The sequence below is a fragment of the Schistocerca cancellata genome, chromosome 10 (assembly GCF_023864275.1).
Source record: "Schistocerca cancellata isolate TAMUIC-IGC-003103 chromosome 10, iqSchCanc2.1, whole genome shotgun sequence".
NCBI classification, from domain to species: domain Eukaryota; kingdom Metazoa; phylum Arthropoda; class Insecta; order Orthoptera; family Acrididae; genus Schistocerca; species Schistocerca cancellata.
The window spans coordinates 192183220-192465197 of record NC_064635.1 but is presented as its reverse complement, the minus strand read 5'-3'; the positions used below and the strand labels follow the sequence as shown (position 1 = coordinate 192465197).

The 281978-nt window shown below is 43.3% G+C and overlaps 1 protein-coding gene and 1 pseudogene across 1 annotated transcript; both read right to left on the bottom strand.

The window, feature by feature from the left end:
- Positions 1-80845: 80845 nt before the first annotated feature.
- On the bottom strand, positions 80846-226823 carry LOC126106500 (uncharacterized). Its single transcript, XM_049912819.1, has 3 exons — positions 226664-226823; positions 163112-163358; positions 80846-81512 (listed from the first exon to the last, which is right to left on the bottom strand). Exons 1-3 carry the CDS (start codon positions 226820-226822, stop codon positions 81088-81090), a joined length of 831 nt encoding a protein of 276 aa, XP_049768776.1. The 5' UTR covers position 226823; the 3' UTR covers positions 80846-81087.
- Positions 226824-258233: 31410 nt separating this feature from the next.
- On the bottom strand, positions 258234-258291 carry LOC126107087 (U6 spliceosomal RNA; annotated as a pseudogene).
- Between the last annotated feature and the right edge of the window lie 23687 nt (positions 258292-281978).

Here is a 281978-nt window from a genome sequence, read left to right as displayed (position 1 = left end):
CGCGGTTCCGGACTGAGCTCCTAGAACCGCTAGAACACCGCGGCCGGCGATGTTATTCAATCCGTACATTGAGCAAGCAGTAAACGAAACCATAGAAGATTAAGGAGAAGAAATTAAAGTTCACGGAAAAGAAATAAAAACTTTGAGGTTTGCTAATTACGTTCTAACTATGTCACAGACAGCAAACGACCTGGAAGAGCACCTGAACGGAATGGACAGTGTCTTGAAAGATGGGTGTAAGATGAACATCAACAAAAGCAAAACAAGGATAACATACTGTATTCAATTTAAATCAGCTGATGCTGCGGGCGTTAGGAAACGAGAGGTATTAGGAAACGAAACACGAAAAGTAGTAGAAGAGTGAACACTGAATATAATTTTTTTGTTTATGTGTAGGATCACTTTAATGAAGAAGAAGATTGTGTAATGATGAAAACATAGATATGTTCCCGTTCCATGTATTGCAATCTTGGACATAATTACGTGTGTGTCCTGTTATGTTAGTTGCTGTATCCCAGCATTTTTCGGTTCTATCTTTCGCAGATGGCAACAGAGAATTTCCCAAACCGGTCAGGTACATGAAAAAATGATTTTATAAATCTTGGCAGCTGGAAATTTATTAAGTGAACATAATACTACAGATCGCCCCCATGCTTAAGATGTCACAAGTGTATACAGTACGGGGGTGTTCAAAAAGTCTCTCCGCAGTGCCGTATGATTGTTATCCGCGCGTGCCTTATGCCACAATGAATATACCGAAATAAAACAAGTGAAATACAAGTTATTAATTTAATGAATATTTATTTTTACTTACAAATTTTCACATTAAGTATAGAAAGTGTCGCCCCTGTTGTTGAATACACAATTCCATTCGTCTAATCATGTTCCCAAACACAAATTGTAACATTTCTTCTGTAACAGAAGCAGTGAAAGTGGATATTGCAGTTTTCAATTCATCGATTGATTTTGCACGGTTTTTATAGACAGTTGCTTTCGCTGCACCCTAGAAGAAAACGTGAGGTGGTGTTAGGTCAGGCGATCGTGGAGGCTAAAGTACCTGTGTACCTGTGCGATCACCAAAAACATCAGCAAGCAACGACATTGAGAAGCGAGCTGAATGCGCGGTTTCACCATCTTGTTGAAAATAACCGTTCAGTATTTCACTTAACAGAAGTTCTCCTATGAGTTGGTTCAGAATATCTCTGCAGTATCGTTGTGCGTTTATTGTTTCATTGAAAAATGTGGGACCCACAATCCGACGTCTAGAAAATGCAATCCAAACTCCTATTTTCACAGAATGATGTGGTTCCTCATGAATACACAGTGGATTTGCAGTACTCCACATACGACAATTTTGCGAGTTCATGTACCCGGATAAATGAAACCACGCCTCATCAGTGAAAAGCGTCTCATTAAGAATATCCCTTCCATTTTGTTGGACGAAATTTTTGAACCATTGACAATAATGCAGTCTCTTGCCATGATCAGAATTTTTCAGTTCTTGCACGACTGTCACTTTTATGGAAAAAGTTCAAATTGTTTCCTTAAAGCTGTGTGGGCCGTTCCGACACTAACATCGATTTCTTACTGACTTGTTCGAACTCATGGACATTTTATCGGAAATATCGAGTTGTTTATCCTCGGACAAAACGCTAGGACGATCACTTCTCGGTGCATCTGTCACTGTACCCGTACTTCGAAATTTGTTAATCAGATCTGGCACAGTATCGCGATGTGGGAGTGTTGTCTCCAGGAAAACTGAATTAAATATTTGACGAACTGAAACTGTGTATTTCCGGCCAGTCTTGAACACTAGTTCGACTAAAAACACACGTTCTTCAGTGGTTAGTATTTTAACAGTGACAATAACGAAACAAACGAACAAAGGAACTAAACTTAAACGTTCACGTCAACACGTAGCGAACTACACCAAAGATACTACTGACGATGGAATGTTGGGAGAGTCCACTTGAAGGAAAGTAACCCAGGCAGGCGAACAACCATACGGCACGCGCGGCTAACAATCATACGGCACTGCGGAGAGGCTTTTAACACCCCGTAGATGAGTTTTGCTATTTGGGCAGCAAAATAACTGCTGATACCCGACGTACAGAAAATTTCAAAATGTAGAATGGCAGCCGGCCGGAGTGGCCGAGCGGTTCTTGGCGCTACAACCTGGAACCGCGCGACCGCTACGGTCGCAGGTTCGAATCCTGCCTCGGGCATGCATGTGTGTGATGTCCTTAGGTTAGTTAGGTTTAAGTAATTCTAAGTTCTAGGAGACTGATGACCTCAGAAGTTAAGTCCCATAGTGCTCAAAGCCATTTGAACCACTTTTTCGTGCAATGGCAATGTCAAGAAAAGCGTTTCTGAAGAACAGAAATTTGTTAACATCGAATATAGATTCAAGCGTTAGAAAGTTTTTTCCTGAAAGTATTTATCTGGAGTGGAGCCATGTGTGGAAGTGAAACATGGACGACAAACAGTTTAGACATGACGAGAACAGAAGCTTTTGAAATCCGTTGCTACAGAAAAATATTGAAGACTATACGGGTAGACCGTGTAACTAACTATGAGTTACTAAATAGAGTGGGGTAGACAAGGAATTTATGGCACAACTTGACTAAAACGAGGGACCGGTTGATAAGACACATTCTTAGGTATGAAGCGATCACCAATTTAGTGTTTGAGGTAAGTGTGGAGGATAAAAATCGTAGTGGTAATACAAGAGATGAATATAGAAAGCAGGTCCAAAAGGATAAAGGTTGCAGTAGTTACTCAGAGATGAAGCGGCTCGCACAGGATAGATTAGCATGGAGAGCTGTGTCAAACCAGTCTTCGGACTAAAGGCCACAACAACAACAACAACAAGTTTTTCATGGAGACAAAGCAAAATAGTTTCGTGTCGCTCAACGGGCTGGTTCAAATGGTTCAAATGGCTCTGAGCACTATGGGACTCAACAGCTGTGGTCATCAGTCCCCTAGAACTTAGAACTACTTAAACCTAACTAACCTAAGGACACCACACACACCCATGCCCGAGGCAGGGTTCGAACTTGCGACCGTAGCAGCAGCGCGGCTCCGGACTGGAGCGCCTAGAACCGCACGGCCACCACGGCCGGCCAACGGGCTGGTGCGACTACTTTAGCTGGACATAATTTCGGTGCGACCCTAATGTAGCTCAGCAGTCCTACCTTAGAAAGAACACCTACAGTTCAACGTGAAATCCGAACTTTTCCTACTGCCTGTTTTGAATCTCTGTTATAGTAAAATTATCTTACGGCCCAAAGGTTCCACAGTAATGGTGTTTTTTTAAAGTGGAAAAGTAACTATGATTTATAAAATATATAAAGCAGAACTACAGAAAGTTAAAACATGTGATAATAATGACTTACCAGATACCTTATAACAAAATTTTGTAATAATTTAATGAAAATGTTTTACTGCCCGCCATGAAAGCTGGAATTCTTTAGTGGGCGTTAGAGGCCATGATAACTATAAGTTCCCCTAGGCAATGTAGCATACCATTTCATTTCAAGCGGATACCCTGACTGAACCTGATAGAATCTAACAATAGTGTGGAACTAAATAGCTGATGAAACTTCCTTGTCGATTAAAACTGTGTACAGGACTGAGACTCGAACTCGGGACCGAGTTTGAGTATCGGTCCGGCACGCCGTTTTAATCTGTCAGAAAGTGTCATATCAGCGCATGAGTCTCGGTCCGGCACGCCGTTTTAATCTGCCAGAAAGTGTCATATCAGCGAACAGTCTGCTGCAGAGTAAATCTTTCATTCTGGAAATATCGTCCAGGCTGTGGCTAAGCCATGTCTCCATAATATCCTTCTTACGGGAGTGCTAGTTCTGCAAGTTTCGCAGGCGAGCTTCTGTGAAGTTTGGAACGTAGGAGACGAGGTACTGGCGGAAGTAAAGCTGTGAGACCGGGCGTGAGTCGTGCTTCGGTAGCTCAGATGGTAAAGCACTTGCCCGCGAAAGGCAAAGGTCCCGAGTTCGAGTCTCGGTCCGACACGCCGTTTCAATCTGCCAGGAAGTTTCATATCAGCGCACACTCAGCTGCAGAGTGAAAATTTCATTATAAATAGTTGATGATAAACGTCATGCTTGAGTACATTTTGTCTGTGAAGGTCATTGTGATCTTTTCTTGTGAAAATAATACAATAAAGTGATTTCCTCCCTCCTTGCTAAGTCTGTCTGCTAGAAAGTTGTGTTATTCCCGTATCTTGAATTCTTGTGTCAAATAATAATGTTATCTGAATTATTTCATCTTTACTTTGTATTACAGTGCTTAATCCTGCTTTCATGTACTAACGAAGCTTTTTGTATATTTTTGTCCTTTTAAATTAAAATCAAATGGTTCAAATGGCTCTGAGCACTATGGGACTTAACATCTGTGGTCATCAGACCCCTAGAACTTAGAACTACTTAAACCTAACTAACCTAAGGACATCACACACAACCATGCCCTCCTTTTAAATTAGCTGGAAGTAGTCAGTTTGCTGATGCGGCGATCGTGCGCTCTAAGCGGTCTATCATCTCATTTCAACATTTGTAAGTCGAACCTGCAATCTATATTTTTAAACGAAAACCGCTTACTATGATTATTATTAGCGAATTCTCATAGTAAATGAAAGGAGTTGAGGAAATAACTCAATCATCTTTTCTTTAGGTTCTTCATGTCGCTGAAATAGACTTTCCGAGATGGCTTGTTTACGTTCTTCCGACCACTTTGGCCTGTACTGTTTTTGTTTTGATTTCTCTTTTGTAATTTCCTATTTTTCTACTTTGTGTCAGAAGGTGTTTCTATTTTAAATGTTACTTGGTGTTATATTTGCGTTTTTGAGGACCTTTCGTCTTTCGTTCAGCCAGAATATTTAGTTCTTAAATGATGTTACATAGTCTATTATCCTTTTCGTCAATCGCTTTTCTGCTAGTCCGCGGAGATGACTAAAGGATTTCACTCTCCTTTCATTAATGTCACTTTCGATTTTTGAAAACTTGTTGTTTTGATTGATTGTGTATGTCTCGCCCCTAAAATTTTCTAATGATCTTCCCTTCCTAATGATTTTTTGATTTTCTAAAGTTCATGTTTTTTGTTAAGTGTCAATGTTTCGCTTGTGCAGATGACTGCAGGTTTTATGACTGGGCTGTAGCACCGAATTTTTGTCTCTCTTGACACGGATGTTTTGTTGTAGAGGTTTTGGAATAACCCTAATGCCGTATCTTTTGCCATTTGGAGGCGCTTTTTCTGTGAGATTTCATCAAGACCTTAGATTCGACAATTTCTCCGAGATATTTAAAAATACGGTACCTTATTGATTTTACCGTATTTTGTTTCACTTTTCTCGAATGAGATTTGTTTCTGGACGTTCTTTAGGTACTATATTTAGAGCTGTTTTACCAATTATTATTACGCAAACGATTTCTCTGCACTGCCAATTGCCGGCCGGTGTGGCCGAGCGGTTCTCGGCGCTTCAGTCTGGAACCGCGCGACCGCTACGATCGCAGGTTCGAATCCTGCCTCAGGCATGGATGTGTGTGATGTCCTTAGGTTAGTTAGGTTTAAGTAGTTCTAAGTTCTACGGGACTGATGACCTCAGATGTTAAGTCCCGTAGTGCTCAGAGCCATTGGAATCATTTTTGCACTGCCAATTAAAAACAACACGGTTTCTAGTCACCAAGTTCGCGGCATTCCCACGACGACTTCCTGACCAGCAGCTAATTGTTCCACGAAAATAAAACGCACATAGTTTCTGTAAAAAAGAAATACATAAATAAAAAATAAAAAAATTCTTTCAGCATCTCTTAGGGTAAGAAAAGTGTTAAAGGACTAGTACCTTCTTCGTAAGTTTCGGGCTACATGTTTTCTTTCCTTGCTGGCATTGTGGTGCATCCTTTCTTTCTATATCATTTTACTGTCACGAATAAATCGAAAACAGATACCCATACTAGGGAGAGAAAGGGTTCAGTACGACAGTACAGTGAAGGGAACGAAAAATTAGATGAAAACTCATTTTTTATGTTAAACCTCTTTTTTTGCGGGCATATTGAGCGTTTCGGACGAAACGTAGTTCATTAGTTGGAGACATCATGGTAGTGCCGTCTTAAGACCACTCCATGCTTTGTTAAAGGCCGAAAATTTCGTGCCTATGGAACTTTATCTCAGCTGTGTGACTGGATTCGTGATTTCCTTGCGTTCCCCAAGGAACTATCATAGGAAATCTAAAGGGTTCAAATGGCTCTCAGCACTGTGGGACTTAACATCTGAGGTCATCAGTCCCCTAGACTTACAACTACTGAAACCTAAGTAACCTAAGGACATCACACACATCCATGCCCGAGACAGGATTCGAACCTGCGACCGTAGCGGTCGCGCGGTTCCAGACTGTAGCGCCTAGAACCGCTCGGCTTCAACAACCGGCAGAGGCTACTCAGACCGGGTTCTGTCTTTAACTACTTATAGTGAAGGTAGATTCCAAAGAGAACTGCAATTATTTGTAGTATTGTTAGATATAAGGCTGCATACGTATGACACTGTATGGAGTTACGGATTAATACGCAAGTCTCTTTATTTTATTACCTGTTGTGTGATAGCAAGACTGCTAGAAAATTTGCTTCGTGATAAAACATTTCAAGTGATTGTTGAGAACATATGGGGCAACGAAATGGAAGTGAATAATGGCCTTCTTCAAGTCTCGGTTTAGCTCCTCTGCTCTGGAATGGAGGATACCTAACAAAAGACTTATTAACAATGGGTGACTATTTCAGTAAATGGAGGCTCCAGCCTATTTGAACTAAGACAGGGGTTCCCCACTTCCACATGAACAATAAACTTGCAAATGTGGAAATAGAAGTACTTTAATTATGTCTCTTTAGCTCGCAATAAAACTCCGAAGTATCTAGGAGTTAGTTCAGAAAGAACGTTGAGCAATAAGAAGCACCTGATAGGGACAGCTGCAAAGCTTCCTGCAAGGAATAACATCCTACAGAATCTATGAGGCACCGTATGGGACTTTTCGACATCTGCATTGTGAACAACAGCTTTAGCTCTTGTTTATACAGTAGCACAATACTGTACGCCATCTGGCTTAAGAGCCGCCGAACCAACAAAATAATCGAACTGCGAAGCCGTGCTGAAAAGTAACGGCTCGGAATGTTTTATTCTGCTCTCAATATTGGTTGAGGTATTTCGTGTGATATATATTAATCAGTCGACGTTTCCACTTCCTTTGCCACTAGAGAGCTCCGCCTTGTAGGTCGGTGCCTGAGAGACTCTCAGAAAATTGATTAGAGTTCGTCCCACGCTCACGCGCTCCTTCAGCATGACAATTCCAGATCACAGCCCTGCGGCATTTGCAGCAGTCCGACCGACGTCTTGGTTTCACTGTCGACGATCATCGTCCATACGGTTACGGCCTGCCCCAATCCGAATTTCAACCGTCTTCGAAACTTAAAGAACGCTCTTTGACAGTGACGAAGCGATGCAAGCAGAGGTGAGGTCGTGGTTCGATCAGAAAAGACACACATCCTACAGTGACAATATCGACAGATTCGTCTCTCATTGGGAGAAATGTGTTCGCCGCTATGGTGACTGTGTTGAGAAATAAATATAGAGACGTGAAGTATATGGATGTAAAGTTTGTTTCATTTAAAGCTTTAAGAATTTTCCCCAAAAAAATTCGAACGCCCCCCTCCCTCCCCCGCTCCCCGACATCCCTCCCTACCACCACCCTAAATCACGCAATGAAAATGATTTAGGACAAGATTAAGAGTACTTTTACTTTCTGTCTACCAATCCTTACAAGGGAACCTCCCCATCGCACTCCCCTCAGATTTAGTTATAGGTTGGCACAGTGGATAGGCCTTGAAAAACTGAACACAGATCAATCGATAAAATAGGAAGAAGTCGTGTGAAACTATTGAAAAATAAGCAAAATATACAAACTGAGTAGCCCATGCGAAGATAGGCAACATCAAGGATAGTGTGAACACATGAGCGCCGTGGTCCGTGGTTAGCCCGAGCATCTGTGGAACAAGAGGTCCTTGGTTCAAGTCTTCCCTCGAGTGAAAAGTTTTTCTTTATTTTCGCAAAGTTATGATCTGTCCGTTCGTTCATTGACGTCTCTGTTCACTGTAATAAGTTTAGTGTCTGTGTTTTGCGGCCGCACCGCAAAACCGTGCGATTAGTAGACGAAAGGACGTGCCTCTCCAATGGGAACCGAAAATATTTGATCGCAAGGTCATAGGTCCACCGATTCCTCCATAGGAAAACACGTCTGATATATTCTATACGACACTGGTGACGGCATGTGCGTCACATGACAGGAATATGTTGTCGACCCACCTAACTTGTGTGGTGTCACCGCCAGACACCACACTTGCTAGGTGGTAGCTTTTAAATCGGCCGCGGTCCGCTAGTATACATCGGACCCGCGTGTCGCCACTGTCAGTGATGGCAGACCGAGCGCCGCTACACGGCAGGTCTAGAGAGACGTACTAGCACTCGCCCCCAGTTGGACAGCAGACTTTGCTAGCGATGCTACATTGACAAATACGCTCTCATTTGCCGAGACGATAGTTAGCATAGCCTTCAGCTACGTCATTTGCTACGACCTAGCAAGGCGCCATAGCATTTGATAATTAATATTGTGAAGCCTGTACAGTAACAAGAGCTATGTTCTACAATTGTGGATTAAAGTTAAGTATTCTACCAGTTACTCTTGTTTTGCTTCACTGACCTGTTCCAGACCTCACGCCAGCCTGCGTGAGCTTGATCACGTGCCTTTCGGCTTCCTCCAAACTCCGTGAATTGGCTCCTGCCAATTCACAACAACTTGTACACTTGGCGAATGGGTAATTCTTCTACCTAGCCCGATTTAGGTTTTCTTGTGGATGTGATAATCACTCCCAGAAAAGTGATGAAAACATACGAGTTTGTCGCATAAACTGCAACAAATGAATGCAACAGTTTCACGGTCGCGCAGTTTTCCCTGTCAAAACATATGTTTTTAACGTTTTCAAATTTTTCCGTGTGTAGGCCGTCAAATCCTGCATATGTCCAAGCAAATCTGAACATGTCCTGGAATTTTGGAGAGCGAAGCTGATTATGTGTGAGTGCCTTAACTTTGATAATTGTCTGAAAATAAAAAATTAAACTCTTCGCTCCAGGGAGTACTTGAACCACGGACCTCTTGTTCCGCAGCTGCTCACGCTAACCACGGCGGTCCTGAGCCTACATGGTCCTTGATGTTGCCTATGTTGCGCATGGACTACTCAGTTTGTATATTTTGCTTATTTTTTTCATAGTTCCACACAACTTCTTCCTGTTTTCTCGATTGATCTGTGTTCACGTTTTCAAGGCCTATCGACTGTGTCAACTTATAACTAAATCTGAGGAGGGTGCGATGGGGAGGTTCCCTTGTTAGCCGTATACATCTACCACAACTTCGCAGCCATCACGCACTCCTTAGAGAATTTAGAAAAATTCGAAACAAGTGAACGACTTCTTTTTCATTCGACCTCTCATAGCATAAATATTGAACGACTCCGCCCTAGAAAACATTCATTTGCGGAAGCTATACGCTCAGAATACAGGGTGTACATGAAGTCCTGGAACACTTTTAATTATTTATTGCACAAGAACTGAACATTGTACAGATGTCATACATATTGCATTTCGATGACAAACTCTTAAAGTTTCTTTCACAAACATTCGGTATGCGAATCATGAGTGACCCGGCAGACGTCAATATGGTAATCGAATTCTTACCATTCCCGTTCCACTATGGCATCGTCGACTGGGGCAGTCGCTTCCCCTATTCTCTGCCGAAACTCTGCTACATCACGTGGCAGAGAGGGTACATACACCAGATCTTTAAAGTGGTCTCACAGAAAAAAGACACACGAAGTGAGATCTGGTGTTTTTGTCGAACTCCAACACACAGAAAGCTCGCTCCGCAATTGAACTCGCTACTTTATGACTAGCGATGACTATCGGCAAATTACCAAACAACGCTGTGGCGGTGTAAATGAATAAACGCCTTCAGCGTTTCTCCTTAAAATAACATAGGTATGATACCTGTACAATGATTGGTTCTTTTTCATTAAATAACTGATAATGTTCCCGCACTTATGTACTCCCCGTATAATAACTTTGAATTGAAACTTTCTGGCGTATAAAATGTTCAGATAATCTTCGAGAACTCAGCCGGGCAATGTTTCAACAACCGCCGACATTTTGACGTACTGCAATTTTCAAATGCAGTCAAAAAGCGCCAGCAAAGAAATTTAAAACATTGGTATGCAGAGTATATGCGAAAAGATAACACACACACACACACACAAATAAATAAATTTGAAACTTTCTCTTTCGTCACTCTGGTAGTAACTGGCCTATCTGAGTGAAAAACTCTCCAGAGATGTCCACAACGTCTGTTCATCATATGAGATGCCTTATTTTATTATGGTGGTTTGTGACGTCATTCTTGTTGTGTCTTGTGCTAACCAAGCAGCACGTCACGATTTCGAACTCGCTATAGTTCTTGATGAAAAAGAAATGAATTGATCGTGTGGCACAGTTGACCGGGAGGCCCCATTCGGGGAGTTCGGCCGCCGTTTTTGCAGGTCCTTTGTAGTTGACGCCACTTCGGCGACTTGCGACTCAATGATGATGAAGAACACAACACCCAGTTAGGTGGCGGGAATCGAAGCCGGGCCCCCTGCGTTGTAAGCGGTAACGCTACCGCTACGCTACGGAGGCGGATAGCTTTTGTAGAGGCTATTTCAGACGTGGTTCAGCAAACAAACTGACGATCAGAATAAGTGTCAAACAGTCGACTGTCTACATTCGTGAGGATGTTGATAAAAGTGTTACCGGTGCAGGGCGGATAGTCGATTCGCTCACCACCTGACCGCTACCACCTCGTTATTTATTTGTTCACTTGTTTACCCTGCGGCGATTACGTACGTCCGGGAATGTCTCACCTCGGGCACGTCGTATTTTACAGAACAGCCAAGCATACCTGTTCATGTGACATACGTCCACAGATAAGAAAACTTCATCACTTTGGAAGTAGGCTGTTTAGGTTTTTATATTGGTAACGCCACGTAGCGCTCTGTATGAAACTCACTGCATGTGCTGTGTGCAGTCTGTGTCTGGTTTGCATTGTTGTTCGCTATTGTAGTGTTGGGCTGTTGGCTGTTAACAGCGCGTAGCGTTGCGCAGTTGTAGGTGAGCCGCCAGCAGTGCTGGATGTGGGGAGAGAAATGGCGGAGTTTTGAAATTTGTAAAACTGGATGTCATGAACTGCTCTGTTCAAAAATGGTTCAAATGGCTCTGAGCACTATGGGACTCAACATCTTAGATCATAAGTCCCCTAGAACTTAGAACTACTTAAACCTAACTAACCTAAGGACATCACACACACCCATGCCCGAGGCAGGATTCGAACCTGCGACCGTAGCAGTCCCGCGGTTCCGGACTCCAGCGCCAGAACCGCTAGACCACCGCGGCCGGCAACTGCTCTGTATATTATGACTTTTCAACACTATGAAGGTAAATACATTGTTTGTTCTCTATTAAAATCTTTCATTTGCTAACTATGCCTATCAGTAGTTAGTGCGTTCAGTAGTTTGAATCTTATTTAGCTGGCAGTAGTGGCGCTTGCTGAATTGCAGTAGTTCGAGTAACGAAGATTTTTGTGAGGTAAGTGATTTGTGAAAGGTATAGGTCAATGTTAGCCAGGGCCATTCTTTGTAGCGATTACTGAAAGTCAGATTGCGTTGCGCTAAAAATATTGTGTGTCACTTTAGTGAATGTTTGAAATGTAAGAGGTTTATCAGCACAGTAATTCACAAATTTTTCTAAGGGGACGTTTCATAACTTTTAATGTCAACTATTGCAATGCAAAGCATTACAATTGTATTAACAGAATCTTCCGTCGGTTTTTGGTAGAACAACATTATAATAATAAATGAAAAGCACCAGTTTGCTTTTGTTCTACAGTATTATATATATATATATATATATATATATATATATATATATATATGTGTGTGTGTGTGTGTGTGTGTGTGTGTGTGTGTGTGTGTATATGTATATATTGTAGAACAAAAGCAAACTGGTGCTTTTCATTTATTATCATTACAATTGTTCTAGGAGGCCTTTGCACAACTGAACGGACTTCCATAGCTGTCCTCCCTCCTCACTCCAAATTCCCACTCGGACCTCAGACCGCTTGGTACTCTCCCTAAACTCCACAGTATAGCAGAGGCTCTTCAACTCTATTGGAATAGCATCTCATCATCGAATGAAACCATATACACTGGTGTCTAAAATTGAAGCAGCAAACGGGAATTTTGCAAGGCTGCGTTTATCTTGCCACAAAACTGTGTAAACAGACGATAGTAATGTAGGAACAATGTAAAGAACACAGAACGGAAACAATTGCAACATGCATAACGGTAGACAAAAATGTTCGTTTTTTCAACTTAACGGACTTACACACATATTCCGACAGCTGGTTAATGTGCTCAGTATGGAGTGTAACCACCTAAGGAACCAGTACAGACCTGACAACGATGGGGCATGCTGTGAATGATGTTATAAATCTCATGTAGAGGCAATAACGCCAGTGCTTCCTGCAGAGCTGCTCACAAGTCTTGGAGGGTGGTTGGTGTATGCTGACGTGATGTAAGCCGTCTTCGTAGTGCATTCCAGACACGCCCTGTGGGATTCAAATCGGGAGAGCGAGCAGGCCATGCCATTCGTGCAATATCTAGCAAGAAAACGTCCATCACTCGTGCTCTATGGGGTCGAGCATTATCGTTCATCAGTACGAAGTCTGCGCCCACACCACATCGCAACAACCGCATTTGAGGTCCCGGGATCTCGTCACGATACCTGATTCTTGCTGATTCACCCGTACAAGTTCATGAAGAGGCGTTCGAGCGGTCAACATAATCGCTGCGCAAACTATTAAGGCTCCTGCTCGAAATCGGTCTCTTTCCACAGTGTTTGGATTCCAAAATCGTGGTCCACGTTCCTCCCAGATGCGAATGCATCAAGAATCACTCTCCAGACCAAATCGGGACTCATCTGAGAAAAGAACATTGACCCACTGTTCGACTGTCCAGGTCGTATGTTGACGACTCCACTCTATACATTCCGATCAGTGAATACGTGTCAGAGGTACATATACAGCAGGTGTCTAACAAAATCCACTCTGCCAAAGCTTTCTGTACATCGTTTTCCTCGCTACAACACGTCCAGTGGATGCTGCGAGGTCACATGCTGGTTGTCGTGCAGTACTAAGGCGGTACCGTTGCGCCCTTACAGCCAAATAACGGTTCTCTCTTTCTGATGTTACACGTGGTCGGCACCGGTCTGGTCTTTGAGGTACAGTTCCGATCTCTATAAATTGTCGCCACGTTCGAGAAGCAACAGAGCGGTTCACATTAAGGCTCGTTTCACACTGGGACACTTGTGACTGTCACCGGTGACTGTGGCGAACACTCCTGGGTCACTGGTGCCCCACACTGCAGCTATTGCCAACTGATTAGTTGGTGAAATGGACTCGAGCGAGGAGGAACTGTTGTTAGTACTTGTAATGAGGAGGAGGAGAATGAAGACAAAATGTTCATTGCACATACATCCACTGCTACGTGATCGGCTGGAGAAAGGATTGTAGTACACCCTTTATGACGATTTGAGACAATCTGAGAAGAAGGTTTTTCAGTATTTTCGAATGTCAAAAAGTTCATTTGATGAACTACTAGCATTCTCCTTGTAGGTTATTAACCTCCTAGCCTCGTACAGGGGTATTCTTGTGGTCCGAAAAATACGGTATTGAAGTGAAAAAAGAATATAGAACTTACCAATTTTGTTTCTTTCATCTATGCTCTTTTCATCGAAATCAGGCACAAACTTCGTAATAATTTCTTGCCACGCTTTCATTTTCATGACTTTGTTACTGTAGTCATCGCTTTTCATATCCCAAATAACGGGACGACTTTCCACTTCACTTATAAAATCTTCTGTGTCGATGAACTCTAAACTCATGGCTGCACTGTGTGGAGAACCACTGGGCTCAGCAACGGCTGCCTGCCTGTTGGCAACTCTGCACTGCTGTGTCTGTGATCGGTGTCCCAGTGTGACCACTCCAATACAAGCTAATGCATGTCCGGCGGTGACCGCAGCGAAAACAGTGTCGGTGTCCGTCACATGTGGCGAGGGTGAGTCACTGCTGGGCCACCGTGACTCGGTGACTCAGTGCAGTGTCCCGGTGTGAACGCTTCAATTCAAACGAAGGTATCTCTATCAGTGACCGTCACCGGTGACCGTCACAAGTGTCCCAGTGTGAAACGAGCCTTCCGGGCCACATGAATTTGCCGCTGTCCTGCTTCCATTCCTTCCATGGCTCTCCACTGCAGAGCGCCCGGAAGGAGTCTTCTCTGTGTCATACTGGACCGTCTGTGACTTTGTACACAGCGATTGTGGATGTGGGACTACCCTGCAAACACTACCCCGTTTTATAGGTGCCCTGACGTCATCGTTGACGTGGTTGTCCATTGACCGGAATGTCATCTTCCGTGAAGAACATGATTGTAACGACATCTGTTGACATTTGTATGATTACACCGTGAATTCGACGCAACACAGGGAAACAGCGGTTTGTTGCTTTAATATTGGACAGAAGTTTCATCTGATTAAAGCACCTACGCTTAGATTTCAGGGCTGATACCCCACTTTGTTCGGTTCAAATGGTTCAAATGGCTCTGAGTACTATGGGACTCAACATCTTAGGTCATAAGTCCCCTAGAACTTAGAACTACTTAAACCTAACTAACCTAAGGACATCACACACACCCATGCCCGAGGCAGGATTCGAACCTGCGACCGTAGCAGCCTCGCGGTTCCGGACTGCAGAGCCAGAACCGCACGGCCACCACGGCCGGCCATTGTTCGGTGCCGAGGTGCTATTCCAGTAGTGTCAGAGAGCCCCTGCAATGCTGTTCGTGCTTTGGGGGAGTACGAAGTGAGATGAGGCGTGGTTGCAAATTTGGATTGAGGCGTACAGTAATGCCGAGTCACTGTCGAATCCTGGCCTTGGTACAAATTTTCATTCGTCAGTTCAGTCTGCATATATACATCATAGAAGTTCGAGACTTGAAAAGGACTCTGGAACTATATAGTTTCATTTGATGTTGTAGACGGGGAAACGATAATTTATGCGTACCTAGACTGTTTTTTTTTCAGTTTCAGCCAGCCTTTAGAGCATTGCGATACTAATACAGGCGACAAATAACTATTGTCGTAAATTGTCCCTACTGTTGGGAAGGATATTTAAGCGATTTCTTCTGTAACATTTTTTTAGACATTGAATGGTCGTAGTAGCGACTGTTACTTGTAATTACTTTTGTTCAAGCTTTTTGTTTAGTTCGATTTCTATTTCATTTCCTTCTATTTTTTAATAACCACATGTTTTTGCGTTTTATAATTAACTTTGAACTATCATAACAAAAGTTGTTATCCTGTAGTCTGCATCGTCAAAGAATATGTTTCACATTGATCACGTGCAGAACTACATGTTACATATTCCATACTCCGCAAGCCACCTGACGGCGTGTGGTGGAGGGTACTTTGAGTATCTCTATCGGTTCCCCGTTCTATTCCAGTCTCGTATTGTTCGTCGAAAGAAAGATTGTTGGTATGCCTCTTTGTGGGCTCTAATCTCTCTGATTTTATCCTCACGGTCTCTTCGCGAGATATACGTAGGAGGGAGCAATATACTGCTTGACTCCTCGGTGAAGGTATGTTCTCGAAACTTCAACAAAAGCCCGTACCGAGCTACTGAGCATCTCTCCTGCAAACTCTTCCTCTGGAGTTTATCTATCATCTCCGTAACACCTTCGCGATTACTAAATGATCCTGTAACGGAGCGCGCTGCTCTCCGTTGGATCTTCTCTATCTCTTCTATCAATAATTTTGATACACTTTTCTGGGAAACAAAAACGGGGATTATAATCAAATTTTCGCCGGATAGCTTCTGAGCCTGGATTTCAACAATATTAGCGAAGGGACCTACGGTTGGAAATAAAGTACAGCGAATTACCCTTCGGTGACGAATATTAGTTTGCTGATTACGACAACTTCTTTCAAGTTTCTTCGTCCTGTGGAACCGTCGATCATTTCTGTGAACATTTGTACTAAAATGACAAACATTTACGAACATAGGGCATCAAAATTGACTGGTGATTGTTATTTAAATAATGAGTCAAATATCTACATTCAGTTTAGAATTAATTTTTAATAAGCTAAAGAGAAACTTACTTTAAACACTTTTTCATACATTATCGTGGCTGACAATGCCACATAAACCAGCTTTCGTGCTAATAATTACAATTCCTCATAAACAGGCAAATATCCATGGCTTTTTTATATATCTTACTTCTTGATATATTGAGACGTTTCACATCGAAACTATTCACATTAGATATATTTAATTATAAATTACAATGAACTGTAATAACGTGCGTCTACACATACAGACAGACAAAACATAAGTGGTATAGGATTTAGTACACGTTTTGTTTTCACAAAGTATCTCATATTTTGTTTCACCGCTGTCGGGCTTAAAAAATGTCTTTGACCGCTTTTGAGTATATCAGATCGCAATAGTAATCTTTGGCGCTCGGCGGCAGAACAGGTCACCTCATATCACGCGACTTTTACAATTTCACTCAGTCTTTCATTCCCTGCAGAACGTATTCAGTTAAATTCGGTCGATGGACACACGTACTGTTTCACTGTTTATCGTCCATGTTTCATTTCCATACATAGCTACACTCCAGACAAATACTTTCAGAAAACACTTCCTAAAACTTAAATTTATATCCAGTGTTAACAAATGTCTCTTCTTCAGGAACGCTTTTCTTGGTGTTACCAGTCTACATTTTATATCCTCTCTACTTCGGCCATCATCAGTTATTTTGTTGCTCAAATATCAAAATTCATCTTCTACTTTATGTGTCTCGTTTCAAAATCTAATTCCCTTGGCATCACCTGATAGCATCTTGAAACGAGGATAAAAGATGAGCACCAACAAAAGCAAAACAAGGATAATGGGACTGCAGTGATATGTGAGTAACATTAGCGTTGTATCGTATTACCCTCTGTTCAACCCATAACTCAACGATTATTGTACATACTTTCTCTGTAGTTGGATTTTTCTTTCGATTGATGCAGATACCGAGAAGATGGTACATTACCGAAACCAGTAAAAATAAAAAAGAATAACATAGCTCTTCTCCATCTTAATCTTAGTCTTATTTTTAACTTCTTCTTAACACAGTAGAGTCTCGATAGTTGGAGGTGAACGGGACCGGAACCACCTCGAACTAACGAAAACTCGGACTATCGAAATTTAAATGGGTAAAAGAAATATGATATTGTAAGTAATACAGGTGAAAAATTGAACTTTATTAAAATAAAAGTATTTACACATGCATTTGCATTGGCAGAATAATAATAATTATTTACTTAGACAAGTAATAGTGAAATGTCTTATTTGGCGAAGCTGCAACGTTTCATCGCGGCAATGTCACGCCACCGCCTCAGGAGCAGTAGGTCAGTTGGTGTCGCCTCAGGCTGCTGTTCCACGTGGCATGTGGCGGCCTCGAGAGCAGCGTAGCCATCGGTGTGACTCATCACCAGTGTGGCCTCTGCCTCGTCATCCTCGTCACACTTACACTGCAATGGAATGTCAACCATGTCAAGGGTCTGTCACTTCCAACTGTTCGTCCGAATTTAACCACTCGCCTACTTCCACCTCTTCTGCCTCTTCACACCCTGGCAATCTTCTGATTTAATTACACAATGGTTGATCGTTCTCATCTGCTAAATCTTCAGTTTCTGTGTCTGGCATACTTTCCTGTAGAATTTTCCTCCATGACATAGAAATTGTGTCTGACTTTATTTCGCTCCAAGATTCGCTAATCCAGTACACGACGTCCTTCAAAGTCACTTTCTTCAAAGCTCCTACAATGCTTTCGTTGTCTTCGGAATGCAGGATTGACTGTAGCAATCGCTGTCGATACTTTTTTTAGACATTCCAGAACGCCCTGATCCATGGGCTGAATGAGACAGGTAACGTTTTCTGGGAAAAACAAGGCGCGGATACCGTCGCATTGCAGTTCTCCTGTACTTGGATGTGAGGACGCATTATCCACGAGCAAAATTGCTTTGCATGGCAGTCCCCTTTCTTTTAAAAAATTCTTGCAGTCGGGTACAAATGAGTTAAAAAACCAGTTCTTGAAGATATCCTGATTCATCCAGGCATTATTCTGATGTGTATAGACAACCAGAAGAGCTGAGATGGATACATTCTTGAATGCTCTTGGCTTGGCAGACTTCCCAATCACAACTAGTTTCAGTTTGTGGTTTCCAGTTGCATTTGAAGCTGCCACAACTGTGAGCCGCTCTTTGCTTTTTTGTGTTTAGGAGCTCTTTTCTTCATAAGAAGCAAGTGTTCTCGCTAGTAACATTTTAAAATTTAGCCCAGTTTCGTCACAGTTGTATATTTGTTCATTAGACAAATTTTCGTCACTTATTATTTTTTTAAACTCTACGATAAATTTTGAAACGGCCTGAGCGTCACCAGAGACTTTTCCTCCACATACGTCTAGTTGACGCACTCCATACCTCTTCTTCCACTTGTCGAGCCAGCCCACACTAGCGGCGAAATTGTCATCTCCTTCCTGCAGCTGGTTTCTGAAAAACAAAGCTTTTTCTTAAAAGATTGGGCCCGAAATCGGAGCACCCTTTTGTCGCTGTTGGGTAAACCACATGAACAATGCCTCACTTGTTTATTCGAAGTCTTGACTTCTTTATACTTCTTCTTTGAGAGATTCGTGTGAGCATTTCTGTGAAGAAAACTGTTCCAATTTAAGTCCGTTTCTTCGTCAGTCACCAACAGTAACTTCACCGACACCATATTCGAGAGCAATTTTTTTTATTGTGCTCCTTTGTCTAGTCGTCTTGGTACTTCTAATTTTAGATGCAAAGTCACAAATTTCCTCTTTTTTGTTACAGCACTAATCTTTGTAAGGTGTACAGCGGAACACACAGTCAACAAACAAAACGACACCCAACACTGTACAATACAGGTACTGGGAACTACAGCAGCGTATGAACTCCCCAGTTCTGATCGGTAGCAGCCGGCAGCAGTCGGGGTGTTTCGCGCCACACTGACAACAGATGTTCGTGCAACAGGGCAGAGAGCCAACCGTCGGTGTTGATTGCATTGTTGTCTGCTTTGTCACTGAGCTGTACGTCTACAGACGTTAAAGTAACCTCTGGCGTGCCACAGGGGAGTGTTATGGGACCATTGGTTTTCACAATATATATAAATGACCTAGTAGATAGTGTCGGAAATTCCATGCGGCTTTTCGCGGATGATGCTGTAATATACAGAGAAGTTGCAGCATTAGAAAATTGTAGCGAAATGCAGGAAGATCTGCAGTGGATAGGCACTTGGTGCAGGGAGTGGCAACTGACCCTTAACATAGACAAATGTAATGTATTGCGAATACATAGAAATAAGGATCCTTTATTGTATGATTATATGATAGCGCAACAAACACTGGTAGCAGTTACTTCTGTAAAATATCTGGGAGTATGCGTGCGGAACGATTTGAAGTGGAATGATCATATAAAATTAATTGTTGGTAAGGCGGGTACCAGGTTGAGATTCATTGGGAGAGTCCTTAGAAAATGTAGTCCATCAACAAAGGAGCTGGCTTACAAAACACTCGTTCGACCTATACTTGAGTATTGCGCATCAGTGTGGGATCCGTACCAGATCGGGTTGACGGAGGAGATAGAGAAGACCCAAAGAAGAGCGGCGCGTTTCGTCACAGGGTTATTTGGTAACCGTGATAGCGTTACGGAGATGTTTAACAAACTCAAGTGGCGGACTCTGCAAGAGAGGCGCTCTGCATCGCGGTGTAGCTTGCTCGCCAGGTTTCGAGAGGGTGCGTTTCTGGATCAGGTATCGAATATATTGCTTCCCCCTACTTATACCTCCCGAGGAGATCACGAATGTAAAATTAGAGAGATTAGAGCGCGCACGGAGGCTTTCAGACAGTCGTTCTTCCCGCGAACCATTCGCGACTGGAACAGGAAAGGGAGGTAATGACAATGGCACGTAAAGTGCCCTCCGCCACACACCGTTAGGTGGCTTGCGGAGTATAAATGTAGATGTAGATGTAGATGTACTCTCGCTATCTATCTTTTGCAATGATGTTTTCATTATTTATCATGTCAGTAAAAAAAGAAAGTAGATCGTTGCAATCTACTTGGATTATTGGAAACTCGAACTATCGAGACTCGAACTATCCAGACCCTATTGTATATAAAATTCTCGTGTCACAGTGTTAGTTGCCATACTGCTCTGAAACGGCTCTATCGATTCTGATGAAATTTTACATGTGTATTCGGTAGGTCTGCGTATTAGTCGTAATCTATTTTTCATACCCGTAAGTGATAAGGATGGTCCACCCCAAAAAATTTTTCTTATTTTTTGAACAGAACTTTTTATTTCATTTTTATGATATGGCATTAAACAATACATACAACCCCAAAATTTTCATACTTTTACCACCAACCCCTATTTTTAATCCCGGGTTCCCGGGTTCGATTCCCGGCGGGGTCAGGGATTTTCTCTGCCTCGTGATGGCTGGGTGTTGTGTGCTGTCCTTAGATTAGTTAGGTTTACGTAGTTCTAAGTTCTAGGGGACTTACGACCACAGCAGTTGAGTCCCATAGTGCTCAGAGCCATTTGAACCATTTTGAACCTATTTTTAATAGCGATTTTAGTAATTTAATAATTTTCAACCCCGGTCGATAACTGATCAATTATCACTTGATCAGTTATCCCCGCCAGGTGATAGTCTTTCACTATTCGATAGATAGGTAATTGAAGAAAACGTATCAAAAGCAACGACTCGAATATCCCTATTTGAATCGACGTTAACTAGTCCGAGAAGTTTGACTAGATAGCACGCGCTCATTCGCCAAACCGACATTTAGGCCTAACGCACACGCATCGATTTTTATCGTACGGAGATATATCGTACGATCAAATCCTTTCAGTGGAACAAAGAAGTTCCTACACTCTGCTATGTTCCTCTAAAAGAATTTAATCGTACAATATTTTTACTTACCATAAAAATCGATGCGTGTGCGCTTGGCCTTATTCATAATGCTGGCGAACACATTTCGACACGAAATTGCCGCTATGTTTGTATGCTCATGGACGATCCGTGTATCGGCTGCAATTACCAAATCCGCTCGATCTCCCGTAGAAACGCTAGAACTAATAGTGGCCGATGTACAATCAATGGATAAATACATTATTACTATACTGTTTTCGTGATTAGTTATTAAGTTTGTTCTATTTATGTGTGTTTTGTACAATGAACAATGCCAAAAAAATACGCAAAGTGGCTTCTATGGGCCGTGAAAAACACGTAAAGTTGCAGGCAAGTAAATATAAGAGCCCAAAGAACAGAAGAACAAATCCAGCAATGCGCGTGTGAGCATGGCGCAAGAGCGTCAAGTAGAATCAGAGGATGCACGAGTTGAGCGGAATGAACAAGGAAGATTAGAACAAAGACAAGCACATAGTTTCATAGTTAATCGACGCAGAGAAAATGAACAACAACGCCAACAGGTACATCGATCATTTACATCTGATTCATTACTGCTTCTAGCGTTCGAATATGAGCCGGACATTCAATATTATGCTCATAAAAAGTGGTAATTGGTGCTATGGACAAGGAATGCCCGCATTGTAATGCTCTTAAATTTAAAAATGAGCCATCTGCGATGTGTTGCGCGTCAGGAAAGGAGCAACTACCTGCAATTGATACACCACCTGAACCACTGAACGGTTTACTTATCGGCACGTACCCACATTCTAACCCGTTCCTGAAGTCAATTCGAACATTCAATTCATTTTTCCAAATGACATCGTTCGGAACAACAGAAATAGTTAAGAATAATGCTGTAAATCGTCAACAATTGAATTCAACATTCAAAATCAAAGGCCAAATTTATCACAAAGTGGGCTCATTGCTGCCAATGCCAAACGAACCACATAAATTTTTACAAATCTCCTTTATGGGCGGTGAGGATGCACGCATGGATGCACGCTGTGACTACAATAACTTCAATTCTCTTTTTTCCAGACGCATCGTCGGCGAGCTGGAAGCTCTATTGAATGAGCACAATGAATTGTTGAAAGTATTCAAACCGCACATGCACAAATTACAAAGCGATAACCGCGCTATTGTCATCAATACTGATAAAACACCTGCTGGAGAGCATATTCGTAGATTCAATGCACCTGTTGCTGACGACGTTGCTGGAATCGTGGTTGGCGATCGTACAGCTACACGAGAAATCGTGATTCGTAGAAGAAATAATAATCTCCAGTTCATTGCTGATAAACACCGCTCATATGACGCTCTGCAATATCCGCCAATGTTCTGGAAGGGACTAGACGGGTATCGCATAAATATTAAACAACGACATCCCGCAACAGGTACTTTATTCATTATAAACTTTATCATTACTCAGTTAACAAAAAAACTTCATTTATTCTTAATTTATTATTGAACTTTTGTTAATTAATATCCATTAATATACAGGGTGATTCAAAAAGAATACCACAACTTTAGGAATTTAAAACTCTGCAACGACAAAAGGCAGAGCTAAGCACTACCTGTCGGCGAATTAAGGGAGCTATAAAGTTTCATTTAGTTGTACATTTGTTCGCTTGAGGCGCTGTTGACTAGGCGTCAGCGTCAGTTGATGCTAAGATGGCGACCGCTCAACAGAAAGCTTTTTCTGTTATTGAGTACGGCAGAAGTGAATCGACGACAGTTGTTCAGCGTGCATTTCGAACGAAGTATGGTGTTAAACCTCCTGATAGGTGGTGTATTAAACGTTGGTATAAACAGTTTACAGAGAATGCGTGTTTGTGCAAAGGGAAAAGTTCTGGACGGCCGAGAACGAGTGATGAAAATGTAGCACGCATCCAGCAAGCATTTGTTCGCAGCCCAGGAAAATCGACTCGCAGAGCTAGCAGAGAGCTGCAAATTCCACAATCAACTGTATGGAGAGTCCTACGAAAAAGGTTAGTTATGAAACCATATCGTCTGAAATTGGTTCAAGCACTGTCTGCAGCTGATAAGATTAAAAGAATCGATTCTGTGATTTTATCCTTGCTCAAATGGAAACAGATGAATCTTTTGTTTCAAAGATTGTGTTTAGTGATGAAGCAACTTTCCACACTAACGGGAAAGTCAACCGTCACAATGTCTGTATATGGGGCACTGAGAATCCGCGGGAAACAACTCAGTATGAACGTGACTCGCCTAAGGTGAACGTTTTCTGTGCCATTTCAGCCAATAAAGTTTTTGGTCCCTTTTTCTTCGAAGGTGCTACTGTAACTGGACTACAGTATCTGTAGATGTTACAGAATTGGCTGTTCCTTCAGCTCGAACAAGAAGCACAACAATTCATACTTCAGCAAGATGGAGCGCCACCACATTGGCACTTATCTGTCCGTAACTACCTGAACGTCAACTACCCGAGGCGATGGATCGGCCGCCAGGCAGCCCGTGACAGAGCACTTCATCACTGGCCTCCAAGAAGCCCTGATCTTACCCCCTGCGATTTTTTCTTATGGGGGTATGTTAAGGATATGGTGTTTCGGCCACCTCTCCCAGCCACCATTGATGATTTGAAACGAGAAATAACAGCAGCTATCCAAACTGTTACGCCTGATATGCTACAGAGAGTGTGGAACGAGTTGGAGTATCGGGTTGATATTGCTCGAGTGTCTGGAAGGGGCAATATTGAACATCTCTGAACTTGTTTTTGAGTGAAAAAAAACCTTTTTAAATACTCTTTGGAATGATGTATAACAGAAGGTTATATTATGTTTCTTTCATTAAATACACATTTTTAAAGTTGTGGTATTCTTTTTGAATCATCCTGTATATTACAGGAACCGAAACAAATAAGAACGTTAGTTCGGCGGATTATTATGCATATCGGCTGATGATTAGGCGCGGTCAGGACAACGTCATTCTACGATGTCGTGAGCTCTGTCAACAATTCAAGGTCGACACGTACGTGAAGATAGAGAGCGAACGACTACGATACTTGCGATTTAATCAACAAAAGCTGCGTGCGGAAGAATACGTTCATTTGCGAGACACTGTTGTCAACAACGCCGACACCACCGAAATCGGTAACTTTGTTATTCTACCATCATCGTAAATAGGCAGTCCACGTCATATGCAAGAATATGTACAGGATGCTCTGACTTCCGTGCGCGAATGTGGACGACCGTGTTTATTTGTCACGTTCGCATGTAATCCAAAATGGCCGGAGTTTACATCTTTGCTATTGCCTGGCCAAAATGCCATACATCGTAATGACAATACAGCACGTGTGTTCAGATAAAAATTAAAGTCTTTAATAAGTTTTCTTACAAAATTGCATGTATTCGGTCCCACTCGTTGCAGGATGTATTCGGTTGAATGGTAAAAGCGGGGATTACCTCATGCACACATTTTGGTTTGGTTAATCGATAGTATAATTTCTGCGGAAATTCCAGACCTGTCCACTGATCCGTTGCTGTTTGATATTGTTACAGCAAACATGATTCATAGCCCATGCGGTAATTTGAATCGTTCATCACGTTGCATGGCAGATGGAAAATGTACCAAAAGTTTTCCTAAAAATTTCACTAACGATACGATCACAAATGTTGACCGATATCCAATATATCGTCGCAGGAATCCCGATAATGGCGGACAATCATTTATTAAAAATATCAGCAACACAGACATTGACAATCGTTGGGTGGTGCCATATTCGCCTCTGCTGAGCAAACCATTCGATGCTCATATTAATGTCGAGTTAAGAACATCAAACACATTTGCAAGTGTGTGAATAAAGGCGGTGATATGGCTGTATTCCGAGTTGGAAATACCAATGCTCCTCCAATGAATAAGCACGATGAAATAACGCTTTACCAAGTTGGCCGGTACATAAGCTCCAACGAAGCTGTTTGGCGTATCTTTGGTTTCCCAATTCATGAACGGGATCCAGCAGTTATTCATTTAGCCGTCCATCTTGAAAACTGTCAGCACGTATATTTCACGAACGTGACAGCGATTGATCGTGCTGTACATCTACCAAAAACTACACTCACCGAATTTTTTGAATTGTGTAATCGTACGGATGCTTTTGGTGCCTTTGGACGGACATTACTCTATTCAGAAGTACCACGATATTTCACATGGGCTCAAACATAAAACACCGATTGATGCATGTCCCAGTTTGTTCAAATCAAACAACTTGGTCAAGTATTTACAGTCAATCCAAGGCAGACTGAGTACTTTTATCTTCGACTGTTGCTGGTTAATGTCACCGGTCCACTGTCGTTTCAAGATATACGTAAAGTGAATGGACAACAGTATCCAACGTATAGCGATGCATGCCTTGCACTCGGCTTGCTGGAAGACGACAACCAGTGGGAATGCATGCTTGATGAAGCAGCATTGAGCTGTACTTACTTTTAGTTCACTTTACTTTACATGTGGCAAGGGCCTTATCGACCATACGCCTGCTCTATGAGCCTCTTCTACTTCTGCCTGTCCAATGCACTGTTTGTCCAGTTGTTGGTGTTCATCCTAGTTGTGTCCTCCCGAACGTTATCCCGCCATCTGATTCTGGGTCTCCCTCTTCCTCTCGTCCCATCTATTGTTCTGCTGAAAGCCATTCTAGGTAGTCTATTATCTGTCATTCTTGCTATACCCGGGTTCCCGGGTTCGATTCCCGACGGGGTCAGGGATTTTCTCTGCCTCGTGATGACTGGGTGTTGTGTGATGTCCTTAGGTTAGTTAGGTTTAAGTAGTTCTAAGTTCTAGGGGACTGATGACCATAGATGTTAGGTCCCATAGTGCTCAGAGCCATTTGAACCATTTTTTTTTCTTGCTATATGGCGCGCCCAATTCAACCTTCTCCTCTTGAGCACTTCGACGATGTTACGGTGTTTGTACAGCCCTCTTAATTCTTCATTTCTTCTTATTCTCCATTCCATGTTATTTTCATCGTATACAGATCCAAAAAATATTTCTTAGTAGTTTTCTTTCGAATATTAATTTGTACATTGAGCTGTACAGCAAAAGAAATTCGTCTACTATTCGCTGTAGTGTTGACTACATGTTTCCCGGATCGAGCAGAGACATTGTGAGATAATCACAAAGATTCAAAGACCGATGATATACGGTATCAACATCGTACTCGGTGCAAAGATCTAACGATAGCATTCAGCGACGCAGTGTACAATGAAGCATTGATTGCTATTGAGGATCTTTGCATTATCATTGCCAACTTACCATTCAGTCATTTCGGTATGCATTCGCCAAATCAAACTGCATCTGATTTAATGAACATTGAAATGAATCGTGGACTGCAATACAATACTATAGAAATGGCAGCGACTGTTTCTCGCAATGTCCCACTGATGAAGGAAACAAAGAACCATTTACGACCGCATTATGCTCGCAGTTTCGGCAGGACAAGGTGGTTTTTTTTTTTGGATGCACCAGGCTGAACTGGCAAAACATTCCTTATTTCGCTAATTCTCGCCGAAATACGATCAAATAATGGCATCGCATTGGCCGTTGCATCATCTGGCATTGCGGCAACTTTATTGGATGGAGGCAGAACAGCTCATTCGGTATTTAAGCTGCCACTAAATATTCAAAATAAGACAGACGCAGTGTGCAACCAAGAAAAAAAATCGTCCATGGCCACTGTGCTGAAACAGTGTAAAATTATTATTTGGGATGAATGCACTAGGGTGCATAAACATTCCCTTGAGGCGTTGAACAGGACATTGAAAGATAAAAAAAAAACAACGACAAACTATTTGGCGGCACTCTTTTACTCCTTTCAGGTGATTTCAGACAAACACTTCCAGTCATTCCACGTCCAACGTACGCTGATGAGATCAACTCTTGCTTAAAATTATCGCCACTGTGACGTAATGTTGAAAAAGTACAACTGAAAGTAAATATGCGCGTTCAAATGATTCAAGATCCATCCGCCGAAACATTCTCAAAACAATTGTTAGATATCGGCTATGGAAAAGTTACTATAGATGAAACTGGATGCATAAAATTGCCGATCGATTTCTGCACAATCATAAATTCGCAAAATGCTCTCATTGACCAAATATTTCCCGATATACACACATCATGAGTGGCTGGCAGAAAGAGCAATTTTAGCAGCAGAAATGTGGACGTTAACGAATTGAATCTCAGGATACAACATTTGTTGCCAGGGGACTAAGGGTCATGCAAATCTGTTGATACAGTTCGCGATGCCACCGAAGCTGTGAATTACCCAACAGAGTTTTTGAACTCATTGGATTTACCAGACATGCCACCGCATAATTTACAACTGAAGGTGGGATCTCCCGTTATTTTGCTTCGAAACTTGAACCCACCACGGCTGTGTAACGGCACGCGATTAGTCATTAAAAAATTAATGAAAAACGTTGTCGAAGCCATCATTTTAAATGGCAAATTAAAAGGCGAAAATATATTACTACCACGAATCCCCATTACACCCACAGATGTGCCAATCCAATTTAAACGTTTTCAATTTCCAATTAGATTGGCATTTACAATGACTATCAATAAGTCTCAGGATCAAACGATGTCTGCTTGTGGCTTAGATTTGAACACACCACGTTTTTCACACGGACAATTATACGTGGCATGCTCTCGAGTGGGCAACCCATCTAGTTTGTTTGTGTTAGCTAAAGATGGAATAACAAAAAATATTTTACACTCTATTGCATTAAGGGATTGATATTGTTTTTAAGTAATATGACATATTACTTAATATTAGTGATGTATATATAATTTCAAAGAATAAATTACAATAAATTAAAAAATAAATGTTTGGTGTTTTGTTATTTTTATATTCATTCATCGTTCACAGCGCTCCTTGCCTCTTCCACTCATATGCCACATCATCACATACTTGCAATAAATTAGTTATTTTTTTCTACCACAATATTCCCTAGATATAATTTATATGGCAAAACAACGTTTGCCGGGTCAGCTGTAACATACAAAGATTTTCAGAGGCGGAACGAAGTTCGCCGGGTATAGTTAGTCACACAAAAATATTTCAGTATCTTCAAAACTACAGAAGCTAATATTACACAATGACTAACATTTTCACAATGAACCTCTGAGTTAACAATTTTACATTCTTCCTACGATTTCAACATACGATATCTCAGATGATAGTATTGCACTATAGCTATCACGACTGCAAGCTACATATCTGCACTCATTTGTTTTCTCGATACTACGTTTTTTATGCACACTGAAGCGCCAAAGAAGCTGGTACAGGGATGCGTATTCATACAGAAATATGTAAACAGGCACAATACGGCGCTGCGGTCGGCAACGCCTATATAAGACAATAAGTCTCTGGCACACTTGTTACATCGGTTACTGCTGCTACAGTGGCAAGCCATCAAGATTTAAGTCAGTTTGAACATGGTGTTATTGTCTGCGTACGAGCGATGGCACACAGCATCTCCGAGGTAGCGTTGAAGTGGGGACCATTTCACGAGTGTACCGTGAATATCAGGAATTCGGTAAAACATCAAATCTCCGACATCGCTGCTGCCGGAATAACATCCTGCAAGAACGGGACAAACGACGACTGAAGAGAATCGTTCAACGTTACAGAAGTGCAACCCTTCCACAAATTGCTACAGATTTCAATGCTGGGCCATCAACAAGTGTCAGCGAGCGAACAATTCAATGAAACATTATCGATATGGGCTTTCACAGCCGAAGGCCCATTCGTGTACCCTTGATGAGTGCACGACACAAAGCATTACACCTCGCCTGAGCCGGTCAACGCCGACATTGGACTGTTGAAGACTGTAAACATGTTGCCTAGTCGGACGAGTCTCGTTTCAAATTGTATCGAGCGGAGGGACGTGTACAGGTATGGAGACAGCGTCATGAAATCATGTCAACAGGGGACTATTCAAGCTGGTGGAGGCTCTGTAACTGTTGGGGTGTGTGCAGTTGGAGTGATACAGGACCTCTTACACATCTAGATACGACTCTGACAGGTGACACGTACGTAAGCATCCTTTCTGATCTCTGCATCCATTCACATCCACTGTGCATTCCGAAGGACTTGGGCAATTCCATCAGGACAATTAGACACACCACACGACACGAATTGCTAGAGTGTGGCTCCTGGAACACTCTTCTGAGCTGACACGCTTCCGCTGGTCACCAAATTCCCCAGACATGACCATTGTTGAGCATATCTGGGATGCCTTGCAACGTACTGTCTAGAGGAGATCTAGAGAACTCCACCCCCCACCCCCGTACTCATACGGATCTATAGGCAGCTGTGCAATATTAATGTCAATTAATGTCAATTCGCTCCTACACTACCACAGATATTAGTCGAGTCCACGTCATGTCGTGTTGCGGCACTTCAGCGTACTCGCAGGGTCACTACACGATATTAGGCGGCTGTACCAGTTTCTTTAGCACTTCAGTATATAATGAAATTTCCTAAACATTAGGCTACACTCAGATCATTTACATTAAATATAAGTAATAGTTGGTTCATAAGTAAATTGTAAGAGGTCCGAGCAGATGTAATTTCCATGTATTGCTCATGCGCTGCCTGCGATATGCAAGGTCTCTGACCAGAGAGCAGTGTTGACTGCAGTAGGATCTGTGTAGCTGTAGCAGTAAGTTGTTGCTAGTCTGGAGTCTGCTCTGGTCTGGTCTGGTGTATCTTGTTGGCTGGCCCGGTTGCGGTGCAGCGATGCCGGAGCCTGAGTATTATTGTATAAGGTAAAAAGCAGCCTCACTCATATGTAGTAATGTTATCTCAAGTCCCATGCAAATGTTTTAAAACTCTTGTAATAATAATCTTCCTCATAAAAAGTAACTTTTAACAACCATTCATTTCAGTTTAAAGAATTTACTAATTTCTGCCATCCATGATCATCCCGATTAAGCAATAGAAAAATCAGTTGCTTCCTTCCATAAATGACAGATATATCGGCCAGCATTGCACAGAGCTGTGCCGGAAAAATTTATTGTAAGAGCAGATATATCCGGCGACTTCATTGAGGTAAGAATTTTTTATTCAGAATTATCTTTCAGGGCACTGCTGTCGTCCAAAATTTACCAGGTTAAATTCACAGTGAATTATTGAAAAATCATAAGTGAACGACATAATTATAATTTTTACTGTTGAGAGGTTTAGGAATTTTCCTGTTTTGAGGTTATGCTAAATGTGAATGAATTTTGAGCTTAGATTAAATCAGAAAGAATTTTGTGGGTAGATTAAATGTAAACGAATTTTGTGTGGAGGTTAATGTGAAAAGAATTTTGTAGGGAGGTTATAAATGTAAATGAATGTTGTGGGGAGGTTACACTGTGAAAGAATTTTGTTTTGAGGTTACACTAAATTAGAATCTTATTTATATTATTTATTTTTTATTTTCTGGGGAGGTTACAAAATAAACCAGAAGTTTTGCACAAGTGTGCACACGGTAGATGTTACTTAAACAATTATTTATGCGTTCTTGGCATAAGCGTCTTTTGATTCGCTTTTCAATTGTGGTGTCCGCTAGAACACGAGATTCACCACTTTTAAATTAGCATAGTTTAATAGCACTTGCCATCAACATTGAAATAAAGTTACTGGCAAAATAGCAAACTTAGCATTACATAAATTCACAAGTATAATAATGCACTATTCATTTTCTGCCTAAGTGTGGAGGATATGATATTCTGCCAAACGTTTGCATAATGAAATACATTGAAGAGCCAAAGAAACTGGTACATCTGCCTAACATCTTGTAGGGCCCCAGCGAGCACTGATAAGTGCCGCATCACGACGCGGGATGACTTCAACTAATGCCTGAAGTAGCGCTGGAGGAAAATGACACCACAAATCGTGCAGTGCCGTCCATAAATCCGTACGAGTACGTGGAGATTCCTTCTGAACAGCCCGTTGCAAGGCAACACACATATGCTCAACAATGTTCATGTCTGGGGAGTTTGGTGGCCAGTAGGAATGTGAAAACTCAGAAGAGTTTTACTGGAGCCACCTTGTAGCAATCCTGGACGTGTGGGGTGTAGCATTGCCCTGCTGGAATTGCCCAAGTCCGTCGGAATGCACAATGGGCATGAATGGATGCAGGTGATCAGACAGAATGGTTACATATGTGTCACCTGTCAGAGTTGAACACTCCGCTGCTAATACGCAGGAGACTAAGCCGACCAGGCGACATGTTTCCACTCATTACGAGGTGCATTCAAGTTCTAAGGCCTCCGATTTTTTTTCTCCGGACTGGAAAGAGATAGAAACATGCGCGTTGTTTTAAAATGAGGCCGCGTTCATTGTCAATACGTCCCAGAGATGGCAGCACCGTACGGCAGATGGAATTTTACCGCCAGCGGCGAGAATGAGAACTGTTTTAAATACTTAAAATGGCGACGTTTTCCTTACTTGAACAGCGTGCAATCATTCGTTTTCTGAATTTGCGTGGTGTGAAACCAATTGAAATTCATCGACAGTTGAAGGAGACATGTGGTGATGGAGTTATGGATGTGTCGAAAGTGCGTTCGTGGGTGCAACAGTTTAATGAAGGCAGAACATCGTGTGACAACAAACCGAAACAACCTCGGGCTCACACAAGCCGGTCTGACGACATGATCGAGAATGTGGAGAGAATTGTTTTGGGGGATCGCCGAATGACTGTTGAACAGATAGCCTCCAGAGTTGGCATTTCTGTGGGTTCTGTGCACACAATCCTGCATGACGACCTGAAAATGCGAAAAGTGTCATCCAGGTGGGTGCCACGAATGCTGACGGACGACCACATGGCTGCCTGTGTGGCATGTTGCCGAGCAATGTTGACGCGCAACGACAGCATGAATGGGACTTTCTTTTCGTCGGCTGTGACAATGGATGAGACATGGATGCCATTTTTCAATCCAGAAACAAAGCGCCAGTCAGCTCAATGGAAGCACACAGATTCACCGCCACCAAAAAAATTTCGGGTAACCGCCAGTGCTGAAAAAATGATGGTGTCCATGTTCTGGGACAGCGAGGGCGTAATCCCTACCCATTGCGTTAAAAAGGGCACTACTGTAACAGGTGCATCCTACGAAAATGTTTTGAAGAACAAATTCCTTCCTGCACTGCAACAAAAACGTCCGGGAAGTGCTGCGCGTGTGCTGTTTCACCAAGACAACGCACCCGCACATCGAGCTAACGTTACACAACAGTTTCTTCGTGATAACAACTTTGGAGTGATTCCTCATGCTCCCTACTCACCTGACCTGGCTCCTAGTGACTTTTGGCTTTTGCCAACAATGAAAGACACTCTCCGTGGCCGCACATTCACCAGTCGTGCTGCTATTGCCTCAGCGATTTTCCAGTGGTCAAAACAGAGAAGCCTTCGCCGCTGCCATGGAATCATGGCATCAGCATTGTGAAAAATGTGTACGTCTGCAGGGCGATTACGTCGAGAAGTAACGCCAGTTTCATCGATTTCGGGTGAGTAGTTAATTAGAAAAAAAATCGGTGGCCTTAGAACTTGAATGCACCTCGTAATATTTCAATGTCGGTGTCAACGGGCCCAGGCGAGGCGTAAAGCTTTGTGTCGTGTAGTCATCAGGGGTAAATGTGTGGGTCTTCAGCTGCGTGAGCCCATATCGATGATGTTTCGTCGAATGGTTCGCTGGCACTTGTTGATGGCCCAGCACCGAAATCCGCAGCAATTTGCGGAAGGGTTGCACTTCTGTAACGTTGAACGATTCTCTTCACTCGTGAAATTCCTTCTTCTTCGCTACCTCGGAGATGCTGTGTCCAATCGCTCGTGCGCCGACTATAGCACCATGTTCAAACGCACTCAATCTTCATAACCTGCCACTGCAGCAGCCGTAATCGATGTAACAATTGTGACAGACACTTGTTGTCTTACCTAGGCATTGCCGACCGCTGCGCCGTATTGTCTCTTTACATATCTCTGTATTTAAATAAGCTTGCTTGTACCCGTATTCTGTCTCTTTACATATCTCTGTATTTAAATAAGCTTGCTTGTACCAGTTGCTTTGGCGCTTTATAAATATTGGGAAGTTGAGTCAAATCATGTTTGTAGACGTGGAGACGGCTTTCAGCCAATGGAAAAGAAGACAGTAGTGGGACACTTTGGGAGTCAAGTAGAGAATGATACTTCTCGAGAGAAGATCTCAGGGTGAGTGACTCTGAAACTTCAAGTCAAGTTCTTGAAGAAGATGGACCTACCTGAAGTAAAGTACGTGATTGATTCGGCAATGAAGATGATTGATTCTGAGCAGTGAACAGCCGCTACAACACCAACGTTCGAAGGAACTCAAACTGATGTACTCCAGGGTAAGACTAATTTCTTCACTTGAATTATGGAACCGAGGAAAGACAGAGTATGAACTATTATTCTTTGTGTCACATGTGTTAATTTGTAAATCGTCATGTTGAATTCTGAACTGTTTTGAGCTGGTGAATATTTTGTGTATTGTGATTACGAAATGGACTTAGTTCTTGCATAACTTTGATTATAATTTAGTTTGGGGATTTTGCTTCTATTCTCATAATGCTTTCAACGTAAGTTTACTGCAATTTATTAGCGCTGTCCCAGGTTCTAATTGTTTTTAATATGTTGCTTTCCTTAGCATTGCTGTGAAGGACATTCTCATTTCATATCCTATCCCTTCTCTTACGTTTCAGTGTCCTGTAACACATTATCTGAAACGCGCCAATCCTCTTCTTTCACGATTAGGCCGGGCTTCTTTATAAAGCTGCGGTTCAGACATACGCTCTCAGAAGTTTGTTTCACAGTTTAAGGCCTATGTTTGATACTAGCAGACTTGTCTTGTCAAGGAATAGAAACGTATTCAAAAAGAATGGATCAGTTTAATGAATTATTTAAGTAAATATAAAAAACGAAATCTCAAGTTTTGATTACCACAACTGGAGCGCTGATAGTTTCACAGATGAAGTACTCGCCGTATCATACAGCCATTTCACGTTACTTGTAACATGGCTTTTCTCATCACAACTGTTGTGAATGCACCAACACAGGAGACGATTCTTTGCATAAGGAATGAGTTTCCTTATTACGTGGTTGTTTGCCGTGTAGCATGAGGGGCAAAACACTCTATTTTTATAATCTGTTTTTGTAAACTTTATTATTTCCTGTTTCCATCTGTATATACACGACGGAAAAAAATCTCAACACCAAGAGAGAGTTGTGCGACACGCACGAAGTTCGTAGGCGTGTTTCTAAGCGCCAGACTCTTATAAGAGTGGCGCTGCTGACGCCAATATCAGGATTCAAGTAAGGTTTGCTTTAAATACAAGCTGTAACGGTTGTGAGTGTCATTGTAGGCAAAACCACCCATTCCTTCCGCCTCCTTGATTTCTATCTCACCGTCTATGGCCGTCCTATCGCCCTCACTCCCACCCTTAAGTACCTTGGCGTCACCCTCGACCGTCGCCTCTCCTGGACTCCCCATCTCAGGACAATCCAAGCCAAGGCACACTCCCGACTCCGTCTCCTCAAGCTCCTTTCCGGCCGTACGTGGGGTCTGGACCCCTCCACGATCCTCCACACCTATAAATCCCTCATCTGCCCTATCCTTTGTTACGTCCATCCCGCCTGGATCTCCACCCCCCCTACCTTTTATAAATCCCTCCAAATCCATGAACGCCATGCTCTCCACCTCACCTATCGCATGTCTCCCCTCCCCCACGCGGATCCTGTACGATCTCATCCCCTTCCCCCACCTCCTCCTTTTCCTTGAAAGGATGCGGATCCTGTACACCTCCCGCAAACTCGATCCTCCTCACCCGCTCGTATCCCCGATCCTCTCCCACCCCTGCCCGCTGCCGTGCCTGTATTCCCACGTCCCACCCGGTCTCCATCTCTCCACCTTCTTTACCCTCTCCCAAGGTGGCTTCCGCCAGCTCCCTCTCCCTGATGATGCCCTCCTCCCCTCCATCTACCCCTCCTATCAACTTTGATCCTCCCCCCCCACCTCCTGTGTTTTTTCCTTTGGGTACCCTCTCTCCCTTCCCTCCCTCCTCCCTTCCTCCCCTGGGCTTCCCCTACCCCCCATACCTTCAGTCCTCCCCCCATTTCCACTCCCATTGGCATCTCTGCTCTCCCCTCTCCCTCCCACACCACCTTCTTCCTCTCTTTGCAGGTCCCCGGACTCACACACGTTAAGTGGACATTCGCGCGCCGGAGATCATCGCCCTCGGTTTAGTGTCTGTGCCGTCGTGTTTGTGAATCAGTGTTTTTCGCCGCCCACGCTCCTTCGCATGTGTCGTCTAACTCGTCAATGTTTGTGTACAGTGCCGACAGTTTTCTTGTTTGTTCGTCGAGTGTGAACGGCTTCATGTTTTTAATTATTATTGTATCTACTGTTTTTTAACCACCAGTCTGTTACTTTTCTGTCTTCCTTTTCTCTTTTATTGTACTGCTTGTGGCTGAAGAGCGGAGTAAAATTTTCCGCTGCCAGCGCACCTTGTATGAGGTGCAAAATAACAATAAAGAAAAAAAAAGTTGTGAATGTTAGTTACCTTCCAAGATGCTACTCCAGGGGGGTATAAAATGAATGTGCGCAACGGAAAATACTGAACGCGAAAATGAAGATTTGTCCCTGTCGGACTACCCCCTGAAGCAGATCTTAGGATCTCTTAATGGTGATATTATCTCCTCTTTCTTGCTCTTTAACATATAAATTAAAACATAAATATAAATGAATGACTAAGGGAACTAGTAACTACAAAATGGTAAATGCTGTTTCTGCTTACAAATTTATTGTAGATTAAATCCGCTTTATATATTACAAATGTTTATATATCAATGTCCAATGCATATAAAAAGATACAAATGAATTTCCTAACTAAAATGATTGATCAATTACCGAAATCTGCCCCTTTTTAAGGCTACGCGATCTAATATAAATAATGCGAGATGACTGACATCTTCTACGTACCAAACACTAGAAGACACTACTTTCAAAGATGATCTACAGTGGTGTGCAGCCTCAGTGAAAATAAAACTTAAGTGATCACAGTTGCTTAGCTTTATAGCCCTAATATACCGAAGCAATTAGCAACATCACCATACGTACTGCGTCCGGTGCGTCAGAATCGTGGTTCTCGTACACGTCTGTGACTATGGAAGAACTCCAGCCACAAATAAAAAACTCTTTCAAACACTAGGACGGCAGAAGGCGGTCTTTGACTAGTATAAACTGATACTGTCTTCTCCTCTCTGTGTTTTACAGACAATAAACGCGAACTCCCAGTCACAAGGACGGAATTCAGATAACGTCTCTATTTGAGTATAGGCAGAAGAAGTGCTCTCAATCACTGAACACTGCATACTCAACGACGACTCCCTACCCGGAGGCGAAGTCCAGAATCGTATAAGTTCGCAACAGTACAGTGCCTAACCGTTCTAACTATAAGATCTCCTGAGAGCAAAGACAGCAAGTCCGTCTGTACCAACAAAAGCTGATAGAGATCGACATACACTGGTGCTCAAAATGGAAGACCACGTTCTCTCCACCGCTGGCTTCCCAGCAAAGCTCGGCTCCCCTCCCTCGTAACTGCAGAAGGCGAATCATACTCTCGAAACCACGGAATATTCTCCCTCTCTACAGATTATTCCGAACGCGCCAACCACATTTTAGTCTTTTGCCGTCCAGTCCAGAAATACCTATCCCCGTTAATTAGGAATTCATACAGTGTGAAACGTCCCCTTTCAACAATTATACAAGACTGTGCTTAAACTGACACACAATATTTTTTTAGCGCAACGCAATCTGACTTTCAGATATCCCTACAAAGGAATGGCCCTGACTAACATTAACCTGTACCTTTCACAAATCACTTACCTCACAAAACTCTTCGTTACTCAAGCTACTGCAATACAGCGAGCGCCACTACTGCCTGCTAAATAAAAGATTCAAACTACAGAAGGCACTAACTACTGATAGGCATAGTTAGCAATTGAAAGATGTTAATAGAGAACAAACAATGTATTTACCTTAACATCATAATATCTATAGTAGTTCATGACATCCAGTTTTACAAATTTCAAAACTCCGCCATCTCTCTCCCCACATCCACCACTGCTGGCGGCTCACCTCCAACTGCGCAACGCTACGCGCTGTTCACATCCAGCTGCCGCTGCCCAACACTACAATGGCAGACAACAATGCAAACTAGCCACAGACTGCACACAGCACAGCCAGTGATTTTCATACAGAACGCTATGTAACGTTGCCAATAAGAAAACATAAACAGCCTACTTACAAGTGGCACGCTTCTCACAGTAAATATCCTCGAAAATAACCCAGCCCCCGTGATTTCCGAGGTAATACGTCCTTGTTCCTCTCTGCTGCGTCCAAGATTTTCAGAGTTTCCACAGTATTATTTGGTTACCCTTCCTGCTACAACTCCAGCCGACCGCCGCTGTATAGCGCTGCAGCGCTCAGGTGCCCCAATCGTCCGCGCAGTGGTTAGCACACTGGACTCGCATTCGGGAGGACGACGGTTCAATCCCGTCTCCGGCCATCCTGATTTAGGTTTTCCGTGATTTCCCTAAATCGCTTCAGGCAAATGCCGGGATGGTTCCTTTGAAAGGGCACGGCCGATTTTCTTCCCCATCCTTCCCTCACCCGAGCTTGCGCTCCGTCTCTAATGACCTCGTTGTCGACGGGACGTTAAACACCAAGATCCTCCTCCTCCTCCTCCCTCCCCAATCGTCCGTCTTGGCTACTTCCTGTGTGAAGCGGCACCAACACACCTGTGGGGGCTTCTCCACCCAGGGCTTGAGTTATCCCTGCCGTTTCATTTCCACTGGCGATCCATCCTCTACTAGTATAGGCAATTATTCATTACGCCGTTTTCATAGTAAAGACAATCCATCACCTTTCATCGTTAACAACTATTTACAAGGTGTACGTGACAATGTCAGTCTTCTTTAAATATTCGTATATACGATGTACAGCCTATCAAATGATACCTAATTCCGATTGTAAATCACGGCAAAGTATGTAGATGAGTGCTTGTAAGGTGCAAAATTATAGCCACCTTACAACCTTTGAGATTCGACGTGGTGAGTTGATGTCAGGCAAAAATGCCATTAAGGCGAGAAAGATGCCATTGTCAAGTCTTCACTGAGTTTGTACGAGGTTTCGTAATAGAGCTACGAGAAACTGAATGTTCTTTCTGCGATAGCCACGCGGTTCTAGGCGCTGCAGTCCGGAACGGCGCGACTGCTACGGTCGCAGGTTCGGATCCTGCCTTGGGCATGGATGTGTGTGATGTCCTTAGGCTAGTTAGGTTTAAGTAGTTCTAAGTTCTAGGGGACTGATGACCTCAGATGTTGGGTCCCATAGTGCTCAGAGCCTTTTGAACCATGTTTCTGCGATAATGCGGAAAGACTTGGATTGCAGGTGGCGGTGTCACACTTAAACCGCATTTCGAGTTACTAATTGTAGTTACATTGTATAATGTTATTACAAGCTGTGATCGAAAAAGTTGACATAACTATGGCCAGACAAATGTATCTGTTCATTTAGCATAGCTTCTGGCGTTTTTGGATGTGCTGATGTATACTTTGTAAACTGTGTACTGTGTTATAAGAATGAGCTGCTCTAAGTGAAAACTTAGTCTCCCCACGAATGATTAATGAAATGGGCAGCAGTTACTTAATGTAAGCGCAACGGTTGTGAATTTGCACAGCTTTGTGTTCTGACCTCAATTAGTACATAAGCGCTCATCAAAATCTGTCCAAATGTTATAAAATGTGTACGCTTTCAGCTTATAGCCAGAAATAATAAAATGAGGCTGCTTCCTCATATCTGTACTCACTGAGTTTAGGCTTGAAAAGAATAAATAGTCAATTGCCTCATTAAACGACTTAGATTATAATTTAAGAACAAGACATTCACATACTATCTTTGGATTTGCAGCTCTTGTATTTCTTCAGTGTTTGCAGATAAAATTATTGGATAGGCTCCGCCTTTTATGGAAAACGGAAAAACAACACACTCAAAACCAAATGGAATATACCCACAATAAGAAAATTGTCTGCAGAATAGGCAACACATTGAAGAAACAGAGACTTCAAATAGGATACAGGACAGACAACACAACACAGAAGAAACTCAGAACACAGGAGACACTCACAGGTAAGTTCAACGGATCAGGGATATATGAACTTACATGCAACACCTGCCAGTCAGTATACATACGACAAACACGCAGGAACTTTACAACGAGATACTCAGAACACCTCAGTGACAGCACTCAAGCACATTTGGTGACCACCTAATAGCTGACAACTACGATACAACTGCAATAGCAACAGACTTAGAAATACTGACATCCACCCAAGCCACACCCTATACCGCAAACTAACAACAGAAGAAAATTTCCTCATACAGAAGGAGATAGCAGAAGGCAAACATGTTGTAAATGAATACAGTACACAAACAGTCCAGTAGAATTAGCATTCAAATCGAAAATAACTGCTACAAAAGATTTTATTGTTTTAATCGCTTCGTTTGTGTCCCAGTACGACTATCTTAGGTTTTCCCCCCTTGGAAGAATTGTGCAAAAGTGGTGGAGGTCCAAAAATGTACCCAGAAAAAGGGGTATTTTTTCGGTTTTTTGATTATATCTCTCAAATGACTCACAATATCGAAAACATAGTGGAATTAAAAAATTTAGGGCATGAAATTCTGCATTGAATGAGACCATCCGCATATATTTTGCACCGCCCGTTTCCATACTAGTGCTCTTCAAAAGTGGACCAATTTTACATGTTCATGAAAAATTTTCGTTTTAACCTCTGTTTTTAGGTAATGTCGTTGAAACTAACCACCTATCAATAATGTTGTTCGTAAAAAAGATATGGAGAGATAAATTCTGCATTCGGTGAAACCAAAAATGAATTTATTAGACCACCCATTCGTGTACAGCTTCTCATTAAAGTTGGACCATTTCTCATCATCAATGAAGACAATTTCAAATGTAGTTCTTCAGTAATCCTTATGTACACTCTTTTAAATACAGAACTATAGTAACCCACTGTATTGTACTTATTTAATATAGTAACAGAATAAAATATTAAAATTTTGTAAAATTTGAAAAATAATATTAAAAATGTTTTTCGTATATCGAGGGTTAAAAACGGAGGCCTCGTATGTGACACATGTCAGAAAAAGACATGGCTCAAAAAAAAAAAACTTGTAAGTGAAAAAATATGTGTTGTAACAAAATGATGCAAAAAAGACGATGCACAACCTGAGAGTAATAAATGATAATGCTGTTAATAAAAAAATCTAAGCAATCAAAATTTTTATTAAAAAGTTATGTTTTTTAGCTCCCCTGTAAAATTTGTCTTTTGTCAGATAGGTGGTCTCCGTCCTTAACCCTCGATGTAATATAGTGATACCCATTCAACTGATATGAAGGAGGCAGGAAGAGAGAGACACTCCTTGAAATTAAGTAGTGGTTATTATATTTCGTAATTACAAAATTTTACATAAATGTATGAGATGAAAAGGGTAAAAGTAGGTATGTATACAAATTTCACATACGTCGAAGTTTGACCGTCATTGCACCACTCGGCTCTCCGAAGTCTGTAATTTCCGAGTTGTGATATTATTGGATTTCAGACATTTTGCATATGAGAAAAGGATAGCCATCGAGCTGTAGTTTGTAATGATACTAAGCATGACAACGCGAGAGTAAAGGAACGAAATCTGTTTATAACGTGCGGCTATACCAAGACGCGCGGCCAGCGTTTAAAAGGTACTTTTAAACACTATGACTCGCTGGGCGCAGATATTTAAAATCATTGCCGGAGCGCTTGATAGCAAGAAGCTGCGATACAGAAGAAAGAACACTTTATCATTTGTTAGGAAAATTCTAGAGTCTTTATAGTGAGTTGTACTTCTGGTCGCCGATATGTTAACATGTACTTCATTACCTTTGATTTTTGGTCGCCGACTTGTTAAGACGTGTTGTGTAGCACCGCTACAAGTTATATTTCATTTAGTGTGAAAAACCACGTTATCACCAAGAAAAAAAAGACGCTTTTGTAAACCTTGTGACGATAAAAAATACTTAAGCGCAAGCCAGGACATTTAATTTTTACAAAATATCACACATACAAAAGCAGCGATTGTTGGACTGCTCCATGTATGAGAAAAACATAAAAATATAAGTTTTGTATTCATTGTAAATTTGTTAATGTTTATAGTTTAACGCCTTTGTTCTTTGAGAATATATTGATGCTTCACTGTACAGAAAATCTATGCTTATTCTTTTCTTTAAATTAACCACAAATAATGTTTATGTTTGAATGAACTTTGTTACAGGTTCGCTCTTTATCGCGGTGTCTCGATTGTATTTAGGAGACCATTAATGTGTTCAATTTCCGATCTGAAAACATTTTTTACAAATTTTCACTGTTTTGCATTTATTTCCATTTTTTTATTATTCAAATAGGTCCCTTAGGTAATTTAATTGAAGAGTCTGATTGCGTGAAAGCAATCCGGGTTAAGAGGTCATTTGAGAAACTATTTTCGCGCAATCAATCTGTACGTCTCCTGAACACAATCGAGAACCGACGCATCGGCGATCATTCAATGATTTTTCTTTCTTTCCAAGTCGTACCAAAAAACGGCCAAGGAGAACTGCCGTGAGTACGCAATCTAGTGTTAAAGGTTGCATTCTTTATACTGTCGGCAAACATTGCCATAAATTATCATCATCAATGTTATATTTGGTTAAATGTGAAAAGCAAAAAAAAAAAAAAAACCTTTTAACGCTAGAGAGTCCGACGCCCCACCACTCGGCTCCTCAAAGTCAGTAACTTTTGTCACCTCATATACTCGTATAACGTCCACGTCTTTGTACAATATTCACGCCATTTCATTAGCAACATTTGGTCTGTTCTTTTCTGTAGATAATAGACTAAAAGAAAATAATAAATAAATACCTACGTCTTCTAACGATGCACTAGTCATTATGACAGTAAATCGCTGTCAATTGGATAATGTCATAAAAATGTTTATTGACTTTCAGATTATTCTACATATGAGATTTCCAAGTACATATCCGATCGCTCATCCTTGTGCAACTACAGAATTGTCACATTTCAAAACATCTTTCAGAAACTTCAGTGTAGTACACGGAATCCATCCCAAGCCGAGTCGCTATCAAAAAACTGATTCATACACATGATATAAAGAGGAATAAATTCGGCGTTTGATGAGACCAAAAGTGAAATAGACCACCTGTTTGTGTATGTTCACGTTTGCAATTTCATTGCTCTGCATCTAAAGTACTTCACATTTACAAGTCTAGATTTCTAGATCAGTTTTGCGCAGATAATTCAAAAAATATATTTTCCTGGGTAAAGCTTGAGTAGTTTTTTTTTTTTAATTTTTGCAAAGGCAAGTATAAATTCCGTGACAAGAAGTGAAAGGTCAATTTCGGGAATTCCTATTAAACGACAAAGCCTTTTTACACATTGTTATTCTGCTTTTGTGTATATGTTCTGCTGGGCAAGCCAGTGTAATAATGAAAATTCTGTATCTTTTGTACTTCATGAGATAATGGTCCAGAAAATTGCCTCCAAAAAATCAGAACAGTACATTTGACCAAATTCGCAGCCGAATATCTTTATAGAGGCTAACTTAGATTTTAATTTAAACTGCACCGTTAGAAAGAGGAGCTTATTCTCTACTAGAATGCTGTTTATTTATCCTTGGTCCTCTATGGGTTGAATGGTTACAGAACTTGAAAAGATGACGCAACTGGTCATATGCAATGTATGTATTGATATGCAAAAACATGGTGCTCTTACTTACGGTAGCAGTGACGATGGCACAAGGGCAGCGAGGTGATGCGTGATGCGTAAATGCGTCGGAGGCGGCCCGAGGAAGACGCGTCGCGGCGCGGGCGGATGTGAGGCGCGGAGGCGCGTGGCGTCACGGCACGCTGCACGTCGCGGTCGCGCGTAAAGGTGCGTTTACACTGCCATTTGTATCGGCACATGTATGAGATACATGTACAGGGTGTTTCAAAAATGACCGGTATATTTGAAACGGCAATAAAAACTAAACGAGTAGCGATAGAAATACACCGTTTGTTGCAATATGCTTGGGACAACAGTACATTTTCAGGCGGACAAACTTTCGAAATTACAGTAGTTACAATTTTCAACAACAGATGGCGCTGCAAGTGATGTGAAAGATATAGAAGACAACGCAGTCTGTGGGTGCGCCATTCTGTACGTCGTCTTTCTGCTGTAAGCGTGTGCTGTTCACAACGTGCAAGTGTGCTGTAGACAACATGGTTTATTCCTTAGACCAGAGGATTTTTCTGGTGTTGGAATTCCACCGCCTAGAACACAGTGTTGTTACAACAAGACGAAGTCTTCAACGGAGGTTTAATGTAACCAAAGGACCGAAAAGCGATATAATAAAGGATCTGTTTGAAAAATATCAACGGACTGGGAATGTGACGGATGAACGTGCTGGAAAGGTAGGACGACCGCGTACGGCAACCACAGAGGGCAACGCGCAGCTAGTGCAGCAGGTGATCCGACAGCGGCCTCGGGTTTCCGTTCCCCGTGTTGCAGCTGTGGTCCAAATGACGCCAACGTCCACGTATTGTCTCATGCGCCAGAGTTTACACCTCTATCCATACAAAATTCAAACGCGGCAACCCCTCAGCGCCGCTACCATTGCTGCACGAGAGACATTTGCTAACGATATAGTGCACAGGATTGATGACGGCGATATGCATGTGGGCAGCATTTGGTTTACTGACGAAGCTTATTTTCACCTGGACGGCTTCGTCAATAAACAGAACTGGCGCATATGGGGAACCGAAAAGCCCCATGTTGCAGTCCCATCGTCCCTGCATCCTCAAAAAGTACTGGTCTGGGCCGCCATTTCTTCCAAAGGAATCATTGGCCCATTTTTCAGATCCGAAACGATTACTGCATCTCGCTATCTGGACATTCTTCGTGAATTTGTGGCGGTACAAACTGCCTTAGACGACACTGCGAACACCTCGTGGTTTATGCAAGATGGTGCCCGGCCACATCGCACGGCCGACGTCTTTAATTTCCTGAATGAATATTTCGATGATCGTGTGATTGCTTTGGGCTATCCGAAACATACAGGAGGCGGCGTGGATTGGCCTCCCTATTCGCCAGACATGAACCCCTGTGACTTCTGTCTGTGGGGACACTTGAAAGACCAGGTGTACCGCCACAATCCAGAAACAATTGAACAGCTGAAGCAGTACATCTCATCTGCATGTGAAGCCATTCCGCCAGACGCGTTGCCAAAGGTTTCGGGTGATTTCATTCAGAGACTACGCCATATTATTGCTACGCATGGTGGATATGTGGAAAATATCGTACTATAGAGTTTCCAAGACCGCAGCGCCATCTGTTGTTGAAAATTGTAACTACTGTAATTTCGAAAGTTTGTCTGGCTGAAAATGTACTGTTGTCCCAAGCATATTGCAACAAACGGTGTATTTCTATCGCTGCTCGTTTAGTTTTTATTGCCGTTTCAAATATACCGGTCATTTTTGAAACACCCTGTATATGCGACTTTGCGACATGTATCGCGACTTGTATGAGTTGACAAGTATCAACCTCATACATGTATGAGCGTGCGTTTACACTGGTTGATATGTATCACTGTGCGATAGCTTCCGACGACGATTTGGAAGATTTCACATTTTTATGTGCTGATACACTTGCTCTTTTGGAAGATGATAGGAAGAAAAGGCGGAGGAAGGGTAGATGGTGGCACAGAGAGTTTCTCGCGAATTAACGCTAGAGGATGGCGCATATTTTAGAAATTATGTTAGGATGAGTATGGAGGATTTCCGCGGTTTGTTATCACTTGTGGCTCCTCTTGTGTCCAAAACCAACACAAACTTTCGGGAAGCGATTCCACCAGAGGATCAGTTGGCAGTAACACTCCGTTTTTTAGCCACTGGGGATTCCTCTTGAAACGAAGATTTCATTGCAAAACATTTGCATTGTCGCGCGATTGCTAATGCCAACGTCTCACACACGATTGTCGGCATCCGTTGTCAACATTATCACGCGAGGCCGCCGGAATAATAGCAAAAAATTGATATACGTGCCAGATGCATGAAAAAATTATAGAATGTATTACATACTCTGATATATATATAAAACTTTTACCTTCACTTCTTGGGATAAAGCTTGCACAATGGCCTCGCAAACACGAAGAATAATGTTGCATATGGCAATTTTTGATATTCTATGCAGATACATTAACGTCGAAACGACAGTCGGCACCTTCAAAACTCAAACAGCCGCCAAAGAGCCTGGTACTACGCATGCGGTAATCGTCGAAATAAGCGGCAGTCGACAAGACGACAGGAAATGATAGTACTGCGCATGCGCGAGTTCTTCAAATGTCGCTCATACATGTCGCGTATATGGCCAAAAAGCGATATACAAAATGTATACGCGACATGTATGAGCTCGAGGGTCCGCATACAAGTTCCGTGAATTTTTGTATGAGGTGATGTATCGCGACATGTCAAATTGACATGTCGCTCATACATATCGCGATACATGTATCCCAGTGTAAACGTACCTTAACACCAACACCGACTCAAAGGAAGGCCTCGCCGCTTGTTGGTGACGTCACGTCAGCTAGGCACGGCGAACGCCAGGTGTGTTGCAGGCAGAAACGCCTGGGCGTGCTCGTCACTGTAAATCTCTTACTTTTGGACAAAATGTATGATATTGTTTTGGATTCTGCAATTCTATTTAGATGAAAGATTTTTTTACTATCGTAAAGCTACAAATGAAGATTAGAGTTCTGTATTACTGAATCCTGTCGAAACAAACGTAGATCAATATGAGAAGATGCTTTGCCCCATTGCAAGCTTCGGAAATTTTACATTCGAGTAACTATATTTACTTGATCCATTTTGCTATCGAAACTTACCCCAACCCCCTTACAATTAACTCGTTTCTTTTATTTACTTATTTATTTTCGTTTGACATCGTCACTGGAAATGTGAACTAATTTACATGTGTAAATGTCCAATAGTTGCCAGCCATTACATTACAGTCGTTTTCAACGAAAGGAAACAAAATAGCTTTCTACATCGAAAATACTGCTGGGCTTAAACTTTTTTAAACATGCACATTATAAAAGATAAATATTCCCCTCTTGCAACTGAAAGGAGAAACTTTATAAGATAAAAAAAATATTTGATAAAACAAGTATGCCGGCCGATGTGGCCGTGCGGTTCTAGGCGCTTCAGTTTGGCACCGCATGACCGCTACGGTCGCATGTTCGAATCCTGCCTCGGGCATGGATGTGTGTGATGTCCTTAGGTTAGTTAGGATTAAGTAGTTCTAAGTTCTAGGGGACTGATGACCTCAGCTGTTGAGTCCCATAGTGCTCAGAGCCATTTGAATTTCATAAAACAAGTATCTCTCTTTTGCCTCTTCTTCTGTCCCCCACTCCCTCCCCCAACGTGTACAATCGCAAGATATTTCATTAACATTCAGTGTTCCTCACCCCACAGTCAACCAAGATACCTAAAGAAGAGCGCCAATATGTTCACAGTTTCTTATAAAAGCAACCTAGTACAAACGTAACTTCCTCAGATTCACAAAGTCATCCTGTTGCTGCTGGACCATGAAGTTGTTTTTGTATGTCAATCCTTAAAACAGGTGGAAATTTAAGTTCAGGACTACACTATTTGTTAAGAAGGGTAATGAATTGCACAAGTAATTGATTGCAGAAATCTCTCAGAACAGTGTGTGTTTGTCAACTACCGCCAATAGTTTCACATTTTCCTGTGTCAGAGAGGGAGACATCACCGCTGTGAGTATGCCTGCAACAGACCTGGCGTTCGCCGTGCCTAGCTGACGTGACGTCACGAACAAGCGCCGAGGCCTTCCTTTGAGTCGGTGTTGGTAACACCGGCTCTTATTACCGCGTGGCGTGTCGTTCTCTACAGGTAAACAACTGCGTCGTCCGGCGTGCGTCCGCCCCGGAAGAAAGGTGGGAACTGGCGAGACCCGGCCAGAAAAAGCTTCTACCTGGGCCACACCCGTCCTTTTCTGCACAGGTGGCGCCAGAGAGCAGTAAACTGTGTCTCCTAGTGGGCCCACGCTGGATGCTGCCGCCTGGTAACTGCACACTCACATTATGCACAATATTCTGGTAAAGCAAAAGCTGCTCTCCCAAATGGTGCATTTTAAATTAAAATCAGATGTGACCTATACAAATACATTTGCCTCCAAATTTGGTCAAATGCAGGGTTCTGATTTTTTGAAGGTAACTTTCTGGAAGATTACCTTAGGAATTACAAAAGATACACTTTTGTCATTATTACGCTGGCTTGCCAGGCAGAACATATACACAAAGGCAGAATAACAAGGTGGAAAAAGGCTTTGCCGTTTAATAAGGGATAGCGAAAGTTGACCTTAAATTCCTTGTCACGGAATTTACCCCTGACATTGAACAGTTTTTTAATTTTTTTAAGTCTTTACTCATGATAATGTTATTTTTGAGTTCTCTGCATAAAACTGATCTAGAGACCAAAATTTGTAAGTGTGAAGTACCTTACATGCATAGCAATGAAAGTACAAACCTAAACGTACAGAAACGGGTGGTCCATTTCACTTTTGGTCTCATCAGACGCAGAATTTATTCCTCTATATCGTTTGTATGAACCACTTTATTGATAAATGGATTAGTTTCAACGATATTACCAAAAAACAGAGCTTAAAACGAAAATTTTTTTATGAACATGTAAAATTGGTTCAATTTTGAAGAGCACTAGTATGGAAACGGGTGGTCCAAAAAATATGCGGATGGTCTCATTCAATGCAGAATTTCATGCCCTACAATTTTTAATTCCTCTATGTTTTCGATATTGTGAATCATGTACAAGATATAACAACAAAACCGAAAAAATAACCCTTTTCCTGGTACAGTTTTGCGCCCCCCCCCCCTCTCCACACTTTTCCACAACTCCGCCGAGGGAGAAAACCTAGGATAATCATACTGGACCCCAAGTGAAACCATTAAAACAATGAAACCTTTTGTAGTAATTATTTCCGATTTGTCTAATTTTTAGGTTTTACCCTACTGGACTAAAAGGCATATTATTTAAAACATTAAAAGAACTTTACAGAAAAGGTTGCACAAACAGCTGAAGGAGCTTACACATACACACGCAGAAAAAGAGAGAGAAAAGTAAACAAAATTCAAGTTCCGTGCCAAGCTCACTCAGAAATAAACGGGTTTAGGACACCCTACAACATCGTGTACAAAGCATTTTGCGAACTGAAAAGGCGATATCAAAAATATGTAAAATACGTTCAATATGTTTGTGCAGTGCCCTCGGAACGAGAAAGAAGAAGGGTGAGTCACAACAAAACGTAAGAACAAATATGTACACAAAATATGTTACTTCACGTTTTTTAAAATATGAATGGATGTGTTAACTCGCTGATGAAATTCACATGAACACAGTTTTTCTTTGCATATGACAAGCTATCAGTGCAGACGCATGCAGATGGTCCTGCAATACCATATAATGTAAAATTTAGGTAAGCACAAAAACTAACTACAACTGTCTTTAGGCATTTTGTTAGATCAATTACAACCTAAAATACACTCCTGGAAATTGAAATAAGAACACCGTGAATTCATTGTCCCAGGAAGGGGAAACTTTATTGACACATTCCTGGGGTCAGATACATCACATGATCACACTGACAGAACCACAGGCACATAGACACAGGCAACAGAGCATGTACAATGTCGGCACTAGTACAGTGTATATCCACCTTTCGCAGCAATGCAGGCTGCTATTCTCCCATGGAGACAATCGTAGAGATGCTGGATGTAGTCCTGTGGAATGGCTTGCCATGCCATTTCCACCTGGCGCCTCAGTTGGACCAGCGTTCGTGCTGGACGTGCAGACCGCGTGAGACGACGCTTCATCCAGTCCCAAACATGCTCAATGGGGGACAGATCCGGAGATCTTGCTGGCCAGGGTAGTTGACTTACACCTTCTAGAGCACGTTGGGTGGCACGGGATACATGCGGACGTGCATTGTCCTGTTGGAACAGCAAGTTCCCTTGCCGGTCTAGGAATGGTAGAACGATGGGTTCGATGACGGTTTGGATGTACCGTGCACTATTCAGTGTCCCCTCGACGATCACCAGTGGTGTACGGCCAGTGTAGGAGATCGCTCCCCACACCATGATGCCGGGTGTTGGCCCTGTGTGCCTCGGTCGTATGCAGTCCTGATTGTGGCGCTCACCTGCACGGCGCCAAACACGCATACGACCATCATTGGCACCAAGGCAGAAGCGACTCTCATCGCTGAAGACGACACGTCTCCATTCGTCCCTCCATTCACGCCTGTCGCGACACCACTGGAGGCGGGCTGCACGATGTTGGGGCGTGAGCGGAAGACGGCCTAACGGTGTGCGGGACCGTAGCCCAGCTTCATGGAGACGGTTGCGAATGGTCCTCGCCGATACCCCAGGAGCAACAGTGTCCCTAATTTGCTGGGAAGTGGCGGTGCGGTCCCCTACGGCACTGCGTAGGATCCTACGGTCTTGGCGTGCATCCGTGCGTCGCTGCGGTCCGGTCCCAGGTCGACGGGCACGTGCACCTTCCGCCGACCACTGGCGACAACATCGATGTACTGTGGAGACCTCACGCCCCACGTGTTGAGCAATTCGGCGGTACGTCCACCCGGCCTCCCGCATGCCCACTATACGCCCTCGCTCAAAGTCCGTCAACTGCACATACGGTTCACGTCCACGCTGTCGCGGCATGCTACCAGTGTTAAAGACTGCGATGGAGCTCCGTATGCCACGGCAAACTGGCTGACACTGACGGTGGCGGTGCACAAATGCTGCGCAGCTAGCGCCATTCGACGGCCAACACCGCGGTTCCTGGTGTGTCCGCTGTGCCGTGCGTGTGATCATTGCTTGTACAGCCCTCTCGCAGTGTCCGGAGCAAGTATGGTGGGTCTGACACACCGGTGTCAATGTGTTCTTTTTTCCATTTCCAGGAGTGTATGTGAAGTACGTTCAATATGTTTGTGCAGTGCCCTCGGAACGAGAAAGAAGAAGGGTGAGTCACAACAAAACGTAACAACAAATATGTACACAAAATATGTTACTTCACGTTTTTTAAAAGATGAATGGATGTGTTAACTCGCTGATGAAATTCACATGTACACAGTTTTCTTTGCATATGACAAGCCATCAGTGCAGACCCATGCAGATGGTCCTGCAAAATCATATAATGTAAAATTTAGATAAGCACAAAACCTAACTACAACTGTCTTTAGGCATTTTGTTAGATCAATTACAACTTACAATATGTTCACTTTTACTGTTGTTCAATAAACAAAGGCGAAACATATATCCAATAATCTTCACATACTCTTGAAAATAGGTAGCCCCTCACTATCACATCACTGTTACAAAAAAACGCATTATGTAGTCTTCCAAAGTCATCAACATACCTAAACAGCGTCCAGTGACCCAAGATCTTGCAACTGTAATTCGTTTAATGCAAATAGCGAGATATTTGTTAGTAGAATGCAATAGTAACTCTGTTCTTACGGCCTGAAATATTCTGTAAGAGATTCTTTTATTTCTACTCGTACGAGTTTGATTTCATTCTCGTGGACCAATTAGCTGCAGACTGTAATATTACTGGAGTAGTCCGTAAAGATGCTAAGCATCACAGCGCGAGAGTAAAGAGACGAAATATTTTTTTTTTAATGTGCGCCTATACCAAGACGCGCGTCCAGCGTTTAAATATTTAAACACTATGACCCGCTGGGCGCAGATATTTAAAATCATTGCCGCAGCGCTTGATAGCAAGAAGCTGCGAAACAGAAGAAAGAACAATCTATCTTTTGTTAAGAAATATTCTAGAGACTTCATTACACTGGTAATTTTGGTCGCCGACACGTTAAGATGTACTACATAGCACTGCTACAAGATATATTTTTATTTAGTGTAAAAACTATGTGAAACGACGAAAAAACAATTCGGTAACCCGGTTGAGGATACAATGTACTTACGCACACGCACGGACATTTAATTTTAAGAAGGAACGGACTGACAAAGCAGCGATTATTGGACTGCGCATGTACAAAAGAAATATGAGATGTAAGTCATGCATTTATTGTGTATTTGTCAATGTCTAGAAGTTTAATGCCAATTTGTTCAAAATGTATTAATATTTTACGATGCAGTAATTTTCTTATTCTTTTCTTTCACTAACCAAAAATGATGGTCAAATTGTATATGAGCCTTGTTACAGGTTGGCTCGTTATCGCGGTGTCTCGATTGTATTTGGGAGACCACTAATGTGTTCAACTTACGATCTGTTAATCCTTCTCTTACGAAATTCCACTAATTTGCTTTCATTTCCATTTTTATATTCAAATAGGCCCCTTAGGTATTTTCATCGAAGATTCTGATTGCGTGAAGGCAATCCAGGTCAAAAGGTCAATTAAGAAAACCCCTTCGTGTAGTCAATTCGTACGTCTCCTGAACACAATCGAGAACCGACGCATCGGTGATCAATTAATAATCTCTCTCTCTTTTTAAGTCGTACTAAAAAACGGCCAGACAGGATAGCCTTAAGTACGCAATCTAGCGTTAGGTTGCATTTTCCACATCTACATCTACATCTACATCCATACTCCGCAAGCCACCTGACGGTGTGTGGCGGAGGGTACCTTCAGTACCTCTATCGGTTCTCCCTTCTATTCCAGTCTCGTATTGTTCGTGGAAAGAAGGATTGTCGGTATGCCTCTGTGTGCGCTCTAATCTCTCTGATTTTATCCTCATGGTCTCTTCGCGAGATATACGTAGGAGGGAGCAATATACTGCTTGACTCTTCGGTAAAGGTATGTTCTCGAAACTTTGACAAAAGCCCGTACCGAGCTACTGAGCGTCTCTCCTGCAGAGTCTTCCACTAGAGTTTATCTATCATCTCCGTAACGCTTTCGCGATTACTAAATTATCCTGTAACGAAGCGCGCTGCTCTCCGTTGGATCTTCTCTATGTCTTGTATCAACCCTATCAGGTACGGATCCCACACTGCTGAGCAGTATTCAAGCAGTGGGCGAACAAGCGTACTGTAACCTACTTCCTTTGTTTTCGGATTGCATTTCCTTAGGATTCTTCCAATGAATCTCAGTCTGGCATCTGCTTTACCGACGATCAACATTATATGATCATTCCATTTTAAATCACTCCTAATGCGTACTCCAAGATAATTTATGGTATTAACTGCTTCCAGTTGCTGACCTGCTATTTTGTAGCTAAATGATAAAGGATCTACCTTTCTGTGTATTCGCAGCATATTACACTTGTCTACATTGAGATTCAATTGCCATTCCCTGCACCATGCGTCAATTCGCTGCAGATCCTCCTGCATTTCAGTACAACTTTCCATTGTTACAACCTCTCGATACACCACAGCATCATCTGCAAAAAGCCTCAGTGAACTTCCGATGTCATCCACCAGGTCATTTATGTATATTGTGAATAGCAACGGTCCTATGACACTCCCCTGCGGCACACCTGAAATCACTCTTACTTCGGAAGACTTCTCTCCATTGAGAATAACATGCTGCGTCCTGTTATCTAGGAACTCCTCAATCCAATCACACAATTGGTCTGATAGTCCATATGCTCTTACTTTGTTCATTAAACGACTGTGGGGAACTGTATCGAACGCCTTGCGGAAGTCAAGAAACACGGCATCTACCTGTGAACCCGTGTCTATGGCCCTCTGAGTCTCGTGGACGAATAGCGCGAGCTGGGTTTCACATGACCGTCTTTTTCGAAACCCATGCTGATTCCTACAGAGTAGATTTCTAGTCTCCAGAAAAGTCATTATACTCGAACACAATACGTGTTCCAAAACTCTACAACTGATCGACGTTAGAGATATAGGTCTATAGTTCTGCACATCTGTTCGAAGTCCCTTCTTGAAAACGGGGGTGACCTGTGCCCTTTTCCAATCCTTTGGAACGCTACGCTCTTCTAGAGACCTACGGTACACCGCTGCAAGAAGGGGGGCAAGTTCCTTCGCGTACTCTGTGTAAAATTGAACTGGTATCCCATCAGGTCCAGAGGCCTTTCCTCTTTTGAGCGATTTTAATTGTTTCTCTATCCCTCTGTCGTCTATTTCTATATTTACCATTTTGTCATCTGTGCGACAATCTAGAGAAGGAACTACAGTGCAATCTTCCTCTGTGAAACAACTTTGGAAAAAGACATTTAGTATTTCGGCCTTTAGTCTGTCATCCTCTGTTTCAGTACCATTTTGGTCACAGAGTGTCTGGACATTTTGTTTTGATCCACCCACCGCTTTGACATAAGACCAAAATTTCTTAGGATTTTCTGCCAAGTCAGTACATAGAACTTTACTTTCGAATTCATTGAACGCCTCTCGCATAGCCCTCCTCACACTACATTTCGCTTCGTCGGTAAATACAACCAACCAACAGTTACAGCATCACTATTATTATTTACTACTATTTCTTATACAAAATAAGCAAGTTCCTAACGCCAGAAGGCCAACAAGTTGTTGTTGGAATGCGGATGACTAGAAACTCGGTATGCTACTTGTCAATGCAATTAAATTGTTTGGATAATAATCGGTAAAACAGCCCGAGATACTTAAAGAATGCGCAAAAAAGTAGGCTTACAAATATCATTCGAGAAAACTGAGTTCTTATGTCAAGATCTGTTTAAATATTTATGCCGCTTCTCTCCGATAGTACATCATTATGGTTAGTCCAAAACTTCTACAACAAAAAATATATGCCACGACAGACAAAAATTCTGCACTACAACACAGTCATAAAACCAACAGTTCTTTACGCAACCGAAACAGTAACACTTAACAGAAAACACGAATTTGAAGAAAGAGAGATACATCACTGGGAAAATTTTAGGAGCAAGACATACACTAGACTGTTACAGGATACAGTCAATGAAAACAACGACTAGCGCCATGACTAATCACTGACATGGCGAAGCCTTGTGGAAAAGATGGCAGCGTGAAACTTTTTTTTACGTACGGTAGTAAACGAATCAGTTAGATTAAGCTAAATATTCAACAAAATATTACAAATAACTAACATGTATTTCTCAAAGCAATGCAGACAAGACCACACGACTTCTCAATATGTGTAACGTAATTGTAATTCTAGAAAAGCCACAAAATTACATGTCTTCGAGATACGTCTTCCAGCAAGACTCTAAAGCGTTTATTACGCAGGAGAGGACTGTCTCAAAGATCCTGCTTTATGACAGGGCGCGTTTCCATGCTGACACAACCATCATCTCCTAATTGTTCCTCTACCGTATGCACTACACAGTAAAATGCGTTCATATCCTTCGGCATTCAGCGTTTCCTTAAGCGCAATAGGGGGTACTATATCCTAACAACGAACAACACCCCCATACCGCAACATCACCCGCTAATTCTGCCTCCATTGTTACGAAAAGCGAGTAATGTATGCGAAGTTGTGTCGCCACGAGCAAGGGAACCATGTTGTGTTGTTGTTGTGGTCTTCAGTCCTGAGACTGGTTTGATGCAGCTCTCCATGCTACTCTATCCTGTGCAAGCTTCTTCATCTCCCAGTATCTACTGCAACCTACATCCTTCTGAATCTGCTTAGTGTATTCATCTCTTGGTCTCCCCCTACGATTTTTACCCTCCACGCTGCCCTCCAATACTAAATTGGTGATCCCTTGAGGCCTCAGAACATGTCCTACAATCCGATCCCTTCTCCTGGTCAAGTTGTGCCACAAACTCCTCTTCTCCCCAATCCTATTCAGTACCTCCTCATTAGTTATGTGATATACCCATCTAATCTTCAGCATTCTTCTGTAGCACCACATTTCGAAAGCTACTATTCTCTTCTTGTCCAAACTATTTACCGTCCACGTTTCACTTCCATACATGGCTACACTCCATACAAATACTTTCAGAAATGACTTCCTGACAGTTAAATCTATACTCGATGTTAACAAATTTCTCTTCTTCAGAAACGGTTTCCTTGCCATTGCCAGTCTACATTTTATATCCTCTCTACTTCGACAATCATCAGTTATTTTGCTCCCCAAATAGCAAAATTCCTTTACTACTTTAAGTGTCTCATTTCCTAATCTAATACCCTCAACATCACCCGACTTAATTCGACTACACTCCATTATCCTCGTTTTGCTTTTGTTGATGTTCATCTTATATCCTCCCTTCAAGACACCATCCATTCCGTTCAACTGTTCTTCCAAGTCCTTTGCTGTCTCTGACAGAATTACAATGTCATCGGCGAACCTCAAAGTTTTTATTTCTTCTCCATGGATTTTAACACCTACTCCGAATTTTTCTTTTGTTTCCTTTACTGCTTGCTCAATATACAGATTGAATAACATCGGGGAGAGGCTACAACCCTGTCTTACTCCCTTCCCAACCACTGCTTCCCTTTCATGTCCCTCGACTCTTAAAACTGCCATCTGGTTTCTGTTCAAATTGTAAATAGCCTTTCGCTCCCTGTATTTTACCCCTGCCACCTTTAGAATTTCAAAGAGAGTATTCCAGTCAACATTGTCAAAAGCTTTCTCTAAGTCTAAAAATGCTAGAAACGTAGGTTTGCCTTTCCTTAATCTTTCTTCTAAGATAAATCGTAAGGTCAGTACTGCTTCACGTGTTCCAACATTTCTACGGAATCCAAACTGATCTTCCCCGAGGTCAGCTTCTACCAGTTTTTCCATTCGTCTGTAAAGAATTTGTGTTAGTATTTTGCAGCTGTGACGTTATAATTCACTGCAGGTTCTGTATGCGTAATGATAGCAAAATATCTAGAACAGAATGACCTCCTCAATGCCAACCAGCATAGATTTCGAAAACATCGATCGTGTAAAACCCAGCTTTGGATCAAGGCAATCACATGCAGTGTTTCTCGATTTCCGAAAAGAATTTGACTCAGTACCTCACCTAAGCTTATTGATCGAAAGTATAAAGTATCATATGGGGTATCAAGTAAAATTTGTGACTGGACTGAGGACTTTTTGGCAGGGAGGATGGAGAGTCATCGTCAGATCTAGAAGTAACTTTGGGTTTGCCCTGGAAAATGTGTTGGGACCCTTGCTCTTCATGTTGTATATTAATAACCTTGAAGACAATATTAGTAATAAAATCAGGATATTCAAAGATTATGCTATTATCTACAGGGTGTTACAGAAAGATACAGCCAAACTTTCAGGAAACATTCCTCACACACAAAGAAATAAAATATGTTATGTGGACATGTGTCCGGAAACGCTTACTTTCCATGTTACAGCTCATTTTATTACTTCTCTTCAAACCACATTAATCATGGAATGGAAACACACAGCAACAGAACGCACCAGCGTGACATCAAACACTTTGTTACAGGAAATGTTCAAAATGTCCTCCGTTAGCGAGGATACATGCATCCACCCTCCGCCGCATGGAATCCCTGATGCGCTGATGCAGCCCTGGAGAATGGCGTATTGTATCACATCCGTCCACAGTACGAGCACGATGAGTCTCTACATTTGGTACCGGGGTTGCGTAGACAAGAGCTTTCAAATGCCGCCATAAATGAAAGTCAAGAGGGTTGAGGTCAGGAGAGCGTGGAGGCCATGGAATTGGTCCGCCTCTACCAATCCATCGGTCACCGAATCTGTTGTTGAGAAGCGTACGAACACTTCGACTGAAATGTGCAGGAGCTCCATCGTGCATGAACCACATGTTGTGTCGTATTTGTAAAGGCACATGTTCTAACAGCGCAGGTAGAGTATCCCGTATGAAATCGTGATAACGTGCTCCATTGAGCGTAGGTGGACGAAACTAAAATGAGCTCTAACATGGAAATTAAGTGTTTCCGGACACATGTCCACATAACATCTTTTCTTTATTTGTGTGTGAGGAATGTTTCCTGAAAGTTTGGCCGTACCTTTTTGTAACACCTAGTATAACGAAATACTATCTGATAGAAGCTGTGTAAATATTTAAACAGATTTTGATAAAATTTCAGAGTTTTGGAGAGATTGGCAGCTTGCTCTGAATGTTCAGATATGTAAAATTTTGCACTTTGCAAAATGAAAAAAATCGCAGTGTCTTATGACTATAATATCAATGAGTCACGGTTGGAATCGGCCAACTCACACAAATACCAAGGCACGACACTTTGTAGGGATATGAAATGGAATGATCTCAAAGGATCAGTGGTGGGTAAAGCATGGGATAGACTTCGATTTATTGGTAGAATACCGGGGAAGTGCGACCAGTCTACGAAAGAGATTGCTTACAAATCACTCGTGGGACCCATCCTAGAATACTGCTCAAGTGTGTGGGACTCATACCAGATAGGAGTAACAGCGGGTATTGAACGTATACAGAGAACGGCTGCACGAATGGTCACAGGTTTGTTTAATCCGCGCGAGAGTGCCACAGAGATACTGAAGGAACTGAACTGGAAGACTCTTGAAAATCCCAAGAAAGTCTGTCAGCAAAGATTCAAGTAACCAGCTTTAAATGATTACTCTAGGAATATACTGCAACCCCTTACGTGTCAGTCATATAGGGATCGTGAGGATAAGATTACAATAATTACTACACGCACAGAAACATTCAAATAAGCATTCTTCCCGCGCTCCATACGAGAATGGAATAGGAAGAAATCCTAATAACTGGTACAATGGAAAGTACCCTCTGCCATGCACCTCAGGCTGGTTTCCAGAGTATGCATGTAGATAGCAAAATAACGGTGCTAGAAGAAACGATAGATTACACGACGCCTATTCGTCGCCACGGCAAGTAATTGTAAAGGTCTCAAACAAAATCTTCGTCGCTGCAGGCATCCAACTGCAGCACACAAAAATCGGCAACAGACAGCACACATGCAGGGAGTACAGAACAGTACAGAATGTCGAGTATCCATTTGAAGTATGCAGCCTCGTGGCTAGACTTCCGTGAACGTTCCACACTGGCTGACTGCCATAACAGCCCACAGTGCTTCAGTGGAAAGAGAAACAGATAACCCAAAGAGTTTGGCTGGACTAACAGGAGCTGACAGTAGAATAAGCTCTCAAAATTTTGCAAAGATAAATTCGCGCTTTTAGAAAGCAAAAATATTGTGAACAAAAATGAAAGTGCAGTTGAACAGGCAATTTTCAACTTCTATTTTTCTTTTGTCCCTTAGAATTGATTGGTGAAAGACTACAAGTGTAAAAGGAATGGATTTATTTAAAAAATAACTTTTTCGTATCTTTGTGACTATTTGTTATTGTATGTTTGCTGTTTTCAGTGTGCAATATAAATTGAGTGAGTGATGCTTAACAAGTGTGAGGGTACAAGAAAACCGCGACTAAAAGCTTTTTCCAAATTCGCCATTAAATCTGTATAAAGACTAATCATTAATTACAAAATTGCTCTTGTTTACATGTTACAGCACAGGTGATATAATAACTCAGCATCTCACACATCAAAAACAACACCCGTTTGTGTCATAATAAACGAAAAGACACCCTTCAGAATGAGAATAATTTCCCGAAACACGTCGTCCTGCAAGAAATAAGTGAAAGAAATTGTGACTCGCAGCAGAAAAACTTATTTTACAAACAAAAACACACTTCTATATCTTCTAGTAGTACTAAGTTCTTACCGTTGGGATGAGTCTGTAATACGGCCACATTGCTCTGCAACCTTAACATGCGATGATGTGCTTTGCTGTGGATGATTTTTCCAATTGGTTTAATCTGAAGGTTGCTGTTTTATTAAATACGTATTTTAATGTTATGAACTAATAAGTACTCCGTCGTCTTATTAGTTCCACTCTAACGTTATAAAAAAATTACGTTTTTTAATAAAGTGGCGTCTGCATATAGGTACCTAGCATATATTTTCTCCTCTTTACCTAAATTGCTATTTCTTTCCTCATTGCTGTCATTTTTGTGCGTTCATGCGGATTAGTTTGGCTTGTTAGGCTTTTTCTGAGACGACTGTCGTCTTAAGTTGTGTAGCATGCACCTAAATACTGCATGCTTGTCTCTGTGGTGTGACGAAATTATGAGTTGTTCATCGTTGTCAGTATATGTGTGTTTTCTTTATATTTACACAGATGTTGGTGATTGTAATACTAAGCGCATTTATATTTGTCGTCGTCGTCGTCTACGTTGAATTTTAAGTTTTATTGGAAAGTGTTGAGCAGTGCAAGTAAATAGAGACAGATTTTGAAAAATACAGTAAAACACAAAAAGCTGTTAATGTATGAGATACCAGAAGTCAGTATCATATGACAACTAATATTGTTGCATAATTATTTGACTTTCAATAGAAAATTTTTACCAACACACATCTACATCTATGTGATTACTTTGCTATTCACGATAAAGTGCCTGGCAGAGGGTTCAATGAACCACTTTCACGCTGTCTGTCTACCGATCCACTCTCGAACGGCACAAAAATTTTCTGTGCGAGCCCTGATTTATCTTATTTTATCGTGATGATCATTTCTCCCCATGTAGGTGGGTGCTAACAGAATGTTTTCGCAATCGGAGGAGAAAATTGGTGATTGAAATTTTATGAGAAGATCCCGTCGCAACGAAAATCTGCTTTGTTTTAATGATTGCCACTCCAATCCACGTATCATGTCTGTGACACTATCTCCCCTATTTCGCGATAATACAAAACGAGTTGGCCTTCTTTGTACTTTCTCGATGTCATCCGTCAGTCCCACCTGATGCGGATCCCACACCGCACGGCATTACTCCAGAATAGGGCGGACAAGCGCGGTGTAAGCAGTCTCTGTAGTGGAGCTGCTGCACCTTCTAAGTTTTCTGCCAATGGATTGCAATCTTTGGTTTGCTCTACCCACAATATTATCTATGTGATCGTTCCAATAGGTTATTTGTAATTGTAATCCCCAAGTATTTAGTTGAATTTACAGCCTTCAGATTTGTGTGACTTATCGCGTAATCGAAATTTAGCTAATTTCTTCTAGTGCTCAAGTGATTAACTTCACACTTTTCCTTATTCAGGGTCAACACGAAGATGCAATTGCCACTAGGAGTAGTATATTAAGATTTTTGTAGATATATCTCTCAATAACCACAAAATAATTTTTTAAAGAATACAACATAAAGATAAAATAATGTTTTAATGGAGATACATCGACGATAGACTGCTATTACACGATGGCACTTAAGAATACATTAAAGGGCTACTTGCATCATAAGAATGGGATTCTGTTTACTACACAATATAGAGTCAATATTGTTTTAGTAGTTCTTAATATTCAAGGAAACAATCTTAATGTATGTTGGGATTTGAAGTCATTTTGACTATTTTTCGTCCGTGACTGCCTCCAGAAATGTGTAAAAGTTTTTTTAAGTTACTGCTACCGGTCACAAACTTTGTTAACTATAGTTCAATTCTTTTATCTTGGCGGCTCGCGCATGCCCGCCCAGACGCGGGAGATTGCTGCGTTGCCAGTTGCACACGACGCACGCGCCAATAGAAGCAGCGCCATAGTATAGCATAGATCGCAAGCTTACGTTTAGGGGGGAGCGCGCAGTTCATGAAGTAAAGCCAGCACGGCCGCATTAACCCTTTCGCTGCTACAAAGACGTGCTCCCTGCATTCCGCGCTGTGCGCGATTTTGTCACTGCACTGCTCGCCTGTGCAGACACATCGTGTTCCGACTGCCTTGACACTCTTATCATTCGATTCCACAAAACTATTTGGCCCAAAAATTAGATTTTTACACATCTTCTTGACTGATACCTTCCCCCCATAAATGACTTAATTTTGTTTCGATGTTCAACGCAGTTATTATGTAGCATTAGCTATAGTAAACCATTGCACGAAATTTTGAAGAGTTTGCAGAGGTAAAAGTCCATAGAGTATACTTTCCGTATGGTCGATTTTAGTTGCCACGGTGTTGAGAATGAAATGTGGACAAGATACCTAAATTTCGTATAAAATTTACTGTATAACAATATCTCATTTAATTACCACATAGGTGTCGTATGTAATACCGCTTTCGCGACTGTAACAAAAGTTTTATTTACAATGAGCACGTTTGGCTTTATTTTCAAAAAAATGGTTCAAATGGCTCTGAGCACTATGGGACTTAACATCTTAGGTCATCAGTCCCCTAGAACTTAGAACTACTTAAACCTAACTAACCTAAAGACATCACACACATCCATGCCCGACGCAGGATTCGAACCTGCGACCGTAGCAGTCGCGCGGCTCCGGACTGAGCGCCTAGAACCGCGAGACCACCGCGGCCGGCGGCTTTATTTTAAAGCACTTCAATCAATCAAAATGAAGTAGACAAAATACATTAAACAAAACCGTGGACTTACAAAAACATTAGGACTTGAATATACCGTCTATCAGTGAAGTGCTCTGAGCTATGTCAAATATAATTTTTGTGTGTGGCACACACAAACATCATTTATTTGCTAAAACACTGATCAGCCAACACAAACGTTGAATATTGTGTTACCGCAGCACAAAACTACGAAAGGTGACTTCGCAATGGAGGAGACAAAATACTGACCACTGAAGATGCTTCAAAAGAGAGAAACGCGTCTGGTCTAAATAAATCGCTTATTACAGTTGCAGAAGAGGAATATATTTCAGTACCATTGGTAAAACTGCGACTGTGGAACAAAAACAAGAAAGAGAACATGAGTACCATTGTGTATGTGCCATACCTTTCATTGATTGAAGTACTTTAAAATAAAGCCAAACGCGTCCGGTGTAAATAAAACTTTTATTAAAGTCGCGAAAGACGTAATATTTCTCAATATTACATACGACACCTATGTGGTACTTAGATTAAATGAGATATTGTTATACAGTAAATTTTATATGAAATTTAGGTATCTTGTCCACATTTCATTCTCAACATTGTGGCAACTAAAATCGACCGTACGGAAAGTATACACTATGGACTTCTACCTCTGCAAACTCTTCAAAATTTCGTGCAATTGTTTACTACATTTAATGCTGCATAATAACTGCGTTGAACATCGAAACAAAATTAAGTCATTTATGGGGGGAAGGTATCAGTCAAATAGCTTTTGTGAAATCGAATGATAAGTGTGTCAAAGCAGTGGGAACACCATGTGTCTGCACAGGCAAGCAGTGCAGTGATGCGGGGAGCACGTGTCTGCAGCAGCGAAAGGGTTAATGAAGAGACAAAGTACTAGAAATTTCAAAAAATTGCCTTCAAACGAATGTAATTCGCGAAGTAAGGCACCTCGATATTGTTTTTAAATAATGAAAATATTAAGCACCGCAGAAGGTTTGAACTCGTAACCCAACACCTTAACCGTTACGCTAACGCAGGTCGTCTGTCTACGGAACGCCATGAGGAGTCTAACACGTCACGCAAAATACTGACAAAAACTGTTGGTATGACTATGAATTACTCACACTTATTCGAAGTACAATAGGAAATAAACAATTACCGCTGTTCTTTATTGCGAAAAAGCGGTTCGTGAGATTGATACAAACACCTTTCCTTGCTATCGCCTGAATTAGGAGTCTTATTGCTTGTTTGGTTTAATTAATTAATAGAATATGAAGCAACTGGTATAAAGAATGCTTCTTCCAAACTTTATTTTATAGAAAGTCTGCTATCAAGACATTGCTTTTGTTCTATTACTTTATTTATGACTGAACGTTTCTAAAACTGAAGACACTCGTCCATGCTCTGGCAACGTCGTTCTCTGTTCATTGGCTGACTGTGTTTTGTGACGTCAGATGCGCAGAACGAACCTAAACTCGGCCACCAACATAAATGACGCGCACTTTAATGTATTATTTATTTATTGTGGAACATGTTTCGAGGGAATACCTCATCTTCAGGCTAAATGGCATTACAAAAACAATTTCACAATAAGATCACACAGATGTTACACAGTCTTTTCATAAATGCTGTGGTTATCCTGTGGAAGACGAGAAAACTTAGCAAGAGGCGATGTTACTTTGGAAGCTGGACTGATGTTTGCATGAAAATGTTTTGTAACTGTCACTTACTTCGTTCTTCTGGCGTGGAATTCTCGTTGTGCCACGCCACGCCTCACCAGAAGAAAGAAGTGAGTGACCATTCTCTTCGATGTAATTTAAAATGATCGAACACAATATATATTCCAAAATCCTGCTGCATATCGACGTTAACGAAATGGGTCTGTAATTTAGCGGACTACTCCTACTGCCTTTATTGAATATTGGTGTGACCTGTGAAACTGTCCAATCTTTGGGTATTGATCTTCCGTCGAGCGAGCAGTTGTATATCATTGTTATCTGTGGAGCTATTGCATCAACATACTCTGTAAGGAACCTAACTGGTATGCAGCCTAGATTGGAAGACTGGCTTTTAGTAAGTGATTTAAGTTGCTTCACCATTCTAAGGATGCGATAATGATCGAAGCAGAAGAAATGAATTAAAATTTGTGCTGCGGCCGGGACTCGAACCCGGGTCTTCTTTCTTGCTAGGCAGAAATCATAACTATTACATTTTTGCCTAGCAAGCAAGAAGACCTCGGTTCGAATCCCGACCGCAGCACAAATTTTAATTCATATCTTTTGCTGCGATCACTATCGTAGATAATGAAGAGACTTAAATGTCTCAGGGAAACATTTAATTACATATTCTAAGGACATCTACTCTAAGTTACCCATGTTGGCAGCTGTTCTTGTTACGAATTCTGGAATATTTAGTTCGTATTCTTTGGTGAAGGAATTTCGGACGGCTGTGTTTAGTAACTGTTTTAACAGGACTGTCGTCGATAGTATTCTTGTTGCTCTCGCGCAGAGAAGGTTCTGATGTGTCTCGCCGCTAGCATATTTCACATACGAACCGAATATCGTTGGATTATATGCCTGGTTTCTAGACAAAGTTGCACTGAAATCTGCGCTAAATTTCGAGCTTCTGTGAAAGATCGCCAATGTTGAGGGTTCTGGGTTTAAATTTGGCATGCTTTTGTCATTGTTTCAGCAACAATGTTCTGACGTGTTTTGTGTACCATCAAGGATCAGCTCTTTCGTTTGTTAATTTATTTGGTATAAATCTCTCAATTGCAGTCGATACTATTTCTTTGAATTCAACCCACATCTGGTTTACAGACGACAAGCCACTCTCTCACTTATTTTTATATTCAAGGCTATTCTTTAATGTTGTTATTACATCCTACACATCATTTTCGTGGGACAACAGGAAGTTATTATCATGAACAGGTACTGATGGCAGCATTTACATTGTTAATGCATGTGGTACCTTCATGGTAGCTCTCCTTTGAACGGTATTTTCTGGAGTTGAGGACAAGCAGGCGGTTTGGTTATTTAACAGTAAATCTTGCAGTGGACATTTGGTGCTTGCAAACCTTATGCAGCTGTTAGGGAGAAGAACGTCTCCAAGCACCTACTGACAAGGGAACCTCCCCATCGCACCCGCCTCAGATTTAGTTATAAGTTGGCATAGTGGATAGGCCTTGAAAAACTGAACACAGATCAATCGAGAAAACAGGAAGAAGTTGTGAGGAACTATGAAAAAATAAGCAAAATATACAAACTGAGTAGTCAAGGAGAGAATCAGCTCAGGCGCGCCGTGGTCTCTTGGTTAGTGTGAGCAGCTGGGGAACGAGAGGGCCTTGGTTCAAGTCTTGCCTCGAGAGAAAAGTTTACTTTCTTTATTTTGGCAAAGTTATGATCTGTCAGTTCGTTCATTGATGTCTCTGTTCACTGTAATAAGTTTAGTGTCTGTGTTTTGCGACCTCACCGCAAAACCGTGCGATTACTAGACGAAAGGACGTGCCTCTCCAATGGGAACCGAAATCATTTTATCACAAGGTCATAGGTCAACCGATACCTCCACAGGAGAACACGTCTGATATATTCTATACGACACTGGTGACGGCTTGTGCGTCACATGACAGGAATATGTTGTCGACCCACCTAACTTGTACACTTGAGGAATGGGTAAAAAGATTCTTCTACCTTGCCCGATTTAGGTTTTGTTGTGAATGTGATAATCACTCCCAAAAAAGTGATGAAAACGTAAGAGTTTGTCACATAAACTGCAACAAATGAATGCAGCAGTTTCACAGTCGCACAGTTTTCCCTATGCTCTGTCAAAACATATGTTTTTAACGTTTTCAAATTTTTACGTGTGTACACCGTCAAATCCTGCATATGTCCAAGCAAATCTGAACATGTCCTGGAATTTTGGAGAGCGAAGTTGATTATGTGTGAGTGCCAGAACTTTGATAATTGTCTGAAAATAAAAAATTAATATTTTCACTCCAGGGAAGACTTGAACCAAGGACATTTCGTTCTGTATGTGCTCGTGCTAACCACGGGACCACGGCGCTCCTGAGCGCACACTTTCCATGATATTGCATATCATGGTCATGGACTACTCAGTTTGTATATTTTGGTTATTTTTTCCAAAGTTCCACACAACTTCTTCCTGTTTTCTCGATTGATCTGTGTTCAGTTTTTCAAGGCCTATCCACTGTGCCAACTTATACCTAAATCTGAGGGCGGTGCGATGGGGATGTTCCCTTGTGAGGAGAGAACGATGGTCCCACGAATTTCTCGCACCAGTGTGCAGACAATGCTTTTGGCTAAAGGTGTGTAAAATTGCCCACCATGATCTACATGTTAGGCGTTTCAGGCCATGGCAGGGATAGGGGTACAGGAGAGAAGAGGGTCACCTGGCTAAGGCGTTTCGACAGCGTCGTAAACGCCCACTGTATAAAGAGCTGGCGTTCATAAATATCCGCGAGTTTCTATTTTCACCTTGGACGAGACTTTATCGATGAACGCATCAGGTGTGTTGATCCTCTGCTTGCCGTGTTTTTTTGGGAAGTCTCAGACCTTTGGAAGAATTTTAGGATGCAACGCAACATGTACGGCGGCTCTGAAATGCCCTATGTTAGGACCAAAGAGCACTTCTCTTAGTTTGGCTGTGGACCCTGGACGGGCATATAGTAGCGTTCAGGTAGTCTCTGTGGTAAATGTGTTGTTCACTTTAGGCCTGAAGAAGAACTTAAAACATAGTGCCTAGTGTGTCCACGGGAAAAGCAATTCGGGAGTGTAAATGCGCGTTTACATTGAGCTGAGAACATGTTTTTGTTCGGAACATTGTGTGCAACTTGTTCCCTCAACATATTGGCAACATTTTTCGTTGTTCGCATTCCCATTTACACTAGCGACCAACATTTCTACGTATTCGCATAGTCTGCTGCGGTGAAATGATAGGTTACTTTGTGTATTCACATCAAGAGATACGGTATTCAAGTGAAGAGGAAGAATTAATGACATTTGCTGCTGTATTAACAATACTTAACGAAATGAACAGACGAAGAAAACGACTTAGTCGTCGTTAGTGGACCAAAACATACTATAGAAGACGTGGCGGGAATGACATGCTTTGTGAGCTGAATTTGGAAGACGGTTCTGGCTTTCGTAACAACAATAGGATGTCGCCGTCAGATTTTGAGATGTTGTTGAACATTATAGGACAAGTTTTTTCAAAGAAAGACACAAATTTGAGAAAAGCAATCCCTGTGCACTTCGTTTTCTGGCATCAGGAGACTCCTACCACGCCAGCCATATCTCAAATAGTTCCATATCATCCAGGAAACGTAGATATTTAAATCCAAACCACTTCGTTTCGTAAAGTGTGTCAGTACCACATCCAGATTTTTGCTTTCCTCTATTTTTCTTTTCTCTCGTCGGTACTGAGAGAAGAGAGATTTAATTTTTTTGTCCACGTCACTGCTACTGGTGCCAAGCGCCGCAGCAACTTTTTGTAATGAATTATGTTTGATTTTAGTATTTTTGTAAGCTGCGCAACGTGCATTCCACAAGCACTCCTCTGCCTCATAGAGCGATATCAATTGGAAAATTTTGTCTCGTGAGCGCTCCATTTCAAATAAAATGAAGGGACATCGCCGGCCTGTTTGGCCGAGCGGTTCTAGGCGCTTCAGTCTGAAACCGTGCGACCGCAACGGTCGCAGGTTCGAATCCTGCCTCGGGCATGGATGTGTGTGATGTCCTTAGGTTAGTTAGGTTTAAGTAGTTCTAAGTTCTAGGGGACTGATGACCTCAGATGTTAACTCCCATAGTGCTCAGAGCCATCTGAACCATTTGAAGGGACATCAAATAAACGCACCACTACACTCCAGCAAAACAAACGCCAAAACACTCACTCAGAGCAAAGGAACACTAGCGCTGCGTAGCGGAATTTAGTGGTAGCGGGCCACGAACAATGTTTCTTTGATCTCTACCGACGCAGCCGTGGAACACTGATTTTGTGTCGCGAACATGTTGCCAACATGCTGCGAACATCGGTAGTTAATTACTAGCTGCGAACAATGTTGTGAACAATGTTGCGAACAATGTTGCGAACTCAGTGTAAACGCGCCTTAACGTCTTCTCCTCCCTGCGCGGAAATTGACGATTCAGGGATTGGTTCCCTCTCCAACAGGGATAAGAGTAGCTTTGGTTACGATTGGCCGGAAGGTAGAGCAGATGAGCTAGAAGAGAGGCAAGGTGCTCGTAGAGTCTTCTGACTGGCACAAAACCCTTATGAGAGTGGCTAGTGGGTACACCTATCGAGTTTACCGACGGCTTATGGAAAGGGATGAGCAGGAAATTGCGTTTCTGATTCAGACTTCGGTCTGGAGTGGAGATTCTGATCTTGACTTATGAGTGGGTTGCACTTGGGGCACGCGTGCTGAGCATTCCTTAGCACCGTCACTGGTGTTGACTGGGTAGCCTGTGATGAAGTCTTACCATACCATACCGAGAGTTTGGGCTTCAGTCATCTCGGACAATTCGCTGTAACCCGAGTGTCACACGTTGGGATCTCCCAACGTATCAGGGCTCCATCAGCGATTAATTGAGATCCATCCAGCAGGTCGCTTGCCTGCAAATTTACGTATTTCGTGGCCGTGATAACGAATTACAAATACCGCACATACAGGATGTTTAAAAAATGTCCGGTATATTTGAAACGGCAATAAAAACTAAACGAGCAGCGATAGAAATACACCGTTTGTTGCAATATGCTTGGGACGACAGTACATTTTCAGGCGGACAAACTTTCGAAATTACAGTAGTTACAATTTTCAACAACAGATGGCGCTGCAAGTGATGTGAAAGATATAGAAGACAACGCAGTCTGTGGGTGCGCCATTCTGTACGTCGTCTTTCTGCTGTAAGCGTGTGCTGTTCACAACGTGCAAGTGTGCTGTGGACAACATGGTTTATTCCTTAGAACAGAGGATTTTTCTGGTGTTGGAATTCCACCGCCTAGAACACAGTGTTGTTGCAACTAGACGAAGTTTTCAACGGAGGTTTAATGTAACGAAAGGACCGAAAAGCGATACAATAAAGGATCTGTTTGAAAAATTTCAACGAACTGGGAACGTGACGGATGAACGTGCTGGAAAGGTAGGGCGACCGCGTACGGCAACCACAGAGGGCAACGCGCAGCTAGTGCAGCAGGTAATCCGACAGCGGCCTCGGGTTTCCGTTCGCCGTGTTGCAGCTGCGGTCCAAATGACGCCAACGTCCACGTATTGTCTCATGCGCCAGAGTTTACACCTCTATCCATACAAAATTCAAACGCGGCAACCCCTCAGCGCCGCTACCATTGCTGCACGAGAGACATTCGCTAACGATATAGTGCACAGGATTGATGACGGCGATATGCATGTGGGCAGCATTTGGTTTACTGACGAAGCTTATTTTTACCTGGACAGCTTCGTCAATAAACTAAACAGAACTGGCGCATATGGGGAACCGAAAAGCCCCATGTTGCAGTCCCATCGTCCCTGCATCCTCAAAAAGTACAAAAAGTCTTGGCCACCATTTCTTCCAAAGGAATCATTGGCCCATTTTTCAGATCCGAAACGATTACTGCATCACGCTATCTGGACATTCTTCGTGAATTTGTGGCGGTACAAACTGCCTTAGACGACACTGCGAACACCTCGTGGTTTATGCAAGATGGTGCCCGGCCACATCGCACGGCCGACGTCTTTAATTTCCTGAATGAGTATTTCGATGATCGTGTGATTGCTTTGGGCTATCCGAAACATTCAGGAGGCGGCGTGGATTGGCCTCCCTATTCGCCAGACATGAACCCCTGTGACTTCTTTCTGTGGGGACACTTGAAAGACCAGGTGTACCGCCAGAATCCAGAAACAATTGAACAGCTGAAGCAGTACATCTCATCTGCAAGTGAAGCCATTCCGCCAGACACGTTGTGAAAGGTTTCGGGTAATTTCATTCAGAGACTGCGCCATATTATTGCTACGCATGGTGGATATGTGGAAAATATCGTACTATAGAGTTTCCCAGACCGCAGCGCCATCTGTTGTTGAAAATTGTAACTACTGTAATTTCGAAAGTTTGTCTGCCTGAAAATGTACTGTTGTCCCAAGCATATTGCAACAAACGGTGTATTTCTATCGCTGCTCGTTTAGTTTTTATTGCCGTTTCAAATATACCGGTCATTTTTGAAACACCCTGTAGCTTCTCTGCAGACCCTTGCGCCACAATCGTCACCCTAGATAGCGCAACGCACCGAGCAAGGGGTGTAGTATTGCTTATTTGTCCGCCCCGATAGCTCAGTGGTCAGCGTGACGGATTGCCGTCCAGCGGGACCGGGTTCGATTCCCGGCTGGGTCGGAGATTTTCTCCGCTCAGGGACTGGGTGTTGTGTTGTCTTCATGATCATTTCGTCCCCATCCGGCGCACAGGTCGCCCAATGTGTCGTCGAATGTGATAAGACCTGCAGCGAGGCGGCCGGACCTGCCCCGCAGGGGGCCCCCCGGCCAATGACGCCAAACGCTCATTTCCGTTTCCACTGCTGCTTTGGCTCGTTAGGGCAAATGGAATCACAGTCTCGCCACTTGTTCTCAGCTGCATCAACGCGGTGTAACTTCTATGTAGAATAAATCCATCAAAGTTTATTCAGCGTTAGATAATTTCAGATTGCCTTATCCGTGCTTTGAGCAAATAGATTAAACCCATAAACCCCTTTGCAAACCAAACGCCTCCCAGTGGAGTGCTAATTACTTGTTACGTCTGTTTGTATTGCTAACAGGTCATGATGTATTTCTCATCTCGATTAACTTGCGTTCTTTGTCCTATTTTCTGATCAGTAAACTCTTACTATTTTTTATTAATCCTTATAATCACAAAAAAATGGTTCAAATGGCTCTGAGCACTATGGGACTTAACATCGATGGTCATCAGTCCCCTAGAACTTAGAACTACTTAAACCGAACTAACCTAAGGACAGTACACAACACCCAGCCATCACGAGGCAGAGAAAATCCCTGACCCCGCCGTGAATCGAACCCGGGAACCCGGGCGTGGGAAGCGAGAACGCTACCGCACGACCACGAGATGCGGGCTTTATAATCACACATCAATAATTGACTACAATAATGACACGACCAACATTTCATTAAATGATGTTATCTTTCAAGTTTTATTTAATATTCTGATAAAAGTAATAATCTCCAGTGCAGGCTAGCAACGACAACCACAGTCAGAGGGCAGAATCAATTTAGCAAGTAAACAAGTGAAAGGCTTACAAGTTACAGTGATTGCTGTCAGGGTGTAAAATTACAGTTGCCTATAGTCTTTCAAATCAAAACACAAGACCAGTGTGGTCTTCCCCGGTGCACGCTTACATTGTTTCCAGAATGAGATTTTCACTCTGCAGTGGAGTGTGCGCTGATATGAAACTTCCTGGCAGATTAAAACTGCGTTGCGGACCGAGACTCGAACTCGGGACCTTTGCCTTTTGTGGGCAAGTGCTCTAGCATCTGAGCTACCCAGGAATGACTCACGACCCCTCGCCAAACCTCGCCCCCTTCAAACTTCACAGAAGCTCTTCTGTGAACCTGGCAGAACTAGCACTTCTGAAAGAATGGATATTGCGGAGACATGGCTTAGACACAGCCTGGTGGATGTTTCCAGAACGAGATTTTCACTCTGCAGCGGAGTGTACGCTAATATGAAACTTCCCGGCAGATTAGGAAACTCTTCTAGGTTCGCAGAGGAGTTTCTGTGAAGTTTGGAAGGTAGGAGACGAGGTACTGGGAGAAGTAAAGCTGTGAGACCGGACGTGAGTCGCGCTTCGGTAACTCAGATGGTAGAGCACTTGCCCGCGAAGGGCAAAGGTCCCGAGTTCGAGTCCCGGTCCGGCACTCAGTTTTAATCTGTCAGGAAGTTTCACTTACATTGTTAATTTGGAGGGAGTGGAGAGTGTCACTCAGGAAGACGTCAAGCCAATTTTTTTCTGATTTTATGAATAGGTTTATTTTTAGTTTATTTTTGGAGGATTTGGGAGTTACGGTCTTCAGTTCCGCTACACAATCCTATGTTCGTTTATCTTTGTATCCGTTTTGAGGCTCTTTGTTAGCTCAAAAAATGGTTCAAATGGCTCTAAGCATTGTGGGACAACATCTGAGGTCATCAGTCCCCTAGATTTAGAACTACGTAAACGTAAATGGTTCAAATGGCTGTGAGTACTATGGGACTTAACTTCTGAGGTCATCAGTCCCCTAGAACTTAGAATTACTTAAACCTAACTTACCTAAGGACATCACACACATCCATGCCCGAGGCAGGAGTCGAACCTGCGACCGTAGCAGCCGCGTGGTTCCGGACTGAAGCGCCTAGAACAGCTGGGCCACAGCGGCCGGCCTTTATTAGCTCAGGGCTATCTGTTCCTTAGAGGTAAAATGCGTTTTCACAACCGTTTACTATTCGAATGCGCTCATGAACCAATCGCTCGAAGCAGTTTTCAGAGAATGTGTTTATCAGAATTTTGTATGATGTTTTATGCGTACCTCCAGATTTGAACATGTACACCGAGCAGCCAGAATATTATGACCATCGACCTACTATCGGTATAGACCCGTCCAGGCAATACCAGCGTCACATGTGGAGGAATGACTGCTAGTGAGTCACACACATGGTGTGTGTAGTGTCAGTGAGCATGCTGTCCGGCTAGAATTGGGAAGGCAAGTAACCTATCAGTGGTTGATCGAGTACCTTTTACAAATCCCTTCACACCCTAGAACTCCATGTGCTCTGCCTTGCCTATCGCATCCGTCTCCCCTCCCCCATGCGAATCCTCTATGACCTTATTCCGTTCCCGCACCTCCTTCTTTTCCTTCAATGGATACGGATCCTCTACACCTCCCACAAACTTGATCCCCCTCACCCGCTTGTCTCTCCCATCCTCTCCCACCCCCATCCGCTGCCGCGCCTGCATTCCCACATCCCATCTGCTCTCCATCTCTCCACTCTCCACACCCTCTCCCAAGGTGGCTTCCACCAACTCCCCCTCCCTGATGATGGCCTCATCCCCTCCATCTACCCCTCCTACCAACTTTGATCCTCCTCTCCTGCACCCTGTGTTTTTCTCCTGAGGGCACCCTCTCTCCCTTCTCTCCCTCCTCCCCCGGGCTTCCCCAACCCCCCTCCCTTCTCTCCTCCCCCTCCCTTCTCCACTGCCACTGGCATCTACACACTCCCCTCTCCCTCCTCCCACCCCCTTCTTTCCCTTTTTTGGCAGGTACCCGGACTTGCACACAAATAGTGAACTTTCGCGCGCCAGAGGTCATCGCCTAGTGTTTGTGTGTGTCGTCGTGTTCGTGTTCAAGTGTTCCAGTGTTACTAGTTTGTGCTCCAACGTTCGCGTGTGCTATCTGTCGTCATTGTGCGTGCCCACGTGCCTGAAAATTTTTATTTTGGACTCTGCGCCCGTGAACGGCTCGGCTCCGTATGTTTTACTTTTGTATGTCTACGTTTGCATATCCGCCCTGTGTGTTCTGCGATTGTCTTCTTTTGTCTCATTAGTATTCTCTGTGGCGGAAGAGCGGCGTAATGTGCCGCGGCTGGCCTACCTGTATCAGGTGTGAAATTAACAATAAAGAAAAAAAAAGTTGACCGAGGGAAGACTGTGATGACCCAGAGGCTCAACACGAGTATTTCTGAAACCGCACGACTTGTCGGGTGTTCAGGGTGTGCTGTGGTGAGTATCTGCAACAAGGGACGAAACCAAGGTGAAACCACGTCCAGACGTCGTGGGGTTTGGCAGATTTCTAAAACAGGACAGGTGGCAAACTGTGCTGGAATCAACTTGAGACTTAAATGCTAGGCAGAGTGCAACTGTGTCTGAGCGCACAGTGCACCAAACACTCCTAACGATGGGCCTCCGCAGCTGACGACCTGCGCATGTGCCAAAGTCCACGCCACCACATCGGCACTACGACTGAAATGGGCACGTGACCATCGCCACTGGACGTCAGCTCTGTCACAGAGCATTGCACGGACTGATGAATCCCGATACCTTCTTCATCACGCCATTGGGAGGGCATGAGTCCATCCTCTTCCAGGAGAACAGCTCCTTGACACCTGTGCTGTGGGACGGAGACGAGTTGTTGGCGCTCCATTATGTTTTGGGGAACATTAACTTTGGCATCTATGGATCCAGTGCAGCTAGTACAAGGCACCATGATGGTCAAGGATATCGTACACTGGTTCCATGCTACGTATACCCCTTCATGACGATCATGTTTCCTGGTGGCACTGCCATTTTTCAGCAAGACAATGCGGCATGTCACAGTGGCAGGAGTGTAATGGAGGGATTCGAGCAGCACAGTAGCGAGTTCGAATTCATGTGCTGGCCAGATCTAAACCCGATCGAACAGGTCTGGGATTGGACTGAACGTGGTGTCAGAGCTCATTTCCCCCTTCCTCGGAATTTACTGGAGTTAGGTGACTTGTGTGTGCACATATGGGGCCAGCTCCCTCCAATGACCTACCCGGGCCTCATTGCTTCCATCCTACCAAACGTGACCGCCCTTATACTTGCCAAAGGTGGACGTACCGGCTATTAGCTGCGTGATCATAATGTCTGACTGATCTGTGTATTTTCGCCCCAACATATCGAGGATAAATTGACGTCACCACCAACTATAACTGTGTGGGTCGGGTGTTGTTGTTGTGGTCTTCACTCCAAACACTGGTTTGGTGCAGCTATCCATGCTGCTCTATCCTGTGCAAGCCTCTTCATCTCCGAGCAACTACAGCAACCCAAAGCCTTCTGAAACTGCAACTTTGTCGTATGATGATATGGTTGGAGAGCGTGGCTGTTATTTGAAGACAAATGTTGATGGTGTTGGGACAGCAACCATCCACAAATTTACTTTCAGTTCTTTTATTCAAAGTGTACCTTACCGGTTTCGAATCGTTATGGTTCATCTTCAGACGGTTTCCATGCTTTCCTTACAACATGTGGTGCGTTTTTTTTACAGATTAATTGTCCTAAAATATAAATAATACATAATTATAAGCACGCCACACAGATGGTTGCGTTACAGATTTCCGTTGGATGTGACTTACCTGAAATGTCGGTTTGGAGTGTTGGTTTTCATAACATTCGTCCAACAGATGTGAATACATTCCCACTGCATTCTTATCGTTGAACACGTAAATTTTTCTCACTGAACACTTTAGATTTGTCATAGAAAAGATTTCTACCACGCACCACATGTTTTGATACATACAAAGTGCTTACAAACATGTGAGTGTCAAAGATGCTATGATATATCGTAACATTTGGAGATGTCCCATGTTTGGCAAAAGGTCATATATTCACTTATGCAACTGAAACACCTTTTACACTAGTACAGAGAGACATTGATTTTGTGAGTTTTAGAACGAATATTGTTACATTAATTATAAAGTTCTTCCATTTTTTGAGTACTGTATAGGCAAAACAGTACATTATTAATTTACAGTTAGCATCATGAGAATTACAGTAATCTATAAATTTGCTACTTGATCTGCAGATAGGCGTAGGAATATTATTTGCTTTGGAGGATGGAAAATAATTTTTGGAAATTTTTCAAGAAAGGGGTGTTAGCTAACTTGGTTTGTTCATTAAGGATGTAGTCTGGGGTGCTGTGTTTGTGTGTGTGTATTTCTATTTCTTCTAATATATTCATAGTAGCTCCTTTACCTGCTAGATGTAAAATTTTTATGTTGTTCTCAATGTTTCTCACTGAATGGTTTTCTTCAGCAATATGGTCTGCAAATGCAGATTTGTTCAACTTGCCAAGCCTTAAAGCATCAATGTGTTCTTTGTATCTAATTTATAAACTTCTGCATGTCTGTCCGATGTAGAATTTTGGGCATGTGTCGCATTTGAGTTTACATATTCCTGATTTACCATAGGGACTCTTGAAGGTATTTACATCATGGATTACTTTTTGTCGTAATTTATTATCTGTGGAAAAGCTGATTGTGACATTTTTCTTTTTAAATAAGTTTGCTATTTGTTATGATAGTGGGCCTATGTATGGGAGAGCAGCATATTTAGGTTTGGCTTCTGTGGCACACTGATTTGGCTTGGAGTGCGTGTTGTGTGGATTGCTGTTAAGTGGATCTGTGGTTTTTGTTTGCATTTTGCTGTGGAGGTTTTCTATTATTGTGGGTTTATATCCATTATTATGTGCTACTGTTTTAATTATATTCATTTGATTTCGTTGGTCTGTATCACTCATTGGTACTTCTTTATTTCGGTGTACCATCGCTCTGAAATATGCCATTTTTTGTTGGAGGGGGTGGCAAGATGAGTTGTCAATACTGACATCTGTGGTGTTAGGTTTTCTGCAAATACTAAATTGATGGTTATTGTTACTATTGCAAATCTTCAGGTCAAGAAAGTTAATGCTTTTATTAGTTTCATGTTCAACTGTGAATCTAATATTTTTGTTCATTTTGCTTAGATCTGTTGCTAATATATCAATTTCATTGTTTGTACCATCAAAAAGCAAAATTCTATCATCAACATATCTTCTGTAGTAGATTATTTTGTTTGAGATGTGCTAGTTGGTTGAGAAGAATTTTTGTTCTGTATGGTTGACGTAAATATCAGCCAATATCCCAGCTAAGCTACTTCCCATTTCCAAATCATCATGTTGTTGGTACAGATTGTTGTTGAGCTTAAGGAATTATGCTCTAGAATAAGTGGAAGTGTTTCTATGAGTTCACAGAACTCTGCAATACTTATTTTCTTATATTTAAGCAAATTGTTTCTTATAATGTTAATAGGGATGTTCGTGTATAGGTTGACTATGTCTAGTGATGCTAATTTAGCTCTTGGTGGGATGTGGATGTCTTTAATTAAGCTTATGAGTTCATGTGTCTTATGTATGGTGTAGCTATTTTCAAATGTATAATATTTGGTAATGAGGTCTTTTAGTTTACGACTTATGAAGTATGCAGGGCTGTTTCTTGAGTTAAAGATCGGGTGAATGGGACAATTTTCTTTATGAACCTTTGGCTGTGCTGAGGGATTCATTGCTATGCAGTTACCTACTTCATATTTTTTCAGTAAAAAGTTACAGTTTTGTAGTAGCTTACGGAGTTGAGTTTGGAATTTTATTGTAGGATCTGACTTTGTTGCAGTAATATTGTTGCCATGGAAAAATGTCACCATTTTCTTCACGTATTCTCTTTCATGTATTACAATTAAAGAATTTCCTTTGTCAGCTTTTACTATGAGTTCTTTACTTTCTGATAGTTTGCTGTTAATATTTTTCAAATCTTTCAGTTCAGTGTTTTTGCGAGTATTATTTGTTTGTAGTTGTTTCATTATCAGTTTATTTGTCTTTTATGCAAGTGCATCTTTCTCACATGTGTCTTGTGACACAGAAAAACTACCTCAGAGTGAGTGGGCCTACGAATCGCACTTCCACTGAAATTTCAGGGAATTCTTTGATACTTAGAAGTCCAGTTTAAAAGATACAGAGTTAATCCTCATAAACCTGTATGTAGAAACGCCACCAAAAACACCCTGTTGTGTATCAGGGGCAACGATAAACTTTGACTACGGTATTGGGTTCACCTGCTATTTCAGAAATGGGGAACGTCGAAGAACAGGTTGCTCAATTCTATGCTGCTGTCATAACTGTGGCAGTTGCGCTGCGAAGAGTTCAGAGAAGCGTGATACAGCAGTTCGCTAAATGGAGTGCAGGGGGTCGCTTCGAGCTACAACTCTGAAGACAATGTATGTTTTGTGAAAGAGATACTACCTCTGATGGTGTGTGTGAACCATCACAACTGGTCACTCTTACTGGATGTAGTATGTTTAACATCTCCACATTGGTAAGTTCTGCAGTTACTTCTATCCTATGACAGGTAATCTACTGTTAGCTGCTCGTTACTCTTCTGTAGATTCTATGCATGCATCATAGGTCTTCGATTATTCAATTATTTTTACATGCCACACCTTCTCACTCTCCCCACATCTCTGAGGGTGTGAGATGGTCATATATGCAGGTAGTTTGGCTGAAGTCCTCTGGCAGCACACTTCTCTTATCTCATTACAGTTCCTTACCTTTTGAAGTCTTCTTTTCCTCCCGCTGCTTTTTACCTGTTCTCAGTTTCAGATGACGCCGGAAAGATCAGCTCGGTAGTCCATCCTTTCCTTATCCTGGAAATCTGTAGGCTTCGGTTATTAAAGGAAAGAAGGGACTGATGACCTCGATGATTAGTCCTTTCCAGCCACTCCAAAACTGCATCCTTGACACTGCTCCAAGCCCCCAGAGTTGTTAAAGCATTCTCCCTCCCTTCTCTTGCCACACACACACACACACACACACACACACACACACTTCGTCTGTCCAAAATTTTCGAGGATGGATTACTAAAAATTAGAAAGATGGTAAGATGGTGGTTTTAATGCTTCAGGTGTTCTACAAAGTCTCCTCCCACTTTAGCACAACGCACGACCTCCATATAACCACGTGAAATTGCCAGAAAAAATCCTTCTTTGCAATGCTGTTCAACTCCCGCATCATATTCGCACCTTCTTCGTTACTGGCGAATCATCCCAGACCCGCTCTGCACTTTGTCGTTGTCTGTTAGGTTCGTATTGATAACAAGAAATCTCGTCATCCACAATGATTTTTTCCAGAAAACAACTGTGCGGTTTGCATTTCAATCAGACCACGCCATACACCCATGCTTCGTTGTTTTTGTATGAGAGTCAGTAAGTTCGAGACAAACTTTGCACACACTTTCCTCTCGTCAAAAAACTCTGGAGAATGTGTTCAACACTTGAGTTAGAAATCTAACTCCATTGCGATTTGGAACACAACAACGTTGATACACTACGACCAGATATCCAGCACTTAACAGTTAACACTGCCTGTTCACGGATGACTCGTTTAAAACACATCTGTTGTTTACTGTTGTTAGTTGAAGCTGTCACCATAATTACAGCACTGACGTCACTCGTACGCCAGGGTTCAAATTAGCCTTCGAACATTTTAGGTGGCGTGTTCATGAATGACTCGTTTAATACACATCTGTTGGTTACAGTTGCTAGTTGTAGCCGTCACCGTAATTACGGCGCTGACATCACTCTTTCGCCAGGGTTCAAATTAGCCTTCGAACTTCTTAGGTGGACTGTGTATATGCATAAAGTTTGTTTTAAATTGCTCTTGACATTATATATATGGTACTTTTTATAATATAGGAAAGAAAACCATCGTATGTTTCTTACTTCTTTTATTACCAGATAGTGGAAAATATAGGAAACAGTACCTGTAGTTACACATGACACAAAACTATTGATATCACTCAATACTCGTACGAGTCACAATTATTTCAGTCGGCTCCCACTCACTTAATTGTCTAAAATTCAAGAGCAGAGTTGGAATAATATATTTCTGCAGGTGTACTCTTCAACATTTTCAGCTTCCCAACGCCTGTCCTGTTACGTTTACGATGTATGTGAGAATGAACAGAATCGGCCATTACGTGTGAAATTACATGCTGCACTTCGTGGCAAGCCAAATATGTCCCATAAGCACGTATTCATAAGCAAGTGTGGTATCGAAACATCATTTAATATGAGACACGTCCACAATTTTGCTACTGTCTCTAATATGACAAAGCAAATGTCGCTGATATTCTATGTCATTGATAGACGATGGTACAAGTTTACAATGTAAAAGTATTTAAGTATTACGGTAGTGAATAGTAGCAATGTAATCTCATCAGCTGGCAAAGGACGGTCTTGGCACTCACCTCTTTGGTAAGATTCATCTTTAGAACATCTATGTAACGTCTGGTGCAGCTCATCAGGTGTTAAGTACTTAAATTGGGTAGCAGAATGTATCTTTACCGGTTATGCACTTGATTATTGGGCACTCGGTACAAATCTTAGTACGAAAAGCAACTTGTGATACTAGCTGCCAAGAAAGATGGTGTACGGATTTTGCTGAATTTCCGCACCTCAGTCGATATTAGTGCCTTTACTTTGGAAGAAAACAAGTTTGGTGGTAGAAGGGTGTTTTCGGTGGAGTGAGCGTGTAAGAACGTGGGCTGCGTTGCTGATGAGGGAAGGTGTGTCTGCACAGCAGCGTTCCTGTCATGTGCCAGCCAATAGCGTCACTCAGCCAGACCAGTGTGGCAAGTCCATATGCTGATTGTGCTCTGAACATTCACACTTGATTTTCGTCTCATTATGAGTGTAGTGACGGCTGATTTGCTGCTGCAGTGTTCATATTGGTTTTCGTAAGACACAAGACATTTAATGCTGCATGAAGAAGTGTTTGTGAGTCAGAAGAAAGCCCTTCGTGACATGAGGCTTGCACCAGCACAGCCTTTTGGCAGCAGAGAGCATGGCCAGTGTATGAGTGGTATGGGACATAGAGAGAAAACAGGTGACACCGAAAAGGACTCTCTTTCACTTACCTTCTGCGATAATAGGCAACAATGGGCAGGAGTGGGGAAACAGCTGATGCACGGGCAGCCTGGCAACCAAGTTACACGGGTAGGGATGGTCAAGTGGGTCACGCATGCTAAGAATGCGTGCTATATGGCTACCTGGCATCACTGCAGCAGTCTACGAGCATGGCGCATCGGCATAGCCACCTAACGTGAGGTAACCTGGTAGTTGATAACTCTTTGATTTAGTAAACCCGTCTGTTCACACGAAGTTGCTAACAAATTGGCCTCTTCAGCGTGTCTGCCAGTTGAACTCAATGACACTGTGTCCCTACACTCGTTAATTCTCCAATGTTTGTACACATTTGCAATTTCTTGTCGTATATGCTGAGAATGGGACACTAAGGCTGTACTGTTAGTTCATTTGCTCTAGACGAAAAGGCATTGCTTGGTTGAGTGATATTACTGTGATTGGGAGTGGAGTGGACAAGATAGGAGTCACTACAGTGTGCATCATGTTAGAAGGAGCCACGTGTATTGATAGACAGTGTTAGCGAATTGTGTAGGGAATCTGCTTATACGTGGCGTCTAAGAGGATGTGGAGGGAGGGGGTGTTGCCGGCCATTGCATAGCGCTCTGGGCAGGACAAAAAAATTAAACTGTGTCGTAACTGAAGCACGATCTTGTTCAGTCTTAAAGAAAGAAGTTATTACCATCCGGTGTTACTCAGTGTAAGGTGGAAAACATAATAAATTTCATCGGTTGCCAGTCTTTTGTGAATGGAGATGCTAAAACCGGCTCAAAGTTGGGCCGCCTTCCAACTCAGACCCATTTTGGTTAAGTACAACAGTTCTCGAGGACATTGGGCACACAACGAACGTTTCGCCCACAGCGACGTCTTCAGGACATCTACCACCCGCACTCGGTGATGTTGAACACGGGCAGCGGCGCCGGCGTGGGCGTCGTGAGGCCGGGCCACCAGGGAGGCGGCGTCCGGTCGTGTGCTGTCGACGTCGGCGTCTCCGTGGCCGCCGCTGCCGCCTGCCCTCCCCTGCCGGAACCGGAGGCGTCGTTCTCGGAGTCGTCTACGACGGAGGTGGTGGAGGCTGTGGGGGCGGTGGGTGTGGTGGTGGTGGTGGTGTTGGTGCCAGAGGCGGAGACGGACACCCCGGCGGCGGCGAGGCGCGCGTGCAGCGCCCGAATTTCCTCGGGGGCGGCGGGGGCGGGCTGGCGGCCGTACACGTACGTCCAGTGCTGTCCCTCGTGGCAGGCCGTGATGCTGAGGTAGCGGCCGCCCGGCGAGTAGTCGGTCACCGCCAGCTGGTCGTACAGCACTGCGACACCAGCACCACCACATACACTCAGTATGGTGATCGCGTACTCACAGGTGGACGACATGCATCAGGTGTACTAGAAGTGGATAGTTGTCGTGGCGCAGGTGGAGATAATGATCACTATTTGGTAAGAATCAAATGCAGATAGAGGATAGCCAGATACAGACAGACCAAGAAAACTGTTATGCCAAAGTTTGATGATGCTAAGCTAAGAAATGATGATAAGTTAAGAAATGATGAAAATACATAAAACTTTGAACATAGCTGCTAAGGTTCAGTGACCGCGTCAGAATTATATTAGAACAAATAAGCCCTCGGTCACAAATATTAAGTCAAAATTGAACAGGTTTCGACGCTACTATGAGCGTCGTCTTCAGAATTAAATCAAATGGCTCTGAGCACTATGGGACTTAACATCTATGGTCATCAGTCCCCTAGAACTTAGAACTACTTAAACCTAACTAACCTAAGGACATCACACAACACCCAGTCATCACGAGGCAGAGAAAATCCCTGACCCCGCCGGGAATCGAACCCGGGAACCCGCGCGCGGGAAGCGAGAACGCTACCGCACGACCACGAGCTGCGGACTCAGAATCAAACTAACTGTTCTAAAACATATTAGGTATATAATACAGTAATAAAATTAAAGTTTGTACTGACTGGAAAGAGATGCAGTACTTACAAGTCACATTAAAAAAAAATCTAAGCCGGAAACGCGACGTCATGAATGGTTGTAAATAAGACGGCGAGCCGCTAAGGGCTGCTCGTACTTGAGTGAACAAGCACTCCTGTTCCAACCCTTGTTCACCTTTCCGGCTTAGATTTTTTTTTAAATGTGACTTGTAAGTACTGCATCTCTGTCCAGTCAGCACAAACTTTAATTTTATTACTGTATTATATACCTAATATGTTTTAGAACAGTTACTTTAATTCTGAAGACGACGCTCATAGTAGCGTGAAACCTGGTCAATTTTGGCTTAATATTTGTGACCGAGGGCTTATTTGTTCTAATATGATGAAAATACAGCACAACAGTATAAAACTATTTTGACAAATAGACTTAATGAAGTCGAAGTCGGGCAAGAGAGGGTACTGAAGAAAGATGGGAAACAGAGATATAATACGGGAGACATCTGAAACTATATTGGGTAGAGCCGGCGGATTAGTGTCGAGGTTCCGGTGAGCCGTCCAGTCTGTGGATGGTTTTTAAGGTGGTTTTCCATCTGCCTCGGCGAATGTGTGCTGATTCCCCTTATTCTGCCTCAGTTACACTATGTCGGCGATTGCTACGCAAACACTGTCTCCACGTACGGATACACCATAATTACTCTACCACAGGGTTACACTCGTGGCACTGGGGGACGAACCAGCAGTGGGGTGGGTGGACTGCTGTAGCCTGTTGCGGGGTTGTGAACCACTGAGGGCTACGGCGGGGACTAAGCCTCTCCGTCGTTTCTAGGTCCCCAGTTCCATTTAATAAATTACAATATTGGGTAGAAAGAAGAAATTGAGAACCCAGGTCTTGTTTGATGAAGATTGCAGGAGGAAGACAGAAGAAAGGAATGAGGCAAGAAAAAGAATGCTGCAGAGGAGAACAAGAATTACTGTAGAAGAATACCAGGAGAAGAGAAAGGAAGCAGGTAATAAATGTAAGAGGAAAAAGAGAGAATTTGAAAAACGGTGGATTGATTAATTAGAGGGAAGAAAGACTGCTCTGCCAACAAGGAATTTCTGTATGCGGGTGAAAGACATAAGGAAAGGATTCCACTCCAGGGCCTTTTTCTGTAAAAATATACACTCCTGGAAATTGAAATAAGAACACCGTGAATTCATTGTCCCAGGAAGGGGAAACTTTATTGACACATTCCTGGGGTCAGATACATCACATGATCACACTGACAGAACCACAGGCACATAGACACAGGCAACAGAGCATGCACAATGTCGGCACTAGTACAGTGTATATCCACCTTTCGCAGCAATGCAGGCTGCTATTCTCCCATGGAGACGATCGTAGAGATGCTGGATGTAGTCCTGTGGAACGGCTTGCCATGCCATTTCCACCTGGCGCCTCAGTTGGACCAGCGTTCGTGCTGGACGTGCAGACCGCGTGAGACGACGCTTCATCCAGTCCCAAACATGCTCAATGGGGGACAGATCCGGAGATCTTGCTAGCCAGGGTAGTTGACTTACACCTTCTAGAGCACGTTGGGTGGCACGGGATACATGCGGACGTGCATTGTCCTGTTGGAACAGCAAGTTCCCTTGCCGGTCTAGGAATGGTAGAACGATGGGTTCGATGACGGTTTGGATGTACCGTGCACTATTCAGTGTCCCCTCGACGATCACCAGTGGTGTACGGCCAGTGTAGGAGATCGCTCCCCACACCATGATGCCGGGTGTTGGCCCTGTGTGCCTCGGTCGTATGCAGTCCTGATTGTGGCGCTCACTTGCACGGCGCCAAACACGCATATGACCATCATTGGCACCAAGGCAGAAGCGACTCTCATCGCTGAAGACGACACGTCTCCATTCGTCCCTCCATTCACGCCTGTCGCGACGCCACTGGAGGCGGGCTGCACGATGTTGGGGCGTGAGAGGAAGACGGCCTAACGGTGTGCGGGACCGTAGCCCAGCTTCATGGAGACGGTTGCGAATGGTCCTCGCCGATACCCCAGAAGCAACAGTGTCCCTAATTTGCTGGGAAGTGGCGGTGCGGTCCCCTACGGCACTGCGTAGGATCCTACGGTCTTGGCGTGCATCCGTGCGTCGCTGCGGTCCGGTCCCAGGTCGACGGGCACGTGCACCTTCCGCCGACCGCTGGCGACAACATCGATGTACTGTGGAGACCTCACGCCCCACGTGTTGAGCAATTCGGCGGTACGTCCACCCGGCCTCCCGCATGCCCACTATACGCCTTCGCTCAAAGTCCGTCAACTGCACATACGGTTCACGTCCACGCTGTCGCGGCATGCTACCAGTGTTAAAGACTGCGATGGAGCTCCGTATGCCACGGCAAACTGGCTGACACTGACGGCGGCGGTGCACAAATGCTGCGCAGCTAGCGCCATTCGACGGCCAACACCGCGGTTCCTGGTGTGTCCGCTGTGTCGTGCGTGTGATCATTGCTTGTACAGCCCTCTCGCAGTGTCCGGAGCAAGTATGGTGGGTCTGACACACCGGTGTCAATGTGTTCTTTTTTCCATTTCCAGGAGTGTAGAAAGAAATATGGTTGGAGGAAAAGATCAAATGTTAGGCAGATGGGTGGAGTATTTTAGTGAGCTATTGAATACAGAATTGGAAAACCAAGGTGAGCTAAATGCTGCTACGGTAGAAGAGGTGGAGCTAGAAATAAACAGAGAGGAAGAGTACCTGGCAACTGTCAAGGAACCTACACTGGAAGAAGTGAAAGCTAGTATCAAGACTCTCAAAAATCATAAAGTTCTTGGAAAAGAAAATATTACAGCAGAAATCATAAAATATGGTGGAGAAAAACTTAAAAGGGTTTGCATGAGATTCTGATGGAAATATGGCGAAAATAAAATATACCAGAACAGTGGAACACAGCTATACTATGCCCTATACATAAGAAACAGCTGTGTGAATTATAGAGGAACTGCACTGCTCTGTATAGTATATAAAGTATTAGGAAAAATTATGGCGGGGCGACACAGTACGTATGTAGATGAGTATCGAGGTGTCTACAAGTGTGGTTTCAGAAGTGATAGATCCACTACGGATCAGAGTTTTAGCACAGACAGACCCTTGAAAAATGTTATAACATCGATGTCCACCAGCTGCTCACTGATTTCAAACAAGCGTATGATCGTATCCAAAGGGATCAGCTCTGGTAGGCAATGTAAGACGCAGGAGTACCCAGCAAACCAATAAGACTGGTCAAAATGACTTTGAAAAGAACATTATGTGAAGTAAAGTTTGGGAGCACTTTATCAAAGGCATTTGAAGTTACTTTAGGATTGCGTTAGGGTGACGTGCTGTCCACTATTCTGTTTAATGTCGCCTTGGAAAGGGTAATGCGAAAGACACAAAGTGGCAACCCAGGGGGGACACCGTTTAATAGAATGACTCAGGATCTTGCATATGCAGATGATATTGATTTGTTATCCAGGAGGAAACAGGACCTGGAAGAAAAACTTGAAAAATTAGAAAGATATGGAGCAGAGATGGGGCTGGCAACTAATCGATCAAAGACCAAGTATATGTTATCATCTAGGAAAAGATATAGCGAAGGAGAAAGAAGCATGACTTTGAACGGGAAAGAATTTGAATGCTGTGAGAGCTTTAAATATCTTGGGTCACTGGTAACTGAGAATAATGATATGAGAGAAGAAACACGTGCAAGGAATGCAGCTGGTAACAGGAGCTACTTTGAACTGATTAAAGTGTTTAAAGCAAGAAGCCTTACTAGGAATCTGAAGCTGACTGTATCGTACAGTAATTAGATCTGTGGTGATGTGAGGTTCGGGGACTTGGACAATGACGCAAAATGATGAGGAGTTGTTACAGAGATGGGAAAGGAAGATACTTAGGAAAATCTTCGGTTTTTTGGCGAATCAGAGATAATAAGGAGATCAGAGACTTGTACAACAAACGAGATATCGTGACAGAAATAAAAAATAATAGACTACATTGATTGGGAGACGTAGAAAGAATGGTGGAGAGCAGAAAAATCAAGAAAGTTTTCAAAGGAAAACCATGTGGACGTCGTATAAGGGGCAGACCGAGGACCAGATGGCTAGCCAACGTGGAGGAGGACTTGAGAAGAATGGGAGTTAGAAGATGGAGAGCCAAGGCAGCTAGAAAAAAAAGAGTGGGCCGAGATTGTCCAGGAGGCCAAGACCCTACACGGGATGTAGCGCCAAGAAGTAAGTAAGTATTGGTGCTCTGATGAACAGGGTTCGCTCAGGTTCCAAGCCAGAGTCACCAAATAAAACTTCGAACGGCGATACTACTGTGTTAGATCTTATACAGGATACAATACAAGGGGTTATCAGAAAGTTTCCCTTAGAAGGCGTTGCTGTTGCATATAAGCAACGTGACGATGCATTGCCTAGCGTTCAGTACTGTCTTGCTGCTGCTGCTGCTGCTGATGCTTAACCACCTTCCTGCTTGTGGTGGTGCCGTTCTGGTATCGTTTCTGGCTTAGTTTTAAATGAGCGCTGTCGTTTCTAGTGCGGTATTTGAGTACAGCTTGGCGTAGTAATGGGGTTCAAAAATGGTTCAAATGGCTCTGAGCACTATGGGACTTAACATCTGAGGTCATCAGTCCCCTAGAACTTAGAACTACTTAAACCTAACTAACCTAAGGAAATCACACACATCCATGCCCGAGGCAGGATTCGAACCTGCGACCGTAGCAGTCGCGCGGTTCCGGACTACAGCGCCTAGAACCGCATGGCCACCACGGCCGGCGAGTAATGGGGAGTTGCCTTTCGGCGATGACTAGTTAAAAATAATCTTTATCACCTGAGGATGTGCATTGTAGCGGCGCGAGCCCGGTATTTACTTTTAATAAAAAGCACTCTACAACCGCTGCGGATTATCTCTTTCAAAATGTGGAACTTTGGCTGAGATTCCCCGCAATTTAAAATAACTTACTTTTTGCAGTGACCAATACCGCAAACCCGTTTCTGAGTCATAATGGGACAGGCGTTGGCCATTACCCACCTGCCCAGAGATTGGCGACTCCGCCAATGTTCGCCAGTCACCATCAGCTAAGTGGCGACTTTGTATCGGAAAGCGCAGCGGCATCAGGGATCCCAGACGTTGCTTTAGGCTCCATAACTGAGGCCACTCGGATGTGGCCAACACAACTTCCAACAGTAGGTGAATTCACTACCACAGCTCCCCCCCCCCCTCCCTCCAGATAATCCAGTCGAATATATAGGATGAAAAAAAATTCGCGCACTCAGACTTTGCAGCGCGGTTTCTCATATACTAGCAATACAAAAATGTATCTCAAAAAACTTTGTGCTGCCCATATTTTGGGCAGTAAATGGACGTTAAAGGTTGGCAATCTGGCAACACTGTAATTGCGTGTACGGTTACTATATCTGTTAGGAGACAGAAGGGGTGCTGTGCATCTGATGAAGTGGGATGCGTTTTGGGTTAGCATGCCGGAGGTCGAGGGTTTGAATCTGAGTCGAAGCTTATTTATTTTTATTTGATACAACTAGTCTGCGTGGAACGGCATCTGACGTCTTAGTCGTCATACAGTGACTACAGTACGTCTTCCACAAAACATTTGCTGTTACGTACAACGAACACAGAAATGGAAATAGAATCTTTCCATTAATCAGCATTTAAAGAAACCTTTAACACGTCGTGACGCGAACTGTTCCACACAACTGAATCCACTAGATTCCAAACTTTTTTTGTGTATGCTCTCCCAAATGGTCCCAATGATTAATAGCAACTATTATTTTCTTGCAACTTCAGGTCAATTACATTGCGTTGGGGTTTTAGGTGACAGGTAGGGCTGGTAACGCGATCGATGGGACCATTGGGGGAGGATACACAGAAAACAGGTTTGGAATCTAGTGGATGCAGTGGCGTGAAACAATTCGAGTCCACGGCGTGCAAAATGCTGCCTTAAAAGCTAAACAATGAAAACGATTGTACTTCCTTTCCGTGTTGATAGTACGTAGCTGCCAATATTTCGTAGAAGATACACTGTACTCTCTGTGTGATGATTAAGATGCCAGATCCTGTACCACGCAGACTACTTTTAGCAAATAAAAGCAAATAAGCCTCGGCACAGAATCGAACCGTCGACCTCCTGCCTCCTAACGCCATCCATTACAGCCACTGCACAGCACTGCTCTGTCTGCTGACAGAGGTAGTTACCGTACATGTGATTACATTGTTGGCAGATTGCCAATCTTTAACGCCCATTTACTTCGAGAAATATGCACAGGGCGAAATTTTGCGAGGGACATTTTTGTATTACCGGTATGTGAGGGATCGAACTGCGAGGACCGATTCAGCGAATTTTTCTTCGCGCTGTATATTTGTACAGAAACCAGATGGCATGGGGCATGAAAGGGAAGCAATGGTTGGGAAGGAAGTGAGACATGGTTGTAACCTATCCCCGATGTTATCCAATCTGTATATTGAGCAAGCAGTAAAGCAACCAAAAGAAAAATTCGGAGTAGGAATTAAAATCCATGGAGAAGAAATAAAAACTTTAAGGTTCGCCGATGACATTGTAATTCTGTCAGAGACAGCAAAGGACTTGGAAGAGCAGTTGAATGGAATGGACAGTGTCTTGAAAGGAGGATATAAGATGAACATCAACAAAAGCAAAACGAGGATAATGGAATGTAGTCGAATTAAGTCGGGTGATGCTGAGGGAATTAGATTAGGAAATGAGACACTTAAAGTAGTAAAGGAGTTTTGCTATTTGGGGAGCAAAATAACTGATGATGCTCGAAGTAGAGAGGATATAAAATGTAGACTGGCAATGGCAAGGAAAGCGTTTCTGAAGAAGAGAAATTTGTTAACATCGAGTATAGATTTAAGTGTCACGTAGTCGTTTCTGAAAGTATTTGTATGGAGTGTAGCCATGTATGGAAGTGAAACGTGGACGATAAATAGTTTAGACAAGAAGAGAATAGAAGCTTTCGAAATGTGGTGCTACAGAAGAATGCTGAAGATTAGAAGGGTAGATGACGTAACTAATGAGGAGGTAGTGAATAGAATTGGGGAGAAGAGAAATTTATGGCACAACTTGAAGACGGGATCGGTTGGTAGGACATGTTCTGAGGCGTCAAGGGATCACCAATTTAGTATTGGAGAGCAGCGTGGAGGGTAATTATCGTAGAGGGAGACCAAAAGATGAATACACTAAGCAGATTCAGATGGATGTTGGTTGCAGTAAGTACTGGGAGAGTAGCATGGACAGCTGCATCAAACCAGTCTCTGGGCTGAAGACCACAACATCAACTGTATATTAGATGCTGTCGATAGCCATGTTCCATGAATAAGCACTGGACCAGATGTACAGTGACGCAAAAAAAACAACACCATGAAGGAGTTGTCCGAAAGAAACGAAAGTTGCTTGGCGTTTTTCTGCATCTGAAAGATGACATCTACTCCTCAAATATCCCGCCAGTCGCGTAAAAGTGGAGCTATGATTTTAGTTCAAAGAGCCTTTAGGACGACGAAGACGCCGTTATAAACAGCTCACTCAGTTTTAACGAGTTCGTGTGGCAAGGCTACGAGAAGCTGTACGTTTTTTTACCGCTATTGCAATAAGACTTGGCAGTAATGTAGCCACTGTCCTTGACCGCTGACAGCGGATGTAAAGGGAAGGTACGTTCGCAAGAAGACTGGGTTCCGGATGGCCACTTGTCACTCCTGAGGAGTAAGATCGACGTGTTCGGCTTACGACTCTGGCGCACCGTACTGCATAGGCAGCAGCAACTCGAGCAGCAGTTAGCACCACAGTGAAACAGCGGACTGCTGCGAATCGTTTACTTCGAAGACAGCTTCAGACCATACGCCCCTTAGCGTCTATTCCACTGACCCCAAACCACTGAGTAAAGTAGTATCAAACGAAAGTCCACTGGAGGGCGGAGTGGAAGTCTGTTACGTTACCTGATGAAAGCTGACTCTGCATCGGTGCCAGTAGCAGCGTGTTTGTGAGAAAGAGGCCAGTTGAGGGCATGCAACCAATCTGCCTGCAGCCGAGACACACCGAACCTATACCTAGAATTATGGCCCCGGGTGCGATTTCGTATGACAATTGGAGCACTCCTGTGGTTATCCGACGCACCCTGACTACAAATTTGTACGTCTGGTGATTCGACGTGTTGTGCTACCATGCAGGAACAGCATCTCAGGTGGTGTTTTCCAATAGGATAACGCTCGCCCACAAGCCGCTGTTGTAATCCAACATGCAAAGTCAACATGATGCCTTGCCCTGCTCGGTCGTCAGATATGTATACAATCGAGCACACATGAGACATCATTGGACGACAACTCCAGCGTCATCTACCAACGTTGACAATCTCTGTATTGACCGACCAAGTGCAACAAACATGGAACTCCATACCATAAACTGACTTCCGGCACCTGTACAATGCATGCAGCTTTGCATGCTTGCATTCAACATTCTGGCGGCTACACAGGTTATTAATGTACCAGAATTTCACATTTGCAATGGCGTATCTCGTGTTTACACTAACCTGCCATCACATAAGGATAATGACTTACTTAAGTATGTTACCCAGAAAAATGTATTCCCGAAATTTCATTTCTCTGCATTTCTCTAAATAAAACAGAAGTAATATTCGGCGGTCCCCAAGGAAGTGTTATAGGCTCCTCTGTTGCTCCTGATCTATATTAACGACATAGGAGACAAACTAAGTAGCGCTATTAGGTTATTTGCAGATGATGTAGTAATTCACCATCTTGTAAAGTCATCAGATGACCAAAACCAACTGCAAAATGATTTAGATAAGATATCTGTGTGGTGCGTAAAGTGGCAATTGACCCTGAATAAAGAAAAGTGTGAAGCTATTCACATGAGTACTAAAATAAAACCGCTAAATTTCGATTACGCGTTAAGACACACAAATCTGAAGGCTGCAAATTCAACTAAATACTTACAGATTACAATTAGAAATAACCTAAACTGGAGCGGTCACATACAGAATGTTGCGGGTAGAGCAAACTAGAGACTGCGATTCACTGACAGAACATTTAGAAGGTACAACAGGTCCACTAAAGAGACTGCTCACACCACGCTTGTCCGCCCGATTCTGGAGTATTGCTGTGCAGTGTGGGATACTTATCAGGTAGAACTGACGTATGATATTGAAAAAGTTCAAAGAAGGGCAGCTCGTTTTGTATTATCGCGAAATAGGGGAGATAGTGCAACAGACATGATACGTGAATTGGAGTGGCAATAATTAAAACAAAGGCGTTTTTCGTTGCGACGGGATCTTCTCATGAAATTTCAATCACCAGTTTTCTCCTCCGATTGCGAAAACATTCTTTTCGCATCCATCTACATAGGGAGAAATGATCATCACGATAAAATAAGAGAAATCAGGGCTCCCACAGAAAAATTTATGTGCTCGTTTTTCACGCGTGCCGTTCGAGAGTGGAACGGTAGAGAGACAGATTGAAGGTGGCTCATTGAACCCTCTGCCAGGCACTTTATTCTGAAAAGCAAAGTAATCACGTAGATGTATATGTAGATGCTTATTCCTTGGTGCTGGAATTTTTGCCGTCAGTGTACAAGAATAATTGTGGGTATCGGTGCAAGATGCATGGAGAAATATCGAATAAACTGAAGCTTTCGATATCGCTTCGCCATCTCACATTGATCTTTCATACTAACCTAGGCCTCGGAGTACGCTAAAGGTTTCAGTCAATACAACTAAATTTTCGTATTCAAAGTCTTTGGCTTCGCCAACTCACAAGCAAACTGCCACCTTTATAAAGTAAGCTATATCCTGGGCTACACTACCGACACACTGCCGCCATAACCTACAGTCCAAAAAATACTATGGAGGGTGGAGAGAGAAATACTCATACTCTTAAGTAGGAGAATTCTGTAGGTTTTGGCTCACTTTTGGCTCACTAGCTCACTGACTCCGTTCGCTCGCTATTTTGCCAAAACATACCCAAAACCTATAGAATTCTCCTACTATCCACATTTTTTCAGCTCAAATTCTATCAAAAATTCTCAGGTGAACGTAAGAAAGTAAAGCGGTAAACGTAAGAAAATAATGGTGAACGAGAGTAAATGACTCATTTCCCTAGATAAAAGCTTCCTTTTTCAGCAGCCATAAGATTTTCATGGGCAGTTGTTTGTAAATGTCCTTTCAAATAAGGCCTGTTTACAGTTCTTCCACATTCGCATGTAACTTTTTATTTTTCGAAGTCTCGAAACACATTCTTTTCATACATAACGATGTACACCTGTTCGATATTTATCTTTATAAAACTCTTCAATATATTTTTCATCCGTGCATTCACTGCACTGTCTTAATTGTGGCTTGGTGCCGTCCATTTTAAAGATTACAAAATTTATTAGGAAAAAGTTTTACATACTGAATTCAAGATCATGAAATGAATTGTTATTATTTTTATGCATTTTCATCCCTTTATATCTCAACTTCATCTGTCCACCTTCAAAAAAATTGAAGATCCCTGTTAGTAATTAATTTAGCATATCTGTCTGGCAAAATAACTTTAAAATCATCATTAAGCTCTTTTTTCTCCGTATCTAGTGTTTAGATACTCACATCCAGTAATGTTACATAAAACGTCTACTTCTAGCTCAGTTAATTTTTTAATCTCTTTCGAACCGCTTGCATTGTTGAGCTTCTTGATGAGAGTCTCCATTTTACATATAAAATTTTTTAATATAGAATATTTTTTGTATGTTATAAATGGACTCAAATAACAACAACACTGTTGAAATGAGACCTGAAGAAGAAGAGGACAATACTTTTACTGTTGAAGAGCTAGCAGTAATGATATGCAACAGACCTGAATTACGGTTATATTTTGTATCAGGAGACGAATTCGATGATGAATATGTTGATTACACTATACTGAAATTTGGAGCGATGACTATGACAATAATGAGTAATGTCTGTACGGCAATGTAACTACTCCATTTTCCAGGACATGTCTCTTGTTGTCATGCGGGCTCAGTGCCTTCTTATTTATTTCAAGTGTGTAGATTGCGTTTCTTTCACTTCGAATCATATTAATCTTTCTGTACTGTTTTTTGTCGTTGAACAAGCAGTCTTTATAATCTTCCAAGCTGATCCTATTTTTGACTATGCATTTCATAACTCTTTTTGATTTATTCTCCACCTTGTCGCCAACTTTATAAGCGTACGTCTTTGCCCGTAGGCCGCAGATCTCTTCCATAATTCTTCCGTTGCGCTCATCCTTCATTTTTCCCACAACTTTCTTGTTTCCTTGAGGAATGTCGTCGATGTTGTCCGATGAATATTCGCTCATATCAAAACAATCAAGCATCGGTTTCATGTCTTCGTAGAAATCTTCAGTTTTTATATTGTAAATGAATGAATTAGTATCCGTATATGCAATGTCAGTATTTTCTCCATATTTCGGTTTCATTGTTCTATAATGGAAATCGTACATAAGTTCTTTAGACAGATCGAGTATGCTCATTCCAACATAGATAGGCTTATTAAATGTGATTTTTGTCTTGTTCATATGAATGGCAACCAGATTTTCATTAAAAGTTTGGTTTAGCTACGAGTTTATCACATTTCTCTCCAATTGAAACCAATTTTATGTCCACCCGATTCCGTATATTTTCCATCGTCTTGCCAAAGACTGAGTTATTCATCAGTTTGTAAAAGTCTTTCTCGAAGTCGTTTGTAGCATTGGCTCCCATCTGCGTGTTCAAATCTATTTCTTCAACCAATCAGACTGTTCAAATTTTAAATATCTGTGTATCGTTGGGAGCTTCGTTCCCAAAGAGAGACACTGTTTGAGATTTCTATAGTGAATCACATATTTCTGTTTGTTATTCAGCGTAGTCAACATCTTGCTTTCTTTAGTTCCAGGTACAATTTTATTTTCAGGCGCAAACGGCAAATCTTTATCTAAATCGTGCAGTTCCTTCGGATATTCAAGGTCTACTTCGAATATGTATCCCTTTTCAGAAGTGTTTGACACCTCATTTATTTTGGCAGAATTGAAGCTTTCTGGATCATACCATTCGAATCCGCCATAAGGCAAATTTTGACTCATAGCCCAACCATACAGATCGATTGCATCTATATATGCCAGATAATTTGACGTTTTGTTAGCATCAAAGTCCTTCATATACTTGATGTTCGCCTTCACGTACCTTTTGCAACATTGTGATATTCCTCCTTGTATGCCCTTTTCGACCATCAAAATCACGTCATAGTCATGAAGCAAGTCAAGCGGTTGCTTCGTCATTTTTAACATCGCATCCCAAGACCAACCTGGTGCAGTGAAATACTACGATGGATCCAAATCATAGGCTTTTATACATGCTGTTCTAAAGTTTTCAAACACATCAGCCACCAGCAACACCTCTGTTTTGAGATACGGATTATGATATTCGAGCCGGCCGAAGTGGCCGTGCGGTTAAAGGCGCTGCAGTCTGGAACCGCAAGACCGCTACGGTCGCAGGTTCGAATCCTGCCTCGGGCATGGATGTTTGTGATGTCCTTAGGTTAGTTAGGTTTAACTAGTTCTAAGTTCTAGGGGACTAATTACCTCAGCAGTTGAGTCCCATAGTGCTCAGAGCCATTTGAACCATTTTTTTATGATATTCGCCAAGATTTTTCATGCCAAATTTATTCCACACCGTATTTGCGTGGTTGTAATCTTCATCACTTATTACACATTCGTTCAATTTTCTGTACAATTCTTCTTTTAATGGTAATTCTGTCTCTTCGAATTTTTCCAAGAATCCGTGTAATCGTATGGATATACGCTTTTCCTGATCACCAAATCGAACAGTTCTTCTTGGAAGAATTTTCTGATGTTTTTCAGCTGTTGTCTAGTCAAATTCGATGATAGTTTGTCTAATGACGGAGCCATAACTTTAAATGTGTCAATAAATCTCATCTTCAGACTTTCCGTCCTTTTACCAAAACTGATGTATCTGTCCTCGTTGTATGATATTAAATCAGTCTCCTGTCTCCTTTTTGTCATAGCCAAGTTCTTTCACAAATAGATGGGAATCGTATCCGGATAAGTTATGCAAATAAATCGGTACAAACTTTGTATGTGTTAGCTGAAGATTGTAGCTATTGCACAAAGTAACGATGTATTTTCCAGTTAAAGGATCATGATGATGGACTTTTTTATGTTTTCTCGTGTAATGGCATGCGCACTGTGTACAAACATCAGATTCGTCGTCTTCGTTCTTCAGCGGTCAACGGAATCATTTCTTCAACTTCAGAATAAATTCTTCCAATCTCTTCGACCTCTTTTTTCATGCATTCTATGAATTTTTTGACAGCTCGACCATCTGAACACAACGGGATTTTTACAGTGTCGATTCGCGTATCTGATGTAGTAGCAAAATCCGCTCGGCTCGTGTTTTTGATGTTTGATCGTATACGAGCTTTCCGGATCTGGCTGACAATGATCCATCTTCGACAGTAAACTTTCAGAATCGGCGTAACTAAGGAAAGGAACTGTCTGCATGTGCTGATAATCTTTAAAATTAACATATGGTCCTTCTTTCGGCATTTCTACTTTAAATGGCTTGTTAGTCAAACAATTTGGTGTGTTCTCATCCAAGTTTTCTTTACTGATGAAATGAAGCAACACATGTCACAAATAAATTTTGCTTCATCATGTTTATTGATTTGACTCGAGACAAGCCGAGATAAATTTTTTATCCAACAATAATGCGAATTGTCCCCATCCTTGAAATAAAGTAGATAGCTTTACGTGTTTCTCTCTCTTACATTTTGTAATTTTCAGCGGGTACGCTTGATATTTTTCATCAAGCGAATATACGTTGACGGATACGTCGATCCTACTCTCGATTTTTGGAATGTGATCAACCAGTACAGGGAACTGAACGTTTTCAAGCTTCTGATCTAGTTCAAAGCCGACATTTTTATACTTCGATACTCTTTCGGCATTTTTATCTACAGAATAAAGCGCAGATTTTATAGCCCTCAGAAAACACTTCTTATCGTCATTTTTTTTACGTTGAGGCATACTTTTTCATTTTTTATTTTATCTGGTAATTCGATGTAGGATGATCCTCTCAATGGAACATATCTCTTAATTCCTAACTGAAGTCCAACAATTCTGTTTAGTGACCATACCGATCCGCGACCTTGAAAATCACCCATTCTTGACAAGATAATTCGTTTACCAGTCTTATGTTTTTTAGCTAGCTCTTCTTCATTTGTAACCCTATAGTTTTCAATCTGGAACTGAAATTCCATAACATTTCCGTCTGTCTGCATCCGGTACTCACAAAAAAGTTTAAAATTGACTTTCAATCCGCGATGTATTTTTAGGTTTATGCTTGACAATTCGCATAATTTTCGATTTCAATGCGGCCAAGAAGTGACTAGGCTCAATCGAGTTGGCGTTGTTCTAAAAAATGTATTGCTCTGTAGCCTGTTCGCAAATGCGGTCTCAAGCTGATAATCTTGAACTGTTCTCCTGTCCCTCGGTTTCTGCTTTTTGAAGACATCGGTTGAAAATAGAAATACCTTTTTCAGTGACTTATCTTCTTTAGTCTCGATAATCTCATCATCGCTTCCAATTTTAGATAAAGGTAATCGCTTCCAAAGACCGGCTCCAACAAACATCGGCTGCCGATGTTTAATAATAAAGCTAATTAGATCAGATTTATTTAATTTACTATTCCCACATAAATCAGTTATCCTACAGTAATTGCGAAGTTGAACTACTGTAACGTTTTCCATCTGATCGTGAAGTTGACGACTTTCAGCAGACTGCGTCTCCATTTGGCCGTCTCTTTTAAATGAAATAAAAAACAATAGACTCTCAGATTCAATTTCTTAAAATCGTGAAATTCGACGAGTCCAGCAGACTGCGTCTTTATTAAAAACAATAGGCTCTCAGATTTAATTCTTATTTTGCCTTTTATTCTTCGTGTTTTATAACAAACACTTTTTACATCTGCTATCATGTTTATTTTTATGTGAATGTTTTCTATAGAAACAACTTAAATCTTTAAATTCTTGACAGCCAATACATTTTTTTTTAAAGATGAATGCATCGCTGCAGCTGCTTCAGCAGATGCTTTATGTGCTTCGATCGACAACAATACTTTCGAATTTTCTTCACTCGGAATTCGCCGTAAATGCTCTTTACAGTAATATTTAGCAACGTTTTTTCCACATACACAAGGAATTCGATTTTCATTGTAGTTTTTTTGCATGAAATTTATTTGAACAGTCTCTACACATTGGCCTATAACCATGTTTCGTGTATTTCTGTGCACGAAAATTATCAATTGATTGCTCAGTATTGTAATATTTACACAGTTTAGTGCGAATGTCAGACTGCGTTTGCGTTTGCGCTTCCATTTATCTATAAAAAAATTACTCACAATAAAGTGCAGAGGGTTCAATGAACCACCTTCATGCTGTCTCTGTACCGTTCCACTCTCGAAAGGCACGCGGGAAAAACGAGCACTTGAATTTTTCTGTGCGAGCACTGATTTCGCTTATTTTATCGTGATGATCATTTCTCCCTATGTAGGTGGGTGCCAACAGAATGTTTACGCAATCGGAGGAGAAAACTGGCGATTGAAATTTCATGAGAAGATCCCGTCGCAACGAAAATCGCCTTTGTTTTAATGATTGCCACTCCAATTCACGTATCATGTCTATGAGACTATCTCCACCATTTCGCCATAATACAAAACGAGCTGCCCTTCTTTGTACTTTTTCGATGTCATCCGTCAGTCCCACCTGATGTGGTCCCACACCGCACCGCACCACACCACACCGCACAGAAATACTCGTAATAGGGCGGACAAGTGTGGTGTAAGCAGTTTGTTTAGACCTGTTGCACGTACTAAGTGTTTTGCCAATGAATCGCAGTCTTTGGTTTGCTTTACCCACAATATTATCTATGTGATCGTTCCAATTTAGGCTATTTGTAATTGTATTCCCGAAGTATTTAGTTGAATTTACAGCCCTCAGATTTAGCTTATTTCTTTTATTACTCATGTGAATAATTTCTCACTTTTCTTTAATCAGGGTCAATTGCCACTTCCTGCACCATACAGGTATCTTATCTAAATCATTTTGCAAGTCGTTTTGGTCATCTGATGACTTTACAAGACGTTAAATGACAGCATCATCTGCAAAAAATCTAAGACTGCTACTCAGATTGTCTCCTATGTCGTTAATGTAGATCAGGAACAATAGAGGGCCTCTAACACTTCCTTGGGGAACGGCGGATATTACTTCTGTTTTACTCGATGACTTTCCGTTTATTACTACGAACTGTGACCTTTCTGACAGGAAATCACGAATCCAGTCGCACAACTGAGGCGATACTCCGTAGGCATGCAGTTTGGTTAGAAGACGCTTGTGAGGAACGGTGTCGAAAGCCTTCTGGAAATCTAAAAATATGGAATCAATTTGACATCCCCTGTCGATAGCACTTATTACTTCATGAGTATAAAGAGCTAGTTGTGTTTCACAAGAACGATATTTTCTGAATCCGTGCTGACTATATGTCAATTGGGAACCAGTTCTCTACATCCAATGCCAAACGAAGACAAATCATTTACACCAGCTCTAACAACTTTTTTGTGAATTCATTATATTCATACAAAGTTTCATCCATGAAAAATACAACCGAAATGCAGGAATCATTTTAGTTGGCAATCCTGGAAACTTCTCGCGATTTTTATGTAAAGCTACACTCGTCTAATTCTGCGCAGAAAAGTTCATTAAAGAATAAAATTGTTCTTCCTTAATAAGTATTGACTACAGCAGTTAATAAAAAGTTTTTACGTAATCCTGTAACAGATACTGATTTTGCATACCCTGGAATTAATTGTAATGTGTCTAAAGTCATCATTTATATGGTATTGTCGACAAATAACAAAACTTCACCACTTGGTCTTTGATATATTCCGTCAATTTTTTGGATATTTTGGGGTAAGACTGTTAACCAGTTGGTTATCAATTGTGGCTTGTTATCACCTATCGAAATCCATTTCTTATGAAAAATATATAGAGCCTCATTTACAGAAAGTAAGTCATCGAACTTTTTCATTTGACATAATGACTCAATCCGTTCATTTGGTATAGAAGGCTGTGTTGATGATGGCCGAGCAGGTATCGTTGGCCGTGTAATTCCATACAAACTTTGGATGGCTATCGCATAGCATCCTTTTAAATACAAAATTCAACGAAATTTCAGTGATTTTTTGGACGTTGTTCGCAGCGACATCCATAATATTGATGTAAAAACTGTTTTTATCAGAAAATTTCAGACCCGTCAGCCAGATGGGTCTAACTTATAATGAAAAAAGAACAATTTTCAATAGAGAATATGATATTTATGATTTAGTTGTAAGTTCAAAGTTACCAGCTGCAAAACAATTTACAGATTGGGTAACTAAAGAAGTTGTCACAGTAATTAGAAAAATACCTGAAAATTTCAATAGCACTGAAGTGATGCTATTGAAAAAAAAATGCGTCAATATACATAATTCTACTACTGTTTATTTTTTGCCAACCTATGAAAAATTGTTTCTATTAAATGGAGTCGATTGTCGATCTCAAGAGCAACAAGCTTGCTTACAACAATAAGCAAGTGTTTATGATTATTGATGAAGAAAATAATCCATGGTTTAAAGCAAAAGATGTTGCTGAAATTTTATAATATAACAATTCTCAAAGAGCAATTCGAAATTATGTTCAAGAAAAACATCGCATTAACTATGAAAATTTAAAGGTGACCAATTTAGTCACCTTAAGCGGCAATGAAAAATTAGCCATTTTCATAAGCGAACCCGGTCTTTATTCTTTAATTATGGAATAAAAAATGAAGCAAGCCAAGTAATTTCAGAATTGGGTTTGTGATGAAGTTCTTCCATCGATTCGAAAATTTGGCGAATATAAGATAAAGATTGATGTAAAACAGCTCTATGAAGGTCAAACAAATCACTTAAAAGAACTGAATAAAATTAAGGATAACCATATAATAATAATGTCGTGTGACTAGGGCCTCCCGTCGGTAGACCGTTCGCCGGGTGCAAGTCTTTCGATTTGACGCCGCCACTTCGGCGACTTGTGCGTCGATGGGGATGAAATGATGATGATTAGGACAACACAACACCCAGTCCCTGAGCGGAGAAAATCTCCAACCCAGCCGGGAATCGAACCCGGGCCCTTAGGATTGACATTCTCTCGCACTGATCACTCAGCTAGCAGGGGATATAAAAAACTCAGACGAAATACATAATAGAACTGTAGAAATTTTACATGAAAGAAATGAACAAATAAATACATTATTACCCCATTTAAGACCAACTTTTATTCTTTTGAAGTTATTTGACGATGAATGTGAATATGATTATTATGTGATTAGAACACAGAGGTTAAATTTGTGAAAACAGCTATACAGAATCGAAGATTGATATCCTAATTGTGAAGAACTGTTGAGATTTAATTACAATCCTAACTGAGTCAATTTATACCAAAGGATGAAAGAAACATTGAGAATTATTACTTTAATATTTTGGATAATTACGCTCAAGAACAGTTGGTTAACGATATAATGAATCTTCATCAGACTGACGCAGTCTAAGTATTGGCGCAGTCACCGAAATTCTAGAATACAAAGATACTGATGATGCAGTTAGAAAACATGTTGATGAAGATGATAAAAATATTTCTAGACCCGGCAATTCACCGGGTCTGTGAAAGCGTCGGTTAATCACCGACGATTACATTCTAGCATTTTTGTACGGAATTCCAGAGCGGGGAATATTCTCCCTCTGCAAACTTGAAGTAATTTTAAGTCCCCGACAATTTCGATAGTGGTGAAATGACTCTGAACATTTTCGAATTCATTCAAGAGGAGGAGTATGAATTAAATTTAGGAACATGGTTCAAAGACATTTGGGTTCCTTTGCTCAATCAAAAAGACGTTTTGATTAAGAACGACATTTTATGCTTTATTCATTATGGAATTTCAGCGGAGCCGTTCCGCACCTCTGAAAATTTAAAGAATATTAAGGGAAATTTGGTTACTTCTTTGCAAAATTATGGTCTCTCGTACAAAGGGATTAAACACGACGAATTCATTCAAAAGAAGAAGTATAAATTAAATTTAGGAATGTGGTTCAATGGCATTTGGTTTCCACTGTTCGAAGAGAAGAATGTTTTGATTACAAACGAAATTCTAGCTTTTTTATATGGAATTACAGGGTCTAAAAATTTACCCTGTTTTTAAAAAAAAATGTAAAGGAAACTATGTCCAATTTCTCAAAGAAAAGTCAGGTCATCGAATTTCTTAATGAAATCCAGCGTCCGAACTTTACGGACGCTGAAATAAAAGACAGAAAATTTTAATTATTTTTTGCATATCTAGGAAAAAATGTTTTCTTAAATGGCAGCTTCTAACGCACTTGTTGCAAGTTCAGAGCTGAACATTTTCGAGTTCATTCAAGAGAAGAAATATGAATTAAATTTAGGAACATGCGTGCCTCTGTTTGAAGAGAAGAATGTGTTGATTACTAATGGCATTGTTAAGTTTGTGTGCGGAATTCCCGACGGGAAAGATTTCCTGGCGGAAAAATTAACAAAAAGTAAGAAAGATTACCTTCAATTACTCAAAGAAAACGACATTCCATTCACTGAACTGAAATACGACAATCCATTTGCTTTAGAATACGAATACATTCAAGGTGAGAAACAAATCTTGGGACGAAGCAACTTCGTTCAGAAGAAATGGATTCTCTTAATAGTCGAAAATTTTAAAGAATATGTCATGGCATTCAACACAAAACAATGCAAACAAGTTAGAAAATATTATATGTCTATAGAAAAAATATTTATAGATTATTTCAAATATACAACAGAATATAAAATAATTCAAGGAGAACAACTCGCCATCGACTTCCAAAACAGACTCTCGATCGAGTCAAAAGAGAAAGAAGAATTAAAAGAGGAAAGCAAAAGACTAGAACAATTCAACAAGAATATGAAAGTTTTTATCGACAAAGTCAAACAAAAAACAAGAAATTGGTTCATTTAAATCGCCATCTCAAAAAGATATTCTTTAATCAACAACTTTGAAGTGGCAAAGACAAGGAATTTGTCTATTCGAAACTCGAGTTTTAATTCTTCACACAACGAGCAAGATAAATTTCATATCTGTTTTTACGATAAGGTATATGATGCCCATAAAACAGAAAAGATGATTCACGAGTTATTGGACGACTTCAGAGATAAAAAGAATAAGGAAATCTTCGTTTTGCATTACACACGACTGCTCGAGATTGTTAAATTGACGAATAAAAACATAAACGAACCTTTCGACTACATTAATAATCTAACTAAAAATCATTTAGAGGAAGTGTATTCTTTAGACCCGATAACGCCCGAAGAAGTAGAGCTAATTAACGAAGAAAAATTGAGGGAGAAAATAAATCAAGCTCTTGATGATTGCATAAAGGAAAATACTTTAACTAGATCAGACTTGTTGGATCGAGTAAAACTTGAACATCACATTAACAACACAAAAATTTGAAGTTGCTTTAAAGAACTAAAACGATGGAAAAGCGGTAAAGCTCCGATTACACATAAAAAAGTTAAAATTACAGTCACTTATTATTTGGCCTGGTAACTGCGTCTGCTTCAGGAGACGGTGTAAGTAAATCACTTACACATTAAAACATAGCATTGTCTTTATTCCTCCAGCTGTTATGCGAATTATCGAATGCCAACCACTTAATATAAACTTTATCGCATTTCTTTCGCAGAACTTTTTCAACGAGATACACATCTGGATATTTCCTCTGCAGCACATGTTCATAAAAATTTACCCTCACATCTTCACCACCTAGAGCCTTCAATTTATACGTGATTGGATTAGAACGAACAACATCTTCAATTTCGAAGATTTCTGTAGACCAATTTGCAGTGTGACATTTCTCAAAACGTCCTTTAAGTTTACTGATCCTCACTTTGTTGCCAATTTTAAATTTGGGCTTAGCATCCGGCAAATTTATAGCGTAAACGGTCTTGAGCAAGACTTTTTCAGCCTGTTCATCTACGCCTTTTGGAGCCATTTTTATGGTTCGATGAACTATGTTATTGTATTCGCCAACCAATTTCGAGACTAGATCAACCCATTTATAATCTCCTTGAAGAGCAAATTTCTTCCACATCTTTTCCTTAAGTGTTCGGCTGAATCGTTCAACAACACATGCTTTTAATTCTTTAAAAGTTGAATAATGATGAATGCTGCATTTATTCATCATGTCATGAAATTCCTTATTGTAGAATTCTGTACCGTTATCAGTCAGTAAATTTTTTGGGCGTCGGGCCTGAATATTTTATCAAATGCATCAACTACATTCTTGCCTGTTTTGTCTTTGACTGGAACAGCCCAGGCAAATTTAGAGAAGACGTCGATGACGGTCAGTAAATATTTATATCCTCGATTCGTTTTAGAAATTCCTTTCTACCTGCCCGAATCCATTTCGACTAAGTCGTCTTGCCATAAATCATCTATACCGAGAGAAACTACATTTCTTCGTGTAAAATTTTTTCTCATTGGTTTATGCAGTTCATTAACGATTTTTTCACGGAGCGATTCACCCACCTTTTCACCTTCAAATTTTATTGACGAATTTACTCTTTTTACGTTTGCAGATTGTACAAAGACCCTCGATTCTTTGTCTTCCATTTTTTGTTGTTACTCTGTGTGGATTATGTGTCTCAGTAAATTTTTTACACTTCAAGCAATAAATGTGATCGCTCTGAAGAGCTGAATGCGAAGCGTTATCGTCCATTTATATAGAATAAATATTTAATAAGGCTTAAATTAGTTCACCAAATATAATTAACTTTACATCAACTGGAACAGTGTTAACAGAATCTTTCAATGTTAGAGTCAGAAAACTTAACTTATTTGCTATTATTGACTGATTAGAAGAAGTTATTTTCAAAGATTATTATGAACGCTTATCAAAATATCGAAATCATTAAATGATAATTCTTTATTTATATTTTGGCAAATAACCATAACTTTTTAAAAAATAAACCTGTATTCAAAATTATCAATTTTTTATTCGCCTCCAATCATAAAAGTAAAATCAATTACTTGTTTATCATACGCTTTATCTTTAAGAGTACTTAAATCATCAAAAAATGAGGCTAAATCTGTTTTTGAGAAATAATCCGAAAAAGTTTTTTCTACTCCTTTTTTGGTAAAATAATTATTGAACTGTGTTAGAATGCTTGTGTATTCGGGTTTTGTAACATATTACTTCTCTAAGTACTGTTTGGTGACAGCGTCATAACCATTTACCGGGTCTTTTATGGCTACGATTCTTCTGCCTTTAAAATCAATATATCCTTTAGCTACTTTAAAGATGGTGCGAAATTCTTTATGAAACTGTTTGACTTTTAGATCAATTTCACTTTTGAATGCGCAGACGCGGTCGGCTGTCACGCGATCTTCACCTTCAGGCAGCAGTTTATTTCCAAAAATTTCCATTTATTAAACTCAGAATTTCATTAAAGTTGTATAGTTTCAAAACTAACAGACACAAATGGCCACAAATTACCTTATCGAAAATTTGAATTCGTTGTCCATTATAATACAGCTCGTCTGAACTGAGATATTTAACCAATTCTTCGGGGATGTTCCCCCCAAATGAATCAAAAACGTACTTCATGTGGTTGTTTTTATAGTAGCAAATCCAGTGAGTGCCGACATTGTCAGAAATGTGTAAGTTCACTATGCCACATTGTAAATTTTTCGCTTCGTTTGGCAATTCATCGATCATAAAAACGCCGCGAAAGTGTTTGATTTTTAGCTGTTTAACTACTTCTTTTATGTCAAAGTTAGAAAGAGGACCGTTAAATTTTTTAATTATTTTTTCGAAATTTGTTTTGCATTTCTCACTGCGCCAGCGCCGGCTTTCTTCTCCATTTACAAGTTGTGTCTTTTCTGTTCTTCTAGCTCTTTATCGTCTTTCTTCTTGTTTATGACCGCATTTGCGATTGCTGCAGATCCGCCAGCAAGTGAGCCAATAGTTGCTAGATATGGTAATGGCAGCCAAAAGTAGCGGAAGAAATCCACCTTTGTGTTGTGTTAAGCCTTTTCTATCCTTCTGTTGTGTTAGATACTCGATAATTTTTTTCATAACTGGAATACCTAATGTAATGAGTAAATTACCGCCAACTTTAGCTTTCTTTCTGTTTTGTGCATCAGTTAAGAATGGTTCAATCGCATTTAGCTGATCGTTATTCAGCATAAATTTAATTGATTTTGGCTTGGTTTTGCCGCTGGGCAGAAAATACATTTATAAAGATTATACTCCCCAATCATTGTCATCCACGCCTAAACCAGCGCCAAATGTTCCCATTCCTAATTTTTTCTTTTCATACATTATTCCTCTAACTGCAGTTGCGGCAATTTTTTCACCTATAGAAGCATCACTCGCATGCATTCTTTCTTTCGCGGCTAGCTGAACTTCTTTATCAGCTTCATGTCTTTTTTCTAATGCTTCATGATCTCTGTAAGCGATGTTATGTTTTTTACAAGCCTCATCTAGCGGATTAATTCCCGGACCCCCGCTTGCTAGTCGCTCATCCAATTTAGTTCCTGGGCCACAATAGGAATAGCCTGAAAGATGCATTTCGAACGATAATTCGTTGATCAAAGTGTTTACGAGGCCTTTCCCATGTTTTTCGCTTGTCCAGAATGTGTGGGGAGGATTGTTCAAAAATAAGATCAAGTATGGAATTCCTTTAGGATTGTTGATGATGAAGTTGCTAAATTTGTTCGTCAGCATTTGCGTTAGGCCAACTTGTTTTTTGTGAAAATTTTTATTTCCCGCTAGTTCTGCGCCATAAATAACTGCTAATATATCGATTAATTGCCGAACCTCGTACATACAGACATATTCTATTGGTTTTTGTGTATATTTTTTTATTAAGCCTTCGCCCATTTTCTCAGCCGAACTGCTTTCAGCCTAGCTTGAGTCTGAATCTGACGGTACTTGATATACTTTTGGAAAATAGAGACACTAACAATTTATTTTATCAGTTTATTGTATTTTTGCCTCTACTTGATTTGATTTTATCCGGGTTAGTTTTAGAACATAATGCTCCTGAACGGTATAATATATCTGCATAATTTAATAAATCTTCACCATCGAATTGTAATTTGTTTTTCAGTTAAGAGATTCATTAATCCAACTGTACCGTCGTATTCTTTCCCACCAATTTTTAATTATCGCCATCGAATTCGACAGGAAAACGCCTAACGAATTTAAATGTGCCAACAGGTTTTAATCCGAAAGCTTTATCTTCACTGTGATTAATGTACTTTAACATTCTTTCATTAACATTTATTTTTTTAACGTCATCAGCGCCAGCTGAAGCTCGTTCGGACTTCATCTGTAGCACCTCTCTTAATGTTTTTGGCCGCTTCTCTTCTTCATACGTTTTCACCGCGTCCTGAATTTCTGATTCACTTAATGTGTAGCCATACTTGCCAAGAACGTCATCAGACCAGTCATGTAGTTCATCTCCAAAGTCGTCTCCCTGTTTACCTCCATCGATTTCAGAACATTATTACGTAAACCTTCGATTCCCTGTTTTATTTGTTCGATTGCGTCGATAACAGGTTGATCTTTTTTATATTCTTTATATACTGTACGTGGTTGTTATTTCCAAAGCTTGAAGTGTTCTTTATGTTCTTAAACTTTCTTTCGGTTGCGTTTGGCATTTTTAACAACCTCCTCATCACATTTTGCGAATATTTACTACAGAAGAAAAAACACTAAACGTTTTATGCCCATGTTGAATGTGTTCGAACGATTCGTTATTCGTAACGTTTACGTTCATAATAAAATTTAATTAGGGGACAATTCTAGTCATACCTTTATCAAAATGATAACGAACGCATGTGTCTGGACCACATGTAGCATCATCATCAGACCATACGCAATTGCTGCAATGTTCGCCACTTTATCTAATTTTTCATATTTTTCCAGATAATCAAGAGCTTCTCTAAATTCACTTATGTGCTCTCGTAAAAAATCGTCGCGGTGGTCTAATAAATATGCAATTTTATCTTTCATTTAATACATTAAAATTTAATAAAATGCTGCATTTTGTTTCTGAACTTGCCATATTTAGGTTTCCTAGTCATGTCTATTGTAAAAAGTCCCGTCACCATTCCAACATGTACTGCACGTTTCTTTAAACTCATCAAACTTCAAATCACCAGCAACTAACTCGTGATAAATGTGATTTAGATTTGTGTCATCCTGTCTGAATATATTTAAAAAATTAAGATTGTCTCTGTTTCGGTGTTTTTGAATACGTTTGAGTTAAGTAAAAACAGTCTATTCCTTTAAGTCTGCCTCTCGTAAAATATTCTCTAACGATATATTGGTTCTCAAGAATGAAGTCGTCGAAAACAACAACTGAATTGTCTTGGTACTGATCCAATGGAACGATGTCGTCGTTATTCTCGACAAAGGTAGCTATTTTTTCGGACTGCTGTCGCCTGTCTTCAATTTTTTTGCACATTTTTATAAATTCTGAGTATTTTGGCTGATCTAAACTTTTTGATTAGATATACAAATAATTAATTTTTTTCCAGTTCAGCCATACTGGAGCTAGAATATAACTGTCGATCAATAATGTAGTCTTTCCACATCCGCTCGGCCCAATTTTACCGTGTTTATTTTTCCACTTCTTTTCAGTTTTTTGAAGGTGGACAGATGAAGTTGAGATATAAAGGAATGAAAATGCATAAAAATAACAACAATGAATTTCATGATCTCGAATTAAGTATGTAAAACTTTTTTCTTGGGTGCACACCCTTTTTGCAGCTTTTTACTCTCGTTCACGATAGTTTTCTTACGTTCACCTCCTTATTTTCTTACGTTCACCTGAGAATTTTTGAGAGACTTTGAGCTGAAAAAGTGTGGATAGTGGGAGAATTCTGTAGATTTTGGGTAAGTTTTGGCGAAATAGCGAGCGAAGCAGTGAGTGAGCTACTGATATCCTACTCCCCTAAAACCTGTTTAGCGCGTATCAGATGCTATTATGCAGGTCGGCAGTTATGTTATCAATTGTTGGAATCTGTCGTTGGAATTTATGTTTACATTTTGTTGCAGTTGCAGTTTCAGTTGTAGCTATGACAGATGTAAGCGGTCATAGTTACACTACTGAGGAGTGTTTCACGAAAGATTTAATAAGGCTGCACCGCTAAAGGCAACACTTCTGGATTGGGAAAGACGTGCTTTTGCTTTTGGCATTGTTAAAGACAGGCTGCGGAGTGGAAGGAAGAAGGCAATAAACATGTGACGTAGTCCTATCCTATGAAGTCGGCACATAAACGTGCTTCAGAATTCGGTGTACAGAGAACAACAATGCGAGATCACATGAGAAAAAGACCTTAAGGACAGCCCTTTTCGACCGACGTTCGCAAACGAGTTACCACATACAGACCGGAAAAAGTGCGTTTCATCACGACCTGCCTTGTTAACTCATTGTTACAAATACAATGAACCGTACCAACGTTCATGCATCCACGGCGTAGCCAGAAGCCTAGGTTAGGTTGAAAGATGACTGCGCTTTGGCAAAGCAGTATCGAAGGCGCCAGTTTATCCGATATTTATGCATGCATCTACTCATCTTGCATAGCTCTGCCACGCACTTCACGGTAATTTGCAGAGTACAGATGTAGATGTAGAGGTTATGCTTTGAGATGAATATGCCATTTATCGCAGCTCACGTGTTTGAAATATTGTACTTTTGGCCAAAGAGAATCCTCATACACATTATACGAGAGTCGTTCAATAAGTAATGACCCACAATTTTTTTCTCGGAACATATTTATTATTAAGAGTGAGAATTTCGTGACAATATATATCAACATGTTTTGTCCGTCTCCTATTTTTCTACGTAGCCTCCATCACGGTCTATGGCCGTACGCCAACGATGTGGAAGAGCGTGTATTGCCTGCTGGTAAAAGCTCTTGTCCTGTAGGCGTAGCCATTTTTTCACTGCATGACTGACACTCTCGTCCTCTTAAAAGTGTGTTCACCGTAGAGAATCTTTAAGCGGCCCAAAGAGATGGTCGGCAAGAATAACGGCATCCGCACGATTCAGCAGTGGCTGTGACAGGGCGTCCCGAGCGTGGCTGATCATGGAGCTCTGTTTCTGCATTTCCTGAGGCTGTGACTTTCTTTAAACATCGCACAACTGTACTCCTATCAACGCAGCATCGCCATACACTACACACAAACGTTTATGGACGCTCACCACGGTTTCTTTTTCTGCACACAAGAATTCAATAACAGCACGCTACTTGAGTCGTACATAGGCGCCATTTTGACGCTGTACTACTGCTCTGCCATCTGCCAGAACGGTCCGAAACTTCATCGACGCACAGAACAGACATCAAATGTGAAGCACCAACAAGGACGTTTGTCTATGTGGTGTCACCGCCAGACACCACACTTGCTAGGTGGTAGCCTTTAAATCGGCCGCGGTCCGCTAGTATACGTCGGACCCGCGTGTCGCCACTGTCAGTGATTGCAGACCGAGCGCCGCCACACGGCAGGTCTAGAGAGACGTCCTAGCACTCGCCCCAGTTGTACAGCCGACTTTGCTAGCGATGCTACACTGACAACTACGCTCTCATTTACCGAGACGATAGTTAGCATAGCCTTCAGCTACGTCAATTGCTACGACCTAGCAAGGCGCCATTACCACTTATATTGAGATTATATAATGTATCAACAAGAGCAATGTTCACCAATTATGGATTAAAGTTAAGTATTCCAGAAGCTATGTACTATTTTTGGCTACTATAATTCCTTGTCATTTTCCAGACCTCACGCCAGCCTGCGTGAGCTTTAACGCGTGCATTTCGGCTTCCTCCAAACCCCGTGAATTGCCAATTCACTACAGTCTATGTATATTAATTGATTTTTAAAAAACTGTTGGGCTTTCCTTATTGAATTATCCTAGTAAAATGGGTAGGGATGACATTACAACATCTACTTGGACCGTAGTTTTTTGAAGGGACTATGAATGGTGCAAATTATGTACACGTGTTACAAACGTGATTAATACTTCAGCTTGAGAAAAGGTGGCTGACAGAACGCATAGGGTTACAGTGCGCGAGTTCCTAAATGAACTCTTTGTAGGACGGTGGACAGGTCGTGGTTCGTCAGCAACGCCAACTCCTTTGAAGGGGCCACAAAGAAGTCCTGACCTCGTCACACCTTACAACTCATTATGGGGAGTCATTAAAGCGCACGTAACTACACGTCGTTGTGCTACAACCGAAGAACTGCACAAAGTTGTTGAGGATGCATATCGCACTGTAACACCGGACATGTTCAAAAATATGTCAAGCAGAATATGGCGGTGTGTTTGCAGCATGATTAGGAACATACCGATATATTCGACACTTAATACATAAGTATACTGATCAGCCAAAACATCATGAGCATCGGCCTACTATCGACATAAACTCGTCCAGGCATCAGTAGCGTCACTTGGCAAGGAATGACTGCTAGTCTGACACACGCATGCTGTATGTAGCGTGCTAAACAATGTAAATGTCGTGTGACTAGCGCCTCCCGTTGGGTAGACCGTTCGCTGAGTGCAACTCTTTCGATTTGACGCCACTTCGGCAACTTGCGCGTCGATAGGGGTTGAGATGATTGTGGTGTCACCGTCAGACACCACACTTGCTAGGCGGTAGCTTTTAAATCGGCCGCGGTCCGCTAATATACGTCGGACCCGCGTGTCGCCACTGTCAGTGATTGCAGACCGAGCGCCGCCACACGGCAGGTCTAGAGAGACGTCCTAGCACTCGCCCCAGTTGTACAGCCGACTTTGCTAGAGATGGAACTGACAAATTACGCTCTCATTTGCCGAGACGATAGTTAGCATAGCCTTCAGCTACGTCATTTGCTACGACCTAGCAAGGCGCCAATATCAATTGTTATTAATCTTGTGATGCATGTACCGTCAGACAGATGTTCACCAATTGTGGACTAAAGTTAAGTATTCTACCAGTTACCTCCTGTTTTGCTAGTCTTATTTCTCTGACCTGTTCCAGACCTCACGCCAGCCTGCGTGAGCTTAAACGCGTGCCTTTCGGTTACCGGTCATAGTGGATTGGCTGTCTGGCCAGTCCACTACAATGATGATGATTAGGACAACACAACACCCAGTCCCCGAGCGGATAAAATCTCCGACCCAGCCGGAAACGAACCCGGGCCCTTATGATTGTCGTTCTGTCACGCTGACCACTCAGCTACCGACGGCGGATACGTAGCGTGCTGTCCGTGTGCAGAATGGGGAAGGCCGAGTTTGACCGAGAGCTGATTGTAATGGTCCGCAGGCTCGGCACAACCGTTTCGGAAACTGCACGACTTGTCGTGTTGAGAAGTGCTGTGGAGAGTCTCTTGAACGAGGCGAAACCAAAGGGAACAACGTCCAGACGTTGAGGAGTTGAGCGGACACGCCTCATTACAGACATCGGACGTCGTAGGCTGGACATACTGCTAAAACAGGTGGCTAACATCAGACTTCAATGCTGAGCACACTAAGAGTATTTCTGAATAACAGCGCACCGAACATTCCTAGTCATGGAGCTCTGCAGCCGACGACCCATGCATGTGGCAGTGTTATCACTGCGATATCGGCAACTATGACTGAAATGGGCATGTGAGCACAGGCGCTGGACATTGGCGCAGCGGGAGAGCGTTGCATGGTCTCATGAATCCCGACATCGTTTTCATCACGCCGATAGGAGGACACGAATCCGCCGTCTTCCAGGAGAACAACTCCTTGACACCTGTACTGCGGGATGGAGTCAAGCTGGCGACGACTCCATTATGTTCTGGGGAACATTCACGTGGGTATCCATGGGTCCAGTGGAGCTCATGCAAGGTACTATGACCGCAAAGGAGGGTTGTACACTGCTTGCAGACCACGTACTGTGTCCTTCGTGAAGATCGTGTTTCCCGACGACAGTGGCATTTTCAACAAGATAACGCGCAGTGTCACAAGGCAAGGAGCGTGATTGGACTGGTTCAGGGCACACAATGGCGAGTTCCAGTTGATGTTCTGACCTCCCTACTCGCCCAGATCTGAACCCTTTCTAAAACATCTTTGATGTGATTGAACGTGGCGTCAGAGCTCGTTATCCCATTCCCTCGAATTTACGGGAGTTAGGTGAGCACGTGTGGTGCTAACTCCCTAGCCGGCCGCTGTGGCCGAGCGGTTCTAGGCGCTTCAGTCCGGAACCGCGCTGCTGCCACAGTCGCAGGTTCGAATCCTGCCTCGGGCATGGATGTGTGTGATGTCCTTAGGATAGTTAGGTTTAAGTAGTTCTAAGTCTAGGGGACTGATGACCTCAGGTGTTAAGTTCCACAGTGCTTAGAGCCATCTGAACCATTTGAGTCAACACCCTCCAGCAGCATAGCAAGGAATCTTTGCTTCCATGCACGATGCGTCGCCGCTGTTATCCATGCCAAAGGTGAATCGGCTATTAAGTAGGTGGTTATAATTTTCTGGTCGATCAGTGTAAGTACTTGTGCTAAAACAAATAAAATAAATTAGCGTTCGATACTGGGAGTTAATAGGACTTCTCGCCCACCCTGTAGATGTAAAATAGTCTATCCGCAGTGCCGTATGATTGTTAGCCGCGCGTGCCGTATGCCGCACTGAATATACCGAAGTGAAACTCAGTAAAACACAAGTTATTAATTTATTGAATGTTTATTTTTACTTGCAAATTTTCACATTAAATGTTGAAAGTGTCCCTCCTGTTGTTGAACACACAATTCAGTTCGTCTAATCATGTTCCCAAACAAAAGCTGTAACATTTCTTCCGTAACAGAAACAGTAAAAGTGGATGTTGCAGTTTTCAATTCATGGATGGATTTTGCACGGTTTTTATAGACAGTTGCTTTCGCTGCACCCCAGAAGAAGAAGTCAGCTGGTGTTAGGTCAGGCGATCGTGGAGGCCAAAGTTCCTGTGAAATTATGCGATCACCAAAAACATCAGCAAGCAGTGGCATTGAAACGCGAGCTATATGCGCGGTTTCACCATCTTGTTGAAAATAACCGTTCAGTATTTCACTTAACACAAGTTCTCCTATGAATGGGTACAGAATATTACTGCAGTATCGTTGTGCGTTTATTGTTTCGTTGAAAAATATGGGGTCTACAATCCGACGTCTAGAAATTGCAATCCAAACTCCTATTTTCACAGAATGAAGTGGTTCCTCATGAATACACAATGGATTTGCAATACTCCACATACGAGAATTTTGCGAGTCCGTGTACCCGCATAACTGAAACCACGCCTCATGAGTGAAAAACGTTTGATTAAGAATATCCCTTCCATTTTGCAAAACGAAATTTTTGAACCATTGACAATAATGCAGTCTCTTGCCATGAGCAGTATTTTTCAGTATTTTACAGCTGTGTGGGCCGTTCCGACACTAGCATCGATTTCCTGGGTGAGTTTTTTTACTGACTTTTTCGAAATCATGGACATTTTATCGGAAATATCGGGTAGTTTATCCGCAGACAAAACGCTAGGACGACCACTTCTCGGTGCATCTGTCACTGAACCCGTGCTTCGAAATTTGTTAATTAAATCTCGCACAGTATCACGATGTGGGAGTGTTGTCTCCGGGAAAACTGAATGAAATATTTGACGAACTGAAACTGTGTATTTACGGCCAGCTTTGAACACTTGTTCGACTAAAAACACACGTTCTTTAACGGTTAGAATTTTAACAATGACAAAGACGAAACAAATGAACAAAGGAACTAAACTTAAACGTTCACAACACGTAACGACACACACCAAAGATACTACTGACGCTGGCTGGGATAAACGAAACAGTGGAATGTTGGGAGAGTCCACTTGAAGGGAAGTAACCCAGGCAGGCGAACAATCATATGGGACGCGCGGCTAACAATCGTCTGCGGAGAGACTTTTTCGCGTATTATCACTGCTGTTACCGCTTCTTGTTCGCGCCTCTGTGACATAACGCGCCATATCATCAGTGCGTCACGGGACGAAGCCGATATCCGCTACCTGTAGGTTCAGTAGATGCAGCTCTGCTATACGACTAAAGTACCTTGTAGTGTTCACGCCGCTCTGTGTTACTGCAGTTACGAGGGCTCGCAGAGCCTGTTACCTTCGCAGTGAGTACCTTCCCACGACTTTCGGCTGGCTCGTGACTTTCAGCGGTCCCCCAAGGGCTAAGAAATCAGCGCAGTTGGTGGGCTCAAGAGGTGTTAGCTCTGAGCTGGCAGAGGAACGCTGGAGCCCTCCGGGTAATAGCGGCCACTTGTCGGAACACCGCTGGCGGCGTTTCATCATCCATCAGCGGCTGCTGCTACTGCTGCCACGGTGACCCCCCGTCCCGACTGCGCGGCAATTTGTCGCCGTCACGGGCGCGAGGTGTCAAATGGGCCGTGATTGCCGACCCGGCTGCAGATTGGATAAACGCGGCGGTTCCCTCGCCGCCTTGCGAAAGCCGCGGGCCTCGAGTGCGGATGGTCTCGTTACAAGCGGCCCTCATTGGTCCATTAGCCCAATCACGGCGGGCCGTGCGAAACAGCCGGAGGCTCCCTGCCGCAGGCTCCTCTCCTCCGACTCTCTTGGGCAAGTTCGAATATAATAAATCTCCTTGCGACCTAAACGTGCGAAAAGACACAACCAATACTTTCACCGCGGGATAACAATCGCAACGTTACCGATGACAGTACCACTAAACAGTTATTAAACACACTTCCTGAATTCCTTCACCAAATAAGTAAATATTTCGAAATTCGAACGCAGAACAACTGCCAACAAGAGGGCTATTGACAAGGGATTTCAGATCGATTCCGTATTTTTGGACTTCCGGAAAGCTTTTAACACTGTACCACACAAGCAGCTTGTAGTGAAATTGCGTGTTTATGGACTATCGTCTCAGTTATGTGACTGGATTTGTGACTTCCTCTCAGAGAGGCCACAGTTCGTAGTAACCGACGGAAAGTCATCGAGTAAAACAAAAGTGATTTCTGGCGTTCCCCACGGTAGTGTTATAGACCCTTTGTTGTTCCTTATCTATATAAACGATTTGGGAGACAATCTGAGCAGCCGGCTTCGGTTGTTTGCAGATGGCGCTGTCGTTTATTGACTAATAGAGCAGCAATTGAGAGATTTATACCAAATAAATTAACAATCGACGGAGCTGATCTTCCTTGGTACACAAAACGGGTTAGAACACTGTTGCAGAAACAACGAAACAAACATGCCATATTTAAACAGGCGCAAAATCCCCAAGATTGGCGATCTTTTACAGAAGATCGAAATTTAGCACGGACTTCAATGCGAGATGCTTATAACAGTTTCCACAACGAACTGTGTCTCGAAACCTGCCAGAAAATCTGGTCGTATATGATGTATGTCAGCGACAAGAAACAATCAATGCCTTCTCTGCGCGATAGCAATGGAGATACTATCGCAGACAGTGCTGCCAAAGCAGAGTTACTAAACACAGCCTTCCGAAATGTCTTCACAAAAGACGAAGTAAATATTCCAGAACTCGAACGAGAACAGCTGCCAACATGAGTAACGTACAAGTAAATATCCTCGGAGTAGTGAAGCAACTTAAATCAGTTAAAAAAGCAAGTCTTCTGGTCCAGACTGTATACTAGTTAGGTTCCTTTCGGAGTATGCTGATGCATTAGCTCCATACTTAACAATCATATACACCCGTTCGCTCGACGACGACTTTTGCTACGGACCAAAAGACTGGAAAGTTGCACAGGTCACACCAATATTGAAGAAAGGTAGTAGGAGTAACACACTAAATTTCAGGCCCATATCGTTAACGTCGATATGCAGCAAGATTTTGGAACATATATTGTGTTCAAACATTATGAACAACCTCGAAGAAAACTGTCTATTGTCAACATGCGTTTAGAAAGCATCGTTCCTGTGAAACGCAACTAGCTCTTTATTCACATGACGTGTTGAGTACTATTGACAAGGGATTTCAGATCGATTCCGTATTTTTGGACTTCCGGAAGGCTTTTAAATCTGTACCACACAAGCGGCGTGTAGTGAAATTGCGTGCTTATGGAATATCGTCTCAGTTATGTGACTGGATTTGTGATTTCCTGTCAGAGAGGCCACACTTCGTAGTAATTGACGGAAAGTCATCGAGTAAAACAGAAGTGATTTCTGGCGTTCCCCAGGGTAGTATTATTTTTAGGCTCTTTGCGGTTCCTTATCTATATAAACGATTTGCGAGACAATCTCAGCAGCCGTCTTCGGTTGTTTTCTGATGACACTGTCGTTTATTGACAAATTGCAAAACCATTTCCAAAAGATATCTGAATGGTGCGAAAATTGGCAGTTAACCCTAAATAACGAAAAGTGTGAGGTCATCAACATGAGTGCTAAAAGGAACTCGTTAAACTTCGGTTACACGATAAATCAGTCTAATCTAAAAGCCGTAAATTCAGCTAAATACCTAGGTATTACAATGACGAACAACTTAAACTGGAAGGAACACATAGAAAATGGCTAACCAAAGACTGCGTTTTAATTGCAGAACACTTAGAAAATGTAACAGATCTACTAAGGAGACTGCCTACACTACGCTTGTCCGTCCTCTTTTAGAATACTGCTGCGAGGTGTGGGATCGTTACCAGATAGGAGTGACGGAGCACATTGAAAAAGTTCAAAGAAAGGCAGCACATTTGTATTATCGCGAAATATGGGAAAGAGTGTCACAGAAATGATACAGGATTTGGGATGGACATAATTAAAAGAAAGGCGTTTTTCGTTGTGACGGAATCTTCTCATGAAATTCCAATCACCAACTTTCTCCTCCGAATGCGAAAATATTTTATTGACACCGACCTACACAGGGAGAAACGATCACCACGATAAAATAAGGGAAATCAGAGCTCGTACGGAAAGATATAGGTGTTCATTCTTTCCGCGCGCTATACGAGTTTGGAATAATAGAGAATTGTGAAGGTGGTTAGATGAACCCTTTGCCAGGCACTTAAATGTGATTTGCTGAGCATCCATATGGATGTAGATGTAGATGCAGATGTACAACCGCTCGCTCGACGAGTGATGCGTACCAATAAACTGGCATAGGCCCCACCAGTACTCAGGAACGGATGTAGATAAAATCCGCTGAATAACAGACCCATATCACTAACTTCGATTTAAAATTGGATTTTAGAATATATCGAACATTATGAATCACCTCGAGCATAACGATCTATTGACAAAAAGTCAGCACAGATTGAGAAAATTTCTCGTGAAGCGCAACTGGCTCTTTATTCCACGCAGTTATACTTTCTATTGACAGGACATGTCAAACTAACTCCATATAATTTTTTTGACACTGTTCCTCACAAGCGACATCTAATCAAATTGCGTGTCGAGGGGACACCGTTTCAGTTGTGCGACTGTATTCATGATTTCCTGTCAGAAAGGTCACCATGTGTAGATATCGACGGAAAACCATCGACTAAGCCAAAGATGATACTCGGCGTTTCCTCGGGAACTGTTACAGGGACTCTGCCGTCCCTAATCTACATCAACGATGTAGCAGACTATCTGAGCAGCCCTCTTAGAATGTGTGCAGATGATGCTGTCATTTACTGCCTAGTTAAGTCATCAGATGATCGAAACCAACTGCAAAATGACAGACACGATATCTGTATGGTGCAAAAATTGGTGAATGACACTCAGTAAGAAAAAGAGCGAGGCCATCCACATGAGTACAAATCAAAATCCGTTAAATTTCTGGCGCACGATAAATTTAAAAGCTGTCGATTCGATTAAATATCTAGGAATTACAGTCACGAACAACTTAAGTGGAACGATCATAAACACAATGGAGAAGGCAAACCAAAGATTAGATTTTACTGGCACAACACTTAGAAAATCAATACATCTATTAAAGACACAGCTTATACTACGCTTGTCCGTCCTCTGCTAGAATACAGCTGTATCGTGTGGGATTCTTACCTGATAGGATTGGTGGAGGACATCGAAAATGTTCAAGGAAGGACAGCTCATTTTGTATAACCGCGAAATAAGGGGGGTGGGGGGAGTTTTACGTATACGATAAGCTGGTTATGGTGGCAATCATGAAAACAAAGGCCTTTTTCATTGTAGACAGATCTTTTCACGAAATTTCAGTCTCCCATTTCCTCCTCTGAATCTGAAATTATTTTGTTGTCGACAGCCTAAGCGGGGAGAAATGATCATCATAATAAAATAAAAGAAGTTAGAGCTTGTACAGGAAGATTTCAGCGTTCATTTTTCCCTGCGCAATGCTTGAGGGTGGAATGGTAGAGAAATAGTCCAAGGGTGGTTCGAAGAACCCTCTGCCAGGTACTTAACTGCAGAGTATTCACGTAGATGTAGATGCAGAAGGGCGACAAGACACACCCTTATGATTACAGAAGTAACTCGATATTAACGGTCACTTCGCTCAGGCTAAAACCACAAGCTAATAGGAAAATAGGTGAATAACTAGTAGGTTTCAGAAAAGGTAGGTTCTACATTGACTTTCAAAGAGTGTTTGCAGGTTCGAGATCTGTTCAGACATCTGGATTTTAAAAAGCCTTATTACGACTGCGTAGGCAGGCAAACTCTCTTCGACACCGAGCGGGGTGGCGCAGTGGTTAGACACTGGACTCGCTTTCGGGAGGACGACGGTTCAATCCCGCGTCCGGCTGAAACGTCCCCTTAGAACATTTATACATGACTGTGCTTAAACTGACACACAATATTTTTAGCGCAACGCAATCTGACTTTCAAAAATCCCTACAAAAGAATAGCCCTGACTAACATTAACCTATACCTTTCACAAATCACTTACCTCACAAAAATCTTCGTTACTCAAGCTACAGCAATACAGCGAGCGCCACTACTGCCAGCTAAATAACAGATTCAAACTACGGAAGGCACTAACTACTAGTAGGCATAGTTAGCAAATGAAAGATTTTAATAGAGAACAAACAATGTATTTACCTTAATAGTCATCAAAAGTCATAATATATACAGCAGTTCATGACACCCAGTCTTACAAATTTCAAAACTCCGCCATTTCTCTCCCCACATCCACCACTGCTGGCGGCTCACCTCCAACTGCTCAACGCTACGCGCTGTTCACATCCATCTGCCCAACACTACAATGGCAGACAACAATGCAAACTAGCCACAGACTGCACAGAGCACAGCCAGTGATTTTTCATACAGAGCGCTACGTGGCGTTACCAGTAAGAAAACCTAAACAGCCTACTTACACGGCCATCCTGATTTAGGTTTTCCGTGATTTCCCTAAATCACTCCAGGCAAATTCCGGGATGGTTCCTCTGAAAGGGCACGGCCGACTTCCTTCCCAATCCGTCCCTAATCCGATGAGACCGATGACCACGCTGTCTGGTCTCCTTCCCCAAAACCAACCAACCAACCTCTTCTTCGACAGAGAAAATGAAATAGACAGAAAAAATAAGGAGATCGTGCAACTGACACTCAAGGACACCACATCCAAAGTAAAATTTATGGGAGAAGTCTCAGAACCATTCGAGATTCATGGAGGGGCTAGATAAGAAGGTGGTTCTCACCGTCGTCCTCCCGAATGCAGCCCTTACAGTTTCACGAATTTCTTGTATGTGGCGGCGCTATACGTCGCCTTCTAATTGCTTTGTAACGGAGGTTCGTTCGAAGCAGAGTGATAACATTGAGTTTCTTTTGGCGGAAAACCAGAGCGTCGCAGGTATTCATAGGCGCTTGCAATGTCTACGGAGACCTGGCAGAGAACAAAAGCACGGTGAGTCGTTGGTCGAGGCTTCTGTCGTCATCGCGACAAGGTCGCGCAAACATGTCCGATATCCCGCACGCTGGCCGGCCGCACACATCTGAATCCTGGAACGCTGGAACGTGCGGACACTCTCATTCGAGGCGATCGACGGGTCGCTGTCGAACAGCTCGCTGCTCGGCTTGTTGGCTGTGCTGACGCTAGTTGGTGTACTCAAAGTCTAGGTTCCTCCCGGCCTAACAGAGGATCATAAAGAGGAACGAAAGACTGTCTGTGCGAAGTTGCTTGCGCGTTACGAGCCTCAACGTGACAATTTTTTATCGAACATCGACACAAGTGATGAAACGTGGGTTCCTCATGTGGTGTCACCGCCAGACACCACACTTGCTAGGTGGTAGCTTTAAATCGGCCGCGGTCCATTAGTACATGTCGGACCCGCGTGTCGCCACTGTCAGTGATCGCAGACCGAGCGCCACCACACGGCAGGTCTTGAGAGACTTACTAGCACTCGCCCCAGTTGTACGGACGACGTTGCTAGCGACTACACTTTCTCTCATTTGCCGAGAGATAGTTAGAATAGCCTTCAGCTAAGTCCATGGCTACGACCTAAAGGTGCCATTTACCATTTCTAGAGAGAGTCTCACTTGTATCATCAAGAACGCTGTATACAAATGATGGATTAAAGTTAAGTATTCCAGCAGCTACGTACTTTTCTTTATAGCATTCATTACGTATCCTGTTTCAGACCTAACGCCAGCCTGCGTGAGTTGACGCGTGCATTTCGGCCTCCTCTCTCAATTAGTGTGCGTTGTGTTGGCTAATCTGCCGACACAACACATCACTTCGAACCGGAAGCAAAACGGCGATCCATGGTGTGGCGCCACACCTCTGAACAAATGATGGAAGCCGCACCCTCGGCCGATAAATTCATGGGACTCTGAAGGGGTCATTTGTTTGATGTCATCCCTCATGGTTCAACGATCAGTTCTTGAAGTGCGTTGTGCTGTCCTCAGGAAATTGAAAAACAACTTCAGCGTGTTAGTCGCCAGAAAAATGCAAACGAACATTTCCTTTTGCACAAGAACGCAAAGCCTCAAGCAAGTCGGTCCACCTGGGAGGAGCTCATAAACTTAATTGGATTGTTCTTCCTCATCCGCCCTACAGCTCGGATCTCGGACCTTCCTACTATTTTTTATTTGCTTTTGGGACGTACTCATACAGCCGTCTCAGTAATGTAATGTCGGTTATGACGATACGAACGTAAGGGCAACAGAACACCAAGTATGTGACCTGGCCAGGTGTCTAACGCGGGCCTCTTCGCTTAGCAATCTGCCGCGCCGATTCTGAAGTGCGTTGTGCTGTCCTCAGGAAATTGAAAAACAACTTCAGCGTGTTAGTCGCCAGAAAAATGCAAACGAACATTTCCTTTTGCACAACAACGCAAAGCCTCAAGCAAGTCGGTCCACCTGTGAGGAGCTCATAAACTTAATTGGATTGTTCTTCCTTATCCGCCCTACAGCTCGAATCTCGGACCTTCCTACTATTTTTTATTTGCTTTTGGGACGTACTCATACAGCCGTCTCAGTAATGTAATGTCGGTTATGACGATACGAACGTAAGGGCAACAGAACACCAAGTATGTGACCTGGCCAGGTGTCTAACGCGGGCCTCTTCGCTTAGCAATCTGCCGCGCCGGCCACGCAGCTAACAAGACAGAGAGACATACCTTCCGAGACCCACCTGTTTGGCCCAGCGAAGGTCGCACTCTGTGAGATGTAGTACGTGGATTACGATGATGAGGAGGCGGGGGGGGGGGGGGGGGACCCAGAATATGTTTCTATTACAGCTATAATGGTAAAAAAATTTAAAACTTTAGGAGTTTCACTTTTTGAACAGTCAACTCGATTACTTCCCGGACAATATGGGAGATGTTAGTGAGGAGCAAGGACAGCGTTTTCACCAGGACATTAAAGTGATGGAAAAACGCTACCAAGGCCGCTAGAACACCAACATGATGGGGGACTACTGTTGCTCACTTCATCGAGAAGTTCAGCAAGCGACTCATCGTAGAAAAAGCTTCACAAGAAGCTTCAAAGAAAAAAGAGAAAGAAAATACAAACCAATTCCAGCTGACAAGTGAAACCTCTATTAACACATATCATTGTTTTAAGTAGTTTACTGTAAATACAAACCACACTTACGTAGTAACAAAGCGTTTCATTAATTTCTCCGTTTACCGTATAGGATAGAATTTTTATACTATGTAATAAAAAGCATATTGCTCGAAAACTATGGGTGACACAAAGAAACTAAGGCTAGATTTGGATTCAGCTCATAAAAATCTGTAAAGATCAGCTTTCAAAGTAAAAAAAGTTCTTCAAAAAAATTTTTTCGTTGGCCTTCCCCCTAACTTTAATTCATATTCGAAATTTTTCTTTGGTTTCCTGTACTGTTTGCTCAGTGTAGAGATTGAGTAACATCGTGGGTAGGCTCCAACCATGTCTCACTCCCTTCTCAATTACTGCTTCCCTTTCATGCGCCTCGACTCATAATTGCAGTCTGGTTTCTCTGTAAGTTGTAAATAGCATTTTGCTCCTTGTATTCTACCCCTGCTAGGTTCAAAATTTCGAAGAGAGTATTCCAGTCAACATTATCAAAAGCTTTCTCTAAGTCTACAAATGCTACTGTATAAATGTAAGCTTGCCTTTCCTTAGCCTATCTGACGATATAAGCCGTAAGGTCAGTATTGCCTTGCGTGTTCCTACATTTCTTCGAAATCCAAACTGATCTTCCCTGCGCTGATCTTCTACCAGTTTTTTTCCATTCTTATGTAAAGAATTTGTGATAGCATTTTCCAACCGTGACTTATTAAACTGAGAGTTCGGAAATTTTGACCTCTGTTAGGATCTCCCTTCTATGGAATTGAAATTATTATCTTCTTCTTCAAGTCTGAGGGTATTTAGCCTGTCTCATACATCTTGCACACCAGATGGAAGAGTTTTGTCATGGCTGGTTCACCAGCGGCTATCAGTAGTTTTGACAGAATGTTGCCTACTCCCGGGGTCTTGTTTCGACTTAGGTCTTCCAGTCCTCGGTCAAATTCTTCTCTCAGCAACATATCTCCCATCTCATGTTCATGTACGTTCTCCTTCGTTTCTATAATCTTGCCCTGAAGTTCATCTTGCTTGTATAGTCCTCTATATAATCCTTCCACCTTTCACCTTTTCCTTGCTGAGACTCTGTCCATTCATCCAGGCCAGAGGGGGTGTAATGTCATATTGAAAACTGGTCACATGCCGCAAAGTTCTTTATAAATTTGACTCGATTTTGTATTCACTGAAATAACAGCACATACCCTCCCAAACAGGAGGAAGATTTATTTCGTTTCATGCTCCCAGTAAGGGTGCCTGACTGTTTTGTCATGCTGTGTGGATACAACAAATATTTGAAGACATTCGACAGCAGTATGATGGATGCCCATATCATTAACGTCTATAAGCACAGGATTTTTGGAAATATACTGTGCTCGGACATTGCGAATTACCTCGAAGAGAACGGTCTATTTCCACCCAGTCAACACAGATTTAGAAAACATCGTTCTTGTGAAATACAACTAGCTCTTTACTCACACGAAATGTTCAGTGCTATTGAAGAGGGATTTCAAATTGATTCCATATTTGTAGATTTCCAGGAGCCTTTTGACACTGTATCACACGTAGCAAAATTGCGTGCTTATGAAATATTGTTGAATTACGCGACTCGATTCGTGATTTCCTGTCAGAGAGGTCACAGTTCATAGTAACTGACGGAAAGTCATAGAGTGAAACGGAAGTGATTCCTGGAGTTCTCCAAGGGTAGTGTTATAGGCCCTCTGCTGTTCCCCATCTACATAAACGATTTATGAGACAATCTGAGCAGCCGTCTTAGAATGTTTGCAAATGATGCTGTCGTTTATCGTCTCTTAAAGTCATTAGAAGGTCAAAACAAATGACAAAACATTTTTTCAACGAAAAACGTGCACCGTCGTTGCCGCTCCAATCGTTTAAATAATTTTTAAAAAGGGCTTTTAAATTTTAACTACCGCTTTCACCAGATGACGGTATATTGGACGTGAATGGCAGGGAGTGGCTACAGGGCAATGTTCAACGTTACTATGTTATAAACAGCGCATATTGCCTGAGGGTGCACCGGTAAGTGGTGTGAAACCGGTCGCAGATTTAATAAAAATCATTCATACAGCTAGTCCGGAATTTTCATTGAAAAAATGTCGAAGTTTGGCCGTGGTTGCCCGCCCTACAAAAAAACAAATAACAAAACGATTTAGAAAAGATATCTTTATGGCATTTTACCCTAAATAAAGAAAAGCATGATATCACTCTCATGAGTGCTAAAAGGAACCAGTTAAACATCGGTTACACGATAAATCAGTCACATGTAAAGGCTGTACACTCAACAAAATACCTAGGAATTACAACTACGATCAACTTAAATTGGAAACGACGAATAGAAAATCTTGTGGGGAAGGCCAAAGACTGCGTTTTATTGGCAGAACACTTAGAAGATGCAACAGCTCTACAATACGCCTGTCCGTCCTCTTTTGGAGTACTGCTGCGTGGTGTGGGGTCCTTACCTGATAGGATTAACGATGTACAGCGAGAAAATTCAAGGAAGAGCAGCAAGTTTTGTATTGTCGCGAAATAGGGGAGAGAGCGTCACGGACATGATGCAAGATTTGGGATGGACATCATTTTTCGTTGCGGCGGAATATCCTCACGAAATTTCAATCACCAACTATCTTCTTCTAATGAGAAAACATTTTGTTGACGCCGACCTAGATCATCATAATAAAATACGAGAAATCAGACCTGGTACGGAAAGATCGTTTCTTCCGCGTGCTGTTCGACAGTGGAATGATAGAGAATTTTCGTACATTCATATTTAAATCGGATGGTGGTGGGACATCAGGTGGTATAATTTTTATTAACAATGAAACTCCTCCAGCTGTACTTAAGATTTCATATTTATTTGGCTACTAGTTTCGACCAGGATCACGCATTGGTCTCACCACGGACTTCTAGTACTCAGCCACATACAATTGATGTCTTCAACGTGTACGGGCCTCAAGATGGCGTTGACGCAACGTCGAAACTAGTAGCCAAATAAATATGAAATCTTAAGTACAGCTGAAGTTCACGACATTAGTCAGGAAGAATCAATACGCAAAGAAGTGGGATACGAAAGTACTAAGGAGTGACGACATACGTTTGAAGTTCTCTAACGCTATAGATACAGCAATAAGGAATAACGCAGTAGGCAGTACAGTTGAAGAGGAATGGACATCTCTAAAAAGGGCCATCACAGAAGTTGGGAAGGAAAACATAGGTACAAAGAAGGTAGCTGCGAAGAAACCATGGGTAATAGAAGAAATACTTCAGTTGATTGATGAAAGGAGGAAGTACAAACATGTTCCGGGAAAATCAGGAATACAGAAATACAAGTCGCTGAGGAATGAAATAAATAGGAAGTGCAGGGAAGCTAAGACGAAATGGCTGCAGGAAAAATGTGAAGACATCGAAAAAAGATATGATTGTCGGAAGGACAGACTCACCATACAGGAAAGTCAAAACAACCTTTGGTGACATTAAAAGCAACGGTGGTAACATTAAGAGTACAACGGGAATTCCACTGTTAAATGCAGAGGAGAGAGCAGGTAGGTGGAAAGAATACATTGAAAGCCTCTATGAGGGTGAAGATTTGTCTGATGTGATAGAAGAAGAAACAGGAGTCGATTTAGAAGAGATAGGGGATCCAGTATTAGAATCGGAATTTAAAAGAGCTTTGGAGGACTTACGGTCAAATAAGGCATAAGGGATAGATAACATTCCATCAGAATTTCTAAAATCATTGGGGGAAGTGGCAACAAAACGACTATTCACGTTGGTGTGTAGAATATATGAGTCTGGCGATATACCATCTGACTTTCGGAAAAACATCATCCACACAATTCCGAAGACGGCAAGAGCTGACAAGTGCGAGAATTATCGCACAATCAGCTTAACAGCTCATGCATCGAAGCTGATTACAAGAATAATATACAGAAGAATGGAAAAGAAAATTGAGAATGCGCTAGGTGACTATCAGTTTGGCTTTAGGAAAAGTAAAGGGACGAGAGAGGCAATTCTGACGTTACGGCTAATAATGGAAGCAAGGCTAAAGAAAAATCAAGACACTTTCATAGGATTTGTCGACCTGGAAAAAGCGTTCGACAATATAAAATGGTGCAACCTGTTCGAGATACTGAAAAAAGTAGGGGTAAGCTATAGGGAGAGACGGGTCATATACAATATGTACAACAACCAAGAGGGAATAATAAGAGTGGACGATCAAGAACGAAGTGCTCGTATTAAGAAGGGTGTAAGACAAGGCTGTAGCCTTTCGCCCCTACTCTTCAATCTGTACATCGAGGAAGCATTGATGGAAATAAAAGAAAGGTTCAGGAGTGGAATTAAAATACAAGGTGAAAGGATATCAATGATACGATTCGCTGATGACATTGCTATTCTGAGTGAAAGTGAAGAAGAATTAAATGATCTGCTGAACGGAATGAACAGTCTAATGAGTACACAGTATGGTTTGAGAGTAAATCGGTGAAAGACGAAGGTAATGAGAAGTAGTAGAAATGAGAACAGCGAGAAACTTGACATCACGATTGATGGTCACGAAGTCAATGAAGTTAGGGAATTCTGCTACCTAGGCAGTAAAATAACCAATGACGGACAGAGCAAGGAGGACATCAAAAGCAGACTCGCTATGGCAAAAAAGGCATTTCTGGCCAAGAGAAGTCTACTAATATCAAATACCGGCCTTAATTTGAGGAAGAAATTTCTGAGGATGTACGTCTGGAGTACAGCATTGTATGGTAGTGAAACATGGACTGTGGGAAAACCGGAACAGAAGAGAATCGAAGCATTTGAAATGTGGTGCTATAGACGAATGTTGAAAATTAGTTGGACTGGTAAGGTAAGGAATGAGGAGGTTCTACGCAGAATCGGAGAGGAAAGGAATATGTGGAAAACACTGATAAGGAGAAGGGACAGGATGATAGGACATCTGCTAAGACATGAGGGAATGACTTCCATGGTAGTAAAGGGAGCTGTAGAGGGCAAAAACTGTAGAGGAAGACAGAGATTGGAATACGTCAAGAAAATAATTGAGGACGTAGGTTGCAAGTGCTACTCTGAGATGAAGAGGTTAGCACAGGAAAGGAATTAGTGGCGGGCCGCATCAAACCAGTCAGTAGACTGATGAAAAAAAAAAAAAAAAAGAAAAGTACAGCTGGAGAATTGTTGTGGTGGTGGTTCGATGAACCCTCTGCCAGGCACTTAAGCGTGATTTGGGGAGTACCTATGTAGATGTATACGCTGCCATGGAAGAGGAAGGCGAGGCAGGCTGCATCAATCCAGTCAGATGATTGATTAGCTTCACAACTCCCATGCAAAAAAAAAAAAAAAAAAAAGCGGAATAGTTAAAAAGCAAATCTGCGCATTTTAAATGGGCATTTCGCGGTGGTTTCCCGTCGTTCTCGGTACTCGGGTGTATGGGTCGCGATACGGCGGCGCAAGCTGTCGCAGCCGCTGAGGTCGCCAGGCGCACATAAACACGTCTCTCCACTCACCACGGCTGACGGCGCGTTCAGAAGAGCGCTGAGTCGATGGCCTGACTCATCCATCTGCCGCCGCGTCCAGAGTACTTGCGTCTCTCGACTGCCTCTATGTTACATTCTTCAGAAGCGAAGATTAATCGCAGCAGGCAGCCAGCTAACAACACAATAGTTTTTGAACACAAACAGCAGTTTCTTAGGGTTCCGAACATCGTGACCCTAATACACTGAGGAGCCAAAGAAATCGGTATAGGCACGCGTATCCAAATAAAGAGATATGTAAACAGGCAGAATACGGCGTATATGTCTCTGAGCCGGCTGGTGTGGCCGTGCGGTTCTAGGCGCTTCAGTCCGGAACCGCGTGAGCGCTACGGTCGCAGGTTCGAATACTGCCTCGGGCATGGATGTGTGTGATAGGTTAGTTAGGTTTAAGTAGTTCGAAATTGTAGGGGACTGATGACCACAGATGTATAGGTTAGTTAGGTTTAAGTAGTTCGAAATTGTAGGGGACTGATGACCACAGATGTTAAGTCCCATAGTGCTCAGAGCCATTTGAACCATATAAGTCTCTCACGCAGCTGTGTGATCGGTTACTGCTGCTACAATGGCAGGTTATCGAGATTTAAGTGAGTTCGAGCGTCTTATAGTCGGCGTGCGAGCGATGGGACATAGCATCTCCGAGGTAGCAATGAAGTGGGGATTTTCTCTTTCGACCATTTCACGAGTGTACCGTGAATTTGAGGAATATGCTGAAACATCAAATCTCCAACATCGCTTCTGCCGCAAAAATAACCTGCTAGCACGGGACGACGACGACTGAAGAGAATCGTTCAACGTGACAGAATTGCAGCCCTTCCGCAAATTGCTGCAGATTTCAATTCTGGGCCATCAACAAGTGTCAGCGTGGGAAACTTTTAACGAAACATAATCGATATGGGCTTTCGGAACCCAAGGCCCACTCACGTAACGTTGATGAGTGCACGACACAAAGCTTTAATCCTGGCCTGGGGCCGGCCTGTGTGGCCGTGCGGTTGTAGGCGCTGCAGTCCGGAATCGCGGGACTGCTACGGTCGCAGGTTCGAATCCTGCCTCGGGCATGGATGTGTGTTATGTCCTTAGGTTAGTTCGGTTTAAGTAGTTCTAAGTTCTAGGGGACTGATGACCTAAGATGTTAAGTCCCATAGTGCTCAGAGCCATTTGAACCATTTGAACCTCGCCTGGGCCCGTCAACACCGACATTGGGCTGCTGACGATTGGAAACAAGTTGCCTGGTCGAACGAGTCTCGTTTCAGATTGTATCGAGCAAATGGGCGTGTACGGGTGATATGGGACCCCTGATACGTCTTCATACGACTCTGACAGGTGACATGTATGCAGGGTGCGATTTGTGCTTTTACCGGTGTGGGGGGGGGGGGGGGGGATGTCTTAGGGGGTTAGTAGAATTATATATGTTACTAGCTTGGACCGTGGCGTTACGCATGGTTAAACAGCTATTTATAAATAGATGTTAATGCCGAAACTCACTACTGACGCGTATGCAGTATCAGAAAAGCCATCCCTAGTTATATCTTTAAAAGTACATTATAGGTAAAGCTTATTTACAAAATCATCTACATACGGGTACAGATATACGAGGGGAATTCAAAAAGTAGAGGCACATTTGTGAAAAGTTGTACTTATTCTGATGATAGAAAACTGAAACATATTAATAGTAAGACTTACTAAAAATTTTCAGTGTTCGGCTCCACAAATTTAAATTATTTATAAAGTTTTACTCCAGTGCGTGGGAAATAAACATCCCAGGTTGGGATGCATAAACTAAAACCAGAGGAGGGGATGGTCTGATGCAGAGGGGGGAAATCCCCCCCATCCCCCCCCCCCCCCCCCCTGCAAATCGCACACTGCATGTACGTAAGCATCCTGTCTGATCACTTGCATCCATTCGTGTTCAAATGGTTCAAATGGCTCTGAGCACTATGGGACTTAACTTCTGAGGTCATCAGTCCCCTACAACTTAGAACTACTTACACCTAAGGATATTACACACATCCATGCCCGAGGCAGGATTCGAACCTGCTACCTTAGCGGTCACGCGGTTCCAGACTGAAGTGCCTAGAACCGCATGGCCACACCGGCCGGCGCATCCATTCGTGTCCATTGTGCATTCCGATGGACTTGGGCAATTCCAGCAGGCAACAATCCGACACCGCACACGTCCAGAATTGCGACAGAATGGCTGCAGAAACACTCATATGTGATTAAACACTTCCCCTGGGCGCCAGGCTCCGCAGACATGAACATTATTGAGCATATCTGGGATGCCTTCCAACGTGCTGTTCAGAGGAGGTCTCAACCTACTCGTACTCTTCGGGATCTGTGGATAGGAATTCACGGTGTCAGTTCCCTCCAGCACAACTTCACACATTAGTCCCATTTCACGCCACGTCGTGTTGCGGCACTTCTGCGTGCTCTCGGGGGCCCTACACGATATTAGTCAGGTGTACCAGTTTCCTTGTCTCTTCGGTATAGGATCGCTTTGTTGTTCGTTTGTTCGACTGTTAAGAACCCTTTTCCTCAGGAAAAGAGAGATTTACCAAGCCGAATTTGTGGCACGTTGTCACATATTGAGGTCTATGGTCCCTTGGCGGTGTACAAATTTTAAGTTTAAAACAAGGGAAACTCCACATCGCATCTCAAATTTAGTGGTAAGATTGTTCAGTGGATATCCCGTCAAAAACTGAACAGAGATCAAGCATGAAAATAAGGAAGAAGGTGTACTGAACTGTGAAAGAAATCAAAATAGAAACAGTGAACGGTTAAGTGGTAGCTGGCACGGTAGCTCAGCGTGTTCGATCAGAAGCTTAGCTACCCTCTGCAATAAAAAGCTGAGGGTACGGATCTAAGATTCACTTGAACTGGTGACATGGGGCGTCCACCCCGAATAAATACAACGAATAATAACGAACAAAATGAGATCAACAAAAAAAAGTGACTTTGGTGTCATATTGCGAAGCGGACGAGTCATATTCAAAACTCCCTCGAGCCATACATCTTTATTTTCTTTTTTTCACAACGCTATGAACTGTCCGTCCAATAATTGAAATGATTGTTCTCTTTCTGTAGCCTTTGGAAGTTGTCACGCTATCCCTATGGCGCCCTCCATCGGTAACGCTGGAATTCAGTATGGTGTTGGCCCACCCTTAGCCCTGTTGACAGCTTCCTCTCTCACAGGCATACGTTCAGTCAGGTGCTGGGATGTTTCTTGGGGAATGGCAGCCCATTCTTCACGGAGTGCTGCACTAAGGGCACGTATCGATGTCGGTCGGTGAGACCTGGCACGAAGTCGGGGTTCCAGAACATCCCAAAGGTGTTCTGTAGGATTCAGGTCAGGACTCTGTGCAGGTCAGTCCATTACAGAGATGTTATTGTCACCTAACCACTCCGCCACAGGCCGTGCATTATGAACAGGTGTTCGATCGTGTTGACAAATACAATCGGCATCCCTGAACTGCTCTTCAACAGTGGGAAGCAAGAATGTGCTTAAAACATCACTGTAGGCCTGTGCTGTGATAGGGCCACGCAAAACAACAAGGGGTGCAAGCTCCATCCATGAAAAGCACGACCACACCATAACACCACCGCCTCAGAATTGCACTTGGCACTACACACGCTGGCAGATGACGTTCACCTAGCCACACCCCGCCATCGGATTGCCACGTTGTGTACCGTGATTCGTCATTCCACACAACGTTAGTCCCCTGTTCAATCGTTCTATATTTATGCTCCTTACACCAAGTCAGACGGTGCTTCGCATTTACCGGCGTAGTTTGGCATTTACCGTCGTGATGTGTGGCTTATAAGCAGCCGGTCGACCAAGAAACCCAAGTTTTCTCACCTCCCGCCTAACTGTCATAGTACTTGCAGTGGGTCCTGATGCAGTCTATAATTCCTGTGCGATGGTCTGCCTATTCCACATTACGACCCTCTTCAACTGTCGGCGGTCTCTGTCAGTCAACAGACGAGGTCGGCCTGTACACTTTTGTGCTGTACGTGTCCCTTCACGTTTCCACATCACTAACTCATCGGAAACAGTGGACCTAGGGATGTTTAAGAGTGTGGAAACCTTGCGTACAGACGTATGACACAAGTGACACCCAATCACCTGACCACATTCGAAGTCCGTGAGTTCCGCGGAGCGCCCCATTCTGCTCTGTCACGTTGTCTAATGACTACTGAGGTCGCTGACATGGTGTACCTGGCAGTAGATGGCAGCTCAATGCACCTAATATGAAACACGTATGTTTTGGGGGTGTCTGGATACTTTTGATCACATAGTGTACATGGAAAAGATTTAATGAACCGTTTTTACATACTAAGATATCACTGCAACTTATAATTTATGTTTGTTTGCATTGATGTTCGCCTATTATACTTTTGACGGATGATGAATGCACTGTATATTAAAAAGGGCAAAATGATGTTTTTATGTGATAGTTACAGGTTACCTAATTTCAGATATTGTACTTTACAGGCCAATAAATGTTGAAACTGGTGTCCTTAGGATAATTTAGGTTAACTAATGTGTAAGCTTAGGGACTGATGACCTTAGCAGTTAAGTCTCATAATATTTCACACACATCTGAACATTTGAACTTGCGACTTTCTCACGTTTCTACTGTGCGTACTTCTGTTCTTACTTGTGTACTGATGCTCAAAACGTTATAGGCACTGAAAGATGGATAAAGTCGGATATAAGCTCAGCCGAAATTTTTGCGAAGAACCTTACGGTGTTCCGAAAGGATGGCTAAACACGGTTGGATGTGACGTGTTTGTTGCTGTTAGAAATGGTTTAAATTGTCGCGAAATTGAAGTAGATACTTCCTGTGAGTTAGTATGGGCAAAGGTCATTGTTGGCAACCGGAATAAAATAATAACAGGATCATTTTACCGACCTCCCAATTCAGATGGTACAGTTGCTGAAAGGTTCAAAGAAAACTTGAGTTTGATATCAAACACGTACCCGACTCATACGATAATAGTTGGCCAAAATACATGTTTGATTCCGGAGGTAAGCATAAAATATCATCCGAAATTTTGCTAAACGCATTCTCTGAAAATTATTTCGAGCAGTTAGTTCATGAGCCCACGCGAATAGTAAACGGTTGTGAAAACACACTTGACCTCTTAGCAACAAATAATCCTGAGTTAATAACGAGCATCAAAACCGATACAGGGATTAGTGAACATAGGGTTGTAGTAGCGAGACTGAATATTGTAAAGCTCAAATCCTCCAAAAATAAGCGAAAATATACCTATTCAAAAAAGCAGGTAAAAATTCACTTGACGCCTTCCTGAGAGACAATCTCCACTCATTCCATATTAATAACATAAGTGTGGACCAGATGTACCTTGAATTCAAATAAATAGTATCGGCAGCAATTGAAAGGTTTATACCAAATAAATTATCAAAAGACGGAGCTGATCCTCCTTGGTATACAAAACCGGTTAGAACACTGTTGCAGAAGCAACGAAACAAACGTACCAAATTTAAACAGGCGCAAAATCCCTAAGATTGGCGATCTTATACAGAAGATCCAAATTCAGCACGGACTTCAATGCGAGATTCTTATAACAGTTTCCACAACGAAACTGTGTCTCGAAACCTGGTAGAAAATCTGGTCGTATGTGAAGTATGTTAGCGGCAAGAAACAATCAATGCCTCCTCTGTGTGATAGCAATGGAGATACCATCGAAGACAGTGCTGCCAAAGCAGAGCTACTAAACACAGCCTTCCGAAATGCCTTCACAAAAGAAGACGAAGTAAATATTCCAGAATTCGAATCGAGAACAGCTGCCAACATGAGTAACGTAGAAGCAAATATCCCCGGAGTAGTGAAGCAACTTAAATCACTTAATAAAAGCAAGTGTTCTGGTTCAGACTGTATACCAATTAGGTTCCTTTCGGAGTATGCTGATGCATTAGTTCCATACTAAACAATCATATACAACCGTTCGCTCGACGAAAGATACGTAGCCAAAGACTGGAAAGTTGCGCAGGTCTCACCAATATTCAAGAAAGGTAGTAGGCTAATCCACTAAATTACAGGTCCATATCGTTAACGTCGATATGCAGCAGGATTTTGGAACATATATTGTGTTCAAACATTATGAATTACCCCGAAGAAAACTGTCTATTGACACAAAGTCAGCCGGCCGTTGTGGCCGAGGGGTTCTAGGCGCTTTAGTCCGGAATCGATGTGCTACTAGTGTCACAGGTTCGAATCCTGCCTCGGGCATGGATGTATGTGATGTCCTTAGGTTAGTTAGGTTTAAGTAGTTCTAAGTCTAGGGGCTGATGGACTCAGATGTTAAGTCCCATAGTGCTTGGAGCCATTTGACACAAAGTCAATATGGGTTTAGAAAACATCGTTCCTGTGAAACACAACTAGTTCTTTATTCACATGAAGTGTTGAGTGTTATTGACAAAGGATTTCAGATCGATTCCGTATTTCTGGATTTCCGGAAGGCTTTTGACATTGTACCACACAAGCGGCTTGTAGTGAAATTGCGTGCTTATGGAATATCGTGTCAGTTATGTGACTGGATTTGTGATTTCCTGTCAAAGATGTCACAGTTCGTAGTAATGACGGAAAGTCATCGAGTAAAACAGAAGTGATTTCAGGCGTTCCCCAAGGTTGTGTTATAGACCCTTTGCTTTTCCTTGTCTATATAAACGAATTGGGAGCAATCTGAGCAGCCGTCTTAGTTTGTTTGCAGATGACGCTGTCGTTTATCGACAAATAAAGTCATCAGAAGATGAAAACAAATTGCTAAACAATTTAGAAAAAATATCTGAATGGTGTGAAAATTGGCAGTTGGCCCTAAATAACGAAAAGTGTTAGGTCATCCACATGAGTGCTAAAAGGATTTTGTTAAACTTTGGTTACACGATAAATCAGGCTAATCTAAAAGTCATAAATTCAACTAAATAGCTAGGTATTACAATTACGAACAACATAAATTGGAAGGAACACATAGAAAATGTGTTTTAATGGCAGGACACTTAGAAAATGTAACAGATCTACTAAGGAGACTGCCTACACTACGCTTGTACGTCCTCTTTTAGAATACTGCTGCGCGGTGTGGGATCCTTTCCAGATAGGACTGACGGAGTACGTCGAAAAAGTTCAAAGAAAGGCAGTACGTTTTGTATTATTGCGGCATATGGGAGAGAGTGTCCTAGAAATGATACAGGATTTGGGATGGATATCATTAAAAGAAAGGCGTTTTTTGTTGCGAAGGAATCTTCTCCCGAAATTTCAAAAAATGGTTCAAATGGCTCTGAGCACTATGGGACTCAACTTCTGAGGTCATTAGTCCCCTAGAACTTAGAACTAGTTAAACCTAACTAGCCTAAGGACATCACACACATCCATGCCCGAGGCAGGATTCGAACCTGCGACCGTAGCGGTCTCGCGGTTGCAGACTGCAGCGCCTAGAACCGTACGGCCACTCCGGCCAGCACGAAATTTCAATCACCAACTTTCTCCTCCGAATGCGAAAATATTTTGTTGACATCGCCTTACATAGGGAGAAACGACCACCACGATAAAATAAGGAAAATCAGAGCTCGTACGGAAAGATATAGGGGTTCGTTCTTTCCGCGCGGTATACGAGATTGGAATGATAGAGAATTGTGAAGGTGGTTCGATGAACGCTCTGCCAGGCACTTAAATGTGATTTGCAGAGTACCCATGTAGATGTAGATGTAGATGTAGACTCACCATCACACACGTCCGGTAACACAGTGCCCTACAGTTATTCTGAGTACAAAGACTAATTCAGCAAGAGCTACGTGCAGACACGGAGACAGCCAAATTCGTAAACATCGTAGTCTTCGTAAAAATACCCGTACAGATCTTGTTTGTTACAACACACGACTGAACGGCTGAGGTTTCAAGTGTCAACTTTACATTAAAAATTACTCCGGATGTTCTTAACATTTTGCAATGTAACAAACGGCATTGATTAAGTATTTCTTTCTATTTTCAGTTGTGGTAAAAATAATAACAGGTTTCCATTTACAAACATAAGTATGTACTGAAAATCAGACTTTCGTGCATTTCTCAGTGGTTTGTATTAACCAGTTACAACAGCCCCTCTCCTCACTTTCGGTCTGCGGAATTGGTTATTCAGTGTTGGTTGTGGTTTCGGAGGTATTTCTTGAAGTAACGTTAGGTGACTCACCCTGTACAGGTTTGTCTTGTTAGTGGCTTTCATAACTGACATACAACATTTTGTAATGCTGGAAAACCGTTGTTGTAAAGTTTGAATGCAAATAAAAAATAGCTGTTAATACAACCGTTCATGAGAAACGTTAAATCCGGGTTACAGTGCCGGTCCGCCACAAATTTGCAGCGTTCACCATCTCATTACCACAATACCCTGTGCGGCTGGAAGTCACTAATTTCCTTTCTTTCCCCATTCTCTGTTTCATATAAATACAATTTGTGACAAACCTGTTTTTATTTTTAGCAAACCTGTGTGGAATATGGTACATACTATCCCCATTAATGTCAACATGGCATTTTTGATACAGTCATAACGGAGCAGATTCGGTAATGACTGTCTGAACTGTCGAAGTAGGTCATCAGGAATAAATAGCACTGAATGCGATCTTGGCAGCTGAAGTTTCTTCAGAGCAATACAGATCGCTGCATCCAATCTCTAACTGTAACTAATTTCAATCATCGTCTTTTCTTTTGCGTTCAGACAAGTGCGAAGGACGTCTGAAAAAAAGATTCTAAAACCGCTATTTTTGATGTAACTGATTCTGGGAGACTGATAACATACTTGAAGAACCAACTTTGACAATAGGTACCTACATCAAACTTAACCTATTATTTGTACTTTTCCGCAGCATATTTTTGAAATCGTTTGCTTTGATACCTGAACAGTAAGCATGTTTCAAGAGTATACGCAAAGCATATCTATTTATGCTTTTTCAAATCCAAGCGACTACAAGCTTTTCTGACAACTGTAAAAAATTTATGTCTGACAAACATGTAGGAATTAGAGTTAAAGAACATGCATGAAACTGCGAAAGCATTCAACCCACATTTTACTTACAAAACAGAATGCAGAAAATATTCAAAACGTCCTAAAAATTCTACTCAGAATACCTAGAGGGCATACGACGAACACTTCGGAGAAAATGTAAATTTCTGTCATCGAATCCCAGTCTAGCACAAATTTTCATTGTCGTCATTCCCTTATACAGCTGACGGTTCTTCCTATTCGCAGCTGGGAATACGTTTCATGAAATTTTATATTCATACAGAAAAAAACCAGACGACATCCTTAATGGATAAACACATTTTAAATATGAAAAATACCTGGAAAGTTTTATTGACATCGTTAAAGAGAAAAGGTCAATTATCGTGACAAATACACAACAACAGAATATTCACTGGTTACATAAAACCACAAACCATTGCCTCTGAAAATTAAACATAATCACTGACATCCAGCGATATATAATTTCCATTGCAAACATATAGCATCCCTGGAACGGGAGTTGTCAAAAAGACATCAAAATAATTTTACCGAGATCACAGAAATAAAAGTACAAAGACAGAACTTCATCGTAACGTAACAGAAATAGAGTTGATACTAAGGCTCCAAGATGCAATATGGCCCGCATAGTACCAGGTAAGACGTAAGCAGTATGTGCCACACGTAGAAGTAGAAACTGTGGCAGTGATATTTTTCATGTCTGGTGCAAAGTGATATCAAAAGTGCACGACAGGTTTTTTTTTGGTCATGTGTTGTTCTTTATCTTTGCCGTAAGACTATAGAGTCTCCTAGTTTTTGTTACTTCTCTGTTGTTTTTTTAGTTTGTTTTCATTGTGAGTTTTTGTGAATAAATATTTTTTCGTTAACTCATTATACCGGACGGCTATGCAATTATTTGTTGTAGGCAAGTCGCCTACATAATTGGTGACCCCGACGTGATCTGAACACGCAACGTTCTGGAGTCAGAACATCTCCGATTCTTCTCTTCGTCATGTAGCTCTTCGGCTACAGAGTTGCCAATCGCCTGTAGCTGCTCACAAGTTGTATGCCCTTTAGTGCTTGATATTGCACTGTTGTCCGTCAGATTTAACAAACGTTTTCCTTGTAAGTCGACCGCCAACTCGAAGTGTGCCAGAAAATCAGCGCCCAAAATAGGTTCTGATATACCAGCTATCACAAAAGACCAGGTAAACTGTTTGGAAAAACCCACATCAATCTTGAACACTTTACATCCGTACATGTTAATCACCGAGTTATTCACTGCCTTGCTGTATGTCTTTTTCGTTGTGTGGCGCATGGCTGACAGGAAGCGAACTAATGCCTGACCCGGTATCCACCAAAACCTTGTATCCGTAAGTACGTCTGATACATACAATCTTTTTGAAGCAGGAGGCATATGTATTGACGATTGCTGTCGCTGGCATGAAAACACTGTACTGTTTCTGTACATACCTTGGCTGTCTGAGTAGGTGCACGGTGATGTACATCTTGTAGCATCTCTCCCAAAACGTTTATGGTACCAACACACCTTACGCTCGTCCTCTTGTTGACTTCGTGTGAGTAGAAATAAGCATACTGTGGACATCATGTACAATGGTGTTCCGACAAAGGCATCGATTGAACGTGTCAAGCCAGCATGGGTTTTCCCCTCTCCGACCTCTGACACCACGCCTGTGCATCAACACATGATGGACGCAGAGCATACCGAAACACCGCTCAGTACATCGTACGAGACAGGTGAATCACCACCACAAACAACAACGTCACCGCCGCCGAGACACCCGACGCACACCAGAGCTGGACGTTGAAGAAAATTCAAGTATCAAGATATCCCTGGGGCTCCGCACTATAAGGGGGGGGGGGGGGGGGGCTGTGTGGCAGTGATATTTTTCATGTCTGGTGCAAAGTGATATCAAAAGTGCGCGAGAGTTTTTTTTTGGCCATGTGTTGTTTTTTATCTTTGCCGTAAGACTATAGAGTCTCCTACTTTTTGATACTTCTCTGTTGTTTTTTTAGTTTCTTTTCATTGTGAGTTTTTGCGAATAAATATTTTTTCGTTAACTCATTATACCGGACGGCTATGCAATTATTTATTGCAGGAAAGTCGCCTACAAAACTAATATAGTCATAAGGAACAATATCACCTACCTATTATACATCTACGTCAACATACATACCCTGCAGTCCATCGTAAGATGCATGGGGGAGGTTAGCCTGAACCACTACCATTTATTTCCTTTCCCGTTCCACTCGGAAACAGAGCAAGAAGGAGAAAACTACTATCTATGTGACTTCCAATGCGCTCCGATCTCTCTGACCTTATCTGCGGGTCCTTAAGCGAAATGTATGTTGGCGGCAGTAGAATCGTTCCGAAGTCAGCCTCTGAACTGCTTCGATGTCATCCTTTGTTCCGACCTGGTACGGATCCAAAACACTCGAGCAGTACTCAAGAATAGGTACGCAGTAGCGTCCTATACGCGTTCTCCTTCACAGGTGATCTATAGTTCTCTAAAATTTTTCCAATTAACTGAAAGTTAACCATTCGCCTTCTCATCCGCAATCCTCACATTTCATACCGCTGGGCAATGTTACCCCCAGTTATTTAAAAGACGTGATTGTGTCAAGCATAACATTCTTAATACGGTTATCAAAAGATTAAAGGTTTGTTTTTTCTACTCATTAGCATTGAATTACATTCTTGTACATTTAGAGCTAGCTATCAATCATCACACAAACTAGAAATTTTGTCTAAATCATCTTGTATCCTCCTGCACCAGCTGCACAAGTACACCTGACAATGGCAAAAAACGCCGAAAAGTGCTTGTTGTGTAACTTCGTAATCACCACGACTAAATTAATAGTGAAGCAGAAACATGTACAGAAAAAAATAGTAATGTTCGTTATTAGTACGAATATGCATGCTACGATCTGAAATGACATCCTAATATGATTACATCCAAGGGCTCCGATCCGATATGAAACAAAACTAGAAAATACACACATAAAAATACAATCACGTTAAGTTTGAAAATTAAATAATCTGAAATAGGAAAAACCACAGCTAGGGCTACTGAAAAACTCTAGTTGGATATCAGGGAAAATAGCCAACGAAAAATTGCAGTTTAATACTCCTCGCAGTAGAGAAAGAAGATACACATAAATGTCAATTCAATTTTGATGCCATCTAATACACTTTCTTTTGCATACAAAGCTTCACATTGGACGGCGTTAGTGTATTCAATGCATTAGTTTCGTGTTTTCTATTTTTTAACCAAAGATGAACAAAATGTGTTTTGACTGCTATATTTTTTGTTGGGTAGGTAACATGTTTCCCAGGGTCAGTACACGACACGATGAATGTGGGAAATCTAGAACCAGCATCAAATTCGCGGCCAGAATCGTGTTTTAAAAGCTGTAGTATACAGAGAAGTTGCAACATTAGAAAATTGCAGCGAAATGCAGGAAGATCTGCAGCGGATAGGCACTTGGCGCAGGGAGTGGCAACTGACCCTTAACATAGACAAATGTAATGTATTGCGAATACATAGAAAGAAGGATCATTTACTGTATGATTATATGATAGCGGAACAAACATTGGTAGCAGTTACTTCTGTAAAATATCTGGGAGTATGCGTGCGGAACGATTTGAAGAGGAATGCTCATATAAAATTAATTGTTGGTAAGGCGGGTGCCAGGTTGAGATTCATTGGGAGAGTCCTTAGAAAATGTAGTCCATCAACAAAGGAGCTGGCTTACAAAACACTCGTTCGACCTATACTTGAGTATTGCTCATCAGTGTGGGATCCGTACCAGGTCGAGTTGGCAGAGGAGATAGAAAAGATCCAAAGAAGAGCGGCGCGTTTCGTCACAGGGTTATCTGGTAAGCGTGATACCGTTACGGAGATGTTTAGCAAAGTCAAGTGGCAGACTCTGCAAGAGAGGCGCTCTGCATCGCGGTGTAGCTTGCTGTCCAGGTTTCGAGAGGGTGCGTTTCTGGATAAGGTCTCGAATATATTGCTTCCCCCTACTTATACCTTCCGAGGAGATCACGAATGTAAATTAGAGAGATTCGAGCGCGCACGGAGGCTTTCCGGCAGTCGTTCTTCCCGCGAACCATACGCGACTGGAACAGGAAAGGGAGGTAATGACAGTGGCACGTAAAGTGCCCTCCGGCACACATCATTGAGTGGCTTGCGGAGTATAAATGTAGATGTAGATGTAGAACCCAGGCATTCCTCGTCTCTGCGATTTGCCACGTTGTTGAGCACCCATGCCATCTGGACTTCACGATTTGTAATTATGTGACTAAATTTAACGCTGTATTACACACCATAATGTTTTAGGTGGTCTCAATTCCTAGACACGACATCTTTTAGAAGTAGAAAATTTACAGTTGTTTGCTTCTCTTCTGTATTCGCTTTTTTCTCGACTGATGAACTTGGCTCCCGTGAAGAAGTATAGACACACACACGAACAGTGTAGCATGACGCTGTTCTTCAAAGATTACAACAAAAAACATCTCTGCAGTACAAAACCGAACTACATCTGCATCTACATGACTGCTCAGCAACTCTCAATTAAGTGCCTGGTAGAGCGTTCATTGAACCACATTCAGCTTGAAACTTCCTGGCAGATTAAAACACTGTGCCGGACCGACACTCGAACTCGGGATGTTTGCCTTTCGCGGGCAAGTGGTCTATCAACTGAGCTACCCACGCACGACTCAAGCCCCGTCCTCACAGCTTCACTTCTGCCAGTATCTCGTCTCCTACCTTCCAAACTTTACAGAAGCTCTCCTGCGAACCCTGCAGAACTAGCACTCCTGACAGAAAGGATATTGCGGAGACATGGCTTAGCCACAGCCTGGGGGAAGGTAGGAGACGAGGTACTGACAGAAGTAAAGCTGTGAGGATGTGGCGTGAGTCGTGCTTGGGTAGCTCAGTTGGTATAGCACTTGCCCGCGAAAGGCAAAGGTCCCGAGTTCTTGTCTCGGTCCGGCACAGAGTTTTAATCTGCCAGGAAGTTTCATATCAGCACACACTCCGCTGCAGAGTGAAAATCTCATTCATTCCACATTCAGCTTATTTCTGTACTTTTCCACTCTGGAACAGCACTCGACAAAAATGGTGACTTTCCTTGCGTTCTCTCCCTATGTAGGCAGGCGTCAACAGCATGTTTTGCATTCAGAGGAGAAAGTTGATGATTGAAATTTCGTGAAGAGATTCTGATGGGACTAAAATGTCGTTTTAATGATTGCCACCCCAATTAACGTATCATATCAGTGACACTCTCTCCACTATTTCGTGATAATACACAACGAACAGCTCTTCTTTACACTTTTTGAATGTCCTCTGTCAATCCTAGGTGGAAAGGATCCCATACCCCACGGCAGTACTTAAGCAGCGGACGAACAAACGCAGTGTAGGCAGTCTCTTTAGTACACCTGTTACATCTTCTAAGTATTCTGCCAATAAAATGCAGTCTTGGCTCCCCCCACAACATTTTCTGTGAGTTCTTTAGAATTTAAGTTGTTCTCAATTGTAATTCCTAGGTATTTCGTTGAATTTGCGACCTTTAGATTTGATCGATTAGCACTCATATGGGTGACCTCGGACTTTTTATGATTTAGGGTCAGATGTCAAGTTCTACACTATACAGATATCTCGTCTAAGTCATTTTTCAATTGGTTTTATTGGACGATAAATGACAGCATCATCTGCAAACAACACAGCTGCTCAAATTGTCTCCTAAATCGTTTATGTGATTTCGGAACAGCTGGAAGACTGAAACACATCCTTTGGGAAGGCCAAAGGATTTTCTGTCGATTACTAGGTAGTGTGGCAGTTGTGACAGGAAATCACGGACCCACTGTCACAATTAAGACGATTCTCCTTAGGCGTGCACTTTGATTAGGCGTCGCTTTGTGGCTCCAGGAGATATGGAAACAATCTGAGATCTCCTGTCGATAGCGTTCACTACTTCAAGAGAATAAGGAGCTAGTTGTGTTTCACAAGAGCGATATTTTCTGTTCCCGTGTTGGCTGTTTGTAAGGAGATCGTTTTCGTCGAGGTAATTCATAATGTTCGAACTCAGTACATGTTCCAAAATCGTACTGCAAATCGGTGTTTGTGATATGGGTCTGTAATTCAAAGGATTACTCCTACTTCCCCTTCCAGAGTTTTGGTGTGACCTGTGAAATTTTCCAGTGTTTCGGGACGGATATTTCGGCGAGCGAGCATTTGCCAATGACTACTAAATATGCAGCTATTACTCTTATATCAGCATACTCTGAAAGGGATTTCAATGGTATACAATCTGGCCAGAAGGATTTGCCTATATTAAGTGATTTAAGCTGCTTCGCTACACTGAGGATATCTACTAAGTTACCTACTGTAAGCGGGACGCCTTCTTGACTAGAATTCTTGAGCGTTTAATTCACCCTCCTTGGTGAAGGAATTTCATAAAATCGTGTTTACGAACTCCGCTTTATTGGCACTGTCATCATTATCACTGCGTTTTGAGGACACGTGCTCATCTCCTATTTACCAACGTAAGTCTGTTTTCACTAAATATGATGTGCTCCCACGATTATATGTGTTACGAGATAGTGATTTTCAAATGGTTCAAATGGCTCTGAGCACTATGGGACTTAACTTTTGTGGTCATCGGTCCCCTAGAACTCAGAACTACTTAAACCTAACTAACCTAAGAACATCACACACATCCATGCCCGAGACAGGATTCGAACCTGCGACCGTAGCATTCGCGCGGTTCCGGACTGAGCGCCTAGAACCGCTCGGCCACCGCGGCCGGCTGTGATTTTCACATCTGAGGAGCCAATACTACTACTACTACTACTACTACTACTACTACGTGATCAGGCCCAGTGGACCGCACGCATCTACGAGTTTCCTCTCCACTGTATTCTGTCCATTGAGCTTGACAACATGTTAAGTGTCCTGTGATATATGTTAAAAACATGAACTGCAATAATTGAAAATGGTATATAAGGCCGAAGTCTGCCTTGTTCTTAAATAAACAGTACAACAGTCAGATGACGGTGTGTTTATTTAAAAAAAGAAATTCACACATTTAGACCAAAGTTGTTGTTTGTTGTTGTCGTCGTCTTCAGTCCAGAGACTCGTTTGTTGCAGCTCTCCATGCCGCTATATCCTATGCAAACTATTTCATCTCCAAGTATGTACTGCAATCTACATCCTTCTGAATTTGTTTAGTGTATTCATCTCTTGGTCTCTCTCTACGATTTTTCCCCTTCACTCTGCCCTCCAGTACTAAACTGGTGATCCCTTGATGCCTCAGAACATGTCCTACCAACCGATCCCTTCTTCTAGTCAAGTTGTGACACGAATTCCTCTTCTCCCCAATTCTATTCAGTACCTCCGCATTAGTTATGTGATCTACCCATCTAATCTTCAGCATTCTTCTGTAGCACCACATTTCGAAAGCTTCTATTCTGTTCTTCTCTTAACTGTTTAGCGTCCATATTTCAGTTCCATACATGGCTACATTCCGTACAAATACTTTAAGAAAAGACTTGCTGACACTTAAATCTACACTTAATATTACAAATTTCTCTTCTTCAGAAACGCTTTCCTTGTCGTAGCCAGTCTACATTTTATATGCTCTGCCGGTCGGGGTGGCCGAGCGGTTCTATGCGCTACAGTCTGGAACAGCGCGACCGCTACGGTCGCAGGTTCGAATCCTGCCTCAGGCATGGATGTGTGAGATGTCCTTAGGTTAGTTAGGTTTAAGTAGTTCTAAGTTCTAGGGGACTGATGCCCTTAGAAGTTAAGTCCCATAGTGCTCAGAGCCATTTTTATATCCTCTCTACTTCGACAACCCTCATTTATTTTGCCCCCGAAATACCAAAACTCATCTACTACTTTAAGTGTCTCATTTCCTAATCTAATATCATCAGCATCACCTGATTTAATTCGACTGCATTCCACAATCCTCGTTTACCTTTGTTGATGTTCATCTTATATCCTCCTTTCAAGACACTGACCATTCCGTTCAACTGCTCTCCCAGGTCCTTTGCTGTCTCTGACAGAATTACAATGTCATCGGCAAACCTTAAAAGTTTTATTTCTTCTCCATGGATTTTAATTCCTACTCCAAATTTTTCTTTTGTTTTCTTTACTGCTTGCTCAACATACAGATTGAATAACTTCGGGGATAAGCTATAGCCCTGTCTCACTCACTTCCCAACCACTGCTTCCCTTTCATGCCCCTCGACTCTTATAACTGCCATCTGGTTTCTGTACAAATTGTAAATAGCCTTTCGCTCTCTGTATTTTACCCCTGCCACCTTTAGAATTTGAAAGAGGGTATTCCAGTCAACATTGTCGAAAGCTTTCTCTAGGTCTACAAATGCTAGAAACGTAGGTTTGCCTTTCCTGAACCTATCTTCGCCTCGGGTGTTCCAATATTTCTACAGAATCCAAACTGATCTTCCGTGAGGTCGGCTTCTACCACTTTTTCCATCCGTCTGTAAGGAATTCGTGCTAGTATTTTGCAGCCGTGACTTATTAAACTGATAGTTCGGTATTTTTCACACCTGTCAGCACCTGATTTCTTTGGGATTGGAATTATTATATTCTTCTTCAAGTCTGAAGGTATTTCGCCAGTCTCATACATCTTGCTCAGCAGAGGGTAGAGTTTTTTCAGGACTGGCTCTCCCAAGGCTATCACTATCTCTAATGGAATGTTGTCTACTACTGGGGCTTTGTTTTGACTTAGGTCTTTCAGTGCTCAATCAAACTCTTCACGCAGTATCATATTTCCCATCTTCATCTACGTCCTCTTCCAGATTGTCCTCATGTACGTCACCCTCGCATAAACCATCTATATACTGATTCCACCTTTCTGTTTTCCCTACTTTTCTTAGAACTAGTTTTCCATCTGAGCTTTTGATATTCATACAAATGGTTCTCTTTTCTCCACTCTTTAATTTTCCTGTAGGAAGTATCTACCTTACCGCTAGTGAGATAAGCCTCTACATCCTTACATTTGTCCTCTGACCATCCCTACTTAGCTATTTTGAACTTGCTGCCGATCTCATTTTTGAGACGTTTGTACTCCTTTTTGCCTGTTTCATACCCAAGGATTTCGACTAGTCTTCGACTTTTTATCTACTTGATCCTCTGCTGCCTTCACTATTTCATCTCTCAAAGCTACCCATTCTTCTTCTACTGTATTTCTTTCCCCCGTATTTGTCAATCGTTCCCTAATGCTCTCTGAAAGTCCGTACTACCTCTGGTTCCTTCGGTTTATCCAGATCCCATCTCCTTAAATTCCCATCTTTCCGCAGTTTCTTCAGTTTTAATCGACAGTTCGTAAAGAACAGATTTTGGACAGAGTCTACATATACCCCTGGAAATCTCTTACAGTTTAAAACCTGGTTCCTAAATCACTGTATAATCGTTATACAGGTATAATCTATCTGAAACCTTCCTGTTTCTCCAGGCCTCTTCCACGTATATAACCTTCTTTCATGATTCTTAAACCAAGTGTTACGTGCCTTACTGTAACGAGTAGCTTATCAGCAGGAGAAACAGCCAAGCGAAAATTTACGTCCAACTTGGTCACAATTGTTGATACCAGTAGCTCAAAAAAGGGGAAACTGTCGCGACTCATTCTCTAGAATTAGTGGAATTTGTGTTCGTGCTGAAAAGCCTGCCAAGAAACCACAGTTGTACAATGTTTGATATTCATTGTATTGTACGTGTGTACCAAGTGCTTCCATTCCTTGTCCAGTTTTTTGGGCTATAAATAATGATAAGCAACAAAAACGTCCTCTTCAGAAGAGTTCATGATTGCAACAGAAACTGCAACAGATGCGTAATTCATGATGTCTTGTTCTCGTCACATGGCGATTCAAAGCTTGTCCTACCGTCTCAGTATGTATCCCGTCTTGGAAATATGTGAGAAGACTGTCAGGAATAGAAAGTCTGGTCCTCTTGCTTGCCGGCCGGTGTGGCCGAGCGGTTCTAGGCGCTTCAGTCTGGAACCGCGCGACCGCTACGGTCGCAGGTTCGAATCCTGCCTCGGGCATGGATGTGTATGATGTCCTTAGGTTAGTTAGGTTTAAGTAGTTCTAAGTTGTAGGCGACTGATGACCTCAGATGTTAAGTCCCATAGTGCTCAGAGCCATTTCAATCATTTGAATCCTCTTGCTTGATAGTCTCCGGCCCCTATTCCTCCCTCGCCTCCCCTCCAATTTCAGACTCGTTCGGTCCAATGTTCCTTCCTTTCGTTTGTGTTTGACTTTCCTTGCGTTTCTCAGAAAATTCCCGTCCACATACTGGGTGATCAAAAAGTCAGTATAAATTTGAAAACTGAATAAATCACGGAATAATGTAGATAGAGAGGTACAAATTGACACACATGCTTGGAATTACACGGGGTTTTATTAGGGCCAAAAAAATACAAACGTTCAAAAAATGTCCGATAGATGGCGCTTCATCTGATCAGAATAGCAATAATTAGCAGAACAAAGTAAGACAAAGCAAAGATGATGTTCTTTACAGGACATGCTCAATATGTCCACCATTTTTCCTCAACAATAGCTGTAGTCGAGGAATAATGTTGTGAACAGCGCTGTAAAGCATGTCCGGAGTTATGGTGAGGCTTTGGCGTCGGATGTTGTCTATCAGCATCCCTAGAGATGTCGGTCGACCACGATACACTTGCGACTTCAGGTAACCCCAAAGCCAATAATCGCACGGACTGAGGTCTGAGGAGCTGGGAGGCCAAGCATGACGAAAGTGGCGGCTGAGCACACGATCATCACCAAACGTCGTGTGCAAGAGATCTTTCACGTGTCTGGCGATATGGGATGGAACGCCATCCTGCATAAACATCGTACGTTCCGGCAGGTGTTTATCAGCCAGGGTGGGGATGTTGCGATTCTGTAACATATCGGCGTACCACTCACCCGTCACGGTAGCAGTTTTGCTGTCCAGCGCCATCTCTCGGACATTTTGTGAACTTTTTTTTTTTTTTTTTTTTTTTTTTTTTTTAGTGGTACTAAAACCCCATGTCATTCCAAGCATGTGTGTCAATTTTTACCTCTCTATCTACATTATTCTGTGGTTTATGAAGTTTTCAACTTTATACTGACTTTTTGATTACCCTGTACATATGTATACCCAGCACCCGATATTACCATGTGTAGTGAAGGTTACCTCCGATGTCAGTATGACTGACACCCTTTGCTGCTCCATTCGCAAAAGGTCAGGGACAGAAAGGTGAGCCTCCGTGCAAGTCGTAATTTCCCTCACTGTGTTGTCGTGGCCATTTCGCAAGATCTACAGGTGTTTCCGTAAGAGATTGCAAAAATGTAACAGAATGTAGATAATGCTCCACTGAACAATTTGAGATAGGCAACCTGGCGTCGGAGAAGCCAGATTAAGGAGATATGGAAGTAAACTTGTTTTCCACTTTGACTAGCATTATCGTTTTCCATTTTATTTACAACTAACATGCGTACAAGTTTAAACATTGTGTGCTGTTTATTTACACGTACATTCTTTATTTCCTGCAAGGTACCAAGGAGGAGCAGCCTGACTGCCAGGAAGTCATGATGCAGGTTTTGTTTACTTTACTCGTATCGTATTTACGTTTTCTCATGACAGAACCTGCCACGAATCAACGACAGACCCATTCATTACTCATTGCTATTCAGAGACGTACAGTACAATACGATGGAGCAGAACCAGTGCAGTATTTCTTGGATTGGAAGGGGAGGTCCTATTCCATGCCCTGCGAGGTCACCTGACTTGAATCCCCTTGATTGTTTCCTATGGCGATATCCAAAGTCACTTGTGTACGAGGTGCATTCAAGTTCTAAGGCCTCAGATTTTTTTTCTCTGGACTGGAAAGAGATAGAAATATGTGCATTGTTTTAAAATGAGGCCGCGTTCATTGTCAATACGTCCCAGAGATGGCAGCACCGTACTGCAGATGGAATTTTACCGCCAGTGGCGAGAATGAGAACTGTTTTAAATACTTAAAATGGCGGCGTTTTTCTTACTTGAACAGCGTGCAATCATTCGTTTTCTGAACTTGCGCGGTGTGAAAACAAATGAAATTCATCGACAGTTGAAGGAGACATGTGGTGATGGAGTTATGGATGTGTCGAAAGTGCGTTCGTGGGTGCGACAGTTTAATGAAGGCAGAACGTTGTGTGACAACAAACCGAAACAACCTCGGGATCGCACGAGCCGGTCTGATGACATGATCGAGAAAGTGGAGAGAATTGTTTTGGGGGATCGCCGAATGACTGTTGAACAGATCGCCTCCAGAGTTGGCATTTCTGTGGGTTCTGTGCACACAATCCTGCATGACGACCTGAAAATGCGAAAAGTGTCATCCAGGTGGGTGCCACGAATGCTGACGGACGACCACACGGCTGCCCGTGTGGCATGTTGCCGAGCAATGTTGACGCGCAACGACACCATGAATGGGACTTTCTTTTCGTCGGTTGTGACAATTGATGAGACGTGGATGCCATTTTTCAATCCAGAAACAAAGCGCCAGTCAGCTCAATGGAAGCACACAGATTCACCGCCACCAAAAAAATTTCGGGTAACCGCCAGTGCTGAAAAAATGATGGTGTCCATGTTCTGGGACAGCGAGGGCGTAATCCTTACCCATTGCGTTCCAAAGGGCACTACGGTAACAGGTGCATCCTACGAAAATGTTTTGAAGAACAAATTCCTTCCTGCACTGCAACAAAAGCGTCCGGGAAGGGCTGCGCGTGTGCTGTTTCACCAAGACAACGTACCCGCACATCGAGCTAATGTTACGCAACAGTTTCTTGGTGATAACAACTTTGAAGTGATTCCTCATGCTCCCTACTCACCTGACCTGGCTCCTAGTGACTTTTGGCTTTTTCCAATAATAAAAGACACTCTCTGTGGCCGCACATTCATCAGCCGTGCTGCTATTGCCTCAGCGATTTTCCAGTGGTCAAAGCAGACTCCTAAAGATGCCTTCGCCGCTGCCATGGAATCATGGCGTCAGCGTTGTGAAAAATGTGTACGTCTACAGGGCGATTACGTCGAGAAGTAACGCCAGTTTCATCGATTTCGGGTGAGTAGTTAATTAGAAATAAAATCGGAGGGCTTAGAACTTGAATGCGCCTCGTATGAGGCTGAAGTGGATACGGAGATGGAACTAGTTGGCAGAACTGTAGCTGCCTGTGGTGTGATGTAATTCGAAACACGTCAGCGATATTCGTCAGGGAGCGTCAGAATCTTGTTCGCCAATGTCGGTTTTGTATGAGGCTGATGGCCGTCAGTTTCGGCACATTTTGTAAGACACAATACAAATGGTACGTTCACTCTGTCAGTGATGGTATTCGCAGTAAATTAATGCGAATAAAAAAAATACTCTACCATCAAAACGCTACCGTCTAGTGAGCAAGATGTATGAGACAGGCGAAATTCCCTCAGACTTCAAGAAGAATATAGTAATTCCAATCCCAAAGAAAGCAGGCGTTGACAGATGTGAAAATTACCGATCTATCAGTTTAATAAGTCACAGCTGCAAAATACTAACGCGAATTCTTTACAGACGAATGGAAAAACTGGTAGAAGCTGATCTCGGGGAAGATCAGTTTGGATTACGTAGAAATGTTGGAACACGTGAGGCAATACTGACCCTACGACTTATCTTAGAAGAAAGATTAAGGAAAGGCAAACCTACGTTTCTAGCATTTGTAGACTTAGAGAAAGCTTTTGACAATGTTGACTGGAATACTCTCTTTCAAATTCTGAAGGTGGTAGGGGTAAAATACAGGGAGCGAAAGGCTATTTACAATTTGTACAGAAACCAGATGGCAGTTATAAGAGTCGGGGGGCATGAAAGGGAAGCAGTGGTTGGGAAGCGAGTGAGACAGGGTTGTTGACGCTCCCCGATGTTATTCAATCTGTATATTGAGCAAGCAGTAAAGGAAACAAAAGAAAAGTTCGGGGTAGGTATTAAAATCCATGGAGAAGAAATAAAAACTTTGAGGTTCGCCGACGACATTGTAATTCCGTCAGAGACAGCAAAGGACTTGGAAGAGCAGTTCAACGGAATGGACAGTGTCTTGAAAGGAGGGTATAAGATAAACATCAACTAAAGCAAAACAAGGATAATGGAATGTAGTGGAAATAAATCGGGTGATTCTGAGGGAATTAGATTAGGAAATGAGACACTTAAAGTAGTAAAGGAGTTTTGCTATTTGGGGAGCAAAATAACTGATGATGGTCGAAGTAGAGGGGATATAAAATGTAGACTGGCAATGGCAAGCAAAGCGTTCCTGAAGAAGAGAAATTTGTTAACATCGAGTATAGATTCAAGTGTCAGGAAGTCGTTTCTGAAAGTATGTGTATGGAGTGTAGCCATTTATGGAAGTGAAACGTGGACGATAAATAGTTTAGACAAGAAGAGAATATAAGCTTTCGAAATGTGGTGCTACAGAAGAATGCTGAAGATTAGATGGGTAGACCACGTAACTAATGAGGAGGTATTGAATAGAATTGGGGAGAAGAGGAGTTTGTGGCACAACTTGACTAGAAGAAGGGATCGGTTGGTAGGACATGTTCTGAGGCATCAACAGATCACCAGTTTGGTACTGGAGGGCAGCGTGGAGGGTAAAAATCGTAGAGGGAGACCAAGAGATGAATACACTAAACAGATTCAGAAGGATGTAGGTTGCAGTAGGTACTGGGAGATGAAGAAGCTTGCACAGGATAGAGTAGCATGGAGAGCTGCATCAAACTAGTCTCAGGACTGAAGACCACAAGAACAACAACAACAAAAATACACAGCCATGCGACTTTATTCGTGTTATCTCCTTAAACTAACTTCTCTGACCCCTGGTTCCCTACCTCAAATTGTTCAGTGGAGCATCCTATATGTCCTGTTAAATTTTTCCACGCTCTTACGGAAACGCCCTGTATATGGAAGGTGTTCCTTGATATCGAAAACACGTACGACAAACACATCGTTGACTTTCAGCAAATATACTAGCATAAAACTGAGCTGCTTCTTAGACCAGTAGCATCCCACCTCCTCCAGCGATACTTAAAACAGTCGAATTTCCATTTATAAATCGCCATGTCTCTTGAACTATGTCCCATAGAATGATATTATTTTGCAAGCACATTCATTGTACAGATATGCGAGTGGCTTGCTAAGTACATTTGTAACAGAGCACAGTGCGATATACAGGGCTATTACAAATGATTGAAGCGATTTTATAAATTCACTGTAGCTCCATTCATTGACATATGGTCACGACACACTACAGATACGTAGAAAAACTCATAAAGTTTTGTTCGGCTGAAGCCGCACTTCAGGTTTCTGCCGCCAGAGCGCTCGAGAGCGCAGTGAGACAAAATGGCGACAGGAGCCGAGAAAGCGTATGTCGTGCTTGAAATGCACTCACATCAGTCAGTCATAACAGTGCAACGACACTTCAGGACGAAGTTCAACAAAGATCCACCAACTGCTAACTCCATTCGGCGATGGTATGCGCAGTTTAAAGCTTCTGGATGCCTCTGTAAGGGGAAATCAATGGGTCGGCCTGCAGTGAGCGAAGAAACGGTTGAACGCGTGCGGGCAAGTTTCACGCGTAGCCCGCGGAAAATTGGCTCATGCCAGAACTGGACACCGACAGCGCCGACTTCATCTTTCAACAGGATGGTGCTCCACCGCACTTCCATCATGATGTTCGGCATTTCTTAAACAGGAGATTGGAAAACCGATGGATCGGTCGTGGTGTAGATCATGATCAGCAATTCATGTCATGGCCTCCACGCTCTGCCGACTTAACCCCATGCGATTTCTTTCTGTGGGGTTACGTGAAAGATTCAGTGTTTAAACCTCCTCTACCAAGAAACGTGCCAGAACTGCGAGCTCGCATCAACGATGCTTTCGAGCTCATTGAAGGGGACATGCTGCGCCGAGTGTGGGAGGAACTTGATTATGTGCTTGATGTCTGCCGAATCACTAAAGGGGCACATATCGAACATTTGTGAATGCCTAAAAAAACTTTTTGAGTTTTTGTATGTGTGTGCAAAGCATTGTGAAAATATCTCAAATAATAAAGTTATTGTAGAGCTGTGAAATCGCTTCAATCATTTGTAATAACCCTGTACAGAGTGATTTTTTCCATCGTTTATAAACTCTACCGATTGATCGATGAGAGGGTACGGAACAAAAAAGTTCTAATGAACTTATGTCCGCAAATGCACGGTTTCCACGGTAGAGAGCAGTTATTGAGTCATACATTGACTGCCGTCTAATACGTGACATACCATGCCGCCAAAGTTACAGTATGTATGGTTTCCATGTGCCTCAACGCATGTGTGTACGCTCCGTAGCATGTTGTGTCTCAAACGTTCACATCGGCCAGGCTGGATCCGAACAGTGCCAAAGGCAGCATGAATACGCTGCTCCAATGCCTCCACATCTGGACTGGGCTCTGCACACACGTTACTTTTGAGATGGCCCCGTAACGAGAAATGGCACGGGTTGAGATCTGGGGAACGAGCAGGCCAATCAACTGGACCCCCACGTCCGACCCATCGACCAGGTAAGACACGAATGAGATGCGTCCGGACGTTAACGGCGAAGTGGGCTGGAGCACCGTCATGTAGCAGCCACATAACCCTTCGGATCACCAACGGCACTTTTTCCAGCAGGGGAGACAAAGTCACCGGTAAGAAACGCCGGTAGTTTCGGCCTATTAGGCGACCTGGGAGCATGACTGGTCTGAAAATACGAGGGCTATCCACAAAGTACATTACGTTTTGGAATTAAAAATAAATAAAGTATTGGAAATTTTTTATTATATACAGATGAAAGCCACACTTAAATACTACTTTTCTACATATGTAAGTAGGCTGTTTATATTTTCTTATTGGCAACGTTACGTAGCGCTCTGTATGAAAATCACTGGCTGTGCTGTGTGCAGTCTGTGGCCAGTTTGCATTGTTGTCTGCCATTGTAGTATTGGGAAGTTGGCTGTTAACAGCGCGTAGCGTTGCGCAGTTGGAGGTGAGCCGCCAGCAGTGGTGGATGTGGGGAGAGAGATGGCGGAGTTTTGAAATTTGTAAAACTGGATGTCATGAACTGCTCTGTATATTATTACTTTTCAACACTATTAAGGTAAATACATTGTTTGTTCTCTATTAAAATCTTTCATTTGCTAACTATGCCTATCAGTAGTTAGTGCCTTCTGTAGTTTGAATCTTTTATTTAGCTGGCTGTAGTGGCGCTCGCTGTATTGCAGTAGTTCGAGTAATGAAGATTTTTGTGAGGTAAGTGATTTGTGAAAGGTATAGTTTAATGTTAGTCAGGGCCATTCTTTTGTAGGGATTTCTGAAAGTCAGATTGCGTTGCGCTAAAAATATTGTGTGTCAGTTTAAGCATAGTCTTGTATAATTGTTCTAAGGGGACGTTTCATACTCTTCTTGAAGAGGTGCGTCGTCATCAAAACGCTGCATAGCCAACCACTTCTTCATTGCTGGGAATAAGTGGAAGTCGCTCGGTGCCAGGTCGGGACTGTACGGTGGATGAGGAAACAGTTCCCACTTAAAAGATTCGAGAACTTCACGAGTGGCATTTGCCGTGTGGGCCCGGGCGTAGTCGTGAATCAGCAAGATCTTTGAGCCCAACTTTCCCCTGCGCTTGTTTTGTATTGCTCTTCTGAGGTCGTGCAGAGTTTGGAAATACCTTTGAGAGTTTATTGTAGTGCCTTTTTCCAGGAAATCCACAAAAATCACACCTTTCCTGTCCCAAAACAGGTAACCACGTGGTTGAAGGCGCAGGCGGCCGAATTTTACGACGAAGGAATTTCCGAGCTCGTCCATCGCTACGATAAGTGCCTTAATTTAAATGGCAACTATGTAGAAAAGTAGTATTTAAGTGTGGCTTTCATCTGTATATAATAAAAAAATGCCCAATACTTTATTTATTTTTAATTCCAAAACGTAATGTACTTTGTGGATAGCCCTCGTACGATCGCCAATTGCCCGGGCAACACATTCCGGGTGCAACGATGCTGGTGATTCGCTGTCACAATGCCATTCGGGTTCTTCACGCTATCCCACAGATGACTATTATGAAAGTTGGAGATACCACTCGACGTAAATGTGAGCTCATCTGTGGATAGGATGGATGACACAAATCCCGGAATTGTGGCTGCCTGGTGGAGAAACCAGTGACAAAACTGCTCCTGATGTGGAAAGTCTGTCGCTACTAAGCCCTACAGACGCTTTGAGCGATAAGGATAGTAACAATTGTCATGGAGAATGTTCAATACGGTCGTCTGACTTACCCTGTACTGGCGGGCCAATTTCCTGGTACTGACACAGCGGTTCCCTTCCACAGTGTGAATACGTTCCTCCTGGTTTGGTGTCCGAAAATATCGGGTATGCCCTTCATGATTTTCTGCTTTCTGAAACGACCATCTCTCAGACAGACCGTGAAACACTGTTGCAAACATTGAATGCTGTAGTTACTGTCTCCTGATACAACCTTGCTGCCCATCGCCCGTTGCCATTTGCCTTTTCGCAAGTAAACACCGCGTGTGTACAACGCTGTATCACATCCACTACAAGGTGAGCCAGCAGGACAAGTAAATCCGACACAACATTACCAACAACTTGGCAGCAGAAGGCGCTAGAGCATGACGTATGAGGAAACCATGCATACTGTAACTGTGGCTACCTGGTACCGCAGTCTCTGTAACAACGTACACTACGCGATCAAAAGTATCCGGACACCCGCCAAAACATACGTTTTTCACATAGCTGCATTGCGCTGCCACCTTCTGCCAGGTACTCCACACCAGCGACCTCAGTAGTCATTGGATATCGTGGGAGACCAAAACGCACGGACTTCGGACGTGGTCCGGTAACTGGGTGTCACTTGTGTCATACGTCTGTATGCAAGATTTCCACCCTCCTAAACATCCCTAGGTCCACTGTTTCCGATGTAATGGTGAAGTGGAAACGTGAAAGGACACGTACAGCACGAAAGAGTGTAAGGTGTCAGGCAAATGCAACACCTTCCATGAAAACCCTGACATTATAGCAAATCCGGCAGTATGTCACATAGCTCCGAATAAATCCTGACATTAAATTAACCAAAGTAATACGATCAACGAGTGAGCAAATGGAATATCGCAGACTAACACAAGAATCCCTAAATGCATGTCATACCTTCCCGGCGGGGTCAGGGATTTTCTCTGCCTCGTGATGACTGGGTGTTGTGTGCTGTCCTTAGGTTAGTTAGGTTTAAGTAGTTCTAAGTTCTAGGGGACTGATAACCACAGCAGTTAAGTCCCATAGTGCTCAGAGCCATACCTTCCCACCGTGAAACAGACACAGTTGCGAGGGGAGAAACGAGAACAGAAGCCGAGAGCAGAGTTGTGTAGGCTAGGAGGCCCTACGATAAGGGACGGACACCCACGTCTCCGGCCCGACCGCCAGGACCACCGCCCAGCCCATGTTAAAAGATAAAGCCCTCCAGAAGAACAGTATAGATCTTACGATAACGCTAAAAGGGCCACACCAGCTGCAAGTTTTAGCATGAGACTTTTTCGCGTCTCTGTTACGTTGCAAACGTTAAAAATATTGCCCCACCACGAAAAGTATAACATTTCTCATTGGATAGGTGGAGCTTAGGGTTAACATTGAGACCCTGATTGGTCAGTTGAAAATACAGCCAGATACCTTTTTCTTAAGCCAGCTTCGAAAAATTGTAGTAAGGAGAGGTGAGAGAAGAGTTGCTTCCGAGACGGCGAGGTGTGTGGAGCTGCGCCGCCCGCTGCACCCTGACGCTGCCTAAACACCGACAAGGTAATGAACGCACGCGGTGCCGCCATAAGGCTTCACTCAGAACTGCAGAAGTCTCATCTGTTACATCCCTTTTTTACGTAATACTAGTGTCGATTGTCAATTAAACTTCGTGGTATTCACATTTGCTACTAGAAGTTAAAATCTGAAACGCGATGATTTTTATGTTATATAATTATTGAGAAGCCACATCAGCCACTGTAATTTGTGACAAGATAAATAAGTAATTAAAGATAACTGACGGTCACTGTAGACCATTTTTTATAGTTTTATCTTTTATGAAACTTAATTTAAACCTAGATTATAGATGTGATACGGCATAGGTCATCCTTCGATCCATTGTAGAACTTCATTCACATATTCGTTCACATTTTTGTTGAACGCAGTTCGTTTTTATCATCCTGTATTAAAATATTTCCTTTTATCAATAGTGCAATTTATAAACAATGTTTTGTGAGTAGAATAAAATTTCCAATGGTAAACTTAACTGCTTTTTCGACATTACTTTACCAGCTAACTAAAAATAGGAAAGCCTTGAACCCCTTCCACTAAATTTAGTTAGGATTAAGATTCTTTTACAGGGAGTGCAGTGGAGCTGACGCTGAAATCGTTAAGTATTTGATTATATCATCGCTAGTCTCACTGAACTCTTCTGAACTCTACATGTCATGTGTGGTCTGGCGTCTCCATACCAGCAACAGGTCCCAGGTTCAAACTGGTCAATTCCCTAAAAAACACGCTCAGAGCGTCGTTGCGCGAAAGTGGTAGGGAGACACGACTTACAACAAACAGACACCACGCAGAATGTTAGAAGAGTACAGACCGACCTCGTCTGTTGACTGACAGAGACTGCCGACAGTTGAAGAGGGTCACACCTTTGGGATGTTTTGGAGCGCCGTCTTCGTGCAAGGACTCACTGACCGACATCGATACTTCTCCTTAGTGCAGCATTCCGTGAGGAATGGGCTGCCATTCCCCAAGAAACCTTGCAGCACCTGACGAACTGTGTGCCTACGAGAGTGGAAACTGTCATCAAGGCTAAGACTGGGCTAAGACCTTACTGAATTCCAGCAAACCGGTGGAGGGTGCCACGAACCTGTAAGTCATTTTCAGCCAGGTGTTCGGATACTTTTGATCACATAGTGTTTTATTGAATAAATTGTCTCTAGCATGGAAACCATGCATTTCCAGACATAAGTTAACTAAATCGATTTTGTACCGTATCTTCGCATCGACCAATCCCTAGAGTTTGTACACGGTGGAAAAAATCATGCTGTATGCTGTTGAAAGTAACAATTGGAGTATTCTAAGGAAGAGTAATAGGACTCCAAACGTTCTCAATATATATAAACAATTTATCAGGTAGGATCAGCAGCATAATTCGATTGTTCGCTGGCGATCGGTTCTGTATGGCAAAGGATGGTTGTCGGACAACCGTAAAAACATCGGAGAGACTTTCACAGAAATTCCACTTTTTGTATTGAAGGGCACTATTTACGAAATGTGGATAAATACAAGAAATGCCCCTAGCAAAAAGAAAGGTCCTCACAGCACCTGATTGCTAAAAGAGTGTGGAACATCTGAAAATTCCGTATCTTACACACTATCCGAACAAAAATATCCGGACACTCCTACATAACGCAGAACTGACAGGCGTACATTGATGATTTAAGGCGTCACGTGAGGCGAACATGTCAGTGTAAAAGGACGTGTGGAGTATTGTGTGGGCGGTGGAGGAGCGATAACAGCAGAGTGTGTGGGTTAGAAGAGCTCAGTGTCTTCGAACGTGGACCAGTCACTGGATTTCACCTAAGTAGCAGATCCGTTAAGGACATTTAAACCATAAATTCTCCGAAGTCGACTGTTACTGATGTGAAGTGGAAACAGGAAGGGAACAACAGTAGCTGCACTAACACCAGGTAGATGATGATGATGATGATGTTTGGTTTGTGGAGAGCTCAACTGCGCGGTCATCAGCGCCTGTACAAAGTCCCAATTTTTACGTAGTTCAGTTTTGACACAGTCCCATCTAGCTAATGTTACGATTGATAATGATGATGATCGAATGACGAGGACAACACAGACACCCAGTCTCTGGGCAGAGAAAAGACCAGGTAGACCTCATATACTGATGGGTGGGACCGTCAAGCATTGTGGAGCAGTCCAAATGGTTTAAATGCCTCTGAGCACTATGGGACTCAACAGCTAAGGTCATCAGTCCCCTAGAACTTGGAACTACTTAAACCTAACTAACCTAAGGACATCACACACATCCATGCCCGAGGCAGGATTCGAACCTGCGACCGTAGCAACAGCGCGGTTCCGGCGTGAAGCGCCTAGAACCGCTCGGCCACAGCGGCCGGCGGAGCAGTCCAGTTGGCACGAAGACTGTACATACGGAGTTCACTAGAAGCGGGCAAAATGATCGAGCAGATCCTCATAAACCACCTTGAGGAGGAGTAAAGAGCCACGCCATTGAGGAGTCAATGACTCGAAACGAGTAGTTTGGAGTGACGAATCACGCTTTAACTTCTGGCAGTCCGATGTAAGAATTTGGGTTTGATGTGGTCCCCTTCATGCGCTTAAGGAAGCGCTAAATGTGAAAGGATGTGGACAAATTTTACAGCGTTTTATACTGTGTACAGTAGAGAAACAGCCTGCAGATGATGCATGACAATGCACCCTGTCAAAGTGCAGCATCTGAGACGGAATGATTTGTGGAAAATGGACTGACATGGCCAGAGTCTCGAGCAGAAGCCAATGGAATACGTTTGTCTTGAGTTAGAACTCCCGTCTCCAGCGTTCAACATTACTACCTTCCCTGGTTTCGGCTTGTGACAAAGAATGGACTATCATTCCTCCACACATATTCAAACACCTCATTAGAATTGTCCCTAGGAGAGCACAAGCCGTTATAACTCCATAATGATGTCCACGAATAGCTGTCCACATACTTTTGTATATATAGTGTAACTATGTAGATTAGATGTAGGTATAGAATAAAGTTAACGGACAAAATATGAGTGCCCAAACCACACCCTTGAAGGAGAAAACCGGCTGTCTTGAAACGAGTAAGCTTAGTTGCGTATTTCTCGACTTGTTCTAAGTTAGAGAAAGACAGGAGGAATCCAAATCGTAGTTGGGACGCCTCACACTGCCAGTCTACTCAGTCAACAAATTAGTGTGCAGTATAGACTTCGTTACTAGATACCACCCAGTAGGGAGAAGGGGATAATGTAGACAATTTTAGACGTATTTCTGTGCCATCAGTGTTTGCTAAAGTTATTGAAAAGTCTCTGTATGTAAGGATAATTGATCATTTTATACCACACGATTTGCTATCAAATGTACAGTTCGGCTTTAGAAGTCGTTTAACAACTGAAAATGCTATAATCTCCTTTCTCTGTCAGGTACTGGATGGTTTGAACAAAAGGCTTCGAACGCTAGGCATATTTTTTGATTTAACCAACGCTTTTGATTGTTTTGATCAGAAAATATTGCTCCAGAAGTTGGACCATTACGGAATACAGGGAGTAGCTCAGAACTGATTCACCTCTTACTTTAGCAACGGACAGCAAAAGGTCATCATTCACAGTGTTGAGAATGGCTGAGATGTGGGGTCTGATTCGGGTATGGTCATGTGGGGGGTGCCCCAAGGATCAGTGTTGGGGTCAGTCCTGTTCCTTATTTATATAAATGCTATGCCTTCTCGTATTACCAGTAACTATAAAATATTTCTGTTTGCTGATGACACTAGCTGGCTAGGTAGTAAAGGATGTTGGGTACAACACTTGTTCGGTTTCAAATAGTGCAGTTCCTGGCATAAGTTCATTGCCTGTAGAAAATAAACTAACAGTAAATCACAGTAAGACTCAATTTTTACAGTTTCTAACACACAATTCAACAAAACCTGACCTTTTAATTTCACAGAATGGGCACATGATTAGTGAAACTGAACAGTTCAAATTTCTAGGTCTTCAGATTGATAGCAAACTGTCGTGGAAAACCCACGTTCAGGATCTTGTTCAAAGACTTAATGCTGCCAGTTTTACTAATCTAACGGTATCTGAAGTGAGTGATCGTTGTACACGAAAATGAGTCTATTTTGCTTATTTTCATTCGCTTACGTCGTATGGTATTATATTTTGGGGTAACACTTCCATATTCTAAAATGATGGTGTTTGGCTCAGAAACGGGCGGTTCGGGCAATAAGTGGTGCAAGTTCACGAACCTCATCCCGACCTCTGTTCACGAGACTGGGTATTTTGATGTTGGCATCTCAATATATATGTTCCTTACTGTCATTTCTTGTTGACAATATTGGCTTTAAGTTTTAAACTTGGCTGCTTGGTTCCGTGACCGTTTCTAAATTAAAACTGAAACAAAGCAGCCTTCGGTCACTAATATTTTTAGTCTTATTGACCAGATTTAACACTTGTAAGAGTGTCTTCATCAGAATTAAAACAATTAAAATGGCCTATAACATACTTAAAAATTTATAGGAAAAGCTATTTTTTATATAAAAAGTGTGACTACTGACTAACAATAAAAGACAAAGGCAGTACTTACATGAAACATCTGGCCTGTTAATTATTTTATATGTCACATGTAAGTACTGCCTCTATCTTTTATTGTTAGTCAGTACTTACACTTTTTATATAAAAAATAGCGTTTCCTATAAATTAGTAACTATGTTATGGGTCATTTTAATTGTTTTAATTCTGATAAAGGCACTCTTAGAAGTGTTGAAACCTGGTCAATAAGACTAAAAATATTAGTGACCGAGGGCTCACTTGTTTCAATTTTAAATATTAGATTATTGCCAAGAATAAGCAGCTTTAATTCATTACTCGGCGGAAATCGAACCTGCATCTGGATCACACTTCCTTAACTCTTGTGCAGAAAGGCGTGCAGTATACTGCTGCATCCATTTGCGATAAGCTACCACTAGAATTCAAAAATCATAGCAGTAATCCACGTACTTTCAAATCGAAACTGAAGAGTTTCCTCATAGGTCACTGCTTCTATTCTGTCGAGGAGTTCTTTGAAAAATTAAGCTGATTCTTGTTGTGTTGTTGATTGCGTTTACTTAAACTTATGGCTTGACTGTTTTTGGGTTCAAAGACATTTTATTTGTATCTATTATTACTTTTATGTTGTAATTTCATGTAGTGACACATTCCATGACCTTGGAGATTTGCTCCTAAATTTGCTCCTACGGAATTTGACGTGTAAATAAATAAGTAAATAAATACACTACTGGCCATTAAAATTGCTACACCATGAAGATGACGTGCTACAGACGCGAAATTTAACCGACAGGAAGAAGATGCTGTGATGTGCAAATGATTAGCTTTTCAGAGCATTCACACAAAGTTGGCGCCGGTGGCGACACCTACAACGTGCTGACATGAGGAAAGTTTCGAACCGATTTCTCATACACAGTTGACCGGCGTTGCCTGGTGAAACGCTGTTGTGATGCCTCGTGTAAGGAGGAGAAATGCGTAGCATCACGTTTCCGACTTTGATAAAGATCGGATTGTAGCCTATCGCGATTGCAGTTTATCGTATCGCGACATTGCTGCTCGCGTTGGTCGAGATCCAATGACTGTTAGCAGAGTATGGAATCGGTGGCTTCAGGAGGGTAATACGGAACGCCGTTCTGGATACCAACGGCCTCGTATCACTAGCAGGCGAGATGACAGGCATCTTATCCTATGGCTCTACGGATCGTGCAGCCACGTCTAGATCCCGGACACAACAGATGGGGACGGTTGCAAGACACTAACCATTTGCACGAACAGTTCGACGACGTTTGCAGCAGCATAGACTCAACCCTTCATTCGATCCCTGCCAAACCCTACATTTGAGCAGGATAATGCACGACCGCATGTTGCAGGTCCTGTACGGGCCTTTCTGGATACAGAAAATGTTCGACTGCTGCCCAGGCCAGCACATTCTCCAGATCTCTCACCAATTGAAAACGTCTCGTCAATGGTGGCCGAGCAACTGGCTCGTCAAAATACGCCAGTCAGTGCTCTTGATGAACTGTGGCATCGTGTTGAAGCGGCATGGGCAGCTGTACCTGTACACGCCATCCAAGCTCTGTTTGACTCCATGCCCAGGCGTATCAAGGCCGTTATTACGGCCAGAGGTGGTTGTTCTGGGTACTGATTTCTCAGGATCTATGCACCCAAATTGCGTGAAAATGTAATGTCAGTTCTAGTATAATATATTCGTCCAATGAATACACGTTTATCATCTGCATTTCTACTTGGTGTAGCAATTTCAATGGCCAGTAGTGTTGGGCGCCCCTTGCCCCGTTGGTGCTTTGGGGCACGCGCCCACCGGGAGCACAGGCGGCAGCACTCACTGGGGCCCCTGGCCTCCTCGTGCTGGCCGTCGCTGGACGCCCCCGCGCCGCCTCCCACCAGCATGGTGCGGTTGAAGTAGATGGTGGGGCCTCCGGGCAGCCTCCCGAAGCGGCTCATGATGACCGCCTCCGCCTCCAGGTCCTCCCAGGCTCGGCTCACGTTCAGCTTGGTCAGCTGGAAGCCGTCGCACACCGTGCCCACAGACACCGGCGAGATGACCTCGACCACGTACCAGGTGCCCAGCAGCTGCGCAGATACAGACAGGAAGGTATACGTCTTCAACCATTCCAAAATGTACTGACTGGAACAGAGAAATGACCTCCAACCAGCTGGGATTCAAAAGTAGCAATCGTGTAAATCAGAGCTCCCTACATCTACATACCAGGTGGTCAAAAAGTCAGTATAAATTTGAAAACTAAACAAACCACGGAATAATGTAGATAGAGAGGTAGAAATTGACACACATGCTTGGAATGACATGCGGTTTTATTAGAACCAAAAAAAAGTTCAAAAAATGTCCGACAGATGGCGCTGGACAGCAAACTGTCAGTGACTGCGTATGACAATCGTTTATAAAAGGAACTGTAATGAGAGAGAGAATCAGATGTGCCAGCAGTCGCAGCATGTTGAAGTTACCTGAAAAGGCACTTTTAGTGATGCTGTATTATAAGAATGGGGAATGTGCTAGTTCAGCGTTACGATCCTATCGCCATAGGAAGGGGATTCGAACGGGTAAAGGTCCGTTGACAAATGCAGCTGTGGCGAGAATGATTTCGAAGTTCGAAGGCACGGGTTGTTTAGACGACAGACCCCGTAGTGGCCGACCGAGCACAAGGCGTAATGCTGCTGACAGAGTTCAGGAAGAAATGGAGATTGTAGCGGGTTCGTCTATGCACGGGGAAGTCAGCGCTCGTGCAGTCGCACATCGCACCGGCGATCCATACACTACAGTTTGGTTGGCACTTAGGTGTACCCTCCGATGCTATCCGTACAACATCCATCGGCATCATGAACTGTTACCTGGCGATTTAGTGAAGCGGAGGGAATTTGCGGTGTGGGCGTTTCAAAATATGGCGGAAGATGACGATTGGTTGAGTAACGTGTTGTGGACCGACGAAGCTCATTTCACGCTCCGAGGGTCTGTCAACGCCCACAACTGCAGAATTTGGGCTACCGAAAATCCTAGAACTGTCGTGGAAACTCCATTGCACGACGAGAAAGTCAAGGTATGGGTTGCATTTATCACATCTACCGTTATCGGGCCTTTTTTCTTCGAGGAAATGCGTGATTCTGGTTTTTTAACTGCTATTGTGACGGGTGAGAGGTACACCGATATGTTACAGAACCGCATCATCCCCAGCCAGGCTGATAAACACCTGCTGGAACGTACGATGTTTATGCAGGATGGCGCTCCACCCCATACTGCTAGGCGCGTGAAAGATCTCTTGCGCGCGTCGTTTGGTGATGTTCGTGTGCTCAACCGGCACTTTGGTCATGCTTGGCCTCCCAGGTCTCCAGACCTCAGTCCGTGCGATTATTCGCTTTGGGGTTACCTGAAGTCGCAAGTGTATCGTGATCGACCGACATCTCTGTTGTTGTGGTCTTCAGTCCTGACACTGGTTTGATGCAGCTCTCCATGCTACTCTATCCTATGCAATCTTCTTCATCTCCCAGTACTTACTGCAACCTACATCCTTCTGAATCTGCTTAGTGTATTCATCTCTTGGTCTCCTTCTACGATTTTTACCCTCCACGCTGCCCTCCAATGATAAATTTGTGATCACTTGATGCCTCAGAACATGTCCTACCAACCGGTCCCTTCTTCTAGTCACGTTGTGCCACAAACTCCTCTTCTCCCCAATTCTATTCAATACCTCCTCATTAGTTATGTGATCTACCCATCTAATCTTCAGCATTCTTTTGTAGCACCACATTTCGAAAGCTTCTATTCTCTTCTTGTCCAAACTATTTATCGTCCATGTTTCACTTCCATACATGGCTACACTCCATACAAATACTTTCAGAAACGACTTCCTGACACTTAAATTTATACTCGATGTTAACAAATTTCTCTTCTTCAGAAACGCTTTCGTTGCCATTGCCAGTCTACATTTTATATTCTCTCTGCTTCGACCATCATCAGTTATTTTGCTCCCTAAATAGCAAAACTCCTTTACTACTTTAAGTGTCTCATTTCCTAATCTAATTCCCTCAGCATCACCCGACTTTATTCGACTACATTCCATTATCCTCGTTTTGCTTTTGTTGATGTTCATCTTATATCCTCCTTTCAAGAGACTGTCCATTCCATTCAACTGCTCTTCCAAGTCCTTTGCTGTCTCTGACAGAATTACAATGTCATCGGCGAACCTCAAAGTTTTTATTTCTTCTCCATGGATTTTAATACCTACTCCAAATTTTTCTTTTGTTTCCTTTGCTGCTTGCTCAATATACAGATTGAATAACATCGGGGAGAGGCTACAACCCTGTCTCACTCCCTTCCCAACCACTGCTTGCCTTTCATGCCACTCGACTCTTATAACTGCCCTCTGGTTTCTGTACAAGTTGTAAATAGCCTTTCGCTCCCTGTATTTTACCCCTGCCACCTTCAGATTTTGAAAGAGAGTATTCCAGTCAACATTGTCAAAAGCTTTCTCTAAGTCTACAAATGCTGGAAACGTAGGTTTGCCTTTCCTTAATCTTTCTTCTAAGATAAGTCGTAAGGTCAGTATTGCCTCACGTGTTCCAGTATTTCTACGGAATCCAAAGTGATCTTCCCCCAGGTCGGCTTCTACCAGTTTTTCCATTCGTCTGTAAAGAATTCGTGTTAGTATTTTGCAGCTGTGCCTTATGAAACTGATAGTTCGGTAATTTTCACATCTGTCAACACCTGCTTTCTTTGGGATTGGAATTATTATATTCTTCTTGAAGTCTGAGGGTATTTCGCCTGTCTCATACATCTTGCTCACCAGATGGTAGAGTTTTGTCAGGACTGGCTCTGCCAAGGCCGTCAGTAGTTCTAATGGAATGTTGTCTACTCCCGGGGCCTTGTTTCGACTCAGGTCTTTCAGTGCTCCGTCAAACTCTTCACGCAGTATCGTATCTCCCATTTCATCTTCATCTACATCCTCTTCCATTTCCATAATATTGTCCTCAAGTACATCGCCCTTGTATAGACCCTCTATATACTCGTTTCTGCTTTCCCCTCTTTGCTTAGAACTGGGTTTCCATCTGAGCTCTTGATATTCATTTTAATTGACGTATATGCACCATCTGGGAATAATGAAAGGCGGCACGGAAGTGACTTTTATCGGAATGGGACAGTTGAACTGTTGGAGAACGTTGGGGCCGCCGCCACTCTTGCCGGAGATTTTTAACTGTGTGTTGCGCCTTGAAGATCAGACGCCCAGTTTTAACACTTGTTACGACCTACAAACATTGGTGACCGAATTAGAACTCCAAGACACCTTGACTCACTTGAAACCCCCTCCATACCGGATATACTTACGTCAGTAGCAAGTTAGATAGAGCGTGTGTTACCAAAGAGTTCATGCGCAATACTGATGATTGTGAGATATGGCCTATAAACTTCTTCGACGGTTGTGCATACCATATTTCGTTCAGGTATATCCGACAAAAACCTTTCGTGGCGGTGGGATGTGGCAACTTAACGTCTCACTATTGCAGCATGCTGAACTTAAGCAACATATTAGACCAGGGCCGGCCAGAAATTCTCCACGCGTGCGGTGCTCCTGCACATGTGCAACTTCCGGGTCACAGCTTGCACGCCGCAGCCGTCAGCGTTCATGTAGTGCCTGTTTCTAGGCACCGATGTCGCTTTATCCACTTGCTGAGATACTCTGTACCGGCGCATTCTAGTGCCCTTTCCACAGCTTGCAAGCCAACCATGGGAAGGTATTTCGCGTATTAAACATTCAAAATACTGTCACAGTCTACTCATTGAGACGTCTACTTTTATGTTAACAGTTTAACCGAGTAAGACAAGTAATACAGTTAACAACCGTGGGTTTTTATTTAGGCAGCTTGACTGACGGCACTTAAATACGCGTAGTGTTTTTGATCTAGTATTGAAGAAAGAGAGCACTTAGCGACTTCCAACGAACCTTAGTCATGATTTCAAATAACATTAAACTAATGCAAGGTTTCCTATAACTAATTCTCGGTGCCCTGAGCTATACCCACATAATTTCTGTCTCACTGACCTCTGAACAGAATGACAACCGCAGAGCTCTCGATGATGACCTGTACCATTATAGCTATATCTTTCATCAGTTCCGTCTGAAATCTGCACAATAACCGACAATTAGATGAATGTTATGTTTTATCGACTTCAGCTGAGCGTAGCCCTTCACACTTTTTTTTTTTTTAAAAAAAGAACCTAAATGTAAGTATACAACAATCGGTTTAATGACCAATTTTCCTTATAATAATGTAACATGGAGCAGAATGAGGCAATAGTGCACAGTTAGTTAGTAGACAATAATTTTTAATTATGAAAGGAATAAATCCAAGCACGTTTATCACTGGTCATGAGAAATGATATAGCTAATATCGGGCACAAAAGCACGGCTCATTGACAAACGCAAGCAGTTGCGGGAGATTTTCATCACTGATGCTTGATCAAAACGACTGAGAACATAATCTCCCGTCCTTTGCTTTTTCACAGCACCTGCCATTTCTCAGTACTTCTCTGTTAAGGTTACGATCACCAGGGGTAAACGAGACTGGGTATGTTGCGCTCTTGCTTGTACCACATAAACAGGGAAGTGGAGCCGCCGCCGTTCATTTAGGACACATGTCTAATAACAGATGGCGCTGTCGCACACGTGCGCACATGTGCAGCACTTCCGCACGTCTGCACACTGTGCAGCGTTTGGCCGGCCCTGCATTAGACAGACTTGGCACAAATGCTTACGCTCCCAAACGAGGTATCGGGAGCGGATCATTTGGTGGACCGAATATGCAAAACCAGTTCTTCGCAAATGCGTTACACATTATGCAAAAGCCCAAGCATATTGGCGCAAGCAAATGGCGGAATATTACTTCTCCTGTTTGCGGGACCTTTATCAACAACCAGAAGGCCTTTCGGCTAACATACTCAAACTGAAACGCTTTAACTCGAAAATAACCGCCGCAGTCCGGCAGCGTCTGGATGGGGTGCGTTCGCGAGCTCGAGGCAAGTACGACCTTATGCAGGAACGTACGTCGTTATACCATGTAATAAAGGAGACGCGTAAAGGGAAACAGAGAATAACAACCGCGCTGGCGGATGGTGATGGAGGAAAGTACACTACTCAGTCGGCCATAAAACAATTGTGGGGAAGTATTGTAGAAATCTCTATCCTGGATCAGATATAGATAGACGTCTAAACATTCTGCGTGGTGTCTGTTTGTTCTATATCGTGTCTCCCTACCACTTTCGCGCAACGACGCTCTGAGGGTGTTTTTTAGGGAATTGAGTAGTTAGAACCTGGGACCTGTTGCTGGTAAGGAGACGCTGGCGTCATGACATGTAGAATTCAGAAGAATTCAGTGAGACTAGCGATGATATAACCAAATACTTAATGATTTCAGCGTCAGCTCCACTGCACTCCCTGTAAAGGAATCTTAATACTAACTAAATTTAGTGGAAAGGGTTCAAGGCTTTCCTATTTTTAGTTAGCTGGTAAAATAACGTCGAAAAAGCAGTTAAGTTTACCATTGGAAATTTTATTCTACTCACAAAACGTTGTTTATAAATTGTCCTATTGATAAAAGGAAATGTTTTCAAAAAATGGCTCTGAGCACTATGGCACTTAACATCTGAGGTCATCAGTCCCCTAGAACTTAGAACTACTTAAACCTAACTAACCTAAGGACATCACACACATCCATGCCCGAGGCAGGATTCGAACCTGCGACCATAGCAGTCGCGCGGTTCCGGACTGAAGCGCCTAGAACCGCTCTGCCACCGCGGCCGGCGGAAATGTTTTAATACAGGATGGTAAAAACCAACTGCGTTCAACAAAAATGTGAACGAATATTCCCTGAATGGGTTTCCAAGTTCTACAATGGATCGAAGGATGACCTATGCCATATCACATCTATAATCTAGGTTTAAATTAAGTATCACAGAAGAGAAAACTATCAAAATGGTCTACAGTGACCCTCAATTATCTTTAATTACTTATCTAACTTGTCGTAAATTACAGTGGCTGATGTGGCTTCTCAATAACTATATAACAGAAAAATCATCGCGTTTCAGATTTTTACTTCAAGTGGCAAATGTGAACACCATGAGCTTTAATTGACGATCGACACTAGTATTACGCAAAAACGGGTTGTAACAGATGAGACTTCTGCAGTTCTGAGTGAAGCCTTATGCGCCCAAAAATGCGGCATCGCGTGCGTTCATTACCTTGTCGGTGTTCGTCAGGAGGCGGGGGACAGCACAGCTCCGCTCACCTCGCTGTCTCGGAAGCAACTCCTGGAAGCAACTCTCTAGCCACCCTCTCCTAACTTCTCCTTACTATAATTTACCGAAGTTGGTTTAAAAAAAACTATCTGGCTGTGTTTTCATCTGACCAATCAGGGTCTCAATGTTAACCTTAAGCTCCGCCTACAAAAATTCTGTCTATCCAATGAGAAACGTTATACTTTTCGTGGTGGGGCAATGTTTTTAAAGTTTGCAACGTAACAGAGACGCGAAAAAGTCTCACGCTAAAACTTGCAGCTGGTGTGGTCCTTTTAGCGTTATCGTAACATCTATACTGTTCTTCTGGAGGGCTCTATCTTTTAACATGGGCTGGGGGGTGGTCCTAACGTAACAGAGACGCGAAAAAGTCTCACGCTAAAACTTGCGGGTGGTGTGGTCCTAGCAGTTAGCTGGCGACGTGGGTGTCCGTCCGTCCCTTATCGTAGGGCCTTCCAGCTTAACACGGTTCTGCTCTCGGCTTCTGTTCTCGTTTCTCCCCTCGGAACTGCGTCTGTCTCACGGTGGGAAGGTATGACATGCATTTGGGCATTCTTGTGTTAGTCTGTGGTATTCCATTTGCTCACTCGTTACTCGCTTTACTTTGGTTAATTTAATGTCACGATTTATTCGGAGCTATGTGACATACCACTGGATTTGCTTATCATGTCAGGGTTTTCATGGAAGGTGTTGGATTTGCCTGACACCTTACAGACGGAACGGTGAAGAACTTTTAGCAGACGTTACGACCGGAATACGCGAGGAGGATAATGACAGTCTAATCTAACCCAGGACGAAATAAAAACCACAATTAACGACGCTCCGAGGAACAAGTCAGCTGGTCCCGATGTGCTCCCGGTCGAATTTTATGTACTCATGTGGGATGTAATAGGGAATGAGCTCACAGATATGTACAATGAGTTATCAAGTAACCAAGCATTTCCTCCTATATTTACGGAGGGAATGATTGTACTCATTCCTAAAAAACCAAGCCGCAAGAGGAGTCACGATTTAAGACCACTCACCTTACTCAACGCTGACTTTAAGACTCTCACTTGGATCCTGAACAGAAGGATGAAGCCCCTCCTGCAAAATGTCACAAGTTCTTACCAAACGAGTGTGATAAATGCTACATCAGTGCTAGATACCTTATGTGAGTATAGGGACGTCGTAAACCTTACCTGATTAAGTGGCAACAGGTTTTCGATTTTGACAAAGCCTTTCATAGAATAAATCATGGCTTCTTATTCACCACCATGCAGAAAATGGGTTTCGACCTGTCATACATAAACATATCAGTGGTGTTTTTTCAAAGATTAAAATCAATGTACAACTGACTGAAACATTTCCAGTTCAACTATTAGTACGCCAAGGATGTCCACTGTCTCTGACATTAAATGCGATCGCAGTGGAACCTTTGCTTTCGACAATGCACCAAAAACTGACGACTAGAGGTCTTCAATTTGTCACAGTTACGCTGACGACATAAGTGTTATTGTAAATTAGAATAATGAGGTTGATGCAGTGCGACGTTTGGTACGATCCTCTTGGGCAAAACTGAATCTTCAAAAATCCAAAATAATGCATCTCGGTTCTCACAGTAGTGCCATACTGGTTGGATGTAACTGAAGAGCGACTCCAACTCGGATTGCGGATAAGGGCGAATCCCAAGCTCATGGCTACGAACATTTGGGAGCGGAAACTTAATGTCATCAGAGCCTTGCTGAAGGAGCATAACATGTGATCGTTAGACCGACTGCAGAAAGTTCGGTTTATAAATACATATATACTTATCAAAGTATATCACGTCGCAGCAGTCTTGCCGATACCGCACATCACCGTCAGAAAAATACTAGCTGGTATGTGTGGAAACAAACTATCTTCAAGGTATCCTTCCACACGGCGGCTTTGTAGAGGCACAACGGGGCACTCGGAATTTAAAATGTTACATCTAGCTGTGACGCACAGCTACTAACTTCTGTTTTTAAACCAGTACATGCTACTAAGACAAGCATTACGAAACTTCTGTTCCTATATCCTGGGGACAGGACCGCTCCTGTTAATGTAGCACAAATGTAGCCCAGATTTCGTCCGAAGGTACTTTGTCGATTGGAACTATATAAGACTTACACCAGCACAAACCAACACTAGAACCAGAAATCGTCTTCACAACGCAACATAGGTAAAATATCCCGCTAAACACTGGATGAACATTTGGGAAAATGATAATTACGATGTCATTGCGCCATGTCATTTTACCTGACATGGCGGGTGAAATGACGTAGTAAGTGGGATAAATTGTCGCAAGGAACGGTGTAAGGGCCGGCCGCGGTGGCCGTGCGGTTCTAGGCGCTCAGCCCGGAACCGCGGGACTGCTACGGTCGCAGGTTCGAATCCTGCCTCGGGCACGGATGTGTGAGATGTCCTTACGTTAGTTAGGTTATGTAGTTCTAAGTTCTAGGGGACTGATGACCTAAGATCTTAAGTCCCATAGTGCTCAGAGCCATTTGAACCATTTTTGAACGGTGTAAGGTATTTAATTCCACACATCTTACAGTACAAAATATATGTACTGAATATTATGCCTATTAAACGTAACACTGAACAACACAGTTTACAAACAGAAAACAGCGAAAACATCAGTTTAAATAATTGTGGAATAAGCGCAAAATAATAATAACAGTTGAATTATAAAATAGATATAAAAATGAAGAATAAGATTATAAGGGTATTCACTAACTGGGGTCTCTTCCACACCCGTAAAACAATTATCCCTTCTTCAGACAGGGGTCACAGTTACAGTTTTCACGACTGTCCTACCCACTGCGTTCAAAATGACACCAAAAAGCACAAGAAATACACTGGTACCATTCCTCGCCATATTTGCCAAGTTTCCCACATAACTATGCACAGATATTTTCCTCTGGAATGTTGTGCTGGATGGCACTCTCTACTAGAAGCCCCATTATCAACAGCACTGACGGCATTTCTTAACTCACCCGCCGTCCAAGAAGTAATCTCTGTTCTAAGGATATACGTCTTCAGCGTGTAAACAGAGGAATCTGTTCTTATAACAATGATGCAACATGTTATTTTAACTTTCATTAAATTTGCATTAACGTATTTCATTTTGCTACCTACTTTCATTACTGTAAAACTGAAAGTTGGGTAAAATGACGCAGTCGGCGCCAACAAGCATAACTTATGTAGAACTAAAGTTCCACACTCGCCCTTTGCATAAGAGAAATAATACTTACATAATCGTGAGTGTTAAAATGTAGACATAGGAATAACAACGAAAACATATATTTTGACATAACAGGAAATGGCTTACACCTTAGTAACTGGGGATCAAATGTTCGAAGAAACAAAGACAAAATACACTGATGCTTCTTGCGCCGACAACTGGCAAGTAACGGTCCCCGCGTTCCGCATGTTTATTTGTATAACTGAGCACCAAACTACACTGAAGACCCAAACAAACTGGTACACCTGCCTAATATCGTGTAGGGCCCCCGCGAGCACGGATAAGTGCCGAAACACGACGTGGCGTGGACTCGACTAATGTCTGAAATGGTGCTGGAGGGAACTGACACCATGAATTCTGCAGGGCTGCTCAGAAATCCTTAAGAGTATGAGGGAGTGGAAATCCATCACAGATTCGCTCAATAATGTTCATGTCTGGGGAGTTTGGTGGGCAGCGAAAGTGTTTAAACTCAGAATATTGTTCGTGGATCGCTCTATAGCAATTATGGACTTGTCGAGTGTCACACAGTCCTGCTGGAATTGCCCAAGTGTCCGCATCTCGTGGTCGTGCGGTAGCGTTCTCGCTTCCCACGCCCGGGTTCCCGGGTTCGATTCCCGACGGGGTCAGGGATTTTCTCTGCCTCGTGATGACTGGGTGTTGTGTGCTGTCCTTAGGTTAGTTAGGTTTAAGTAGTTCTAAGTTCTAGGGGACTGATGACCATAGATGTTAAATCCCATAGTGCTCAGAGCCATTTGAGCCAATTGCCCAAGTCAGTCGGAATGCACAGTGGACATGAATGGATGCAGGTGATCAGACAGGATGCTTACGTACGTGTCATCTGTCAGAATCGTATCCAGACCTATCAGGAGTCCCATATCACTCCAATTGCACACGCCTCACACCATTATAGAGCCTCCACCAGCTTGAACATTCCCTTGCTGACATGCAGGTTGTTCTCCATATCCGTGCACGTCCATCGCTCGATACAGTTTGAAACGAGACTCGTCCGAACAGGAAACATGTTTCCAGTCACCAACAGTCCAATGTCGGTGTAGTGTCGTACAGTCATCAAGGGCACACGAGTGAGCCTTCGCTTCCAACAGCCCATATCGATGATGTATCGTTGAATGGCTCGCACGCTGAGACTTTTTGATGACCCAGGATTGAAATGTCCAGAAATTCCCGGAAGGGTTGCACTTCTGTCACGTTGAACGATTCTCTTCAGTCGTCGTCGGTCCCGTTCTTGCAGGATCTTTTTCCGGCCGCAGCGGTGTCAGAGATTTGATGTTTTAGCGCGTTCCTGATATTCACGTCACACTCGTGAAATAATCGTACGGGAAAATGCTCATTTCATCGCTAACTCGGAGATGCTGCGTCCCATCGTTCGTGTGCCTACTATAACACCACGTTCAAACTCACTTGAATCTTGATAACCTGCTGTTGTAGCAGCAGGAACCGATAGAACAACTGCGCCAGTCACTTGTTGTCTTTTATAGGCAGGCGTTGCCGACCGCATCGCCGTATTCTGTCTGTTTACATATCTCTGTGTTTGAATACACATGCCTATACCAGTTTCTTTGCCGCTTCATTGTAGCAGCACCGATCAGATAAGACTATCTCTCACGCTTAAAGACAAATTGACGTGCGTCATTTTACCCAGTGTTCCAAATTCCCCCACTCTCCGCTACACTTCCAATGAAGTATCTGGATGTCTGTAGACGAGTGGCAGCTCATTCTTCCCCTAGAGCCAAAACCAGAGCTGATAGTAATGTTGGGCACTGGAATCTGGAGTGAAGTCGGCGTGCTAACCCGTCCCGAAAGTACTGCACTGCTTCACTGGGGCTGCTTTATGACACGGTGCATTATCATGCTGATACAGTCACCATCATTGAACTATTCGTCTACCATACAGAGTACATAATACTTTAAAATGTGATCATATATATCTTCATAATTAAATTTCCCCAAGACAGTTAAGTCTCATCTTTGTCGATAGTGCTGCGGTCGTGTAATGATCAGTATTTCTTCCTAGTAGGCAGGAGGAGCCGAGTTCGATTCCCGGCCGCGGCATAGATTCTATTTCATATCTGCAGCTTCCAACATTATCGTAGATAAAGATGAGACTTAATTGTATCAGGGATACTTAATTATGAAATCTATACGACCACATGTAGTGCAGGACTTCGCTATTATGTCCAACGCAGGGGTGCGACTCCAATGCTGGAGAGCCCTGGAAATAGTGACAATGTAAGGGGAAAATAAGCTGAAGATATGGAGTTTGTGTTGCGGAGGGCATTCGACTTGGCTAGTTCAAAAAAATAGTTCAAATGGCTCTGAGCACTCTGGGACTTAACTTCTGAGGTCATCAGTCCGCTAGAACTTAGAACTACTTAAACCTAACTAACATAAGGACATCACACACATCCATGCCCGAAGCAGGATTCGAACCTGCGACCGTAGCGTTGGCTAGTTCGTGCAGCACTTTTATCCATGGTGCTACGGTGGTGTAGTGTCAGCATTTCTGCCAATTAAGCGAGAGAACCCGGTTTCAAGTTGGGGCTCGGGTTCGATTCCCGGGTTGGTTGGGGATTTTCACCTCTCATGGACTGGGTGTTGTGTTGTCTTCATCATCATTTCATCTCCATCCGGCCCGCAGTTCGCCCTATGTGGCATCGAATGTAATAAGAGCTGCACCGAGGCGGCCGGACTGCCCCCTAAGGGGCCTCCCGGCCAATGACGGCAAACGCTCATTTCCATTTTAAACTGCCGGCACGGTAGCTCAGCGTGTTCGGTCAGAGAGATGGCTGGCCTCTGTAATAAAAAACTGAGTGAAAGGATCAACGACGAACTGGAACGGATGTCATGTGGCGTCCGCAACGACCAAACACAACAATCAAAAACGAACAAAATGGGAAAAATAGTCCCATTCGTATCTACAGCTTCCAACATTATCGTAGCTTTAAAATGTGTTCGCATCCTTCTGCATCTGACACTTCCATAAGCGCATAAACATGAAAAACACCCTATTCTGTAAAATCGTCCCTCCTCTGTGTTTTACTGATGGCACGTAAAGTTGTCCAGGAAACCTTCCATGGGGTTGGTACAACGTATAGCGTGATTCATCAAAAAATGGATTCAAATGGCTCTGAGCACTATGCGACTTAACTTCTGAGGTCTACAGTCGCCTAGAACTTAGAACTAATTAAACTTAACTAACCTAAGGACATCACACACATCCATGCCCGAGGCAGGATTCGAACCTGCGACCGTAGCGGTCGCTCGGTTCCAGACTGTAGCGCCTACAACCGCACGGCCACTCCGGCCGGCCGTGATTCATCACTCCAGACCGGTCGTTACCAGTCACCTGCTGCCTAGTAGCTCAGCAGTGACCACACAAATGTATGACTAGTGAGGAGCTGCTCGACATTGGAAGCCATTCTTTTTAACTCCCTAAGCACAGCCACTGTGCTAGCTGCATTCCTGGTAACTCAAGATTCAACCCCTCTGCTGAATACGAGCACCCTCCGCAGTTCCCGACAGTCCCTAGCCGTCAATACACGCCATCTGCCTGGTTTTTGACAAACTGCCTATTGGCTTCTGTCTCGGCCGACGTTCATCTAATGATTTTTCTGACGTTTCGCCAGCACGAGTGGCTGGCATTGTCAAAGCTTCACCCTCCATTGCCGGTGGTGAACTGGAGCCGAGCTCGCGGCCGCAGACTACATGTACCTGGCGCGCCAACGTCCGAGGGCTTCTCCGCGGTCATTTCCGGTGCGATTCTCCTCTTGCTACCTGCGACGGTCGTTCGCTGCAGTACGGGAAGCCAGGATCCGTTTACCTTAAGGCTTTCCTCTTTCTTGTTCAAACTGTTCGCGTGTTTTTGTATTTCTACAGCTTCTCTGAACAAGCGCGTGTGATAGTGCTTCTCTACAGCCAGAACTTCCGTGTCGGCGAATTTTATTACGTGGTCGGTCTCATTCAGTGCGTGCTCTGCCACGGCCGATTTCTCCACCTGCCCCAACCTGCAATGTCGCTTATGCTCTTTGATCCTGGTGTTAATTGACCGTCCAGTCATTCCGACATAAACTTTTCCGCAAAAGGCGTAAAGACGATTTTCAAACCGACAAGGAAGATCAAAGAGTGTCTTAGATCGGCGAAGGAGAAAAGAGACCCAATTGCAATGTCGGGAATATACCGCAACCTTGTTGATAAGGTAACCTGAATCCACCCAGCTTTCGCTCCCATACAACAAAGTTGGTCGAAAGATTGAACGGTGCACAGATAACTTAGTCTTAGTACTGACTTCCTTCTTGCAGAAGAGAGTAGATCGTAGCTGAGAGCTCACTGCATTAGCTTTGCTACACCTCGCTTCCAGTTCTTTCACTATGTTGCCGTCCTGTGAGAATATGCATCCTAAGTACTTGAAACCGTCCACCTGTTCTAACTTTGTTCCTCCTATTTGGCACTCAATCCGTTTATATTTCTTTCCCACTGACATTACTTTCGTTTTGGAGATGCTAATCTTCATACGAAAGTAATTTCCATCATGGAAGAGAATCTTATAGTGTCCAGGAGTCCTTTCAATTTTCAAGAAAGAAAAAATGGCTCTGAGCACTATGGGACTTAACAGCTACGGTCATCAGTCCCCTAGAACTTAGAACTACTTAAACCTAAGGACAGCACACAACACCCAGCCATCACGAGCCACAGAAAATCCCTGACCCCGCCGGGAATCGAACCCGGGAACCCGGGCGTGGGAAGCGAGAACGCTACCGCACGACCACGAGATGCGGGCAAGAAAGAAAGAAGATGTAGTTGCCAAACCAGTTTTTCTAAATAGTGAAGAATTTCAGAGTTTGAAGAGTGAAGAGAGTCATTTTTGGGAGTAGATGTGTAGTTCCGAAGTGCTTAATATCCAAGTACATAAGATAACCGCAAAGGAAATCTGGGCGAGGATACTAATAGTGTGAACGCACCGTAGGCCCGTCAATCAATGCCAAGCAGAATAACTGCTATCATAGGTGCCGGAGGTGGGCCAACACGTTACTGACTTGCTCAATTTGTGAAGCTCTTTCTCTTGTATAAACCACCCAATGTTTCTGAAATTGTAATCATTTGCTTACACGTCTCTCGGCTGTACCTGTGCCTTCAGGTCCTTTAGGACTACCAGGTGAACAAGTTTCTTAGGGTACGACGCTAAAAATGGCTTTTCTACACTTATCACCCGCCTTTTCATAGTTTTCAAAGAAACTAACCGTGAGTTTTTGAAGCTGAGTATGTCCTTATGACATTATCAAACTCTGGCAAACAAAAGTCTGAGCAGGTCAAAAGATATTAGAAAGATGTTTTGTTTCCTAGCGAGGGATAAAAAGCTGTGGTTAGACTCTTGGGGTGTTCAGTGTGAAAGAATAGTTTAAAGCATCATATTAGGACAGGGAACCTGTTTATTTGACGATCGGCGGCACAGGTACAGCTATGGAAGAGTTTTGTACGGAGATTGTCAGATCAAGTTCAGCTGAATGATTATGATGTCAATCTCCACTTGGGAAACGATATAATCGAGTTGTAGTCACCAGTACATGATCAACTGCCTTCGCCATGGCTTACCAACGTACTAAAATATGCCTGGTACAATTCAGGATAATTAGAGGGTCACGCGCGACAGTTTTAAATCATGTTGAATTTTGTTTTTCTTATATTGTGTTCTCCGTCGCGTATGTTATTCGAAGAAATTTTGTTCGTTTAACGTGCACTGTGTGAAAATGGGACGTGTTTAAGCATTTCTTTACATATTATCATTATTGTAATGGTTTTGTTCTGCATTGGTCTATAAGTTCGCAGAGTTTTTCCATAAGTCTAAAAAACACAACACAGACACGTAACAGAGACTTTAGTGATCAATAATATACATCTACATCTACATCTACATGGATACTCTGCAAATCACATTCATCTGCCTGGCAGAGGGTTCAAGGAAGCACCTTCACAATTCTATATGATTCCAATCTCGTATAGCGCGGAAAGAAAGAACACACATATCTTTCCGTACGAGCTCTGATTTCCCTTATTTTATCGTGGTGATCGTTCCCCCCTATGTAGGTCGGTGTCAACAAAATATTTTCGCATTCGGAGGAGAAAGTTGGTGATTGGAATTTCGTGAGAAGATTCCGTCACAACGAAAAACGCTTTTCTTCTAATGATGTTCAGCTCAGATCCCGTATCATTTCTGTGACACTCTCCCACATATTGCGCGATAATACAAACCGTGCTGCCTTTCTTTGACCTTTTTCGATGTACTCCGTGAGTCCTATCTGGTAAGGATCCCACACCGCGAAGCAGTATTCTTAAAGCGGACGGACAAGCGTAGTGTAGGCAGTCTCCTTAGTAGGTCTGTTACATTTTCTAAGTGTGCTGCCAATAAAACGCAGTCTTTGGCTAGCCTTCCCCACAACATTTTCTATGTGTTCCAATTTAAGTTCTTCGTAATTGTAATACATAGGCATTTAGTTGACTTTACAGCTTTTAGAATAGACTGATTTATCGTGTAACGGAAGTTTAACGAGTTCCTTTTAGCACTCATGTGGATGACCTCACACTTTTCGTTATTTAGGATCAACTGTCAATTTTCGCACCATTCAGATATCTTTTCTAAAACGTTTTGCAATTTGTTTGATTTTCTGATGACTTTATTAGTCATCTGCAAACAACCTAAGACGGCTGCTCAGATTGTTTCCCAAATCGCTTATATAGATAAGGAACAGCAAGGGCCAATAACACTACCTCGGGGAACGCCAGAAATCACTTCTGTTTTACTCGATGACTTTCCGTCAATTACTACGAACTGTAGCCTCTCTGACAGGAAATCACAAATCCAATCACACAACTGAGACGATATTCCATAAGCACGCAATTTCACTACGAGCCGTTTCTGTGGTACCGTGTCAAAAGCCTTCCGGAATTGCAGAATACGGACCGATCTGAAATCCCTTGTCAATAGCACTCAACACTTCATGCGAATAAAGAGCTAGTTGTGTTTCACAGGAACGATGTTTTCTAAACCTATGTTGACAGTGTGTCAATAGACCGTTTTCTTCGAGGTAATTCATAATGTTCGAAGACAATATATGTTCCAAAATCCTGCTGCATATCGACTTTAACGATATGGGCCTGTAATTTAGTGGATTACTCCTACTGCGTTTCTTGAATATTGGTGTGACCTGTACAACGTTCCTGTCTTTGGGTACGGATCTTTCGTCGAGCAAAAGGTTGGCTCAAATGGTTCAAATGGCTCTGAGCACTATGGGACTTAACAGCTGTGGTCATCAGTCCCCCAGAACGTAGAACTACTTAAACCTAACTAACCTAAGGACATCTCACACATCCATGTCCGAGGCAGGATTCGAACCTGCGACCGTAGCAGTCGCGCGGTTCCGGACTGCGCGCAAAAGGTTGTATATGATTGTTAAGTATGGAGCTAATGCATCAGCATACTCCGAAAGGAACGTAATACAGTCTGGACCAGAAGAATTGCTTTTATTAAGTGATTTAAGTTGCTTCACTACTTCGAGGATATTTAATTTTACGTTTCTCATGTTGGCAGGTGTTCTCTATTCGAATTCTGGAATATTTACATCGTCTACTTTTGTGAAGGTATTTTGGAGACTGTGTTTAGTATCTCTGTTATGGTAGCACTGTCTTTGATAGTATCTCCATTGCTGTCGCGCAGAGAAGGCATTGATTCTTTCTTGCCGCTAACATACTTCACATGCGACCAGAATCTCTTTGGATTCTCTGACAGGTTTCGAGACAAAATTTCGTTGTGAAAACTGTTATAAGCATCTCGCATTTAAGTCCGCGCTAAATCGAGCTTCTGTAAAAGATCGCCAATATTGGGGATTTTGCGTCTGTTTAAATTTGGCATGTTTGTTTCATTGTTTCTGCAACAGTGTTCTAACCCGTTTTGTGTACCAAGGAGGATCATATCCGTCGTTTGTTGATTTATTTGGTATAAATCTCTCAATTGCTGCAGATACTATTTCTTTGAATTTAAGCCACATTCGGTCTACATTTATGTTATTAATTTAGAATGAGTGGAAATTGTCTCTCAGCAAGTCGTCAAGTGAATTTTTATCTGCTTTTTTGAATAGGTATATTTTTTACTTAGTTTCGAGGATTTGGGAATTACAATATTCAATGTCGCTACGACAACCCAGTGTTCACTAATCCCTGAATCGGTTTTGATGCTGGTTATTAACTCAGGATTATTTGTTGCTAAAAGATCAAGTGTGTTTTCACAACCGTTTACTATTCGTGTGGACTCATGAACTAACTGCTCGAAATAATTTTCAGAGAATGCGTTTAGCACAATTTCGGATGATATTATATGCGTACCTCCGGAATTGAACATGTATTTTCGCCAACATATCGAGGGTAAATTAAAGTCATCACCAACTATTATCGTATGAGTTGGGTACATGTTTGAAATCAAACTGAAGTTTTCTTTGAACCTTTCTGCTACTGTATCAACTAAATTGTGTCGGTAAAAGGATCCAATTATTGTTTTATTCCGGTTGCCAACAATGACGTCTGCCCATACTAACCCACAGGAAGTATCTCCTTCAATTTCGCGACAAGTTAAACTACTTCTGACAGCAACAAACACGTCACATCCAACCGTGTTTAGCTCATCCTTTCGGAACACCGTAAGGTTCTTCGCAAAAATTTCGGCTGAGCTTATATCCGGCCTTAGCCAGCTTTCAGTGCCTATAACGATTTGAGCATCAGCGCTTTCTGTAAGCGCTTGGAGCTCTGGTACTTTCCCAACACAGCTATGACAATTTACAACTGTTATACCAGTGGCTCCAGTATCTACGTTCTTCCTGTGTTCAGCCTGCACCGTGCCTGAAGCCCTTCCCGTGTTTTCTCGGGACCTTCTAACCTAAAAAATCGCGCAGTCCACGCCACGCTACTCGTGTAGCCGACTCCTGCGAATAGTACATTCTCTTTCATTATTTACAACAGTCTGCCAACGATTGTAGAAATCACGTGGTTTTGAGGTGAAGAACTCGTCGAGCCCCTTTCGAAGAGCATTTTCATCCGAAAAGGAAGTTCCGCGCATGTTGTCCGGTGGAGAGCGGGAAAGGTGCAAATGTGAGGGAGCATGCTTAGGCGAATACGGTGTTACGGAATGAATTCTCAGCCCAGCTCCTGCATAGCGTTTTTTTGTTAGTCTAGCAGAATGTGGGCGGGCCTTACCGTGGAGTAGCATCACTTCAGGCAGTGTTCCTGGTCTTTTTTTTATGTGTGTGTGTAGTGTGGACTGAAGAGATCATCCTTGATGACTTATTCTTCTAGGATGGGATGTAAGGATAAAAGGAAAACACTTTATTTATTACGCATTCAGTTAGGCTTGGGCACTCAATGGGTCCTTTAGCCTGCTGTCTTTGGTGATGTCTATCTCCTGTGGAGGGTGAAATGTGTCAAGGCTGTTATGTGTGACTGCTTCCTCGTGTTATGACAGATTGCCTATGGGGGGTGAAACGTTATTGACTTCGGTACGCGATACTTGTGCCATCTTGCAGGGTTTACCGTTCCTACCGATTGTAATTGTCGAACTTCGTGCGTAAGGGCATCGATCTTGTCAAAAACTCGTAGAGCCTTATCATGGACCTTCTCTTGCATAGTGGTCTCGTGGAGTGCGGTGCAGATGTCGACGTTTCTTGTCCACCATGGAGCTCCTGTTATCCATCGATAGCAAATGTTTTGCAGTGCTTGGAGTTTGTTGTAGTTGGAAACGCACGTAGTTCCCCACGAGATGGAGCCATACAACATTGTGGGTTCCACCGTTGCCTTATACAATGTGAGTTTAGTCTTAGGGTTGAGATCCTTACTCTTCAGGAACGGAATCAACGACCTGGCCATCTTCTGGGCTGCCGTCTTCTTGTCGTCAATATGCTGCGTAAAGAGTAATTTTTTGTCAAGGTAGACACCGAGATACTTCACTCCCGGTGACCATGGGATAAATTGGTCAGCTATTTGGTCTTTGTTCTCGGACTGCGTCTGCAAGAGGTCTCAGTTGTTGACAACATATGTCAGCAGTGGTGGTTACACCTCGGGGAAGCAATTCTTAGTACACCACGCCTAGAGAGCCTAACCACGCCGTCTCTGTTGCACCAGATGAGTAGCATAATCTATTGTGAACGCGCGCTCTTCATTGTATGGGGAGTTGCTGCTTTGTTTGGGCTCAACCATTCCTTTCTTTTCCTTACGTTACGACAAAGACATCATTTCTCGTCGCCGGTAACGGAACAGGATTGTAGTGGTCGGTGTTGTTCACTAGTCAATTGATGGCGAGCATGCAGAGTTGCACATATGGCCACCCGCTGATTCTGGGTTAGGGTATGCGGTACCGCAAGTCTCTAGAGGAATGGAAGGTTCCAAATGATTGGATAAGAGCACAGGTAGTTCCAGTTTTCAAGAAGGGTCGTCGAGAAGATGCGCAAAACTATAGACCTTTACCTCTGACATCGATCTGTTGTAGAATTTTAGAACATGTTTTTTGCTCGCGTATCATGTCGTTTTTGGAAACCCAGAATCTACTCTGTAGGAATCAACATGGATTCCGGAAACAGCGATCGTGTGAGACCCAACACGCTTTATTTGTTCATGAGACCCAGAAAATATTAGATACAGGCTCCCAGGTAGACGTCAGTTTTCTTGACTTCCGGAAGGCGTTCGGTACAGTTCCGCACTGTCGTCTGATAAACGAAGTAAGAGCCTACGGATTATCAGACCAGCTGTGTGGCTGGATTGAAGAGTTTTTGGCAAACAGAACACAGAATATTGTTCTCAATGGAGAGACGTCTACAGACGTTGGAGTAACCTCTGGCGTGCCACAGGGAAGTGTTATGGGACCATTGCTTTGCACAATGTATATAAATGACGTAGTAGATAGTGTCGGAAGTTCCATGCGGCGTTTCGCGGATGATTCTGTAGTATAGTATGCTGTAGTATACAGAGAAGTTGCAGCATTAGAAAATGGAAGATCTACAGCGGATAGGCACTTGATGCAGGGAGTGGCAACTGACCCTTAACATAGACAAATGTAATGTATTGCGAATACATAGAAAGAAGGATCCTTTATTTTATGATTTTATGATAGCGGAACAAACACTGGTAGCAGTTACTGCTGTAAAATATCTGGGAGTATACGTACGGAACGATTTGAAGTGGAATGATCATATAAAACTAATTGTTGGTAAGGCGGGTGCCAGGTTGAGATTCATTGGGAGAGTCCTTAGAAAATGCAGCCCCTCAAAAAAGGAGCTGGCTTACAAAACACTCGTTCGACCTATGCTTGACTATTGCTCATCAGTGTGGGATCCGTACCAGGTCGGGTTGACAGAGGAGATAGAGAAGATCCAAAGAAGAGCGGCGCGTTTCGTAACAGGGTTATTTGGTAAGCATGTTAGCGTTACGGAGATGTTTAGCAAACTCAAGTGGCAGACTCTGCAAGAGAGGCGCTCTGCATCGCGGTGTTGCTTGCTGTCCAGGTTTCGAGAGGGTGCGTTTCTGGATGAGGTATCGAATATATTGCTTCCCCCTACTTATACCTCCCGAGGAGATCACGAATGTAAAATTAGAGAGATTCGAGCGCGCATGGAGGCTTTCCGGCAGTCGTTCTTCCCGCGAACCATACGCGACTGGAATAGGAAAGGGAGGTAATGACAGTGGCACGTAAAGTGCCCTCCGCCACACACCGTTGGGTGGCTTGCGGAGTATAAATGTAGATGTAGATGTAGATATACCCAAACACTCCCTTTTTAAAGATTCCCCACTGCTTGCAAGTGTCGCACGATGGTGGAATGGTCACAGTTAATCACATTTACCATTTCTCGAGTGCAGTGACGTGGATCATTGTGGATTAATGCGTTTAGACGATCTTCATCAAACCCCGAAGCTCTCCCTGAACGTGGAAAATCACTAATGTCAAAACGAGAAAGCCATTTTTTTTTTCCGTGCTCTGTCCAATGGCGTTGTCCCCATACACGGCTCAAAGGTTTCTGGCTGCCTTCGCTGCTGTCACCCCACTTCTGAGCTCAAACAGAAGAATAAGTTGGAAGTGTTCCGATTTCTACATTTGGCACTCCATTTTCTAGCGTCCACAGCTCCATTCACTATGTGCATATGATAAAATGACGATATGGAAAGTCAGATGCAACAGTTAACTACGAATAGAAAATCTCAATCGATAAATAAACCCATAGCAGGCGGTATACCAACATTCAAAACAAAAACGCTACGAACTTACACACCGACCCGTGCGGTTCTAGGCGCTACAGTCTGGAATCGCGCGACCGCCACGGACGCAGGTTCGAATCCTGCCTCGGGCATGGATGTGTGTGATGTCGTTGGGCTAGTTATGTTTAATTAGTTCTAAGTTCTAGGCGACCTCAGAAGTTAAGTCGCATAGTGCTCAGAGCCATTTGAACCATACTGTCGTAAGTTACTTATTATTTTCAATTAACAAAATACACATATATGAAACGGCAAACTAAAAAAACAAAAAAATGAATGTCAAAGATAAAATAAGAATTTAAAACATAAAACAAATATGAGTAAAATAAATTAGAATAATAACGCATGTTTAGATATTTTAATTCGTTATGTTGAAAGTACTCCGACAGCATACTGTGTGCAGCCTAGTGTCAAAAAATGATATTTCAAAAACGAGTTTTAATACAGTGTCTGTACGTGGTTTGAAAGTTCCTTTAATTTATGTTGTAACGAAAGTTAAGGTTGTGGACCATTTTTCAAAATTTCAGAATTTACAAAAGTTGATTATATAGTTTTCAAGAAAGGTAATTGCATATCGACTTTTATATTAAAAAACGTTTTGTGTATGTCATTGTTTCGAAGATAGTCCCTCTAAACCTAATATACCAAATTACACTTTGGGATGTGTTTTACGCCTTAAAAGTGAAATTGGGTGCAAATAAAAAAAGAAAACGCATTGCATTGCTCTGTCCCTTTATACACAGATGACAAGTTTCATCACTATCGTTTATTTACATTTGCTGATGTTTCCTTGTGAGTAATATGCATGACATGTAATACATCAACCAATACCAAGAACAGAATAAAAATTCGGCGGCATTATATAGGGTGTATAGAAAGAACCACCGCTTTAGAAAACCATAAGTATTATGTTATTTGATATAAGGTATATTGTCGCTTTTTCTTTGCTTAGAACAAAATGGTTCAAATGGCTCTGAGCACAATGGGACTTAACTGCTGAGGTCATCAGTTCCATAGAACTTAGAACTACTTAAACCTAACTAACCTAAGGACATCACACACATCCCTGCCCGAGGCAGGATTCGAACCTGCGACCGTGGCGGTCGCGCGGTTCCAGACTGTAGCGCCTAGAACCGCTTGGCCACATGAAGCACGTATGTAACATAGCAGCGATGGTGAGGCACGTTAAAATCTTTGACCAGAGAGCCTATAATCGTAGTTAGTCTGCGCTTGACCGCGCGAGTGTTGCAAGCAGTTCGGTTGTAATCGTGGTGCAGTACAGTAGTAGTAGTTCAGTTGTAGTCGTCATGCAGAGCGGTCGGTCAGTAGTAGCAGCCCAGTGCGGTTGTGTGATGTAGTCTGTCGGCAATACTGGTCAAGAGGCTGAATGAGGTATATTGTTAATTAAGGTAATCATTAGATAATGTAAAGTTTATTTATTGTAATTTTCCAACAAATCCCCCAATAATAATTTTGATTTCAAAAGCAATTTTACAAAAAAAAATTTATTTAATTGAATTAACGATTTCGTTCCACTTCCCTTAAAGAAAAGTCTCAGTTAAATTACAAAAAAAAAGGAATATTATTATTTGCAATGCAGTTCCTCCAAGCTGTGCGCAAGAATAAGAGCAGAAATTTGACTAGCAATTACAATGAGGTAAGAATTTAATTCTGATTTGCACAGGGCTAAAGACCGATATTTCGGTTTAATTGAATTTTCATTGTCACTGAGATTTCATTAGCACTGAATTGTTTTTCATTATTTTTGCGGAAGCTTACACCAGAGTCAGATTGCGAATTTCACATTTTTGTTGCCTTTGTCAGTACATTTCATTGCAGGGAGGTTATTCTTGGGTCCCATTTATTATTATATTTTTTTTTATTTAAATATTTCTGTGGGGATGATATTCCTTCTTGGCTCCATTTCTATATAATATTGTCTTGTAAATTTTTGTGGGGAGGTTACACCACACTGGCCGGCTGCCTAGAACACTGTTAAAGAAAGCACATACCTCGATATGCTTGACAACCTTCTTTTCCCACAGTTGGAGACTGATCCGAACGACTTCACTTACCAACAGGATCGGGCACAGTCCCACTGGCATTTGGAAGTGCGGGAACTTTTAAATCAAAGGATTACTGAACGACGGATCGGTCGCATAGAACCAAATTATTTAGCCTACATTAGTGGTCTCAAAAGGCACCGGACCCGACTGTATGTGATTATTTCTTGTGGAGGTTTAAAAAAAAGACTTTGTTTATGTGCCTCCATTACCAACAAAAGTGAATGAACTGAGACATCGCATAACAGCAGCTGTTGAAGCTGTAACTCAATACATGCTCGTTGCAATGTGAGAACAATTGGAATAGCACATTGACATATGCCGTGCCTCTCAAGCAGGGATATTGAACATCTACACTGAAGAGCCAAAGAAACTGGTACACCTGCCTAATACCGTGTAGGGCCCCTGCGAGTCCGCAGAAGTGCCGCAACACGACGTGACGTGGACTTGACTGATGACGGAAGTAATGCTGGAGGGAACTCACACCATAGATCCTGCAGGGATGTCCATGAATCCCTAGGAGTAGTAGGGGGTGGAGATCTCTTCTGAACGGCACGTTGCAAGGCATCTCAGATGTGCTCAATAATGTTCATGCTTGGGGAGTTTGGTGGCCAGCGGAAGTGTTTAAACTTAGAAGAGTGTTTCTGGAGCCCCACTGTAGCAATTCTGGACGTGTGGGGTGTCGGATTGTCCTGCCGGAATTGTCCAAGTCGGTCGGAAAGCACAATGGACATAAATGGGTGCAGGTGATCAGACAGGATGCCTATGTAAGGGTCACCCTGTCAGAATCGTATCTAGACATATCATGGGTCCTATATCACTCCAACAGCACACGCCCACACCATTACAGAGCCGTGCTGACATGAAGGGTCTATGGATTCATGAGGCTGTCTCCATACACACACACGTAGATCTGCTCAATGCAATTTGAAACGAGAGTCGTCCTATCAGACAACATGTTTCCAATCATCAGCAGTCCAATGTCGGCGCTAACGACCCCAGGTGAGGGATAAAACTTTGTGTCGTACATTAATCAAGGGTACACGAGTGAGCCTTCGGCTCCGAAAGTCCATATCAGTGATGTTTCGTCGAATGGTTTCCTGACGCTTGCTGATGGCCCAGAATTGAAATATGCAGCAATTTGCGAATGGTTGCACTTCTGTCACGACTTACTTACTTTAATTCCATAACTGCGTGCATAATTCTAGCTCCTTAAAGTCCATAAAAATCATTTTGTATCTTCAGGTGCCACACACTCTGGAATGAAATTAACTAGAATTTACTGCAAAAATGCGCAATTGGTTTTGAACTGTCTCTTGTAAGACATATACATCTGTAATCCGCAACCCATCTTACGGTAAGTGGTAGAAGATACTTCTGATTCCACTATATACCCACCCCACTCCTTACATTTTTCCCTTTTCCATTCTCTTCAGTCGTCGTCGGTCTCGTTCTTGCAGGATCTTTTTCCGGTCGCAGCGATATCGGCAGTTTGATGTTTTACCGTATTCATGATATTCACGGTACGCTCGTGAAATGGTCGTACTGAAAAATCCCCACTTCATCGCTACCTCGGAGATGCTGTGTCGCATCGCTCCAGCTCCGACTGCAACACCACGTTGAAACTCACTGAAATCTTGATAACCTGCCATTGTAGAAGCAGTATCTGATCTAACAACTACGCCAGACACTTGTTGTCTTATATAGACGTTGCCGGCCGCAGCGCCGTATTCTGCCTGTTTACATAAGTCTGTATTTGAATACGCATGCCTATACCAGTTTCTTTGGCGTTTTAGTGTATGAGAAGTCACAAAAGAAATTTCTGGGTTTACCGTTCATCAAAAAAAACAAAATTCACTATACAGGGTGTCCGGAAAGTTTTTCCCTGATACATAAATTGATAACTCAGGCTAGAAGTAACATACAAATATGAAACTGATGTCTAATTGTTTACAAACTCATCATCATCATCATCATCATCATCATCATTTAAGACTGATTATGCCTTTCAGCGTTCAGTCTGGAGCAAAGCCCCCCTTATACAGTTCCTCCATGATCCCCTATTCAGTGCTAACATTGGTGCCTCTTCTGATGTTAAACCTATTACTTCAAAATCATTCTTAACCGAATCCAGGTACCTTCTCCTCGGTCTGCCCCGACTCCTCCTACCCGCTACTGCTGAATCCATGAGTCTCTTGGGTAACCTTGCTTCTCCCATGCGTGTAACATGACCCCATCATCTAAGCCTGTTCGCCCTGACTGCTACATCTATAGAGTTCATTCCCATTTTTTCTTTGATTTCCTCATTGTGGACACCCTCCTGCCATTTTTCCCATCTACTAGTACCTGCAATCATCCTAGCTACTTTCATATCCGTAACCTCAATCTTGTTGATAAGGTAACCTGAATCCACCCAGCTTTCGCTCCCATACAACAAAGTTGGTCGAAAGATTGAACGGTGCACAGACAACTTAGTCTTGGTACTGACTTCCTTCTTGCAGAAGAGAGTAGATCGTAGCTGAGCGCTCACTGCATCAGCTTTGCTACACCTCGCTTCCAGTTTTTTCGCTATGTTGCCATCCTGTGAGAATATGCATCCTAAGTACTTGAAACCGTCCACCTGTTCCAACTTTGTTCCTCCTATTTGGCACTCAATCCGTTTATATTACTTTCCCACTGACATTACTTTCGTTTTGGAGATGCTAATCTTCATACCATAGTCCTTACATTTCTGATCTAGCTCTGAAATATTACTTTGCAAACTTTCAATCGAATCTGCCATCACAACTAAGTCATCCGCATATGCCAGACTGCTTATTTTGTGTTCACTTATCTTAATCTCACCCAGCCAGTCTATTGTTTTCAACATATGATCCATAAATAATATGAACAACAGTGGAGACAGGTTGCAGCCTTGTCTTACCCCTGAAACTACTCTGAACCATGAACTCAATTTACCGTCAACTCTAACTGCTGCCTGACTATCCATGTAAAGACCTTTAATTGCTTGCAAAAGTTTGCCTCCTATTCCATAATCTTGTAGAACAGACAATAACTTCCTCCTAGGAACCCGGTCATATACCTTTTCTAGATCTATAAAGCATAGATACAATTCCCTGTTCCACTCATAACACTTCTCCATTATTTGCCGTAAGCTAAAGATCTGGTCCTGACAACCTCTAAGAGGCCTAAACCCACACTGATTTTCATCCAATTGGTCCTCAACTAATACTCGCACTTTCCTTACAAACTATCAAAATTTTTTTCACACATCTGTAAACTTCCACATGAGCACCCTTGGTAGCACGTAGCACAGCTAGGCGATATTCAATTACTGTCCACACATTAGCCAACATCACTGGAGGGATCGATTCAACGACTGTGGTTATCCGTTGCCGCAGGGTTTCAAGACCTGGTACACGTGTTCGGTAGACCTCGTCCTTCACATAACCCCATAAAAAGAAGTCTAATGGGGTTATGTCAGGAGAGCGTGGAGGCCAAAACGTTGGTCCTTCACGACCAATCCATCGCTCAGGAAACGTCATATCGAGATAGGCACAGACGTCCAAACCCCAACGAGGTGGTGCACCGTCTTGCTGAAACAAGACATCGCGGAGATACTGAAGCAGCTGAGGAACAGCATAACAGTTGCAACATGTCCAGATACACTGCAGATGTGATGGTAGCCTCAGCGAGGAAGAATGGCCCGATAATTCGATCGTGCAATAGCGCGCACCAAACATTCAACTTTGGACTGCCTCTGGTGCACTCCATGACCTCGCCAGGGGGTTGTGAATTCCAAATGCGCACATTATGGCGATTCGCTACTCCACTGACAAAAAAGGTCACTTCGTCGGAAAAGGCAATTCGTCTGAATAAGACTAAAAACAGCCGACCAGTTGCAATGGATAAAGTAATCTTTACCTAGGTTTCGACAGATTTAAATCTGTCTTCTTCAGAAGGCGGCAGTATTACATTAATATGGAATGATGTATCATCGTCGTTTTTTCAAATATCTGCATAGATCCATTAGTCCAAATTAAAATATAGCCCTGAAAATAGGGTTTGTCATGTAAATAAAAATTAGTACATGGATATGTCTAAAAATTAGTACATGGATATTTTATTTACATGACAAACCCTATTTTCAGGGCTATATTTTAATTTGGACTAATGGATCTATGCAGATATTTGAAAAAACGACGATGATACATCATTCCATATTAATGTAATACTGCCGCCTTCTGAAGAAGACAGATTTAAATCTGTCGAAACCTAGGTAAAGATTACTTTATCCATTGCAACTGGTCGGCTGTTTTTAGTCTTATTACGTGGAACCGTTGCTGTTGCGCAGCTATGTTTAAAATACTGAAATTCGTCAGAGATAACCATCATCGGCCTCAATACAAGGCCTGGGCAACAAGGCCTGAACCATTTTCACTTTGTATGCACGAAACAATAAGCGTTTGTGTAAAATGTCATGGAGAGAGCTTCTTGGCATCTGTAATTCACGTGAGGCCCTGCGCACCGATTTCTTCGGACTTTGCAGAAAAGACTGCCTTACAGCTTCCACCCTGTCTGTTGAGGTTCTTGGTCGACCAGACCTCGGAAGGTCAGCAACCGATCCTGTGTTCTTGAACTTCTCATACCAGGCTTTAATGCTCTTTACATCAGGTGGATTCCTTCCAAATGTTGTCTGAAAGTGTCTCTGCACTGTGGTTGGTGATCGTGTCTCATGGTACCACAGGACACACTGTGCCTTCTCCTGATTGGTTAACATGGCTTCTTGGGCACTGCACCTCATCCACTACTTACGTACTGCGAACCAAAAAAAGAAAAAAAACTTTGATACTCGTAAACAATTCGACACAAGTTTCATATATGTATCTTACTTCTAGCCTGAGTTAGCAATTTATGTAATTCGGGAAAGTCTTTTCGGACACCCTGTATGTGTTTATTAGTTTCAGAAATACAGAAGTATCAAACCAGATGATTCTTTTTGACACACCATGTATTTCGGCACGCCTGCATGGATAAAATTTGACATCTTTTCAACGATGGAAATGAACACTTTCGATCTTGCTGGGTACTCTGTCTTTCCTGAAGCTATACTGACGGTCGGCTGGCAGATCCTCAGCCGCGCCTTGCGTGGTCCCAGATAGGGCGGCCTGTCCCGGCAGACACAGTGTCTGTCTGGGCTCCGACCTCGGACGCTCGCCGGTGCAGCGTCAGTGGGCTGGAGGCGCGACGGCGGGCAGACGATAGGTCCTATCTTATCGCCCGGGGCTGCAAGGTCCGCGACCGTCGCGCTTTGGCCGCCGCTGCAGCCGGCGGGGCCTTGCAGCCGCAGCGGCAGCCGCGAGCCGTCCCGCAGGGTCGCGTTCTGGGGCCCGCGCTATCTCGGCCGCCAGTGTTTTCGCTTTTCTTATTTGTACACAATGGATAACGTATCGCAGGGCACGTGCATTTCGGCCAAATTTCTAATCGTCCGTCCCAACGGGAAAGGGGCACAGCGTACGCTTCTACAGCAACCGTTCGCATCCCATTCCCGATTGTAAAGGGACATCCTCCTCTAGCATCACTTTTCTTTTACGGAAGTAATCGATACCAGAAATGTTTTTCCAATTTTGGACAAATCGATATTAGCTGTTTTCCAGGAAAAAAATCGTATAATTTTGTGCACAATATGTTATATGTTGTGGACTGACAAGACAGCCAGTCCACAGTGACGGGTAACCGAAAGGCACGCGTTTACACACGCCGGATGCCGTTAGGTCTGAAACAGGATACGTAATGAATGCTGTAAAGAAAAGTACGTAGCTGCTGGAATACTTAACTTTAATCCATCATTTGTATACAGCATTCTTGATGATACAAGTGAGACTCTCTCTAGAAATGGTTAATGGCGCCTTGCTAGGTCGTAGCCATGGACTTAGCTGAAGGCTATTCTAACTGTCTCTCGGCAAATGAGAGAAAGGCTTCGTCAGTGTAGTCGCTAGCAAAGTCGTCCGTACAACTTGCGACGAGTCCTAGTACGTCTCTCTAGACCTGCCGTATGGTGGCGCTCGGTCTGCAATTACTGACAGTGGCAACACGCGGGTCCGACATGTACTAATGGACCGCGGCCGATTTAAAGCTACCACCTAGCAAGTGTGGTGTCTGGCGGTGACACCACATTATATTTGACGCTAATATTTATAAAAAGGAATTACTTTATTTTCAGAATGAGATTTTCACTCTGCAGCGGAGTGTGCGCTGATATGAAACTTCCTGGCAGATTAAAACTGTGTCCCGGCCCGAGACTCGAACTCGGCACCTTTGGCTTTCGCGGGCAAGTGCTCCAACATCTCAGCTACCCAAGCATGACTCACACCCCGTCCACGAAGCTTTACTTCTGCCAGTACCTCGTCCCATACCTTCCAAACTTTAGAGAACCTCTCCTGCGAACCTTGAAGAACTAGCACTCCTGAAAAAAAGGATATTGCGGAGACATGGCTTAGCCACAGCGTGGGGGATGTTTCCAGAATGAGATTTTCACTCTGCAGTGGAGTGTGCGCTGATATGAAACTTCCTGGCAGATTAAAACTGTGTGCCCGACCGAGACTCGAACTCGGCACCTTTGGCTTTCGCGGGCAAGTGCTCTACCATCTGAGCTACCCAAGCACGACTCACGCACCGTCCTTACAGCTTTACCAGGCTGTGCCTAAGCCATGTCTCCGCAATATCCTTTCTTTCAGGTGTGCTAGTTCTGGAAGGTTCGCAGGAGAGCTTCTGTAAAGTTTGGAAGGTAGGAGACGAGGTACTGGCAGAAGTAGAGCTGTGAGGACGGGGCGTGAGTCGTGCTTGGGTAGCTCAGGGTGTTCGGTGAGAGGGCTTAGCTACCCTCTGTAATAAAAAAAACTGTGTCAACAGATTAACGAACACCTGAACAAGTGTCATCAGACGTCCGCCACGAACAAATTCAACGAACAATATAGAACAAAATGAGACTAAAAAAAAAAATAGAAAAAGATAATAGAGCACTTGCCCGCGAAGACAGAGGTCCCGCGTTCGTGTCTCGGTCCGGCACACAGTTTTTAATCTGCCAGTAAGTTTCATACTTTATTTTCGTTGTTAAAATGGATATATACAAGCTCCGAATGTACAGTTGAAATTGTTTTTTTAAAAAATCTAAATTCACAAAATATTTTGAACATTTAAAATTTCTATTATTAATTACGCAATCTAGTACTCTTTTTAATGTTTAATTCTGGGTTCATTTGTAAAATAATAATCTCAACTAATAGAAATTCATTTGTCAAGACAAACTGTAAACCCTTTGGAATATTTTTATCACCGCAGAGTGAAGCATGCCTCTGATGTGACGTATTTTTGTAGTTTGCATAAACAATGTTGTTTCGGCTTTGTGAATGCGAAAATTCAAAACCCAGTGTGTTATAGTAAATTTGAGGCAATAAGTCATCGAAAACAAAATTAACACAGACGTTCTTCATATTTGTTTAAATCAATTGGCCGATGAGAACCTACACTACTGCCCATTAAAATTGCTACACCAAGAAGAAATGCAGATGATAAACGGGTATTCATTGGACAAATATATTATACTAAAACTGACACGTGATTACATTTTCACGCAATTTGGGTGCGTAGATCCTGAGAAATCAGCACCCAAAACAACCACCTCTGTCTGTAATAACGGCCTTGATACGCCTGGGCATTGAGTCGAACAGAGCTTGGATGGCGTGTACAGGTACAGCCGCCCATGCAGCTTCAACACGGTACCACAGTTCATCAAGAGTAGTGACTGGCGTATTGTGATGAGCTAGTTGCTCGGCCACCATTGACCAGACGTTTTCAATTGGTCAGATATCTGGAGAATGTGCTGGCCAGGTCAGCAGTCGAACATTTTCTGTATCCAGAAAGGCCCGTACAGGACCTGCAACATGCGGTCGTGCATTATCCTGCTGAAATGTAGGGTTGCGCAGAGATCGAATGAAGGGTAGAGCCACGGGTCGTAACACATCTGAAATGTAACGTTCACTGTTCAAAGTGCCGTCAATGCGAACAAGAGGTGATCGAGACGCGTAACCAATGGCACCCCATACCATCACGCCGGGTGATACGCCAGTATGGCGATGACGAATACACGTTTCCAATCTGCGTTCACCGCGATTTCGCCAAACACGGATGCGACCATGATGATGCTGTAAGCAGAACCTAGATTCATCCGAGAGAATGACGTTTTGCCATTCGTGCACCCAGGTTGCAGGCGCTCCTGTCTGTGTGCAGCTTCAAGGGTAACCGCAGCCATGGTATCCGAGCTGATAGTCGATGCTCCTGCAAACGTCGTCGAACTGTTCGTGCAGATGGTTGTTTTCTTGCAAACGTCCCCATCTGTTGACTCAGGGATCGAGACGTGGCTGCCCGATCCGTTACAGCCATGCGGATAAGATGCCTGTCATCTCGACTGGTAGTGATACGAGGCCGTTGGGATCCAGCACGGCGTCCCGTATTACCATCCTGAACACACCGATTCCATATTCTGCTAACAGTTTCTGCTAACAGTCATTGGATCTCGACCAAGGCGAGCAGCAATGTCGCGATACGCTAAACCGCAATCGCGATAGGCTACAATCCGACCTCTATCAAAGTCGGAAACGTGATGCTACGCATTTCTCCTCCTTACACGAGGCATCACAACAACGTTTCACCAGGCAACGCCGGTCAACTGCTGTTCGTGTATGAGAAATCGGTTGGAAACTTCCATCATGTCAGCACGTTGTAGGTGTCGCCACCGGCGCCAACCTTGTGTGAATGCTCTGAAAAGCTAATCATTTACATATCATAGCATCTTATTCCTGTCTGTTAAATTTCGCGTCTGTAGCACGTCAACTTCGTGGTGTAGTGTAATATAAACTAAGAGAAATTCATTTGTCTTGAAAAACTGTAAACCCTTTGGAATAGTTTTATCACCGCAGAGTGAAGCATGCCTCTATGTGATCTCACATATTTTTGTAGTTTTGACGAAGAATGTAGTTTCGGCTTTGTTAATGTGAAAATTCAAAAGACAGTGTGATAAAGTAAAATGTGACACAACAAATCCTCGAAAAGAAAATTCGGCACAGGCATTCTTCAAACTTGTTTAGACCAATTGGACCATGAGAACCTAAAATGTTAAAATTTCAGCTTCAAGTATCAGATCCCTAGACATGAAGAACTGGAGCTAAATGTGAGAAAAAAGATAATTTAAAAGTTTATTGTAAATTTACCCCTCTCGAATCTTATGAAAAGTCTTCTCCTTCGTAGACAGTACCGACAACAAAGAAGGAAGGGTAAAATAACACGATGCAGATCAACTCTGAGAGACAGTGGTCGGCGACGCGCGATCTTGTGATGTGTGATTTCCCTAAATCGTTTCAGGCAAATGCCGGGATGGTTCCTTTGAAAGGGCACAGCCGATTTCCTTCCCCATCCTTCCCTAACCCGAGCTTGTGCTCCGTCTCTAATGGCCTCGTTGTCGACAGGACGTTAAAAACACTAACCTAACCTAACCTTATTTCATTGGGGACATGTTGAAAATGTGTGCCCCGACTGGGACTCGAACCCGGGATCTCCTGCTTACATGGCAGACGCTCTAACCATCTTAGCCACCGCGGGCACAGAGGATAGTGCGTCTGCAGGGACTTATCCCTTGCACGCTCCCCGTGAGATCCACATTCCCAACATGTCCACACCACTACATTCGTAGTGCGCCTAACAGATGTTTGCCCATCATACTCATTACTCGTGGCAGATTAATCTACCAAGTCCCGTACGAGTTCGGGCATAGCGTGTGCGTTCGCACAAGAAGGTCAATGACCGGGAAGCCACATTTTAACTATATATGACGGTAGTATCTGTTCCCGAAAGAACGGTTACCGTGGATGACCATGCAGCTTTGCTAGAAATGAAATGATAATTAAATGGGCATCCTAGCTGCAAACAGGCGTTGATGTACTTCATTGGGGACATGTTGAAGTCGTGCAAGGGATAAGTCCCTGCAGACGCACTATCCTCTGTGCTCACGGTGGCTCAGATGGATAGAGCGTCTGCCATGTAAGCAGGAGATCCTGGGTTCGAGTCCCGGTCGGGGTACACATTTTCAACATGTCCCCAATGAAGTTCATCAACGCCTGTTTGCAGCTAGGGTGTCCATTTAATTATCATCTCATTTCTAGCAAAGCTGCATGGTCATCCACGGTAACTGTTCTTTCGGGAACAGGTACTACCGTCATATATAGCTTAACCTTATTTCCCTGGCTGCTCGTGGGACCGAAATGGATCCTTCGAAATCTTCCTTTCCTCCTTCCAGTGGAACTGGTAGGCCACTGAAAGGTACTAACAACCCAACTAATAAGAGGGCTTGTGTAGCCAGCCCTCCAGACGCGAGGGTAAGGCAGCACGCAGCAGTAAAAACATAGCACACGATGGTAATTAGAGTGTGTTTCTAGTAATAAAAAGGAAAGAAAGTAGTTTCGAGAATGTCTCGCCTTTTTACATCCAGACTTAGAATTAATTGCTGGGACTTTAAAATCTGTAAAGTGGTTGCGAAATGGGACGCTGTCGGTTGAAACATCCAGTTCCCAGCAAGCTCTTAACCTACAGAGTGCTAGATGCCTTGGCGAATATGCCATCGATACTGAGCTCCACAGCACTTTGAACTTCAGCAAAGATGTTGTAGCATGTAGGGTCCTTGTTGATCTACCAATGGAAGAGCTGAAGCGTGAGTGGGCTCCGGAGGTAATTGTGGAACTTCAGAACGTTATGAAAAGGGTGGATGGAAATCTGGTGAAATCTGACTCCTTCATTCTTACCTTCAACACTCCCAAACTCCCTGAGCATGTCAAGGCAGGCTTTCTTCGACTAAACGTTCGGCCTTATGTCCCAAACCCATTGCACTGTTTCAAATGCCAGCGTTGTGGGCATACAACCCTTGGATGTAAAGGAGAAGTGACATGTGGATACAGAGATAAGGCCGCTCATGAAGGAGTTGGTTTCTCGTCTACAGCTAAATGTATCAACTGCTCTGTACAACACTCAGTTTGGAGTAGGGACTGCAGAATCTTTCTAGAGGAACGCAAAGTACAGAAAATAATAAGAACTAAGCGTATCCCCTATGGTGAGGCCAAAACAATTTACAAGTCCATGCAGCATCCCACGTTTACTACGTCTTTTGCCTCCATTCTTCGGAAGCCTACTCCGAAATCTGATGCCTCTACGCAAGCGGAGATGGCGAGTGTTGGCACAACCACCTCCACATGTCAGTGCACTTGCAAGGCAGCAAGTATTCCAACGCCTGCAGCCCCCCCCCCCCCCCCTACAACAGCAGACAAGCCTACAGTGGCCAACTGGAGCGAGCCCCAGGCACCACATGAGCCTGTTCAGAAGCCCAGAACGGCCATTACCACTCCTCCTCCGGCTAAAGCAAAGATTACAAAACCGGGAAAAGCTCCTGTAAAGCAGGAACAGCAGATAAAGTCAGCTGGTAAAACATCCGACAATGTCGATCTCATTCTACATGTCTCGCCTTTTTACATCCAGACTTAGAATTAATTGCTGGGACTTTAAAATCTGTAAAGTGGTTGCGAAATGGGACGCTGTCGTTGGAAAAATCCAGTTCCCAGCAAGCTATTAACCTACAGAGTGCTAGATGCCTTGGCGAATATGCCATTGATACTGAGCTCCACAGCACTTTGAACTTCAGCAAAGATGTTGTAGCATGTAGGGTCCTCGTTGATCTACCAATGGAAGAGCTGAAGCGTGAGTGGGCTCCGGAGGGAATTGTGGATCTTCAGAACGTTATGAAAAGGGTGGGCCGTCAAGCCAACATCCCCGTTCCCTGAGGCACACAACGTTCTACCGCCGCACCGCACGGTGAGCGCTGAAGCATGCCCAGAGCTTACAGTGAAGTGGGACTGGCGGCGCTAAATAGTCCCCAGCTCAGGAACCCCGGGGTCGCCAGCCCGTACTCAACAAACAAATGCTGAGTCCCTGAGGGCAAATTGTGTGCTAGGTAGGCATGAGAGAGGAGGTGATGGATGGGGGGGGGGGTGGCAGGTGTCCCTGGATGGTGATTGTAGCACAGGATGAAGGTGCTACCCCTGTGATAGATGGTTCCCATACTTCAGTGGAATTTGCAGGGGTTCAGGGTGCATCTGGAGGAACTTCGTCTACTATCTCAAGGTAGACCACTGTGTCTGTGTCCCCGGGAGACACTTTTCCGTCGATCATACATCCCAAGCTTTGGGGCTATGTCCTTCACAAGAAGGAGAGAGAGCTAGAGGAGCAGTCCGTATTTTCGTCAATACGGTCTAGCAGTCCTCACCTCACTCCCTTACGACGAATTTACAAGCAGTTGGCATGTCAGTGCACTTGCATCATGCATTGACAGTATGCTTCCTTTACTTATCGCCACACAGTGTGCTCGACGAAGAGGCTCTCAACGGCCTCCCTACACAGCTCCCCAACCCCTTCATCCTCTGTGGTGATTTTAATGCACACAGTGTACTCTGGGACTCTGCAACTAACTGTCCCGGGGGAGAACAGTTGAGAGGCTTCTCATGTTGTTGTGTGCGTACCTGCTAAATACAGGACAGAGCACGCACTTCTGTATTGCAACTGGCTCGTTCTCTGCCATCGACCTCTCGCTTTGATCTCCACCCCTTGCTCGCATGGCTAAATGGGAAGTCGTCGCCGACTTGCATGGCACTGATCAATTCCCCATCTGGGTGCACTTGCCAGGCGGGGTGGAACTCGAGGAGGAGGAGATTGGTGTTTAACTCCCCATCGACAATGAGGTCATTGGAGCACAAGCTCGGGAAGGATTGGGAAGGAAATCGGCGGTGCCCTTTCAACGGAACCATCCCGACATTTGCCTGGAATGATCTAGTGAAATGACGGAAAATCTAAATCAGGATGGCCAGAGACGGGTTTGGACCGTTGTCCTCCCGAATGCGAGTCCAGTGTGCTAACCACTGCACCACTTCGGTCGGTGGTGTGGAACCCGACAGGAAGCTGCTGCGATGGGTGCTCTGTAGAGCGGACTGGACACTTTACGGGCAACTAGCCCTGTTTCGACACTGCGCCGATGTTCAGGAATGGGTGGATGATATTACCAAAATGATCCTCCAAGCAGCTGCAGCATCCATTCCACAGTCCACGGGACAACAGAAGAGGCACCTTGTTCCTTGATGGAGCAAAGAATGCCACTCTGCAATGAGGACTACGCGTGCGGCTCTGCGTAGGTTCAAGTGTCGGCCAACTGCAGAGAATCTTGCAGCCTTTCGGGTGGCGAGGGCAAAGTGTCGCCGGATTGTCCGAGAGAGCAATAAGAGGTGGTGGCAACAGTTCCTGAACTGAACTCGTTTCACAAAGAGATCTGTTGTATGGGAGCCGTCAGTAGACTTTCTGGGAGAGGTGCGAGGTTCCCCATGGGTGCTGTGATGGCACTCTCCAAACCAATCTGCGAGACATCGCCCAGACGATGGCGGCCTGTTTTGCCACAGTTACTGCAACCGCCAGTGTGAATCCAGCTTTCCAGCACCATAGAGCGGTTGCTGAGAGGGCAATTTGGATTTCTGGTCCGCCCTTGATGAAGATTACAACTGCCCATTCTCCATATGGGAGCTGGATTCTGCATTGTCTGCAGCTGGTGACATCCCCTGGTCACGTCAGGATCGATTATAGTATGCTCCGGCACCTCACCAACCGCCACAAAGGTACCCTCCTCGCCATTTGGGCGTCAGGTCATCATCGCGACTCGTAGCGTGAAGCCAATTTGATTCCTGTTTTAAAACCTGGGAAGGACCTTTCGCGCCCGAGTAGTTATCGCAATGTTGCCCTCACTAGCTGCCTGGAGCGGATGGTCAACTGCCGACTGGTCTGGATGTCAGAATCCAGGCAGATCCTTAGTCACATTCAAAGTGGGTACAGGAGGTTTCGCTTCACCTTTGATAACCCGGCCCTCCTGGAGGTGGCTAAACAACTGGATTTCCTACGCCGGCATCACTTTTTAGGTATATGTTTTGACATCGAGAAGGCTTACGATACTACTTGGAGGCACCTTATCCTCGAGCAGCTTCACGACTGGGGTTTTCGTGGTTGTCTTCCCATTTTTATTCGGTCCTTTCTCTCGCAAAGGTATTTTCGATACCGAGTCGAGACGCCCTGTCTGATCCCTTTGAGCAGGAGAAGGAGAACACCACAAGGTGATGTTTTAAGTGTGACTGTCTTTGCCATAGCTACACTACTGGCCTTTAAAATTGCTACACCACGCAGATGACGTGCTACAGACGCGAAATATAACCGACAGGAAGAAGATGCTGTGATATGCAAATCATTAGATTTTCAGAACATTCACACAAGGTTGGCGCCGGTGCCGACACCTACAACGTGCTGACATAAGGAAAGTATCCAAACGATTTTTCATACATAAACAGCAGTTGACCGGCGTTGCCTGGTGAAACGTTGTTGTGATGCCTCGTGTAATGAGGAGAAATACATAGCATCACGTTTCCGACTTTGATAAAGGTCGGATTGCAGCATATCGCGATTGCAGTTTATCGTATCGCGACATTCCTGCTCGCGTTGTTCGAGATCCAATGACTGTTAGCAGAATATGGAATCGGGGTGTTCAGGACGGTAATACGGAACGCCGTGCTGGATCCCAACGGCCTCGTATCACTAGCAGTCGAGATTACAGGCATCTCATCCGCATGGCTGTAACGGATCGTGCAGCCACGTCTCGACCCCTGAGTCAACAGATGGGGACGTTTGCAAGACAACAACCATCTGCACGAACAGTTCGACGATGTTTGCAGCAGCAGCTCGGAGACCATGGGTGCGGCTACTCTTGACGCTGCATCACAGACCGGAGCGCCTGCGATGGTGTACTCAACGACGAACCTGGGTGCACGAATGGCAAAACGTCATTTTTTCGGATGTATCCCGGTTCTGTTTACAGCATCATGATGGTCGCATCCGTGTTTGGCGACATGGCGGTGTACACACATTGGAAGCGTGTATTCGTCATCGCCATACTGGCGTATCACCCGGCGTGATGGTATGGGGTGCCATTGGTTACACGTCTCGGTCACCTCTTGTTCGCATTGGCGGCACTTTGAACAGTGGACGTTACATTTCAGATGTGTTACGACCCGTGGCTCTACCCTTCATTCGATCCCTGCGAAACCCTACATTTCAGCAGAATAGTCCTGTACGGGCCTTTCTGGATACAGAAAATGTTCGACTGCTGCCCTGGCCAGCACATTCTCCAGATATGTCACCAATTGAAAACGTCTGGTCAATGGTGGCCGAGCAACTGGCTCGTCACAATACGCCAGTCGCTACTGTTGATGAAGTGTGGTATAGTGTTGAAGCTGAATGGGCAGCTGTACCTGTACACGCCATCCAAGCTCTGTTTGACTCAATGTCCAGGCGTATCAAGGCCGTTATTACGGCCAGAGGTGGTTGTTCTGGGTACTGATTTCTCAGGATCTATGCACCCAGATGGCGTGAAAATGTAATCACATGTCAGTTTTAGTATAATATATTTGTCCAATGAATACCCGTTTATCATCTGCATTTCTTCTTGGTGTAACAATTTTAATGGCCAGTAGTGCGGGGATTTTTCCTGCCTCGAGATGACTGGGTGTTGTTGTGTCGTCTTCATCACTATCACTCATTCCCACTACGGTCGGAGGGAGGCAATGGCAAACCACCTCCACGAGGACCTTGCCTAGTAAAGCGGTGCGAGTCTCCCACATCGTTTCCCTACGCTTTGTAAAGAAGCATCAGACTTCATTTCCATTTTCAGTGTATTAATAGTATTACGTCAGTGCAACGTCCAGTCCAGTGTTCTTTATTTGTGGGTGACGTCTCTGTGTTTTTCTCCACTTCCAGCCTTGCCACGACAACACGTCATTTGCAACCCACTCTTCGACGTTTGAATAACTGGGCATAGAAGAGTGGCTTTAAGGTTTCTCCCGAGAAGCCCATGTGTGTCCTTTTTAACCGTTCTCATTCTGTTTTAAACTTTCCCGAGTTGAGGATGAAGGGCACTGTTCTTAATTTTACAGACACAGTGAGGTTTGTGGGCCTTATGTTTTACAGTAAACTTGCATGGTTGCCACATCTTAAGTACCTGAAATCAACTGAAATCATTCAACAGAGGAAAGTCCACTGGACCTGACGGGATACCAATTCGATTCTACACAGAGTAAGCGAAATAGCTTGCCCCCCTTCTAACAGCCGTGTACCGCAAGTCTCTGGATGAACGAATGGTTCGAAATGATTGGAAAAGAGCACAGGTAGTACCAGTCATCAAGAAGGGTCGCCGGCCGAGGTGGCCGAGCGGTTCTAGGCGCTACAGTCTGGAACCGCTCGACCGCTATGGTCGCAGGTTCGAATCCTGCCTCGGGCATGGATGTGTGTGATGTCCTTAGGTTAGTTAGGTTTAAGTAGTTCTAAGTTCTAGGGGACTCATGACCACAGCAGTTAATTTCCATAGTGCTCAGAGCCATTTGAACCATTCGAGCCAAGAAGGGTCGTCGAGCAGATGCGCAGAACTATAGATCTATATCTCTGACATCGATCCGATGTGGAATTTTAGAACATGGTTTTTGCACGCGTATCATGTCATATCTGGAAACCCACAATCTACTCTGTAGGAATCAACATGGATTGCGGAAACAGCGATCATGAGAGACCCAACTAGCCTTTTTGTTCATGAGACCCAGAAAATATTAGATACAGGCTGCAGGTAGATGCTATTTCCTTGACTTCCGGAAGGCGTTCGATACAGTTCCGCACTATCGCCTGATAAACGAAGTAAGAGCCTAAGGAATATCAGACTAGCTGTGTGGCAGGATTGAAGAGTTATTAGCAAACAGAACACAGCATGTTGTTCTCAATGGAGAGACGTTTACAGACGTTAAAGTAACCTCTGACGTGCCACAGGGGAGTGTTATGGGACCATTGCTTTTCACAGTATATATAAATGACCTAGTAGATAGTGTCGGAAGTTCCATGTGGCTTTTAGCGGATGATGCTGTAGTATACAGAGAAGTTGCAGCATTAGAAAATTGTAGCGAAATACAGGAAGATCTGCAGCGGATAGGCAGTTGGTGCAGGGAGTGATGTGATGTTTTGGTTTGTGGGGCGCTCAACTGCGTGGTTATCAGCGCCTGTACAATTACCCAATCTTTGCTCAGTCCAATCTCGCCACTTTCCTGGATGATGATGAATTGATGAGGACAACACAAACACCCAGTCATCTCGAGGCAGGTGAAAATCCCTGACCCCGCCGGGAATCGAACCCGGGACCCCGTGCTCGGGAAGGGAGAACGCTACCGCTAGACCACGAGCGGCGGACTGGTGGTGGTGGTGCAGGGAGTGGCAACTGACCCTTAACATAGACAAATGTAATGTATTGCTGAAACATAGAAAGAAGGATCCTTTATTGTATGATTATATGATAGCCGGCGGGGGTGGCCGAGCGGTTCTAGGCGCTTCAGTCTGGAACCGAGCGACCGCTACGGTCGCAGGTTCGAATCCTGCCTCGGGCATGGGTGTGTGTGATGTCCTTAGGTTAGTTAGGTTTAAGTAGTTCTAAGTTCTAGGGGACTGATGACCTCAGATGTTAAGTCCCATAGTGCTCAGAGCCATTTGAACCATTTGATTATATGATAGCGGAACAAACACTGGTAGCAGTTAGTTCTGTAAAATATCAGGGAGTATGCGTACGGCACAATTTGAAGTGGAATGATCATATAAAATTAATTGTTGGTAAGGCGGGTGCCTGGTTGAGATTCATTGGGAGAGTTCTTATAAAATGTAGTCATCGACAAAGGAGGTGGCTTACAAAACACTCGTTCGACCTATACATGATATTGCACATCAGTGTGGGATCCGTACCAGATCGGGTTGACGGAGGAGATAGAGAAGATCCAAAGAAGAGCGGCGCGTTTCGTCACAGGGTTATTTGGTAACCGTGATAGCGTTACGGAGATGTTTAGCAAACTCGACTCGACTGGCAGACTCTGCAAGAGAGGCGCTCTGCATCGCGGTGTTCACCCCAGTGTTCACCCCAGCTGTAAATCCTAATGCCTTCAGAACTTCACACTTCACACTGTTCCCTTGGTTGTAGGTTTCTATTGCATCATAAATGCCAAAGTGCAGTGTTTTTATGCTTACAAACACCCTTTTAGGAATCCCTTTCCAAATCAAATTGTTTACACTCTCATTAGGATTCTGCATCTTTCCGTGTAGACATATGTGTAACAATTCTGGCTGTGCTAAGTCATGAGAAATTGGTTTTATTGCATTTATCACAGCTGCTGGCAAACCATGTTTGTGATCATAGTCCTTTTTTGCATTATATTTGCACCAGGAATCTTTTGGGCATAGGCTGTGTTGAGGGTATTCATTGGAAGAGGCAGTATGAAGGAACAATGCCCACACTGCTTTTCGCATGTCACTAACATTACTAGTATTTTGCCTCATAGCATACCCATAGTATCTCTGTAGACGTTCAATCACCTCATCAGTAAGCCTGCCTCTCCCTCCTATTGTCTTTCCATCACTGAGCTTACTTGAACCCAAAGTTTGTTTGAGCCTTCGAAGCCATGCACCCATACCCTTTTGCACATGCCCAATGCATTCCAACTTTTCAACTACGAATTCATTTCCATATGGTTTCAGTTCCTCTATAGTCTTGAAACCTTTGGAGTCACCATCCCCAAGGTAGTATTTGTACCTAACGTTGTATCTGGGTGCTGAACGTTCAAAAATTTGTTTCACTTCATCCACTTCCATTGCTCTACTTGATCCACTAAAATTTGCCTCACAGGTTCCACTGTGCTCTCCTTTGATTTTATTTTTGCACCTACAATGTATTGATAATATTGCAACATCTATCAATTTTGCACTATCACCACAAGTAGCAGTTACAACCCCATTCAGGGATTTATGACCCCTCTTTTGCCGGGAACCATCTAATGCCACTACCAAATCGCTAGAACCACTGTTCATTTCTACAGATTCCTCCAATGCTTCCATCATGGTTTTCAAAGCCACATCTTCAACAGAGGATCCTACCAGTTCACAGTAGTACCCAAATTTGCTTGGAGGCGATGGCAAGTTCATAATACCACAAAACAGTTTACCAGCAGCAGACCCGTTTCCAATGGATCGAAGACCATACACAAGTCGAAAATTCACATCAAACACTCTAGATCGTCCATTTTCACCAAAGAGACTGGCATGTGAATTGTAGAAAGTCACTTGATACTTGCAACATGCACAGATTATCTTCATGTCACAAGCTAAACCAAAGTGCTTTGTTATCTCTAGTCCCACTCCTACACTTGAACACATTTTGCACAGAACACTTTCTTTCAGCACAGAAGACAATAATCATATAGTCAGTACTTCGTTAATATCATCACTGTCACTAACATATTCACTAAATCTGTCACTTCCACCAGTCAGCTTCTTGCTAGAAGATGTCACAGGGCTATGTCCGGCCATGTGTTGCTTAGCAGAAGAACGCACTGTTTCAGTAATTGTAGCATCGTAACTTGGTATTAGTGTTAATTTTCTTTTCCCTACATTCTTCCTCTTCTTATATACACGGTTACTAAAACGTGGCATCGTAACCAGAACAACGCTTTACACAAGAAGTATAATACTACCAACAACAGGCGCAACACTGAACTAATTCGAAACGGTAAACAGCAAAGAGACGATGTTCCGCGCTCTTAGCGCTTCATTTGTCACAGAAAACAATGCAGCCAACCCTTGCACACTCGCCGTATGCATAACATAAAGGCGCTGTATGCGTAACAGGCAGAGAAAATCCCAAGCAGTTCGCCAGGAAGTCACGAGAGGGTGTTAGATGCATTCAGCGGCCGCCCATTTCCTCTGCAAGCGTGGGGGAAAATGGTAATAACTTCACTTCTAGGGCGAGTAGAACAATAATTCAAAGTTTACATTAAAGAGGAATGTTCCAATAAATTATCGGTAGTAAAAAAAAAAAAAAAAAAAAAAAAAAAAAAAAAAAAAAAAAAAAAAAAAAGAAACGTAATTTTATGGATTTGACCACCTCCGGCTCCCCTTACACCCATTGACTCAAACACGTTTTCCACGGCTAGAAAAATATCCAAACCCGTGGTTGTGTCTTTTAATGGTATAAGGTCGAGAGGCGCGGCGGGCGGTCGGGCGGTCCGCGCGACCAGCTAGGCGGCACGGCTCGGCCACTACAACAACACACGAATTCGCCCGGGGCGCTGGCCGCGGGCGATCGCGGGCGCTAGCGCCCCAGGGGCACAGTTTGGACGAACCTGATCTAGACGCTACTACCTCTGTGGAGTGCACATGTCGCAAAATACTTGTCACCAGATCGTGTGGATTTGGTTAGCTCAGATCTTAAAATGATAGTACTCTGCTGTGGGACAGAATAATGATTTTTTTTAATCCCCATTGGAAACAGCATACGTTGAATAACGGTGGTATTGTACGAGGTGCATTCAAGTTCTAAGGCCTCCGATTTATTTTTCTAATTAACTACTCACCCTAAATCGATGAAACTGGCGTTACTTCTCGACGTAATCACCCTGCAGACGTACACATTTTTCACAACGCTGACGCCATGATTCCATGGCAGCGGCGAAGGCTTCTATAGGAGTCTGTTTTGATCACTGGAAAATCGCTGAGGCAATAACAGCACGGCTGGTGAATGTGCGGCCACGGAGAGTGCCTTTAATTATTGGAAAAAGCCAAAAGTCACTAGGAGCTAGGTTAGGTGAGTAGGGAGCATGAGGAATCACTTCAAAGTTGTTATCACGAAGAAACTGTTGCGTAACGTTAGCTCGATGTGCGGGTGCGTTGTCTTGGTGAAACAGCACACGCGCAGCCCTTCCCGGACGCTTTTGTTGCAGTGCAGGAAGGAATTTGTTCTTCAAAACATTTTTGTAGGATGCACCTGTTACCGTAGTGCCCTTTGGAACGCAATGGGTAAGGATTACGCCCTCGCTGTCCCAGAACATGGACACCATCATTTTTTCAGCACTGGCGGTTACCAGAAATTTTTTTGGTGGCCGTGAATCTGTGTGCTTCCATTGAGCTGACTGGCGCTTTGTTTCTGGATTGAAAAATGACATCCTCGTCTCATCCATTGTCACAACCGACGAAAAGAAAGTCCCATTCGTGCTGTCGTTGCGCGTCAACATTGCTCGGCAACATGCCACACGGGCAGCCGTGTGGTCATCCGTCAGCATTCGTGGCACCCACCTGGATGACACTTTTCGCATTTTCAGGTCGTCATGCAGGACTGTGTGCACAGAACCCACAGAAATGCCAACTCTGGAGGCGATCTATTCAACAGTCATTCGGCGATCCACCAAAACAATTCTGTCCACTTTCTCGATCATGTCGTCAGACCGGCTTGTGCGAGCCCGAGGTTGTTTCGGTCTGTTGTCACACGATGTTCTGCCTTCATTAAACTGTCGCACCCACGAACGCACTTTCGACACATCCGTAACTCCATCACCACATGTCTCCTTCAACTGTCGATGAATTTCAATTGGTTTCACAGCACGCAAATTCAGAAAACGAATGATTGCACGCTGTTCAAGTAAGGAAAACGTCGCCATTTTAAGTATTTAAAACAGTTCTCATTCTCGCTGCTGGCGGTAAAATTCCATCTGCCGTACGGTGCTGCCATCTCTGGGACGTATTGACAATGAACGCGGCCTCATTTTAAAACAATGCGCATGTTTCTATCTCTTTCCAGTCCGGAGAAAAAAAATCGGAGGCCTTAGCACTTGAATGCACCTCGTATGTCAATTCTATGTCTCTACACTGTGAACTTTCATATATGAATGGTGTGGGGTGTAGTGGCCCTCAACTATGTACCCTCAGACTCAGTTGAAATATTAAAAGTTCTGGCTGGTTTCGTTGTCTAGGGGCTGGGATACATAGTTGTCGCTTTACAAGCCAAATATGACGATGGTCACGTGCCCATTTCAGTATTAGTGGCCGACGTCACGGTGGTAAAAGTGGCTGCGGAGGCCCATCGTTAGGAGTGTTGGGTGCACTGTGCGCTCAGACACGTATTCTGCTCGGCATTGAAGTCTGATGTTGCTTCCGCCACAGTTCGCCACCTATCCTGTTTTACCAGTCTACGACATCCGACATCGGTAATTAGGAGTGGCCGCCCAACCCCCTGACGTCTGCACATGGTTTCACCTTGGTTTCGCCATGCTCTAGAAGACCGTAGCATTCCAAAGGATTGGAAAAGGGCACAGGTCATCGCCGTTTTCAAGAAGGGACGTCGAACACATGTGCAGAACTATAGACCTATATCTCTAACGTTGATCAGTTGTAGAATTTTTGAACACGTATTATTTTCGAGTATAATGACTTTTCTGGAGGTTAGAAATCTACTCTGTAGGAATCAGCATGGGTTTCGAAAAAGACGATCGTGTGAAACCCAGCTCGCGCTATTCGTCCACGAGACTCAGAGGGCCATAGACACAGGTTCCCAGGTAGATGCCGTGTTTCTTGACTTCCGGAAGGCGTTCGATACAGTTCCCCACAGTCGTTTAATGAACAAAGTAAGAGCATATCCACTGTCAGACCAATTGTGTAATTTGATTGAAGAGTTGCTAGATAACAGAACGCAGCATGTCATTCTCAATGGAGAGAAGTCTTCCGAAGTAAGAGTGATTTCAGGTGTGGCGCAGGGGAGTGTCGTAGGACCGTTGCTATTCACAATATACATAAATGACCTTGATGACATCGGAAGTTCACTGAGGCTTTTCGCGGATGATGCTGTGGTACATCGATAGGTTCTAACAATGGAAAATTGTACTGAAATGCAGGAGTATCTGCAGCGAATTGTCGCATGGTGCAGGGAATGGCAATCGAATCTCAATGTAGACAAGTTTAATGTGCTGCGAATACACAGAAAGATAGATCCTTTATCATTTAGCTACAATATAGCAGGTCAGCAACTGGAAGCAGTTAATTCCATAAATTATCTGAGAGTGCGCATTAGGAGTGATTTAAAATGGAATGATCATATAGTGTTGATCGTCGGTAAAGCAGATGCCAGACTGAGATTCATTGGAAGAATCCTAAGGAAATGCAAACTGAAAACAAAGGAAGTAGGTTACAGTACACTTGTTCGCCCACTGCTTGAATACTGCTCAGCAGTGTGGGATCCGTACCAGATAGGGTTGATAGAAGAGATAGAGAAGATCCAACGGAGAGCAGCGCGCTTCGTTACAGGATCATTTAGTAATCGCGAAAGCGTTACGGAGATGATAGATAAACTCCAGTGGAAGACTGCAGGAGAGACGCTCAGTAGCTCGGTACGGGTTTTTGTGGAAGTTTCGAGAACATACCTTCACCGAAGAGTCAAGCAGTGTCTTGCTGCCTGCTACGTACATCTCGAGAAGAGACCATGAGGATGAAATCAGAGAAATTAGAGCCCACACAGAGGCATACCGACAATCCTTCTTTCCACGAACAATACAGGACTGGAATAGAAGAGAGAACCGGTAGAGGTACTCAAGGTACCCTCCGCCACACACCGTCAGGTGGCTTGCGGAGTATGGATGTAGATGTAGATGTAGATGCGTTGAAGACACTCACAACAGCATTCCTCGAACACCCGAAGAGTCGTGCAGTTTCCGAAATGCCACCGGCGGTCACAATCTGCCATCGGTCAAAGTTAGATCGCGCGCCTTCCACATTCTTCTCGCTGACACTACATGCACCGTGCGTGCTGCTGTCGCCTGGACAGGTTTATACCGACCGTAGGTCGAGGGTCGTAATGATGTGGCTGATCAGTGTATGTGTCTGAAGTTGACATTTTATCTTCTCATACCGCTTACTATTTTCGCACAGAATGACATGCATTCTTAAACAAGATTTCAAAAGACTTTGGGCAGATGTGTCCGCCTCACCTTTCTCTTCCCTCGCCTTCAACATCCCGCGAATGGGAAGTCTGCGGTTGTCGCTCCCCTGTACAGTACTTGGCGGGCAGGCATTAGGGGGCATCAGTGGGGCGGGGCGAGTGACTAACAATAGATGCACGCGAAAGTTTGAAACCCGAACATTCAGATGGTCACAATTGCGTACTATCAGAATTATGGCCCAAATTTTGTGTGTGTGCGAATTCCTAAGGGACAAAAATGCTGAGGTCATCGGTCCCTAGACATACATACTACTTAAAATAAGCCGGCCGCGGTGGTCTCGCGGCTCTAGGCGCGCAGTCCGGAACCGCGGGACTGCTACGGTCGCAGGTTCGAATCCTGCCTCGGGCATGGATGTGTGTGATGTCCTTAGGTTAATTAGGTTTAAGTAGTTCTAAGTTCTAGGGGACTGATGACCACAGCAGTTAAGTCCCATAGTGCTCAGAGCCATTTTTGAACTTAAAATAACACTCCGCCCGGCGCCGAAATTTTCGCGTAGGGTCGATTGTTGGACCTGATATACGTTAATTGTGCTTCTTTCTCCTTAAAATATCAGGTCAACTTGGCGGTGTTTCCTTGTAAGTTAATTGTTTGACAGACAGCATAACAATAGTGGTCTGGAATTCAGTCCCATTTCCACAGAGCTCTTGCTAAAAAATCTTTAATAGCAGTCATGTGTGGTCCAGGTGTTACTTATCATTCCAGAACTGCTACATGTATTTGGCTAATATTCATCTCCAGAGTTTTTCAGGAGCTGACTTCTTTCTTCCTCTTCTTTGTTCCCACAATTTTCCACAGGCTACTATAGTTCAATTCTTTTAACTTGGCGGCTCGCTCATGCGCGCCCAGACGCGGGAGATTGCTGCGTTCCCAGTTACAAACGACGCACGCGCCAAGAGAAGCAGCGCCATAGCATAATTCGCAAACTTACGTTTAGGGTGAAGCGCGCAGTTTATGAAGTAAAGCCACCACGGCCGCATTAACCGTTTCGCTGCTACAGAGACGTGCTCCCCGCATTTTGTCATCACTGCACTGCTCGCCTGTGCAGACACGTGGTGTTCCGACTGCTTTGTCACACTTATCATTCGATTTCCAAAAAGTATTTGGCCCAAAACTTTGATTTTTACAGATCTTCTTGACTGATACCTTCCCCCCATAAATGACTTAATTTTGTTTCGATGTTCAATGCAGTTATTGTGCAACATTAAATGTAGTAAACCATTGCACGAAATTTTGAAGAGTTTGCAGAGGTAGAAGTCCATAGCGTATACTTTCCGTATGATCGATTTTAGTTGCCACAATGTTGAGAATGAAATGTGGACAAGATAACTAAATTTCATATAAAATTTACTGGATAACAATATCTCATTTAATTTAAGTACCAGACAGGTGTCGTATGTAATATTGAGAAATATTCTGTCTTTCGCGACTGTAATAAAACTTTTATTTATACTGTAAGTAGGCTGTTTATGTTTTCTTATCGGCAACGTTACGTAGCGCTCGGTATGACAATCACTGGCTGTGCTGTGTGCAGTCTGTGGCCAGTTGCTAGTTTGCATTGTTGTCTGCCATTGTAGTGTTGGGCAGCGGCAGCTGGATGTGAACAGCGTGTAGCGTTGCGCAGTTGGAGGTGAGCCGCCAGCAGTGGTGGATGTGGGGAGAGAGATGGCGGAGTTTTGAAATTTGTAAAACTGGATGTCATGAACTACTACATGTATTATGATGTTAAGGTAAATACATTGTTTGTTCTCTATCAAAATCTTTCAATTGCTAACTATGCCTATCAGTAGTTAGTGCCTTCCGTAGTTTGAATCTTTTATTTAGCTGGCAGTAGTGGCGCTCGCTGTATTGCTGTAGTTCGAGTAACGAAGATTTTTGGTGAGGTAAGTGATTTGTGAAAGGTACAGGTTAATGTTAGTCAGGGCCATTCCTTTGTAGGGATTTCTGAAAGTCAGATTGCGTTGCGCTAAAAAATATTGTGTCAGTTTAAGCACAGTCTTGTATAAATTGTTCTAAGGGGATGTTTCAATACCAGAGTCATTTCTGAACTATGGACGTAATAAAACACAGAAACTAAAATATATTGTGAGTGAGGCGCAGTGCGCAAACAATTTGTGTTTGTCGCAACAGACCGCAAATACTTGCCATAACATAGATCAGTCGACGAAAACATTGAGTATGATGTTGCCAAAGCAGCGAAGCAAAGAACTGCGTCAGACAATCAAGTAGCTCGGCAACGTACGAGCCGAAATTCTGCTCTAAATAATACTTTTAATACTGTCGCAAAAGAATATATCTCAATATGAGTAGTAAAACAGCGCCTGCGTAAGAGAAGATATACAAACAAAACAGATAACATGAATATTGTATGTGTGCCTTTTCATTGTTTTTAATTGCTGTGAAAAGAAATGTTGGAGGACAAAATTAGAAAAACCGAAAACTTATTATGATTATAATAAAGAGACAAAGCACTAGAAATTTCAAAAAATTACATTCAAACGAATAAAATTCGTGAAGTAAGACACTTCGATATTGCTTTTAAATAAAGAAAATATTAAGCACCGAACAAGGTTTGAACGTAGAACCTTCCGCCTAGCCATTACGCTAACGCAGCTCGTCATTGAACAAACTCTAAAATATCACGCATTATACCGGCAAACACTGTTGGTATGACTATGAATTACTCACGTTTCGTCGAAGTACGATAGGAAATAAACAATTACTGCTGTTCTTTATTGCGAAAATGCGGTTCGTGAGAATCATACAAACACCTTTCCTTGCTATCGCCTGAATTAGGAGGCTTATTGCTTGTTTGGTTTAATCAATTAATAGAATATGAAGCAATTGGTATAAAGAATGCTTTTTCCAAACTTTCTATAAAAGAAAGTCTGCTATCAAGACATTGCTTTTGTTCAATTACTTTATTTATGACTGAACGTTTCTAAAACTGGAGACACTTGTCTGTGCTCTGCACTGCAGTCGAGCTCTGACAACGTCGTTCTCTGTTCATTGGCTAACTGTGTTTTGTGACGTCATATGCGCAGAACGAACCTAAACTCGGCCGCCGTCGTAAATGACGTGCACTATAGATATCTATTTAAACGAGGAGCATTCAAGAAGTAATGCAACACGTTCTTTTCTAGGCTAATTTCGGTTGAAAAAATGCTGAATAGTGGGATACCTCGGAGTATTCCCATATCGGCCCCTATAATTCCAAGACGTTCCAGTACGTGGCGGCGCTATACATAGCCTTCAAAATGGCGTCTGTTATGGAGGTGCGTTCCAAGTAGAAAGCTGTCACAGAATGTGATTTTGCGGAAAACAGGAGCATCGCAGATATCAACAGGAGCTTGCAGAGTGTCTATGCATACCTGACAGTGACCGAAAGGTCAAGGCACATCTCACCATCACAACAAGATCGAGCAAGTCTGTCCGACCACACACCTGTGACCGCTGCAGTGTTGGAACGTGCGGACACTCTCATTCGAGGTGATCGACGGATCACAATGGAACACCCCGCTGCTCACCTGGACTTCTCTGTTGGTAGTGACGACACACACGTCCACCAGTTGGGTGTGTGCCTCGCTGCCTAATAAAGACCATAAACAACAACAAAGGACCATCTGCGCGGAATTGCTTGCGCGTTATGAGACTGACTGTGATAATTTTTTTGTCGAGCACGGTCACAGGTGTAAATCCAAACCGCAACAAAACGGCAGTCAGTGTAGTGGGGCCACACCATCACTCCTCCGAAGAAGAAGAAGTTCAAAGCCGTTCCCTGAGCCGGTGATGTCGGGGCCCTTCTGGGAGGTTACTCTGATGTCTTCCCTCATGGTGCAACGACCAACTCTGATGTGTACTGTACTATTCTCAGGAAATTAAGGGAATGACTTCAGCATGTCCACCGCCAAAAAAAATTGGAGATGGACGTTTCTTTCACCGTGACAACGCAAGGCCTCACGCATCTATGCGCACCTGAGAGGAGCTGACGAGACGTCACTGAACTGTTGTTCCCCATCCGCTCTACAGCCCGGATCTCGCAACGTCCGACTTCCATCTGTTTGGCCCAATGAAGGATGCACCCGCGGGGAAGCAGCACTTGGATGATGAGGAGGTTCCTGATGCAGCAAGACACTGGCCGCGACGTCGACCTGTCATGTGCTACCATGCAGGCATACAGGTCTTCCTAGTAAGGTGAAGAAACCCCGTCGAACTGAACGGAGACTATGTTGAAAAGTAGAAGAGTGGGGAACAATATAATAAACTGAAATCGTGAATGAAACCAACCTGCTTTCAGAAAAAAAGGTTGCATTACTTATTGAATACCACTCGTAGAAAAATGCTTTAGAAACATTGAAATTTACGCCAAAACTGTGGTGCAGAAGAAATTAGTACCGTTTGTAACGTAGTGAACGAAAATACGTTCTTTGAGTAGCATGAGGTCAAGAAGGTAACAGACTGAAACGCACTCTCGATTACAATGAAGCGCCAAAGAAATGGGTATTCGGATACAGAGATGTGTAAACGGGCAGAATATGGCGCTGCGACAGGCAATGCCTATATAAGACAACAAGTGTCTGGCACAGTTGTTAGATCAGTTACTGCTGCTGCAATGGCAGGTTACAAAGATTGAAGTGACTTTGAACGTCGTGTTATCGTGGACGAGCGAGCGTTGGGACTTAGCATCACCGAGGTAACGATGAAGTGGTGATTTTCTAGTTCGACCATTTCACGAGCGTACCGCGAATATCAGCAATCCGATGTGAATTTCAAAATTTTCCAGGCGAATTGACCAAACAAATTTCGGGCTTGTAATGGAGTATGAGAAAACAATGGTTTTGTCCAAAGCAACGTCTTTCTGGGACTCCATTATTAAAGAATCCGTAGAAATACGACTGGCGGAAAATCTGTTAAACCATGACAGCGGCTACCAGCTGGACAGTGCATGGAATCCCATCATCTCCACGATTTGCTTAAATCGAAGACGACAGAGTGCGTCGACGGCCGCGGCAAACAGCAACGCAGAGGTTCGCCTGAGTTCCGCTCTTCCACCAGCGAGGGCGCTGCTGGATGGCAGTGTGGTTCATCTATCAAGTCTTCGACGCATGCGCAGATTAGTTACAGTACGCTATATATTGCGGAACAGAGGACCTTTCTGTCCCCTCACCCCCTGGTTGCTCCTCTCCTCTCCCATCCCCACCCCCTGCCACGTCTTCACCGTTGTGTCCCCCCTACCCTCCATCTCTACACCCTACATCTCCTTTCCCAAGGTGGCTTCCATCAACTCCCCCTCCCGGACGATGCCCTCTCTCCCACCATTTATCCTTCCTATCAACTCTGATCCTCACTCCCCCTCCTTTCCTCTGTCCTTTCCCTGGGCTCCCTCTTCCCCCCCCCCTTCCGTCCTGTTTTCTCCCCACTAACCCTCTCCCTCCCTCCCTTCTCCCCCCCAAGTCCTTTTGTATTCCCCTCCTCTGCCTACCCCACTCCCTGTCATGTCTGCCCCCCACCCCTCTTATGGGTCCTCATCCTCCATCAGCTCCTTTCCCGGCTCCCCCCTTTGCTTTTACTCTCCTTTCCCCCCCTTTTTTTTTGTTTTCCCATCTTCTGTCCAGTTTCCCCCCACCTGCTCTCGACTGTGGTATGTCACATTTGCCAACTTTTTAGTGCAGTGTTCCAGTGACTATTCAGTGTTGTTCGTCTTTCTCGTGTTGCGAACAGAAACCATGCTGTCGCTAGGTGTGAATTTTATGTCTTTTGCGAACAGAATCCAGACTGTCGCCGTGTTTTTTAATTGTCTGTCTATTGTTTTACCTGGCTGCTTCGTATGGTTTTTATTAGCATCATCATCCCTCTGTTCTTTGTTTTAAGTTGCACGATTTCTTTTCGCCATGTTACTCTTTAAGTCTCCGATTTTATCGCCTGTTTTTTATTATTTATTCTCTCGATATTTCTCACAAAGTCTGTAGCCTGAAGAGCGGCACACTACGCTGCTGGCAGCCCACCCCCTTCGGGGGGAATTGAAATTCAATAAAGAAAAAAAGAAAAAAAAACCTTTCTGCCAGTCTGCGACGGCTCACCTGAAGATGACTGGCAGGTGCCCAGTTGAAATATCGTGCGAAGTATTGAACGACGACCGGCTGCAAACCCGAAATTTGTTTGATCAGGAATCCGGTAAAGCCATCAACAAGTGTCAGCGTGCGAAGCAGTCAACGATACGTCATCGATACGGGCTTTCGGACCCGAAGGCCCACTCGTGTACCCTTGATGACTATACGACCACAAAGCTTTACGCCTCGCCTCGACCCGTCAACACCGACATTGGGCTGTTGATGACTGGAAACATGTTGCCTGGTCGGACGAGTCTAGTTTCAAATTGTATCTAGCGGATGGACGTTTACAGGTATGGAGACAACCTCATCAATTCGTGGACCCTGAACGTCAGCATCAGACTGTTCAAGCTGGTGAAGCCTCTGCAATGGTGTGGGGCCTCTGCAGCTGGAGTGATAGGAGACCTGCGATACGTCTAGGTACGACTCGGACAGGTGGCGCGTACGTAGCATCCTGTTTGATCACGACCATCCCCGTCCGCTGCCGGTAGATGAGTGGTCACCGCGACAGAATGTCAGTCCTAAGTGCCTGGGCTCGATTCCCGGCTGGGTCGGAGATTTTCTCCGCTCAGGGACTGGGTGTTGTGTTGTCCTAATCATCATCATTTCATCCCCATCGACGCGCGAGTCGCCAGATTGGCGTCAAATCGAAAGACTTGCACCCGGCGAATGGTCTACCCGACGGGAGGCCCTAGTCACACGACATTTTATTTTTACCACCATCCCCATTTATGTCCATTGTGAAATACGAAGGACTTGTGCAACGCCAACAGAACAATGCGACACCCTCAAGTCCGGGACTGCTTGGTAGTGGCTCGAGGGACACAGTTCTGAGTTTAAACACTTACACTGGCCACCATACTCCCCAGACATGAACATTATTGAGCATATCAGAGATGCCTTCCAACGCGCTGTTCAGAAGAGATCTCCACACTGCCGTACTCTTACGGATTTATGGACAGCCCTCCAGGAGTCATGGTGTGAATTCCCTCCAGCACTACTTCAGACATTAGTCGAGTCCATGTCACGTCGCGGTACTTCTGGTTGCTCGAGGGGGTCCCACGCGATGTTAGGCAGGTGTACGTTTCTTTGGCTCTTCAGTGTACATTTTAATGCTCTGCTAGATTTGCGAAGGACTATAATAAATCGCCTCGTAAGAATTAAGTTGTAAATTTTTTTGTCTTTTTGCAGGTACAATTCTGAAGTAATGGTAAGCATTGGAATTCCCTCGCCACAGAGCCGCAGCACGGCGATACAGGGATCACAAGACAATGGCTCAGCCAGTGTCTGCACTGGGTAACTCATGTCGAGAGGAACGTATGCGCAAGCGGCGTGGGACTGCTCATATATGTAAAGGTAGCGATGGCTGCCGGTTGCATAAAGGACTGAACAGAAAAATCAGAAGTGGAATTTACATTTTGTTGGGCTTAGGAAGAGTTACGACTCCGTCGGCCCACAAAAAAGTCCTTCGCGAATTAAGACCAGACAATGAAGAAGCGTATAAAAACCTAAAATATCTGAGAGACAACGTCCGGAGCGATCTAAAGTAGAAACTGATAACAGGGAAAGTGCGAGAGGGTGCTGAAAAGTAATGACTCTGAATTTTTCATATGAAAATTCACAGAGCTTTTTAATTAGAACGAACGTTATTAATTTTTTACACCTTTATTCGTCGCCTCCCCATATTTATAACTCACCATGGTCACGCTGGTGACGAACACATTTCTCCCAGCGTGAGATCAGTTTGTTGATACCGTCACTGTAGAATGTTTGTTATTTTTGACGTTTGTGAAAGAACTCTTCGAATTCGTGCATTCTGTTTTCTGAGTGTGTGTCGGTCTTGCACCGAAATACATACGCTATGCACCGCCACGTTACATGTTACAATTCGGTGCCCTCTAGCGGCAGTGAGCTACAAATATGAAGACAACAAGAATGAAGATGTAGAATGTTAATTAAGTTTGTTTCAATTAAAAATCTTTGAGAATTTACACGCAAAAAATTAGGAGGTGTTGCTTTTCAGCACTGCCTCGTAGATGAGAGACAGAAAATCACTGCAACAGTCCTAAGTAAATGGAATTCACTAACGAAGGGGTATGTTAAAAAACCTTGATTTGCAGCCTTTGCAACTGGTCGTCAATCTGGGTCAGTTACGAGGTACAATGAATGGAGGAGTTTCGTCACCGGTTCGTTATAAAGCGAGACTGCGTCAAGGAAAGGCCACCCCTCTTATGGGTCCTCATCCTCCATCAGCTCCTTTCCCGGTTTCCCCCTTCGCTTTTACTCTCCTTTGCCCCCTTTTTTTGTTTTCCCATCTTCTGTCCAGTTTCCCCCCACCTGCTCTCGACTGTGGTATGTCACATTTGCCAACTTTTTAGTGCAGTGTTCCAGTGACTATTCAGTGTTGTTTGTCTTTCTCGTGTTGCGAACAGAAACCATGCTGTCGCTAGGTGTGAATTTTATGTCTTTTGCGAACAGAATCCAGACTGTCGCCGTGTTTTTTAATTGTCTGTCTATTGTTTTCCCTGTCTGCTTCGTATGTATTTTATTAGCATCATCATCCCTCTGTTGTTTGTTTTAAGTTCCACGATTTCTTTTCGCCATGTTACTCTTTAAGTCTCCGATTTTATCGCCTGTTTTTAACTATTTATTCTCTAGAACTTTTTCACAAAATCTGTAGGCTGAAGAGCGGCATGCTAAGCTGCTGCCAGCCTGCCTCCTTCGGGGGGAATTGAAATTCAATAAAAGAAAAAAAAAAAGGAAAGGCTCATTAAATTCCAGTGACTGAAATTTCAAGAGAGACGTGGTGTTTCACCGAGAGCTCCACGCACCAGATTCTAATCTGCGAATAGACACTGATTTCAGCTGTTTGTTTCAAGAAAATTTGTGGCAACCGGGACTCGAACCCGAATTTTCCGTTTATCGAAAGTGGTCTCCCACACCAATTCGGCTATCCGAGTGCGCCTCCAGAAACGACCGAACTCCCATACTGTGCGCCTGCTGGCGTATGTTTCCCTGTGAATATACCTGAAGAAAGGACTTAATATTGTCCTGTAATATGTGAAAAAATTGTCCTGTAATATGTGAAAAACACTGACGTTTTTACATGTGAAATGCCATCGAGTGAAAAGGACAAAGACAATAAGCACGATTTATTATCTGTGTAAGCAATGATTAAAAAACAGTATAAATACTCTTTTAATTTTAATTTGTCTGATAAAAAAGATGACATTCTGCCTTTTTCGAATACTATCGCTGACCTAGCAAATCGCGCTCTTTCTCCGTTCCATATTAAGATGTCTACAATAAGAGTAATAATTGTAAATTTATCTAAATCGTTTTCAGAATACAAAATGTTATTTGTTACTACTGAAACCATCTTTTATTTATAGAAGAATTGTCTCTTTTCCTTCAGTATTAAAAGTTTTATTAGTTACGATCTTCTTATTGTTATCCCCCATTACGGCCTGTACAACTACTTTTGGTAATTACGGCTCTTCTAGTGCAGATATTATTGAGATAACTTCTTCAGTTTATGCATTTGTGAAAGTATTAAAGTACCTCGGTCATTATTTTCATTTTCTGGCGCAAAGTTTGGAGTACTGCGCCACAAATGCCTACTACATTATTTTTCACGTAGGCGCCATTACAGAAAAAGCTATAGCTACATATGCCTTCATGCGATTAAAGTTAACAAACCAGTGTGTTACTAATAAGCATACATACATACATACGAACGCTAAAGTTTAAATCCCTGAGACCAAAAGAGGTCATATGTTGTTTTTCCTCCTGTGCGCAATAGCATATCTGCACAATAATGTGACTTCAATTTACGGAAATAATTACAATCAGCTATTTAGCAGACCAAAGTGCCGGGTGTAATAATTCTGAGTTAACATTTTTAATGTTTAAAAGGTTGTTAGAAATTCTGTGATAAAAGTAATTAACCATTATCTGTTTAAAAGACGTTTTCATACAACACGTTACAATTACACTACACACTGATGATTCATTCACACAAAACACAATACTTCATATGGCCACAGCCATTATGCACACACAGTTCATGATTCCCGCAGGGCAGACAAAAATGTTATCTTCATTTTAGCCCGTCGTGGCGTGGATCGATGATTGGTGATTGTGACAGAGGGGTGTGACTATGTGACATAAGGAAGTGTGACTGGATCATGGATCCGATAGTCCAAGTTGTTAAGGCGACAGCTCGCGAAAGCGGGATATCCAGATTCAAATCCCGTTACGGCACAAATTTTCATGTCTGAAAATACCCCAATATGACTTCGTATTTATAGTCCCTTATTCACCTCACCAGAATTCCTGTTGCTCCTGCCACCGAACTTCAGCAATTCCAGTTGTATGTAACTTCCATCTATCGAATTTTCTTTTTATATTTTCTAAGCTACCTCTCACCACCGTTGTGGTTGCATTTACCGTAAGGCTGTCTGTATGACTGAGGCACACAGGCCATTCCACCGATGGCAAGGTACATGCCGGCCGAAGTGGCCGTGCGGTTAAAGGCGCTGCAGTCTGGAACCGCAAGACCGCTACGGTCGCAGGTTCGAATCCTGCCTCGGGCATGGATGTGTGTGATGTCCTTAGGTTAGTTAGGTTTAACTAGTTCTAAGTTCTAGGGGACTAATGACCTCAGCAGTTGAGTCCCATAGTGCTCAGAGCCTACAAGGTACATGATTGGTGGGGGCGCTACAGATACATTTGAACTGTGTATAATACTTTTTTATAGACTGAAGAAGCTAGTGAAAATTTGTACCAAATCTGGGAATCGAACCCAGGTCTCCTCCTTATTAGGCAGGTATGTTACCAATTGTTCCACCTTGGCACAGCGATTCACACAACTGTCATGACCCAGCCTACTTTAAATTTAAAGCACACTGGGGTGTCAGTGAGAATTTGGATCGAGGAGAGAGGGTGCCAGGGTCATCCGTGCAGTCGTGTGAACCACTGTATCTAGCTGGCTCAATGGCTAACGCACCTGGCTATAAGCAGGAGGCTTGTGTTCGATTTCCGGTCTCGGTACAAATTTTCACTCTCCGCTTCAGTCTATATACATAAAGTAATATCTGTATGAGACCAGTAAAGTCTTTGAAACTGTGTCATTTCATGTGTGTTCAAATACGTGTGAGATATGTTAAATACAATATGCGATCGAAAGTATCCAGATACCTGGCTGAAAATGACTTACTAGTTCGTGGCGCCCTCCATCGGTAATGCTGGAATTCAATACGGTGTTGCCCACCCTTACGCTTGATGACAGCTTCCACTCTCGCAGGCATACGTTCCATCAGGTGCTGGAAGTTTTCTTGGGGAATCGCAGCCCATTCTTCACGGAGTGCTGCACTGAGGTGAGTGCCGGTGAGGCCTGACCCGAAGTAGGCGTTTCAAAACATCGCAAAGGTGTCCTGCCGGATTAGGGGGGCCTCTGTGCAGGCCAGTCCATTACAGGGATGTTATTGTCGCGTAACCACTCCGCCACAGGCCGTGCGTTATGAGCAGGTGCTCGATTCTGTTGTAAGATTCACTCGCCATCCCCGAATTGTTCTTCAACGGTGGGAAGCAAGAGGGTGCTTAAAACAATGTAGACCTTTGCTGTTATAGTGCCACGCAGAGCAACAAGGGGTGCAAGCTCCGTCCATGAAGAACACGACCACACCGTAACACCACCGCCTCGGTATTTTACTGTTGATACTACACATTCTGGCAAATGAGGTTCACCGGGCATTTGCCATACCTACACCCTGCCATCGGATCGCCACATTGTGTACCGTGATTCGTCACTCCACATAACGTTTTTCTCCTGTTCAGTTGCAGAATGTTTACGCTACTTACACCAAGGGAGACGTCGTATGATATTTACGCTGGTGTGATGTGTTGCTTATGAGCAGCCGCTCAACCATTAAATCCAAGTTCTCTCACCTCCCGCCTAACTGTCATAGTACATGCAGTGGATCCTGATGCAGTTTGGAATTCCTGTGTGATGGTCTGGATAGATGCGTATTACACATTACGACCCTCTTCAACTGTCGGTGGTCTCTGTCAGTCAACAGACGAGGTCGGCCTGTACGCTTTTGTGCTTTACGTGTCCCTTTACGTTTCCACTTCACTATCTCATCGAAAGTAGTGGATCTAGGGATGTTGAAGAGTGTGAAAATCTCGTGTACAGATGTATGAAACAAGTGACACCCAATCACGTGACCACGCTCGAAGTCCGCGAGTGCCACGGAGCGCACGTTCTGCTCCATCACGATGTCTAATGACTACTGAGGTCGCTGATATGGACTATCTGGCAGTAGGTGGCAGCACAATGCACCTAACATGAAAAACGCATGGTTCTGCAGGTGTAGGGCTACTATTGATCACATAGAGTGTATGTGACATGTGCATACATTAGCAGAGCCATGGGTAAAAGGTTTCTCCTTAATCTTATAGAGGGAGATGTAGAGGGTAAAATATGTAGAGGTAGACAGACATTGGAATACATTCAGAGAATAACTGAGAATGTAGGTTGAAAGTGGTACTGTGAGGTGGGAAGTATGACAAGGAAGATGAATACGTGGCGGGCCAGATCAAATTAGTCAGAAGATTGATGTAAAAAATTCAACAAGAAGAAACCTGCCCTGGACAGATTTCAGCCAAAATTGGAACACTTACTACATACTGTCTGAAAAGAAATACGATGTAGTTAAGAACGAGTAGCGTCCTCTTGGGGTAGGGCTGATAACGTGGAGAAGACATGGATAAACAGAGGCAGGAGAAGGTGATGAGCAGAGAGATGAGGGAGCAGGAGATGAACAAAGAAATAAGAGAGGAGCTGGATAGAGCGAGGAGGAAGAGGAGGAGATGGTCAGGGGAAAGAGGAGATGGACAGAGAGAGAGTTGGGGGAGGAGGAGATGAATACAGAGAGTGGGAGCAGTTGGACCAAGAGAGAGCAAAGAGTAGGAGATGGGCAGAGAGAGGGCAGAAGGAGTAATAGAAGATTGGAATAAAGGCATAGGTGGGTACTCATGAAGTCTTTATTAAAAAGAAAACTGGATCACTATTGACATGTATTAATGTATCCTACATGACGTGAAAAGAAATAAAATGTGTATAATTACAACGTTAAAATAAGAAATACATAGTAAATAGTAAACGCTTCCTTGTGGTGTGCCTTGCAAACTTCAGCAAAGCACATTGTAAATGAAATTTTTAACTGAAAGTTATTTTAGGAAAATTTACGTATATTTCTTGCGCCAGGCTACCGGCAGCTGTGTTAAAATTACTATGAATGTTCTGTCCTTAAGAGCGCTCGGATTTCTTCAAATCTACAGGGTCGCATTTTTTGTACCGCTTTTGGAAGCTAAGCCTCGACACTGACATACAGGTACAAAAGCCAGCCCGGCTAGCCACGCAGTCTAACGCACTGCTTCCCAAGCGCGAAGGCGTGCCAGTCCCCGGCACGAATCCGCCCGGCGGATTAGTATCGAGGTCCGCTGTGCCGGTTAGCCTGTGGATGGTTTTTAAGGCGGTTTTCCATCTGCCTCGGCGAATGCGAACTGGTTCCCCCCCCTTATTCCGTCTCAGTTACACTATGTCGGAGATTGCTGCACAAACACAGTCTCCACGTACTTGTGCACAATAATTAATCTACCACACAAGCATTAGGTGCTAAACTCGTCTGGTATCAGACATTCCCAGAGGGGTCCACTGGGGACCGAATCGCTCAATAACCCTGGGTGTGGGGCGGCGGTGGGGTGGGTGGACTGCTGTGGCCTGTTATGGGCTTGCGAACCACGGAGGACTACTACTGGAGGAAGCCTCTCCGTTGTTTTCAGGTCCCCGGTTTAGTAGACACATGCATACATACATACACTACTGGCCATTAAAATTGCTACACCAAGAAGAAATGCAGATGATAAACGGGTATTCATTGGACAAATATATTATACTAGAACTGACATGTGATTACATTTTCACGCAATTTGGGTGCATAGATCCTGAGCAATCAGTACCCAGAACAACTACCTCTGGCCCTAATAACGGCCTTGATACGCCTGGGCGTTGAGTCAAACAGATGGCGTGTACAGGTACAGCTGCCCATGTAGCTTCAACACAATACCGCAGTTCATCAAGAATAGTGACTGGCGTATTGTGACGAGCCAGTTGTTCAGCCACTGTTGACCAGACGTTTTCAATTGGCGAGAGATCTGGAGAATGTGCTGGCCAGGGCAGCAGTCGAACATTTTCTGTATCGAGAAAGGCCCATACAGGACCTGCAACATGAGGTCGTGCATTATCGTGCTGGGTTTCGCAGGGATCGAATGAAGGGTAGAGCCACGGGTCGTAACACATCTGAAATGTAACGTCCACTGTTCAAAGTGCCGTCAATGCAAACAAGAGGTGACCGAGACGTGTAACCAATGGCACCCCATACCAACATGCCAGGTGACACGCCAGTACGGCGATGACGAATACATGCTTCCAGTGTCCGATAACCGCGATGTCGCCAAACACGGATGCGACCATGATGATGCTGTAAGCAGAACCTGGATTCATCCGAAAAAATGACTTTTTGCCATTCGTGCACCCAGTTTCGTCGTTGAGTACACCATCGCAAGCGCTCCTGTCTATCATGCAGCATCAAGGGTAACCGCAGCCACAGTCTCCCAGCTGATAGTCCATGCTGCTGCGAACGTCGTCGAAGTGTTCCTGCAGATGGTTGTTGTCCTGCAAACGTTCCCATCTGTTGACTCAGGGATCTAGACGTGGCTGCACGATCCGTTACTGCCATGCGGATAAGATGCCTGTCATCTCGACTGCTAGTGATACGAGGCTGTTGGGATCCAGCACGGCGTTCCGTACTACCCTCCTGAACCCACCGATTCCATAATCTGCTAACAGTCATTGGATGTCGATCAACGCAAGCAGCAATGTCGCGATACGATAAACCGCAATCGCGATAGGCTACAATCCGACCTTTATCGAAGTCGGAAATGTGATGGTACGCATTTCGCCTCCTTACACGAGGCATCACATCAACGTTTTACCAGGCAACGCTGGTCAACTGCATGAGAAATCGGTTGGAACCTTTCCTCATGCCCATGTTGTAGGTGTCGCCACCGGCGGCAACCTCGTGTGAATGCTCTGAAAAGCTAATCATTTACATATCACAGCATCTTCTTCCTGTCGGTTAAATTTTGTGTGTGTAGCATGTCATCTACGTGGTGTAGCAACTTTAATGGCCGATAGCGTAGGTACAGTGAAACTGGCAGAGGAGGTGGCTGTAAGGTCGCCTTGTAAAAGAGATAAAACGTGCCGGCGAGGCGGCTCACCATGTCGAGGCTGTAGTGGACGCTGGAGACGTTGGCGCAGTGCGGCTCGCTCGAGTTGGCGACGGGATCCAGCAGCAAAGGGCCGCCGCCAACGCCGGCCGCCCCCGCGCCTCCCATGCGCACCTCGGAGCCGGCCCGGCCACCGCCCCCGGCGCGCATGGCGGGCGCCGCCGCCATCAGCGCCAGCCGGGCCCCCGCCGCCCCAGCGAGGCGCGCCGCCGCCACCGCCCGCGCCGCCACCGCTGCCCTCGCCGCCGCCATCACCGCCGCCCTCGACAGCGTCGGCCGCGGGGCTTCCCCCACCTCTCCAGTCACCTGCCGCGATAACAAAGGAAGAAAAACGTAAACTGCTGTGGCCTTCTCCACCAGACATCACAGCGCCCGGAGCATCAGCAACCAAACTGGCAGCCTGCAGCCGCGGGTTGCCTGCTTCGCAGGCACACCGAAGCACTACACAACTACCAGGCAATATTGATGAACGGCAACAACAACAACAACAACAACACAGCAAAGACACCAGCGGCCACCAGGGGCCACTACCGGCCCACATGAACATAAGGAAGAGGTCGCTGCAGATCCCGGAACTATTTACACACGTCAAACCACGTGATGGAAAATAGTTCCGAGGTACTCATCCACTGAAGCGCTATAAAGGCCGGCGCTCGGCCGCACATCGGCAGTTCATCGACCGCCAGCAGACGTGGACAGCTGCCGCCCCGGCAGCCCGGTTTGGATCTTCTCGCTGATCTTTGGATTAGGCTCAGTATATCGGTGGAGTCTCTGGCAGAGACTAGTAGGAAATTATTTCAGTTGTTTTCTATATTATTCTTGTATGTAGTTGTGATTCGAAGACGGATCACTGTTTTCAGTTGGTGTTATACTTGGAGAATTTGTTTTGGTTAATTGACAGTCCAATAAATTGTTTTCGGACTTTGATCGTTAGTTTCTTCTGCTTACGCAGACATATCACAAACCACCCGCACCGTGAACTCACCATGTGCCTCATCCACTTTAGAGTACCTTTGATGAAATTGGCATTTGGACAAAAGAGCAGCAGCTGTTTGAACATCAAATGGCCAGACGGAAAACCAGATCTAACCAAAGAAGCGAAAGCTGAAAGGTGTATGGGCAACAAGTAACACACCGTTGTTGATTTTGTTCTTCTCGATGTCTTGGGGACCTAAAAACAAATAACCACTTAAGGGGGAACGACAGGGTGACGGTCGAAAAAACTCGTTATTTTTTTTAATTACGGAATTCGAATTTATAAACTTTGAGGAATTATTCCCCAAAATATTATCCGCGAATTGCAAAAAGCGACGATTCTGTGAGCGTTTTAAGCCGAGCGTGCACGGCAGTGCTCGGCGTCAGAGGGGGGACATAGAAGCAATTCAGAGGCGGGCTGCTAGATTTGTTACTGGTAGGTTTGATCATCACGCGAGTGTTACGGAAATGCTTCAGGAACTCGGGTGGGAGTCTCTAGAGGAAGGCGTTCTTTTCGTGAATCGCTACTGAGGAAATTTAGAGAACCAGCATTTGAGGCTGACTGCAGTACAATTTTACCGCCGCCAACTTATATTTCGCGGAAAGACCACAAAGATAAGAGAGATTAGGGCTCGTACAGAGGCATATAGGCAGTCATTTTTCCCTCGTTCTGTTTGGGAGTGGAACAGGGAGAGAAGATGCTAGTTGCGGTACGAGGTACCCTCCGCCACGTACCGTATGATGTATTGCGGAGTGTGTATGTAGATGTAGATGTAGATACGATTGCGCGCTCACGTTGCCTTCATTGCATCCGTGAGATGTTTACGTTTTTGCATAGACCTCATTTGCTTGAGCCTTATTCGGGCGGTTTTGCTGAAAATCTGAACGAAAGTTTCCATAGTCTCATTTGGAGATACGCTACAAACATAACATCCACCCGAAGCGAAATTGTTGCATTGCTTCAAATTTGGCCGTACGTCTATTCAATGTAGGCCGTGCCGCATTAATGCACATGGAAAATGCCCTTCAGATCAACATCGGCGATGAAATGTGCCGATTCTGTGAAGATAGAAATGTCAGCGGTGATGCGTTGAGCGACGGAAAGGCCTTTGAGAACGGAAATAAGGGCTTATCAAGTCAAAGTAGCAGAAAGCGACATCCATTAACCGGGGCGAAAGTTGTTATCGACCAGACATCGGCGATATCCCGTAAGTTTCAAACTTTGTCCCGTATTTTATATGACAAATACTTGTCAAACTTTAGACGGGTTTTTCTCAAAACCATGCTCTTCGGCATGGCTGTCGTAGCCCAGGCTACAGTTTTCATCCGACTTTAATGATTTTTGGCCTCCCTTTAAGAAAATTTAATTCTCTACAGTTCATCCTAGCCGATTTTTTTATGTTGATATTTAGCATTTTTGTCGGTCAAAAAAAAGGGGTCAAAAAATGATCATTTTTCAAATGTCTTTAATTCCGGCAATTTTTTTTGCGTATCCCAATGATGAACTAAAATTACATCTACAATGATGAGGATGATATGTTAATTTCATGTTTCAGATAACCACAACCGGATTTGAAGCGACAACTGTCGATCTACCTATTTTCAGAGCCGCCTAGGGAAAATCCCAAATACATATTGAAAGTACTAATATTTTTTAATAAAAGTGCCAATAAAACTTCAAAGTATGCTTTATTCATTGCAGCAAACCCTATTTGTCTGCTACATTCCGGTAGAGAGAAAAAAAATCCTGAATTTGAACAATATTTTCGCCCCTCACCCTGTTGTTGCCCCTTAATCGTTTAACGCCAACCGACAAACCCCACGATCACGACGTATTATTCGACCACAGACGCATCATGTGACACACGAATGAGGATTTGAATCTGCAAGCAATTGAAAGATACGAGAAAGAACAAACCCGACGGTAGTGTATGTGGAATTGAATCAGAACTTATGAACCACACGTTGCCGGCGATGACAGAGAGTAGTCTCACGTCAGGGAATGTTTGTCCTGCAAACGTAAAGAGCGGTCATTGGCGGAAGGTCAACCGCGGCGTGCTGGCCGTTGTGACCGAGCGGTTCTAGACGCTTCACTCCGGAACCGCGCTGCTGCTACGGTCGCAATTTCGAATCCTGCCTCGGGCTTGTATGTGTGTGATGTCCTTAGGTGAGTTAGGTTTAAGTAGTTCTAAGTCCAGGTGCCTGACGACCTCAGATGTTAAGTCCCATAGTGCTTAGAGCCATTTGAACCATTTTGGATCGACCTCGGCGTGCGTGACGCCTTTGCAACAGCACTGCCTGTTCACTCTGTTCAGTCGATACCTGCCGCGCCGACAGCTGCAACGGTCGCGACCCACTGTTATTACTACGGCAAGTTTCACAAACGAGGCATACTGAAGCATCCACGGCACCTATGGGCTTGCCGATGGAAGATCTGACATTTCAAGACAATCCGCAAAAACATTTTACTCAGAGGACAGGCGTCTGATGCAGTATGGTGGATGTGTAGCACCTCCAGGACTCTTGGCCGTTGCCGACCGTCGACGTACACTGCGGATTACGAAGATAATTTCTTACACACTGTTGCGAGGACCGTACAGTAAGCACCACTGCAGTCGCAATGTCACAATCTTCTGTTATGCGAATACTGGACAGAAATCATTACCATCCCTTCCGCATGCAGAAGGTACAAGTATTATCGCTGCAAGACTACAGCAGAGGCTGGATAACTGCAAATTCATCGTACGGCGCCAGAAGCACGAAAAGCTCTTTTAATGAATAATACTGTTTACCTACAAAACCTATTCCACGAAGGAGGTGCGTAAATGGCAAGAAAAGGAAGAGGAAAATTCCACGGCACAGTGTTACGAGGGTACCGACAACGAAGCAGCGTCAATATCTGGTGTGGCGCTTCAATCGGCATCTCATAGGGCCACCTCCGCTATCACCAAGTCTGACAGGAGAGCGATATCTGTATTTCGTGGATGCTGCTTTGCTGCATTAGTTGTAAGACGTTACTTTGGTCTCCTCACTTCACCGGCACAGTGGATGCGACCTGGACACTTCCAAAGAGGCCCTAGAGTATTGGCCGGCCTGTGTGGCCGAGCGGCTCTAGGCGCTACAGTCTGGAACCGCGAGACCGCTACGGTCGCAGGTTCGAATCCTGCCTCGGGCATGGATGTGTGTGATATCCTTAGGTTAGTTAGGTTTAAGTAGTTCTAAGTTCTAGGGGACTGATGACCTCAGAAGTTAAGTCCCATAGTGCTCAGAGCCATTTGAACCATTTTTTGAACCCTAGAGTATTGCCAGTTGGAACGCCAGACTTTAATCCACTGGATTTCCCTTCCAAAGAGGTCCTGTAACATTACCAGCTGGATCACCAAACCTTAATTCACTGGGTTTCCCTTCCAAAGAGGCCATGTGGCATTGACAGCTAGATCGCCAGATTTTAACCCACTGGATTTCGCTTCCAAAGAGACCCTGTAGCATTCTCAGCTAGACAGTCAGACTTTAATCCACTGGATTTCCTTTTGTGGAGCCGTCTGAAATCTGTGATTTATGAAAGACGGATTGTTGATATCAACAACCTTAGACGCAGAATACAACATGCCTGTCATACGAGGGTTGTCCAGAAAGCAAGTTCCGATCGGTCGCGAAATGGAGTAAAAACCAGAAACGTCTTATTTGCAACAGTTAGCTACACCTTCTACCTACTTCTCTACATAGTCGCCGCTCCAACTTCGAGTGTTGTCGCAGTGTTGTATCAACTTTCCAATACCCTCGTCATAGAAAGCAGCCGCCTGTGCTTTCGGCCAGTTATCTGCACTGGTCTGCTGCTCGTTGTCTGTGGAAAATTTTTGTCTTTATAGCCAGCAGTTCTTATGAGCAGATATGAGACTCAAGAGTAGCCAATTACGGACTGTATTGTGGGTGATCAGACACTTCTCATAGGAAACGCTTCAGCAGCATCTTCATTGCCCCTGCAGTGTGCGGCCGAGAATTGGCATGAAGAAGGAACTGCTTGACAGTTGTGTTATGTGGGCTGCATGACACAGGCGAAATCTCTAACCAGGCCCTCATACTTAGTGGGAGACGCTATTCCCTACACATCTTTACGTGCTCACTGTTCACTCAAAACTGAAAAGAGCGACGCGGCACGATCGACGGGCATACTGGAGACACTGCCCAACACATCTGTGCAAAGCTTTACCGGATTTTCCCAGTGGTTTCCATTTTGCGACCGAACGGAACTTACTTTCTGGGCAACCCTCGCACACGTGAAGAGAGGTTGACATGATGGACCATGTTCAGCAGCCCTTTCTTTGAAGACTCGAACCACACACTGTGGCCCTCATTTCGAACAGTAAAAAATGGTTCAAATGGCTCTGAGCACTATGGGACTTAACATCTGTGGTCAGCAGTCACCTAGAACTTAGAACTACTTAAACCTAACTAACCTAAGGACATCACACACATCCATGCCCGAGGCAGGATTCGAACCTGCGACAGTAGCAGTCGCGCGGTTCCGGACTGAGCGCCGAGAACCGCTAGACCACCGCGGCCGGCTTTCGAAGAGTACTTATAAAACGCTCCTAGTCAGGTGTTTCCGTGTTATATTAGATTTTCACAGCCGTTTTGTATTCGTTGGGATTTACTGTGTCATGTCTGAGTAGTAGTATTTTGTATTCTGATTTTTTATACTCGTTCCTTAAGACTAAATCCAGGACACAGATACCAAATAACAAAACATACATACACGGTAATACATTTCCTTCCTGTGCCAACTAGCTAAGATACGTAATACCAGATGGTGAAAACGGAACGAGATAGTTGTGCATGCTGTGACTGCCGGCCTTGTCACGCGTACTATAGCTTTACGCCGCATGCTCCGCGTTCTAATCGGCTACATCGACTACTTACAACACATACGTGTTGTGCGGTGTTGCTGTCTGTCCCCTTGCACAGGAAAACCCAAAAGCCAGCTTCACATTTCTCCATCTTATAACATTCAACTGCATTGCCATTAGTGACATAGGAACATGACGAAACGAATTTATATTTGTAACTCAATGTCTGACTATTCGTACGAAGTATTTTTCCTCATTTACGACTCAATCTATTGCGCGTCTTTGCAACGGACCTGAACTTGAAAGCAATATAGAAATGGCATAGGGTATAGATAAAGATGATATGGGAAATATACTGGGAGAACAATTCGACAGAGCGTTGAAATACCTAGTCGAAACAAGACCCCAAGAGTAGACGAGATTTCATCAGAACTCCTGATAGCCTTGGGAGAATCAGCCATGACAAAACTGTTACATCTTTAGTGAAAGACGTATGGGCTGGCGAAATACCCTCAGATTTCAAGAAGAATGTAAAAATTCCATTTCCAAAGAAAGTAGATGCTGACAGGTGCGAATCGTACGGAGCTATCAACTTAATAAGTCGTGGTTGGAAAATACAGAAGAATGGGAGAACTAGTAGAAGCTGATCTCAGGGAGGATGAGTTGGGTTCCGGAGAAATGTATGAACATGTGCGGCAATACAGACCCAACGACGTATCTTGGAAGAGAAGCGAAGGAAAGAGAAACATACGGTTATAGCAGTTGTAGACTTAGAGGAAGTCTTTGGTAATGTTGACTGGTATTCTCTCTTTGAAATTCTGATGGCAGCAGAGGTAAAATACAGTGAGCGAAAGGCTATCTACAAGCTGTACAAAAGCCAAACGACAGTTATAAGAGTCAAGGGGCACGAAAGGAAAGCAGTGATTGAGAAGAGATTGAGACACGGGTGTAGTCTGTCTCTGATATTATTCAATCTGTACACTGAGCAAGCAGTAAAGAAAAGAAAAGAAAAATTTGGAGTAGGAGTTAAAGTTCAGGAAGAAGAAGTAAAAAGTTTGAAGTATGTCGATGACATTGTAATTCAGCCAGAAACAGCAAAGGATATGAAAGAGCAGTTGAATGGAATGGACAATGTCTCGAAAGGAGGATGTAAGATGAACATAAACAAAAACGAAATAAGGATATTGGAATGTAGTCGATTTAAGGGGAGTTGGAATGCCCTATCCCGACAGTGTTTTTGTGACTTGGCTTCCCTGTATTTCAGGAACCACTGTAGCCATTGACATGAAACTTTTACAGGACGTTAAACTGTATGTTCTGAGTCTTCTGAACTACAATAATTGCACTTCAGCCACTGATTTCGGCAGTAAAATGTTTTTTAATTACATGGTTAAAATTTTGTGTACTTTCTAGGTACGTTATCCTAAATAATTTTAATTACACATAAAATTATGTTCTTCTTTTAGTTCAGTAGACTCAGGATATGTATCTTACTAATCCCTGAAAATTTGAATACTCTGTTCGAAGTGGTTTCTGAGATTTAGGGAAAAATGCAACAGAAAATGTTGATTTTCAGAAACGGCTTCTAAAGATTCAAAGGACTGTAATTCACTTAATAAATCCTTAACTTTTTGTCTTTAGTCACTCAGAAGCACCCTCCATCATAGTAATCTTTTTCCAAGTTTTTTCTTCTTTTCTTCTTTCTGGGCTCCTTACTGGCCAACGGTGCTGTATACTCTGCTTCATCAATGGGAACCATATCCATCTGTTCAAGTTCTCTGATGCAGTTTGCTGCAGAATTAATTCCCATATGTTGCAGCACTGTCACCCTACCAATGTTGCCATCATTAAAAGCAGTAACAGCATCACTGCCCCCCCCCCCCACCGTAGTGTCTTCATTTCGACAAATCATTTTTGGTAAGCGAGTCCATATAAGGTTAATGAGCGACTCAATAGGATTTTGAGTCTAACCATGCAGACAATTCTTCAGTAATTCAGGATTTGCTGGGTCTCTGCAAATAGGTTTTATGATATCCATGACTGCTGCTGGGATGTAATGTTCATGGCTGTACGACTGTTTGAGTACTGGGCATTGCGGTAACTGCACCATGAATCAGGTCCAGGAGGGCAAAGGTGATGTACTGGTTTTTCATCAATTGACTATCTGTGGGAGAAGGTAGCCAATACTGCCTGCTTCATTTTCAACAAATCCTCAGTATTATTTCTAATGGCTGTCCCATAATACTACTGTAGTTCATCAATCATTTTGTCTGTCAGCCTGCCTCTTATGGTTTTACCATCAGAAAGTTTCTTGTCTCTCAAACTTTGTTTCAACTTCCTTAACCTGGTTCCCATCCTCTTCTGGACATGATCAATACGAACACTCAATTTAACTTTTATAACATAGCAGTCCACAGCCTTCTATATAAAAAAAATTATCGATTTTATTAGATCTTGAAGTAATACATGTAAAAATTTTAACATTTGCAACCGGTGTAGATTATATTTAAAAAATGAAATAAAATACTTCCCCTGTGAGCTTATGATTTTATATATATATATATATATATATATATGGCTCTGAGCACTATAGGACTTAACTATATATATCATTTTATTCGGTAAATTGCAAATTTTATAATGAGATAGAAAACCGAAAATGTGAAAAAAAAATTCCGTTCTAACTCCCGTTAAATCAGGTGATGCTGTGGAATTTAGAATAGGAAACGAGACACGAAAAGTAGTAGATGAGTTTGCTATTTATTAACGTACTAACTGATGACGCCAGAAGTGAAAGGCATATAAAATGTGGACTGGCAATGGCAAGAAAAGCGTTTCTGTAGAAGCGAAATTTGTTAACACTGAATGTAGATGCAAGTCTTAGGAAGTCTGTTCTGAAAGTATTTGCATCCAGCGTAGTACTGTATGGAGGTGAAACATGGGCTATAAATAATTTTCACGAGAAAAGAATAGAAGTTTTCGAATTGTGATGCTACAGAAGAGTGCTGAAGATTCGTAGTATAGCTCACGTAACCGATGATGAGGTACTGAATTGAATCGGGAAGAAAAAATATATTGTAGGACAACCTAACTAGCAGAAGGGATCGGTTGATAGGACACGTTCTGAGACATCAAGGGATCATCAATTTAGTGATTGAGGGAAGCGTGGAGCGTAAAAATTGTAGAGGCAGACGAAGAGATGAACACAGTAAGCGAATCCAAAGGATTCTAAATTACAGCGGTTTTTCGGAGATGAAGAGGCTTATACGGGGTAGAGTAGCATGGAGAGGTACATCAAATCTGTCTTCAGACTGAAGAGCAACACAACAACAATATGGTCTCAGCTATTGTTGGTAGATATCCTCCAGTTATCTCCATTACACCTAAATGTACAAGTCGGGTATAATTAAACTTTCGGTACCTGGGAGAGTGTAGACGCATGGGTACCCAACATCATAGAAATGATGCTGAGCCTGTACGCTGCCGGATTCGCGTTGTTAGTAGTGTAGCCAATACGTACCTCCATTCTATTAATGATAGACTCGTTCGTATTCTCAATGTTCAACTTTATTGTGAAGCAATGAGCCAGACATTAACATAGAACATCTAAGACAAAAACAAACACGAAGCAAAGATTAAGTGATTATGTGCACACTAGAGTCTTTGCCGCTGCCCCTGTACTGTGCACACGCAACTATTTGTCTGCTTGCTCCCACAGTAGTATTACTATCATGACTTGGCTTGAGTCGCCTGTACTGGTACTATGACGTACCCTATGTGAACAAACGTATTCGTTACCTCCAAAAACATACTTTTTTTCATATTAGATGCATTGTGCTGCCAAGTACTGCTAGATACTCCTTAGAATTGACACTGGAGACTTGCAACTAAAACAGCACCTTGAGACCACTGAAGTGAACGCTACTTACATAAGTAAAACAACGTGTAACGAATTTATTTCATGCTGCTAAACAGTGGTTTTATCGAGAATACTGGAGGAAATCAAAGATTCTCGTTATTTCAGCATAATCTTTGATGAGACTACGGACATAGCGCCCGTTGCCCAACTGAGTTTACCTGCAATATACCGGGTGATCAAAAAGTCATTATAAATTTGAAAACTTAATAAAACACGGAATAATGTAGATAGCGAGGTAAAAATTGACACACGTGCGCCGGCCGCGGTGGTCTAGCGGTTCTAGGCCCTCAGTCCGGAGCCGCGCGACTGCTACGGTCGCAGGTTCGGATCCTGCCTCGGGCATGGATGTGTGTGATGTCCTTAGGTTAGTTAGGTTTAAGTAGTTCTAAGTTCTAGGGGACTGATGACCATAGATGTTAAGTCCCATAGTGCTCAGAGCCATTTGAACCATTTGACACACGTGCTTGGAATGACATGGGGCTTTATTAGAACAAAAAAAAAGTATTTCTAGACGCGTGAAAGATCTCTTGCGCGCGTCGTTTGGTAATGATCGTGTGCTCAGCCGCCACTTTCGTCATGCCTGGCCTCCCAGGTCCCCAGACCTCAGTTCGTGCGATTGTTGTCGTTAGGGCTACCTGAAGTCGCAAGTGTATCGTGATCCACCGACATCTTTAGGGATGCTGAAAGACAACATCCGACGTCAATGCCTCACCTTAACTCCGGACATGCTTTACAGTGCTGTTCACAACATTATTCCTCGACTACAGCTATTATTGAGGAATGATGGTGTATATATTGAGCATTTCCTGTAAAGAATATCATCTTCTGATCAGATGAAGCGCCATCTGTCGGACATCTTTTTAACTTTTGTATGTTTTTGGTTCTAATAAAACCCCACGTCATTCCAAGCATATGTGTCAATTTGTACCTCTCTATCTACATTATACCGTGATTTATTAAGTTTTCAAATTTATACTGACTTTTTGATCACCCGGTATGTTACACGAAAGATTTCTAGGATTCATTGACATCTATAAAGACCATGATTGTAGTGGAGACATGGCCGATCAACCTCAAGAGAGTCAAGATGAAGAGCTTAGCGTTACTGGTGAAGTATTAGGTACTACGATTCAAAGAAGAATGCAAAGTCTTTCTCTGTCACTGGAGAACTGTGTGGGGTATAGGCTGTGAGGGTTGCACAGTTAATACGTCGGAATTGAAAGGAGCTGTGGCTACAATGAAAAAGAAAGCCATCAACGCGCAAGTAACATCGTGTCGAAAAAATCAGCGCAAACTCACTGTCTCCCGCAGAAGTTACAAGTATGAAAAACTCACTTGGAAGTAGTATCGTCTTTTACAGCGTCTAGCAAGCGGTTCGCAACATTGAAGAGTCACCTAAAACACTCGCCGCAGTCGTATTGTCAAACGGGATGGCCTGAGCAATATGATGCTCTTATTGAGTTCGCAGCTGACCTCGGAACAGTTCTTAAAGAAATACAGTGTTGGGGGGGTAGAACAACGGCTGCCAAAGCCAATATTCTCCTTCGAGCTCTCCCTAATTACGAGTGTATTATCACTCTGTTTAAGCTGAGCGACGTCATGAGCATAACATATCTTAAAGGACCCTAGCTTGGACGTCGCGATGGCAGAAGCAAAATTAGATTCGACGCTCAAGGTGTAAGGCGGCATGAGAGCTGATGCTGATAGCCACTTTGCTCGTATTGTTGAATAAGCGAAGGCAGTTATGGAAGAATTAGAGACGGGCAGACAAAGTTACAGGGAAAATGGCGATCATAATGATGATGCTATGACATATTGGAAAAGAACTGTTTTTATTGCAACACTGGACCATGTTATGACTGACATGGGAGAATGTTTTGCTGAAGAAGATATTTATCATTTAAAATTCAACATACTTTTGCCCTCACAACTACTGAAACATGACGGTAATGATCTGGCACATAAATTGAATCAGTGTTTAACTGAACTACCGTTCTTTGAAGAAGAATCACATTTGTGATTGAAAGGAGACTAATGGGAGAGATTCTTCAATAGAAGCAAACGAGCATAAACGCCCGTAATGATGGTGATTGTGTTATGCAAGCGTTGTCTGTTTGTCCTAGATCTGACTATCCTACTTTGCACACGCTGTACAAAATATTTGCTTGTCTACCTGCAACTATTGCTTCAGTAGAAAGAAGTTTTTCAACATTGCGGCGTACAAAGACATGGCCGAGCTCGACAATGGAGCAGGATCGACTTAATGGCTCAGCTCTGTTGAACACTCACCCTGACACTGATTGTCCTATTGACGATGTAATTAACCAATTTTCGAGAAAGAATAAGGGCATAGAAATCATCATTTAAGGAAGAGAACCACAATTGTAACTTTTTTATATCATAAGATGGCACTGTCTTGTGTATGTGTATAAACAGTTTAAAAAAAAGTTTCTTAAACTTTGCACGTGACTTGATTATTTTTTGTTACGATAAAAGAAAGGTAGTTCAAGATATCTTCAGTGCCCCCTCCCTGAGAGCCGGCCGTTGTGGGCGAGCTGTTCCAGACGCTGCAGTCCGGAACCGCGCTGCTGCTAGGGTCACAGGTTCGAATCCTGCCTCGGTCATGGATGTGTGATGTCCTTAAGTTTAGGTAGTTCTACGTATAGGGGACTGATGACCTCAGAGGTTAAGTCCTATAGTGCTCAGAGCCATTTGAACGATTTTTGAACCTTCCTTGAGGTTTTCCTAAATGCGCCACTGCTCCCGTCAAATCAAAATTCTCAAATTACACCACGCACTACTGATGTAGTGTCCCTGTTCATTAGCCTCGTTACTCGTGGCATCTCGTCGAGTCCTGGAATAGTTTGAGCTTCGTGTGCGTGTGCACTCAAGTAATCATTGGTCGTCATCGCCGTTATTATATCTATGTGATGTTTGTTCTTTCGGACATGTCCATAAGAAGGGACACCACATACCGTATATGTTTTAAATGACATAGAATGTGGTAATACTGGTTTCTTCTGGTTTTTTTTTAATTACCTAAAACCTAATTGTTTCATGATACCTGCCTGTATGCGGTGGGAAGGCACCTTAAGGCCTCAGGCGAATGTAAACCATTCTTGTACCAGCTTCTGAACGAAATTTTTGAGGATGAGTTTTTAATGTGCTTCGTCGGTTACTGGTCTGCTGATTTGGTATTATAATTAAATTGTGAATTGTAATCAAACTCTCGTTAATGAAATTCTGTCGGTTAGTAGTTTTGAATTAACTGAAAATTGAGTCACAGATATCATTTAAGTACAGGGTTATTACAAATGATTGAAGCGATTTCACAGCTCTACAATAACTTTATTATTAGAGATATTTTCACAATGCTTTGCACACACACACAAAAACTCAAAACGTTTTTTTAGGCATTCACAAATGTTCGATATGTGCCCCTTTAGTGATTCGGCAGACATCAAGCCGATAATCAAGTTCCTCCCACACTCGGCGCAGCATGTCCCCATCAATGTGTTCGAAAGCATCGTTGATGCGAGCTCACAGTTCTGGCACGTTTCTTGGTAGAGGAGATTTAAACACTGAATCTTTCACATAACCCCACAGAAAGAAATCGCATGGGGTTAAGTTGGGAGAGCGTGGAGGCCATGACATGAATTGCTGATCGTGATCTGCACCACGACCGATCCATCGGTTTTCTAATCTCCTGTTTAAGAAATGAGAAATGCCGAACATCATGATGGAAGTGCGGTGGAGCACCATCCTGTTGAAAGATGAAGTCGGCGCTGTCGGTCTCCAGTTGTGGCATGAGCCAATTTTCCAGCATGTCCAGATACACGTGTCCTGTAACGTTTTTTTCGCAGAAGAAAAAGGGGCCGTAAACTTTAAACCGTGAGATTGCACAAAACACGTTAACTTTTGGTGAATTGCGAATTTGCTGCACGAATGCGTGAGGATTCTCTACCGGCTAGATTCGCACATTGTGTCTGTTCACTTCACCATTAAGAAAAAATGTTGCTTCATCACTGAAAACAAGTTTCGCAGTGAACGCATCCTCTTCCACGAGCTGTTGCAACCGCGCCGAAAATTCAAAGCGTTTGACTTTGTCATCGGGTGTCAGGGCTTGTAGCAATTGTAAACGGTAAGGCTTCTGCTTTAGCCTTTTCCGTAAGATTTTCCAAACCGTCGGCTGTGGTACGTTTAGCTCCCTGCTTGCTTTATTCATCGACTTCCACGGGCTACGCGTGAAACTTGCCCGCACGCGTTCAACCGTTTCTTCGCTCACTGCAGGCCGACCCGTTTATTTCCCCTTACAGAGGCATCCAGATACTATAAACTGCGCATATCATCGCCGAATGGAGTTAGCAGTTGGTGGATCTTTTTGAACTTCGTCCTGAAGTGTCGTTGCACTGTTATGACTGATGTGAGTGCATTTCAAGCACGACATACGCTTTCTCGGCTCCTGTCGCCATTTTGTCTCACTGCACTCTCGAGCGCTCTGGCGGCAGAAACCTGAAGTGCGGCTTGAGCCGAACAAAACTTTATGAGTTTTTCTACGTATCTGTAGTGTGTCGTGACCATATGTCAATGAATGGAGCAACAGTGAATTTATGAAATCTCTTCAATCATTTGTAATAGCCCTGTATTTTGACGTTTAAAGTGTCTGATTTACTTACTGCTGATTTCAAATAATTTAGTAATTATCTTATGAGTGTGCTGATGTTACCAGGGTGTGCCTTATGTACATTTGTTCGTGCAACATAAATTGTGAAGCATTGTTTTGCTGAGTGTGTGCTTGGCCGATTGGCACTCGCAGAGTCCCGCGTCCTTGCTGTTTCAGTGGTGCTGGCGAGTGGTGGTGAGCCAGTCTGTCGTGAACCCATGACCACATGTCTTCAACGAGTGACAGATGTCGTAGATCGTTGACATTTGATAAGGATGCCTGGCAAACGACAGAAATGGTCAACTGCGTCCAATCCACATCAAGGTTAGTAACCAATATCATCATGACATTCGTTTTTATGAATTTTTGCATCGTTAGGTGCTGCATAGCGGAAACTTACAAGTCTAGTGTGCAAACTTTAAGGTTTCTTAGTCATTTCATATAAGCGTATCAGCAGTTGTTGCTATTAGTTTTATGCAGCTACACTGAATGATTTCACGCAGGAAAGTGGTTAGGAGGGAATTCATTTCTGGGAACTAAAGTAGTATAGTAAGCTTCATCTGTCACCATACCGGCTCGTCTCCAGACGCGTCTTCGGGGCCCGGAGTAGATTCCTCTCCTGTGATGAGTCTCACATCGAACTGAGTCCTGATGACCAGCGACGACATTTCTGGAGACATCCCGGAAGTGTTGGGATATCAACCTGACTGTCGCTCCCATACTGCCCGACAACCAGGTGTCATGGTATATCTGGTACCACGCGCCGCGGAATTTGAGTCCGCGCCAGACGTCATGGACGTCGAAGACCCATAGAGGTCTCTGCACCATCGCGCCTTAAGCTGTGGCGGCGCGCGCCTCCTGGCCCACATTTAGTGTGAGGGCGCCACAGTGGAACACGTTGTTCCAGCGGCCAATAGCGGCGCCCCCGATACAGTACTTAAACGCCTGCCTCTCGCTCAGCCAGCCTCCTACCCTCACATACCTTGGCCTCACCCTCGACCGCCACCTCACCTGGACTCCCCATCTCCTTACCATCCAAAAGAAAAGCTCACAACCGCCTCCGCCTCCTGAAACTCCTGTCCGGCCAGACGTGGGGTCTGCATCCTTCCACCATCCTTCACACCTACAAATCCTTGATCCGCCCCATACTTTGTTATGCCAGTGTAGATTGGATTTCCGCCCCTCCCAGTTCTATAAAGCCCTCCAAATCCTCGAACGCCATGCGCTCCGCCTCACCTTCCGCATCCGCCTTCCATCCCCCATGCTCTTTCTCTACGACCTCATCCCCTTCCCCCACCTACTCCTTTTCGTTTGCACACTAGATATTGTCCGCTGCATTGATCCCCCTCACCCCCTGGTGTCTCCCTTCCTCTGCACCCCCAACCCGTTGCCACGCCTTTACCGTTGTGTCCCGCCCTCTCGCCACCTCCACACCCTCCGCCTCCTTCCCCAATGCAACTTCCACCATCTACCCCTCCCGGATGATGAGCTTTGCCCTGACATCTACCCTTCCTACCAACTCTAACCCCATCTTCCTGCCTCCTCCTCAGGGCTCCCTCTCCTCCCCCTCCCTTCTCCTGAGCGGCTCCCCCCTCCTATTACCCCTCCCTCTCTAGTGCCCCCTTTCAGTGTCTCTGCACTCCCTCCTGCCTTGTCTTCCCTCTTCATCTCCCACCCCACGTGTCTCCTGCCTCTTAGTGTACCCACTGACGCCCCTACTCTCTTCGGCCCGCCGCTTCCCCTGCTGCCCCTTGCTCTCCCCTCCTTTTCCATCCTATGACCTCTCCATCGGCAGGTCCCACCTGGCAGTTTTATTCTTCATTGTGTGTGCTCCAAGTGGTTTTAAGTGTGTTGTTTCGGAGTGTTTTTAATACTGTGACCGACTTTTAACCTGTGCATGTGCATTCAGTGTCTTCTTTGTGTTTTAAGAATCGCCAACTGTATTTTTTAACATTCTGGTGACTTTTTTAATTGCCCCTCCATAAACGTCTCCATGTCAGTATATTTTTCCCTCCACTTTCTCCCCTTACTCTGTTTTGTGTTCCCCTTATTTATCGCCTTATATATGTATCATTTTATTCTTGTTTTAGTTGTCGTGTCACTCGGCTGAAGAGCGGCGGATTGTGCCGCTGACAGCATTCCCCTGCCCATATGGGGCAGGGGAATGAAATTACAATAAAGAAAAAAAAGAAAAAAAATCTCAGCCAGCCAGTCTAATCACTCATTCGTCGGTTGACACCTCACCTCACGTTAGACAGTTTAGTTCCTTGTTTTGTGTATGAGTCGACGTGTTTGTTTCCTTGTGACTCCATTGTTCGATCTTGTTGTATTCGTTCTGTCCTTTGTTGGACGTGTCCGTCCTCTCCTGCTGTGTTGTTGTTCGTGGGCCTCTCCGCGGGTCCCGCCACGCTTTCCGTCATTGCTACCCCGCGACCGTCCCGGTCGCAGTTACAACAGTATACGATACCATTCCTTTTCATAGCAGGATCATTTTGGCTGTCATCCGCAGCAGCCTTGCATCACAGTAGTACGTCGACGATACCCTGTCTCCCGTTTTGTTGCGTTTCATGGCAAGTCGTCTTGGACTTACAATTTACCAAGTTAATCCCCACCCGCAAAGGGCGAGAGTTGCTACTCTCACCCCAACTGAGACCGTTTGGAGCATTATGGACAGTGCCCTCCAACCAGCTCAGTACTTTGACACACTAACGGGCAGAAGTGACAGAATTTGGCACGATATCCCTCAGTACATTTAACAACTCTTTAAATCAATGCCAAGCCTAATAACTATTTGCATAAGGTGCAAAGGTGGACTAACATGTTATTCACTTGCTCAAATTGAGAAGCTCTTTCTCTTGAATAAACCATTCCAGTTTTTCTGAACTTGTAATTTTTTTTTCTTACGGGACCAAACTGCTTAGGTCATCGGTCCCTAACCTTACACACTACTTAATCTACCTTACGCTTTGGACAACACACTCACACACACACACACACTCACGCCCGAGGGAGGACTCGAACCTCTGACAGGGGGAGCCGCGCGGACCGTGATAAGGCGATTTAGACTGCGTGGATACCCCGTGCAGCTGTAATCATTTGTTTGTCTGTAAGTGTATATTGAATCTACTAATTTCCATCCCATTCGGGTACTTCCTTCATTCTGCGTCTTTTTTTTATGTTAGAGTGTATTTCGCGCAGTTTCATTTTCCACTGCAGTGTTGGGTGAGACATACAGGGTTCTTCGTAAGTATCTCTGGGGTTTGAGGAAGCAACTGCCCCAAAGCTGCAAGACATACAGACAGTAGACACACAACCGTGTGTAAACAATCTCTCCAAGTTCTTGACTCCCGTTACACGTGTTGAATATAGGTACCGTCCTTGACGCGGAAAACGTCGTGCGTACAGCCCATTGACAGTAATTGTCCGGAATGGTGTGACGTCACCCCGCTTTGCAAAGGTTTCCAGTGGGTTGTGTATACGCAGGCGCGAACTAATTCGATGAGTCAATTAAGAAGAAGAACGGAGCAGAGGATTGAAAGAGGATTGTCCTATTTGCCACGTCGATTTTCAAGAAATTTTGGCCATAAATGTGAAGGAAATAGTCAATCTGATAAATGTACTCAACCTCTGTAATATCTATACAACCATATCTTTGTAAATCTGTTCGTGAGACCACAATCTTTGTCAGAGAAGTTAGTTTTACTTTGTCAAAGTAGCAGGCAGAGTAACAGCCAGCTATGTACTTTCTTTGAGAAGGATGGAAGCTGGGGTGCTGGGTAGTGGAGGCAGCATTATTTGAAAAGCATTTTCTAATAATTTGTTTTTTAGGAATATTGAATACACTGAGGACTCATTAATGAAAGAGTAACAATAATTTTTAAGGTAATCAAGTTTTCATTTATATTTGTAATTGTGTAGTTCCTTGTTGTTAGATTTAAGTTTTGTGTAGAAAATTTATAATATAACGTTTGGTTTTGTCGTCAATTTGAAGTGTGTGTCAAGGAAAGTAATTGTACACAGGAAAGTTATTAAGAAATATTTTGCTAACTTGTCTAGGTGTTTTAACTTCATGTAAATGTGTATTGTTGTTCTGGCTTAACGAAGCATAGTTTACTTTGACTCTCTGTTCTCATTTTTCAGTCGTTAAGTTTGTCAGTGAAAAAGACCAATAAAAAGGTGTTAGCATGTGGACGTAATGTGCTGTTCCAGTCTCTTCTGTACCTAAGGTCCATCACCGTTCCCTTTGGATCCCTACGTAATTCGGTGCTCTCCGATACACACGATCGAACAGCGGAGGAGTGGTACTCAAGCGTCAACTTAAGGTTACAATATCTCCGGATGTAATTAACATTTTACAATGCAACAAACGGCACTGATTACGTATTTGTTTATATGTTCAGATGGGCTACCAAAACTAACGGGGTTCCATTTAAAAAAACGTAGGTTTGTGTTAAAAAACATACTTCCGTGCATTTTTTTATGGTTTGTATTAACCAATCACACTAGGCCCTCTCCTCACGTTCGGTCTGTAGAATCGATTCGTCAGTATTTGATGTGGTTTACGAAATATATCCAGCAGTAACGTTAGGTGACTCACCCTGTATTTTGCTTATTTATTTCATAGTTCCACACAACTTCTTCCTGTTTTCTTGATTGATCTGTGTTCAGTTTTCCAAGGTCTATCCACTGTGCCAACTTATAACTAAACCTGAGGGGGGTGCGACGGGGAGGTTCCCTTGTTAGTAGGTATGGTGTTTTTGGTGCTTCCATATTTTTGTCCACCCCCCTGACCGTCGAAATGGTAGTGAAAGTTTTACGGGAGTGGCTAATATTTTTCCTGGCGGTGAGCAAATGTTCCGTGGTTAGTGTGCGACACACTGCTCGCGACGCCGAGCGGCTACAACACGCGGCCAGTTAACTGCTCGCTAATCTCCTGTTTGACGCCACGTTCCTTGGAGCGCTGCCAGCCGCCGTACTTTCGCTCCGCAGTTTCGTCACTGACGAGTAAGTTATATTCTCGTGGCTACTACACACATGTTGGCCTATCTCCTCGGGTCGCGACCTCTCGAGTCTCATTAATATTTTCATTTCCATTAACACAGGCGGAGATAGGGCTTCGTCTCAGCAGTAACGGCGATGAAAATAGAAATACGTCATAGATGTGGGCGTCTTTTCAAGGATGTGTCATGGGATTGCATGAATCCGCTGCATACAGTATGGCGGAAGATTCTTCTCGCGCTTAGTAATTCTTCCCGTTCTTGTTTCGATCGTAAACGAACAGATCACAGAGGAAGACGGCACTGCAGTTTCTTCTCTAAATCCTCGCACAAACAAAAAAAATGGCGGACATCGAAATAAGTGTCCAATGAATAGAAAAGCAACTGAAATCACTCAACAGAGGAAAGTCCACTGGACCTGACGGGATACCAATTCGATTCTACACAGAGAACGCGAAAGAACTTGCCCCCCTTCTAACAGCCGTGTACCGCAAGTCTCTAGAGGAGCGGAAGGTTCCAAATGATTGGAAAAGAGCACAGGTAGTCCCAGTCTTCAAGAAGGGTCGTTGAGCAGATGCACAAAACTATAGACCTATATCTATGACATCGATCTGTTGTAGAATTTTAGAACACGTTTTTTGCTCGCGTATCGTGTCATTTATGAAAACCCAGACTCCACTCTGTAAGAATCAACACGGTTTCCGGAAACAGCGATCGTGTGAGACCCAACTCGCTTTATTTGTCCATGAGACCCAGAAAATATTAGACACAGCCTCCCAGGTAGAGGTCATTTTCCTTGACTTCCAGAAGGCGTTCGGTACAGTTCTGCACTGTCGCCTGATAAACAAAGTAAGAGCCTACGGAATATCAGACCAGCTGTGTGGCTGGATTGAAGAGTTTTTAGCAAACAGAACACAGCATGTTGTTCTCAATGGAGAGACGTCTACAGACGTTAAAGTAACCTCTGGCGTGCCACATGGGAGTGTTATGGGACCATTGCTTTTCACAATATATGTAAATGACCTAGTAGATAGTGTCGGAAGTTCCGTGCGGCTTTTCGCGGATGATGCTGTAGTATACAGAGAAGTTGCAGCATTAGAAAATTGCAGCGAAATGCAGGAAGATCTGCAGCGGATAGGCACTTGGTGCAGGGAGTGGCAACTGACCCTTAACATACACAAATGTAATGTATTGCGAATACATAGAAAGAAGGATCCTTTAGTGTATGATTATATGATAGCGGAACAAACGCTGGTAACAGTTACTTCTGTAAAATATCAGGGAGTATGCGTGCGGAACGATTTCAAGTGGAATAATCATATAAAATTAATTGTTGTTAAGGCGGGTGCCAGGTTGAGATTCATTGGGAGAGTCCTTAGAAAATGTAGTCCATCAACAGAGGAGGTGGCTTACAAAACACTCGTTTGACCTATACTTGAGTATTGCTCATCAGTGTTGGATCCGTACCAGGTCGGATTGACAGAGCAGATAGAGAAGATCCAAAGAAGAGCGGCGCGTTTCGTCACAGGGTTATTTGGTAAGCGTGATAGCGTTACGGAGATGTTTAGCAAACTCCAGTGGCAGATTCTGCAAGAGAGGCGCTCTGTATCGCGGTGTAGCTTGCTGTCCAGGTTTCGAGAGGGTGCGTTTCAGGATGAGGTATCGAATATATTGCTTCACCCTACTTATACCTCCCGAGGAGATCACGAATGTAAAATTAGAGAGATTCCAGCGCGCACGCAGGCTTTCCGGCAGTCGTTCTTCCCGCGAACCATACGCGACTGGAACAGGAAAGGGAGGTAATGACAGTGGCACGCAAAGTGCCCTCCGCCACACACCGTTGGATGGCTTGCGGAGTATAAATGTAGATGTAGATGAAAAAACAGAGTTGTTGAGGCCCCTGTATACCATGAAACAACTACCTCAAGCGTTTCTAGGTTTGCCAAATGTTACTACGAGTACGACACTGTTTGGCGTGTTTCTCAATCACTGTCGTATTTGACTTTACTCAACATGTCAACGCCACTTCAGATATTCGGATTTGGGTTTGACATGTTCGATGTGAACCATGGGCCTTGCTGTTGGTGGGGAGGCTTGCGTGCCTCAGTGATACAGATAACCGTACCGTAGGTACAACCACAACGGAGGGGTATCTGATGAGAGGCCAGACAAACGTGTGGTTCCTGAAGAGGGGCAGCAGCCTTTTCAGTAGTTGCAAGGGCAACAGTCTGGATGATTGACTGATCTGGCCTTGTAACAATAACCAAAACGGCCTTGCTGTGCTGGTACTGCGAACGGCTGAAAGCAAAGGGAAACTACGGCCGCAATTTTTCCCGAGGGCATGCAGCTTTACTGTATGATTAAATGATGATGGCGTCCTCATGGGTAAAATATTCCGGAGGTAAAATAGTCCCCCATTCGGATCTCCGGGCGGGGACTACTCAAGAGGATGTCGTTATCAGGAGAAAGAAAACAACTGGCGTTTTACGGATCGGAGCGTGGAATGTCAGATACCTTAATCGGGCAGGTAGGTTAGAAAATTTAAAAAGGGAAATGGATAGGTTAAAGTTAGATATAGTGGGAATTAGTGAAGTTCGGTGGCAGGAGGAACAAGACTTCTGGTCAGGTGAATACAGGGTTATAAATACAAAATCAAACAGGGATAATGCAGGAGTAGGTTTAATAATAAATAGGAAAACAGGAATGCGGGTAAGCTACTACAAACAGCATAGTGAACGCATTATTGTGACCAAGATAGATACGAAGCCCACGCCTAGCACAGTTTATATGCCAACTAGCTCCGCAGATGACGAAGAGATTGATGAAATGTATGATGAGATAAAAGAAATTATTCAGATAGTGAAGGGATACGAAAATTTATTAGCCTATGGTGACTGGATCTCGACAGTAGGAAAAGGAAGAAAAGGAAACGTAGTACGTGAATATGGAATGGGAGTAAGGACTGAAAGAGGAAGCCGACTGGTAGAATTTTGCACAGAGCATAACCTAATCATAGCTCACACTTGAGTTCAAGAATCATGGAAGAAGGTTCTATACATGGAAGAAGCCTGGAGATACTGCAAGGTATCAGTTAGGTTATATAATGGTAAGACAGAGATTTAGGAACCAGGTTTTAAATTGTAAGACATTTGTTAACATCGAGTATAGATTTAAGTGTCAGGAAGTCGTTTCTGAAAGTATTTGTACGGAGTGTGGCCATGTATGGAAGTGAAACGTGGACGATAAATAGTTTGCACAAGAAGAGAATAGAAGCTTTCGAAATGTGGTGCAACAGAAGAATGCTAGCTGCATGAAACCAGTCTCTGGACTGAAGAGATATTCCTGCCATCATTGGCGATGATGTGGCACAGACGAATAACGAAATTACGTGTGACCGGCTGAAGTATTGGAACATCGGTGCTGTAGATGACCCCCTGAATGGCTGTTTTCAGCTCAGCAATGGTTTTGGGGTTATTTCTGTACAGCTTGTCTTCAACATAACCCCACAAAGAGGAATCGCATGTGGTTAGATCCGGAGAGAATAGTGCCCAATCGAGGCCCTTATCAGTGGTTTCTGGGTACCCCAGAGCCAGAATGGGTGCCCAAAGTGATCCTCAAGGACATCACTCTCCTGCTTCGACAGGGTCGAGCTCCGTTTTATGTTTGTTGTTGTTGTGGTCTTCAGTCCTGAGACTGGTTTGATGGAGCTCTCCATGCTACTCTATCCTATGCAAGTTTCTTCATCTCCCAGTACCTACTGCAACCTACATCCTTCTGAATCTGCTTAGTGTATTCATCTCTTGGTCTCCCCCTACGATTTTTACCCTCCACGCTGCCCTCCAATACTAAATTGGTGATCCCTTGATGCCTCAGAACATGTCCTACCAACCGATCCCTTCTTCTAGTCAAGTTGTGCCACAAACTCCTCTTCTTCCCAATCCTATTCAATACTTCCTCATTAGTTATGTGATCTACCCATCTAATCTTCAGCATTCTTCTGTAGCACCACATTTCGAAAGCTTCTATTCTCTTCTTGTCCAAACTATTTATCGTCCATGTTTCACTTCCATACATGGCTACACTCCATACAAATACTTCCAGAAATGACTTCCTGACACTTAAATCTATACTCGATTTTAACAAATTTCTCTTCTTCAGAAACGCTTTCCTTGCTATTGCCAGTCTACATTTTGTATCCTCTCTACTTCGACCATCATCAGTTATTTTGCTCCCCAAATAGCAAAACTCCTTTACTACTTTAAGTGTCTCATTTCCTAATCTAATACCCTCAACATCACCCGACTTAATTCGACTACATTCCATTATCCTCGTTTTGCTTTTGTTGATGTTCATCTTATATCCTCTCTTCAAGACACCATCCATTCCGTTCAACTGCTCTTCCAAGTCCTTTGCTGTCTCTGACAGAATTACAATGTCATCGGCGAACCTCAAAGTTTTTATTTCTTCTCCAGATGTATGAAACAGGCGAAATACCCTCAGACTTCAAGATGAATATAATAATTCCACTCCCAAAGAAAGCAGGTGTTGACAGATGTGAAAATTATCGAACAATCAGTTTAATAAGCCACAGCTGCAAAATACTAACACGAATTGTTTACAGACGAATGGAAAAACTAGTAGATACAGGGAGCGAAAGGCTATTTACAATTTGTACAGAAACCAGATGGCAGTTATAAGAGTCGAGGGACATGAAAGGGAAGCAGTGGTTGGGAAGGGAGTAAGACAGGGTTGTAGCCTCTCCCCAATGTTATTCAATAAAGGCTATTTACAATTTGTACAGAAACCAGATGGCAGTTATAAGAGTCGAGGGACATGAAAGGGAAGCAGTGGTTGGGAAGGGAGTTAAGACAGGGTTGTAGCCTCTCCCCAATGTTATTCAATAAAGGCTATTTACAATTTGTACAGTAACCAGATGGCAGTTATAAGAGTCGAGGGACATGAAAGGGAAACAGTGGTTGGGAAGGGAGTTAAGACAGGGTTGTAGCCTCTCCCCAATGTTATTCAATAAAGGCTATTTACAATTTGTACAGTAACCAGATGGCAGTTATAAGAGTCGAGCGACATGAAAGGGAAGCAGTGGTTGGGAAGGGAGTAAGACAGGGTTGTAGCCTCTCCCCAATGTTATTCAATCTGTATAGTCCGTTTTATATCTTGTCAAAATAGGGGTTACTTTGGATAACGGGGATAAAATCATCTTCCAAAACCTTTACTTACCGTTCGGTAGTCACCTTGCCATCGACGAATATCGCACCAATTATTCTGTGACTTTACATTGTACACCACACTGTCACCCGTTGAGGGTGAAGAGATTTCTCGATCGCGAAATGCGGATTCTCAGTCCCCCAAATAGGCCAGTTTTGCTTCTTGACGAACCCAAAGAGCGCTGTATACTATTCTGCCTGTTTACGTATCTCTGTGTTTGAATACGTATACCGAGCGAGGTGGCGCAGTGGTAGCACACTGGACTCGCATTCGGGAGGACGACGGTTCAATCCCGCGTCCAGCCATCCTGATTTAGGTTTTCCGTGATTTCCCTAAATCGCTCGAGGCAAATGCTGGGATGGTTCCTTTGAAAGGGCACGGCCGACTTCCTTCCCCATCCTTCCCTTATCCGATGAGACCGATGACACGCTGTTTGGTCTCTTCCCCCATACAACCCATGAATACGCATACCCATGCCAGCGTCTTTGGCGCTTCAGGGTAGAAACGGACGTCTTAAAATGTGGACCGCATTGTCACGCTCTCTGGCGCATGCACTGTGGAGTAATGGTTGGCGACGTTACATGGTGCACTGACGGTTACTAATTCAAATCTAACCCTCATCAATTATTTGCTGTTTAGTGTTCATTTCTGGAAAGTTCTTGAGATATCTGACGTTTGTATTTATTTAATATTCGATGCTTGCATAAGCATTTGCACTTTCCGTTCATGAGTTCAGCTCTGTTCTGTCTGTACGTTGCTGTCGGCAATAAACGCGCTTTCAGTGCTAAATGTTGTGCCTTCATTGTCACTCGGCCTTCGGATCTGAACTTGATTGCGACTTCGAAGTGAAAATATTTGTAGCTGATGTGTTGGGAGAAGAGTCAACACCGTGTAGCTAGAGGAGGCCGAAATGCACGCGTTAAGCTCACGCAGACTGGCGTGAGGTCTGGAACAGTAAAGTAGTTGAGTCTAGTAAGAAAATAACGTAGTTGCTGGAATACTTACCTTTAATCCACAATTGGAGATCATCGGTCTTGATGATACATAAGTGCAATCTCAATACACTGGTAATGGCGCCTTGCTAGGTCGTAGCAAATGACGTAGCTGAAGGCTATGCTAACTATCGTCTCGGCAAATGAAAGCGTATTTGTCAGTGTAGCATCGTTAGCAAAGTCGGCTGTACAACTGGGGCGAGTGCTAGGACGTGTCTCTAGACCTGCCGTGTGGCGGCGCTCGGTCTGCAATCACTGACAGTGGCGACACGCGGGTCCGTCGTATACTAGCGGACCGCGGCCGATTTAAAAGCTACCACCTAGCAAGTGTGGTGTCTGGCGGTGACACCACAGTAGCATGCGTATTAAGACTGTTGTAATACAAAGCAATGGCAGAATTTACATGACATTCAGAACATTCAATAAAAAAATTCTGATTGTGAATCGTATCTCACAATGCATTTAAATATAATTACAAATATTGTTATTAATCAATTAATCATCCAGACAACTCAACACTTCGTCAGGCATTTTCAGTGTCACAACTTTAGGTTCGCCAAGTGTGGCGGCAGTCTGAAACAGAGGTCAACACGAAGTGATCCGAATGGCGCCGACTTCTAACGAACAATACTTCGCTGTCGGCTGCCGACTTACCGCAACCTTACTATAGCTAATGTATTTGAGGCTCATAATATACTGAGTTATGAAGGTTATCAATTAAAAACAAGACAGCTACCTATACGGCCCGAATGGCGTCATAGTGTCACTGATCTCCAGTTACGGTGTCCACAAGCTCCACTCGCTGGGAAAAATATATTCATCACCAAGGTAGGTATGTTGAGAAATAAATACGTTGAGGTGAAGAATGTTAATAAAGTTTGTTTTTTCAAACAAGTTTTGAGAGTTTCCACACAAAAATTTCGGAGGATTTACTTTTCAGCGTGCTCTTGTATACTGGAGAGATGCAACACTTTTCAGTTTTGATAACTGCCAGTGCTGTTTTGTTTTTATCTTTGATCGTAGTTCTCTCACTCAGTATAGAGTGAGATAAATTATAATAAAACTCTCTTTCGCTAAACATACATTATGCGATCTAAAGTATCCGGACGCCCCCAGAAACACACGTTTCTCATATTAGGTGCTTTGTGCTGCCATCTACTGCCAGGTACCCAATATCAGCGACCTCAGTAGTCATTAGACATCATGAGAGAGCAGAATGGGGCGCTCCACGGAACTCACGGACTTCGAAGGTGATCAGGTGATTGGGTGTCACTTGTGTCATACGTCTGTACTCGAGATTTCCACACTCCTAAACACCCCTAGGTCCACTGTCTCCGATGTGATAGTGAAGTGGAAACGCGAAGGAACATGTACAGCACAAAAACGTACAGGCCGACCTCGTCTGTTGACTGACAGAGACCACCGACAGTTGAAGAGGGTCGTAATGTGTGACAGACAGACATATATCCAGGCCGCGCCTGAGTCCAACTCAGCTCTCTTAAGGTGGCCAAGTGCCTCATCACCAGACAAAATACATCTCCCTCAAGGTCACACTATGTAACGTGTAACCATGTGCTAGAAGCGTATATATATATATATATATATATATATATATATATATATATATATATATATATATATATATATATTGTAAGTAGGCTGTTTAGATTTGTATGCTGGTAACGCCACGTAGCGCTCGGTACGAAAATCACTGGTTGTGCTGTGTGCAGTCTGTGGCTAGTTTGCATTCTTGTTTGCTATTGTAGTGTTGGGCAGTTGGCTGTTAACAGCACGTAGCGTTGCGCAGTTGAAGGTGAGCCGCCAGCAGTGGTGGATGTGGGGAGAGAGATGGCGGAATTTTGAGAGCGGATGATCTGGACATGTGTCTATCAGAGACAGTTTATTTGTAAGACTGGATGTCATGAACTGATATATATATATTATGACTTTTGAACACTATTAAGGCAAATACATTGTTTGTTCTCTATCAAAATCTTTATTTGCTAACTATGCCTATCAGTAGTTAGTGACTTCAGTAGTTAGAATCTTTTATTTAGCTGGCAGTATTGGCGCTCGCTGTATTGCGGTAGTTCGAGTAATGAAGATTTTTGTGAGGTAAGTGATGCATGAAAGGTATAGGTCGTTAGTCAGGGCCATTCTTTTGTAGGGATTATCAAAAGTCAGATTGCGTTGCGCTAAAAATATTGTGTGTCAGTTTAGTGATGATCAGAATAAGTAAAGAGAGAAATGTCTGAGTACGTTCAGTTCTGCTCAGCTGTTTGAAAATCAAATAACGTAAGGGGTTTACCAGTACAATCATTCATAAATTTTTCTAAGGGGATGTTTCAATATATATATATATATATATATATACTCTCGAAAAATTTCAAATCAAAATATGTGCACTGCAAGAAACACGATTCACAGACGAAGACCATTTCAACGCGGAGAATTTCAGAATATACAAAGGAAAATCATCGAGACAACTGAAGAACCTAAGGCTTTTTGGCACAGGATTTGCAGTACACAGGTCCATCACGGACAGCATAATCGACTTTTCGTCACCAAACGAAAGAATCAGCACCATCACAGTGAAATCAGCCAATAAATCCTTCACAATAATCAACGCACATGTACCAACTAATGACTACAACAGTGCTATACCAACTACTGCACTTCCCTGTCTTAAGGCCTCGTAAGCTCAACTCGATTTCTAAACTGAAGGAAACACTTCACGGCATTCGCTTCAGAAATGCTACAAATTCGTCGGGTGCCGCTCGAACTGTCAACACAACTGGCACTGCTAAGAGTATCGTACGACTTCCACATCGCTGGCAACGGCTTATACACAATGCTGGTGACTACTTTGAAGGTCAGTAAAACTTTGAAACACGTGTCTATTTTGTACGAGCTATAAATAAAAAGTTGCCACTATGAAAGTTCCAACCCTCGTTTTGTCCTGAAAGTGAGGGAGTGAACATTTTTCAGTCTTTGTTCGATTTACAGGCCGACGGCCTTGCCGCAGTGGTGTCCGACAACTGACATACGGCCGGGAGAGCGGTGTGCTGACCACATGCCCCTCCGTATCCGCATCCGGTGACGCCAAAAGGCAGAGGATGACACGGCGGTCGGTCAGTACCGTTGTGTATTCCGAGGCCTTTTCGGAGTTTAGTTTTAGTTCGATATCCACATTTATTACAGGAAATAATAGGAATAAAAAACCGAAAATCGGTTATTTCAGAAAGTGTTTGTGCAGTGTGATAAAGGAAATAAAATTTAATTTAATTTATTTCACACTATTATTCAAACTGTGTGCCACTACTATTAAACATAGAGATAAATCCTTCGCTATGCAACCACCTTTGGCTCACGCAGCATAAACCTTCCACAGCCTCTCAACAACTGCCTCTGCTTGCGACTCTCTGCGCCACTGGGCACTGTCGCCCTCCAAAGAACAACCACTTACAGATACTACACACCAGTACCCTCACATACGGGAGCACTGTATAAACACAAAAAAACTGGTTACTGGTTACTAAACAGATAAAAGTGGGACAATTGTTAGTGGCAAGGCATCATTTGTCCAAAATATATCTGTACTTACATAAAGATGAAGTATCATTATTATAGTTACTATGTGGTGACAGTTTTTCCACTTAGTTGCACACTTAATATCATTTTCGCGTCCACATTTCAGTTTTATAAAGTTTAGCTGCATATTTCACTATAACGATGTGCACTCGTGAAATACACTGTGTTTACATACAAACATGAGGGTTATGGTCAAAGAACTTAGACGTAGCAAGTGTAAAGATGTTGCTCATACAGAAACATGTAGGTTATGGTCAAAGAAATTAGCCACAGGAAGTGCAAGGGTGTTGCACATATAGAAACTTAAAAAGCTATTGTAGACTGTGAGGTTTTTTGATGCACATTATGAAATTTTTTGATCTACATTTTCGTCGGAGAACTTAGATCTAGGAAGTACAATGATGTTATATATATGAAATTACTAAAAGCTACTACAAATTAAAAAATGACAGCTAGAACGGTTTTGCACCACACTGTTGTCAGAGAACATGGATCTAGAAAGTACAATTATTTGTATAACATAGCTGAAAGAAAATTTAGTGTCCTAACCGGCGGCACGTCCCGAAGATGAGCTGAAAGAAAATTACTAATTATTTTCTAGTACGGCGCCTAATAATGGTCAATGTTCCGTTAAGGCCACGCCTACTCAGCACACTAAAAGTTTAGCTTTACAAATCATTACATACTGTACACTAATTTTAAGTCATGAACAACTGTATTTTAGTTTCGTTTACAACTTACATAGACTGTTACAGCAAGATGAACCTCAGACAATCGCTCTTTTTCCTTCGAGTCCAAGAACAGAAGAAGACCAAAAAACGAGTTCAGTCACAGTATCTTGATTGTCCATGGAATATATTGCAACACAGTGCATTTGATTACTCTTTGGTGCCCGGCGCCAGCTATTCATACAATGACTAGCATCACATGGCACTCACAAATTTCAAATTCATGACCACCCCAGGAGATACAGTACAGTTTCTGTCAGTGCCAGGTTAGTATTTTGCAATGTTAATCTAGTACTTGGTTTCATTGTTTGTTATCATTGAGTATCTAATATTAATGATTGTAATTTCTGTTTGTTGTAAACCTTATGGACCTCCCTGCTCGAGTTATTGGTTTTGCCTGCAACTAAAGTTGCGTACGCTCAGCCTGAAGTTACCCATGTGTGGTCAAGTGTGTCTGTATGCTTGTACTTGCACCCTCTCTTACCCCACGCTGAGGAGCCATTCGGGTTACGGGTGTACATTTTTACTGGCCATCTGCCATTTGGTACGTATCCAAATTACAGTGTCCATTAGTCCCTCAGAAGCCCCACTAACAGTATACCTCGATTTATTTACTCTTGTTCGATTCTCGTGTGACTATTCTTTCAAAAGACTTAGTACATTGTTTCTTGTTATTGCTAGGAAGGTTAACTTGTAATGCTTATGAGTGGGCCGCTCCTATACTGAAGTTTTATTTGTTGGTTTCCTTAAAAATAACCTTTAAGTGCCCGTTTAAGTAATGCTGCGTACGTTAATTTTTATCAAACTTGTTTTGCTGTATGTTGTTTGGTACATGTTGACAACCTCGTATCAGCGGTTGCTGTTCTGCTAGTCCGAGGCAGTGACGCGTTTTCCTTCTGCTTCGGCAGCTCACCCGTCATCGCACGAGACCTGAGTGTGACGGGTCACAGGCGTTTCTGCAGACCTCTCGTTCCAGCCTCAAGCTGAGTAGTTTGCTGTCATTTTTTTGGTATCGTGCGCGGTCTTAGCTTTAGGAATTTTTGGGGAAGTAATTTATTCAGCGTATCTATTATTGCTAGATCCTTGTGGGTGTGTGATGAAAGCCTTTGGGGAAACTGAGCACCGAGTTGTTGATTTGCTTCTAAAAAAATAAGGGTTCTATTGTCATTATCATTTTAATAGCGATTTAGAAGTCCGGCAGTTTATTTAAGTACGTAACTTGATTTATGTGTAACCGCTTTGTGGCGAATCTGTGAAGTATTACTATTTGCTCCGGTTTTTACACTTGGGGGTTGCGGCTGGCCAGCTTGGCCGTATTAGTCAATATGGGAGCAGAATAACATTAAAAACTTCCTGGCAGATTAAAATTGTGTGCCGGACCGACACTCGAACTCGGGACCTTTGCCTGTCGCTGGGAAGTGCTCTGCCAACTTTTTTTTTTTTTTCGATATTGGTCGTTGCGTTTCGTCTGGGCGGACATCACAAGACATCCGTTCAAGTTGATCGTTGATTCTTTGACTCAGTTTTTTTTTATTACAGAGAGCACACAGCCCTCTGACCGAACACGCTGAGCTACCATGCCGGCAAAAGACTTACGTCTACATAGTCGGTTACGAGGTTTGACATCATGCTAATCTTCTCTGTATCGTTCCAATTTTAGTATATGTACCGCCGAAGCGAGCACGATCAACTGAGCTACCCAAGCACGACTATCGCCGCGTCCTCACAGCTTTACTTCTGCCAGTACCTCGCTTCCTACCTTCCAAACTTTACAGAAGCTCTCCTGGTAGAGCACTTGCCCGCGAAAGGCAAAGGTCCCGAGTTCGAGTCTCAGTCCGGCACACAGTTTTAATCGGCCAGAAAGTTTCATATCAGCGCACACTCCGCTGCAGAGTGGAAATCTCATCCTGGAAACACCCCCTAGGCTGTGGCTAAGCCATGTCTCCACAATATCCTTTCTTTCAGGAGTGCTAGTTCTGCAAGGTCCGCAGGAGAGCTTCTGTAAAGTTTGGAAGGTAGGAGACGAGGTACTGGCAGAAGTAAAGCTGTGAGGACGGGGCGTGAGTCGTGCTTGGGTAGCTGAGTTGGTAGAGCACTTGCCCGCGAAAGGCAAAGTTCCCGAGTTCGAGTCTCAGTCCGGCACACAGTTTTAATCTGCCAGGAAGTTTCATATCAGCGCACACTCCGCTGCAAAGTGGAAATCTCATTCCAGAATAATATTGTTTTATGACACCAAAGTGTCGTCATTTGCCTTAAGCTCCCTAGTATTGTTCGTAACAGAAAAAAATTAACTTGATTGTGTACCTCCTGGTGGTGAGGTGGCTAATGGACTTTGGATACCAGCATTCTACACTGAAGAGCCAAAGAACCTGGTACAACTGCCTAATATCCTATAGCGCCCCCACGTGCAGGCACAAGTGAAGCAAGACGACGTTCTTTTGGACTCGAATAATGTCTGAAGTAGTTCTGCAGGGAACTGACAGCATGAATCCTGCAGAGCTGTCCGTAAGAGTACGAGGGCATGGAGATCTTTTCTGAACAGTACGTTGCAAAGCATCCCAAATAAGCTCAACAGTGTTCATGACTGGGGAGTGTGGTGGCCAGCGGAATTGTTTAAACTCAGAAAAGTGTTTCTGGAACCAATTCAGGACGTGTGGGGTGATGCATTGTGCTGCTGGAATTGCCCAAGTCCGTCGGAATGCACAATAGACATGAATGGATGCAGGTGATCAGACAGGTTGCTTACGTATGTCACCTGTCAGAGTCGTATCAGGGGTCCCATATCTCTCCTACTGCACACGCCCCACACCATTACAGAGCCTCTACCTGCTTCAATAGTCCCCTGCTGACATGCAGCGTCCATGGATTCATCTACATCTACATCTACATCCATACTCCGCAAGCCACGGTGTGTGGTGGAGGGCACTTTGAGTACCTTCATCGGTTCTCCCTTCTATTCCAGTCTTGTATTGTTTGTGGAAAGAAAGATTGTCGGTATGCCTCTGTGTGGGCTCTAATCTCTCTGATTTTATCCTCATGGTCTCTTCGCGAAATATACGTAGGAGGGAGCAATATACTGCTTGACTCCTCGGTGAAGGTATGTTCTAGAAACTTCCACAAAAACCCGTACCGAGCTACTGAGCGTCTCTCCTGCAGAGTCTTCCACTGGAGTTTATCTATCATCTCCGTAACGCTTTCGCGATTACTAAATGATCCTGTAACGAAGCGCGCTGCTCTCTGTTGGATCTTCTCTATCTCTTCTATCAGCCCTAACTGGTACGGATCCCACACTGCTGAGCAGTATTCAAGCAGTGGGCGAACAAGTGTACTGTAACCTACTTCCTTTGTTTTCGGACTGCATTTTCTTAGGATTCTTCCAATGAATCTCAGTCTGGCATCTGCTTTACCGACCATCAACTTTATATGATCTTTCCATTTTAAATCACTCCTAATGCCTACTCCCAGATAATTTATGGAATTAACTGCTTCCAGTTGCTGACCTGCTACATTGTATCTAAATGATAAAGGATCTTTCTTTCCATGTATTCGCGGCACATCGCACTTGTCTACATTGAGATTTAATTGCCATTCCCTGCACCATGCATCAATTCGTTGCAGATCCTCCTGCATTTCACTACAATTTTCCATTGTTACAACCTCCCGATATACTACAGCATCATCCGCAAAAAGCCTCAGTGAACTTCCAATGTTATTCACAAGGTCATTTATGTACAGGGTTATTACAAATGATTGAAACGATTTCACAGCTCTACAATAACTTTATTATTTGAGATATTTTCATAATGCCTTCCACACACATACAAAAACTCAAAAAGTTTTTTTAGGCATTCACAAATGTTCGATATGTGCCCCTTTAGTGATTCGGCAGACATCAAGCCGATAATCAAGTTCCTCCCACACTCGGCGCAGCATGTCCGCATCAACGAGTTCGAAAGAATCGTTGATGCGAGCTCGCATTTCTGGCACGTTTCTTGGTAGAGGACGTTTAAACACGAATCTTTCACATAACCCCACAGAAAGAAATCGCATGGGGTTAAGTCGGGAGAGCGTGGAGGTCATGACATGAATTGCTGATCATGATCTCTACCACGACCGATCCATCGGTTTTCCAATCTCCTGTTTAAGAAATGCCGAACATCATGGTGGAAGTGCGGTGGAGCACCATCCTGTTGAAAGATGAAGTCGGCGCTGTCGGTCTCCAGTTGTGGCATGAGCCAATTTTCCAGCATGTCCAGATACACGTGTCCTGTAACGTTTTTTTCGCAGAAGAAAAAGGGGCCGTAAACTTTAAACTGTGAGATTGCACAAAACACGTTAACTTTTGGTGAATTGCGAATTTGCTGCACGAATGCGTGAGGATTCTCTACCGCCCAGATTCGCACATTGTGTCTGTTCACCATTAAGAAGAAATGTTGCTTCATCACTGAAAACAAGTTTCGCACTGAACGCAACCTCTTTCATGAGCTGTTGCAACCGCGCCGAAAATTCAAAGCGTTTGACTTTGTCATCGGGTGTCAGGGCTTGTAGCAATTGTAAACGGTAAGGCTTCTGCTTTAGCCTTTTCCGTAAGATTTTCCAAACCGTCGGCTGTGGTACGTTTAGCTCCCTGCTTGCTTTATTCGTCGACTTCCGCGGGCTACGCGTGAAACTTGCCCGCACGCGTTCAACCGTTTCTTCGCTCACTGCAGGCCGACCCGTTGATTTCCCCTTACGGAGGCATCCAGAAGCTTTAAACTGCGCATACCATGGCCGAATGGAGTTGGCAGTTGGTGGATCTTTGTTGAACTTCGTCCTGAAGTCTCGTTGCACTGTTATGACTGACTGATGTGAGTGTATTTCAAGCATGACATACGCTTTCTCGGCTCCTGTCGCCATTTTGTCTCACTGCGCTCTCGAGCGCTCTGGCGGCAGGCACAAAACTTTATGAGTTTTTCTACGTATCTGTAGTGTGTCGTGACCATATGTCAATGAATGGAGCTACAGTGAATTTATGAAATCGCTTCAAAACTGGGAATGAACTCTATAGATGTAGCAGTCAGGGCGAACAGGCTTAGATGGTGGGGTCATGTTACACGCATGGGAGAAGCAAGGTTACCCAAGAGACTCATGGATTCAGCAGTAGAGGGTAGGAGGAGTCGGGGCAGACCGAGGAGAAGGTACCTGGATTCGGTTGAGAATGATTTTGAAGTAATAGGTTTAACATCAGAAGAGGCACCAAAGTTAGCACTGAATAGGGGATCATGGAGGAACTGTATAAGGGGGGCTATGCTCCAGACTGAACGCTGAAAGGCATAATCAGTCTTAAATGATGATGATGATGATGATGATGATGCTTCAATCATTTGTAATAGCCCTGTATATTGTGAATAGCAACGGTCCCACGACACTCCCCTGCGGCACACCTGAAATCACTCTTACATAGGAAGACTTCTCTCCATTGAGAATGACATGCTGCGTTCTGTTATCTAGGAACTCTTCAATCCAATCACACAATTGGTATGATAGTCGATATGCTCTTACTTTGTTCATTAAACGACTGTGGGGAACTGTATCGAACGCGCAAGTCAAGAAACACGGCATCTACCTGGGAATCCGTGTCTATGGCCGTCTGAGTCTCGTGGACGAATAGCGCGAGCTGGGTTTCACACGATCGTCTTTTTAGAAACCCATGCTGATTCCTACAGAGAAGTTGTCTCCATACTTGTAGACGTTCATCCGGTCGATGCACTCTGAAACGAGACTCGTCCGACCAGGCAACATGTTTCCGGTCATCAACAGTCCAACGTCTGTTTTTACGGGCCCAGGTGAGGCGTAGAACTTTGTGTCGTGCAGTCATCAAGCGTACACGAGTGGGCCAACAGCTCCGAAAGCCCGTATCGATGATGTTTCGTTGAATGGTTCGCATGCAGACAATTTTTGATGGTGCAGTACTGAAATCTGCAGCAATTTGCGGATGGTTTACACGTGTCACATTAAACGACTCTCTTCAGTCGTCGTTGGTTCCGTTCTTGCAGGATCTTTTTCTTGCCGCAGCGATGTCGGAGATTTGATGTTTTACTGGATTCATGATATTCAACATACACTCGGCAAATGGTCGTGCGATAAAATCCCCACTTCATCGCTACCTCTGAGATGCTGTGTCCCATCACTCGTGCGCCGATTATAGCACCACGTTCAAACTCACTTAAATCTTGATAACAAGCCATTGTAGCAGCAGTAACCGATCTAATAACTGCGTCAGACACTTGTTGTCTTAATTACAATTACATTAATACCTTCAGCTGCTGACTGGCGTTGATATATATCAACGGGGACAGGTGGAAATGTGTGCCGCGAACGGGACTCGAACCCGGGACCTCCTGCTTACATGGCAGACGCTCTATCCATCTGAACCACCGTGGGCACAGAGGATAGTGCGACTGCAGGGACTATCTCGCGCACGCCTCCCGCGAGACCCACATTCTCCCCTTGTATGTCCACACACTACATTCGTTGTTTCCCACCCTAACACACTCATTACTCGTGGAAGACATTCTTACCAAGTCCCGAAAGAGTTCGGGGAATATGTGTGCATCTTCACAGAAGGTCATGGCCGGTGTAGCCAGAGCTATATACTTATACGGATATGGTGTCTGTTCTTTCCCCTTTGGTCATGTCCAAAAGAACAGACACCATATCCATATAAGTACTTGTTGTCTTATACAGGCGCTGCCGACCGCAGTGCCGTATTCTGCCTGTTAACATCTCTGTATTTCAATACGCATGCCTATACCAGTTTCTAGGGGGCTTCATTGTATGTACTTGTAGCTAATTTCTTGCCTTGGTCTAGACCTGGAGCTTTCTGTTTCAGTGGGGATCTATGCATTTTAGTGTCTTTTGTTTAACATCTGCTGAACTTACATTCAAGTTCTGTAGAGGGATTAGTCCACAGTTGTGATGCTAGTCGCACGGACAAAGTGCCGCCACAAGTTTATTTAATCGATTAACTGTCTGGCCGGCCGCTGTGGCCCAATGGTTCCAGGCGCTTCAGTCCGGAACCGCGCTGTTGCTACGGTCGCAGGTTCGAATCTTGCCTCGGGCATAGATGTGTGTGATGTCCTTAGATTAGTTAGCTTTAAGTACAAAATGTTCAAATGTGTGTGAAATCTTATGGGACTTAACTGCCAAGGTCATCAGTCCCTAAGCTTACACGCTACTTAACCTAAATTATACTAAGGACAAACACACACACCCATGCCGGAGGGAGGACTCGAACCTCCGCCGGTAGCTTTAAGTAGTTCTAAGTCTAGGGGACTGATGACCTCAGATGTTAAGTCCCATAATGCTTAGAGCCATTTGAACCATTAACTGTCTGTAATTGGGCCACCATTATATTGCACAGTTAACATGTTCTTCGAGTACCATTGGTAATTTATGTATAATACAAACATCCTTATGCATTGCGGTATTAATTTAAAAACTTACTTAGTTGTATGAATTTGACAAGAATTTTGGTAAGTGGTAGTTGGCTTATGATACAATTGTTATTAAATAATAATATTTGTTTGGGAATGATAAATGACGCAGCAAGTCGGATCACCCTTCGACGTGTTTTCCTTAAATTAATCTCGATCGTTGTTCTTGGTCTCACTAGGGGCACGTATGTCTCCAACGGCTCTGTCAGCTTCACGAATAACAAGTCTAGGTGCTGCACGGTACTCCGTAATTCTGTGTCGCAGAGTCTTTGAGGCGTCACTTGGAAGTCTATCTAATGTATTACACCATTTATTCAACTGATATAAATGTAATGCAAACTAAGAAAGTAATGCCTGTAACGACAATCTGCCTATTGGCTTCTGTCGCGGGTTCCTCGGCCGACGTTCGTCTCATGATTTTACTGACGTTTCGCCAGCACGAGCGGCTGGCGTTGTCAAAGCTTCACCCCCTCACTTCACCACCGGCAATGGAGGGTGAAGCTTTTGACAATGCCAGCCATTCGTGCTGGCGAAAAGTCAGTAAAATCATCAGACGAACGTAGGCAGTTTGTCAACAAGCGGCCATGAAAGCATTAACAACTTTGTAATGCCTGTAATATTATGAGTCATTTTGTCGAGTCTGAAAATACTTTGTGACAAGTATTGTAAATATTCTCCATTAATGGCAGAGATAAAGAATACGATATTTCAATACATTCCATGAAAGGATGGAACTTCAAGTGTAATATACATATGCTCAAGAGTCATATTGCTCGCCCCTGTTTGTTCTCTGTTTTTTGCCTCTTTTTCTCTCTCGCCTGTGGTTCGCTGTATCTGTAGCTCGCTGCCTGTATTAGCTTTAAAGTTACAACACACTGCTAATTGAAAATATCTTATGTTTACTTTCAAAACTACTCCTCCCTCCACTCCAATTTATTTAAAGATAATAATAATATTGCTGTCGGTTGCCCATCTGGCTTCGACTGTTTCGGTGGCGCTGAGTCCGCCATTACGTGTTCTAAAGAATATTTCACTGTTTGCGAGCTTCACTCGCAAATTAAAATAATTCTAAGTGCTTTTATCAATTTTCAACAATCAGTTTTCAACATTAGTTTATATTTTGGATTACGAAATTTATTTCACTGTTTGCGAGCTTCACTCACAAATTAAAATAATTCTAAGTGCTTTTATGAATTTTCAACAATCAGTTTTCAACATTAGCTTATATTTTGGATTACGAAATTTATCCAGAGATTTAACAGTGCAAGACTTATGTGAGGCTTCACCTCTGGTTTAAGATATTAGGGATTAAAAGTTAACTCAGTTCCCAGAGGAATTCTTTGCAGTTATTTCAATAATAAGCAGGTGTTTGTATCATTTTTTCTTTCTGTGTAACATTAGCTTAATTTGCAGAGAAAAGAAATCATTTCATGCTCTATATTATCACTGTGTTAGTTGCAGGTTACTTTACATTATAATGTGTTGAAAGAGAGCGTAACATTTCCATTAGTAATAAGTAAATTTTTGCCTGCGTATTAAGATTACGTTACGTTACGTATATTTAAGGTGCATTTACTCGCTCTCAAAATATGCGTGGCGTTACAAAAACAACATTCAGAACTTAAAGTGCTACGTTACATTATCATTCCTGTGGGTTACGACCGACACTTGGGTGCGTATTTGAAACCATACGTAGCAGTCGGCAATGCCGGCACGGTAGCTCAACGTGTTCGGTCAGAGAGCTGGCTGGCCGGCCTCTGCAATGTACAGGGTGTTACAAAAAGGTACGGCCAAACTTTCAGGAAACATTCCTCACACACAAGTAAAGAAAAGATGTTATGTGGACATGTGTCCGGAAACGCTTAATTTCCATGTTAGAGCTCATTTTAGTTTCGTCAGTATGTACTTTACTTCCTCCATTCACCGCCAGTTGGCCCAACTGAAGGAAGGTAATGTTGACTTCGGTGCTTGTGTTGACATGTGACTCATTGCTCTACAGTACTAGCATCAAGCACATCAGTACGTAGCATCAACAGGTTAGTGTTCATCACGAACGTGGTTTTGCAGTCAGTGCAGTGTTTACAAATGCGGAGTTTGCAGGTGCCCATTTGATGTATGGATTAGCACGGGGCAATAGCCGTGGCGCGGTACGTTTGCATCTAGACAGATTTCCAGAACGGAGGTGTCCCGACAGGAAGACGTTCGAAGCAATTGATTGGCGTCTTAGGGAGCAAGGAACATTCCAGCCTACGACTCGCGACTGGGGAAGACGTAGAACGACGAGGACACCAGCAATGGACGAGGCAATTCTTCGTGCAGTTGACGATAACCCTAAAGTCAGCGACAGAGAAGTTGCTGCTGTACAAGGTAATGTTGACCACGTCACTGTATGGAGAGTGCTACGGGAGAACCAGTTGTTTCCGTACCATGTACAGCGTGTGCAGGCACTATCAGCAGCTGATTGGTCTCCACGGGTACACTTCTGAGAATGGTTCATCCAACAATGTGTCAATCCTCATTTCAGTGCAAATGTTCTCTTTACGGATGAGGCTTCATTCCAAGGTGATCAAATTGTAAATTTTCACAATCAACATGTGTGGGCTGACGAGAATCCGCACGCAATTGTGCAATCACGTCATCAACACAGATTTTCTGTGAACGTTTGGGCAGGCATTGTTGGTGATGTCTTGATTGCGCCCCATGTTCTTCCACCTACGCTCAATGGAGCACGTTATCATGATTTCATACGGGATACTCTACCTGTGCTGCTAGAACATGTGCCTTTACAAGTACGACACGACATGTGGTTCATGCACGATCGAGCTCCTGCACATTTCAGTCGAAGTGTTCGTACGCTTTTCAACAACAGATTCGGTGACCGATGGATTGGTAGAGGCGGACTAATTCCGTGGCCTCCACGCTCTCCCGACCTCAACCCTCTTGACTTTCATTTACGGGGGCATTTGAAAGCTTTGTCTACGCAATCCCGGCACCAAATGTAGAGACTCTTCGTGCTCGTATTGTAGACGGCTGTGATACAATACGCCATTCTCCAGGGCAGCATCAGCGCATCAGGGATTCCATGCGACGGAGGGTGGATGCATGTATCCTCGCTAACGGAGGACATTTTAAACATTTCCTGTAACAAAGTGTTTGAAGTCACACCGGTACGTTCTGTTGATGTGTGTTTCCATTCCATGATTAATGTGATTTGACGAGAAGTAATAAAATGAGCTCTAACATGGAAAGTAAGCTTTTCCGGTCACATGTCCACATAACATATTTTCTTTCTTTGTGTGTGAGGAATGTTTCCTGAAGGTTTGGCCGTACCTTTTTGTGGTCTTCAGTCCTGAGACTGGTTTGATGCAGCTCTCCATGCTACTCCATCCTGTGCAAGCTTCTTCATCTCCCAATACCTACTGCAGCCTACATCCTTCTGAATCTCGTTAGTGTATTCATCTCTTCGTCTCCTTCTACGATCTTTACCCTCCACGCTGCCTTCCAATGCTACTTTGTGATCCCTTGATGCCTCAGAACATGCCCTACCAACAGATCCCTTCCTCAAGTCAAGTTGTGACACAAACTTCTCTTCTCCCCAATTCTATTCAGTACCTCCTCATTAGTTACGTGCTCTACCTATCTAATCTTCAGCATCATTCTGTAGCACCACATTTCGAAAGTTTCTATTCTCTTCTTGTCCAAACTATTTATCGCCCATGTTTCACTTCCATACATGACTACACTCCATACAAATACTTTCAGAAACGACTTCCTGACACTTAAATCTACACTCGATATTAACAAATTTCTCTTCTTCAGAAACGCTTTGCTTGCCATTGCCAGTCTACATTTTATATCCTCTCTAATTCGACCATCATCAGTTATTTTGCTCCCCAAATAGCAAATGGTTCTGAGCACTATGGGACTTAACTTCTGAGGTCATCAGTCCCCTAGAACTTAGAACTACTGAAACCTAACGAACCTAAGGACATCACACACTTCCATGCCCGAGGCAGGATTCGAACCTGCGACCGTAGCGTTCGCTCGGTTCCAGACTGTAGCGCCTAGAACCGATCGCCCCCCCCCCCCCCCCCTCCCAGCCGGCTCGTAAGCACAGTTACGTCACTCAGCTTAGGATTTAACTGATTGTAGTGTTCGAGAGTGGCGTAGAGGCCAAGAAGCCATGGATCCAAGTTGTCAAGAAGGCACTGTACAAGCTGGTGGGGAGTCCATAATGGTGTGGGCTGTGTTTGCACGGAATAGATCGGGACCTCTGGTGCGGCTGATCCGACAATTTACGGCAAATGGTCATGTATTTTGCTACCTGGAGACCATTTTCAATCATTCACGGACTTAATGTTCCCATACAACAGTGCAGTTTTTATGGATTACAATGCGCAATGTCACCGGGCTACCATTCTTCACGATTGGTCTGAAGAATATTCTGGATAGTTCGAGCGAATGATTTGGCCTCCCAGATCGTCCGACGCGAATTCCATCGAACATTCATGAATATAATCGAGAGGCCAGTTCCAGCACAAAATCCTGCACCATGAACACATTCACAATTACGGACAGCTGTAGAGGCAACATGGTTCAATATTTCTGCAGGGGACTTCCAACTACTTGATGAATCCATGCGACGTCGAGCTGCTGCATTACCCCGTCCCAAAGAAGGTCCGACGCGATATTAGCAGGTGGCCCATCACTTTTATCATCTCAGTGGATCTGTCTTTTATACCTGTTATCTAAAGTGTTTGAAAGTCATTTGAGCTTTGGCACCTTCTCTATTCCTGTGATATTTATTGTTGTTGTTGTTATTGTTGTTGTTGTTGTGGTCTTCAGTCCTGAGACTGGTTTGATGCAGCTCTCAGTGCTACTCTATCCTGTGCAAGCTTCTTCATGTCCAGTACTTACTGCAACCTACATCCTTCTAAATCTGATTAGTGTATTCATCTCTTGGTCTCCCTCTACGAATTTTACCCTCCACGCTGCCCTCCAATGCTAAATTTGTGATCCCTTGATGCCTCAAAACATGTCCTACCAACCGGTCCCTTCTTCTTGTCAAGTTGTGCCACAAACTCCTCTTCTCCCCAATTCTGTTCAGTATCTCCTCATTAGTTATGTGATCTACCCATCTAATCTTCAGCATTCTTCTGTAGCACCACATTTCGAATGCTTCTATTCTCTTCTTGTCCACGTTTCACTTCCATACATGGCTACACTCCATACAAATACTTTCATAAACGACTTCCTGATACTTAAATCTATACCCGATGTTAAAAAATTTCTCTTCTTCAGAAACGCTTTCCTTGCCATTGCCAGTCTACATTTTATATCCTCTCTACTTCCACCATCATCAGTTATTTTGCTCCCCAAATAGCAAAACTCCTTTACTAATTTAAGTGTCTCATTTCCTAATCTAATTCCCTCAGCATCACCCGAATTAATTCGACTACATTCCATTATCCTCGTTTTGCTTTAGTTGATGTTCATCTTATATCCTCCTTTCAAGGCACTGTCCATTCCGTTCAACTGCTCTTCCAGGCCCTTTGCTGTCTCCGATAGAATTACAATGTCATCGGCGAACCTCAAAGTTTTTATTTCTTCTCCATGGATTTTAATACCTACTCCGAATTTTTCTTTTGTTTCTTTTACTGTTTGCTCAATATACAGATTGAATAACATCGGGGATAGGCTGCAACCCTGTCTCACTCCCTTCCCAACCACTGCTTCCCTTTCATGCCCCTCGACTCTTATAACTGCCATCTGGTTTCTGTACAAATTGTCCCTGCCACCTTTAGAATTTGAAAGAGAGTATTCCAATCAATGTTGTCAAAAGCTTTCTCTAAGTCTGCAAATGCTAGAAACGTAGGTTTGCCTTTCCTTAATCTTTCTTCTAACGTAAGTCGTAAGGTCAGTATTGCTTCACGTGTTCCAATATTTCTACGGAATCCAAACTGATCTTCCCCGAGGTCGGCTTCTACCAGTTTTTCCATTCGTCTGTAAAGAATTCGTGTTAAGCTGAGACTTATTAAACTGATAGTTCGGTAATTTTCACATCTGTCAACACCTGCTTTCTTTGGGATTGGAATTATTATATTCTTCTTGAATTCTGAGGGTATTTCGTCTGTCTCATACATCTTACTCACCAGATGGTATAGTTTTGTCACCACTGGCTCTCCCAAGGCTGTCAGTAGTTCTAATGGAATGTTGTCTGCTCCCGGGGCCTTGTTTCGACTCAGGTCTTTCAGTACTCTGTCAAACTCTTCACGCAGTATCGTATCTCCCAATTCATCTACATTCTCTCGCTTTTCCATAATATTGTCCTCAAGAACATCACCCTTGTATAGACCCTCTATATACTCCTTCCACCTTTCTGCTTTCCCTTCTTTAGTTAGAACTGGGTTTCCATCTGAGCCCTTGATATTCATGCAAGTGGTTCTCTTTTCTCCAAAGGTCTCTTTAATTTTCCTGTAGCCAGTATCTATCTTACCCCTAGTGAGATAAGCCTCTACATCCTTACATTTGTCCTCTAGCCATCCCTGCTTAGCCATTTTGCACTTCCTGTCGATCTCATTTTTGAGACTTTTTTATTCCATTTTGCTTTCTTCATTTACTGCATTATTATATTTTCTCCTTAGTCAATTAAATTCAATATTTCTTCTGTTACCCAAGGATTTCTACTAGCCCTCGTCTTTTTACCTACTTGATCCTCTGCTGCCTTCACTACTCCATCCCTCAGAGCTACCCATTCTTTTTATACTGTATTTCTTTCTCTCATTCCTGTCAATTGTTCCTTTATGCTCTCCCTGAAGCTCTGTACAACCTATTTATTATTGTTATTAATTCCTTCAACTCGTTATGTGGAGCATAGTGCTGCAACAAAGGATCGCCGTCTTGTTCTGTCTTCTGCTAGAACCTTCATTTCTTCCCACCCTATCCCTTGCTGATGGCCTTCTGCTTCAACTGCCTGTCTCCATGTAATTTTGGGCGTGCCTCATCTCCGTCCTCTTTGCGAGATCCAGTCAAGTGCTTCTCTCGCAATATGTTGATTTGGTCTTCTAAGAGTATTTCCTAACCATCTCCACTTCTTGCTTCTGATTTGCAGCTCAATTGGCGTCTGGTATGTTCTTTCCCGAAGAGTTTCGTTAGAGATGACGTTTGGCCACCGTATCCTCAGAATGTTCCTAAGGCATTTGTTGTTGAATGTCTGCAGCTTGTGGATTAACTGTTTTGTAACTTCCAATGTTTCACATCCATAAAGGAGCACAGATTTTACATTACTTTCAAATATCCGTAATTTGGTCCTCAGTGATAATTCCTTCGATCTCCAGATAGAGCGTAGAGTTGTAAAAGCTCCTCTTGCTTTGTTGATGCGGCTGTTAAGATCCTCGGTTGCACCGCCATCTGGTGTAATCACACTTCCAAGGTAGCAAAACGTATCCAGCTTTTCAATTACGAGTATCTGGCTCCCAAGCTTAAGCTCTGCAGTGCTGTTATCATTTGCCCGCATGTCTTTAGTTTTTTCGGCGTTAATTTTCAAGCCAACTTCGTTCGCTGCAGATTTCAGATCCTCTAGCTTCTCTTTCATCTCATTGAGGCTGTGGGATAGAAGCCAAAGGTCATCTGCAAAATCTAGGTCTTCTAGATGTGTCCCATTGCTCCATTTTATTCCTCTCACTGGCTTGCGCCATTACAAGATTAAGCACTATGTTAAAAAGTATCGGTGAGACCATGCAGCCTTGCTTAACTCCTGTTTTCACTGCTATTGGATCTGAAAGCAGACCTTTATGCTGAATCTGGCACGTGTAGTTTTCATACATGCACTTGACGAGAGCTATTATTTTCTTGGGGATTCCAAAAGTTCGCATTGAACTCCCAATTTTTGTTCTAGTTATACTGTCAAATGCCTTTTCAAAGTCTACAAACAGCATGTAAAGTGGTGACTGGTATTCATATGAATGTTCTGCTATTATTCTCAAGGTATTTATCTGGTCAATGCAAGAGCGACCTTCCCTGAGTCCTGCTAGTTCCCTTCTTATTTTCTTGTCTACATGTGCTTTTATCCTATTTAGGATTATTCGTGAAAGGATCTTACTTGGGAGTGACAGCAGGGTGGTACCTCTCCAATGGTCACAAACGGATAGGTCTCCTTTCTTGGGGAGCTTGTTGAGCAAGCCTCTGTTCCAGTCATTTGGTACTTGTTCATTCATCCATATGGCTGACGCGCTGTGCTATAGGCAGTGTGTAAAATTTGTTATTACAGATTGGTTCAAATGGCTCTGAGCACTATGGGACGTAACATCTATGGTTATCAGTCCCCTAGAACTTAGAACTACTTAAACCTAACTAACCTAAGGACATCACACAACACCCAGTCATCACGAGGCAGAGAAAATCCCTGACCCCGCCGGGAATCGAACCCGGGAATCGAACCCGGGTATTACAGATTGGCTTCATGTGAATCACCATCAGACTCTTGAACTGTTATTGTTGTAACATAATGTCATCATAAATTGTAATATGAATTAAACAGCATGTTTTATCCATTCTGTGAAAGTTAAAACAAGATTTTTGAGTTTTAATATTAAAGTATGGACCTCTATGTAATAATTATTTTAAGCAAAATGTGTAAAATAATTTCAGCTCGGCACCTTACCGTTTCCCGCTCCTGCCACTTCAATTAACTCCAAATTCTAGTAACATTAAACGATTTCAGAGTAGTACTTCAGGAAACGGGCTAGGATGATCGACAAACATCGTCATAGTTCAGTCAGTTTGCCAGAAATTTTTATAAATTATGCACATAAACTTTCTTCGTGAATCAGTCTGTTTGTTAGTGAAAACCAAATCAAATTCCTTAGAGTAGTTCCTGAAAGTAACCTTCACATACGGATAGAAAAATGATGTGGGAGACTTTAATTTACAAGATTTACTGATACAGTGCAATAACAGCCACATAATTTATAACATTTAGTGATACAGTACAGTAAAGACCTCAGGTCTACGAGAAGCGCCTTTGACAAGTCATCAAGACTTTCGGGGTTAAAGTCTGAGCAAAAATCAGCAACGGCGGCCGAAGACTTCCGGCGTAAGAAGTTAACATCAGCCTTCCAGCGGTGTTTTCAAAGAGTGCAGAGGAGCGTAAACAGTTTCAGGATACTCTCTTGTGGTTTGGATCGAAAGTTGCGCACAAAAGGTGGAAGAATTAGCAATAACCAACGCCATGAGGATGCAGAAGGCAATGGAAACTACTGACGTAAAGATACACAGTGCTTATCCACAGGACAGTTGGTCTGTAAGTGTAAAAGTGTCAGATGATCTCTCCACTGGAAAAATATTTCTCCCACGTTCGGATCTTTTATGGCTCTGAGCACTATGGGACTCAACATCTTAGGTCATAAGTCCCCTAGAACTTAGAACTACGTAAACCTAACTAACCTAAGGACACCACACACACCCATGCCCGAGGCAGGATTCGAACCTGCGACCGTAGCAGTCCCGCGGTTCCGGACTGCAGCGCCAGAACCGCTAGACCACAGCGGCCGGCCCGTTCGGATCTCCGGGAGGGCACTGCCAGTAGGGAGACATGAGAAAAAAACAATAACCGACAGAAGAGGATCACACTATAAGTCGGAGAGTGGAATGTCAGAAGTTTGAACGTGGTAGGAAAGTTAGAAAATCTGAAAAAAGGAATGCAAAGGATCTAACTAGATGTAGTGGGTGACAATAAAAGTAAATGGAAACAAGACAAACATTTCTTGTCGGACGAGTACAGCCTAATATCAACAGCTGCAGAAAATCGTATAACGGGAGTAGGATCTATTATGAACAGAAAGGTAGGTAGTGGTGTGACTTAGCGCAAGCAGATCATTGACACGGTTGTTCTCATCAGATTCGACAGAAAACCAACACCGACCACGATAGTTTCGTTATACATACCGATGTCACAAGCAGAAGATGAAGAGGTAGAGAAACGAAGAGAGGTAGCGCAGTAGTCATCACGGTGGACTCGCGTTGGGGAGGACAATGGTTCAAGCCCACGTTTAGCCATCCAGATTTAGGCTTTCCGTGAGTTCCCTAAACCACTTTAGGCAAATGTCTGGCTGATTCATTTGAGAGGGCACGGCCCATTTTCTTCCCCATCCTTCCCCTAACCTGTACTTTTGTGCTTTGTCTCTAATGGCCTCGATGACGAAAGAATTTTAAACACTATACCCTCCACTTCCAAGAGATAAAGTATAAGAGGATACTGGACGGGTAATTCAGTACGATAATCTAACGCGGAAGTAGGTGAAGGAATAGAAGAAAGTGTTACAGGAGAATATGACCTATGAGGTATAAATGAGAGAGGAGAAAGAATACTTGAGTTCTGCAATAAATAAGAGATGGTAATAGGGAGTACTCTGTTTAAGAATCACAAAAGGAAGAGGTATACCTGGAACAGGCCGGGAGGTACAGGAAGATTCCAGCTGGAGTTTATCACTATCAGACAGAGATCCCGAAACCAGATATTAGCTTGTAGGGAGTACTCAGAAGCAGATAAGGATTCCGATCACCGATCGCAATTAAATCGTGATTAATAGTAGTAGTTTAAGAGACTCCTCCGAAAGATATACCATGCAAATAAGTGGGATGGTGAGGTGCGCTTGAAATTCTCTGACGCTGTAGATACTGCGATGGTAAACATCATTACGGTAGGCGGTTAACTCGATGAGGAAGGGGCATCTCTGAAAAGTGAAACCACAGACGTTTGAGAGGCAAACAAAGAGTAGAAGGTATTAATTTCAATTACACCTTGGGTAATAGAATAAACAATTAAAGAAGCTGATAAATAAAAGAGGGGAACACAATAGTGTTCAGGGAAATTACGGAATGCAGACAAGTCACTTAGGAATGAAATAAATACACTGAGAGCCAAATAAACTGGTACTCCTGCCTAATATTCTGTAGAGCCCCCGCGAGACGCAACATGACGTGGCATGACTCGACAAATGTTTGAAGTAGTGCTGAAGGAACTGACACCATCAATTCTGCAGGACGGTCCATAAATCCGTAAGAACAAGAAGGGGTGGAGAACTCTTCTCAACAGCACGTTGCAAGGCATCCCAGACATACTGAATAATCTTCATGTCTGGGAAGCTTGGTGGCCAGCGGAAGAGTGTTCCTGGAGCCCCTCTACAGCATTTACGGACGTCTGGGGTGTTGCATGGTACTGCTGGAATTGCACAAGTCTGTCGGGGGCCACAATGGACATGAATGGATGCTCGTGATCAGACTGGACGCCTACTTACGTCTCACCTGTCTATCTAGACGTATAAGTGGTCCCATATCACTCCAACTGCACACGCCCCACACCATTACAGAGCCTCCATCAGCTTGAACAGTCCCCTGCTGACATGTAGGGTCCATGGATTCGTGAGGTTATGTCCATACCCGTACGCGTCCATCCGCCCGATACAGTTTGAAACTAGACTCGTCCGACCAGGGCACATGTTTCCAGTCGTCAATAGCCCAATGTCGGTGTTGACGGGCCCAGGCGACGCGTAAAGCTTTGTGTCGTGCAGTCATCAAGGGTACTCAAGTGAGCTTTCGGCTCCGAAAGCCCATGCCGATGATGTTTCGTTCAAAAAATGGTTCAAATGGCTCTGAGCACTGTGGGACTTAACTTCTGAGGTCATCAGTCCCCTAGAACTTAGAACTACTTAAACCTAACTAACCTAAGGACATCACACACATCCATGCCCGAGGCGGGAGTCGAACCTGCGACCGTAGTGGTCACGCGGTTCCAGACTGTAGCGCCTAGAACCGCTCGGCCACTCCGGCCGGCTGATGTTTCGTTGAATGGTTCGCTCGCTGACACTTGTTGATGGCCCAGCATTGAAATCTGCAGCAAATTGCGTAAGGGTTGCACTTTTATCGCGTTAAACGATTCTCTTCAGTCGTTGTTGCTCCCGTTCTTGCAGGATCTGTTTCCGGCCGCAGCGATGTCGGAGATTTGATGTTTTACCGGATTCCTGGTATTCACAGGACACTCGTCAAATGGTCGTACAGGCAAGTCCCCACTTCATCGCCACCTCAAAGATGCTTTGTCCCATCGCTCGAGCGCCGATTGCAACACCATGTTCAAACTGTGGTGTCACCGCCAGACACCACACTTGCTAGGTGGTAGCCTTTAAATCGGCCGCGGTCCGTTAGTATACGTCGGACTCGCGTGTCGCCACTATCAGTGATTGCAGACAGAGCGCCGCCACACGGCAGGTCCACAGAGACTTTCTAGCACTCGCCCCAGTTGTACAGCCGACTTTGCTAGCGATGGTTCACTGACTACTTACGCTCTCATTTGCCGAGACGATAGTTAGCATAGCCTTCAGCTACGTCATTTGCTACGACCTAGCAAGGCGCCATTACCAGTTACTATTGATACTGAATCATGTACAGTCAAGAGCGACGCTCATCATTTATGGATTAAAGTTAATTATTCCACCAGCTACGTCCGTTTTTCTAAAGTCTAATTTCCTTGTCCTGTTCCAGACCTCACGCCAGCCTGCGTGAGCTAAAACGCGTGCCTTTCGGCTTCCTCTCATACCCGGTGTTGGCTCTCCTGCCAACCCACAACACAAACTCACTGAAATCTTGATAACCTCCCACTGTAGCAGCAGTAACCGATGTAACAACTGCGTCAGACACTTGTTGTCTTATATAGGCGTTGCCGACTGCAGCGCCGTATTATGCCAGGTGACATATCTCTGTATTTGAATACGCACGCCTACACCACTTTGTTTGTCGTGCAGGATGGCCGCACGGTCTGGGGGGTCTTGCCACGGCTCGCACGGATCCATCCCGTCGGAGGTTCGAGTCCGCCCTCGCGTATGCGTGTGCGTGCTGCACTTAGCGTAAGTTAGTTTAAGTTAGATTAAGTAGTGTGTAAGCTTAGGGACGATACCTCAGTGGTTTGGTCCCATAGGAATTCACACACATTTGATCATTTTCTGAACCAGTTTCTTTCACGCCACGAAGCGCATGGAAGCTAAGGCAGAATGTGTTCTGCAAAGAAGGAAAACAAGTATGAAAGATATAGGGAATCCAATATTAGAGATCTAGCTTTGTAGCGTTTAGGAAGATTTGCGATCAAATAAATCAGTAGGGACTTATAACATTCCTTCATACTTCATAAAATCAATGAGGTAAATAGTAAGCAAGCTGTTATGCAACTTAGTTTGTAGAATCTATACCATTAGATTTGTGGAAAAATATCTTCCGCCGAATCGCAAAGACAGCTGTGGTAGATAACTATTGCGCAATCAGCTCATCGGATCGCGCGACCAAGCTGCTCACTACAAACATATTCAACAGAATAGAAAAGAAAACTGGAGGCTTGTTAGATCACGACCACTTTGGTTATAGGAAAGGTAAAAGCACCAAGCAGGCAGTAGTGACGTCGCAGTTAGTGATGGGTGCCAGACTTAAGTAAAAGACGCGTTCGTAGGAATTGTCGAGCTGGAGAAAGCGTTCGGCAAAGTAAAATGTTGCAAGGTGACCGAAGTTCTGAGAAAAATAGGAGTAAGCTATAGGGAAAGACGGGTTATATACACTACTGGCCATTAAAATTGCTACACCAAGAAGAGATGCAGCTGATAAACGGGTATTCATTGGACAAATAAATTATACTAGAACGCAATTTGGGTGCATAGATCTGAGAAATGAATACCCAGAAAAATCACCTCTTGCCGTAATAACGGCCTTGATACGCCTGGGCATTGAGTCAAAAAGAGCTTGGATGGCGTGTACAGGTACAGCTGCTCATGCAGCTTCAACACGATACCACAGTTCATCAAGAGTAGTGACTGGCGTATTGTGACGCGACGCTCGGTCACCATTCACCAGACGTTTTCAATTGATGGAGATCTGGAGAATGTGCTGGCCAGGGCAGCAGCCGAACATTTTCTGTGTCCACAAAGGCCCACACAGGACCTGCGACATGCGGTCGTGCATTATCCTGCTGAAATGTAGGGTTTCGCAGGGATCGAATGAAGGGTAGAGCCACGGGTCGTAACACATCTGAAATGTAACGTACACTGTACCATCAATGCGAACTAGAGGTGACCGAGATGTGTAACCAATGGCACCCCATACCATCACGCCGGGTGATACGCCAATACGGCGATGACGAATACACGCTTTCAATGTGCGTTCACCGCGATGTCGCCAAACACGGATGCGACCATAACGATGCTGTTAACAGAACCTGCGTTCATCCGAAAAAATGACGTTTTGCCATTCGTGCACCCAGGTTCGTCGTTGAGTACACCACCGCAGGTTCTCATGTCTGTGATGCAGCGTCAAGGGTAACCGCAGCCACGTTCTCCGAGCTGATAGTCCATGCTCCTGCAAACGTCATCGAACTGTTCGTGCAGATGGTTGTTGTCTTGCAAACATCACCATCTGTTGACTCAGGGATCGAGACGTGGCTGCACGATCTGTTACAGCCATGCCAATAAGATGCCTGTCATCTCGACTGCTAGTGATACGAGGCCGCTGGGATCCAGCACGGCGTTCCGTATTGCCCTCCTGAACCCATCGATTCCATATTCTGCTAACAGTCATTGGATCTCGACCAACGCAAGCAGGAATGTCGCGATACGATAATCCGCAATCGCGATAGGCTACAATCCGCCGTTTATCAAAGTCGGAAACGTGATGGTACTCATTTCTCCTCCTTACACGAGGCATCACAACAACGTTTCACCAGGCAACGCCGGTCAACTGCTGTTTGTGTATGAGAAATCGGTTGGAAACTTTCCTCATGTCAGTACGTTGTAGGTGTCGTCACCGGCGCCAACCTTGTGTGAATGATCTGAAAAGCTAATCGTTTTCATATCACAGCTTCTTCTTCCTGTCGGTTAAATTTCGCATCTGTAGCACGTCATCTTCGTGGTGCAGCAATTTTAATGGCCAGTAGTGTACATCATGTGCTGGAATCAAGAGAGAACAAAATTCCAAGAGCAACGACTAAATAAGTGTTCGCATTAAAAAGAGTGTAAGACACGGACGTAGTCCGTCACCCCCCCCCACCCCCCAGTATTCAATCTATACATCGAAGAAGCAATGACGGAAATAAAAGAAAGGTCAAGAGCGGAATTAATATTCAGGGTAAAAAGATATCAACGGTGATTTTGCTGTTCTCGGTGAAGGTGAAGAGGAATTACATGACATGCTGAATGGAATGGACAGTCTAATGAGTGCAGAATATCAGTTGAGAGTAAACCGAAGAAAGACGAAATTCATGAGGAGTAGCAGAAATGAGATTAGCGATAAACTCAATATAACAATTAGGGACCAGAAAGTAAAAGAAAGAGAGTTTTGGTACATTGGGAGCAAAATAACTGACGACACATAAAGGAAGAAGTACATGAAAATAGACTAGCACTGGCCAATAGGGCATTCCTGGCGAAGAGTAGTCTATTTGGATCAAACATGTCTTACATTGAAATATCTGAGAATGTACGTTTGGAACACAGCATTTTGTGGTAGTTAAATACGGGCTGTAGGAGAACCGAAACAGAAGCATTTGATACGTGGTGCTATAGGTGAATGTTAAAAATTAGGTTGACTAATAAGGTAAGGTGTGACGATTTTCTCCACGTAATCGACGAGGAAAAAAACATATGGAAAACATAGATAAGAAGTAAGGAATGATGACAGGACGTGTCAAGATATGAGGGATTAACGATCATACTGCTAGAGGCAGCTGTACAGGGTAAAAGCTATAGGCTGGGAAAGAAATTGGAATACATGCTCCAAATAAATGAGACTGTATGGTGCAAATGTTACCCCAAGAGAGCAATTCGTGGTAGCTCGCATAGAACCGATCAGAAGACTGATGGTTATAAAAACAGAAAAGAAGCGCTCAGAGAATGACTGGAACAATCTTAACGTAACAAAAGCCTCGTCACGTGAATGTTGGACATGCGACGGTATTAGCTAACTCCAGTTATCTGGAGCGGTGTTTGTTTGGGCTGTTCAGCTGTTACAAGCTTCACTATACCTACACTTCAGTAACTACTTCATGCACACACATCCGCTTAACTCTTAAGGTGACCAAAAGTCTCGTCTTCTACACTGAAGCGCCAAAGATACTTGTAGAGGCATGCGTATTCAAATACAGAGCTATGTTAACAAGCAGAATACGGCGCTGCGGTCGGGAACGAAAGTGTCTGGTGCAGTTGTTAGATCGGTTACTGCTGCTACAATGGCAGGTTATCAAGATTTAAGTGAGTTTGAACGTCGTGATTCACTCGCCGCACGAGCGATAGGACAAAGCATCTCTGTGGTAGAGATGAAGTGGGGATTTTCCTGTACGACGTTTTGATGAGTGTTCCGTGCATATCAGGAATCCGGTAAAACATCAAATCTCCGACACCGATGCGGCCGGAAAAAGATCCTGCAAGAACGGGACCAAAGACGACTGAAGAGAATCGTACAACTTGACAGGAGTGCAACCCTTCAGTAAATTGATGCATATTTCAATACTGGGCCGTCAGAAACTGTCAGCGTGCGAACTAGAGATGGGCAAAACTGTTCTTTTCAGAGATCGGATCAGAACTGCTCACTCCCTGAAATTAACTAGCTCTTTTTCATGACTCACCACTCATTCACAATAGAAAATAAATGGAAGGCACATTGCCCTTTAAGCTTGGTTTATTCCAGTACTATACCTGTATTTTGATCTTATTTGATCCTATTTTGAAGTAACACAGATAATGAGTAAGAATTTTGTATTGTTTATTGAAATTTCCACGATATGACAAAGTTTTTGATTATTGATTTATTTTGCACTATCGTGGTTTTTTGGGTGATCGGAAAATGTTGTAACTTGAGATTTACATTAACAATATATTTGGCTACAATGTATTAGAATTTCATTAACCTCATACAAATACATCGCAAGCCATATATTTTTAAAGTGAACGTTTCCTTCCGAAGACGCCTAAAATCGCAAAATCCGTACCAGAATAAGAAAAAAAATATAAATTTGACTGTAAGACTAAAGTGCTGCATATAGCCTTACGCAGAAAAAAACAAGGAAAATATTGGGTGTATCACATTTTGCGATACGTTTATCGGTTCGCTCGTAATTAAAGCGTAAATTCGTGTGTGCATAATAAAAATCGTATAGTAAGAGGAGTCGTCAGGAACCTAATCTGATCAGTTTAAACAAATAAAAATAAAATAAAAACAAATGATGTATATATAACATAATAATGAAATATACATAGCGGTATTACTACGAAGAACAATATCCAGAAGAGACGAACTCCGATGCAGAGGCGCTGAGTCGAGCAGGTCGAGCCGCGAGCTGTATTACTGCATGAGCTAAGACCACAGAGAGCAGAGTGACACCTGAGTTGCTTTGTTCAATGCTCTGGCTAGAGTCAAGAACGGTGGGGTGAGCGTTGAGCGGGCGAGTTCCGAGGGTGGGGGGAGCGGTGAACGGCCACCAGTCACTCGCTCCGAGACAAATCATCCGTTCTCTTGCGAGCAGGTTGTTGCAAGTAGTTCTTATGTTCTCCGCTAGGAGGCTCTCTGTCCTGTTGGTCGCATGAGGGCAGGACGTGCAACTGAAACAATCGCCGACAGAGTGCGATGCTAAGATAAGGTGCGCCAGACACCGCACGCAGCAGAGGACGCACAGAGACGGCACGGCATATGTGAAACACAAAATCCAATGGGGCACTGCACAATGCAGCCAGCCAAGGTAGAAGCAGGGCAGAGGCCGGCACCGGCTGTGTTGTGTGGCGTGCACTGTGCTCTGACCAGCAGAGGCGCCGCTGATATGCTCCGTGTCTCTCTCTCTCTCTCTCTCTCTCTCTCTCTCTCTCTCTCTCTCTGC

Coding starts and splice junctions, on each gene's coding strand:
- LOC126106500 (XM_049912819.1), bottom strand. CDS start 226,822: ATGCGCGCCGGGGGCGGTGGCCGGGCCGGCTCCGAGGTGCGCATGGGA. Junction 163,359..226,663: donor TCCACTACAGCCTCGACATG/GTGAGCCGCCTC, acceptor GTATCTGCGCAG/CTGCTGGGCACCTGGTACGT. Junction 81,513..163,111: donor CGAGGAGGCCAGGGGCCCCA/GTGAGTGCTGCC, acceptor CTGGTGTCGCAG/TGCTGTACGACCAGCTGGCG.